Below are 288,358 nucleotides of genomic sequence, written 5' to 3' on the forward strand. Positions count from 1 at the left end.
CTTTAACTCAGAACCAAAATGACGACAAAATGGTTTTCAGTTAAAATGTAAAACTGCACAGCAGCCATTGCTCTACAACCTAGCATGGGGCAGAACTTGCCACCCTTTGGGAGTTAAGTGATCTCCTCTCATCTGACTTTCATTCTCCATCCTTCCTGCCCTCGGTGCTGCTTTTCATGCTGTCAATCATGACATCCATCCCAACCTCCTCAGACCGTTTGCTGGAGTCTCAGAGAACTGGCCACCTTGGTTTTGCTCCCATCTATCAGAATCCTCTTTTGTTGCAGCATGCAGGAGAGAGAGACTGGCCTGCTGGATAGGGGGCTGGCCTGCTGGATAGGGAGCTAGCCCTGAGACACCTCGGTTCTACTGCCCCCATGGACTTCCTGTATGACCTCAGGCCAGTACCTTAAGGACACAATTTCAAAACCATTTAGGCACGCAAATATGCAGCTAGGCATTTAATGGCATTTACAAAGCACCTAACCTTCTACGCCGGGGCGGGCAAACTTTTTGGCCTGAGGGCCGCATCGGGTTTCGGAAATTGTATGGAGGGCCGGTTGGGGAGGCTGTGCCTCCTCAAACAGCTAGGCGTGCCCCCGCCCCGACAGCCCCCCTCGGACTCCTGCCCCATCCAACCCTTGTTCCCTGATGGCCCTCCCCAGAACCCCTGCCCACCTCTGTTCTAGTCGTTTTTGAAAATACCACTAGGTGTCTAAATACCTTTGAAAATCTGGCCTTTAGTCGGTGTGTGCCTCAGTGCCCCATCCATGCAATGGGGATATCAGCACTGCTCTACCTCACATACATACATGCCATCACATACAGCCCCCAGCTAAAACCTCTCTAGCACATAATCAATTATCTACAACCTATCCTGGAAAACGATCCCTCACTCTCTCAGACCTTGGGAGGCAGGCCAGTCCTCGCTTACAGACAGCCCCACAACCTGAAGCAAATACTCACCAGGAACTCCACACCACACCACAGAAACACTAACCCAGGAACCAATCCCTGTAACAAACCTCATTGCTTACTCTGTCCCCATATCTACTCTAGCGACACCATTAGAGGACCCAACCACATCAGCCACACCATCACCTGCACATCTACTAACATTATATATGCAATCATGGGCCAGCAATACCCCTCTGCTATGTACATTGGCCAAACCGGACAGACTCTATGTAAAAGAATAAGTGGACACAAATTGGACATCAGGAATGGTAACATACAAAAGCCAGTAGAACACTTCAATCTATCTCCCTGGACATTCTATAACAGATTTAAAAGTAGCCATACTTGAACAAAAAAACTTCAGAAACAGACTTCAAAGAGAAACTGCAGAACTAAAATACATTTGCAAATTTAACATCATTAATTTGGGCTTGAATAGGGACTGGGAGTGGCTGGCTCACTACAAAAGCAGCTTTGCCTCTCCTGGAATTGACGACACCTCATCAATTATTGGGAGTGGACTACCTCCACCCTGATCAAATTGGTCCTGTCAACACTGGTTCTCCACTTGTGAGGTAACTCCCTTCTCTTCATGTGTCAGTATAATAAGGCCTGCATCTGTAATTTTCACTCCATGCATCCGAAGAAATGGTTTTTTTACCCATGAAAGCTTATGCCCAAATAAATCTGTTAGTCTTTAATGCGCCACCGGACTCCTTGTTGTTTTTCTGGATGCAGACTAACACGGCTACCCCCTGATACCTACCTCTCTGAGGGGCTGTGAGGAGAAATAGTTTAGAACTTGTGAGGCGCTCAGATACTACGGTGATGGGGCCACATAAGTACCACAGGTAGAGTAGGACCTTCTCTATACCACTGCTATCCCTTCCATTGGTTTTGGCCCCTTCTTTTCACCTATGCCCCCAAATCTCCCCCTTTTTTGAATGTAATCATGGCTCAGAGGGCTTGGCTGTATTTTTTCCCTGTTCTCTCAAAAATAACCCCCTCAGGGATTCCTGTTTTACAGGCTAGACTTCCAGACACTTAATGTAATCACCAGCCCTTTCTTATCTTAATCACCCTGCCTCTGTTTGTAAACAAAATACTGACTCCCTGCCCCAGGGGCGGCACATCTCCCCTGCAGAACTTACATTTCACACTAAAACAAAGAGTCCAGACTCCATGCATCTGAAGTGAGGTTTTTTACCCACGAAAGCTTATGCCCAAATAAATCTGTTAGTCTTCAAGGGGCCACCGGACTCATTGTTTTTGTGGATACAGACTAACATGGCTATCCCCTGATACTTGACTACATTTCACACTAATGCTGTGCTGTAGTTAATAGCTCCACCTGGGAGCTCCCACACCTCCTGTAAGAAACTCAGGGGGGCTCCTGCTGCTCCTCTCTCCTCAAATGGTGCCCCTGGCACAGCAGGGGTAGAACAGCCAGTGGTGAGTGGCACATTAGGCTAACTGCCCTTACCACGTACCCACCGGCTTCAGGCAGGTTACTTGCCATGGCTAGCCTGAGAGGCACTAGCTGCTGTCTGTGCCAGCTATTATTTATGTCTACACAAGCTGGGAATCACGTGCCCAGCTCCAACAATGGACATACCACTTAATCCCAATCACGTACGGTAGCAATGGAGGTCAGCCAGGAGCAGCGCCAGGGTTTTTGCCGCCCTAGGCGGCAGCGCTCCTCCTCTGAGCATTCGGCCGCGGGGGTCCTTCCACTCTGCGTCTTTGGGGCACTCCGGCAGTGGGTCCCGGAGCGAGTGAAGGATCCGCCGCCGAATTGCGGCCGGAGCTAAAGGACCCCCCGCCACCAAGGGCGGCAAAATGCCACCCCCCAAATCCTGCTGCCCTAGGCGACCGCCTAGGGTTGCCTAGTAGAAGCGCCGGCCCTGAGGCCAGCAGAAAAGGGAACTGATGTCACATAAGGTAATTCTAAATGAACATGCAAAATGGGGTAGGAGTGGCTGGTTCTTGACACTCAGGCACACACCCACTCTTGTCTCTCTCCCCCCACACTTCACTCACATACCCAGCTGCCCCCTGTGCGTGGGCCTCAGTCCCACACCTCCTAGCCCACTTCACCAGGGCTCGGTCCCACACCCCATAGCTCCCCCACGCCGGGCCTCAGTCCCACACCCCATAGCTCCCACACCCCATAGCCCCCCCACGCCGGGCCTCAGTCCCACACCCCATAGCCCCCTTCACCAGGGCTCGTTCCCGCACCCCATAGCCCCCCCCACGCCGGGCCTCAGTCCCACACCCCATAGCCCCCTTCACCAAGGCTCGGTCCCGCACCCCATAGCCCCCTTCACCAGGGCTCGGTCCCACAACCAGTCTCTTGCCTGCACCACCGCCCCCGGGCCTCGCTCACACACCCGGCTGCCCCCTCTCCGTGGCGCTCCGTTGCACGCACATGCCGCTCTTTCCCCTCAGCTTCTCCGAGCCCAGCCGCTTCCTCTTCAGCATCCCGCGGGGCCCCTCCCGTCAGCCTTCTCCTTCCTTCCGCCTCCGCTCTGTCCCGCGCTCGTCTCCTCTCTATGGTTCCCCTCCCGGCTTTCCCTTACCCAGCGTGCACTGCGCCGGAAGAGAGTGACGACAATAACAAACAGCGGCAGCGGCTGCGCCAGGAGGACGGTGGTGGGGCTCGAGCGGCGCCCGGAGTCCCCCAACCGCCTCTCCCCCCGGGTCCGGCGCTTTCCCAAGCTCCCGAGGGAGCCCCCGACCGCGCTCTGCTGGGTGCGTCCGGAGCCCATCGGCCGGACCCCGCCGCAGTGAGGAGCCGCTGTTGCCGGTCACCGCAGGATGGTGCGCGGGGCCGCCTCGCCGCTGTGGGTGAGTGTTGCCCAGGGCGGGGGGGAGCGGGACCGCGGAGCCCCCCCCCTCCTCTGCTGAGGGGAGAGGGAGCCGGGCAGGAGCTAGTGGGGGGAGGCTGGTGGGGCCTTGGCCCTGGGATGGGGGCGCCCCCTCCCCGCAGGCTGGTGGGGCGCGGGGGTGAGTGGCTCGCTGGGCTGCGTGGGCCTTTCCCCAACAGCGCGCCCGGCTGACACCCGCTGGGCGCAGCAGAGAAAGAGCGAGTGGGGCTAGAGGTGGGATCCCTCCTCTGCCTCGGGGGAGATGGAGCGGGGGGCTGCCCTCAGAGTGACCCGGGGACTAGCGTCTCATTGGGGAGGGCTGGGGCCGCCCCGCTCCTTGGCAGAGGCTGTTTGTAAACAGCGCGAGGGAGCGGGGCTGGCCGGGCGGGGCTGTGCTCTCTGTTCCCTTCCCACCACTATCGGGAAGGGGATTCGCCCTGAAGTTACTACAGAGAATGACTCAGCCTGTCCATGCTTCTGTGCCTGCCTTTGACAACAGTCAACCCCGGTAAGAAGTATTAGGTCTGCGAGCGTGCTGTATCTTCAGCTTCTGCTGTGATCCACTTTCTAGGAATCACATGTTATCTACTACTCTTTCACACTGGATTCTTCTTGTCATTACTTCTTAAAAATACTTTCAAACTATGAACTAAACAGTGTAGACTCAAGTTGAATTTTATTTTTACCTTGTTTAGGGTTCATCTGCTCTGCTTTCTTGTGACTGTTACTACAAATGATTGGGAACAGATTTTGCAGAATAAGTTATTTTGTAGTTAGTGAGTAGTTGAGCACATTTAAAGTTAAAAAGGAATAATATTTTTTTACATTTACCAATTTATGATATTTCAGAATATGTTAGTGTTATATTTTGTAAAACAAATCTTTACATTAGACTTCCTCATAGCACCCTGCTATAAACCCCTTGCTGAAACGTAGGATAAAGTCATTGCTTATTGCCAGTAAAGGCCCTAATTCTGTGAACACTTATGTACACACTGAACTTTACTAATGTAAATAGTGTACTCATGTTAGGAAAGTTAAGCACATGCTTAAGTAATTGCAGTATCAGGACAGACTGAACAGATTACTCTTTACACCAGCAATCTGCTCTTCTTTAATGTAATACTGTTGTTTGTATATTGGATTTTCATAGCCATACTGATGTCTGACCTGAAAGCACCTTCTGTCCCTGCACTGGGCAGTTATCAAATCAAGTGCATTATAGATTTCACCTTTCATATTAATTTAAACATTTTGATTTTTAAGTACATTTTGCTTAACAGTTGACAACTTTTGAGACTTTTTAATGGGAGATTTGAATGAACTGTGCTGAGATGTGAACTTCACTGAAGTGAATGCAGTTACAACACAGATAATTGATATATGTTAAGACTTAAAAATCTGCTTGCCAATGGCAGGTTAGGAAGTTTTCCTTGAGGAGTGTGGGTGCCTAATTATGCTATTTATGCGGAATGTAAGCATTCATTTTAAAAACTGTTTACAGTCCTTGCTGCTAACCTTCCAAATATGAATCAATTATAAACTGATTTAGTGTGACTTTCGTCAGTCTGTAGACAAACTGTGTCAGCGCGTTTCCTGCTTTTCATGTGCCTGCTTGGGAGAAGTAGAGCAGAATCCGGCCGTGGAGTTCTTAATAAAGGAGGAGGAGGAGGATCGATAGTAAGTAGCTGAGAAGAGCAGAGTAACAGAGACACTTCCCTACCACTACACATAGATGCACACACAGCGGCCAGGAAACTTTAAGAGAAGGAAGGGGGCAATAAGGAGGCTGGAGAAGGGATAAAAATCTACTTCTTCCTTTCATTAGCTAAAAGTGGATGGGGGGGCATAATATTTATCTGACAGCTGTCAGCCAGAAGCTGATATGAAAGATTAGCACCCTGGTGGAAATCCCACTGCCCTCTTCTTTCCCACCAGCACAGGCGTAGCAGATGGGCTGGGCTTCTCACCAGGTTATTACCCTAGATCTTGCTGGTTCAGCCCACCTGTACGTACCAGGTAGCAAACCCTGAAGATCAATTAAAAATATTTAATAAATATAGCTCCTTTCTCCCCATCTCACGGTGCATACTGTGTCTTTCTATGTACATCTTCTAGATTATAAGCTTTCTAGGGCAGGGACTGCTCTTGACAAACATATTGTCTGCTCTTAAACAATAACAATGCATAGAAGAGTTAGAGCATAAATCTTATTTCAGTTTTCAGCGCTGTTCTGGAGGGGCTGCCTCTAGAGAGGAGGCTGTTCTCCATATCCATTCAGTGTTTAGCTTGTCTGCTGCAATTGCCATTAAATGGGTAAATTGAGATGTGGACACTTAAAAGTTAAATGAGTGGGTAGTGTTTGCTCATGTAAGTCTCCAAACAGCCATCATATACTCTTGGTTCCTACCAAATGGTGTTCAGACCTGTGATCTGTATTAATACAGTAAAACTGTATTAATAAAACTCAGCTGTTCAAATGAATTTGAAAATGGACAAGTTGAACTCAGTCTTCTTGGAAATCTGTACGTTTTTGTTATACCATTTTGGTTTTCACCTTAGATGATGGGGTGAGGCATTTTTCATTTGAAAACTTTCTTTGGTACATGTTAGATATTTTTTACACTGGTAGTGTATGAATAAATTGGAATTGAAAACAGATTGTATTTTCACTAGAAAACAGTATGGGATAGAAATGGAGATTCTTTCCAAAGTTGTTAGATATTGTTCTTATTTGATTAATTGGATAGTTGAGATGTCTTCCATTATCTTGGAAAAAATCAAAGTAAAAACATTTTTCCCACTGTGAAGCTAAGTTTTGATAAAATATCAGATGCTTTGAGCACTTTGTGCAAGTCCCCATTGTTGGTGAAGGCTTGTCATGTATTTAAGTTAGTGGTAATTACATATGCTAAAAAAGAACATGCACTAATGAAACAGGAAGGAAATGAGACATTTAAAAGGAGGACAACACATAGTTTTTCATCCAGTCACCATATTTGGCATAAATGGAAGGTAGCTACATTTATACTTAGTGTTCTAAGTGCTATCTGTAGATTTCAAAACATTTTACTATCCTAATATCAGGGATGTTGAAGGAAGTTGTGGCACAGGGGAGTTAAGTGATTGTCCAAGAGAACATAGGAAGCCAATGGTGAAGCCAGGATTAGGATGCCTTATCTACTACATTTTGAAGTACATTACACATGTAGTTAAGTGCAGTATCACACCATGAGCATATTGCACTAGTCTGACTCTATGATCTGCACTGACTACCTGTTGAATTCTGTGTGGAATATGGTTCAATACCAGCAACTTTATAAAGTCTTAAATGCCTGAGACCTACTTACTGAACTGGACCTCTTTGGTATTTAAAAGAAAAAGAAAATAAAGGGTGTGTTCTTGGAAAACATTTTCTGAGGACTTATTGGATATATTTTATGTTTTAGTGGTATACCTGGCCACACAGTGGAGTAAACAAGATTGTACAGGCTTGGAAGATTTCACATTTGGGGAAAAAGCACAGAAGTTTAAAACTGTTTCTAACTTTTGAGTTGTAATTGCTGCAGGTTATTGTTAAATATGTATGGAAAGGGAATGATTTCATATAATATGAATTGTTACCTCTTTTCCTTGTAATGAGGGAAACCAGTGGAGAGATGAAATACAGACAGTGTTTGCCTCATTAGAAATCCTCACATTTGTAATTATTAAATGTGCAGGAGATAGACTAGATGATCATGATGGTCCCATCTGCCCCCTTAAAGTCTATGAGAGTGGGAATTTTGGTGGAAGTATTGAGTCTGCTTGAAAGAGGAGTTCCCTGTTGGGTGAATAGTGATATTATCAGGATGCTTCTTCAGAAAAGCTGCAAAGTGCTTATTTGGATGGTGATCTGTTGCACGAACTCTTGGCCACTAGTGGAAGGAATGTAAGGAACAATGGTGCCATAAACTGGAGATTGGATTCTGTTTCCAGAGCTTGGGTTTGTTCATGGATGGCAAGGGGAGATGAGGCAATATGAAAACTTAAGGCATATATTAGAATTGAAAATTGTATTCCCATTTCCTTTGGTTTTTGTTTGTAAATTTAACTCTGTAAAGGAAGGTGTCAGTGGAGAAGAATCCTGGCCTTTGTTTCTTGTGATTTAATGTGTGGTTGGTAGTCAGTAAGATAAGTTATTTGATAAAGGATGAGGCCTCTCACAGTATATGCATCTGTGTAATGTTTTAGGACTTGTTTCAGTGCATTTGGTGCCTGCTGGGTGAGAATGTGGTATACCCAAGATAAGTGGATCCAATTCTAAGTGTGTCCATCTTGTATATAAGAGTTCTGAGATGGAGTTAAAATGAGACTGGTTTTAGTATATCCGTTTCTCCATGGTATTGTGGAGTCTCCATAAAGTGCTGGTGCAGTGATAGTACTCAGTGACATTTACGTCAGCATAGGTTACCATCTCTAATTTGAAGTTGAGAGCTCTTTGTCAGGGCAGGTCCTACTCTGATGATCTGCCCCCTAAGTCTAATATGACCTAAGCATATTTAGAGGACTATGAGGGACAATACTGTTCCCCTGACAAACCATGTAGTTATTGGTTTGGAATACTGTACTCAACCATTGATGAAGTGATTCCTAGGTACCATCCTCCCTGGGTTCGGCTTCACAGGTCATCCTCATTTACAGCAAATCTGCTTTTGACAATGAAGCAGATTGGAAGATAGCTAGATCACTAGGGACAGAAGTCTTGAGCTGAAACCAATTGTGAGAGGGAGGGTTTCTTTTGTTTTAAGTCTTAATAGCTTGGGTTTGGGGGAGGCAAAAAGAAGGTATAAAGGCCTTGATCTTGAGGGTTAGGTTTTTTTTGGGTGGTAAGCAGCTTGTAAACTGAGGCTCAATCCAGATAGAATTTAAGTGATGCTGGGTTGGTTGGGAGAGCAATTAGGAAATAACATGAGGATTGTATTTTTCCCCCTTGAATGAAGGTGTATGTCTGCCTTTTGTTCAAGTTTGCTGTGTAGGATTCTGGTAGGATTTCCTGGTTCTATTAGATGATCAGTGGAATCCCATTAAATTCTTAATTTTGTATATTTTTTTTAAATGTTGTTTTTATCACAGGAGACCTGGGGGTGGGGTACTGCCACTACGGGGTCAGGTAGGAAACCCTGGGGGTGGTTGGCAAAGCAAGCACACCACAGCAGCAGCTCCAGTCCTGTGGGGCTGGGACTGGCACCCTACTCCAGGCATTGCAACCTGGCACATGGTGCCACAGTGCCACTCATTCAAATTTGGCCAGTCCACTCCTCCCATCATGACAGAGGGGCAGACAGGCCAAATTTGACTGAGCAGCAGTGCAACACAATACATCAGGCCACAACATCTGGAGTGGTGACAAGAGTTGCCACTGTGGTATAAGTTTTTTGTTTTATCTTGTTTTTATTTTGTTTTAATATTAAGGTGTTCATGCTTTTCCTTAATGTGGAGCTCTAATGATCAGATTATCTGTCTTCCTTTTATGTATGTCCAGGAAGTTGCCTTTCTTTTGGATGCAGTTACTGCAGCTTTCATCCACACCTTCGTCAATAGAAGACTTTATCTGAAATATATTGGGAAACTTAAATTGCTGCAAAATGCAATAGCCTCATTGTTAGTGGAGTTTCCTCCATAGGCATGGGGTCTGGCTTTGTGATCTTCACTGACTCTGGATTCTGTGTAGAATGCAAGGTTTCTGGTATTGACCTATAAAGCCCTCAATGGTCTCAGACCTACTTACATACAGGGAGAGGTGGTCTTAGATAATATTTCTACAGTTGTGATAAGCAGAGATGCATGAGCTGGTATAAAAAATAAATAAAGAAAACAAGGTGGGGGAGGGAAGGAGGTTGTTTGGAGAGTGTTTTCTGAGGGCCCTTTGACCTTGGAACTAGTTTTTCACTCTTGTGGGGTGGGGGTACCCTGTCCAGTGAAGGGTGAGTTCACTCCATGATTAAGTCCGTTGGACTGTTCTTGGCCTCAGGGCTCTAAGGCCTAGCGGCCAGAGTCAATAGAGTCGCCCTGGATCTCAGGGCTGTCAGGCCTAGTGGCCAGTGGGCTGTCACCTAGGATGACCTGGGCCCTCCCTACTCCACTGGGTCTCAACCCAGGGCCCTAGCAGTGGCAGAGTGTTCCACCACTGAGCTAGCAGGGCTCCGACCTAAACATGCTGGTTTCCCACAGGACTATAACTAGTCCTCCTCGGGCCACTTCTTACCATGACTCTGGGAGTCATCGTTGAGACATCATTGGGGTCTCCGGGCTTCTCAGTGGGTGCAGTTCCCAGTGCTCCCGGTCCCTCTCGGGTGTCCGCATGCACTTGGGTGTCTGTCTGGGTTTCGGCACCTCTGGCTTCCGCAATCAGGGGTTCCAGCTGTTCCCGGGCTGGAGACAGCAAGGATCATCCTTCCTCCTCAGCAGTCAGCCCAGACTGAGCTGGGCTGCTCTCTCTTATAGAAATGCTTCACCGTGAGCATGCCCAGTAGAGATGTGGGGGCGTGGCTTGCTCAGCCCATAGCGAGGACTTAATCCTTCCCTGTCCAGTGTCGGGTGAGTTCACCCCATCACATGAAATAATGCAAATGTGGTGATTTTTATGGTTCTGCAAAGCCATATCTCTTCCTTAGTTTACTGAAGGACACAGGGAGAAGTTATTACAAGGGCTGGTGATGGAAAAAGAGTATTGTTTAAGTCTTTAAACTGCTTCTGCTTTTTTTTTTTTTTTTGCTGGTGTGGTCAGATGAAACTTGCACTATTATGAGGAGGGAATTTTTGTCATGTTTTTAAAGGATCTAAACCAGGGGTCGGCAACGTTCGGCACGCGGCTCGCCAGGGTAAGCACCCTAGCGGGCCGGGCCAGTTTATTTACCTGCTGATGCGGCAGGTTCGGCCGATCGCGGCCCCCACTCGCCGCGGTTCGCCATCCCGGGCCAATGGGGACGGCGGGAAGCCGCGGCCAGCACATCCCTCGGCCCGCGCCGCTTCCCGCCACCCCCATTGGCCCGGGACGGCGAACCACGGCGAGTGGGGGCCGCGATCGGCCGAACCTGCCGCATCAGCAGGTAAATAAACTGGCCCGGCCCGCTAGGGTGCTTACCCTGGCGAGCCGCGTGCCGAACGTTGCCGACCCCTGATCTAAAGCGTCCCTGTGTCCTTAGTATGAAGCAATAGATACTGTCTTTTATTTTATTCAAATTGAAATAAATACACCTCTACCCCGATATAACGCGACCCGATATAACGTGAATTCAGATATAACGCGGTAAAGCAGTGCTCCGGGGGGGCAGGGCTGCGCACTCCGGTGGATCAAAGCAAGTTCGATATAACACGGTTTCACCTATAATACAGTAAGATTTTTTTTTGGCTCCCGAGGACAGCGTTATATCGAGGTAGAGGTGTACATCAAATCAAACTGAAGAAATATGTTTTCAGTAGCAATCAGCAAAGTTTGAAGAAGCAAATGAAATGAACATTTGATTTCCCAGTCCTTGACTAAAGTAAAGGCTTTTATAGTACAGCTAAAATACAAACTTAGCTCAGAATTGACAATACTGTATTCCTATAGTTTATCTCCACAAGGATTTGAGGCACTTATTCTAGAGTTCAGCATATGAAATTGTACCTCAGTTCTACCGTTATTTTCATAAAACTAACACTTTATATGCTTACATAATTGGTTTGTTCATGTTATCCAGCACTTGTGTAAAGTTTCGTTTTGTTTTTCATAGATTGTGTGCACCCTATAGGAGTTTTCATACACATGGGATGATTTACTCTTGGTATTGATTGTGAAGCATGTGTCACCTGTCTGCCAGTGGGCCTAAATATAGGAGGTGGTTCAGGATGAAGTTTCTCCATATTATTCTTTGTGAACATAGTGTTACTTCTTTCTCAACTCTTGATGTATCTGTTAAATTAACTGGATGCAAACTTGTTGATTTTAGTGTAAGTAAGTGACAACCAGAAAAGTAGCTCCTTTGTATACTTCGGGTAAGCTTCAATCTCTCGTGTGGGGCGGAGGGGGGAAGGAGGTGACAGGAAATGTGGCATACTAATATTAGTATCACCTTCACTCTTCTCTCACAATGAACCTGATTTTTAAGCAACCTTTTAACTTCCTTCCTGTCTTATTGGAAGCAAAGCAGCTCTCGCAGAAATGATATGGCCGTGTGAAACTGAGTAGAATTTTTTTGTCATCTTTGTCAATTCACTCTACAGCCAAAACACTTCTGCTCAACTATGAAACTGTATGGTTTCTGCTACTGTCTCTGTTCTGTTATAGTGTGCAGTCCGATGAGATATATTGATCATGCCATGGATAAATATTTGAGGTGTGGGAACACTATATACCATCTTAAATTGCCATCCCTATTTATTTTGATGAAAGAAAAGTATTTAGACAGTTCTCCTTTTCTGTCATGGCAACTCTTTGGGATTAATGGAATTATTCATCTTGATGTTGTAGTGTACATTTTAAAAATAGATTTTCAGTTAATTAAACCTTGTTTAGGTCTTTAAACACATTATATTTGTTTATGTTTTTTTGTATTGCTAGCTGGTATCAGTCCCGAGATACTGTAGAAATGGGTGGTAGGTACCTACATAAAAACATTTATACAATAGAATTAAATGCCTCACTTTTAGATGGAGGACACTACGGTCAGGTTTACACTATAGGGTTAGTCTCACTGATGTCAGTCCTCCACTATACCAACCTAATGATTCCACATCCATAAGAGGTGTAGCGCATAGATCAATGAAGTCAGGGTGACGCAGTGTCTGTGTAAACACTGCATTACTTTCATTGCCTGTCAGCATTGCGCAGAGCTCACAGCTGTGAGCCCCACTGCTGGGTGCTGACAGCTCGGGCTGTCAGCCACCCACTTAAATCGGTGCAAGCGCTCCTGGTGGGGACGCACACCACTGGCAGAAGGAGAGTAGTGTGAACGTGAAAAACTACAGTAATTTATTGCAGTGGCTGTCGGTTGTCCTAACATAGGTTGACTTAATTGTGTGGTGTAGACAAAGCCTAAAAGGCATAATTCCTTGTTATGCTTAATGCTTTACAAAAAAGACAGGTGCAGGTGAACATATTATTCCAAAAAATATTGACGCATTTAGTGAATTGGAGTACAGATTGCTATTGTGTGCAGAAGTCACAATTTCAGTTTTGTTTTACTTAATCTGTATGTCTCCCTTATTTTGTTGTGTTCATTTTTATAATGTCACAATCTAATTTACAAACTTCTCTTACATTTGTTATGCTTAATTGTCAGTCTAATCACTGTTCTGCTCATAAACTCAGATTTGTTCGGTTATTGTAATAGTTGGATTGGGTACTTCAGATGTAATACATTCTGATTGAAGGGGATTTGTTAATTTAGGGAAGTAAATGGTAATTTTGGTCAAAACAGGGACACTGTCAGCTAAAAATTCTCATTCCAGTCTGAATTTTTTTACCTACTGATGTTCAGTTAACACCAAGATATACTCTTAAATGGAAGCTATCAGATTTTTTTGTCATATTATTTATTTTTTACTGAATTTGTACTGTCATAGACCAGGACCCCATTGTGCTAAGTGCTTTACAAACACAGAACAAAAATGGTTTACTTTCTGCATTTGACATCACTTTTTATTACCACTTTCACTGTTTCCCTTGTATAGTTAGTTGCTTCTGATTTTGTGGGTCTTTCACACAGCAACTGTGGAGGAAAATAACATTTTCTAAAAAGGGACAATATGACTATAAAACCAAACCAAAATATTCCTTGTGAAGAATCAGGGACAAGTGTAGTATCTGCAGCTGAAATTGACTAGATTTTTAGTTGACAGTGTCCCTGTAATGGATGTCAGTAGCTCCTTAGCTATTTTTAAGCTACCTGAAACTAGATGTACCTTAAAATAAAATAAAAACACTTGCAAACTTGTGTGTGTTTTGAGGTCCAGTGAGGTTGAAGAATACTAAATTCCTTGCTTGAATTTTTAGGTGTCTCCATAGATTGCTGCTATCATGCAAGCCAATATGTGTAATTGACTCTAGTGTGATAAACTTGAGGTATTTGGTATGGAATAATGTACTTCTGTAAAGAGCTATGGGTGATGCTTAGCTTGATGTATATACTAAGGGTTCATGAGTCTCCATGGGATTTATACATACTGATAGTATTTTTAAATCTTGTTCCTTTACTTTCTCTGCCATCTGCTGTGCTTCCATTCTTGGGTAATCAAGTGAAATTTATTAAATATAATTCTTTGAAGTTTTCTAGTGCTTCGGGGCAAGTCTTTTAGTAAATTGTGCCTGATTGTCAGAATGCAGAAATGTAGCAGAGAGAGAAAACAGTCTTAAAAGTAACACTCCAAGCGACCCTGAATTCAAACCACATTTTAAGCAGCCCTTAATTATCAAGGGATCTTAGACTGTGAATTAGACAGACACTGGAGATTTTAAAGAAAATTAACATAAAGACTCAGTGCTATGGAGTTAACCGTCTGTGCCATGGTTATTCTCTAGAATTGAAATGGTGCCATCTTTTGTTCCCTTCTAGGAGTTTTCACCCACTTTCCCAGCTAACTTCAAGTGTCAAAGTCAAGATGTACTTGAACTCCTTTTTTTTTTTTTTTTTTTGATGTTACTTGCAGAACCATTTGCAAACTTTTTGACCAGATTCTACAAGTTGTAATTCTTTTCCAGAGAGTTTGTTTCCACATGCAGTACCTTTCCATCAGTGGATAATGAGTCAATTATTTGAACTAAGCCATCTGAAGGAACACATACTTGAATATACCACGCTTTACAACAAGTTAGGAACCTCAGTTTGTCATTGGAGAGAGAAAAGGGTATATTCTGGCAATGCTTCTGAGGTGATAAAAAAAGTGTGGTTAAAAAAACAAAATGCTCCATCAGCCAGCTGTGAATCAAAGATCATACCCACACAGGAGAGGAAACTGCTTATTTGAATGGTTAAAAAGGGTAAAGTAATTGAAGGGAAAGAACATAATTATATTAGAGCAGGGAGTGTTTCTCAGTGATTAAAACACATCAGAAATCCAACCTGGGTTTACTTCCTGACTAATGTGGTGTCACCTTTTAGTAACCATTTACTTCTGTGCCTGTTTCCTCAGTTAAGAAGTTTATTAGACAAAAGATGTGTATTAGAATTATTTCAGTGTCTAATTCTAAAAGACTAGCATCCACAAGCTCGCGAACGGGATTGGATCACATTCTTTTACCAAAAATGGATAATCTGTCTGATTTTAGTTTTGTCATCATATTTCTATGAAACTATGAATATTGAAAATACTGTCCAAAATAAGCATATGAAATGTTAACTAGAGTGGAGGAGCATAAAACTCCAGGGATCACTTCAAAGAGTAGCTATATAGTCAAAAATAGAATGGCTACAGAAAGAAGATACAAGTAGGATATTTAAACTCTAGAACAGTCAAGTAGTACATCATCATCATTATGGCAAATCCCAAAGGACATGGCCTCCTTGCAAATTCAGTGATTGATCGCTGACAAGGTGCTTAAAGGTAGTCTGGTTGTACATTTGGTTTATATCCATCAATGGCAATCTTGATGCCCCCATGATAGCCAGCCACATATCAACATTCCTTGGTACACAGGTTTGGGATTCATTGGTCTTCCATTCGAATGATATGTTCATCCCAAGAAAGCTGCTGAAACTGAATCAATGCTGAAGGAGGTGATTCCTGTGTTCAACTTCAAATATCCTAATAGCTGATCTTGTCCTGCCACTTGATATGAAGCAGTTGATGAAGACAGTGAGACTCAAAAACATCAGTCCAGTATTCTTCAGCTTTCCTCAGTGCCCACATTTCACTTTCATGCAATGGAGTTGGTATAACTGTTGATTTATAGTGCCTCAGCTTTGTAGCAAACTTGATGTAATGACATTATCACAAAGGCTGGTGAAGGGCCCAAAATGTGGCAGCTGCTGCTGCTATATGCATGTTCAGATCTTTTGAGCATCCTCAAGCTCCAGTGTCCATGACACTGCTCAAATACTTGACAGCTGCCACGTGCTGGATGTCCTGTCCAGACGGATTAATACTGAGCTGGTTGTGATATGAAGCTGGAGACTGCTTCATGGTAATGACATGACACTTTGTTTTATCTGGCTTAATAACCAGTCTAAGGCATGATGCTTTTGCTCAACCAGAACGGCCATAACCTGCAGTAATATACTGAACTGAGCCAACAAGACAATGTCATTGGGGTATCAAGATATCGAACAGAATGATGTTCAGTTGAATGTTACTGACAGCTGCCTCAAGTTTATCCATCAACTAATTAGTGCTGATGTTGAACAGTGATGTTAACAGAAAACAGCTTTTACACACCCCTGTGGAGTCAGGGCCAATAATAAACAATAATACACATGATACTTCAAATAGTACTGCATACCTCTAGACAAAAACAATATTCAGTCAAGTGAAAAATCAGCAGACGGATACAAAAGAATTGAAAGAAACTGAAGAGAAGGTTGTCATAGACTTCAGTGAAATCAGTTTTAGCACTATGTTAAGCTCTAAAACCTGTCACATCTGTTCAATTTTTATTTTTTAAATAAGTGACACTTTAATTTCTCTGACACCAGTACTTTAATAGAAATGGCAAATTGGAATTTAGCCATTTGGGGAGAGGGTGCATGCATTCAGCAGGTGAGGAGGGAAAAGGAGGGAAATAACTGGCTGAAGTACCTAAAGGCCCTGTAGTGAGCCGGTGTGGCGCCCCTCCGTCCCGCATAGGGCCGAACTTCCCCTAACCCCAACGTGGGCGGAGCCACCGGGTCTGGCGCCCGCCCCTCCGAGGTCACGGCCCCGACCCGGAAGTATAAAAGCCCGCCGGCAGAGCTCAGTAGAACCCAGGCCGGCAGAGAGAGCAGACGTCCCGGGCCGAGCTCCCGCTTGGGAGACAGCCGCAGGCCGCGAGCCGCCGGCTACCCCACCGCGCCGGTCGAGCCTACCTCTCGCCAGCTACCTCGAGGAGGACTGGCCAAGCCTGCCCCGGACCAGCTACCTCGAGGAGGACTGGCCAAGCCTGCCCCGGACCAGCTACCTCGAGGAGGACTGGCCAAGCCTGCCCCGGATCAACTACCCCAAGGAGGACTGGACAAGCCTGCCCCGGGCTAGCTATCCCGAGGAGGAGCCAAGCCTGCCCCGGGCCAGCTACCCTGGTGGAGAGCTGCCGGACCGGCCCCCAAGCCCCGCACCCGAGGAACCGATGCTGCTGGACTGGCCCGAACCCGGCGTCGCCAACGAGGTAGGCCCCGAGGGGGGACACGGAAGTAGCCCGGGGGTAGCCGACCCCGGTCAGGCTGCAGAGGCCTGTGAGCCGATGTCAGTGTGTTTCGGTCAGGATACCCCACTGACCAGCAGCGGCAGTAACCGCTGTTAGGGCCCCGGGCTGGAATGCAGTGGAGTGGGTGGGCCTGCGTTCCCCCCTGCCACCCCCGCTCAGGGGTGGCAGGCTTCCCCCTCACCCAACGCTCAGGTGTAGGAGCCTGGGCTTACCTTAACTGTTTGTCTGCTCAGCCCCTGCATCCAAGGGCCTGAGCTGTGACTGTTTGTGCCCCGCCCTGCTCCAGGGCCTAGGCCTCAGAGCTAACTGTTTGTCTGCTCAGCCCCTGCCTGAGGGCCTGAGCCCAGAGCTAACTGTTTGTCCGCTCAGCCCCTGCCTGAGGGCCTGAGTCCAGAACTAACTGTTTGTCGCTCAGCCCCTGCGTAAAGGGGGCCTGAGCTTTGACTGTCTGGGCTGTAGTGAGCCGGTGTGGTGCCCCTCCGTCCCGGAGGGTAGAGCCCCGGCGCGACCCTACTACAGGCCCCATCAATTTAATATCAAAAGGGAAAGAAAAAATTAAACTTTCTTCTATGAAAGAAAACTACTTACAGATAAGCCAGGTTGCCAGCAGGTTAAACATACAGCAGAAAAATTCTTATAGTACATTCAGGTACCGGAAGCACAGAGAGAGGTCTTGGAACATTAAACAAACCTGATCCCCTTACTTTTATGGACTAAAGTCTGAATGGTGTACCCTGTGCCATTAAGGTGGCTTTTGTTAAGTAACACACAATGTGGTATTTTATAAAACCACATATACTTTCATATATTTAGGCTTGGAAGATTTTTGTCGGTAAATGTTGATTTCATGTTCTGCACACACTGATGAAAAATATTTCCATTTATGGTAATCAATGTGTATGGATAGGCAAATTAAGAAAAATGGTGCTTTAGAACTTATTAGAGTTTAAGGATTTATACTTCTCATATTTTGACATGGGATGCTGACCACTTGTGTTTTAATGGTTATAAAGCGTTAATGTTTTGAATCTCAACATCTACTGTCATTAAATAATTGACACTCCCCCATCATTTACCTCAACAGTCAAAATTTAAATAGATAAAAATTGAAAAAAACTTAAAAATAAACATTGATATTCATCAGATTTATAATTTGACCCTTTTGATTGACAGCAAAGAGGAATTGGTAATTATCAGAGTGGACATCTGCATTTGAAGACCATAGTTGGAAGATAACGCACACAAAAGTGAAGTTATGAAACTAGTAAAGGTGGAAGAAGAGCTGTTGATTGACGTTTCTGGAGAGATGCTGAATCTGACGAAATAATTTGTGTACTTGGGAGGTACACTTAGTGCCATTGCAGAGAGATCTGGGAATTGAAAAGAAGAACCAAGTGTGCATCAGCAGCTGTGAAAAAGGTGTCAGGAGTACTGTGGAACCAGCAATTAAAGTAACATATTGAAAGGAGAAGCTTATATTGAAGGGGTGGCCAAATTAGTGGCTCTCCGAGCCACATGCGATAATCTTCAGATGTTCGAGAGCCGGAATACACTACTGAGGGGAGCTGGGGCTCGGGGCTTCAGCCCCACTCCTGCTGAAGCCCCATGCCTCGGCAGGTGCACCTTGTAGGGATGAAGCCCCGAGACCCTCCTCCCCACTGGACAGAAGCTCCTACCTAACCACCCCACTGCAAAGCAGAGGTCCCAAGCTCCCCCCACCCCAGTCTGATATTTGGAGAATGGGCTTGTGAGCTGAACTTTAATGGTAAAAGAGCCACATGTGGTTTGTGAGCCAGAGTTTGGTCACCACTATTATATTACGTTTTTGTCCCTGCCTGCTCTGTGGTTTGTAAACAGTGGGTCTTATGGAGATGGAAGAAAAGATGCAGGTCGTAAAACTGAGGAGAATGGCAGTCAAGTGGAGGGTAGACAGATTGCATTGAAGAAATTAAAAGGAAGGTGAACTTGGGGTTCTAGGTGATTGACAGGCTGAAGAGCACATGTTTGAGGTGGGTTGGATGTGTAATAAGAGTGGGAGAAGAATGACCAGCAAAGAAAGCATGGGAGGAAGAGGGTAGTAAAAGAAGATGTGGAAGACCAAGGGTACAAAGAGTATGTCTACACTACGAGAGTAGTTCGATTTTACTTAAATCGAATTAGTGGAACCGATATTACAAAGTCAAACGTGTGTATCCACACTAAGAACAGTAATTCGACTTTCTGAGTCCACACTACCGGGGCAAGCGTCGACACTGGAAGCGGTGCACTGTGGGCAGCTATCCCACAGTCCCCGCTGCCCATTGGAATTCTGGGTCGAGTCCCCAATGCCTGCTGGGGAAAAAAATGTGTCGAGGGTGGTTTTGGGTAACTGCTGTCATTCAACCTTCACTCCCGCCCTCCCTCCCTGAAAGTGCCGGCGGGCAATCAGTTCGCGCACTTTTCTGGTGAGTGACAGCGCGGACGCCACAGCACTGCGAGCATGGAGCCCGTTGCGACCATCGCTGCAGTTATGGCCGTTGTCAACACCTCACACCTTATCATCCACCTTTTTCAGAGGCAGATGCTGAGAAATCGGGCGAGGAGGCTACGGCAGCGCAGTGAGGACATTAAGTCTGAGAGGGGCACAGACCTCTCACAAAGCACGGAACCCCGCGCCGTGGATATCATGGTGGCAATGGGTCATGTTGATGCTGTGGAACGGCGATTCTGGGCCCGGGAAACAAGCACCGACTGGTGGGACCGCATAGTGCTGCAGGTCTGGGATGAATCACAGTGGCTGCGAAACTTTCGCATGCGTAAGGGAACTTTCCTGGAACTTTGTGAGTTCCTGTCCCCTGCCCTGAAGCGCAAGGACACCCGGATGCGAGCAGCCCTTACTATCCAGAAGCGAGTGGCCACAGCCCTCTGGAAGCTTGCAACGCCAGACAGCTACCGGTCAGTCGCGAACCAATTTGGCGTGGGCAAATCTACCGTGGGGGTTGCTGTGATGCAAGTAGCCAACGCAGTCGTTGAGCTACTGCTCTCAAAGGTAGTGACCCTGGGAAACGTGCAGGTCATCATAGATGGCTTCGCCGCGATGGGATTCCCAAACTGCGGTGGGGCTATAGATGGGACTCACATCCCTATCCTGGGACCGGAGCACCAGGCCAGCCAGTACATTAACAGAAAGGGCTACTTTTCAATGGTGCTGCAAGCACTGGTGGACCATAGGGGACGTTTAACGAACATCAACGTCGCATGGCCGGGCAAGGTTCATGACGCTCGTGTTTTCAGGAACTCTGGTCTGTTTAGACGGCTGCAGGAAGGTATTTACTTCCCGGACCACAAAATAACTGTTGGGGATGTGGAGATGCCTATAGTGATCCTCGGGGACCCAGCCTACCCGCTAATGCCCTGGCTCATGAAGCCTTATACAGGCGCCCTGGACAGTGAAAAAGAACTCTTCAACTACCGGCTGAGCAAGTGCAGAATGGTGGTGGAGTGTGCTTTTGGACGTCTCAAGGGGAGATGGAGAAGCTTACTGACTCGCTCTGATCTCAGCGAAACCAATATCCCCATTGTTATTGCAGCTTGCTGTGTGCTCCACAATCTCTGTGAGAGCAAGGGAGAGACGTTTATGGCGGGGTGGGAGGTTGAGGCACATCGCCTGGCTGCTGATTACGCCCAGCCAGACAGCTGGGCGATTAGAAGAGCCCAGCGGGACGCGCTGTGCATCCGGGAGGCTTTGAAAGCTAGGCTCCACAGTGAGCAGGGTAACCTGTGACTATTAAGTTTGTTTAAAGAGAAGCTGAACCTGCCCCCGTTTCTTTACCCAGTTAAAGTTGACTATCCTCTCCAGTTACATACCCCCTTCACCCCGTTTCCCCCCTTCCAACACACCTTTAAAAATAAAATAAATGGAACTTTGTTCATTAACACAGTTTTCTTTATTAAGGGTTTCGTGGTAAAGGGTTGAAACTGGGACGCAGACTGTGGTGGGGAGCGGGTGTAGTGATGGAAAGGACTCTTCTAAACTCGAGGAATGACAGGCTCCTGCTCCTAGAGCAGTCCGCAGTGGTGGACTGGTTGTTTCAACGGAGCCTGCCACCCCTCCTTTTCGGGACTCTGTGTGTGGGGGCTATGTGACTTTGTGGCGGGGGAGGACGGTTACAGATCCCCTGCTGCGTGGCTCTGTCATCCAGGCTAAGGACCGCTGCATAAGATCTGTAACCGCCCTCCCCCGCCACAAACTCACATAGCCCCCACACACAGAACATGAAAACCACCTCCCAGACTGACCAGGGTGCCTAGTGACTGCAATGTGTGTGTGACCTGCTGCGGAACCTGCCCCCGTGTCTGTACCCTGGTAAAGGTGACTGTCCTCTCCAATTACCAACCTCCTTTTCCCCCTTCAAACACACTCTCCTCTAAAAGAACCTGACAGAAACAGTAATTAAAAGAAACGTATTTTTTATTAACAACTACACAGGTAGGGGATGACACTGGGACAGGAAAGGACTTATCAAAACTTTGGGAATGAGAGCCGTCTGGTACTTGAGCAGTCTGCAGGGGTGGAGTGACTGTTTTCACGGCCCCTGCCGCCCCTCCTTCTTGGGACTTTGGGTGAGGGGGGGATGGGACTTTGTGGCGGGGGAGGGCGGTTAGAGATAGAATGTAGTGGGGCTCTGTCCTCCTGCCTCCGGTCCTGCAGAACATCTACAAGGCGCCGGAGCGTGTCCGTTTGCTCCCTCATTAGTCCAAGCAGCGTTTGAGTCGCCTGTTGGTCTTCCTGCTGCCACCTGTCTTCCCGTTCGCTGTGTGATCGCTGGTATTGCGACATGTTCTCCCTCCACTGGATCTGCTGTGCCGCCTTGGTTCGGGAGCAGCCCATAAGTTCTGAGAACATCTCGTCCCGTGTCCTTCTCTTTCGGCGCCTAATCTGTGCCAGCCTCTGGGAGGGGGATGCCGGGGTAGGTCGGGAGACACTCGCAGCTGTGGGATGGGAAAAAGGGAGTGAATTCCTCACAAAGATACATTTTTGTGAACAATGAATAGTCTTTCTCTGTGAACAAGACCATGCACAGCACCTATCACATGCGCACTCAGGACAAGGTCGAATTTTCGGCCTTCCCATTCAGTGCCTGGGGTCTTGGAGTACAGATCACACAAGCAGGGCAGGACAGCGGAATTCGGGTAGCAGGCGGACATGGTAAGCCGTAGACTTTTTGGCTGCTGAAAGCTTAATTTATAGCAGTGCCCTCCTTTCACGTTCAAAGCAATGCCCCTAGCGTTGGCCAGTTCCTGCTGCCGGCAATCCGGCCAGCATGAACTCTGCCCCTGTCCCGCCCCTGTCCCACCCCCCTCGCGGCTGTCCCCGGGAAAGATCCCTGTATGCTGCCCCTGTCCCGCCTCCACCGCGTGGCTGTAAACCGCCGGTTACAGTTATGTAAAGGAACAGGCAATCAGTCCCAATACTAACATTCCCCTAATTTAAAGCAGGTCACCGTGAGTGATATCACTCTGATGAGGATCTCGGACACTGAGAAAGACCGCATGCTGCGTGAATGCCAGCAAAAACCAGGGCCGTATGCGGCCATGCTGTGCGAGGCACTGATCCCGGAGTACTTGCTGATAGCCTGGCGCGGAAAAGTTTCCTACCATGGATGCAATAAGGCCGCTCTCCCCAGGAACCTGATGCAAAGGCTTTCAAATTACCTCCAGGAGAGCTTCGTGGAGACGTCCCAGGAGGATTTCCGCTCTATCCCCGGACATTTTGAGATACTTTTGCAGTAGTTGCACTGGCAAGGACTAAAAAGTAGAGCGCCTAGGGCAAAGTAATCATGAAAAACCCATTGTTAATATTCCATTCCTGTTCTGTTCAAAATAAATGTTTACACGTTTAAAACACTTACCGACTGATCCTTCCCCTGATTCAGGGTCACGGTTAACGCCTTGGGAGGGTTGGTAGGGGATCTCCGTGAGGGTGATGAAGAGATCCTGGCTGTCGGGGAAATCAGCGTTGTATGCGCTGTCGACTGCCTCGTCCTCCTCATCTCCTTCCTCATCTTCCCCGTCCGCGAACATCTCCGTGGAAGCGGCCGTCGACAATACCCCATCGTCAGAGTCCACGGTCAGTGGTGGGGTAGTGGTGGCGGCCGCACCTAGAATGGAATGCAGTGCCTCGTAGAAACGGCATGTCTAGGGCTGGGATCCGGAGCGTCCGTTTGCCGCTTTGGTCTTCTGGTAGCCTTGTCTCAGGTCCTTGATTTTCACGCGGCACTGCGTTGCATCCCGGCTGTATCCTCTCTCCGTCATGGCTTTGGAGATCTTCTCGTAGATCTTCGCATTCCGTTTTTTCAATCGCAGCTCCGAAAGCACGGACTCATCGCCCCACACAGCGATCAGATCCAAGACTTCCCGATCAGTCCATGCTGGGGCCCTCTTTCTATTGTGCGATTGCATGGTCACCTCTGCTGGAGAGCTCTGCATCCTTGCCAGTGCTGCTGAGCTCGCCACGATGTCCAAACAGGAAATGAGATTCAAACTGGCCTGACAGGAAAAGGAATTCAAATTTTCCCGGGGCATTTCCTGTGTGGCTGGTCAGAGCATCCGAGCTCAGACTGCTGTCCAGAGCGTCAACAGAGTGGTGCACTGTGGGATAGCTCCCGGAGCTATTAGCGTCGAATTCCATCCACACCTACCCTAATTCGACATGGCCATGTCGAATTTAGCGCTACTCCCCTCGTCAGGGAGGAGTACAGAAATCGATTTAAAGAGACCTCTATGTCGAACTAAATAGCTTCGTTGTGTGGACGGGTGCAGGTTTAATTCGATTTAACACTGCTAAATTCGACATAACCTCCTAGTGTAGACCAGGCCAAAGACTCCATGAAGAGAAGATTGAAGAGAACAGGAATTATCCACAAAAACTCCAAGATCTTTCTTGAGTTGTAAAAGCTAATTTAGATCCTATAATTTTGTATGTACAGTTGGAATTATGTTTTCCAATGTGCATTACATTGCATTTATCAGTATTGAATTTCATTTGCCATTTTGTTGCCCAGTCACCCAGTTTAGTGAGATCCCTTTAATCTTCACAGTTTGCATTGACCTTAACTATCTTGAGTAATTTTGTACCGCCTGAACACTTTGCACTGCGCTGTTTAATCCCCTTTTCCAGATCATTTGAGTATGTTGACTAGCACTGGACCTAGTACAGATCCATGGGGGATACCACCACTTTTTACCTATCTCTGTTCTGAAAACTTGCCATTTATTCCTACCCTTGCCAGAGGATGTTGTGAAGGCCAGACTGTAACAGGGTTAAAAAAAGAACTAGATAAGTTCAAGGAGTATAGGTTCATCAGTGGCTATTAAACAGGATGGGCAGGGATGCTGTCCCTACCCTCTGTTTGCCAGAAGCTGGGAATGGGCAACAGGGGATGGATCACTTGATGATTACCTGTTCTGTTCATTCCCTTTGGGGCACCTGGCATTGACCACTGTTGGAAGACATGCTACTGGGCTAGATGGACCTTTGATCTGACTCAGTATGGCCGTTCTTATGTATCGTTTGTTTCCTATCTCTTAACCAGTTACTGATCCATCCCTCTTATCCCATGATTGCTTGATTTGCTTAAGAGCCTTTGATGAGAGGCCTTGTCAAAGTTTTTCTAAAAGTCCAAGTATGCTATATCCACGGGATCACCCTTGTCCACATGTTTGTTTACCCTTTCAAAGAATTCTAGTAGATTGGCGATGCATGATTTCATTTTACAAAAGCCGTGTAGACCCTTTCCCCTACAAATCATGTTCATATATGTGTCTGCTAATTTTGTTCTTTACAATAGTTTCAACCAATTTGCCTGATACTGACGTTAGGCTTACCAGCCTATAATTGCTAGGATGGCCTCTGGAACCTTTTTTAAAAATTGGTGTCATGTTAGCTATCTTCCAGTCATCTGCTACAGAAGTTTGATTTAAGCAGTAGGTTACATACCACAGTTAGTAGTTCTGCAGTTTCATATTAAGTTCCTTCAGAACTCTTGGGTGAGTACCGTCTTGTCCTGGGGACTTGTTACTGCTTAATTTATGTATTTTGTTTCAAAAGCTGTTCTATTGACTCCTCAGTCTAGGACAGTTCCTCAGATTTGTCACCTAAAAAGAATAGCTCACGTATGGGAATCTCCCTCACATCCTCTGCACTGAAGACCAAGGCCAAGAATTCATTTAACTTCTCCACAATGGCATGTGTTCCTTAAGTGCTCCTTTATCACCTTGGTCCTCCACTGGCCCCACTGATTGTTTGGAAGTCTTCCTGCTTCTGATATACTTAAAAAAATGTTGCTGTTAATTTTTGAGGTTTTAGCTTGTTCCTCTTCAAATTCTTTTTTGGTTTGCCTAATTATACTTTTACACTTGTTTTGCCACAGTTTATGCTTCTGTTTTCCTCATTAGGATTTGACTTCCAAATTTTAAAGATGCATTTTTGCTTCTAACCACTTCTTTTTACTTCGTTTAGCCATGGTGGCACTTTTTTGGGCCTCTTACTATGTTTTTCATTTGAGGTGTACATTTAATTTGAACCTCTATCATGGTGTTTCTAAAAAGTTTCCATGCAGTTTGCAGGCATTTCACTGTTGTGACGGTTTTGTTTAATTTCTGTTTAATTAGCTTCCTCATTTTTGTGTAGTGCCCCTTTCTGAAGTTCACTGCTACTGTGTTGGGCTTCTTGGTGTCGTTCCCCCCACCCACCATAAGGCTATTCAATTAAATTATAGTATGGTTGCTATTACCAACCGGTTCAGCTATATTCCACTTCTTGCACCAGATCCTGTGCTCCTTTTAAAACTTAGCAGCAAACATGTACTGCTTAATTTTTTATTAAATGAATTAAAAAGATTGCAATAGATTACAGTAAATTTAGACAATAACATAGATTGTCATAATTTAATATTTTAAAATAGGTTTATTTTAAAAATCCTGTATTTAACTTAAATAAAAAATAAATTAATCTGTTTTTAATCGATTTTTATCCACCCTGAAGTGGATAAGTACAAAAGCAGAGTTAAAGTTTCTATAGCAACATCTAACTTTAAATGTAATGACACTTGTAAATTAAAATCTCAGTCTTAAAGGAGCTCTGACAACTTGAGTTTTAGCTTAAATATATTTTTAAAAAGCTCCTAAACACCCTAAAACTAATAATAATCCACTGTAAATAGTTGTATTTAAACACGCTTACTCCCTACAGAATTTGAAATTCAAATTTTGGTGTGCTAGGAGCCTTTAGCTTAGATAACAGAGTCAACAAAGCATAAAGGGACGCAGTGCATTTCTGAATTTTCACTTTCAATAAACTAAGGTTTTAGCAACATAAAATTGTTAACTTTACATTTAATTTTCATGTTTATAATGTCATTTAAACTGATTATACTCATTGGTCTTTACCATTATTACATGGGCAGAGGAAAGGGAAGGAAGGAAGGATGGACCTAAGTATAGCATGTTTTTTTTTGTTTTTTGTCATGCTTGGGTCTTCCCATTCACCTTTCCTGTCTGCAAAGAACCCTTTGGCAAATCAACAGGGGATTAGAAACACCATTTTGTTTTTAAAAAGGAAATTTGTACATGTTTTTTTAAATGTTGGGCTATAAGAAACTTGAATTATTCGAAATGTATCAACTTAAAAAAAATCAAGTTGGCAGTGCGCCTTTAAAGCTGAACTATGGAACTTCGTATTTGTTTCTCTCTCCATTATCCAGAAGGGCAGTAATCCAGTTTCAACTCATGAGCCTGGAAATGATTTGTAGTCTGAAAGGATGGTTCAGGCAAAATCAAGACAATGGAACATGGAGATTCTGCACATATAGCACAAATGGACCAAAAAGTTACTTCAGTACCATTTACATGTTAAATCAAGCTTGGAATGCTATGAAAGCTATAGTGTTATAGAGTTATTACAAAAAAGTTGGTATTGTATGCCTGTAAGGAGGCTTTTACATCAGCCAGTTTTTATGGATGCAAAAGAGGGTTTTGTTGATTAGGTGCAGTGATTAATTTTTGCCAGGACTGAGCCCCGGCACCTCTAGGCTTGGTAGTTCATAGCCCCGGCAACTCTGGGCTTGCTGCATCAGTTATGAATGTAAACAAATTACTTGAGCCCCAGCGCCATTTTCATTACAAATTAAGCACTGGTTGGTTGGGTGGTTTTTGTTTTGTTTTCAATAAGCAGTGTTGAGCTAAGTCAATTAACTTTCCAAATGTGCTAAATGAAATTAATAAGCTTTAAAGAACTCTGTGACAAAACAGTTAACTGCATCTCATTAATCATCTCTAAAATTGCCTCAGCTTTTCAGAGTTGCCACTAAATAAAAAATAATCTGCATCTTGTAATATTTTGAGTATCTAAACATATTTAATAATTGGACTTTGACTGCAAATTCACCACACAAAATAGTGAAAATGTTTTGCAGGAGATCTAAATATAACTTGGTTAATTTGTGTTTGATTTTTTTTTTCTTTTAGATGCTGTATTCTTGTATTGCTTTGGGTAGCTTTTTCTTTTTGTGGGTTTTTTTTTGGTATTCATGTTTTTCTATCTTCTGTCTGCTATAGCCAGTGTTATGTTTAAATTGTAGCTTAGCCATTAAGCTGAATGGCATGATTTATAACTATTGTATTTTGTCTGGTAATACAAATTCCCATCTTGTATCTTCAAGATCTCATTTATAGAACTCTCCTGATCACAAGTTAGGCTGTGATTGTGCTGTGCCTTCAGTATCTGGTCCTAGCCCCTGTTCTGTTTTTGTCTTTCCACTTTGTGTTTGTCCCTTCCCTTCTCTTTCTGTCACACCTGTGATATCTCTTCTGCTGATAGGAATGCTAGTATAAAGGAAAAAGGTAAGCAATCAGCACTAATAGTAAAGGTGAATTAGATTTTTAAAAACACTGTTTTTATTCTGTGTAGTCTTTTTTTTTTTTTTTTTTTTTTTTTTAAGCCTGAGAGTGCCCATTTAAGTATTTTAGGATAATGTAGTGAAGCAGTACTACTAGAAGAAACACTTGCATATTTTATATTTAAAATTTAACCACTGGTTCTCAGTTTCTTTAGAATATTTCCCATTTCCTTACTTGTGGAAGAATCCCCTGGATATTGAGTTCTCTGCTCCTTCTGTATCTATAATGTGGTGGTGGTTTTTGTCTCAAGTTTAATTAAGTAGGTCTAGCATATGTAACAAAATTTTTGTTTTTACACCAATTGACTAATCTTAAGTTAGTCTAACTCTTTTTGTAGTTACTGAAAAAATTCGTTGAAAGTGTAATACTTAAAACAAACATTAAGCAAAATGTCACAAAATTAGAGTAATTAAATGTTCTTTATAACATAGATACATCAATTTGCTCCTGTGAGGTGCAGCGCTGGCAATAAAAACTTCTTCATTGTTCAGTTTTAACCAAACATTTTATGGATATTCCTAATTACATTCTGTATCTTTTGTTTGCAGGTCTTTTACTCTCATTTTGAACAGTCATGCCATTCTGTTGCCAAAATCAACTGAAGCAAATGTGCACCTTGTTATCCTGCTGTGTTTTAAAGAAGGTGGTAGCTCTGTATAGCTCCTGAAGGTAATCCTTTTTCCCCCCTTGAAGTTGGTAACATTTTTTTTTTTTTAAGTTAATTCTACTACATGGTGATGTGTGATAGTTAACCTATAGATTGGCATATTTTTGGTTTGATCTTGGCAATGATTTTTTTGTTGTTGTAAATATAAAAAATAGCGATACTAGCTTTATCATTAAGAATTATGAAAGAATTCTGAGGATGAAATTAACCCCTGTGTACAGGGGCAGCACAAAGCTTTTGGCCCACTTACCAAGTGAGTGCCACTTAAATCTGCAAAATAGGACTTTTCTTCCACATAAGCGTTGAAGAAGCCTTGTACTAGCCCTTTGCATAGGGATGAATTTCATCCTAAGAGAATAGATGATGTTTAGCACTATTAGCTTTTTCCATACTGAAACATCAGAGGATAACAAATCATTCTTAATTCCTGCTGGGCTTTGTTTTGACTGTTTTGTCTAGCAAGTTTGTGTTTGTGTGATTTATAGAAACAGTTTTATATTCTTCATCACTGAGATTCAGATATGGTCAAGGTGAAAACCACTTATTGTGATAACTTGTTTATGGGCACTGATTTATAATTAAGTTGAATTTTTAAGATTTGGAATTATAGCAATGATTGCTAGTCCATTCTTCAGATTCCACCAGATCATTCCACAGTCTAACAGTTTTCCTGAGACTGTACTCCTCTTTCACCAGTGTAAATTAGCACTACCTGGGATTAAATTAGTGGAAGTGAGGGGAGAATTGGGTGATCTGTATATAACATTGTTGTGTTGCTTTCTACCTAAAAACAATGGTTTAGTCTCTGAACCCCAGAGGTGAAAATAGAGGTCTTGACTAGTTTGTGTATTTCCTATAATGTATATTTGAAAAGGTGGGGAGAGAGCACAGCTCCAGAATTTAGAAGGAAGATTTTTCTGAACTTTTCCAGAGGTAGTCTTTTGAGTTGGTAGCTATTTTATTTGTTTGTTTGTCTCCCCCATCCTCCATTTCAATTTCTATTTAGTCTGGTGCCTTTCCCACTCTTCCATTTTTGTTTGGCTCCTTCTGCTCCTTGTATTTTATTTTCAGTGTCTGTAGTATACAAAGGGAAGCGCATTTTGCTTTGGAATAACCTGAAGTTTTAATTTAAATCAATAGTTATATTGCCATATCCCTCTGTTTGGACACACTTATTCTAATATATTAGTGGCTTTTTTAGGTTTAGCTTATGTCACTTGGAAAGAAATTTAAGCTAAGCTGAAAAAAGCCATTACTATGCTGCAATAAGTGGGGTTATATACTCTTATAACTAGTAAAATTCTTCCAGGTAGACAAGACCTAACTTTCCAGAATTCCTCCAGTGGCAGAAGAGCTTTTTTCAATGTGTTTGAAATTACTCCTACAGCTGTTTACTGGCTCAAAATTGCTACTAATTTGGAAGTGGTTGCTCTGAAGCTTTCAGTTTTGTCAAATTCTGCTTCTCCAGGGCCAAACACAAACATGCAACAGAAGACAGGAGAAGAAAGAGGGAAAGAGTGCTCATTTTTGTTCAGATAGTGGGGCAGTAGTGATTGTTTTTGGCTCTGACAAAATTTGTGTCTCCTTTCTCAAGCAGGGAGGATCTCTGGTTTCTCTGAGTGTATTTATGGTAGCAAAATTCATACCCTTAATTCCTCACTAGTGCAAAATTGGATAACGTGATAGTAAAAATGACTGAGCCTTTTGTATACTAATGCTTCCATCTGCCTTAGTGGAAAATTATGGGCCTGAATTTTTGTAGTGTATCAGTGGACAAGAGTGAGGTCAGAAAGACGGCATCGGAACACGAGGACCCTTTCTCAGATGGCATAGACTTCACCTCTTTCCTACTGTCAGATCTAGTAGGTACAGCATCTGGTAAGCAGACTAGTGCACAGTTCTGGGGCTATTAACCTGTGTTGTCAGACTTGAAAAATGCCATGTGCCATAGTCCAGTAGAATGGTAACACCGTTAGAACCTAATTCAGAATGGAGGGGGGCGGAAAGAAAAGGAATAGATATTGAACTTGACAAATTAAATAACCAAGGTTCCTCTTCAGGATATTCTTAGTGTTTTTATAATTGTTGAGTCTATGGAAAGACCTAGGATTCATTAGCAGTCACTTCTAGTAGTTGCTTGAACTCAAACACTCTTAGTTTGTAAACAGAACAACCTTTGAGACAGTTTAGGAAGGTAACAAATCCAGCTTTCAAAAACAAAAGTTCCCAGCATGTATTTGGTTCTTGTTAATATTACTTTGGTTGTGTGTTTAAGCCTTTTTTCCAGTGTTGAAGGGGAAGGATTTAATTGTCCATAGGCTTTAAACACATGAATTTCTTTTTTCTATAGGTAGGTCAGGTCATATTGGCCACACTGTGCCAACTAAGTGCATTATTGTCCCTCATAAAGAACAGGCAATACCTTTTGATCTGCATAGGGTGACCAGATGTCCCGATTTTATAGGGACAGTCCCGATATTTGGGGCGTTTTCTTATATAGGTTCCTATTACTCCCCCCCCCCCCCCCCTCCCTGTCCTGATTTTTCACACGTGCTGTCTGGTCACCCTAGCTCTGCATGAGGTAGACATTGAAGGATGCGAAAAACTACTTATTAGAACAAAACAAACCTCCATAAACTGCTGCTTTTCTGATGCATGGGGCCAGTACACGAGATGCTATGTTGGATTATGTGCCTGACTTAGTTTACCTGCTATAAAAGGAGAGTGGTGTGATTGCAGGGTGGATACGCATACCCACTGATTTAGTACTCGGAGGTGATGCTGTAGATCGAAATATTTCCCTTCAGCTGAGTGTTCCTCATCCTGAAGAGTTGAGAGGAGACATGTTCCCTCCTTGTACAAAGCAGAGAAAAAGAAACAGTATGGAGGTTCAAGTGGCATAAATCCCTTGTATTCTGTATCCACATTGCAAATGTGGTTTTCTGGCATCACAGAAAGTGGTATGCAGCTGCTCAAAAGCAAATTGCCTTATTTTTTATTATTTGTATTACTGTAGTGCCTAAAAGCCCTAGTTGTGGAGCAGGATCCCATTGTGCTGGTGATTGTACAGACACAGAACAAAAAGATAGTCCCTGCCCCAAAGAGCTTGCCTTCTCTTACTGCTCTGTCAGTGACCCTAATGTGGCAGGAGCGGTAATGTATATGAGATCATAGAATCATAGAATATCAGGGTTGGAAGGGACCTCAGGAGGTCATCTAGTCCAACCCCCTGCTCAAAGCAGGACCAATTCCCAACAAAATCATCCCAGCCAGGGCTTTGTCAAGCCTGACCTTAAAAACCTCTAAGGAAGGAGATTCCACCACCTCCCTAGGTAACCCATTCCAGTGCTTCACCACCCTCCTAGTGAAAAAGTTTTTCCTAATATCCAACCGAAACCTCCCCCACTGCAACTTGAGACCATTACTCCTTGTTCTGTCATCAGGTACCACTGAGAACAGTCTAGATCCATTCTCTTTGGAACCCCCTTTCAGGTAGTTGAAAGCAGCTATCAAATCCCCCCTCATTCTTCTCTTCTGCAGACTAAACAATCCCAGTTCCCTCAGCCTCTCATGTGCTCCAGCCCCCTAATCATTTTTGTTGCCCTCCGCTGGACTCTTTCCAGTTTTTCCACATCCTTCTTGTAGTGTGGGGCCCCAAACTGGACACAGTACTCCAGATGAGGCCTCACCAATGTTGAATAGAGGGGAATGATCATGTCCCTCGATCTGCTGGCAATGCCCCTACTTATACAGCCTAAAATGCCGTTAGCTTTCTTGGCAACAAGGGCACACTGTTGACGCAAAAGAGATAGTAGGTTGCTGCCTCTCCAACTCTAAGCATCTCGTTTTTCAATGGCTGTGTTTGATCAGGGAAGCATGGGTTGAGTCTATGGAAAGACCCAGGATTCAATTGCAGTGGACATATTCCCACTCTAATACTCCTGGGGGAATTCTGTGCCACTTTGCATGTGCATATTTTTAATTTTTTGTGCAGAAAAAAGCTTTTGCTGGAAAGTTGCTGTAGTTCTGCCTTTTGCGGGGGTGCTGGGACACATGGGGACAGGGACAGATGTGCCGGACTGAATGGGAGAGGCTGGGGTCAGCCAGAGTCTGCATGGGGGAAGCTCCCTCACAATCCCCCCCCCCCCCCCCCCCCAAAAAAAAAAACCCCTGTTCCATACTTTTCCCGCCCATATCCAACAACCTTCCAAGTTCACACCCAGGCTTCTACCCAGCAATTACTTCCCTTTCCCTCAGCTCCTCCATTACTTCTGACTCCCCAAAGCCTTTGCACTGCTTCTGAGGGGTGCGGGAAATATGGTTCTGTATTGTAGTTTATTATCTCAGAGTTCTGTATTAATATGCCTAGTAAGGAATCTATTTGTCAAAAAACATTTCCTGAATCTTTTTCGTTGTCTGTATTGTTACAGACATACTTGCTGACAGGTATTTGAAATAAATGACCAAAAATAATTGAAACTGGTGTGATTATAGCGTGTTATTTTGACAAATAAAATATTCAGAATTTTGCAGACTTTTAAAATATTGTGTGCATTATTTTTAATTTTTTGTTGCAGAAATTTTTAATTTTTTGGCATAGAATTCCCCCAGGAGTAACTCTAAGTAGCATTTAGCCTTCTAGTAGTTAGAGGAGTGAGAAGGGGGACCAGGTAAAACTAAACAAAAACAAAGATGCAAAGGTAAAACTAAACAAAAACAAGAACAGACAATAGACCGGGAAGGAGAGTGGTCATTGTAAAGGACAAAAGGTGTCAATTATAGGTATGTCCACACAGCAAAAATTGTGCCTGGGTTAACCTACCCTCGTACTAGATTGAATCTTGCTGGTACAGGTAACAGTAGTAGTGAAGACAGTATAGTGTGTGCTTCAGTGTAGTCTAATGAGCTGACTATGTACTCAGAGTGTGTGCCAGGCTTGTATTACTCATACTTCGTTACTGTTGTTACTGCTGTTATTGCTGGTAGGCAAGCCTGTGCGCAGCTTTTGCTGTGTAGACATACCCTATATCCGGTCATATTGCTGGGGTACTGGGAAGGGAACTTGGGGACACCAGTCAGCAAATCCACTGTAAGATGAGCACCAACAAAAATAAGAGTGGTAACTACTGCCGTAAGCTTTCTGTCCATATATTTAAAATGGATTTTAGACCAAACAAATTCTGACTGACAAAAACTGGGGACAAAGATGAAGCCCTTCAAAAGGTTGGTAGCTAGTCCAAATTTGTTGTTAAGGATTTTGTGTGGTGAAAGAGGACATGAGTAAAACATATTATAGATGATAAACTACAAATATACATACTAGAGATGTAAGCAAATATTGGTTTGTGTGATGTACTTTTATGTTCATTATACAATAATTGTATAGTTTTATTTCATACTACTGAAACACATAGCCACAAAATAGTCCGAAATAATAAATGGCAATATCTGACAGTGCCTCATCATCTACTGGGGATGATTTGGAAGCAATTACATCAGTTCTGCCACAATGCAGGTGTACTGACTGGTATAACCCACCATGGGCCCTTCCAATATGTTGTTAGTTGAAAGATTTAAGATCTAATAAGTTGTTTTTGTGGTTTAGCTACCTTCCTAGTTTTTTCTTTAAAAAAGTGAGTTAACTGTAAATGATATGCTGTGCTTGGGTTTCTTTGCAGTTTCTAAATGATACTACCAAAGTGGAAGGTATAAACTTCAGGAACACACAGAAATCATCATGAAGTTATATGTATTTGTGGTCAACACTGGAACTACCCTCACCTTTGACACAGAACTTGCGGTACAGAAGTAAGAAAATGAGTGAACTGCTGTGGGTTTTTTCTTTAAAATAAAGCCTGTTTGTGTACATGCTGGACAGAATACTAAAATTATCCTCCGTATGTGTAAGCAACAACATTACAGTCTCGGCAACTGGATGTTTCAACATGATTAGTACTCATTTTAATTATCTTCCACTACCAGCAAAATCTACCCATACCTATGAATGTGGAGCCATACAATTTTTAATATTCATATGCAGCTGTAGCCAAAATAGTATCCAGTATAGTCTGTAACTGATATACAGTGCATTACTTTTATGCATAAAATAATGTCATTCTGTTGATCTGAAGCAGCCAAGAATTCACTTATATTTAAAATGATAAAACAAAACTAAAATAAAATTTCTAACTTGCTCTGAAGTATTTTCTTAATTATTGAGGAAATGTGCCCAGAAAGGGAAAAGGGAAACTGTGGAAGAAAGATGCCTGATGTGGTGGTAAGCAATAATATGAGGATTGTGAGCATAGAGTAGCATCAGGAAGAAAAAATAAAAGGCTGCTGGGATGGTACATAACAGGCAACAGTGGCTTACTGACATAAAGCTTTTGTGTCTGGCCACATTTGGAATATTGTCTTCAGTATGGATTGTCTAATGTAGTGTCATCTTGACATGTTCCAATGCAACATCATGATTTGACCGGATATCTCCTGCTGAAGTTAAAATGGAGTTTTCTAAAGTGTTCTAGCATTTACTGGATGTATAATGAACCCAGTCAATACTAGCTGATAAAAATACACAAAACATTAAAAAAAAAAAAAAAAATCCTGTAGTTGGGACCCTCCTTCCAGATGTCATGATACCCTCTTACAATGAGGCCATCTCTCCGGGGGAGGGGACCCCAGTTACTAAGAAGAGACAGGTGATGGTAATAGGGTATTCAGTTATTAGAAACGTATTTAGTTGGGTTTGTGTTGACCATGAGAACCACATGGTAAATTCCCTGCTGGGTACAAAGGTTGTGGATCTCTTGAGATATCTAGACAGACCTACATGCAGTGCTGGGGAGAAGCCAGAGGATCTGGTGGTCATGGTAGATCTAGGTACTAGTGACATAGGGCAAGATAGGTGAGGGAGGCCAAATTTCGGCTGCTAGGTAGGGGATTAAAAGTCCAGGACCTCCATTGTAGCATTCTCTGAAATGCTTCCAGTTCCATACGCAGGGCCAGGTAGACAGGGAGAACTGTAGGGTCTCAATGCATGGATGGTGTAGGAAGGACGGTTTTATGTTTATTAGGAAAGAAGGAGCTTATACAGTAACTCCTCACTTAATGTCGTCCCGGTTAACATTGTTTCCTTGTTACGTTGCTGATCAATTGGAGAACATGCTCGTTTAACATTGCACAATGCTCCCTTATAACTGTTGTTTGGCAGCTGCTTGCTTTGTCCATTGCTTGCAGAAAGAGCAGCCTGTTGGAGCTGGCTGGTGGGGGCTTGGAACCGGGATGGACCGGCAGCCCCCCATTAGCTCCCCTAAATTCCCTGTGCTGCAGCCACCCAGCAGGCTATCAATTGCCAGCAGTTCAGCTGTTCCTCCCCCTCCTGCCCTCTGCCTTGGAGTTGCGCCTGGGAGCCTCCTGCTTGCTGTACAGGGGGGTGGGGGAAAGAGGTGTGCTAATGTCAGGGTGTCCCACTCCCCCTGCTCCTGTATCCTATCCACAGAGTTGGTGGGGGACACGACAGGGCTCAGGATGGAGGGAGCTTGGTGGCAGCAGCTACTGTCTCAACTTGCAGATCTACTTAAAAAGGCAATGTACTTAGAGTGGGGTCAGCAGACTTAAAGGAGCAATGCGCGTCTCTCTCTCTCTCACACACGAGGTGTGTGTGTGTGTGTGTGTGTGTCACACACACACACACACACCCTCTGTCATGCTGTCTCCTCCCTCCATTCCTGCTGCCTTGTAGAGTGTGAGGCTACATTAACAATAATGTGTTAACTCTTGAGGGCTCAGCCGAGTGCTAGTTCATTATTTAGCAGTAAGGCATTCCCTGGGAAATATCCCACCCTCTGACTCCACCACCTCAACCAAGCTTCACAATCATCATTGTGTGTATGGTATTGTTTTTTAAAACTTATACTCTGTGTGTGTGTGTGTGTGTGTGTGTGTGTGTGTGTGTGTGTGTGTGTGTATATGTGTGTATATATATATATATATATATATATATATATATATATATATATATATATATATATATATATATATATATATATATATATATATATATATATATATATATATATATACACAAAAAGAACAGGAGTACTTGTGGCACCTTAGAGACTAACAAATTTATTTCAGCATAAGCTTTCGTGGGCTGCAGCTCACTTCTTCAGATCTTCTCCACGAAAGCTTATGCTGAAATAAATTTGTTAGTCTCTAAGGTGCCACAAGTACTCCTGTTCTGTTCTTTTTGCGGATACAGACTAACATGGCTGCTACTTTGAAACCTATATATATATCGATAGTCTTTTGTCTGATGGAAAAAAATTTATCTGGAACCTATGAGCCTCCCCCCCATTTACATTAATTCTTATGGGGTAATATGATTCGCTTAACATCATTTCGCTTAAAGTAGCATTTTTCAGAAACATAACTATAACGTTAAGCGAGGAGTTACTGTACAAGAAGGATGGATTGTACCTAAACCAAATCAGAACCAGATTGCTGGCATGTAAAATTAAATATGTTGTAGAGGAGTTTTTAAACTAAGGTCTGGGGGAAAGCCAACAGTTGCGGACGACCTCACAGTTCGGACAGACACATCCCTTGGGGAGGGGAATCTGTTAATGGGTATTCTCTATACCCTAGTAAAGAGGTGAGGATAGATGTTGATAAAGTACAGGTAGGAGCTGAAGAGAAACAATCAAATGAAAAAATCGCATTCATTTATTCTGTGATAAATCCCAAAAGTATGGAGTTATACATATGTCTATCAGAGACAGCAGAGAGCCAGTCACATGAAGGAAGACAACTAATATTGACAAATTTTATAAGTGTTTCTGTATAAATGTACAAAGTCTAAATATTAAGATGGATGAACTTCAGTGCCTGGTATTAAATGAGGATATTGTTATAATAACCATCACAGAAACTTGGTGGAACTGTGATAATCAGTAGGACATAACACCAGAATACAAAATCTATAGGAATGACAAAGTAGGTCGTGCTGGTGAAAGAATGTAACTATATGTGAAAGAAAGCATAGAATCAAATCTAATATTAAATCAATCAAATTGTACCATAGCATCTTTATGGATAGAAATTCCATGCTTGAAGAATAAGAGTCTAACAGTTGGAATATATTACTGACCATCTGACCACTATGGTAATAGTGATTATGAAATGCTCAGGGAGATTAGAGATGATACAAAAATAGAAAACGCGATAGTAATGGGGGATTTCAACTATTCCCATATAGACTGGATATATGTCACTTCAGAACAGGATGCAGAAGTAAAATTTCTAGATAGCATTAATGACTGCTTCTTTGAGCAGCTGGTCCTAGAAGCCACATGGGGAGAGGCAATTATTGATTTAGTCCGAAGTGGCACACAGGATCTGGTCAAGAGGTGATGACAGCTAAACGCTTGGTAATTGTGACCATAATGTAATTTAATTTAACATCCTTGTCAGAGGGAACGTACCAAAGAAGCCCAGCACAGTAGCATTTAACTTCAAAAAGGGGAACTGCACAAAATAGAGTAGGTTAGTTAAATAGAAATTAAAAGGAACAATCACAAGAGTGAAATACCAGCAAGCTGCATGGAAACGTTTTACAAATCCCATAATAGAGGCTCAAACTATATGTATATCCCTAATTTACAAACAAAAACAAAACAAAAAACAGTGAAAGGACCAAAAAATGCCACCATGGCTAAACAGAGTAAAAGAGGCAGTTAGAGATAAAAAGACATCCTTTAAAATTGGAAATCAAATCCTACTGAGGAAAATAGAAAGGAGCATAAACTCTGGCCAGTCAAGTGTAAAACTTTTTTGGCTTGCCTAATTTTACTATTTGAAGAGCAACTAGCTAGAGACACAAAAACTAAGATTTTTTTTTTTTTAAGTACATCAGAAGCAGGAAGCCTGCCAAATCATCCGTGGGGCCACTGGACAATAGAGGTTCTAAAGGAAGATAAGGTCATTGCGGAGAAGCTGTTAATTCTTGCATCAATCTTTACAGCAGATTCATTCCCACACCTGAGCTATTGTTTCTGGGTGACAAATCTGAGGAACTGTCCCAAACTGAGGTGTCAATAGAGGAGGTTTTGGAACAAATTGATAAATTAAACAGCAATAAGTCCCCAGGACCACATGGTATTCTCCCAAGAGTTCTGAAGGAACTCAAATCTGAAACTGCAGAATTATTAACTGTGGTATGTAACCTATCGCTTAAAATCACCCTCTGAATCAGATGGCTGAAGGATAGCTAATGTGATACCAATTTTTTTTAAAAAGGCTCCAGAGGTGATTATGGCAATTGCAGACCAGTAAGCCTAATTTCAGTAACAGGAAATTGGTTGAAACTGTAGTAAAGAACAGAATTATCAGACACGTAGAGGAACACGATTTGTTGGTCAAGTCAATATGGCTTTTGTGAAGGGAAATCATGCCTCACCAGTCTACTAGAATTCTTTGAAAGGGTCAACAAATGCGGGAACGAGTGATCCAGTTGATTTAGTGTATATGGACTTTTTGACAAGGTACCTCACCAAAGGCTCTTCAGCAAAGTAAGCAGATGTGATAAGAAGGATGGTCCTCTCATGGACTGCTTAAAAGACCAAAAACAAAGGGTAGGAATAAATGGTGAGTTTTCAGAATGGATAGAGGTAAATAACAGGGTCCCTCAAGGATCTGTACTGGGTCCAATGTTCAATATATTCATAAATGATCTGGAAAAGGGGGTAAACAGGGAGGTGGCAAAGTTTGCAGATGATACAAAATTACTCAAGATAGTAAAGTCTAAAGCAGACTGCCAATAGTTACAAAGGGATTTCACAAACTGGATGACTGGGCAACAAAATGGCAGATGAAATTCAATGTTGCTAAATGCAAGTAATGCATATTAGAAAACAAAATCTCAACTATACATACAAAATGATGTGGTGTAAATTAGTTGCTGCCTCTCAAGAAAGAGATCCTGTTGTCATTTTGAATAGTTCTCTGAAAAGATCTGCTCAGTGAAAAAAGCTAGGAAGGGGATAGCTAATAAGACAGAAAATATCATAAGCCCACAGTACACCCATACCTTGAATACTGCACGTAGTTCTGGTCAGTTCATTTAAAAAAAAGATATGTTAGAATTTGAAAAAGTACATAGAAGGGCAACAAAATGATTAAGGGTATGGAACGGCTTCCATATGAGGAGAGATTAAAAAGACTGGGACATTTCATCTTGGAAAAGAGACAACTGGGGGAGGGGGGGATATTGTAGAGGTCTACAAAATCATGGATGGTGTGTAGAAAGTGAATAAGGAAGTATTATTTACCCCTTCAGATAACACAAGAACCAGGGAATGCTGTGAAGGCCAAAACTATAACGGGGTTTAAAAAAGAATTAGATAAGTTTAGAGAGGATAGCTGCATTAATGGCTATTAGCCAAGATGGTCAGGGATGCAATCCCATGTTCTGAGTGTCCCTAGTCTTTTACTGCCAAAAGCTGGCAGTGTATGACATGGGATGGATCTCTCCATAATTGCTTTGTTCTGTTCATTCCTTCTGAATCATCTGATATTGGCCACTGTTGGAAGTCAAGATACTGAGCTAGGTGGACCATTAGTCTGACTCAATATGACAGTTCTTATGTTCTTATAACTTCCCCTAACATAATAGTAGACTGGAAGATGAGAGTTAAACTAAGTCAGTAGTTGACTCATGTTCAGAGTTTAATATAACTTTGGCAGTAATTGCCAGAGATGCATGTTAATCCTGGACTCCAGCATTACAGTTGCAGATGTGCTTCTTGTGTAATTAGCTGAGATGTATCATTTTGTGTAAACATTTCCCTGAGGATGGGTCATGTTTTGTTCTTAGTCTATGAATTGGGTAGCCAGAAATACAATGGATTGCAGTATTTACACAAACATGCATTTTGCCCTTATTCACAATTAGTTTTTTCTCTACTGCTGTTAAGAGTTAAAAATTACTTCGTGTATTACAGGAATATTTTGCATGAGAGAAGATCAGTTGCTTAAATAAGATATCGATACTAAAGTTCCTGTTTTTCCCTTTTAGTGTGTCCGACCTTAAACATGCAATCCAAACCAAGTATAAGATTGCCATTCAGCACCAGGTGCTGGTTGTCAATGGAGGGGAGTGTATGGCAGCAGACAGAAGAGTCTGTAGTTACAGTGCTGGAACAGTAAGTGTACGCTATAGTATCTCTTTGTCCCCTTACAAAACAAAGTGTTGAGGAGAAGTGAGAGTTACAGCTTCCTAGTGATGTGTGGGTTTTTTGGAGGGAGGTAGGGGTTGTGTGTGTTTTTTCTTTTTTCTGGAGACTTTTTTTGTTCGTTCTTGTTTTTAATATCAGGAAATAAGTGGTTTTACATATAATTGGATGCAATACTCATATAAGTAATTTGCCGCGAATAGTTATGTAAGTTATGCTGTTTTCAGAACATGCTAGTGCAGTTAGTTGTTTGGATTACATGCATGTTTTAGGGCAGGTCTACACTAACCCCCCAATTCGAACTAAGGTACGCAACTTCAGCTACGTGAATAACGTAGCTGAAGTTCGAAGTACCTTAGTTCGAACTTACCTTGGTCCACACGCGGCAGGAAGGCTCCCCCGTCGACTCCGCGGTACTCCTCTCGCCAAGCAGGAGTACCGCAGTCGACGGCGAGCACTTCCGGGTTCGACTTATCGCGTCCAGACAAGACGCGATAAGTCGAACCCAGAAGTTCGATCGCTCGCCGCCGAACTACCGGGTAAGTGGAGACCTACCCTTATTTTCTCTAAGTGCTTTATGAAGATATTTTTATTTTAATATAGGACACAAACCCAATTTTCCTGTTCAACAAAGAGATGATCTTATGTGAACGCCCACCAGCTATTCCCAAAACCACATTTTCAGCAGAGAATGAGATGGAATTAAAAGTTGAAGAATCTCTCATGATGCCTGCAGTGTTTCACACGGTAGCTTCGCGGACACAGCTTGCTGTGGTAAGTTATATTTGAATCCTTGAGAATTTAGTGGATTTAAAACTAATTAGAATAACTCCGTGTCACATCAATAATAACTCCAGGCTAGTTGTCAATTTGAGTTGATTCAAAAAGCGGTAAATGCATCATATCAGTGTTGGCAGTTTTTCGGATGCCTCAGTTTCATATTTGGATGTACTGAAGTGTGCTAAGGTCTTCTGTATCTTGATGTTGCTTGAAGAATCTTCAGAGCATCTCAGCATAAATTGTAATTGTGATGGCATGCCCAGGGTGCAACCTGGAACTGGGGTTCCGCTATACCCCCTTAACTCTTCCTCCTGGGCTACCTCTCACAATGCTTTGCTAGTAACAAGCAGCAAACCTCTCCAGGAACTGCTGTCACTCAGCACAACAGCATGTGGAGCCCCACACCCAGCTAGATTGCATGAATGCTCCCAAAGCCACTCACGAATCACCTAGAGAGAGGCACCAGCCAATTCCCCTCAGCTTCCCAGCCTCTTACCCCTGGACTATACTGTCTCACCCTAGTCAGAAGTCTGAACAGTGTAAGTTTATTACCCTGTCTGCCCCCTCCCTCAATATGGAGAAAACATGCACCAGCCTTTGTATCTGAGCTGAGATTTCCCAAGCACTTAGACTCATAGACTTTAAGGTCAGAAGGGACCATTATGATCGTCTAGTCTGACCTCCTGCACAACACAGGCCACAGAATCTCACCAACCCACTCCTGTATCAACCCCCTAACCTGTATCTGAGCTATTGAAATCCTCAAATTGTGGTTTAAAGACTTCAAGGTGCAGAGAATCCTCCAGCAAGTGACCCATGCCCGATGCTGCAGAGGAAGGCGAAAACCCCCCAGGGCCTCTGCCAATCTGCGCTGGAGGAAAAATCCTTCCCGACCCCAAATATGTCAGTCAGCTAAACCCTGAGCATGTGGGCAAGACTCACCAGCCAGACACCCAGGAAAGAATTCTCTGTAGTAACTCAGATCCCATCCCATCTAACATCCCATGACAGGCCATTGGGCATATTTACCGCTAATAGTCAAAGATCAATTAATTGCCAAAATTAGGCTATCCCATCGTACCATCCTCTCCATAAATTTATCAAGCTTAGTCTTGGAGCCAGATATGTCTTTTGCCCCCACTGCTCCCCTTGGAACTTCCAGAACTTCACTCCTCTGATGGTTAGAAACCTTTGTCTAATTTCAAGTCTAAACTTCCTGATGGCCAGTTTGTCCATTTGTTCTTGTGTCTATATTGGTACTGAGCTTAAATCAGGGGTCGGCAACCTCTGGCACGCTCCTCGCCAGGGTAAGCACCCTGGCGGGCCGGGCCAGTTTGTTTACCTGCCGCGTCCGCAGGTTCGGCTGATCGCAACTCCCACTGGCTGCGGTTCACCGCTCCACGCCAATGGGGGCTGCGGGAAGCCATGGCCAGCACATCCCGCAGCCCCCATTGGCTTGGAGCGGCGAACCGCGGCCAGTGGGAGCCACAATCGGCTGAACCTGCAGATGCGGCAGGTAAACAAACTGGCCTGGCCTGCCAAGGTGCTTACCCTGGCGAGCCGCGTGTCAGAGGTTGCCAACCCCTGGCTTAAATAATTCCTCTCCCTCCCTGGTATTTATTCCTCTGATATATTTATAGAGAGCAATCATACCTCCCCTCATCCTTCTTTTGGTTAGGCTAAACAAGCCAAACTCTTTGAGTCTCCTTTCATAAGACAGGTTTTCCATTCCTTGGATCATCCTAGTACGGGGTTCTCAAACAGGGGGTCGCGAGCTGTCAGCCTCCACCCCAAACACCGCTTTGCCTCCAACATTTATAATGGTGTTAAATATATAAACAAGTGTTTTTAATTTATAAGGGGGGTTGCACTCAGAAGCTTGCTATGTGAAAGGGGTCACCAGTACAATAGTTTGAGAACCACCATCCTAGTAGCCCTTCTCTGTACCTGTTCCAGTTTGAAGTCATCCTTCTTAAACATGGGAGACCAGAACTGCACACAGTGTTCCAGATGAGGGCTCATCAGTGCCTTGTATAACGGTACTAACACCTCCTTATCTCTACTGGAAATACCTCGCCTGATGCATCCCAAGACCGCATTAGCTTTTATCATGGCCATATCACATTGGCGGCTCATAGTCATCCTGTGATCCAACCAATACTCTGAGGTCCTTCTCCTCCTCTGTTACTTCCAACCAGGGCCGGTGCACGGATATTTTGCGCCCTAGGCGAAACTTCCACCTTGAGCTGCCGCCCCCTTCCCTCCCCTCGCACATCGGTTCATTGAGGAGCAAATCCCAACAAGCCTTTATAGACCCCAGGGGCCAGCCATGCCCAGGGGCTGCTCCCCAGACCAGGTTCCCCCCTCCCCGCCCCCTGAACTCCCCTGGAGGGTGCACAGCCCCCCCGCGAGCCCACCCCGGTGGCCCCCGCCCCGAGTCCACTCACTGGCTTTGCTGGGCTTGGGCCGCTGCAGCAGCTCGGCAGGGAGAAGCCACCTTCCGGAGGCACCGGAGAGCCAGAGCGTCAGCGGCGAGCCCCAGCCATGGAGGAGTCCACGCGGTGCAGGGGGGCAGCAGCCCTGCAAAGGCGGCAGCGCCGCTAGCAGGGAGCAGCTGCATCCCTTGCCCCTCCTGCCTAGGCTGCGGCCAGGTGTTCCCCCCCCCCCCCCGCCGGCAGAGGACAGATGCATGGGGGCAGAGGACCCCATGTGTCCCCCGGCTCCTCCCTCGCCGCGCTCAGGCTCTGCGGCTCCCGGGAGTGTGAGCTGCCGCCGTTGCTGCCCCTCCCAGAGTAGGCTCAGGGCCCCACACCCTGGCAGTGGCTCACATGCCCAGGAGCCGCAGACCCCGAGCACAGCGAGCAGGGAGATGGGGGGTGCAGGGGGGCCTCTGCCTGCATGCATCTGCTGCAGCCTGCAGGAGCCCCCGGGGAGGGCGCCAGGCTGCAGCCTGGGCAGGAAGGGCAAGGGGCGCGGCTGCTCCCCGCTAGCAGCGCCGCCGCCTTTGCAGGGCTCCTGCCCTCCTGTGCCGCGCCGGCTCCTCCATGGCTGGGGCTCGCCGCCCCCGCAAGCCAACGCTCTGGCTCTCCAGTGTCTCCGGAAGGCAGCTCCTCTCTGCCGAGCCAGGGCACCGCTTTTTGGGGCCCCTAGGGCCGTCCTTAGGATTTATGGGGCTCTATGCAGTATTATTAAACTGGTGCCCCTATGCCCGACGGCAGCCTGAGCTTGCAGCCCGGCGGGGGCGGAGGGACAAAGCGGAAAGAATAATAAGACTCCCAGCCCACCTCACGGTGGCGGAGAGTGAGTTCCCCGCAGAGATCCCTGTACCCTCTCCCTCACGCAGAATGGACATGCAGAAGGTACCTAATTAAAAGCACTAAACTTGGTAATAAAAAATGTCAGTCACAGGTTTTTTGATATGCCCTGAAGTTTGTCAGACATTTATTTGCAAAAACTTTGTAGTAAGGGTGAGTAAGCTGTCTTGCTGAATACAACATTAAATATTATGGAATACATGATGCAGCTCTTCTGTTTTACATTTTCTTAATCAGTATTTCTAAGCTGATTTTATATTTTAAATGTACTCTTAAACCTTCATAAAGTAATCATTCCAGATTACTACATATTTAACTCACTGAAACAGACATTATTTTAAATTAATCAGTTACAGAGGTTTAGTGTGTTCATAACAATGTTCATTGCTTTTAGAAAAAGGGAACACTAATTTACTGTGTGTGATCTCCATAACAATACACATGTTTATGAAATTTCACCAACTTTAAAAAACTGTTTCCAAAGATTTTAGGCATAACAAAGGATTTTATATCTTACTAAGGTACTGATTTTGCTCAAAACTAGTTCATCAGATAGTCAGAAGTAAAGAAAGGGAAACTCTTCGTCCAGCTATCTGGAAGCAAAGGACTGTTGTCTGTTTAAGGGCTTTCTTCAGGGGGGGAGGACAGGGGGGGTGAAGGGAGAAATGGATGAACAGAAAGGACTGGAAGACTTCGGAAGTAAGTTTTTTTTACTATAGTAATTAAAATGTGTATTTTAGATAAGGGAGGTCTTTTGAAGGATTTATTTAAAAACCCATATGTCTGAAGATCCAAGGATTTAAGGCTAAAGATGATTGTGCATCTAAAAATCTATGCAAGGATTTTTTAGAGATGTGATTTTATAATCTTCACCAATGACATATTTTTAAAGCAAATTTTAAACTAAGGCCTTGGCTACACTGGCGCTGTACAGCGCTGCAACTTGCTGCGCTCAGGGGTGTGAAAACACCCCCCCCCCGAGCACAGCGAGTGCAGCGCTGTAAAGCGCCAGTGTAATCAGCGCCTGCAGCGCTGCACGCTCGCTTGCAGCGCTGCAAGCTACTCCCCTCAGAGAGGTGGAGTACATACAGTTGGAGTACATAGAGCTCTCTCGCAGCGCTGGCGGTGCGGCAGCGCTGTGAATTCCCAAGTGTAGCCAAGGCCTAAGATCCTGTAGACTGACATGTCCTGAGTAAATATGACAGTCATGCACAACTGTTTTTGTCAGTACATTCAGAAACTGACAGTAGATACCTGGGGGTTGGCAAATGCCTGTTAAGTGGCTTCATTACCCCTTGAATGGCTCTTTAACAGTTTCAGTGTTGTGCTAATAGGTCTGGCAGGCTGGAGGCTTTTTCTCTTTTAACTACTAGATCCCCTTCCCAGGAAGACTCTGAGCCTGCAGGAAGGGTCAGAACAGGGATAGGAAAACCAGAAGGGTGGACACTAAGACCCAGTGGGCGCCCCCAACCACTTGGCGCCCTAGGCGACCGCCTAGTGGTTGCACCGGCCCTGCTTCCAACTGATGCGTCCCCAGCTTATAACCAAAATTCTTGTTATTAATCCCTAAATGCATGACCTTGCACTTTTCACTATTAAATTTCAAACAAATCACAGTTTTAGATAAAATATAAAAAAGATTTATTACGGAAAGAGAGGTTTTAAATAAGAAATAAATAAGAGGTCAGAAAATAAAAGATAAGCGCACAATCTAAATTTTAAACCTTATGACACTAGGTAGTATTTAGCTAGCAATTTTCTCACCCCACTGCATGTTACAGTTCTTAATACACAGGTCTCTCTTGAGCCTGGATCAGTTTCCTCAGTTGAAGTTTTTGTCTTCTCAGCATTTTTGTTGCTTCGAGCATAGGTGGGGGAGGAGAAAGGCCAAGGCAAGATGCCACTGTTTCTTAAACCCTCAGTCCATGTGCCTAGAAGACACTTCCCCAGATATGTCCTGGTGGGCTTTGCTGAATCAATAGGTTGAGCAATCCTCCTGGTGTGGACTTGTGCAACTGAGTCATAGAGTTAAGCAGTCCCCATTGTGTGGTGTTTGGGCAACTGTCATTTAATTGTAAATCCCTTGATTGCAGTTCCTCTGCTAATTAATGGTTGTTGAACACCCTCCTGGATGGGAGTCCTTTGTATGTCTCTAGCAAACTTGCAGCATATTTCAGTAACAACCATACAGCAAAATCTCACAACTTCATACTCATTAATGATATACATATTTGCACAGAAGAGTGGGTTTCAGCAGATCATGACCTTTCATATGATATCTTACATGGCATGTTTAGTATAAAATATCACAACCATATATGAGTGATTAATCTGAGGGTTACAGGATGCCATGTTGAGTTGCATGTGTCACAGTAATTGAGCTTTCAGGAAACATTTTTGTGGATTCATGGTATTTGCTAAATGTATTGTGTGCTGCTGGTACAGACACTATAATTTCTCTGGTTGTTTTGAGTCTTAATGCCTTTTGCTTTATTTTCAACATGCTTAGTCTGTCTCAGCTTGAGGACAGGATAACTTACCAGTTGTTTTGCAAATATTATTAAACCAAATAGAATCTTGGTGGATACCGTTTTAAAAATTGTACTTTTCCAATCTCCTATCTAAATTTTGGAGGGGTTAAAAAAATAAGCTTCATTTCCCAAAAGTTTGTATAGATCTTGGTTCTTTAGTTACCTTAGTTGTCTTTGAGTGCTAATTTTCCATTTATATAGTAAAACACTCTGAGTTCCATTTGAATCTCTCTAAATTGGTGTATTTGTATAGATAGGAAATGAATGTTTCCTACAATAAAGGCATCTACAGATGAAGTACATGGTATAGACAACTGTGTAGACCCGGTTCAGGAATGTGGAACACTGCATTCAATACCTGGACTGATATGTTTCTCTTCAGACTAGCAGAGGTTAAATGAAAATGAAGGCAATATAGAAGTGAGCTAAATGATAAAAATGTTAATCATCTTCATTGTACACAGGTAACTGTTGAAGTCTCCAAACACTGGATGATGTGTGGTTTTTTGTTTGTTTTTTGTTTTTTTTTTTTTGTACCACATGTAATAGGCAGGTCCAGCTTGATACATAATGGTAATACAAATCCTTCCTTTCAACAGGATTTTAATAGGCTATCTGTCTTGGAACTAAAATGTTCTCTCAGTTCTGATGACTGATGCGTCTGGTGCACTCCAAAATAAAATTTGTCAACTGTTTTTGAAATAAAAGTGCTAAATATGATGCAGCAGTATTGTGACTGGGAGGGACTCAGCATCGTGGCGCCTCTTGCTGGCCGTCATGGGAATTAGCTCTCAGCCTGCCAGTCCGCCTTCAGCTAGTGGTGTCATGCCACTCTTTGGCCCCGCGTCACTCCCCGAACTGCAGCGTCGTCTTCTGGGCATGGTCCTCCGGCTGTGCCCCCACTCTGGTATCTCCCCCCTTCCGGTGCACCGGCAGTCCTTAGTCCCCACCATTTGCCTCAGCGGCCTACTGCAGTCCCAGGTCCAGCCCCTCTCCTCAGGGGCAATCTGCCATCTAGATACCGGCCACTTTCCTCATTGGCAAGTGGGGTGCAAAAGGGGTGAGTGGGGGGAGGGACCCAGGCACACCTGCTACTCTGGATCTCAACCCAGGGACCCTATAGCCAGCAGCCATCTACTGCCCTCCTCTAACCTGCTGCCTATTTTCCATGGGCCACTTCCCCAGTAGCTCTTGCACCCTCTCAGCCCTTGTAGCAAGGCATCAGCCAGCAGCTCACCCTCACGCTCTGTGGCCCCTGCCCAGCACTGCTCTATCTATGGCACTTCTTCAGGCAGCCAGTCCGCCTCTCTTGCCCTCCAGGGAGAGACTCCCTTCTGCTCTGCTGAGCAGCCCTTTATATATGGCCCTCACTGGCCCTGATTTGCTGTTCCAGCAAGGCTTCCTCCTATTGGTGGGCTCAATAAGCCCTTCCCTGATTAGTGGGTTCTGAGCAGCCTCTCTGGTGCTGCTTTTAACCCCTTCTTCTCCCTGTGTGGGGCAGCCGCCCCACCACAAGTATTAATAGGAATTGTGTTGGCAATGTGCTGGGCTTTATGCACTCCCCAGTGTGGAGGGCAGTTTCTTCCCTTGCCTGCTAATTTGTCAACCAAGGAAGAACTTTTTAAATTGGCTTTCATAACCTGACTTTCATGTGTCCTTAGAGGACATAGACAAATCTTTGGTCTAATAGGACCAAACTTATCTCTAACATTTTGGAAAGAGAATAAAGTGTTCTTACCCTGACATGCACATTACTTTCTCACCCTAAGTTTGGAGAGGAGATTTCCTATCTCCCTGGGTGAGGAAGGTGGTTTAATGCAGTGGTACTCCAACCTTTATTAAGCTCAACACCCCTTTGTAAACCTTGATAGGTTGTTGCGACCCAGAGACCACCCCCCAGAGAGGCCCGCCAACCCAATCCCCCCCTCCCCCCCCGCTCTCTAGTGGTCCATTGGGGTGGGAAGGACTCAGAACTAAGAATAAAGATGCTCTGAACAGAGATGAATAGCTACGGAATGCCCCACTTGCAACTGGCGGAGGTGAGCCAACACAGTCCACCAAAAAACCCACACAGCACCCCCCACAGTCCATGGGGCCCTGAGTGTGAGGGGTGGGATTTGGGGGTCTTGGGTTGTAATGCAGAAGAATTTGAGAGTTTGGAAGTTTTGGGGAAGGACTTGCAGGGCAGAAGGTTCCAAGGAGGGGTGGCAAGCCGATAGTCTCCACCCTCACCCCCTGCCAAACACAGACCCCATTCATGGCCTATGTGGGGCAGGATATGGGGGGATTTGGGGTTCTGTGGGGAAGATATTGGGGGCAGAAGGAGCTGGGGGTGTAGTGGGGGGAAGATTTTTGGGGCTTGGGAGGTGAGGGGATGTGGAGGGAATTCATGGCTGTGGGCTAGGGGTACATTGGGGGTTTGGGTTTGTGGGTCTGGATCAGGGTAGGGTATGCAAGACGGGGTCATCTGGCTGTGGGGGTAAGGGTACACGGTGGGGGTTACTTACTGGAGAATGACACCAACCACATCTCATATCCTGTGTGTCTGGTTGGGATTGGCTCCCTGCTCTGAGCATTGCAACCTCTGGGGTCTCAGCACTACTCAGGTGTGGCCTAGCCGAAGCATCATGTACAAATATTTGGCCCAGGGGGGCTGGCTGGGCCAAATATGTGTGCATGGTGTTGCAACCTGGTGCATATGGTCATAGGGCCATTCACCCAGATTTACCCAGCTGCTACCGTCTCCTCCCTCCCCACCCACCCCCATCATGATGGAAGGTCAGCTGAGCCAAACCTCAATGGTGCTGTGACCCTGTGCATCAGGTCTCAATGCCCAGAGCAGGGAGATGATATCAGTCAGCCCTGCAACCCTTTGATTCAGTCTAGTGACCCAGAAACCGTAGTTTACTGGATAGGTCTCTAGACTAGGGCAATGATGGTTCTTTGAAGCAGCATGGAGGGGATTTGGAAAAAAGGTTGGAGAAAAGTGGGGATGTGACTATTAAGATGTGTACCCCAGTATCCCTGTGGGGAGGGTTATGGAATGGTTGCACCTATGCTCCACCCCAGGGGTTTAACCGGCAACCTTTCAGAAGTGGTGTGACGAGTCTTCATTTATTCACTCTAATTTAAGGTTTTGCGTGCCAGTAATACATTTTAATGTTTTTAGAAGGTCTCTTTCTATAAGTCTATAATATATAACTAAACTATTGTATGTAAAGTAAATAAGGTTTTTAAAATGTTTAAGAAGCTTCATTTAAAATTAAATTAAAATGCAGACCTCCCCAGAGCGGTGGCCAGGACCCGGGCAGTGTGAGTGCCACTGAAAATCAGCTCGTGTGCTGCCTTTGGCATGCATGCCATAGGTTGCCTACCCCTGCTCCACACCCTGGGAGTAATGAGGATTCATGGGTCAGCCACAAATTTCCAGTGTGACCGTGAGCAAGTCACTTACTCTACCCGGTACCTCAGTTCCCCCATCTATAAGAAAGTAGATAATACTTCTGTACCTCACGGGGTTGTTGTGAGGATAAAATTTATGAATTGTAAAGTGCTCAAGTAATATGATAAGGGCTATATAAGATATTTGAATATTTATGGAGACAACCAGACTGACATCCATACAACTTTCTCCCCCACTTTGATTGGCAATGTGTAAGGGGGGGTAATAAGGTCAAGGACTGTAGTAATTACGATGTCTTCATGTCCTTGCCTTACGCAAGAGGGAACTGGACCCAGGATATGGAGTAGCAGGTGGAGAGCTGAGTTCCCCATCCCTCTTCCTCCAAGTTTCCTCCCCTCTATAAGCAGTTCTTTGAGTTCCAGTCTGGAGCGGTGGTTTCTGTTTTTAGCTTTGATAATGGACCACACTACATAGTTAATGTGTGTTGCTTAAGGCTCTGTTTCTTCTGGACAGAGCCTTACATTGTGAGAGTCTGCTGGGTTGAGTATAGAAAATAAATGATTATAATTTTAATAAAAATCAATCAGATTAATTTTTCTTTAATCTGAAGGAGATACTAATAACCTGTGACAGTGTGTGCAATTTTTTATTTACTGCACTACCTTATTCAGAAGTGTTAGAATACTTGCCAACAGTAACTATCTTGTAGGAAATCACATATTTCAGAATGCCTCTTTTGGTAGGATACCGCTTGTGCACTTGTACATTTGTAAGTTAGTAATTTTGCGAACTTTCAGAATGTATTTCTCTTCATTTATTAACAATGCTAAATAAGAAATTACAGAATTCCAAGGAGAGGCTGGATATCATTGGAAAGATGGACTTCTCTGAAGTTTGAATACTGAATGGATAGGAAACTTGCCATGACACTTAAATTTTCCAGTTAATGAATATGTAACTTGCAATAAAAGTAGGCTTGGAAGGATTAAATTATTTTTGGTAAATATCGATTTCACCATACACACAAACTGAAAATATACTACTATTCATGATGATCAGAATTTACATAGAGGCAAAGTAAAAGAAATGCTGCCTGAAAACTTACTAGAGTTTAAGGATATTTATTTTTGACATGTGATAATTATATACAATTTTGTGTGTTAAAGCTTTATAACTTTAGCTTAACTTTTTGAATCTCAACATCTTCTGTCCTTACATAATTGTCTGACCCCACCCTAGTCTGATTTGAATAACTTCCTGAAAATGTAAACAGATAAAAATAGAAAAATGCTTAAAAGTAAACACTGATATTATCTGCCGAAGTTATATGTATATAAAAAATAGAATTCTACCAAGCTTAAATAAAAGGAAATACCTCGCCAAAATTTAAAAAGGCCAGTGGGAAATTGCCAAACACATACTTTAGGGGTAGACCAAGCCCCTCAATACAATGGGAAGAATAACAGTATGAAAAGTGTTACAAAATATCAGTTCACTGTTCTCTCCCCTCTGAGAGGCAGTTCTCTTCACCTGAGAGATCCAGTGCAGGTCCTGAGGTTCCGAATGCTGAGGCATCCTGATCTTGACCCAAGAAGAACCCTCCTATTCATGTAAGAAGTGTTCAGTGACTTTGCTCTCCCAAGAGAGGGTTTCTTTAACTAGAAGTCCTTTATGGACAGCAACCTGGGTTTTGAAAGCGTAAAGGTCCGAAGTCCCCAAATATAAGCAGCCTTAGGGCTGGTCCACACTAACCCCCCAGTTCGAACTAAGATACGCAACTTCAGCTACGTGAATAACGTAGCTGAAGTCGAAGTACCTTAGTTCGAACTTAAAGGTACTTACCAAAGGTCCACACGCGGCAGGCAGGCTCCCCCGTCGACTCCGCCTACTCCTCTCGCGGAGCAGGTGCGTCAATGGCGAGCACTTCCGGGATCGATTTATCGCATCTAGACAGGACGCGATAAATCGATCCCAGAAGATCGATTGCTTACCGCCGAACCCGGAGGTAAGTATAGACGTACCCTTAAGAAAGAGAGTCCCTTCCTGAAGATCAAAGACGCCAAGAAATCACCTCCACCATAAGACTTCCTGGACAACTGAAGGGTGAGATAAATCCCACTTCGCTCTAAAGCATAGGAAGATTTAAAAGTCAGAATTTGTTTAGATTCCAGGGAATTTCTTTGCTTCGAGGAAAGCCAGAATTTGGCCTTGAAGAGCAAAAATACTGCCTTTCTAGAATCTTTGTTAAGATTCTAGAAAAAAGTGCTAAATTTTTTTATTTTTTTTTACAGCAATAGCCTCTTCTGCAAGTGCAGAGAGAATATTTTCTTAATTTCAGTTTATTCAACTAGTTCATTTCAATGACTAGGTCACTCAAAGTGCAGAAACCCATTGGGAATTGAAAAACCAAGAAAGTTTGTTTGTGTCCCGTCCCCCCCTGCTTCCCCCCTTTCAAATCTATGAATAAAAACTAGGTGATCAAGGTGAGATCCATTTAATTCTAAAATCTTGAAGGACATGGTGACCAGAAATAATTAGTTCAATTCACTGATTACAGATAATATTTTGGTTTAATCAGTTTTAAATGCAAAATATGTTTTGATAAATGTTTTTTTTTCTTGTGTCTCCAGCACATTTAAGGTAATTTTTTCTTGAATTAAAAAGAAAATTAAAATGTTGTTTTTATGCATTTTTAATTTAAATTGAATTTCCATCTATATAGAGCTTGACAAAAATCAAAAGTAAAAAATAAGCTAGTAAACAAGAAATGCCTCTTTTGGCATTTTCTAAAATAAAAAATGTAAAAAATTAAGAAGCTGATTACATGTATGTTAAGCTGTATAACTGCTTAAATAAATGTGTATAGCTATAATGCATCCTCCTAGTTAGGAAAAAGAAGCACCAAATTTAGTGGAAAGGCTATATGTATATGCAAATCAACATGTTTTAATGGTTATCAACAATGAGAATTGATCTTTCTTTAGGAAAAAATTAAAATTTACAAACACAAACCACAGTTGAAACCAGTTATTTAAATCAAGGTTTCCTGGTTGCTGATTTAAATCATGATTGAAATCGGTGATTTAAATTACTTTGATTTAAACACCCCCTGTTTTCTTCTCTATATCCTACACATTTACCCCCCCACAACTGTGATGTCTTTGTATGTGTGAGAATTACGTTCATATGAGAGAAGCGTCCTCAGATCCCTTTGTCTTGTAACATTACACTGTGAGTGAGTAATTTCAAAATCTCCCTTCTGCCTTTATTTGAGTGTTATAAACTTTAGAATATTTTTACACTAACTTTAATTGTGTTGTGTGTTTCTAACTAGAGTTACGTAATGTGTTAATACGGTGCATGCCAAACTAGCCTTATCTCCATACTTCTTGTGGTAACTTAAATAGTTACTGTTTTAGTCTATTTCAAATACCAAAAGCAATATACTTCTTGATATTTCTGTTACACGGCTTACCCATTGGTGGATGTCCATTACCTGCAATAATCTCTCAGGTTACATCTACACTGCAAAAATAAACAAACAAATAAATAGAAAAGCCTTATGGCAGCGAGTCTCAGAGCTCAGGTCAACTAACGTGGGCTTGCAAGGCAAACGCAATGGGCCTAAAATAAAATAAATAAATTACTGGAGATATCCTATCTCCTAGAACTGGAAGGGACCCTGAAAGGTCATAGAGTCCAGCCCCCTGCCTTCACTAGCAGGACCAAGTACTGATTTTGCCCCAGATCCCTAAGTGGCCCCCTCAAGGATTGAACTCACAACCCTGGGTTTAGCTGGCCAATGCTCAAACCACTGAGCAGTGTAGACATTGCTGCTTGAGTTGGAGCCAGGCTCTGAAAGGCGATCAGATGGGTCTCAGAGCCTGGGCTCCAGCCCAAGTGGAACATCTACACTGCTGTTTTTAGCCCCATAGCGTGTGCCTGGGTCAATTGACCTGACCTCTGAGACTTGCTACTGTGACGTGTTGTGTGGGTTTTTTTTTTTTTTTTTTTTTTTTTTTTTGCAGTGTAGATGTGCCCTAAGAGAGCTCTCTTTCTTTTGCTAATTAACTCAGACACCAGTATCTCCTTGCCATACACTGTCTGCCTATCGATTCTCTAGACTGTTCCCTAAGCCTGCTTGGTTCAACTTCAGAAAGTAATTTGATTAACCAATATGATAAAACTGAACTCTCACGCTTGTAAAATTGTCTAACTCCACCAAACCCAAAGCTAGTTTATTCACCCTGTATTATTATTGTAACAGTCACAATGTATGTGGTTATTATATCTTTGCTTTCCATGTTGTCATAGGACACACTCTTAGCTGAAGTGTGTTACCTGAATACTGCTTATTTTGGAGCTGTAGTGGCCATATGACTGTGGATTTGCCCTAATAATCATGTTTAGCCCTCAGAATACTATTTCCTTAAGACAGAAGTAAGAGACGTAGTAATGGTTTTGCTAGCTTTTAAGTTGATGCTACTTTCAATTACATTGTCATATACAACCTATCTAGTTTCATCCTAATTCATTCGTTAGTTTAAAAGTTTTGATGTCAAGTTGAATTCTAGTTGTTGTAAATTAGTTAAACTGATGTTATACTTGGTCGTGTGATACTGTTTCTCTTTAAGTTTAGCTGTTGAATTATGTTAATAATGCTTAGCTGCTCGTTAATCTAAATTAGGGTAAACAACCTGTTGATGCTGTTAATGTCGTAAGGAATTAAGTGAAATCATTGTGGTTGATGCACATAGCTTTTTGAATTTTACACTCAATTTTATGGTACTAGTCAAGTCAATATAGTTAATCAACCTTGCTTTGTATTTTAGAATTTCATGTTTAGTTAAGATGTTGCTTTAAAATATTGCTACATCGCATCACTCATTTTATGTCCTTTCTTTTTATATACTTAACTCATTTGCATAATTCTTGGTTTAATTGTTAGTTCCTTTTGTCATTTTTAATTACTTAAACATTTTGTTTATTTCAGAGTCAAATTCAGTTGTTTATTTTATGGGCATACCTTAATGTATAGGAAAGAGAGTCCTTGGTAAATTTTATGTGGATTACCTCATGAGTGCATTTTCATTAATAACCATAATCAGTAATTCAATATTTTGATTTGGTTTTCCTGAACTAGTTTTGTGAGAAGCAGTTAATAAATCCATCTAATTAACTCTTTCTCCCAATTATCAATTTTAATAATTGTTTGTTTTTCTTTTGGTAATGTTACTTTGAAAATTACCTCGTGTACAACCCCTTGCTAGCCCACAATGCCTACGAATTTGTATCTGAGATTTTGATATAGAGGCTCCCTAGCATTTCCTTTCCTTTTTCCCATCCAATTCTCATTCTGCTTCACTTAAACCTGATTACTGAGCTATCTGAAATAATTGTTCAAAATCAGAATGAGATATAAACAGATTAACCAAATAAACAGGAAGACTTCACCTGCAGAGCAGTACTATGTGACTGCTAACAGGGTCTGTTCAAGTGTGGCTGCTTGATCACCAGTTTAATATAGAACCTTCTTAGTCTGTGCCAGGAGAACAAAAACATCTGGAAGAGCAAGGGAATATGTTTCTGTAAGGGCTATGATATTACCACTATCATAGGAACATAGGAACTGGCGTACTGGATCAAACTAATGTCTGATTTGGTATCCTGTCACCAACAGTGGTCAGAAGCAGATGCTACCAAGAGAGGTGCAAGAAAACCCTGCAGTTAGTTTTGGGAAAACTAAGAGAAGTTTTATCCTAAATGCCAATAGAGATTGTCTGTTGTCCTGAGTAATGACAGTTTTATGTCTCTTCTAAAACTTGTCTAATTTTTAAGGATTTATATTAATTCTGGGTACTCCTTGTTATCCTTTATAAATGTCAACATTTTGAATCCTCCTAAGCTTTTAGCCTCATTGATATTGTGGCAATCAATTCCACAATATACTTGCATGTTCAAGGGAAAAGTTTCGCTTTATCCATTTTTCATTTTCCATATTTGTATTTCATTGAATGTCTCCTTGTTTTTTTGTATTGTGAGATCAAATGAATAGAAGTTTCCAGTTTTCCTTCTTTGGTACCAGTCATCATTTTATATATCTCCATCATGGCCCTTCTTGTTTATCTCTTCTTTATGGTACATACTTGCAGTCTCTCTTGATAAGAGTGTCTTTCCATGCCCCTAATCTTTCATATTCCCCATCTCTGAACCTTCTCTCTTCTACTATATCCTTTTTGCGATGGCCTGACCAGAATGGAATACCCCATACTAGATGAGTGTATACCATAGATTTATGACAAATTTTTAATGTTTTCCATTTCATTCCTTGTGTCCTAACATTGACTGCGTTTGACTACTGCCATACATTGAGCAGAGGTCTTCATTGAGTTAACTACAGTGATGCCCAGGTCTCTTTCCTGTTTGTACAGTTAATTTAAAATCCAGTAAGGTGCATGAGTAGTTCAAAATATTCCCTTTAATGTGCATTACTTTGCATTTATCAACACTGAATTTTATCTGTAATTGTTGCCCATTCGGCTAAATTGCAACATGGATTAAATTTTGAGTCAGCTGCAAATTTTTCCATCTTCCAGATCATTGATAAATGCATTTGAAAGACCCATGTGGCACCTCACTGTTAACCTCTGGCCATGATGAAAACTGACCATTTATTCTTTCATTGGCCACTGTTGGTAGACAGGATACTGGGCTAGATGGACCTTTGGTCTGACCCAATAGGGCCATTCTTGTGTTCTTATGTCAGTCTTGTAGCCAGGCTCTGATTCATGACAATACTTTGCATTTCACACCATGACTATTTAGTTTCTTTTGAAGCATATTGTCAAAGGCTTTTAAAAAGTCTAAACACCTTATGTCAACTAGTCTTCCCACTTTTTTAAATATAACCCTCCTATTTACATTTCAGTGTCACTGCACTAATTTTTGGTACCTTTCTTTCCTCAAGCATATTAAGCTTAATTATATGCGAGTCATTGTCACTTTGTGGCTCAAATGTAATTACTACTTGAACCAACTCCAGCATGCTACTTTCGTAAATATCTTTTTTCTGAACTGGAGGCCAGTAGTATAAGCCTACTAGAATATTTGTATTCTTATAATTTGTATTAATATGGATTCATAGCGAAGATCAATTTCAGTAGATTCTGTGGAATCTTTTAGTCCAGATCTAGCACTGCTTTTCTACCCCTTTAACCCAAGTCCTTCATGTATAGTTTATAGCCACATGTTCAGCATTCCATTGTTTTTTGTGATTACACAATGTTCAGTAATGCTTGTTATGTCACGGTACTGTTTCATTGCTGGGCTTTAGTTTTTTACGCTTCTCTGATTTGTATATACACTCGGGTCTCTCAGAATCATAGGGTTCGAAGGGACCGCGAGGGTCATCTAGTCTTACCCCCTGCCAAGATGCAGGATTTATTGTATCTAAACTATCCAATCTTGTTAAACGCCTTAGCTTAACAATTTGCAAGTTTAACAGAAATTGCTTCTGTGATCTTAACTTGTCCCTGTACCAGTTAAACTGTAATTTCTATCATATCTCTTACTGAGTACAGAGATATTTTTGTATTACTGACATTTCTAGCAGATATCTTTGTCCAACTTAGTGATCCTTGACGTCTATCAGCTCTCCTCCAACTTTTAGTCTAAACAGTCTTTTAAAACTTTATTCAGTTTATGTGCCAAAAGTCAGGTTCCCCTTTAATTAAAGTTCTGAGATGGGCTCACTCTACAATGACCCGATTTGCCAACTCTATAAATAATTCTCTCTGCTCCAATTCAGCAGCTCTGGCTTCAAGGTTAAGTATGTGGCCTCTGAGGGACATAAACTGTTTGCACCAGTTGCATCCATATGCTGCTTGACCACAAGGCAAGCAGTCATACACTCTGTGCAGTGAATGAGATATTGCTGACCCAGACTAATCTGCAACTGGTCTTCTACCTCCATACTTCAACTGGGTTTTAGCTCTCTGATTAGTAGATTACGCTAGGCATAGTCTTTGCTTAAGGTAAAGCTTTTACTGGTTTATTTAATTTGATTTCAAGGATCAGATTAGTTTACTAAAACTAATTAAGTGATCTACTTCCACTCAGCCTAAACTCACCTGTGCTGTTGCCTCTCACCATTCAGTTTGGGGCTGCTATTTGCTTTTGGAAATTGCAAATGCTTTTGTGGAGACTAGAGGTAAGGCAGGCCTCTGATTTAGCCTTCCCTTTCTGGGTTGAACAGATATGTCACAAGTCTCAAGCCATTACCCAGGTTGTTCTTTTTATTCCAGCGAAGAAAGAATAATAAAGTCTGAATGTGCGGATCTACTTTTGAAACAAGAACCATAAACCCCTTTCACTCTCACGCTGGTAATCCTCCTCAGATATTGGAAATGATGAGGTTTAATCTTTGACTGAAGGACCACCAGAAGATTCATACTACTCTGGACTGCCCTTATTAGCAGATTTGCATTTTGTATGTCAAGATACTGCCACTATATCCAAAATAAACAAGCTGTCAATTTAGGGCAACTTCCCCTTCTGAGGAAGAATCATAGAATACCAGGGTTGGAAGGGACCTCAGGAGGTCATCTAGTCCAACCCCCTGCTCAACCCTGGGTTTAGCAGACCAGTGCTCAGATCACTGAGCTATCCCTCCCCCCAGGTGTATCATTTGTCCACATAATGTCTGGGTAACCGAACTCATATCATTTACTCTTTTGGCTCAGCTATAAAAGCTCACTAATGTTAAGACAATACTCAGGCTTCTAAAGTCGTCATAGTAATCTCTGCTCTAGGAAATCTTCCCTTTCCAGTCACTAGAAAGCCACTCTTATAGACCCTCTTGAAAAGACTATTTAAAAAAAAAAAAAAAAGACATTCTTAAAATCTTATGAATAGTTGTCTGGCCAAGTTGCCATTACCATTCATTCTGTCTGTGGCTGAATTATTGGTTGAATTGCTGGGTGAGCTCTTAGCTCTGTCTAAGAAAGTTGTGTCCAAACACATCCATAAATTGATGTTTATGCTTTGTGACTAGATCTGGGGCACAATCCATAGTATGCCTATTTGGCTACATTCCTAGTTTGGTGGGACAAGAGGAGGAGAACTTGTTCATTCACTTCAATCTGATGCTCCTCCTTTGTAGTTGGAAATGTAAGGAACTATTAGACCAGCCGCTAAAAGGCTTCACTGAAATGGCTTTGTAGCTTTCTCTTGTACTCCATTATAGTTGTAAATTGACTAGTAGGTGTTTCCTTTTCATACGTAAATTTGCATACACCATGTCCAGTGTCAGGATTTTTTCAGTTGATGACTTCCTGCTTGGCATTCCCTCCCCTTGACAGTCCATTAGAGCCAGAGGCTAGTGACATTAAAGACATGATGCAAGGATCATTTAATTTTGTTACTGTTGAGTTCTGTGTTTTGACAACTGTAAGCGTCAGCTGGCATGGTATGTGCTAGATAAACTTGTTCTTACATGATATATGAATAGTATTAGCAAGATTCACTATTTATACTATGCTGTTTTCCTCAGCTGTGTAGCTTAGAAGGCAGAACCAGACCTGTCAGTCACTGAGATAAGACTTGGTTCTTTGCATCTTAGATATCAGCCAGTGAATACTTCCAATCCTGTAATATGAGAATGAAATCAATAACTTGCACAGATATACTAATGGTCCTCTACTGCATATAGAAAACATCATACAGAACATAATCACCCAAAGTAATTAAGATTAGTTAAGAAAAATGAATGTAATTACACCTCTACCCCGATATAACACGAATTTGGATATAACGCGGTAAAGCATCGCTCCGCGTGGGAGGGGCTGTGCGCTCCGGCAGATCAAAGCAAATTCGATATAACGCGGTTTCACCTATAACGCGGTAAGGTTTTTTGGCTCCCGAGGACCGCGTTATATCGGGGTAGAGGTGTATTCAAGAGAAGAGAAATTGCAAGATAAATTGAAATTTCTCATAGTTGTTTGCTTTATTTATTGTCTGGTTTAGAAACAGCAGTGAAATCTAAAGTAGTGATTGACAGAGCTATGTAACACTGCTGAAATTTTAGACTGAGTTATGTGAATTAGGGATGCTACTGTGTGTAGTCTACTGAAAGCAACGTCTGAGCAAGCAAGAGAAGCAAGGCAGCCTCTGTCCAATTTACTGTAAATATGGACTGAAGACGAAGTAGCCACCTTACATGTGTATGACTTCAATCATAAGGTGAAGACCGACCTGGTTTGGTGGACTGAGATGGATTTAGGATGTTGAAACCTTTGAAGTCCTTTAAACAGAATTTCAGCCACCTGGCAATAGAGGACTTTGATGACTTGTTTCCTTTTACCGCAGGATGGTAGAGGACGAAAAGAGCCCAGGCTTTCCTGAAAACTTTTGTTCTTTTGAGGTAAGTTTGAAGAGCTCTCTACGCAAACAATGTGTGATATACTTTTTTCCTTCAGGTGAACGGGATTAGTAGGGGCAATAGAATGGAAGGCCAATCCATTGAAAACTATGGAAAACAGTTAGTTTTAGCAGTGAATTCCAGTTCTTGGTAACACAACACCTTATCCCGTCATCAGCTCCATTGACAGCATGTGAGGCTCAGATTTATTGAACTGAGGTAATCACAATTAGGAAAGTCAGAGTGAGGTAATTTCAATAGAGGTTCTGTTAAAGCATCCAGCACTAGCTTGTGTTTCTGGAGAGCCTCTCTGAATTTCTGGAGGAATTAAGTGATGTTGCCTTCAATAATTGCTCAGCATGCAGAACATTAACCTGGGTTTGTTCATCCTCCTGTGCTAGGAATAGCAGACGTATTTTTGTACATGGTGTTCTTTTAAGTACAGTGAGAGGTTATCTTGTAGGAAGTTGGCAATTTAAGAAATATTGGCATATTCTGCGTTTAATGTACTTAGCTCTGCACCATAAACTGAAACTTTCAAATAGCCTGGTATAATTTAGCTTTACAGATTTATTTTTGCTTCCAAAGAGGGCATGAAAACTACTCTTTTCCAGACACACAAATCAGGACATAGTGGACCTTTCTTAATTTTGGCTGAATGGATCTTCTCTGTTCTGTCTTTACTGAATCCTTTAATCTCCACTGCAGTGCAAAATATCAGATTGGAAAAAGTACAGATACTCTGATAGCACCCCTTTGGCCTCATAAGTTGTAGTGCAAGGTTCTTATGACCTCTCTTGCTGCTTCCATTTAGATACCAGCCCCCAGAAATGGAAAATTGCTTACCCTCCTATTCAGTTTTTGTGAAAATACTAGACTTCAGGATTCACACTTCTGGTTCTGAATTCCGTAGTATATGAGAGAGGAATATTCCAAGCTCTTTAAGGTTTTGTGGTCCAAAAGGGTGGCAGAAGTAGTGGAAGCGTGAGCTACTTCTGCTCTGGTATGTCTTAACTGCCATCATTGGAACCTCCCAGTCGGTTCCTGCCTTTATCAGGATGCAAAGGCTCCACAGTAACCAATCTTAAAATAAAAAAAAATTTAAAAAAAGGGGAGGGGGGAATGTCTCAAATTGGAACAAAGGAACATCAAAAGTGGAAGATAAAACACCACATCGAAAGAATCCTCTCCAACCTCTGAAGGGAGTTGATGGCTAGGAAAGAATGCAAAAGAAGTTGCTCTGTCATGAATTGAACTCTGATGTGCTCTTCTAGCTTCAAGCCAGTCAGATTATAGAAATGTAAAATATGATCAGAATTGACACAATCTTTCTATTGACATCATTACTTAAGGAATTGGTGTCAAATTAAATACAAAGTTGAAGGGACCTTCTTATGTTTAATGCTGTTTAAGTTAAACCCCAAAGACCTTGGAACATTGAGTGTAAAGAGAAGAGCTTGGAAGTGGAACGCAGGAGTAGGGGAAAAATATTCGGAGGACAATAGTTTCATTTGAGGCGGCATTACATCATACCATCTTGGATAGGAATTCGAAGAGTTGTGGCATCACCTTATCCTTGTATAACTTGGTATAAAATGGATTGGTTACTAGAGCTTGAAGTTAACTAACTCTGAGCTGTAATCACTGCATCTAGGAAAACAACCTTCCATGTAAGCAATTTGATCTCAGAGTTACCAAGTTGCTCATAAGGAACTTTCATTGCCTATGATAGGATCACGCTTATAAGCCATGACATGCAGGGATTTTATTGGAGATTTTTTTAATTGTCAAGTCCCAAATGAACCTGACAAAAAGGCACTGCAGTGATCCTGGTCTGCCTTTAGATAGCGTGATCTAGGCTAAAGTGAACCCACTTAGAGTTGTTCTTCAAGTTACAGCCAAAGGTGAAGAAAGTAGTAAATGTTTTTTGTACTGGAGTCCAGGTGGACTTGATTGCATTACAGTCATACCTTTCCCACTTAATCATAAGTTCTTCTGGTAAATGGTTTGCAAACGGTGAAGAGGTCTTGAGTCACCTTGCTTGGAAACAACATTTCTACAGAGCTTTACTCTGCAAGTAGCCAGACTGTTAAGAAAGTTCTTAGGTTGTGATGTTGCAAGTGATCATTTTGGGCTAGACTCCCAGACAGATGGCATCAGCATTAGCCAGCTGCAGTAGAAGAACTAAGAACAAACGTTAGCCAGGACATTCAAATTGCCTAGACATCAGAATATCAGACTATCTCCTCGGTTTCACAATGATCTTTTGCTACCAGAAGTACTAGTAGAAAGGGATTCCAGGATTCTTTCTCCGTAGGAGAAGGAAGAAGTGGCTTTTGCTAGCATGGTCTCTCCTCAGTGCCTTATTCAACAGTGGTCACAAGAAGACAGCCTGACGTTCTCCACTGGAAGAAAATCTGAACTACCATTATCTGACCTCTTGACCACTTGTTGTAATAAACTACAGGTAAATTTAGTCTATGTGCAGACATCTTGTCTTCCTGCTAAGTGTTGACCAAAAATGTCTAGTCTTCTCTTATCTGTTTGTATTTTTCTGTATACAATACAAAGGTTGTATTTGGAGAAACTGATCTGACAAATGTCACATCTTTTCAAATCAGCTGAGAATTTATGTTGTAACACTAACATCTTCATGTAAGAAAGGGATTAAATAATGTTGGTTTTGTAACTTGCATTTTTTCTTGCACACGTAGTAAATAAAATTAAGGGTTCAGCCTGACTGTGGTAAAGAACCCTAAAGTATAGGGTTGGTTCTGAGGTGCAAAAGTAACATCTAAATTCTGTAATCCGTGACAGCCTCTTGTAATTTACCATTGATATGAAAGCTGGATTTCCAAATAGAGCTTTTCCTTCTGCATTACCTCTGTATGTGGCATTAGTGAGACCACTCCTGGGATACAGTGTCTAGTTTTGGTGTTCGCACTTCAAAAAGGATGTTGACAATGTGGAAAGGTTTTAGAAAAGAACTACAAGAATGATTTGATATCTAGAAAATATGCCTTACAGAGAGTGACTAAAGAAGCCCCATCTATTTAGTTTATCTAAGAGAAGGTTAAGAGCTAATTTGATCATGGTTTACAAGTATATATGTGGGGAAGAGATCTGATAGTAGATTTTTTTTTTTAACATTGCTGAAAAAGGAATAATAAGATCCAATGTTTGGAAGTTAAAGCAAGACAAATTTAGATTAGAAAGAAGGAACACTTTTAACAGTCTGCTTAACCACTGGAACAATTTACCTGGGAATGAGTTGGATTCTCAATCGCTTTCAGTCATGAAGTCAAGACTGGATATCTTTGTAAAATATATTCTGTAGTTCAAACAGAAGTTAGGGGCTTCATGAAGAAATTATTGGAGGCTGCTCTTTTGTCTGCATTATGCAGGAGGTCAGATTAGATGACCACATTCCCTTCTGGCTTTAAAATCTGTTCATTTTCCTCTGTAGTAAGGAAGGCGCCCAAGGCAATGCAGCATGTTTGTCAATTGCTTTGCCTTTCTAAAGAAACCTCCCATGTTCCCTAAGGAGGTACTCCCTGGCACAGGGTAAATAATCAAGATTCTTCTGTGCCTCCTGGTTTCACTGGGAGCCCTACACCCTGCACGTGTCTATCTTCAAGGCAAAAGTTCTTACTATTTTGTTGGTGTCAAAGATCACCCATAATGCTGACCAGGGCTGTGCATTTGTGCACTAGGACTTTGCTGTTACCTGTAGAGAGAGGACTTGATTAAGGGAGAAAGGTTGTTTCACAGCTCTTTTGGCCATGAAGGCCTGTGCTCAGCCTTGGTCCTAAATGGTTTGAAATGGCATAAGGTGTTTCTTGATCAGCTGGACTTTCTTGAGTTTTGATTCCTCAGTCACCAGAGGGAGAGTGCTTTTCTGGTAACCATCCTGGCTTTAGGAAAAGCAACAGAACCTCCTGTGTGATGGCTGAATGTGACTGGAGACATGATTTTTCTGACATCTGGAGGGAGAGTTCTGGGGGGATATTGGAGCAAATATGTATGGTCTCCATCTTTAGTTTTGACTTTGAATAATTTTTGAGCCTTTTAATGTCTAAAATTACTGTGATGCCACTAGAATATTTCAGTATCAAGTAGAGGGTAGACTAAGCTCCCTTTCACTTCTCTTCCTTTGGGACTAGTTTTGCCTCAATTTGTAGAGGATTCTTAGTGTACTAAAATGAGCACTATAAAAAAACCTCAAGATAAATGTTGAATATCTTCTTTCATTGGGGAACACACGTGTGTGTGTGTTGGATAAGATGGCAGAATTGATTGCAAGGTGGCATATAAAAGCAAAAGGAGTTTAACAAGAAAAAAAAAAAAAAGAAAAGGGAAAAAAAAGACAATTTTAAGGCCCAGAAAGGACTCAAGGCAGATATAGAAAAGGTAATTTTTATGGCAAATTAGGAGATCCGAGGGGAAACTATATCTGCAGACAGAATAGGACTGAGGATCACCTGAATTCTTGGAGGAAGAAAAAAAAAATCACTGGATTCTAAGATGGGTGAAACCATATAGTATCCTAGTTACTGATTGGAGGGTCTTGCCTCTAGGTCTGCACAATAGAGGGCAATCCATAAAAAGAATAGTGGACTTGGTAATGAGAGAAGAAGTAGTAAGTATATAAAGATTGTCATGTTTCCTAGTCAGGCATAAGCTATCCCGTTCTTTCCTTACCAGCACACTAAGTATTTGCTATTCCTTATTTTACTAAGACTTGGCAAGAATCATTTTTATATGAATCCACTATTTTAAGTTTTCCCCTCATTTGAGATACTCTGGGACAACTTTATCCAGTCAGCAGATGGAGTTAGTACTACTGTCTTGTATATCATCCCACATGTTTCAGAGGTTTGCTTATTCTCACTTGAGCAGTTTCACAAATGAGAGATGTAGGAGGCTTTCTAACGGAATGTGAGGCAACATAAGCATCATGATGTATTTGTCAGGTGATCATGCTGGCAGACCAGCAGACAACCAATTTTAGCAGAACTTTTCTCCCTGACTTGTAAGAGATGCTCAGACAGATCTCTGAAGGAAACACATGCTAGGGGAAGCGTACCACAAGCTCAGGACCTTCACTACAAAAAATAGGATGGCTGCTTCTGAGAGAAGTGATTTTTGGCTAGCCCTCCCTTTTTTCAGGGCTCTGCCTCCTGCTTTTCTCCAGCCAATCAGTTGGCTAAGTCTAGAGCCCTTTGCAGAAACTCTACAAAAATGTATTGCTCATGACATGTGTAGAGGATATTCATTCTCAGGCTTTCCTGGAGCAATCACTAGTGATTAATGGACAGAGCAGGAGACTGGGAGTCAGAGATTCTGTTCCTGTGCTATACCATCGAATGTGTGGATTTCGGTTAGATGCGTCTCAGAACCTGTTTTGTATCTAAAATTGGGATATACATATTCACTTCTGTGTGTCTTCTAGTAGATAATTTCAAAGTACTTTAGTGCAATGTATTGTCCTCTCAGGGAGACATAGTAATACGATGCATGCTCCTTGCCTTCTCAAAATCTGTTGAGGGGTATTTCCATTGTGTCGTGGGACGGTTTCTGGATCTTTTCCCTTTGTTTTCCCACACCTATACTTTTATCAAGAATCTCAACTTTTGTAAATCACGTATGGAGTGTGAGGTCCCTCTAAAGAGTTTTTTTTAATTTACTTAAATCATCTTGAGCCTGGAATAGTTGTCAACAGAGATGTAGATGCGAGATGGTGGGGCAAGATTATTCATTGACCACCTGCATTCATCTCGCCATACAGACATGTAAACCATGGTCCCTGCTCTGAATGTCTTACAATTTCTAAGAAACAGTATATAGATAAAAAAGGGGAGGGGATCGGTATAAGACTCTGAAGGCATCGTGTAAATTGAGTTGCATCAGGTAGTTTTCTTGTCAGTTCTGGATGTTGTGATTAAAATTTTTGATTTTTCTTTATCTGTTCTATTTTTGCATACTAAATTGCTTTATCTCTAATGTTGAATATGGGAGGGCTTGTACGAAAGAATTGAGGAAAAGATGAGGACAAGAATTTTCAATAGTAGAGGAAAGATGGGGAAAAGAAGCAGAGTTGGATGGTGAGTCAGGTGCAAGGAGGCACAGTCAATAGGAAAGTTCAGTTCTTGGAGCAAAATATACTGAATAGTGAGGTGGAGTTTTGCATGAATTAATTTTCTATTTACAGAGTCTTTTGGGTGGTAATCCACTACCAGGAAAGGAAGGCTTTCATGGAGAGGGAAGACTGTAATGCTTCCAGTGCATGGGCTCTGGAGAAGGTTAGAGCTAGCTGGGGAACAAAATGTCAGAAACTAACTCAGGGCACAGCCCCAACACATAACCCCTCTTTGACATTCCAACAGTGCTAGAATAGTCTTTGATCTCTAGTGGTCTCTCATGGGATAAAAGAACTATCCACTATTGTTATAAACAGAGGAATATCTGGAGTACTGGAATGTGGGAGGCATCCAATCTTTTTTTCCTGAATAGGGAGAAGTCTTCTTGCTCAGATGGTCATCAAGCTGATGGGGGAAACCCAATTGCTTGGCAAATAGTCTTAACTGATTTTAGACTTCTCAGCATGTACCTTCAATGTACCATGCCATGGTGTTCAGTTGAAGGAATTGCTCTGTAAATCTGTTTGTGTTTGTGGATGTCAAATTCTCATTTTGCAGGTGTTTTGTTTAGGCACCCTTGAAATCTTATGGATCTTTGTACATGCTCTCACTTTTCTTTATTAAACATCTTGATGGTATTTTTTTGTGGTGAAAAGAGGAATATAACTGGGTGGTGTCGGAAGGTAAATGCTTTCTTTATACATGCTTACCCTACAGTGAACACAGTGGGGCACTTTGCTATCTTAGTAGCTTGTTTTTAGTCCTGTTACATTCTTTCATATATAAATACTCCTTGGGGCATTCAGCACCAAAAAAATCAACATTATGCAAATGTAATTTGTCAAAATAACACCACTTAATCACTCTAGTTTCAATTATTTTGATAATTTATTTAAAAATGTCTGTCAGCAAGTATGTCTGTAACAATACAGACACACACAAAAATTCCCCCAGGAGTAGAGATTTAAAAAAACCCCTATGACAACCCAGTTCCTGTTTATCTGCCCCCTTCCACCGCCTCCCCCTAAGAGGCCAGCCGGGGGGGGGGGGGGGCGGCGGACACCCACAATCCCTTCCCCCCCCAGAGCGCACCTGCGGAACTCCTCCCAGCCAATACACCTGCACCCCATCCCCTCCCACAGCCAGCCACGGCTCCCCCCTTTCCCAGACACCCATTCTCCCCACTCCCCTCCCTCCCCCCAGAGCCTAGGGATCCAGAGGGAGAAACAACCTGATGCTTGGTCCCAGGCTTTTATGGTCTTTCCTGTGCCCTCTCCTTCCCTCAGGGCATGTTGGAAACTGCAGCTGCCAGGAACCCTCTAGCTCCTTCTCCCTCCCCTCAGCAGTGTCTTGTATGTGCAAGCTGGGCTCTGCTGAGTCCAGTGGCACCTAGTGGTGCCTAGCAGCACTGCAGCTCATTTCTGTGGGGGAAAGGAAATTCTGCACGCACAATGTTAATTTCTGCAAAATTCTGCATTGTGCAGTGGTGCAGAATTCCCTTAGGAATAATGTACAGTATGGGGTAAACTATCCCCTCTTCCAGTGGCTTAGTATGACAACAGAGTAGCAGCAATTCCAGCCTATTGGACAACTCCTCGAGTTTCTGGTGTACAGAAACAAATTTAAGAATGTATCCCAAAATATGTTTTTTTTATATATATCTGGTAAAGTGTTTTCTTTTAAGTGTTTGCGAGACTTTACTGTGAAATCTTCAGGTTTTCCTGAAGATTGTATAAATACACAGCTTTATAAACACAGGTGCTACCCAAGAATTCATTTTGCCAATAGTCTGGAAGATAGCAATGTTCCAAAGGTTGTTAAGTTTGATGTAGTGGAATATTGTTATGTTGCTAGGGACTTGAAGCGGGATCTGAAAAGTTGCATCATGTTTTAAAATCAATTCTAACATTTTTTGAGAGGCCTACATGTTTTAAAATGTTTAGGTTTTGCTGCTCTGAGTGTTACAATACCTGACTGATTTAGGGGCCTGTCTCATTTTCAAAAGGAATTTAGGCAATTAGGAGCCAAAATCTGATTGACCATCACTGAGAGTCAGGCTCCATTTTGAAAATGAGATTAGGCTTCTAAAGCAGGTGTTACAGCGCTGAGCGCAACAATGCCTAAGTAATTTAAAATTTGGGAGCTAAACAATGGTAGATTATCTTTCTAGAATAAATTGCCTAACATTTTGGCCCAGAATTTAATGTACTACATCATCACACACTCAGTAGCAACACACACTCATGCATCCGAAGAAGTGGGTTGTAGCCCACGAAAGCTTATGCTCTAATAAATTTGTTAGTCTCTAAGGTGCCACAAGTACTCCTGTTATTTTTTCAGTAGCAAATGTATTCTGAAGAATGCTTATGTGTTTGGGTTTTAATATTGATCTCACCATATTTGAATAACTTAAAAAAAAGAAAATCAATCTTATTCTAGCTTCCACACACAAAGCTGTACATGTGTACAGTTGACCGTGGATGATGTGCAGTCACCGCTTAGTTAAGTGTGGAATCTACAATAAGTATTACTGTTTTCTTTCCTTTCTTTTTTCATAGGTAGAGAGGTTGATATTAAAACCAAACACATAAGTATAATCAGGAGGACATTTCTTAACAGAATATGCAACTTCAAAGGTATGTAAAGATTGGGGTGTAAACCAAAAGACTTCCCTTTAGTTATCTTTCCTTCTATAATGTAATTATCTTCCTAAATTTAAATACCTTTTTCTTTCTAAACTGTTAGCTGTAAATTAGTACATTTCCTGTTTACGCCATTACAATAGGAAAATTTGCAGTTTTTAAACTTGAAAAGCAAAACAAAACTAGTTGTAAAGGGGCAGTATTTCAGTACATTGTTAACAGGATGCGGAGTTTTTAATGGCCGATTCAGCTGTACCTTGGGTTGGTGATAAAACTCTTGATGGCTGTTAAATGACGTGAAATAAATTCGTGATGTTCACCAGTTGCATTGTGGGCACTTTTCATTGCTACTCACATTGCACCTGGTTTGTTAAGAATTACCGTAATTTAAATCTTCCTTTGGTTAATTTCCTTACCTCCTACACATCTCCCAACCTGCCCTCCTCCTTGCTGTGCTGTTTTCCAAGCTGCCTCTTTACATTTAGATTTCCTACCCTTTGTTATGAGCCAGATATCCACTTCTTCATCAAAATGTTTTTCCTCCTGAGTTTGCCTCTTCTGCAAACCCCATACTCCAAAAAATATATAGCATAATACATATGTGCATAAAAAGTGATTATGTACACTGCTTTGATATTTGATCTGATTTCTTGTTGGAACAGTATTGACTAATTTATGTTGTAGGTTTCTGGGGCCAGGACTGTCTTGCTTTCTTTTGGATTAATATGACATTCAGTAAAAAGTCGTGAGTAAATTGAGTTTCTGTCATCCAATACAATTTTTGTTAAAAAAATAAAATAAATGTAAAGGAAGTTTGTATTACTTTCAGTAAATGTTTTTAGGGATGAGGGCCAAACAACTGTTCATATTTAAACACTTGCTTTTATACTTTCAGTGTTTAATTTTCTGTTAGGTGTCACAGTTCATAGTTTCTGTGAAGTATGATAAACATTTGTGTACTGCATTGAATGCATTACTGCATTGAGTACAGGTTTAGATTAATAACTTAATTCTGTTTAATTTACTTTTTTTCTTTTCTTCTTTTTTTTTTTTTTTTTTTGGCATAGGAAATGTATGAGGTTGCAAAGAAGCTTTGTTCCTTTTGTGAAGGTCTGGTCCATGATGAACATCTTCAGCACCAAGGCTGGGCTGCCATAATGGCCAATTTGGAAGATTGCACATATTCTTATCAAAAGCTGCTTTTCAAGTTTGAAAATGCATATTCAAACTATCTGCAGTCCATAGATGATATTAAGCTGAAACTCACACAGTAGGTTTGCTGTTAAACTCTTCAATAAGAAAGTGCTCCACACAATCACTGCATTTAAAAATAAGTTTTTATGATTTTATATTTCCACAATTAATTCTTAGTAAACCAGTAGAAGTTCTGAATTCTGTACATTTGTACTACTTTTGTTGTATTTGGTATCATACAGTAGGTAACTTAATACATTAGAACATTCATTCCCTATAGCTTTCTTAAAAGCTTACTCCTGGGGGAATTCTGCACCAAAAAATTGTCTACCTTAAACTTTTTGTAAGATTAGTTTCTTGATAGACGTTTTGTTTGTCCTTTATTTTAAAGCTTGGGGACAGCTGTTTCTATAATGTCCAAGATCCCGCTGCTGGAGTGCCTAACCAGACATAGTTACAGAGAGTGTTTAGGAAGATTGGATTCTTCTGTTGGGCATGGAGGGGCAGAAAGTGAAGAAACTGAAGATGAGAAGACTGCTGAACTAGTGCTTTCTTCTGATATACCTAGAGTGCACAATAAATCACTTCTAGCTTCATTTTGCAAGTCTGTGGAACATTCAGCCCTGGACAGCACAGATCCTGGAAATGTCAAAGAAAATAGGGAATCCAGTCAAAACACTACTGTTGAGAACAGTAAAACTTCAGAAGAGCTTAACGAGAGTGATCTGCCTTCCTTCAATGTCTCTCTGTTGGACTGGATAAATGTTCAAGATAGACCTAATGATGTGGAATCATTAGTCAGAAAATGTTTTGATTCTATGAGCAGAGTAAGTTCATACTTAAAAAAGATGTCTTAATGAAATAACAGGAATTTCCCATTTAATCTTTCTGTTTGGTTTCCAGATGCTGCTGCTGCTGTTGAAGTAAATGTTGAACTGACTTTAATTGTTTTAACTTTGTTTCTCCTGCAACTTTCTGCATTTGAAACAAAGGAGAAAATGGAGAAGAAAAAATTAGAGGGCTGCTTAGTTTGAAAATTTGGCCATCCTTAGATTTGTTATAATTTCATGAGAATAGTTGTCCAAAACATTTTTTTTATATAAAAAAAAAAAAAAAAAAAGCATTTATGTTTGTGTCTAGCATGGTAACACATTTTTGTTTTCTTCGCTAAGTTTGTGATGTTACTTACCCAACAAAATATACGCAAACCTGTGTGAAATCGAGGATGTTCCTGGTCTCACAGATGTATAACATAATTTCTGTTAAAAAAGATTAAATCCTCTATCATGTTAAAAACACAAGAAAAAAATTGAGCTCATTAAATGGGTTTTGACATTTGTACCAGCAGATGGATATAGATATGTTCTCAGAGTAGCTTATATCTAGCTGGGTGTTCCATTTCTGTCTCCAATAGAGAAGCACCATGCTCTGAGTAGTTTTTTAAATGGTTGTTTGTTAGTGACTTTCTTATCTTTTTCTTGATTTTAACTAGTGATCTTTGTAGCCTATTAAAAACCTCTTCCTCATGAATCCTTTCTCATTTCTTACTTACTAGTTGTAATATGTAATTCTTAGTTTAAAACAGATTTTTAAAATTTTATATTTTACTTTGGGATCTTAGTTTTGCATTCATTATGGTTGTGCAACTCCAGTAAAATGCTCCCTGTGAACCAACACAGCAAAAGTCTCTGGTGTTATGAGGAGGAGCGAGGGGCACTCTGTGGGTAGGTGTTCCCTGTGTGAGTTTGTGCACTTGATATTTGAGCCAGCTTCAAGGAGTAGAGGCTAAAGACTCTCTAAATAGAAGCTTATGTCCCAGCTGGCTACAACTATTTTCATATCATCTGGTCTGGTCACTGCAAAGGAACCAGCTTCTCCCAACCTGTAATTGCAGAGACCAACCCAGCTGCTAAATTACCCAGTTTCCCCTTGATAACAACAATGCAGTTATGGAAGTGATGGTATATAAGTGAAGATTTGACATATTTTAGGTTTAATTAGAATTCCTAAATTTTATTTGCAAAGAACTTAAGTTGTTGCACCCCTTCCTGTTTGTTTGTTTGGCTTTTTTAGAAAATCTGATACCTTTTCAGAATGATTCTAAGGCTTCTGTGATCAGTATTAGCTTTGTGATTTGATCATACTTAAAGAGAGGATATGTGCCAGGCATATTATATGCTATTTAAAAAAAAAAATAGCTTGTCATGAAAAAGTCTCTGAGCAAAAAGAGGGAGTCTGCAATCCGTTCAGACATTTTCCACCTGTCCACCTTGCCTGGCCAATATCATTGGAAACAGGTTCCATTTTTGGTTCTGCACATGAAAAAAAAAAATTCTTAATGCTGAAATCTGAGTGTCTTCTGCCCAACTCCCATTGTCAATCCCGTTTACTTACCAGGTTTTGTATGAGGATACTTCTGGGCACATTCCACCAAATTTAAACAGAGGTAATTGCAAACAAATTAAATTTTCAAGTGCAAAATGTATTACCTTTAATGCCATCAGTATTATCAGAAGTGTGAATGCAGCACTTGGAATACTGATTGACACAGAGGCAATAGGAGGAGTTTAAAAACAGCTATTTAGTTATAAATGTATCAGTATTAAAGTGGTAAACCTGGAAAAAAACAACTTCTAGGTTATATAATTCTAACCATTTCATATAGGTAACATTTTTGTAACACAGTGTACTTTGACCCAACTTCCCTTTACATAAATATATTCGCTGTGTTCGTGCCCTTTGCCTTCATCTAGCCAAGAGACCAGCCAGAAACATTTGTCATTCAACTACCTGCAATTATGTCTGACGTTTTATTAAGTATAATTGCCTTCTGTAAATATTCACAAAAGCTGAAAACTGAGATGATTCCTGTTAAAATAAAGTTGCTCTACTTCCAGTTATGAAAATAATTTTAAATGTTAATTTATTTTGAAAGCTTTCAACCAGGTTTATGCATCTCTTTGGAGAGTAATGCTGTCCAGAAGCAGAACAAATGTAGGTGCTTGATCGGTGTTGACCTATTTTTTCCCAGAATAAAAACATCAAAGCAGCATGAGAGTATTTAGTTGCAATTAGAACATTTTAATTTATCTTGTTTCAACGAGAACACAGACAACAAACAGCTGAGTGTTTGAACACCCTTGATTTAAAATTAAACTTTGAAATCAGAACTAATCTGGAACTGAAAAAAAGATATTTAATAGGGCTGTCGATTAATCGCAGTTAACTCAAGCGAATTAACTTAATTAAAACCTGCACTGTTAAACAATAGAATACCAATTAAAATTTATTAAATATTTTTGATGTTTTTCTACATTTTCATATATATTGTATTCTGTCTTGTAATTGAAATAAGTGTAAAATTTTTATTACAAATATTTGCACCTTAAAAATGATAAAATACATACCTCTACCTCGATATAACGCTGTCCTTGGGAGCCAAAATATCTTACCGCGTTATAGGTGAAACCGCGTTATATCGAACTTGCTTTGATCCACCGGAGTGCGCAGCCCCGCCCCTCCCGGAGCACTGCTTTACCGCGTTATATCTGAATTCGTGTTATATCAGGTCGCGTTATATTGGGGTAGAGGTGTAGTATTTTGCAATTCACCTCATACAAGTACTGTAGTGCAATCTTTGTCGTGAAAGTGCAATTACAAATTTAGTTTTTTTTTGTTTGTTTGTTATATAACTGCACTCAAAAACAAAACAATGTAAAACTTCAGAGCCTACAAGTTCACTCAGTCCTACTTGTTCATCCAGTCGCTAAGACAAACAAGTTTATTTACATTTACAGGAGATAATGCTGCCCGCTTCTTATTTACAGTGTCACCAGAAAGTGAGAACAGACATTTGCATGGCACTTTTGTAGCCGGCACTGCAAGGTATTTACGTGCCAGATATGCTAAACATTCATATGCCCCTTCATGCTTCAGCCACCATTCCAAAGGACTTGCTTCCATGCTGATGACGCTCGATTTAAAAAAAAAAAAAAAAAAAAAAAAAGCATTAATTAAATTTGTTACTGAACTCCTTTGGGGGAGAATAGTATGTCCCCTGCTCTGTTTTACCTGTTTTCTGCCATATATTTCATGTTATAGCAGTCTCTGATGATGATCCAGCACAAGTTGTTCATTTTAAGAACACTTTCATTGCAGATTTCACAAAACGCAAAAAAGGTACCAGTGTGAGATAGTTACAATACTCGACCCTAAGTTTGAGAATCTGAAGTGCCTTCCAAAATCTGAGAGGAATGAGGTGTGGAGCATGCTTTCAGAAGCCTTAAAAGAGCAACACTCCGATGTGGAAACTACAGAACCCAAACCACCAAAAAAAGAAAATCAACCTTCTGCTGGTGGCATCTGACTCGAATAATAAAAATGAACATGCATCAGTCTGCACTGCTTTGGATTGTTATCGAGCAGAATCCGTCATCAGCATGGACGTATTTTCCTCTGGAATGGTGGTTGACGCATGAAGGGACATATGAATCTTTAGCATATCTGGCACGTAAATATTTTGCGACACCGGCTACAACAGTGCCATGAGAACGCCTGTTCTAACTTTTAGATGACGTTGTAAACAAGAAGCAGGCAGCATTATCTCCTGCAAATGTAAACAAACTTGTTTGTCTGAGCAATTGGCCAAATAAGAAGTAGGACTAAGTGGACATGCAGGCTCTAAAATTTTACGTTGTTTTATTTTTGAATGCAGTTTTTTTTACATAATTCTACATTTGTAAGTTCAAGTTTCATGGTAAAGAGATTCACCTAAAACAAGTACTTTAGTGCAATTGAAAAATACTATTTCTTTTGGGTTTTTTGCAGTGCAAATACTTGTAATCAAAAATAAATATAAAGGAGCACTGTACACTTTGTATTGTAATTGAAATCAGTATATTTAAAAATGTAGAAAACATCCAAAAATATTTAAATAAATGATATTCTATTATTGTTTAACAGTGTGATTAATCATGATTAATTTTTTAACCGCTTGACAGGCCTAATATCTAAATACATATCCTGTGGCAGAATGCTTATTTGGTATTATGTTTATCCTGAGATGACATTTTGACATGTAAAACTGGAATAGGCTAGCATTAACTTATTGTTTTTGTTTTTTTTTCATTGCTATTTAGAAATGTGAACCATGCAACTGATTTATGATGGCATTTCTTGCTAATCTCCTTTATGGAATTCTTCCTGTTGTTCGAATTCTTTGTAGAGCAGTGGTTTCCAAGCTCTGGTCTGTGACCATTGGTGGTCCATAGAGAACTAGTATGTTCTGCATGGTGTTGGCTCCTTGCTTCTAACTGCTTCTATAGACATCCAGACTCTTAATGCAAAAAGTGTAGCTTCTTGTAAAAGCAGTTGGCAACAAGGAGCTAATGTAGTTGCTTCTATTAGGGCTGCTGCTATGTAATCAGGAGGGGGCAGGAAAGAAATTACCATAGACAGAAGTTGCTATCTACCAATGAAGGAGGAGCCAGATGCTGCAAATGGGACTAGAGTCAAAGGCAGCAGGAGAAAGTGGGCAGAGAGGAGATCAGACAGCAGGGTAGTATGTGCAGAAGAGTGAAATGAGAGAAACAGAGATCCTTTTTGTTCCAAAAGGTCAAAACACAAACTTCATTAGTTAAAAATAATGTACTTCCCTAATATTACTTTTCCATGTAAACAACTGTTCTAGTTGCGACAAGGACGATATATAGTCATGAATGGGATTGTAATTGGGAGGAGGATACAGTTGACGACTCTGTTAAGAGTTCGTCCAGTATTTGAAAATCTTTGAGAACCCTTAGTACAAATAGTTCATTTAGAAAGACATGGCAAGGTAGGTCAGTTTTAAAACTGCCTTTCATGACGTCTCAAAAAGCTTTAAAAAAAATCCTGAAGTATTGTATCATTTGAGATGTGCTGTGGCTATTTAATTTCAGCTGTTTTGCACTAATATTTTCTTCTGGAAATTCAGCTAATTCTATTTTTTTTTCCAAGTTCAATCACTTTCCAACTTGCTTTGCTTTTCCCACTTTCCTTTTTATTATTATTATTATTTTGGAGTAAATGGGGATCTCTTGAACTCTAGTACCTCTTTATGTTGTAGTATCCCTCCTTCAAAGTTTCACATTGCTACATCCCACAACATTTGCAGCAATACTGGCATTTGCTACAATATCTTAGGTCCCAGATTATGTACGCCTGGCTTTTATGTAGGCATTTTCTTCATGTAGGCATTCACTCATATATATGGTATAGACTTCAGGGTGAGCGTTCTCATGTGACTAAATGTTAGAGTAGTTCCCTAAAGATAATTTTTACTGAACTCTCTTGCAACACCAGGTTTGCAGTAGCTGTTTTAGATGAATTATGTCACACTACCCAAGGGTGACATGCTCTGTGCTCTTAATTAGTTTATTCAGATCTGTGTTCCATTGAAACAGTAATTTCTGAAGAATTTGTATTGAAAGGCTCTACTTTTTTTCACTAATTTTGAAGTTGAATTGGAGGAATCACTCCAAAGCCCTGTAGATGTTACTCTTACTCTTTTAACATCTGTTGGTGATAGTGGGCTTGTAAGGGTGGATGAGTCAAACTTTTCCTCCAGCAAACAATTTGTGACTAGTTTAAATTTAGTAAAAGTTTTAAATGTAATCAGAGGTGGTACAGATCTGTAACATCCTCAATTATTTGTTTGTGAATAGATCTGCCTATTTTATGAAGAGCTGTCACTTTAGTTTTCTATTTTTTAAAAATTAATCACTATTCCATTTTCAAGGACCTGGATTGCATAGTCCTAATAGTTCCCAAATTATTTCTAATTTTATGCCACAAGAACAAAGACTAAATTGTAAAATAACAATAACAACAACAAAATAGAATATGTGGGCTACAGAAGAAACTCCCAGTGAAAAACTAAATCAAAAGTTAAGGAACTGTGGGTACATCTGCACAGTAAGCAGCAGCCTACTGTAGTGAGTCTGAGTCTGGGTCTACAGCCTCAGGCTCCTACTATGGCGCTAAAAATAGCTGTTGGGGCTCCTGCTGGAGCTTGGGCTCTGAAGCCCACCTCCTCTCTAGGCTTCAGTGTAGACATACCCTAAGAGAGCAAAATAATTTGGATGAATTGTGATATTTTGTTTTCTCTGTAACATTAATTTCATTTTTTTATTTTAATTTTATTTTTTTTGCTCTGCACCAACATTCAACGTCAGTGTTGTCATCGTCTCTTTATTAATGAGTTGAAATCTGTTGTATACAGTGTGAAGTATGTTTTTTAAAAGCCACTAAATATATGTATAATTACAATCTCTCTTTCCTTCCATCTTTTAGCTTGATCCAAAGATCATTCAGCCCTTCTTGGTAGAATGTCGACAAACTATTGCCAAACTAGATAATCAGAACATGAAGGCGATTAAAGGGCTTGAGGACAGGCTTTATGCATTGGACCAGATGATAGCTAGCTGCAGCAGACTAGTAAATGAACAAAAAGACCTTGCTCAGGTAATTTTTTTTTTTTCTTGGGGTGGGGGAAATAGATTAATGTAGCACAATACTCTAATAAAACAATTAAACATAGCTCTTTATGTGAAACAATTTCCAACACATTTAACTTTATGTACAAGAATATTACAAAAACATGGCAGCTGTGGTTTTATTATGGTAGAAGGTGCATTTTCCTTATGATTCTTATTTTTTTGGTTACTTTTCACATTCTAGAAATTAATCTTTGGGCTGAAATGTCTTGTCCTTATTTTCAGTCCATAAGGGCAAATTTGGTAATTTCATTTGGTAATTTTAAGTTATCACAGATGTAGACACAGTACTGGGTCATTCATTCAAAAAATTTAAGAATTTGTGTTGTTTTAAAACATCGGCTGTGGTGGTTTACTCTAGCAGGGGTAGGCAACCTATGGCACGTGTGCCGAAGGTGGCACACGAGCTGATTTTCAGTGGCACTTGCACTGCCCAGGTCCTGGCCACCGGTCTGGGGGGCTCTGCATTTTAATTTAATTTTAAATGAAGCTTCTTAAACATTTTAAAAACCTTATTTACTTTACATACAACAATAGTTTAGTTATATATTATAGACTTATAGAAAGAGACCTTCTAAAAACGTTAAAATGTATTACTGGCACGCGAAACCTTAAATTAGAGTGAATAAATGAAGACTCAGCACACCACTTCTGAAAGGTTGCCCGACCCCTGCTCTATAGAGGGAAAACAAATGAAACTGTAAGCCCTAGATATAAAACAGTAGTCAAATGCACAGAGAACATCCAAAATTACAGTTCTCAGTATAACTGTAGCTCTGACAAACTGCATAGTAATATAAAATACCACATGTGGCCACATGGTCACGTTAAAATTGCTATGGGAACCATAATTCTGAATGTCCTCACATTTTTGTATTTAAATTTTCAACTATTTTGATTATCATTTTTTGCCTCATACAGTCCCAAATCCTGGGTAAATTACAAATATATTGAATGAAGTAGAGAATATTGTCCCCTCTGTTTCCATCAAGGTTATTTTCCTGTTTGTCTGAGCATTTGGTATGAGTTGGACATGTAAGATGCTAAACACAAAATCAACCCTGAGCATGAAAAAGTTAGTGTAAATTATCAAAGGGAAGCAAAGAGACACAAGGAGAAGGCGGCTATGGCCAGCAGAGATAAGGAAAATAAGCAGGAGGGTGTTTTTAAAAAAAATATATTAGGAACAAAATGAATCCTGAAAATGGTATTGGTTCATTTCTAGATGGAAATGGCAGAATTATCAATAGTAATGCAGGAAAGGCAGAAATGTTCAATAAATATTCTTTATTGGAGGGGGAAAAATAAATTATGTTGTCTCATTATATGGTGACGATAACACTCTTTCCATTCCGCTAGTATCTCTGTAAGATGTCAGACAGAAGCTACTAAAGTTAGATGTTTTTAAAGCAGCAGATCCAGATGACTTGCATGCAAGAGTTTTAAAGAACTGGCTGAGGAGCTCTCTGGATCATTAATGTTGATTTTTAATAAGTCTTGAAGAACTGGGCAAGTTCCAGAAGACTGGAAGAAAGTTAATGTGCCAATTCTTAAAAAGGTAGATGGGATGGCCCAGATAATTATAGGCCTGTAAGCCTGACATGGATTCTAGGCTAGATAATAGCTGATACAGAACTTATTTAAGAATGAAAGGAGTGTAATGTAATTTAATATAAATGAAAATGGGTTATAGAAAATAGGTCATGTGAAACTAACTTCATATCTCTTTTTTTATGAGACTACGTGTTTGGTTGATAAAAGGCAATAATGTTGATGTAATAGACTTCTGTAAAATGTTTGACTTGGTACGGCAGGGCATGTTGATTAAAAAACTAGAACAATATGAAATTAACATGGCACACGTTAAATTGATTAAAAACTGGATAGGTCTCAAAATGTAACTGTAAATGGGGAATTGTCATACAATTAGTGTGTTTCCAGTGTGGTCCTGCAGGGATCAGTTCTTGGCCCTATGCTATGTAATAGTTTTATCAGTGAAGAAAACATAAAATCATCGTTTGCAGATGACACAAATTGGGGAGTGCTAAATGATGAAAACAACAGTACACTGATTCAGAGCGATCTGGATCGGTTGGTAAAAATGGGTGCAAACAAACAATATGCATTTTAATATGGCTACATGTAAATATTATATCAAAGAGTAAACAATGTGGGCCATACTTAGGGGATGAGGGACTCTATCCTGAGAAGCAATGACTCTGAGAAAGATTTGGTGGTCATGGTAAATAATCTGCTGAACATGAGCCCCACAGTGTGGTGCTGTGGCCAAAAAGGCTAATGTGATCCTGGGTTGCATAAACAGGAGAATTTTGAGTAGGAGTAGAGAGGTTATGTTACCTCTGTATTTGGCACTGGTGGGACCGCTGCTGGAATACTGTGTCCATTTCTGGTCCCTCACAATTCAAGAAGAAGGTTGATAAATTGGAGAGGGTTCAGAGAGGAGCAACAATAATGATTAAATGATTGAAAATATGCTTTATAGTGAGATACTCAAAGAGCTCAGTCTGTTTAGTTTAACAAAGAGAAAGTTAAGGGGAGGGATAGCTCAGTGGTTTGAGCATTGGCCTGCTAAACCCAGGGTTGTGAGTTCAATCCTTGAGGGGGCCACTTAGGGATCTGGGGCAAAATCAGTACTTGGTCCTGCTAGTGAAGGCAGGGGGCTGGACTCGATGACCTTTCAAGGTCCCTTCCAGTTCTAGGAGATAGGATATCTCCATTAATTTAATTTAAAAAAATAATAATTTAATTTGATTAATCTGTAAGTATCTGCATAGGGAACAAATATTTGATAATGGGCTCTTCAGTCTGGGAGAGAAAGGTATAACATGATCCAGTGGCAAGTTGAAACTAGATAAATTCAGACTGGAAATAACTAAGATGTAAATTTTCAATGGTGAGAGTAACTATTGGAATAATTTACCAAGGGCGACGCCGGTGGATTCTCCTATCCAGATTGGATTCTTTTCTAAAAGATACGCTGTGGGAATTATTTTGGGGAAGTTCTGTGGCCTGTGTTATACAGGAGATCAGACAAGAGGATGAAAATGGTCCCTTCTGGCCTTGGAATCTATGAATCTATAAACAATATTTGGGGTCCCAGTCCTTGCTTCTGAAAGACATTAGCTTTCTGATTTCATTTCTGGAATAGTACACATCTTATTCTTCCTTTTCAGAATGTGTGCAAAAATCAAACTGCTTACTATTTGAGATAACTAAGGAGAAATGGTTAGAATTTGAAGGAATATAATGTTTGAAATTTGCCACTGTAGCAATATGTTTCATGTTCTACAGAAACTGGTTTGATATAAATGTTTTGATATTTTTTTATCTTTGTTGTGAGTGACCATTTGTCCCTAAGTCCAGCTTGCCTGGATGGCAAGATAGACTGGAATCTCTGTGATTCTGTAGTAAGACTGTTATAGTGCTTTAGGAGTACACGTTTGTAACTGGGTTAGTGAAGTCTAATTATAGAGCATACCACCAGTTTGGGGTGTCTACCTGGCTTTTTGACATTCTGCTCTGAAGTTGGCATTCACGATTATTAGCCACTCCAGACAGTGTGACAATGTTCCACCTTGTATTTAGCTGTGACACTGAATAAGTTTCCCAGACCAGAAGAAGAGCTCTGTGAAAGTTTGAAAGCTTGTCTGTCTCACCAACAGAAGTTGGTCTAATAAAAGATATTCTTCTTCGAGTGCTTGCTCATGTCGATTCCAATTAGGTGTGTGCGCGCTGCATGCACAGTCGTTGGAAGATTTTTCCTCTAGCAGCACCCATTGGGTCGGCTATGGAGCACCCTGGAGTGGCGCCTTCATGGTGCCTGGAGTGGCGCCTTCATGGCGGTGAATATAGGTCCCTGCCGACCTGCTGCCTCTTCAGTTCTTACCGCCAGTGATAGTCATTGGAACTGCAAAAAGAACAGGAGTACTTGTGGCACCTTAGAGACTAACAAATTTATTAGAGCATAAGCTTTCGTGGGCTACAACCCACTTCTTCGGATGCATATAGAGTGAAACATATATTGAGGAGATATATATACACACACATACAGAGAGCATGAACAGGTGGGAGTTGTCTTACCAACTCTGAGAGGCCAATTAAGTAAGAGAAAAAAAACTTTTGAAGTGATAATCAAGATGGCTCAGTACAGACAGTTTGATAAGAAGCAAGTGTGAAAATACTTACAAGGGGAGATAGATTCAGTGTTTGTAATGGCTCAGCCATTCCCAGTCTTTATTTAATCCTGTGTTGATTGTGTCTAGTTTGCATATCAATTCCAGCTCAGCAGTCTCTCGTTGGAGTCTGTTTTTGAAGTTTTTCTGTTTTAAGATAGCCACCCGCAGGTCTGTCATAGAATGGCCAGACAGGTTAAAGTGTTCTCCCACTGGTTTGTGAGTATTATGATTCCTGATGTCAGATTTGTGTCCATTAATTCTTTTGCGTAGAGACTGTCCGGTTTGGCCAATGTACATGGCAGAGGGGCATTGCTGGCACATGATGGCATATATCACATTGGTAGATGTGCAGGTGAACGAGCCCCTGATGGTATGGCTGATGTGATTAGGCCCTATGATGATGTCACTTGAATAGATATGTGGACAGAGTTGGCATCGGGCTTTGTTACAAGGATAGGTTCCTGGGTCAGTGTTTTTGTTCAGTGATGTGTGGTTGCTGGTGAGTATTTGCTTTAGGTTGGGGGGTTGTCTGTAAGCGAGGACAGGTCTGTCTCCCAAGATCTGTGAGAGTAAAGGATCATCTTTCAGGATAGGTTGTAGATCTCTGATGATGCGCTGGAGAGGTTTTAGTTGGGGGCTGAAGGTGACAGATAGTGGTGTTCTTCTTTTTAAGAACCTGATTAATTTCTCCTTGTTTTAAAATCCAAGGGGATTTGGATCTGTATCCACCAGGAGTTGGTGAAAGGAAGGTGGGGGGAAGGGTCAATTTCTCCTTGTTTTAAGATCCAAGGAGTTTGGATCTGTATTCACCAGGGAATTGGTGAGAGGTTTCTAAAAGCTTCCCAGGGTAGGGAATGGTGGCAGCGGACCAGAACTAAGCTGGTAGTTAAGCTTAGAAGTCCTCATGCAGGCCCCCACACTTGTACCCTAAAGTTCAAAGTGGGGATACAGCCTTGACATGGTACTGAGCCATCTTGATTATCACTTCAAAAGTTTTTTTTCTCTTACTTAATTGGCCTCTCAGAGTTGGTAAGACAACTCCCACCTGTTCATGCTCTCTGTATGTGTGTGTGTATATATATCTCCTCAATATATGTTTCACTCTATATGCATCCGAAGAAGTGGGCTGTAGCCCACGAAAGCTTATGCTCTAATAAATTAGTTAGTCTCTAAGGTGCCACAAGTACTCCTGTTCTTTTTGCGGATACAGACTAACACGGCTGCTACTCTGAAACCTGTCATTATGCAAGGCACTGCATTTAGCCGTATGGAGTGGAAATCCATCAACTTCATGAAAAAACTCGTACAGATACAGACAGACATCATCTTCCTTTCCAAATGCAAGCAGATGGACATCATACCAAAAGGACTAAAGGTAAAAAATCCATTACAATCTACATATCACACAGACTATGCTGAGAGACTGTGTCACACACTCTCAAAGAAACTGCGAAACCACCTGATCAGCATCCTATACAGCATACAGGGAAAGATTAAGAATGAGCTCTCAAAACTGGATACTCTCATAAGAAACCAACCTTCCACACAAACTTCCTCATGGATAGACTTTACAAAAACTAGACAAGCCATTTACAAGACAAACTTTGTCTCTCTACAAAGGAAAAAGGACACTAAACTATCTAAACTGCTACATGCCACAAGGAGCCACAACAGTAGTTCCCTTAACCCACCCAGCAATATTGTTAATCTTTCCAGCTATACTCTTAGCCCAGCAGAAGAGTCTGTCCTATCTCGGGGCCTCTCCTTTTGTCCCTCCAGACCCACGAACATGATACAGTTCTGCGGTGACCTAGAATCCTACTTTCGACGTCTCCGACTCAAAGAATATTTCCAACATACCTCTGAACAGCATACTAACCCACAGAATCCCCCCTACCAGCACTACAAAAAAAAGGATTCTGCGTGGACTCCTCCGGACGGTCGAAACAACAGACTGGATTTCTACATAGATTGCTTCCGTCAACGTGCAAAGGCTGAAATTGTGGGAAAGCAACATCACTTACCCCATAACCTCAGCCATGCTGAACACAACGCCATCTACAGCCTCAGAAACAACCCTGACATCATTATCAAAAAGGCTGACAAAGGAGGTGCTGTCGTCATAGAATAAATTGGAATATGACCAAGAGACTGCTAGACAGCTCTCTAACACCACATTCTACAGGCCATTATCCTCTGATCCCACTGAGGATTACCTAAAGAAACTACACCATCTGCTAAAAAAAACTCCCTGACAAAGCACAGGAACAAATCTGTACAGACACATGCCTAGAACCCCGACCAGGGACATTCTATTTGCTACCCAAGATCCATAAACCTGGAAATCCTGGACGCCCCATCATCTCAGGCATTGGCACCCTAACATCAGGCTTGTCTGGTTATGTGGACTCTCTCCTCAGACCCTACGCTACCAGCACTCCTAGCTATCTTCGAGACACCACTGACTTCCTGAGGAAACTACAATCCATCGGTGATCTTCCAGAAAACACCATCCTGGCCACTATGGACGTAGAAGCCCTCTACACCAATATTCCACACAAAGATGGATTACAAGCTATCAGGAACAGTATCCCCGATAATGTCACACTAACCTGGTGGCTGAACTCTGACTTTGTCCTCACCCACAACTATTTCACATTTGGGGACAATATATACCTTCAAGTCAGCGGCACTGCTATGGGTACCCGCATGGCCCCACAGTATGCCAACATTTTTATGGCTGACTTAGAACAAGGCTTCCTTAGCTCTCGTCCCCTAACGCCCCTACTCTACTTGCGCTACATTGATGACATCTTCATCATCTGGACCCATGGAAAAGAAGCCCTTGAGGAATTCCACCATGATTTCAATAATTTGCATCCCACCATCAACCTCAGCCTAGATCAATCCACACAAGCGGTCCATTTCCTGGACACTACTGTGCTAATAAGCGATGGTCACATAAATACCACCCTATACCGGAAACCTACTGACCGCTACACTTAGCTACATGCCTCTAGCTTCCATCCAGGACACACCACACGATCCATTGTCTACAGCCAAGCTCTAAGATATAACCGCATTTGCTCCAATCCCTCAGATAGAGACCAGCACCTACAAGATCTCTATCCAGCATTCTTAAAACTACAATACCCACCTGCTGAAGTGAAAAAACAGATTGACAGAGCCAGACGAGTACCCAGAAGTCACCTCCTACAAGACAGGGCCAACAAAGAAAATAACAGAACACCACTATCTGTCACCTTCAGCCCCCAACTAAAACCTCTCCAGCGCATCATCAGAGATCTACAACCTATCCTGAAAGATGATCCTTTACTCTCACAGATCTTGGGAGACAGACCTGTCCTCGCTTACAGACAACCCCCCAACCTAAAGCAAATACTCACCAGCAACCACACATCACTGAACAAAAACACTGACCCAGGAACCTATCCTTGTAACAAAGCCCGATGCCAACTCTGTCCACATATCTATTCAAGTGACATCATCATAGGGCCTAATCACATCAGCCATACCATCAGGGGCTCGTTCACCTGCACATCTACCAATGTGATATATGCCATCATGTGCCAGCAAAGACACAAATCTGACATCAGGAATCATAATACTCACAAACCAGTGGGAGAACACTTTAACCTGTCTGGCCATTCTATGACAGACCTGCGGGTGGCTATCTTAAAACAGAAAAACTTCAAAAACAGACTCCAACGAGAGACTGCTGAGCTGGAATTGATATGCAAACTAGACACAATCAACACAGGATTAAATAAAGACTGGGAATGGCTGAGCCATTACAAACATTGAATCTATCTCCCCTTGTAAGTATTTTCACACTTGCTTCTTATCAAACTGTCTGTACTGAGCCATCTTGATTATCACTTCAAAAGTTTTTTTTCTCTTACTTAATTGGCCTCTCAGAGTTGGTAAGACAACTCCCACCTGTTCATGCTCTCTGTATGTGTGTGTATATATATCTCCTCAATATATGTTTCACTCTATATGCATCCGAAGAAGTGGGTTGTAGCCCACGAAAGCTTATGCTCTAATAAATTTGTTAGTCTCTAAGGTGCCACAAGTACTCCTGTTCTTTTTGCGGATACAGACTAACACGGCTGCTACATTGGAACTGCAGTCACTTGCTCTTGCAAGTGTTTCCCCTAGTTTCGTAGTCTCATAGCTTAGTTTTGTAAATAGTTGAAATTTAGTGTTTAGTTGTTAGTTTTAGTAGGAGTGGGGGCTTTTCCGCACCCCAGATTCCCTTTCCTCCTTTGGGGTTCAAACCCTGTGGAACCTGCCATAAGCTCATGCCAACAGGCAACCCCCACAACTCTTGTCTCAAGTGTCTGGGGGAGGTGCACCAAACAGAATGGTGCAAGATTTGCAAAGGGTTCTGCTCGAGGACGTAGAAAGAGCAGGACTTCAGGCTGAAATAGATCCTGATGGAATCCAGCACCGAGCAGGATCCGGCACCAAGCACCTACGTGCAGAGTAGCCCAGCCTCTGGGCGAGGAAGGACTCTGGCCAAAGAGACCCTCGGCGCCGATGCTTCCCAGCATCGAAGCCAGTGGAGGCAGCGCAGCACTGCTCACGCTCCCCAGTGCTGCATAAGTGGCACAGGAAAACAGAATGGGATACTCTCCCGTACCAAAAGCTGCCGGATCAGCCAGTGGTGCCTGAGTGCGTCCTGCACAGGAGCACCCAGCGCCGACAACACAGGAGTCAGCACCGTTGACCTCAGCCCCCCGAGGGGGACCGTTGAGTGGATTCTGCTCAGCACGGGTGCCCTTTGCAGGAGCTGGAACTCCCTTCCACCCCGGACACTTTCGAGGCTGCAAGGGACTTGATTGCCATGATGACTCTGCAGTCCCCTGTCAGCTGGGATAGACTTCTGGCGGTGCAATGCAGGGCGATGTCTAGAGGCAAGCCTGCACTGATGTGGAGGTCACTGCTCCCCATGGCACTGGCCATGTGGCACTGATCCCCGGCACTGCCCCGCTTGGAACCGCTTCACGCTCCAGATCCACATCATCTGACTCAGAGGCAGAGTCCTATTATTCAACGCATAGTTGGTGCCAGTCGGACCGCCACAGAAGGCAGGACATGGGAGTAGTGTCATGGCAAGTGCAGTGGCAGGCGCCCGCATGGTGGCACTTTTAGACACCGAGGGCTTACCACCAGACCGAGGGCACTCGCTCAAAAGGTTCCCACTCCGTGGTGTCAGAACCACGAGTGCCCCTGCCAGCCACAAGTTGTCCCACCCCTCGGGGCTCCGCGATGACATCAGTACAGGCTATGCAGCCATGTCCAGATCCCAAGCCTGCCACCGGCGCTGAACTTGTGATTGGCACCGAGGAGCATGGTACTGAGCAGGATATACCCAGGGAGGGCCAGGAATGCCCGGTGCCTCCTCTGGACTCATCATCGTCCTCCCCGGATGAAATGGTGGCGGGGACTTCCTCCTCTGGGCCGCCCCCTATTGACAGTGGAGTGCACCCGGACCTGCTGCACAGAGCCTGCATATTGGCTCACAATATGGGGCTGTAGGCCGAGGAGGTAGTCGAATCGGAAGACCCGATGGTTGACATTATAGCCCCAGAGGGGCCATTGAGGGTGGCGTTGCCCCGCGTCAAAACTAAAACTCTGTGGCAAACCCCTGCCTGCATTCCCCCAACAGCGAAGGGGGGACAGAGAAAATACTTTGTCCCCTCTAAGGGGTACGAATACTTGTTTACTCACCTTGAGCCCTGCTCGGTGGTGGTGGCCGCGGTGAATGAGAGAGAAACAGGGGCACTAGGGACCGACCCCAAAAGACTCCAAAAAGCTGGACTTCTTCAGCTGGAAGGTCTGCTCAACCGGGGGGCTCCAGCTCAGGATTGCCAACCAACAGGAAATCCTGAGAAGGTACAATTTCAACTCATGGAACACAGTGTTGAAATTCAAAGAACTGGTACCTACTGAATCCAGGGCAGAGTTTGGGGCCATAGTGGATAAGGGCAAGGCAGTAGCACAGACCTCTTTACAGGCCTCACTTGGATGATGCAGTCTTGGCCGCGCATACCTTGTCTTTGGGCATAGCAATGAGGAGGAGCTCATGGCTCCAAGCATCTGGGCTTTCCCCAGAGGTACAACAAACAGTTCAGGATGCCTTTTGATGGCACAGGCCTTTTTGCGGAGCAAACAGACTCCAGGCTTCACAGCCTAAAATATTTGCAGGCTACATTAAAATCACTGGGCGTGCATACCCCTGCTACCCAGAGAAAACATTTTAAGCCTCAGCCCAAGCAACGCTTCTACCGCGCCCCCCCCCCCTCCCCCCCCCGCCCAGGCAGGACTTCCTTAAGAAGTGTGGCAGGAATGGCAGGCGTAAGCCTTCCCAGCCTCCACCCAGCCAAGGCCAGGGCTTGGCGAGGCCATCGTCGGCCCTAAGCAGGCCTTTTGAAGGTGCATCCGAGGACGGCAGACCAGTCTATGTACCGGATCCTCATTCCTGTTTCCTGAACTGTCTGTCCCATTTTTACTGTGCTTGGTCCCAGATAATATTAGACGGCTGGGTCCTTCTCATGTGGGATATTCTGCTCCTCCCCTTCCTTTCACCCCCCTTCCTCGTCCCTCTTCAGAGACCCTTCTCACGAGCATCTCTGCATACAGGAGGTCCAAATGCTCCTCACCGCAGGAGCAGTGGAGGCGGTTCTTCAGGAGCTAAGGGGCAAGGGATTCTATTCTCATTATTTCCTAATCCCCAAAGCCGTGGGGGTGGGGGTGGGGGGGGGTGTCTCAGACCCATCCTCAACCTGTGAGGCCTCAACAGCTTCATGAAAAAGTTGAGGTTCCGCATCATTTCCCTAAGTGCAATTATTCACACTGTGGATCTGACAGACTGGTACGCGTCGACCTCAAGGATGCGTACTTTCACATCTCGATAATTCCTGCCCACAGACGATACCTCAGGTTCGTAATCAACCACAACCATTACCAATTCACAGTCCTCCCCTTTGGCCTGTCAACGGCCCCACAAGTGTTCACCAAGTGCATGTCAGTCGTGGCTGCCTTCCTAGGCCGGAGGCAGGTGCAGGTATTTCCAGACCTCGACGACTGGCTGCTCAGGGGACATTGCAGGGACCAAGTGGCGAGACAGGTCAGCTTTGTAAGGTCCACTTTGACAGGTTGGGTCTCCTACTCAATAAGCACAAATCAACCCTATGCCAAACACAGAGGATAGAGTTTATCGGAGTGGTCTTGGACTCTGGCCAGGCCAGGGCATCCCTGCTGGAGGCTTGCTTGTGGTCAATGATGGACATCATAAAAAGCCTCAGACAATACCCTACTACCATGGCACGGGGCTGCTTGAGGTTCCTCGGCCACATGGTAGCATGTACGTATGTTGTACAGCATGCAAGGCTGAGGCTCAGGCCTCTCCAAGCTTGGCTGGCGCTGGCCTACCGCCTGGGACGCAACAGCCTGGACACAGTGGTTACACTTCCGGTGCAGGTTCTCAAGTCTCTACACTGGTGGTTCAGCCCACAGGAGATATGTGGCTGAGCCCGTTCAAGAAGCCCCAGCCCTTTCTGGCCCTGGTGACAGATGCATCAGCGTTGGATTGGGGCATTCACCTGGGCGAACTACAGACCCAAGGTTTCTGGTCACAGGACGAGCTCTCTCTCCACATCAACGTAAAGGAGTTGAGAGCAGTCCAACAGGCATGTCAAACCTTCCAAGCCTAATTACAAGGCAAGTGTGTGGGGGTCATGATGGACAACACAACTGAGACGTTCTATATAAACAAGCAGGGTGGGGCTCTTTCCTCTCCCCTATGTCAGGAAGCCCATTAACTGTGGGACTTCAGCAGAGCCCACTCTATTCACCTGGAAGCATCTTATCTCCCAGGTTCTCAGAACAAGTTGGCAGACTATCTCAGCAGATCCTTCCGCAATCACGAATGGTCTATCCACCCGGACATAGTACACAACGTTTTCCAGAGGTGGGGAGTTCCCCAGATCGACCCGTTTGCCACGAAGAGCAACAGAAAATGCTCTCAATTCTGTTCCTTCCGGAATCACAGTCTGGGCTCTCTTGCGGACGCGTTTCTCCTCCCTTGGATGGACTATCTGTTGTACGCGTTCCCACCATTTCCACTAATCCACAAGGTTCTGCTCAAAGTCGGCAGGGAAAAGGCAGTGGTCATACTGGTAGCACCGGCCTGTCTTCACCAGCATTGGTACACCACGCTCATGGAGTTGTCGGTAGACACTCCAGTCTCACTGCCCCTGATCCCAGACCTGATCACCTAAAATCACGGTCACCTCCATCATCCCAACCTTAAGTCTCTTCACCTCACTGCTTAGAAGCTTCATGGCTAAACCCGATGGAGCTCATGTACTCTGAGTGTGTTAGGGAGGTCCTACTTGGTAGCAGGAAACCCTCCTCTAGGGCTACCTACCTGGCCAAATGAAAAAGCTTTGCAATCTGGTATTCTCAGGATTGCGCTCCTCCGATGCAGGCGCCCGTAACGCTTATCCTGAACTACCTACTGCACTTAAAACAGCAGGGTCTCTCGGTATCATCTCTCAAGGTACATCTGGCAGCCATCTCTGCCTTCCACCCGGGAGCGGCTGGCCATTCTGTCTTTGCCAACCTGATAGTCAATCGTTTCCTGAAAGGTCTGGACAGGCTATGCCCGCAGATTAAGCAACCAATCCCGGCACGGGATCTCAACCTGTTCCTTTTCAGGCTAATGGGGCCCCCATTTGAACCCCTGATGACTTGTTCGCTACTGTACTTATCATGGAAGGTGGCCTTCCTAGTCGCCATTACTTCAGCAAGGAGAGTGTTAGAACTTAAACGCCTAATCTATGGACCTCCTTACACTGTGCTTTATAAGGATAAGGTGCAACTTGGGCCTCACCCGGCCTTTCTCCCAAAGGTTGTATCCCAGTTCCACTCCCAACCAGGAGATTTTTCTACCTGTCTTTTACCCTAAACCTCATGTGGATGGTCTAGAACAAAGGCTACATTCTCTGAAAATTAGACGAGTGCTGGCCTTTTACATTGAATGCACCAAGCCGTTCTGTAAGTTGAACCAGCTGTTCGTGGCAATTGCAGACTGGATGAAAGGACTCCCAGTCTCGTTGCAGAGGATTTCATCATGGATCACGTCCTGTATCTGGGCATGCTATGATTTGGCAAAAGTACCGGTCCCTGCACTAATGGCACATTCCACAAGAACGCAGGCCTCCTCGCCCACGTTTCTGGCCCAGGTCCCAATCCAGGAGATCTGCAGGGAGGCAACGTGGTCCTCGGTTCAAACTTCTGTCTCTCATTACGTGATTACCCAGCATGCCAGAGACGATACAGCATTCAGCAGAGTGGTGCTCCAGTCAGCGATTCCATGAACTCCGACCCCACCTACTAGTTAGGGTTTGGGAGTTACCTAATTGGAATTAACATGAGCAATTACTCGAAGAAGAAAAAACAGTTATTCACCTTCTCCTAACTGTTGTTCTTCGAGATGTGTTGCTCATGTCCATTCCAAACCCACCCACCTTCCCCTCTGTCGGAGTAGCTGGCAAGAAAGAACTGAAGAGGCGGAGACCTACGGCAGAGACATATTCACCGCCATGAAGCCCCCACTCCAGGGGGCTCCTCAGCCGACCCGACTGGTGCTGCTACGGAAAAACTGCCTACGACTGTGCCTGCAGTGCGCACACACCTGATTGCAATGGACTTGAGCAACACATTTCGAAGAACAACAGTTCCAAGAAGATGAGTAACCATTTTTTACCTCATTCACCTTGTATCTCTAATAACCAGGAAAAAAGCAGATATTTATGTAGGTTTCTTTCATTCAAATTAGGAGTCCTTAGAAAGGAAAAAAAAAGTTTGAGAGAACTGAGTTCATGGAAAGCAAGGTCTCCCACATTACTCTAGTAAATACAGCTCCTATTTCACTCCAGTTCTGTTCCCAAGCTACTAGTGTCCATTTTAAAATATATGGTATTTGAAGTCTGTAACAGTCAAATGACAGTTCCACAAAATTTCTTTCATTTTAACCAAAGTCCCTTTTGATTGAGATGCAGAAGTAAAACAATTTCTTACACTGAAATTGAAAGGTGAGACCATAAACTTGTATGTTATCTTGCTTCAACGCTCATCTGTTAAATTTTTAAAAGGGTGAGATTTACCATAGAATGACAGAGCTACCAAAGTACGCTCTATACCACTTAAAACCTACACTGGTTCTGTGCATGCATATAGGGAGTGCAAGCATTGTCTGTATAGGGAGATAGGACATTTCTGGTGTAGCCTCTAACCAGTTTTGCCATTGCTTGACTAACCAAGACAACATGCAGTATTGTATTGATGAGACGGTGTCTAGCCCCACAAAGGTTAATGTTTTTTTTTTTAAACGTATTTATTGTTAAAACATTAAACAAGTGTGGTCTCGAGTTTTGTGTCAAGTTATAACTGGCCTTCTCCCATTTGAACAACCACCTTTACAAATATTCTTAATGCTTTATTACATGCACAGAAAGAAGAAAAACAGTGAAAGCATTTGAAATGGAAAAAAATTAATAAGGCTACATGTTAACAGTTTTGCTTATTCGCTTTCTCTTCAGGTATATATGGTCTTGCTGTTATTACTAAAGATTGTATTTGTTGTCTTTTGGAGGAAAACAGAAAGTTTGTTTACGTTGTCTTGAGCTGCTATTGTTCAGTTCTTTTTCCTTTGGGATACCAAAACAGACAAACAAAAAACAACTTATACAATGTGGGGAAAAGTGCAGCTTCTGTGTCTGATACTTTCTCATTTGCAACCTAGTTGCTGTGAAATTGTAGGAAAAGCACATGGTCTTTGAGACTTGGCATCCTTTCATCAGCAGTGGGCTGTCAAAGGCATTGCTTTCAGCTTGATGTTTTCGTTATAGTCTTCAGTATTGCCAGGGAAGGATTTGTCTTTGCCAGTTAAGTTAATAAAATTCTTATTACACAGAAGGCAAAAAGAGGAAAGTGAGAATGGAGAAATATCAGAGGGGTAGCCGTGTTAGTTTGTATCCACAAAAACAACGAGGTGGCACCTTGAAGACTAACAGATTTATTTGGGCATAAGCTTTCATGGTAAAAAACCCACTTCTTCAGATGCATGGAGTGAAAATTAAACTGCTGAGCTACAATTCATTTGCAAACTTAACGCCATCAATTTGGGCTTGAATAAAGACTGGAAGTGGCTGGCTCACTACAAAAGCAATTTTCCCTCTAGGTATTGACACCTCTTCATCAATTATTGGGAGTGGACCACATCCACCCTGACTGAATTGGCCTTCAACATTGGTTCTCCACTTGTAAGGTAACTCCCTTCTTTTCATGTGCCAATATATATTTATGCCTGTATCTGCAATTTTCACTCCATGCATCTGAAGAATTGGGGTTTTTACCCACGAAAGCTTATGCCCAAATAAATCTGTTAATGGAGAAATAGGGAAAGGAAGGGAAAATGACTCGTATGAGAGAGGCAGAGATGGCAAGTACCTCATGTTCACATGACTGGTGGTATTAAAGATTCAGCTGAAGCTGGCAGGGCCTTTGATATCAACTGGTTCCCTCTGGTTCCGTCTTGCGCAGGGCATCTTGCAGGATCAGAATAACAGACGCAGTGATACTGTGGTAGATAACAGTTCCCTCGAGCCATTGCGGGTACCAGTGGTTGTGATGCTTAAGCTTGCTTTTTCCGGTCCACTTACTTTTTAATGACCAGCAAATAAATAATATCCAAAAAGGGGAGGCAACCTAATCCCATTAAAAAGCTAACAATCAAAACATTATTTTGCTGTTCTTTGACTTTAAACATTTCTTTCATTTCTGCCAACATGTAACTGTACTAAGAGTCTTGAAATCCTCTTATCACAGGATTTTTTTTTTAAACTTAGAAATGCTGGTGCAAACTGGATTGTATACCTCTAAATTTGGCTTACTTTTATAAACAGTTATAATGTAACTGGTTCAGTTGCATAAAATAAGATACAGACTTCTTCTGCACAATGATCTGGAGCCAGAGAAACTTATTGAAGAATGAACAGCTCATATGAATACGCCTCTACTGGTGACTGTAAATGAGTCTCTGCTCACAAAACATTAGTCTAAAATACCAGGTGGATCAGACCAACAAGTAGGCTGAGGTCTGGGTATTGGGGAACATGGAGTAACAGGAATAAGAGGATATGGGCAATTATTAGCAAGTCAGAACCAGTAATCACAGCTCTCTACTTATCTAGCCATTAACAGCACTTTTCTGTGTGCATTACAGAATAGGTGAATTTTGAAAAAAGGCTTGAAGGAGGATTTTGATTGGGAGCTTTTCCCACAGGTAAGGACTGGCATGGGAGAAGGCGTGAACGTGTTTGGCAGTTTCATGCTCTTTTGGGTTATAGTCACAGGAATGGGTTATGTTAGTGCCTGGACAGTGTGCACTTGCCAGTCAACAAAATGACCAGTGCATTTTTCCTCCATTGTGGGAGGCAGGGCATACAGTTGCCAAGGCCTCTGTTGTAAAGAGGTAATAGTTGCCTTTGCGTAGAACAGAACACAGTGAAAGATGTGCCACCCAATTGTAGCCTTTACTGATTATGGTATTGAATAATACTGATGACCTCTTTAAATTCTAGTATTAGACAAAAGTCCAGTGGCGCTGGAACAGTTTTTGGAGTGGGGGTGCTGAGCTGCACCCTCCCTTTACCCCTGTGTGCACCCCTCACCACCCCCTAGAGCTGGGGCCGGCGACCAGGACCCCGAGGCTGGCAGCGGAGCCCCCGGGGCCCGTGGCCGAGCGGGACCTTGGGACAGCAGCGGAGACCCTGGGTGCGGGGCCGGCGGCTGAGCGGGGTGGCAGGGGCGTGGGGCCAGCGGCTGGGATGTTGGGCGCAAAACCTGGGGGTGCTGCAGCACCCTCTGCACCCCTACTTCCTGCACCTATGCAAAAGTCTGATCTCCATGGCTGGCTCCTGTTGAGGGACAGGAAGAGATGACCTACAGCCATCAGCCTGACACCATTTACAATAAGTTACTCATACACCTACCAAAGCTTATTAATATACATGAGGGTTGAACTCCTGTCTATCTTTGCAGTGTTACCCTGATATTATCCGGCGGCTTTTCATCTGATAGGCCAATTGGCTAGTTCTCCTTTTAACTCATTAGCATTTACATCACCTTATCACCATAGTAACATGCAGTTAACTTAAGGAAGTCTTTAACATTTCTCCCCACCGGTCATCTTTTGGTGTCTACTGATCTAATGGGAAAATGTAGAATGTGTTATTAGAGCTAATTAATATCAAGAAGTGAAAGAACACAGTTCATTTATTAAGGATAATATGTTAAGCTTCAAAATATGAAACAATGCCTTTATTAATATATGATGACACCTAATTGCTCTATGAAGTACTGTTTTTAGAAATGACTCTGGTTAGCTTTTATACCCAAAGAAAAAAAACCCTACCCTTTGCTTAAAACTTCTTACATTGCTAAAATTAACTTTTCCCCGTTTATGCCAGTTGTTTAGTTTTTCTCTTCACTATGTTCAGATTTTGAACCTAGACTAGTGAGTTTCGTGCTCTTGTGTAATACTTTAGTGTTTGGGTTGAAAATGCCATAAAGGAAATGATAAAATCTAAAAGATCTTTTATTGAAATTTCTGAAATCTATTAATATTAGGTCTTGGGAAAGCATTTTTTCTCAACCAATAATGGAAGAGGAAGAGAGCGTAGCGATGTTGCAGGTGCTGTTTACTACTGCACTCTTCCAAGAGCAGTGAATAGCCATGGTAAAATAGCAGGGCAATTGAACAAGTCTTTAACATTTTGCAAACTATTTTTAGCATATTGTGTTTTTTAGAAGTTACAGAATTGATGAAAGAGTACTAACTTGGAACAATTGTTAAGACTTATAGGAAACTTCAGTAATAAGTTCACTGTCACCTTTCAAGACAGTAACTTTTTAGCCATTTTGGTGGAGATTTTCAAAGAGGCAAATGTCAGGTAACTCCTACTGAATGTCAGTATATCTCTGTCATTTGTGCCTTTGAAAATCTTCACCTTTGATCTGTTTCTCCTGTAGTCCTTCCTGCTCCAACACACGGTTTTGGAAATGGTAGGGACAATGACACAAAAGGTGTTTTTGTGTATTATGCCTTTGAATTGTTGAATGTTTGAGTTTAAATGATTGACTGATTTGCAGTTGCCCGCCTGTTTCATGGTATGAACCTCAGGAAGCATATTACACCAATTCTGCAGAGAATTAATTGGCTCTCTTTTTGGTTTGGGTGCAGTTCAGTGTGTTAACTTGGATTACTACAACTGTGCCTGGTTTGTGTCCTGACTACCTGAGAAAATACCTCACTCCCTATGTGGCACCATGGCGATTAATCTTATCTGGCTTATTCAAACTAGTAGTACATAGATATAAATATAATAAGAGTAATAAGAACAAGAAGTTGGTGGGAAAGTTGTAATACTGTTCAGTTCCCAAGACAGTGATGGGCACTCCTATGTATTAAAAAAAAATATATAGATAGATATAGATAGTAGTGAAACAATATAAATAATATAAATAGTTTTAATGTTGCATGAAAAAAATGTAAGTAACTTCTAGCTTTAGATATATACAAAAACTTATATATAATAATTTGTGAAGTAAATGACATGCCAGATCCCTTATCAACAAATACAAGTAATACATGAAATGAAGCCAAAATGTTAGTTGGAGGTCAAAATAATATTAGACAGGAACTTGTCTTGGCTGCAATTTGATTCCCAGGTGGAAAATATTTTAATTATTTTTCATGTAGGAATCAGGTAATACAAGTATTCAAGCACAAGACAAAAGTAAACATTACTCTCTGGGTTAATATAACTTTAAAGAACATTTCCGAGCTTTGAAAGCTGGGAATTATTATCTTTGCATGTATAGTTATGGTCAATAGGGGGCATTACATAATAAGAATATAAGAGTACTTTTACAGAAACATCAAAGCCAACTCTGTTGTGCAGAATCATTGATATAAATCCGTCTATGCTTAGCTGTTATTTTATTTTTCATTTACTGTTTTTGTCAAACTGAGCATTATTTTTTTTTTTTACTATTTGAATTTTTAAAATGTGAATTATTGGCAGTATATTTTAAAAATATTGCCATTACATCAAATAGGTATGGAGGTGGTCCATGTTATTGAGAGTGGGAGAAGTGGTCCACAAGATGCTCTGTTATGATGCAGGCGATAATAAGATAAAGTTGCCTGATTAAGGCAACTAGATAACTGGAATGATTTTAGCCTATTAAAAATAGTTTTGTTGCAAGACTTGACAAAACACTTTAAGATTTTAAAAAAGCCTAAAGGGACAGTTTTCCTCTTGATGTGTGAGAATATTCCATCTGCACTTCATTATATATATAGATGACTATAGTTCTAAGGACAAAATAAACTGCCCTGTATGCTGCTTTGCTTGCTGTGGGATGTTAAATTAGCCCATTTACAAAATAACACCGGTCTTTGTTAAGAATATTTAAATATACAGTGGTTCTTTTTTCTTTATTTGTTGATAGTAATTAATAGAATTTTATTTAAGGAATAAAACCCTGGAACAATACCACCTTGTTCAGTGATCACATCGTATCTCAGAGTGAGGCCAGGTAAGTTTGTTAAAGCTGTTTCACATCCTTACAGATGGAATGTGCTATGTAAATAAGTAAACAGTGACACTGATATAGAACCAACTAACGGGCGAACGTTCTTCATTTTGTCACACAGATCCGCTTAACAAGCATTTCTCTTCTTATAGGGATTTTTGGCTAATCAGAAAAGAGCGGAGAACTTGAAAGATCCTTCTGTGCTACCTGATTTGTGTTTGAGTCATGCAAATCAGCTGATGATTATGTTAACTAATCACAGGAAACTGTTAGATATTAAGCAGAAATGTACCACTGCCAAACAAGAGCTTGCAAATAATCTACAAGTCAGACTGAAGTAAGTGATGTCAGTTTTCTTTAAAGCTTTTTTTGGTTTATGTCACTGGAGTTTATCATATAAAGTGTCATATGAATAAATCTTAAATACAGTATTTACCGGATTAATTTTTTTCTGGATTAATACATATAGATTTTTTGGGGGGAGGGAGGGAGGGAAGAAATGTGGTGAAGGTTGAAATTACATATATTATATGATGTCTGTGATGTAAGTCAGGCACAGTAATATGGCATAGTATGTGTTTTTTGTACAATAGCTAAAACTATTTTTCCTGTACTTAATACAATCCAAATTGGTGAAAACGTTTCAAGGAATTGGCAGTAAATGGACAAAATGTCTCATGTGATCTATGATAAGCAATTACGTAGATTTTGGTGCTTTAAAAGCAGAGTAATGCTTTCAGAATACATGTTTTAAACAGAATACTTTTCCGCAGTTTGTGATGAGATAGAATAAGTTAAACTAGTTAGTAATTTGTCATTTATTTACAGCGTGTTAATATAAAGATTTCATGCAATGACAGCCTAATAAAATGAAAGCATTGTTTAACATTTGCGGTATGAGACAGATGCTGTCCGGAACTAAATGGTGATTAGTGTAATCCTATTCAGCCTTGCTCAATGGAAACTAAAGTGTCTTGCTCACTCTGCAGCTGTCCTGTACGCTTCAGGGCATTGTCAGCATGAAAAATATGAATAAAAACAGTGTTTGGGAAGGATTGTTAGTGTCTTTTTCAGGAAATAGACACATTGTCCGCAACGTAAACAAAATAAATAGGCGACTGATCAACTGCTATCTTTTTAAAAGCAAAATGAGACTAAGGAAAAAATAATCCAGGGTGTGAACTTAATTGTGATAAATGTTCATCAGTATAACATCCTTGAAACTTGCTTTCCTTTTAAAAGTCTGATGAGCTTGAAGCTACTGGTATATTTTACTCTGTAGATGGTGTTGCTTTGTGATGCTTCATGCAGACCAAGATGGAGAGAAACTGCAAGCCTTGTTTCGCCTTGTAACAGAGCTGCTAGAAAGAGTCAAGATTGTAGAGGCTCTCAGTACCGTTCCTCAAATGTACTGTTTAGCTGTTGTTGAGGTTGTAAGGAGAAAAATGTTTATAAAACACTACAGGGAGGTAAGCAAGTTAAATAATTTCAAGCTTCTACCTTTGTGTGATCATAGGAACTGACTTACCATGCTAACTGTATGTGTTTTCCCTTTTGTAGTGGGCTGTTGCTTTAATAAAAGATGGGAAACATCTATATGAAGCTGAAAAGGCAAAAAGGGAATCTTTTGGGAAATTGTTTAGTAAGTGTTTTCCTCTTCTGTAACTTAAATCACAACTACCATTTTTAGTGCATTTCTGTAGTTTTCAAACAACGAACACTGTATACTTGAGCTGTCTTAACAGCAGAGTTTGGAGTACCCAGAATGATGATATGTAGTATAAGTGATGTTCATGTGAATAGAAATAACTTTAAATTTGATATGTACAAAATATATACAAATACAAAATATATTAAAAATTGAGTTATGTTTGTAAAGTGTGCCAACAAAGAAGTGTGCCAACAAATTAGTAAACCTTGCCATATATTTAATTCAAAATATTGTTAAAAATTCTCAGTTAATTTAAAATCTTTGTTTAAAAACTTTAGTTATTTAACTTTTTTATTTTTTAATGCAATAGCTACTTTAAACTGATTTATACAAACTTCTATATTAATCTTGTTAAAGTAACTTTTTTGATGTTGCTGCTTAATATTTGTTCAGTGGCAGAACTTGTGCTGTGCTTTACAGAAACAACAAAAAATCCTTTCTTGAAGAGCATTTGGGCAAACACTTGAAATAACAGGCAAAAGAAGTAGAGAAAGGCAGGGCAAAGTTAAAAACTAATCAAATTTTTTTTCTTATTTTTTTCTGTGAAGCTGGGCTGGCCTTACAAGTGGGCAATGTGGGCGACCACCCAGGGTGCCATGGTTAGGGGCGGCTCTGTGGTCAAGAGACAAGGAATGGGGCAGGCCTGGGGTGCAAGGCCGCGGAAGGGAGCTTGAGACACTGTGGCATTGAGGCAGTGGGTCCTGGGAGTGATGGGGGAGGGGAGCCTAGGGAGGCAGCAGGGGCCTGGGAGCGATGCAGGAGGGCAATCCAGAGAGGCAGCAGGGGCCTGGGGGATGATGGGGGTGGGGGAGCCCAGGGAGGCAGCAGGGCCTGGGGGTGATGGCGGGGGGAGAGTCCAGGGAGGCAGCAGGGGCCGGGGAATAATGGGGGAAGGGAGCCCAGGGAGGCAGCAGGGGCCTGGGAGCGATGCAGGAGGGCAATCCAGGGAGGCAGCAGGGGCCTGGGGGATGATGGGGGTGGGGGAGCCCAGGGAGGCAGCAGGGGACAATGGGGGGAGGGAGCCCAGGGAGGCAGCAGGGGCCAGGGGATAATGCGGGGGAGGGAGCCCAGGGAGGCAGCAGGGGAGATTGGGAGGATGAGTGGGGAGCCAGGGAGACAGCAAGGGCAATGCAGGAGATGGGTGGGGAGCCGGGGGAGACAGCGGGGGCCAGGGGTGCCGGAATACAAGTTCGCCCAGGGCACCTTTTAACGCCAGCCCGTTGTGAAGCTTATTATTGATTTATTTTGCCCTACTTTATTAAATTCAAAGCAAACAAAGAGTAGTAAATAGTGTTGGATGAAAAAGATTAACAGTAAAAAGGGATTTTGGAGGGAAACTTCGAAGAGGAGAGAAGATATTTGGAGATCTATAAAGAGGATGATTGGTTGGGTATGAGGCCATCATGAAAAAAGAGAGAGGCTTGAATGGGGGACAGAATTCTGACATGCTTTTTGGTCTGAAATCCTGCGGAAATTTGACATGATCTGTCGAAGAATGCAAATGTGTAGTGAGCTGCCAGAGTTAGTGCAACACTTACATGTACAATAGATTGTTGTGTTCCATCTTTGTGGCGTGTTTGAATGTTGTGTGCATGACTGCTAAATAACCAAAGTTTGTTTCTTTGTACAGGGAAGTCTTTTTTAAGGAATCGTTTGTTTAGGGGACTTGACTCTTGGCCTCCATCCTTTTGTGTATGTATTCCATGCTATATATTCTACTACAGTCAGAAACTTGAGGCTTTGAAATGCATTTGTATAATCATAGTTTCTGCAGGAAAATCAATATATGAATATTCCCACATTAGCGTAGGCAAAGTTACTTTGCAAGTCTAGCAGTTAATTGGCTGCCTGGATTGGAACACTCATTTGCAAAGTTAAGCAAAAAAAAAAAAAATCAAATTTCAGATGTTTTAAACCAGGGGTGGGCAAATTTTTTGGCCCGAGGGCCACATCTCTGTGGGGAAATGCTTGCAGGGCCATGAATGTAGGGCTGGGGGTTGTGGTGCAGGAGGGAGTGTGGAGTGTGGGAGGGGGTGCGGTGTGCAGGAAGGGGCTAATGGCAAGGGGTTGGGGCAAAGGAGGGGTGTGGGGTGTACGAGGAGTCTCAGGGAAGAGGGTTGGGGTGCATGAGGGGGTGCACAGTGAGGGTGGGGGCTCAGGGCAGGAGGTTGGTGCAGGAGGGGTGCAGAGAGTGGGAAGGGGCTGGGGTGCAGGCAGGGGGCTCAGGGCAGGGAGTTGGGGTGCAGGAGGGGTGCGGGGTGCGGCAAGGGGTTGGAGTGCAGGCAGGGGGCTCAGGGCAGGGGGTTCGGATGCAGACAGGGTGCAAGGTGCAGCAGGGGGCTCAGGGAGGGACTTGGGAAGGAGGGGTGCAGGAGGGGGCTCAGGGCAGGGAGTTGAGGTGCGGGGTGCAAGAGGGGTTCGGGCCCCGGCCCAGTGCCGCTTACCTGGAGCGGTTCCGGGGTGGCAGTGGCGCCTGCCCTGGCCCCGGCCCCTGCGCCGCTCTGGGAAGTGGCCTCCACCACGTCCCTGCAGCCCCTGGGGAAGAGGGGGCAGAGAGCTGTGCGCTGCACTTGCCTGTCAGTACCTCCCCCGAAGCTCCCATTGGCTGCGGTTCCCCGTTCCCGTCCAATGGGAGCTTCGGGGGAGATACCGACAGGCAAGTGCAGCATGCAGAGCTCTCTGCCCACCCTCAGAGGCTGCAGGGACGTGGTGCCGGCTGCTTCTGGGAGCGGCGTGGGGCCCGCGGCACCACGGGGGTGGCAATCCCACGGGCTGGATCCAAAGCCCTGAAGGGACAGATCTGTCCCGCGGGCCATAGTTTGCCCACCCCGTTTTAAACTAAGTAATACCAATCTCTCAAATTAGGGAGGTTGGTTGATAGTACTTCTGAATTTTTGTTGTTGAATAGCACATTTTACACCAGTTTTGCACTGAGCCATGAGTTCAGAATACCTGTACTGTCTCTTGCTATGAAGAGATATAAAAAATTAAGAATATAAGCTGTGCAATGGCACTTTGATTCAGAACTGTTCATGGATGGCAATATGATACTGGGGGAAGTGTCAACTTGGTACTCTTCTTTTTAAAGTCAAGTTAAAATTTTGTGGGATTATAAATACAGATATTTTCAGTGGGGGGGGGAAATGATTTAAGATTTTGAAGCCAGGAGAGATCAGTATGATCTACTCTGACCGGCATAATACTGCCATAGAATTTATTAGGTGATTAAAAGCAAGCAGAAGTTTCCCATATTTTTCACACATTCACTGGATGGTGGAATGGAATATATTCACCATCCTAAATTGTCTGAAGTGGCTAGCAAATATAACATGATTGTGAGTTGGACAGGTTTCTGCTTTGATTTGGTTCAACTTGTTTGACTCTAACAATGGCATGTCTCCATGTTTCTGATCATTATGAAATGTTGCTCCTGTCATTATATTTCTGACTTTGTCCCATAAAGTGCTTTTTCAGTATTTTACTCCTTGGCATTTTATAATAGTACCATACATGGTCAAAAAGGGTGCCCCCTGTTTTATTATTGTAACTCCTCAGTTAAATTAAAATTTAGCTGTTTGTTTAGCAGCAAACTAATTTTCAAGCCTCTGTTCTCCCTTCTCTTTCCCCCACATCACGTTTATGACTAAAAAAATTGGTAAGAAGGAAGAACTGCTACTCACAACATCATAGAGAAGGTTAATGAATATATGTGCAAGTAGACTTAGAAAAAATGGAGACTAGAGCATTCTATAAGAAGAATCAAAACTTTTGAGATCCTACAGATTTTTAAAAAATCAGTTCTCTATTAATACGTTGTTCACTGTTTTCCTTCTTAATCTTACCTTAGTCATCTTGACTATACACATCATTTCATCATTGTGTAAATTTTCTCTTTTATACAGACACGAAAGCCTCGCAGGTTTGACAGTGAACTTCCAGATATCTCATTAACTGACTTGCAGTTTCTGCAGTCTTTTTGTCCTTCAGAAGTGCAACCATTACTCAGGTAAGTGGCTTAGTGAATGGAAATTACAGAACACAAAACAAACACACATACAAAAACCTCCATTATGAAAAAGCAAAACAAAGATGCAAGTTTTTTAGTAGCATTGTCTGGCTATGACAGAAGATGGACAGGAGATGCTGGATGTCATTTAAGTAGGGTGCAGCTTTATTCCTAAATGTGAGAGAGTACCTGACAGATAAAAGGGTACAGTGCAGTTCATCATTGTTTTCTGTATAATGGAAGTGAAACTGTCCTGTTTAAAGAGGTTTGTATTTATATTTTTCTCCCCTTAAGTCACATAATATTAACAGGAGTTCTATGCCTGTTGTATCAAAGAAAGACTAGACCCTTTAATACATAGACAGTGTACAAAATGTATAAAAACACTGGGCCAATAGCTTGAAATTGGGGTGGTAGTGAGCTGCTTGACAGGCTTATCTTGATCAAAGGAAAAGCTTTTTTTTTTTTCTCTGCAATTAACATTTGGATTTTGTGGTTGAAAAGGACAAATCAGGCCTGTGGGGCCTCTCTTCTCTCACAACTCTAGCTCCCTTATGGAACAATCACAAGGATTGTTCAACATTGGATTACATGACTTCTTCACAAATCTTTTCTGCCTGACTGATTTTGGTCAGACAGGAATAAACCGCTCACTCCCATGCAGGACAACAGGAAATGCATTAAACATGGTCATCGGATCCCCCAGCCACATTTTCAGGGCCTGATTGTCATTTTCCTGTTCATATGTAATTTAAAGGGATTTAAGTTTTGAAGGGGGGAAGTATTGCGGCTTGGCACGAGGCACTTGCATCATGATCACAACAAACTCATCATCCTGTTTTTTTATATACACAGCATTGAGAGTTCTGCCGTTAAGAATTAATATCTTTTCCCAAAGTCGTCTTGTAATATTTTTTGGGAAAATGTTTATGGGTTAGCAATGTTGTATTACACTATGAAAGTTGAAAGAATTTATCTTAATATATAGTAAATCTTTCCACTCTGTTTCTTTTTAAAAACATCTGAGAAATCAGTTGTAATTTGATCTCCTTTAAGTATAGTGTTCATCACTTCTTAGAGTTATTGTAACTCTACGTATTACTCATAAACATCTCCTCTGGGGGTGAGGGAGAGGCAGAACATAACCTGGAGTTAACCTAAAACTTCTTAGAAATGTTACTTTAAATCTAAATTGTTTCTTTTGTCATTTGAAAGAACACTGTCACTGAAACTACTTAGAGTTACTAATGTAAAGAACGTGCAACAAAGTTGTTGCCATAGTTTATTCCCTGCAAAGTTGGTGAAATAAAGAAAATGAATAAATCCGGATTAGATGGTTTACTGTATCAATAAATTTTAAATTGAATTTGTAATACTGTATTATTGAAGAAATTAAAATTTAAAAATACTTTGTTTTTGAAGGGTTCCCATACTTTGTGACTTTGAACCTCTTCACCAGCATGTACTTGCTCTACATAACCTGGTAAAAACAGTACAAAGTTTGGATGAAATGTCTCAGACCATTACAGACCTGCTGAATGAGCAAAAGGTATTTTGTTTTTCTTTGGTAAGGTTTTAAGAAAAAAGTAGAATATTTTCATAATTTTTTTTAGTAGGTTGCTCACTAAATAAAATTCTTTTCTCCAAAATCCAAAGATTAATGTGTTGGGCATGTATGTTTTTTGCATAGGCCTAAAGAGAAAATCTCATCAAGTGCTACCAAAGATTTTGGGAGTCTAAATTCTTCAGTGAGAGCAAAATGGTGACATTTTGAAAAAATACAGGGAGCATAACATCCCAAAGTTTATATTAGGATCATTCTGGTAACATTTTCTAATTTTTGGCCAAATTTGTTATGTGCTAATGTGCACATTTTTGCTTTTTGCCTTTTTATTTCCATATTTAGATAACTGAATTGTAAATTTAATTTAAAATAATTTTATTTTTTGTTTTAAATATCTTTATTTTCCTCTCTGTTATTTTTTTATTGTTGCCTCTTTGGGGGTTTGATGGGTTGTTTCCATTAGGATAAATTGATTTCACAAGTCCGGTATTGCTTTGGTGGAATCCTGTTTATTCACAAAGAGTGTACACAAAGTCTTGTTTCCCTTAATCACTAGAAACAAACAGCAGGTAATTTCCCTGCTCAATTTCCAAGACTGCCTTTCCAGTGAGTTTGAGGAGATCTGTCCTTCTGCTCCCTCTCAAAGCACTATCATGACTACTCTCACTTTCTGCCTCTAATGCCCTCTGTTTGCCAAAGAATCCTTAGCTCCTGTGTTTGCAACTAATTTCAGAGAAACCCCTCAGACAACTTGGTTTAGCCCTGCTGAGGCTTTGCCCATCATCCCAGGGCAGTTTAAAACATTGATGCCCCGAATGACTTATCCCAAATAGAAAGAAAAGAAATACTTTAAACAAATTTAAAAATACATACAAGTTTAACTATTTGCTTATTTATATAGTATTTTTCCGTGAGGATATGTTCACATCACCAACCCAAATCAATTTTACTTCCATTCAAATCTTCTTGGAGTTGCCTTTTCCTACCTGGTTTCCTTTCAGCCAGCCAAGAAGGGGCTGCTTTCAGTGGGTTCCTGAAGACAGTCCATTGTTTCTGTGGATTCTGCTGGCTGAGACACTTTGCTTCTGTTCTAATGGGAATTTGTGGTTGTTGCAACTCTTCCAGCCTCAGCTTCCACAGCTATAGTCTCAGTTTCTCAGGGTAGTCAAGCTGAGATTCTGTCCCTCTGATAATGTCTTAGTTCCTTTTCAAGATGATTATTTTTAGCTGCCCAAGTCCTTACTGCAGCTCTTATCTGTTAACAAGTTTCAAGTTATCCAAAGATTTCCTGATCTTCGCTATTTCCTGGAAAACTTTTGGTTCATGACAGTGAGATTGCTGATCACCTCATCAATCTGTCTTGCCTTTCAAGACTGGGTGTTTTGTAGTTGTCCTTCTTCCAAATATCCCAAACGCTTTGTAGCTGCTGCCCCAACAAGGATTTAATTTTCACCATGTCATCTCTCAGTTCTTTCTGGGAAACCTTCAGATATTGCTTTAATTCCTTTTGTGAAGTCTCCAGTTCAAGTGTCCTCTGCATATTCCCATTCTTGGGATGTGCTGATGAGGTGCAGCAGAACGGTGGAACGTTGTAGTAGCAGTGTCTCTTAGGAGCATTTTGCCTCCCTCCCCTCTCCTGCCCACAGCGTTTGAGCACACTCAGGTGGCATGGCCATAAGAGGGTCTTTGGCTCCATTGCTGCTTCAGTTCTTTCCAACCGCCATAGTGTTAGGATGTGAAAGATCTGTTCTTCTTTAATAGTGTCCCTGTGGATGCATCACTTTAGATGTGCATGTGCTCCATGCCTTTGATCGGAGATTTTTGGTGGCAGTGCCTGTTCAGCCCATGCATGCGGCCTACCATCCCTGTGCCCTACACCCAGGGTATATAGGGCTGTGCAGACGAACCACCCTCAAGCGTGTGCCTGCTTGTTGTGTGCCTGTTTCCTCTTGTATTAGTGTTTTAACTTTTATAGTTCTCAGTAATACTAGTTTTAGGACCTTTTATAGTTGTTGGAATGTTTGTTCCCTCTTTTTATTTTTCTTAATTTTTTTTTTGTTTATTCTCCCCCACCTCCCCCAAATGGCTCGAACAAATGTTGTCAGGGATGGCAAGTTCCCCAGGCTTTAAAAAGGTGCCTCTCTTGTTGACACGCAAGCCCTGTTAGTGATGGGTACTTGTAGTACATTCATTGTTTGGGAGACTGTCACATTCCCGGCAAGTATAAGACCTGCTCTTCTTTTAAAGGAAGATCCTAGAAGAACAGAAAAATAAAATATAGGCTCCTACTGATGGAGCATGTCTTGAGACCAGCTTCTGATCCAAGGGCAAAGAACCCCCCCGTCAGGGACTCTCCACTTCTGTCAGTACCTATTGTCATCGAGATCACAGTCACTGAGAGATTCCAAGGGGAAGATGGTATTAAAACTCTGATCTCCAACACTTTCCATGACTGAGGTACTGATCGCCATACCGCTGGTATGGAGAGCTTCCCACTCAAAGTATAAGGAAGGGAATAAGAGGAGCAGAAAAGAGAGCTACTAATCAGAGAAGAGCTAGTCACCAGAGACCTTAGGCCCAGAGTGCTAGTGAAGCTCCGAATACTTCAGGAACCATGAAACATGCTAAGATTCCATACCTCAGTGGTAAAGGGCTCACTACCGAAGACTACTACTGCCAAGTGGCTGGTTTCAATGGAATCCTCGACCCGCTTGGTACCAACATCAGTGCCTCACACAACGGCTTCTGCAACATCATTGGTGCCAGTACCAAATTCTGTTGTGCATCGAGTACTGCAAGAATTCCAGTACCCAAAAGACCTTTTGGTACCAAATGAGCATGAGGCTCCGCTCCGTGAAACCTACCTCTTTTCCATCTTCCACTATCCATGAGGCGTAGTCGTCGCCTCAGATACGATATTTGGAGGAGCATTCTGAATCATACTCTGAACTTCCTATTGAAGACTCTCCAACTTATTCCAGGAGATGTTATTCCTATTACAGATCTAACAAAGGCATGATACCAGATCCCTGCCTTCCAACACTTGGAATGACCAGCATTAGATATCTCCTTCATGCCTTATGGTCTCCTTCATTGGCCTTACTGGGATCCCTGGGTAGTGTATCACCAGCAACTTTGGGGCACCTCAGTTCAATCCTACAAGGAATACAGAAGACCTTGCTCGCTGGTTCCATCCATCAATCCCTCCTGCTCACTCGGAGCCTGAGGAGACCTTTGAGGAGCAAGAGGCAAAGCTGGACAAGGTATTACCCTCCTTACAAACATCTTGTTATTATCCCTTGATGCGGCAGTAAAGCCACCGTTGTCATCATTATCTGATGACTTTAAGCAATTCCAGGACCTGATGAAGAGGATCACTGACACCCTGCAAATTCCCCTGGAAAAAGTCCAGGATTCCCATCACAAGCACCTGGACATGTTGCACACCTGTACCTCAGCCTGGGTGCACTGCCAATTAATTAAGTCCTCCTTGAGCCAGCCAATTCCATCTGGCAAACTCCAGCAATGGTCCCCTCTTCATGCAAGAGGGCTGATCCTAACCAGGGATTCTGATGCTTTATTTTCTCACCAGCACCAAATTCTTTAGCAGTGGACACAGTCAATGAAAGAGGCAGGCAAAATATACAAACAAGCCATCCCTGATAATAAGGACCAGAAATGTCTGGACCTTTTCGGTTGTAAGATCTACTCGTCAGCAACACTTCAAGATATCTAACCACCATCCCCGATTTCAAAATAAGACTGCCTGAACTACGAGAAGTTAGACCACTTACCACAGGACCAATGAAAACAATTCAGTGCCATAATAAGAGAGTCAGCTGCTAGCAAAAACTTCACTGCAGGCTTCACTCAATGCAACAAACACTGCAGCCAGGTCTGTTTCCAGTGCAATAGTGATAAGGCTAGCTTCAGTTGTCTGGGATTCCATGTGAGGTACAATCAACAGTAGAAGCTTTACCTTTCAATGGCCAGAAGCTTTTTGCAGATTCCAAGGACTACTTGCTTCATACCCTAGAGGACTCTAGAGCAATACTAAGGTCTGCAAATAAAAGAAAGTTTAGCTGGTCTCAATTGGCACAAAGATCCCACCCTGCTCAACTTTCCTCATTCCTCATAAGCTACCAGAACGACTGGCTAAGGGGTCAAGGTCCTAAAAGAAGATGACTTGCAACTATGTTGACTGCTTCATCCCAGCCTTCAGTATCGTGCAAATGCCAGTTTTGATGTTTTGGTCAGAGTTCAAACCTCCAATAGCCAGGTTTTTTCAATTGCATGACACAAATGCGCTTCCTCAATTTGGATACCTCATCTCTGTTTCTTCAAGCATGGGAGGCTATAACATTGGACAAATAGATATTGGAGGCCATTGCTTCAGGTTCTACATCCTGCCTTTCCACCTCTCCCTGCTTCCCTGACCCTTTTCAATCAATTGCTGACACAGGATATCTCTTTGTTTCTAAGTCAAGGAGCCATAGAACCAGTCCCACTTCAGCACAGGGGCAAAGGGTTCTAGTCAAGATATTTTCTAATACCCAAGAAAAATGGATGTTGAAGGCAGATACTAGATCTCAGACAATTGAAAAAGAATGTCAAACACCTGAAATTCAGGATAGTGTCCCTAGGTGCTATATTTCCTTCCCTGGAATTAGGGGACTAGTTTGTGATGACCCTCAACCTCAAAGATGACTGTTTTTCTTTAGTGATTCATCCCTTTCACAGAAGATTTCTTAGTTTCACATTCAGTCACAGTCGTTACCAGTACTGGGCCCTATCCTTCAGCGTTTCATCCACCCCAAGGCTTTTCGCAACAATCATGGCAGTCATAGCTGCCTGTCTCCGTCACCTAGAAATAACTCTTTCCCTACCTCAACAACTGGCTCCTCAAGGGTTAGTCATATCAGGAGGTTTGGCCAGCAGTTCAAACAACAACTTCATTATTCCAAAGTCTAGACCTGCAGATAAAACTCAAGAAATCAATCTTGACCTCTACACAAAGTATTCTCTTTTTTGGAGCGTTTCTGGATTTGATATTGGGCAGAGCTTATCTTCCTCTTGATAGGTTCCTTGCTCTGAAGGGCCTTATCCAAAGAGTGCAGCTCAGCCCTGAAGTTCCCCCAAGGACATGTCTGCAACTGCTGGGAGTCATGGCAGCTTGCATTTTTTGTGAAACAAAACCAGGTTGCATCTTCAATGTCTCCAGGGTGGCTCAGGAAATATATGTACCCAACAAACACAGTCTGAAAAAGCTGTACCCAACCAGGTCCTACAGTCACTCACCTGGTGGATAAATCCTTCCAAGGTTTGTGCAGAAATCCTGTTCTACCAGAATCTGTCTACAGTCATAACATCGGACGCTTCCCTCTTGGGATAGGAAGCTCATTTTTGTCCCTGTACAGTACAGTGCTCATGGTCACAACAAGAACAGCACTTGCACATCAATCTTTTGAAATTAAGAGTGGTCAGAAATGCTATTGTCCCCTACTCAAAAAACAAATCCATCAAGATCATGGCAGACAAAATAGTATGCATGTGCTATGTCTGTTAAGCCTGGGAAACAAGCAGGGAAAACTGGAAGTCCTGGCACAGTCAAGACATTATGATGTGATTGGAATAACAGAGAGTTGGTGGGATAACTCACATGACTGGAGTACCGTCATGGATGGATATAAACTGTTCAGGAAGGACAGGCAGGGCAGAAAAGGTGGGGGAGTTACATTGTATGTAAGAGAGCAGAATGACTGCTCAGAGCTCCAGTATGAAACTGCAGAAAAACCTGAGAGTCTCTGGATTAAGTTTAAAAGTGTGAGCAACAAGGGTGATGTCGTGGTGGGAGTCTGCTATAGACCACCAGGCCAGGGGGATGAGGTGGGCGAGGCTTTCTTCAGGCAACTAACAGAAGTTACTAGATCACAGGCCCTGGTTCTCATGGGAGACTTCAGTCACCCTGATATCTGCTGGGAGAGCAATACAGCGGTGCACAGACAATCCAGGAAGTTTTTGGAAAGTGTAGGGGACAATTTCCTGGTGCAAGTGCTGGAGGAACCAACTGGGGCAGAGCTCTTCCTGACCTGCTGCTCACAAACAGGGAAGAATTAGCAGGGAAAGTAAAAGTTGATGGGAACCTGGGAGGCAGTGACCATGAGATGGTCAAGTTCAGGATCCTGACACAAGGAAGAAAGGAGAGCAGCAGAATACAGACCCTGGACTTCAGAAAAGCAGACTTTGACTCCCTCAGGGAACTGATGGGCAGGATCCCCTGGGAGAATAACATGAGAGGGAAAGGAGTCCAGGAGAGCTGGCTGTATTTTAAAGAATCCTTATTGAGGTTGCAGGAACAAACCATCCCGATGTGTAGAAAGAATAGGAAATATGGCAGGCGACCAGCTTGGCTTAACAGTGAAATCCTTGCTGATCTTAAAGACAAAAAAGAAGCTTACAAGAAGTGGAAGATTGGACAAATGACCAGGAAGGAGTATAAAAATATTGCTCAGGCATGCAGGAGTGAAATCAGGAAGGCCAAATCACACTTGGAGTTGCAGCTAGCGAGGGATGTTAAGAGTAACAAGAAGGGTTTCTTCAGGTATGTTAGCAATGAGAAGAAGGTCAAGGAAAGTGTGGGCCCCTTACTGAATGGGGGAGGCAAACTAGTGACCGAGGATGTGGAAAAAGCTAACGTACTCAGTGCGTTTTTTGCCTCTGTCTTCCCGAACAAGGTCAGCTCCCAGATTTCTGCATTGGGCAGCACAGTATGGGAAGGAGGTGACCAGTCCTCTGTGAAGAAAGAAGTGGTTCAGGACTAGTTAGAAAAGCTGAGAGAGCACCAGTCCAGGGGGATGGATGCACTGCATCCGAGGGTGCTAAAGGAGTTGGTGGATGTGACTGCAGAGCCATTGGCCATTATCTTTGAAAACTCATGGCGACTGGGGGAGGTCCCGGATGACTGGAAAAAGGCTAATGTAGTGCCCGTCTTTATAAAAGGGAAGAAAGAGGATCTGGGGAACTACAGGCCAGTCAGCCTCACCTCAGTCCCTGAAAAAATCAAGGAGCAGGTCCTCAAGGAATCAATTTTGAAGCACTTAGAGGGGAGGAAAGTGATCAGGAACAGTCAGCATGGATTCACCAAGGGCAAGTCATGCCTGATTAACCTAATTGCCTTCTATGAGGAGATAACTGGGTCTGTGGATGAGGGGAAAGCAGTGGATGTGTTATTCCTTGACTTTAGCAAAGCTTTTAATACGGTCTCCCACAGTATTCTTGCCAGCAAGTTAAAGAAGTATGGGCTGGATGAATGAACTATAAGGTGGATAGAAAGATGGCTAGATTGTCGGGCTCAACGGGTAGTGATCAATGGCTCCATGTCTAGTTGGCAGCCAGTATCCAGCGGAGTGCCCCAAAGGTCGGTCCAGGGGCCGGTTTTGTTCAATATCTTCATTAATGATCTGGAGGATGGCGTGGACTGCACCCTCAGCAAGTTTGCAGATGACACCGATGGGAGGAGTGGTTGATACGCTGGACAATAGGGATAGGATACAGAACGACCTAAACAAATTAGAGGATTGGGCCAAAAGAAATCTGATGAGGTTCAACAGGGACAAATGCAGAGTCCTGCACTTAGGATGGAAGAATCCCATGCACTGCTACAGACTAGGGACAGAGTGGCTAGGCAGCAGTTCTGCAGAAAAGGATCTAGGGGTTACAGTGGACGAGAAGCTGGATATGAGTCGACAGTGTGCCCTTGTTGCCAAGAAGGCTAACGGCATTTTGGGCAGTATGAGTAGGAGCATTGCCAGCAGATCGAGGGACGTGATCATTCCCCTCTATTTGGTATTGGTAAGGCCTCATCTGAAGGCCTCATCTGTCCAGTTTTGGGCCCCACACTACAAGAAGGATGTGGAAAAATGTGAAAGAGTCCAGAGGAGGGCAAAAAAAATGATTAGGGGGCTGGAGCACATGATTTATGAGGAGAGGCTGAGGGAACTGGAATTATTTAGTCTGCAGAAGAGAAGAATGAGGGGGGGATTTGATAGCTGCTTTCAACTACCTGAAAGGGGGTTCCAAAGAGGATGGATCTCCTCTCAGTGGTAGCAGATGACAGATCAAGGAGTAATGATTTCAAGTTGCAGTGGGGGAGGTTTAGGTTGGATATTAGGAAAAACTTTTTCACTAGGAGGATGATGAAGCACTGGAATTTGGGAAAGCCGACTGCTGAAGAGGAGCATGTGGATCGGACAGAGACTTCTCTTAGGGGAGAGTCTAATGATAGAGAATCTCGAGGTTATAGTCAGGAGCAGAGGATGGAAGAGGATAATGTAAAGGCAGATCAGATGATAAACATTCACATAAAAAAGAATCTGACACATCAGAAAAGAGCAGACAAATAAACAGTGACAAGTTTTTAAAGTGCTTGTACACAAGAAGTCTAAATAATAAGATGGGTGAACTAGAGTGCCTTGTGATAAAGGAGGATATTGATATAATAGGCATCACAGAAACCTGGTGGACTGAGAGCAATCAATGGGACACAATCATTCTGGGGTACAAAATATATCGGAAGGACAGAACAGGTCATGCATGGGGGGAGTGGCACTATATGTGAAAGAAAATGTAGAATCAAATGAAGTAAAAATCTTAAGTGAATCCACATGTTCCATAGAATCTCTATGGATAGAAATTTCATGCTCTAATAAGAATATAACATTAGGGATCTATTATCGACCACCTGACCAGGACAGTGATAGTGATGATGAAATGCTAAGGGAAATTAGAGAGGCTATCAAAATTAAGAACTCAATAATAGTGGGGGATTTCAATTATCCCCATATTGACTGGGAACATTTCACTTCAGGACGAAATGCAGAGATAAAATTTCTCGATACTTTAAATGACTGCTTCATGGAGCAGCTGGTACGGGAACCCACAAGGGGAGAGGCAACTCTAGATTTAGTCCTGAGTAGAGCGCAGCAGCTGGTCCAAGAGGTAACTTTAACAGGACCGCTTGGAAATAGTAACCATAATACAATAGCATTCAACATCCCTATGGTGGGAAGAACATCTCAACAGCCCAACACTGTGGCATTTAATTTCAAAAGGGGGAACTATGCAAAAATGAGGGGGTTAGTTAAACAGAAGTTAAAAGGTACAGTGACTAAAGTGAAATCCCTGCAAGCTGCATGGGTGCTTTTTAAAGACACCATAATAGAGACCCAACTTCAATGTATACCCCAAATTAAGAAACACAGTAAAAGAACTAAAAAAGAGCCACCGTGGCTTAACAACCATGTAAAAGAAGCAGTGAGAGATGAAAAGACTTCCTTTAAAAAATGGAAGACAAATCCTAGTGAGGCAAATAGAAAGGAGCATAAACACTGCCAAATTAAGTGCAAAAATGTAATAAGAAAAGCCAAAGAGGAGTTTGAAAAACGGCTAGCCAAAAACTCCAAAGGTAATAACAAAATGTTTTTTAAGTACATCAGAAGCAGGAAGCCTGCTAAACAACCAGTGGGGCCCCTTGATGATCGAGATACAAAAGGAGCACTTAAAGACGATAAAGTCATTGCGGAGAAACTAAATGGATTCTTTGCTTCAGTCTTCACGGCTGAGGATGGTAGGGAGATTCCCAAACCTGAGCCGGCTTTGGTAGGTGACAAATCTGAGGAACTGTCACAGATTGAAGTGTCACTAGAGGAGGTTTTGTAATTAATTGATAAACTCAACATTAACAAGTCACCGGGACCAGATGGTATTCACCAAAGAGTTCTGAAAGAATTCAAATGTGAAGTTGCGGAACTATTAACTAAGCTTTGTAACCTGTCCTTTAAATCAGCTTCTGTACCCAATGACTGGAAGTTAACTAATGTAACACCAATATTTAAAAAGGGCTCTAGAGGTGATTCCGGCAATTACAGACCGGTAAGTCTAATGTCGGTACCGGGCAAATTAGTCGAAAGAATAGTTAAGAATAAAATAGTCAGACAAATAGAAAAACAAAAACTGTTGAGCAATAGTCAACATGGGTTCTGTAAAGGGAAATAGTGTCTTACTAATCTATTAGAGTTCTTTGAAGGGGTCAACAAACATGTGGACAAGGGGGGATCCAGTGGACATAGTGTACTTTAGATTTCCAGAAAGCCTTTCACAAGGTCCCTCACCAAAGGCTCTTACGTAAATTAAGCTGTCATGGGATAAAAGGGAAGGTCCTTTCATGGATTGAGAACTGGTTAAAAGACAGGGAACAAAGGGTAGGAATTAATGGTAAATTCTCAGAATGGAGAGGGGTAACTAGTGGTGTTCCCCCAGGGTCAGTCCTCGGACCAATCCTATTCAACTTATTCATAAATGATCTGGAGAAAGGGGTGAACAGTGAGGTGGCAAAGTTTGCAGATGATACTAAACTGCTCAAGATAGTTAAGACCAAAGCAGATTGTGAAGAACTTCAAAAAGATCTCACAAAACGAAGTGATTGGGCAACAAAATGGCAAATGAAATTTAATGTGGATAAATGTAAAGTAATGCACATTGGAAAAAATAACCCCAACTATACATACAATGTGATGGGGGCTAATTTAGCAGCAACGAGTCAGGAAAAAGATCTTGGAGTCATTGTGGATAGTTCTGAAGATGTCCACGCAGTGTGCAGAGGTGGTCAAAAAAGCAAACAGGATGTTAGGAATCATTAAAAAGGGGATAGAGAATAAGACTGAGAATATATTATTGCCCTTATATAAATCAATGGTACACCCACATCTTGAATACTGCGTACAGATGTGGTCTCCTCATCTCAAAAAAAGATATACTGGCACTAGAAAAGGTTCAGAAAAGGGCAACTAAAATGATTAGGGGTTTGGAACGGGTCCCATATGAGGAGAGATTAAAGAGGCTAGGACTCTTCAGCTTGGAAAAGAGGAGACTAAGTGGGAATATGATAGAGGTATATAAAATCATGAGTGATGTGGAGAAAGTAGATAAGGAAAAGTTATTTACTTATTCCCATAATACAAGAACTAGGGGGTCACCAAATGAAATTAATAGGCAGCAGGTTTAAAACAAATAAAAGGAAGTTCTTCTTCATGCAGCGCACAGTCAACTTGTGGAACTCCTTACCTGAGGAGGTTGTGAAGGCTAGGACTATAACAGCGTTTAAAAGAAAACTGGATAAATTCATGGAGGGTTAAGTCCATTAATGGCTATTAGCCAGGATGGGTAAGGAATGGTGTCCCCAGCCTCTGTTTGTCAGAGGGTGGAGATGGATGGCAGGAGAGAGATCACTTGATCATTGCCTGTTAGGTTCACTCCTTCTGGGACACCTGGCATTGGCCACTGTCGGTAGACAGGATACTGGGCTAGATGGACCTTTGGTCTGACCCGGTACGGCTGTTCTTATGTACCTAGGGAGGTGGTGGAATCTCCTTCTTTAGAGGTTTTTAAGTCAGGCTTGACAAAGCCCTGGCTGGGATGATTTAGTTAGGGATTGGTACTGCTTTGAGCAGGGGGTTGGACTAGATGACCTCCTGAGGTCCTTTCCAACCCTGATATTCTATGATTCTATGTCAATCATCAGGGCAGAATACATTCCCCATCACTCTCCAGTGCAGCAATAAATCTTTGGAACTGGTGCATAGTGACATAATCATCTTGGCTTCTTACCTCCCAAGTATACAAAACACCAGAACATATGATCTCAGCAGACACTTCTCCCTAAATGATGAATGGGCGTTGGACTCTCAGGTCCTCAACAAAATATTCCTACCAGAAGTCCACCTTTTTGCCACAGCAGCGAACTCAAATTCTCTTCCTGTGAGGGACTTGATCCCCAATCTTTAGAACACACTTTCCTCATTATATGGACAAAAGGTCTTTTTTTATGCATATCTTACAACTCCAATGCTTTTAAAGGTCCTTATCAAGATCAGACAGGACCAAGCCAAAGTCATTTTGTTTGCACCAACTTGGCTAGGACAAGTTTGTTTTCCTTACATGATCAAACTCACCTCTCTCCTTCTGTGGCAGCTCCCAATCACACATCGATTGTTGTCTCAGGATGCAGGTCAGGCACTTCAACCCATATGAACTATCTGCAATTGCAAGTTTGGTCCCTCAGTGGTTCTCGGGACTAGAGGCTGCCTGTTCATCGGAAGTACCAAATATACTTTTAAATAGCAGAAAGGAATCTATGAGATGTACTTAATTTCAGAAATAGAGAAGATATAATCTTTGGTGTAACCAGTGGCAATTTTCTCCTATCCAGTCACCTCTTCCTTCAATTTTGTATTACTTGTTGGAATTGAAAAAAATCAGGCTTTTCTTGTCAAGATTCATTTAGCATCAATTACAGCTTTCCATGTACCAGTAGAAGTTTTCTCTATATTTGCTCATCCAACCACAGCGAGAGTCCTAAAACATTTGTCAATCTTTTTCTGCAGATTAGAGCCCCCACACCACTTTGGGATCTCAGTCTGGTGCTTTGAACTACTAGCTGCATACTCGCTGGTACGTCTGTCTATGAAGACAGCCTTTTTGGTGGCCACCACTTTTGCTAAAGAATTGGGGAAATGGGTCTGCTGTTAGATCCCCAGCCTTTTATTTTGTTCTCTAAGGAGAAGGTATCTTTATGACACAATCCAAAGTTTTTATCTAAGGTGTCTTCTGAACTTCACATCAACCAAACTGTTAACCTTCCTTCCCTCTCACCCCCCAAGCCACATCAATCTATACAGGAGTCTGCCTTTCATACACTAGATGTTAAGAGGGCATTAGTCTTTGACTTGGACAGAAATAGGCCATTCAGGAAGACCCCTAGACTCTTTGTTTCTATTGCAGATAGGTGAAGGGGAGTGCCTGTCTCTGATCAGAGGCTTTCTGAATGGATTATTGCCTTTTATGGTTTCACTGAGATTACACCTCCCCTAAGAGTATCTGTACTCTCTACTAGATTAGTCTACGTGTGTAGCCCTACTCGAAGATGTACAGGTTGCTGAAATTTGCAGGGCTGCAATACAGTCCTCAGTGCACACGTGTTCTGATGACTGTGCCTTAGTCTTAGTTCACACTGGAAGATCAGATGCCACAGTAGGCAACACCGTTCTTTCTTCAGTGATGGACTCTGTTTTGAAATTCCCACCTCCTTAAAGGGTTACTGCTAGGGAGTCACCTATAGTCGAGCACCCACAGGGACACTACTTGAAGAAGGAGATGTTACTCACCAGTGCAGAAACTGGAGTTCTTAGAGTGGGTGCTCTGCTATCCTCCCTCCTCCCCTCTGCTTCAAAGTTGCCTCTATGGACTGTGGGATAAAGAAGGAATCGATGGCCGTTTACCCGTGTAGCCCCATATAGTCTTGATACAGGGCACGAGCGGGTGTGGGGCACACATGCAGGGTGAATGGGCATTGCTACCAAAAATCTCCAATCAAAGGCGCAGGAGAGCATGTGCACCTAAAATGGAGCACTGACAGAGGGGGACACATCTCAAAAAACCTCCAGTTACTGTACAAGATGAGTAACCTTTCCGTCTGTAAGAACTGTAGTAGCAAAGTGCCTATCCCCAAAGAGTACACCGGGAATCTGACATTACCTTGAGCATGAACACTTTGCTTGGGAAAAGGCTGTCTCATTGGCATAATCATGGTTTGCTGCTCTTGAACTGAGAGGCATATTTCCATATCCCTATAAGGATATCCCACCATAAATATCTCCTGGGTTCAGACCACGGATGTATTATCTTTCAATCTCTTCACTACTCCCAAGGTTTTTACTTTGTGATTCTTGTGATTCATTGTGTGTGGGCACAGCAGTCCATCTACACTCAATGAATTGTAGGATCAAAGCCAAAATCGACAAGACAAATTGTAGAAGAAAGGAAAGGGCTCATTTATACCCAAACTGCAAAAATAACTTCAAATACTGTTCCAAATGCAGTGGATAAATGTCCTGATAGGATTTCTGTTTTATTCTTTTAACTTGTTTTTAACAATATATCATTGGCATGATGTACAAGTTTAAATAATCCTGGAAACTTCTACAGTAAATAATAGGTTATGGTATTTACTTAAGGATACTGGTGTAAGATCTTGATCATTTTCTGAAGATCCTCAGAGCTCATTATTTCACCTTTTAAACTCTTAATTTCCTGATAATATTAAGTAATATCCATTTTTTACATACTTTTTCCTTCATTGTAGGGTGCGTCCTACGAACACCGACGTTTTGTCACTCTATATTTTTATTTTGAGAACTTCTTTTTTGGAACTGCCCCCCCAACACTTTCTTGTTAGTCTAAATTATTTTGTGCGCTTATCACAAAATGATTGATTGTCATGCCTTCTCAACTCACTGTATAAACAAAGATAAGCCTGGTCACTATTTGAGTGAGAGATGTCCAAAGAGAACTTAAGGAGTGATTTTGATCATTAAGTAACATTATTCTCTCTGAATAGGTAAATAATCACTATGCCAGTGTGATGTTAAAAATCACTGTACAGTAGAACCTCAAAGTTAGGAACACCTTGGGAATGGAGGTTGTTTGTAACTGAAATGTTCGTAACACTGAACAAAGCCTTATAGTTCTTTCAAAAGTTTACAATTGAACATTGCATAGTAAAGTTTCAAAGCTGTATCAAAGAAAAATGTTGCTTTTACCAATGTTAATTTAAATGAAACAAGCCCAGAAACAGTTTCCTTACCTTGTCAAATCTTTTTTTTTTTTTTTTTTTAATGTTCCCTTCATTTCCCCTTTTTAATCTGTTCTGCTGCGTGATTGCATACTTCTGGTTCCAAATGAGGTGTGTTCACTGGTCAGTTTGTAACTCTGGTGTTCGTAACTCTGAGGTTCTTCTGTATTATAAGTGAGCCTGGCTCTCAGATGGGATGGATATGTGTAATGCTTTGATGCTTTTTAAGTAAAGAGCCTTTTTTGTGTCATTTTTGTGAGAATAGACGTGTTACCCTTGTGTCCTGGTCAGCTTCAAACCACACTATTCCATAATCTTCAAACAAATTCCTTTTGCAGTAAAATAAAACTTAAAAAAAAAATAGCATGACTAACATGAAGCACACTACTATCCAAGCAACCTTGTAAACTTACTGTGTATTCTTTTCTCCCTCCCTCGCTCCCTCCTGCTTTTCCTCCTCTCCTGCTGTTTCCCCCAGTGCCCCTATGTTTTTGTGATCAATTCGGAAAAGGAGTCATGCATCTATTCATTATACAATGTCATGCATGTCTGGGATGTGCCATACAAATTCTGAATAATAATCATTCACCTTTGAATTGAGCTAATCTTTAAGGGATGATTTCAGTCTTTTCTAAAATATGGTATTAAGACTGCTGCATTCTTTAAATTTTGGATTTCTGAAATCCCCGGGACCTCCGAACCTTACATGTCTTTGAAGTGATATTTACTATGCTCACCCTGACATCAATACTGGCTCATGTTCATCAAAACATGTTTCTGGTTTGGCCAATATTAAACATATTTAGGTGTTGCTGATGTATATATTTTTAAAGCATCTGTTGTGAATCCAGATGCTTGTCACTACAGCAGGGGTCCTGCAACTTTTTTTTACAGGTTTTACTGAAAGAAATTACATACATTGAAATTTAACCCCAAAGAAAAAAAATGTTTGATAGTAGTATCAAACATGGGACAATCCCTTTAAGAAAAATAGTGTCTCTTCTTGGAGACTTTTCCCCCATTTTTAATATTTAAATCACCTCATTTTTTCAGAGCTAAAAAGGCCATATTGAATACGAACACAGGAAATGCCTGCTGAGACAGACAAGTGCAGCATCAGTTTTTTAGACAGTGGCTAGTTGCAGAAGAGAAGCATGAAAACTCTTTAATATACCTAATTGCATTAATCTTTCTAATTTCCACTTGGAATTGTACCATGTTGCCTGAAGCTCTGAGGCTTGACAACCTGGTAATTTTATGTTTGGTGCTAGTGAATCTACAAATGATATTGCTGTTATTCATATAAGTCAAGGCTGTCATACGTCCAGCCTATGTTTGACAATTAAGAGCGCTCATATCATAACAACATTCTGCAGAGTGCAGGATTTCCATTAGTTTCTAGCATTTATAGTTGAAGGTAATTTTCTGAAAGGGAACCAGTGAAGGGCAGAAAATCGCAATAGAGGAATTTTAACTGCCCTGCTTCATTTTTCTACTGAACAATTCTGCAGGCAGTGGTAACTTTACTAAGGCCCTAATCCTTATCCGCAGAGAGATCTGTGTAGGCATAAGTATCCATCTTCATGAAACTCTTTGCAGCAGTGAGGCCCAAAAAATTAGTTACAACATAAGGGCAACAGTCTCTGAAAAATGTCTACTTTGTCGTGGGATGCCTGTTGTACATTAAAGGTACAGTATCCAGCATGTTGGGGGAATGGGGGGTGCCAGTAAGTCAAAAATTCCAGTTAACTAAGAGGGAGGGAGTTTGGGTGCGGGAGGGGGCTCAGGGTTGGGGCGTGGGAGGGGTGGAGTGTGCAGGGCGCAGGCTCAGGGAGGGAGTATGGGTACGGAAGGGGCTTGGGGCATGAGGAGGAGTGCGGGGTGCCGGATCCGGGTGGCGCTCACCTTGGGCAGCTCCCCAGAAGCGGCAACATGTCCCTACTGCTCCTAGACGGAGGTGAGGCTAGGCAGCTCTGCGCACTGCCTCCACTCACAGGGGCTGCCCCAGCAGCTCCCATTGGCCACAGTGGAACCAGTGCTCGGGGTGGGGCGGGGGCAGCACACAGATTTTCCAGTTGGCCTTCAGCAATGACACTAAATATTGTAAATATGTCTTTAATTAAATTCATTTTGGTTTCTACGTGTGTATTTCCCTGGGATATACAGATTTCAGTTATACTTCTGCTCTTTGGCAAATCTGGAGGGTCGGTGTGGGTGAAATATGAATAACTTACTCAGGTTTGTCTTTTTAATGGCTGTGTATCAACTCACTGGGATTACAGCAGAATATCAAGCAGAATTTGAAGTGCTTTGCAATTCTGCACTAACGAACAAGATTCTTTGTGATGAGATTTCTATATTAACTATAAGATACACATCGTAAAGTGGGGTTTTAACCTCTGTTCCAGAATGTTGAGGTAGAAATAAAACCGTATATTAACCATAATATAAATTCAGACTCAGTACAGAGCAAAATCATCTATATGATTGTTTAAATGAACATTTTAAGTTTTATTTGTGATTCTGAGGTTCAAACTTTGCCTGCTTGAAAATTGTACCACTCTTTCTGTTGGTAGTGTTTAGGAAATAAAAGGTGTACTCCAGAAAATTATTTTGGAATATACATAGACTGATAAGTAACATAGCCCTTGGAGTGACAGCACTGGAAAACCTCTAAATAATCAAGTAAATCATGAGTGTGAATTTAGTGTTTGACGGTTGCTAGTCCTGGAGAATAAAGTACTCTCGGTATCCACAAAAGAAAAAGCCTACACTCTGCCATTGTGGCTCAGCCTTGACCTAGGGGGAGCTAACTTAGTCTCTGTTCATTCAGTCCTTACCTGCTTTGCTGAGACAAAAAAAGCTTGCCAGTTATAGCTAATTGTTATTATTTCAGCTGGGCAAAATGTATCCGATGAATAACTTCTCTGAAAAATGAATTTTTGGTTGACCCAAACCTGTTCACAAATTAGACATGAATCTACCAAATAAAAAAATACTCTTTTGGCCTTGAGTAGCAGGAGGAGCTGGAGGAAGGCTTCCTTATAACTTTAAGCCCAGTGATTAGAACACTCACCTGGCATGTGGAAGACAGTTTTGATTTCCCCTTCTTCTTTATGTGGAGAAAGGATTTGAACTTGGGTCATCCACGTTACAGGAGTTGGCCCTAGCCACTGGGCTTTGGGATATTCTGATGTGGGTCTCTCTCAGGATGTTCCATTGTGGATAATTAGTCATTGGATTGGGAACTTGAACTTGGTCTCCCACATCCTAGGAGAATACCCTAACCACCAGGCTGTAGTGTCATTTTCACGTTCTCTCTCTGGCCCAATGACTTAATTTTCATTCACATTAGCAGTTCATAGTCGTTCTCCACATCAGGCAGAGGGAGGAACTGAACTCTGGTCTCCCACATCACAAGTAGTAGGGCAAATAAAACACAGATTTTTTGAATTCACTGAATTTTTATTGGATTTTTTTTATTTGGTTCAACCTGACCCAATTTTTCAGAATTGCTAGTGAACAAAAAATCAGTTATTCATTCGGCTCTAGTAGTGATGGGGATTTTGTGATTCAGATGCCTAAAACTGCACTGAGAGATACAAATTTATTTACATTAGTATCAGAAATTACTTTATATTACATAACCTAGATAATCCTAGCCCATGAACCCTTGCTTTATTAGAGAAAGAGATTCAAGACTGGGTGGCTTATCCTACCCCACTGGGATAAAATTCACTTTTTCATTCAAGAATCCGTCCGGCGCTTGAGACTCGAAATGAGACTGCCCTTGAATTCTCTGGAGTAAATAAAAATTTGCCAAGACCCCTTGGTTCAGTTCACTTCACAAGGGAAAGTTCCAGGAAGTTGGGTGAGCCAGCTTTGTCTGCTTTGTACTATTCTGGCAGCAGAAAATGGATCTAATGGGCAGGTTAATCTGGCCCTCAGTGTTCTAATGAAGGGGTATGGCCAAGTTCTGGAGCTCCATAGCCAAGTCTGAACTTTCTCCACTATATATAGGAAGAGAGGTCCAAATGGGGGAGGGTTAGTTTGAGAGAGAAAATAATCAGGTAGGCTATTTTTCATTTGTCTGTGCCCTTCTCTATACTATCTATTGAAGGCCCCTGTTGCTGCATCTTTCTGCGTCTCTGAAAAAGAGGAGAAACCCGATTTGCTTTTGATGTCTGTATTACTATGGATGAGTTTTACTGCCTCAAGAAATGTTTATACATATGTTGGGAAATCTTATATTTTTGTTGAAATACTAAAAATGTACTTGATTATAAAAGTTTTAACAGTTGATTAAAAAGAAAACAGGGAGTTGTGTGCCGTGAGAAGCCTTCATTAGACATTTTTTTCTCTTCATATAGATCTTAATTTTGCATCCTATTATTCATATCGTTATAGTGTAAATCATAAGTCAACTTTTTTCATTAAGTAATACTTTCAGAAAAGTAATTTCAGACAGTATTAGAAAACAAAGCACAATAGCAAAGATAATTAATTTTCATATCAAATATGTGATGGTTTTCTTTAATTTCCTAGCTCCTAGCATTTTTTGGCAACTGCTATCACTTCCACATGTTTGTACAATATATAAAATTACATTACACTACATATACTACACAATCACACTAATTATAGTAAATTTTGATATACATATAGTTAATATTGCACACCACAACATACTTGCTAACTAAAGATATCAAGGAAGATGCTGAAATTGTCAAAACCATTTGAGTTTACATTTCCTTAACTTTTTAGTGTTCGTTTTTGAAAAGTTATATGTATAATGATTCTGACACTTTCTAGTGCTCGGGTTACTTTATTTGTTATAATATTGCCATGTTTTAGCTAAATCTTAAAATTAATATATTTAGCATTCAGTTTGTAAAGCTTTGGTTTAAATTTTATACTTGCAGGTCTCCAATAGTCAAGCATCACCACAATCTGCTACTACACCAAGGATGGAAAGTGCTAAAGGAACCACAATTGCTACCTCTTCTAGAACTCCTCCATCACTCAGTCTTCAGGGTCCCTTGTCTCCTCCTGTGTGTCCCCCAGCTCCATTAGATGAATTGTCTCCAGACAGCATTGATGCTCATACATTTGATTTTGAAACAATCGCTCATCCAAACTTAGAGCAAGCCCTTAAGCAAGGGTCTTTAGACTTGGATTCACTAGCAGAAAGTCCAGAGTCGGACTTTATGTCGGCAGTGAATGAGTTTGTAATAGAGGAAAATCCATCATCTCCTAATATAGTAAGTGATCCGCAAAGTCCAGAAATGATGGTGGAGTCCCTCTATTCTTCAGTTATCAATGCAATAGACAATAGACGTATGCAAGACACAAATATTTGTGTAAAGGAGGTTTCTCTAAATGCTCGCATGGAGAAGTGTAGAGTTGTTGCCCAGGAATCACAGTTTAATTTAAAAAACATAAAAGAAGACCTTTGTCACTTTAGAACATTTGTACAAAAAGAACAGTGTGACTTTTCGAATTCTTTAAAATGTACATCAGTAGAAATAAGGAATATTATACAAACAGTAAAACTTTCACTTGAAAAAGCACTGAAAGATAAACATCAAAAAGAATTGCAATCTTTGAAAAGTGAGTATGAAACTAGAATTGATACATTACTAGAAGATGTTGAAGAAAACAAAAAAAAGATTAAAAAGTTAACAGGAGACTTAATAGGTCTTGAAGAAGTTTTGCAAAATAAAGATAATGAATTTGCGATGGTGAAGAATGAAAAAGAAGCCGTTGTTTGTCTGCAGAATGAGAGAGATCAGAAATTACTTGCATTGGAAGGCCAAATGAAGGATCAGAATTGTGAAATTAAAGAACTGAGACAGTCACGTGAGATGGTATTGGAAGATTTGAAAAAGCTTCATATTGAAAATGATGAAAAAATTCAGCTTTTGAGGGCAGAGCTTCAGAGTTTGGAACAAAGTCACCTTAAAGAATTGGAAAACAATCTACAAATCAGGCATACGCAGGAATTTGAGAAACTAATAGCTGAGCACAAGAATTGTTTAGATAAGTTAAAAAAAGAAAACCAGCAGAGATTCGAACAAATGCAGGAATCTCATGCAGCAGTTGTCCAAGAGAAGGAGCAACAGATAGAGAAGTTAAAACTCAAAATTTCTGATCTGTTTGACGTGAGGTGCAAATTAGAAGTTGAACTTGCCATGAAGGAAGCAGACACTGATGAAATGAAGATTTTGTTGGAAGAAAGCAGAACTCAGCAACAGGACATCCTAAAGTCCCTTATTGATAAGGAAACTGAACATTTAAGAAAGGAGTTAGATAACTTAAACCGTAAGATACAAGTTAATAATGATGAATATCAAGTGGGCCTAGGAGAGCTAAGAACTTTAATGACAATTGAGAAAGATCTGTGCATTTCAGAATTAGTGGACAGACACGAAGAAGAAACAAATGTTCTTAAAATTGAATTAAACAAAGTAACCTCTTTACATCAAAAAGCTTTTGAAGTAGAAAAAAGTCTCAAAGAACAAATAATAGAACTACAGAGTAAGTTAGAAGTGGAAGCAAATGCCCTAGAAAAGCAAAAAGAGGAAAAATTGGCTGTGTGTGAACAGAAGGACAAATTTGAAGCTGTTATCCATAATCTTGAGGAGGAAAAAGAACTGTTAATAACTAACCAAGAACAGGAAAGAAAACTACTTGTTCAAAGGCTCAGTAGTGAAAAAGAGGATGCAATACGTATAACCCTTAAGGAGTTTGAATTACAGAGGGAAGCTGTTGAAAAAGAACTCTTGGAAAAAATACAACTACTTGAGATGCAAGTAAATCAGAGGTACTGTAAGAATTAAGTTGTACTTTGTTAGTGATCTAAAAATAAGATAATTCAACAATTTTTATGGTGTACTGCATTTACAAGGTAGTCTACAATACACCACCTTCGTTACTAGACATTTATGATGCAGTTTAACTATTTTGACTTAGAGTTTCAAACTGTTAAGACTCATATATGATAACATTTTTTTGCATCAGTGGACTCTAAATTAATAAATTAACTCAAGATATTTTGTAGAGCTAAGTTAAATTACTGTTCCTTAACATTCTGGAAAGAACTTCAAAATGAGTAGTGGATTTAAAACCACGTTTAATACAAGCTTTTAAAAAAAGTCAGTGTCTGTAATTAATCTTAAGGTTTGAAACATTTTTAAATGTTTTCAAAAAATAGGGCTTTTGAATTTCAACTTCGTAAACTACTGAAAAATGTCACACAGAGATCCTAAGCACAAGCAGAGTTTGATAGATTCATTATTTTAACATCACACCTTTTTATCCTTGCATTTGGAGTGTGCAATATTATCTTCTCGCCGTCTTGTCCAAAAAAAAGACAGCTATTTTAAAAAAAATTGGAGTAACTCAGGGTTGGTTCTGTGTAAATTGTATATCATCCACATTAGTTCAGGGTACACAATCTGCAAAGATCTAGTTATGGTGCTGGTCCACGGTGCAATGGAAATTTTAGAAACGAGTATATTGATATATGGTACATGAAAGCTGCTTTAAGAAACCATATTCCTTTTTTGGCAACCAACTACTCATTTGCTGGCAGCAGATAAACCTGCCACTTGCTAGCTGTTCCATGATAACTTACGTGAAATATATCATCTTATGCCTCTGAAAGAAGTGCGAGTGTGGCAACCAGAAATTCATTAGGTTTACAGAAAAAAAAGAGATCAAATGTTGTTTTTGTTTAAGTGCTGTGCAAACTTCATTTACTTTCATAGTCACATAAATATAACAGAGGGCAGTATTTTGTTATTTATATTGTTAGCACTTAGTAACCCCAATAAAAAATATCATTGTGCTGGGCATAGTACAGATGAGTAAGAGAAGTACAGATGAGTTTTCAGTCTAGATTTGATGATGTGTGGTAGGTAGACAAAACTCTCAAATGGGCTTGGGGAGTAAGTTGAGAATATGAAATACCAATGAAATAGAGCTCAGCAGAAAAGCAATGTGGCCCAAGATTTGGATACAAATTTAAATTAGATCTTTCTTTTCTTTTTAAATGTCAGTGAGTGTGATAGAGTTCTAAAATTACTGCTTCTCTAAATGTAGAATTCAAAAATATTATACATTTGCATATGATTTACGTTTGCAGTACAAAATTTTAAAAAGGTGAAATTTGATTTAAATACTAGTTTTATCCACGTCCGTTTGATTTTGACACTATCATTTGTATAGTGAAATCTCTAACTATTGTCAGTACTACATACAAAAAATTTACATTAAAAGATTAAGTTTAGAAAGGCAAGTACTCCTTAATTCAATGCAGCTTTAATTCAGCCCATTTAAACACTATGGTAGTCTTTAATTACATGATCACATACTATTTTTTCCATAGCTCCCCTGCCTCATTCAGTGCTCAGAGTAGGTGATGTTTACTGAAGGGGTAACAATCCTCTACTACAGTGGTTCTCACCCAGGGGTAAGCGTACCCCTGAGGGTACACAGAAGTCTTCCAGGGGGTACATCAGTTCATCTAGATATTTGCCTAGTTTTACAAGAAGCTACATAAAAATCACTAGCAAAGTCAGTACAAATTAAAATTTCATTCTACTTGTTTGTTCTACTCTATATTCTATACACTAAAATGTAAGTGAAATATTTATATTCCAATTGATTGATTCATTTTATAGTTATATGGTAAAATGAGAACGTAAGCAATTTTTTTCAGTAATAATGTGCTGTGACACTTCTGTATTTTTATGTCTGATTTTGTAAGCAAGTACTTTTTAAATGAGGTATAACTTTGAGGTACGCAAGACAAATCAGACTGCTGAAAGGGGTAAAGTAGTCTGGAAAGGTTGAGAACCACTGCTCTACTGAATATTAAGTGACCAGCAGTTTTTCAGAGGCTTATAACATTGCCAAATTTGGGTGTATTTTCACGAGGGTGGCAAAAGGAACATCCTTGATATCAATGTGACACCCTGCCAAATATCATATTCTTGCTCCCAAAGCAAGGAGGTGGTAGAGCTTCTCAGTGAAATAGTTGTAGGAATTAATATAAGCAAAAAAGTGTCATCTCTAATTTCGCTTGGACATGGCTGAACTAGGAGAACTGAAACTTTCCAAAAAAAATATTCAGCCTGAGGCAGACACCCAGCATAGAAAAATTCATCCCAGGCAGTTAGTTGGGCAAAGTTATAATTGATTAAAAACAGGATCTTTATAATAGAAATTATTTGGCAAACTTTACTGTAAGCTATCTGTATTAGACAAGTTTCCATTAAAACAGGACTTGAAAAAGCTATTAACCATTGACAACTAGGAAGCTTTCCAAGGCAGTTGTGAGGGATGTGTACACCTGCTCATATCACCAATAAAATTGCTATGATATGAGATTTCCCAGAAGTGTTAGGACTTGTCTACATGGCTAAATTAGTGAGCAGCAAGATAAGATATACATTTACAGTGCACTAGCTATTTCACACTAACTCACCATGTGGACATTCTTACTGTGCACTAAAAGTGCCTTTGCATGCTTTAGCTTAATACTCTTTAAAGTGTACTAAGCTAAACCGCCCAAGGTACTTTTAGTGCACAGAGTGCCCACATAGGGACTTAATACAAACTAGCAAGTGTACAGTAAATTCTACCTTAATTTGCTGTGCACTAACTTCTTGTGTAGAAACGCCCTTAATGTAGTCAGAAACACAGAGGTGAGCTCTTTTAATGGATTCGTCTGTGTGACTGGATGACTCAGGAGATTAATAGGATATGGAGAATTTCATTAGAAGATCACTAGTTCATTTCTGGACTATGGGGTAATGACAAATATAAGCAACTAATGTCTGGACAGAAGCCCATATGTAAAATGATTCTGTCCCATTCCAGTTCTTCTTGGATAGGGTTTTTTCTCCACACAAGAAAAATTGCCCTCCAAAATTTAACTCTAATTTGCACCCTTGTTGGCCATCTTAGAAAGGTGAAAGATAATTCAGTCTTCATACTAAAACTAACTTCAAATGTCTATTGGTGGTCTCTGTAGAACATCATTGAAGCACATTAACAGGCAGCATGGTAAAGCTTTCCCTTTCTGTGTTTTCTTAGTCCATGAATAAAAAAGCAACACAGTGTGTAGAATATGCTGCAGAAATGTCCAGGATGGGGAAAGTTTTGCAAATAGAGCAGTTCTCCCACCCATTATGAATCATGTAATGGAATCTTTTGTGTTCATGTAAAACAGAAAGGTCCTTGTTTGTAAGGTCTCATCCCAAATATGCCCACGCTGTATACTGCATTTTAATAAATAAATTCCCTTCACAAATGAAGAGTTAATTATTGCATGATTTAAACTTGTTCAGGGAAGTCTAGATATTTCAAATAGGTCCCTAGCTCATTAATCCATCCATTCTGAATTGCATAGGTGTACAAGGGAGAAAAAAAGGGAAAGCAACACTTATCCAAGTTTCTGCATGTACACAAAGCAATGTATGCAATATTTGCTATGATATTATACATCTATTGTTTTGTTTGTGTAGGGCCTAAAGTGCTATGTTTTTTAATAATCTAGCTCTGCAAATACACCTCTACCGCGATATAACGTGACCCGATATAACACGAATTCGGATATAACGCGGTAAAGCAGTGCTCCGGGGGGGTGGAGCTGTGCACTCCGGTGGATCAAAGCAAGTTCGATATAACGCAGTTTCACCTATAACGCGGTAAGATTTTTTGGCTCCCGAGGACAGCGTTATATCGAGGTAGAGGTGTAGTGCATACTTAAATGTTGTTGATCTAAGAACCATATTTTCAAAGAATAATGTACAACATTTAAAGGTATATTACTTTTTTAGATTAAGGGAGTTGTGTGCTTTCACGAGTCTTAACTATGTTCAACTTTAAGCCCAGTTCCACTCTCATTAAAGTCAATGGCAAATCTGCAATAAGTAATGGTGGCTTGCTTCATCTTTCAGACACAGAAATGTACTCAGTGGGTAAACAGTTTTATACTTTTTTCGTTTTGAAGCCTTTTAGCATGAGTAAAGTACAAGAACAAAAGTGAAAGAGTAAGCAAATTTACAAGTTAGTATACTGTAAAGTCTGAAACTTTTAATCTCTTGTACAAAAGTTGCAATGATTTTTAAAAGTGCATATTGTCTGTTTTATATAAAGGGATAGGAATTTTGATTTAAATAAAGGTAATCAAATCTAGTTGTTGTTTTTTCTCAAACTGCATTAGTTTTAGACTTGTTGTTACACTTTGAGTCTCAGGTTTATTTGAAATACCATTATAGTTGATAATGAATGAGGTCACATAGGTCTGTAAGGAAAGAAGGAGGAAAGGGGGAAATGAATTCAGTGGTTCCTATTATCAGTTGCTTAAATATAGGTTGTAAATCTAAAAGAGCTCTCTTGTTGATTCCAGCATTAGTAACTGAGAAATGCAGCTAATCAGTTTTTTCTGCTCACAGGCAGCTATTGCTTTGGTTGCAAAGAAAATAACACAAGTGCAGTTTGAGAATGAGAAGGAATTTGCATAAAAAATATGCTAGGCACAGAGATGGGAGTGGAAGAAGTGCTTGGAGAGATGCACAGAAACTGAGCATCATGACTAGCATGGCAGGGTATGTAATAGGAGACAAGTTTCAGTAATTATTTTAAGATATGGACCTTGATGCAGGAAGATTTTGAAAGGTCTAGAGGTGTGGGGAGAATGACTCCAGATTGTGAACGTTGGCAATGGAGGGTAGAATTCTCAGCAGTAATAGAGAATTGAGGAAGTGAAGAAAGATGACTAAACCCAAATTCTTTATTTATATTAAGGTTAGAGCTGATGACATACCTTCCATTGGTATGTTTAAGACATGATGATATGTAGGACTGGACAGAAAGAGGGAGGCCAAGAGTAAAGCACATTTGGAAGTGGTCAGCACAGAGATAATGGTTAAATCTGTGTCTGCGCACTGTCATATAGAAATAAGATGCACAAAGAACAGGTATCAACTTACGACAGAGGCTTGTTGAACCCCATCAGAAAGGGGGTAAAGGGAATATGAGGGACTGCTAGGGGAGACACTTAGTGGTAGTCAGATAAGTAGGAGAACAAGAACAATGCCATGAAAGCCAAACTACTAAATTATGAAGATACTTAAGAATATGGAGGGGGAGGAAGAGGAGGAGAATGAACCATAAGCCCCATGACTTAACCAAAGAGAAATTGCAGATAATACATACTTAAAATAAAACCCAGTCATTTTACAAAACACAACAATCTGAAATATCAATATCAGAAGCACTCATCATCATCAATAAAATGTAACAATATTTGAAAATAGCTTTTTAATTACGATGCATGCTTCTGCCAGTGCTAGCAGTAATAGACATGTTTCTGAAGAGTGGATGTCAGAATTTATGACATTACAGGTGATAGAATTGAAGTCTCTGAGATAGAACTGTGGAAGCCTACAGTAGTATCATTGAGAAGCCCTTTTTCTGAAGGAAACTTTTTTTTTTATGACTGGCACACATCATCTTAGTTCATTGTTGTGTTACCACAGCTGATGGCTGTACTTCACATATTTAAAATTTTGAGAGACTTGGGACTTAATTATTAGGAATCAGTGTTATATATAGTTATGGATGGAGCAGAACTCTTCAGATTTTATTAATCAAAAGTTTAAATCTACTTTTCTATCCTGTCCACATTCAACAATCTTCATACTGGATTTTCATCTGCTTCCAGAGGTGGAGACAGAGACCAGACATTATTCATCAGTTATATTCCCAGGTTTAGGACTATCCACTAGGAAAACTTGCCAAAATTCTTTTCTTTCACATGCTGATACAAGGAGGCCTGGAATCTGCCTGGAACAGTCTTTCTAATATGTAGAACATTTTAATTCCATTAAGACCTTTTAAAAAAGTAAATAAGCTTCTTTTTGGCAATTTTAAAATTGAGTGCAAAGCAATTATAGATTATACTCGGAACAATTCTCTTCCAAAAAAATTAAAAATTCTGCACATCTTATTTGTGAAAATAACCAAGTAATTCATACCCTGGGTCTTCGTTGGAGCAGACGTGAGTGTCTGGCTCAGCAGGACAGGGTACTGGGGCCCCGAGCTGGCAGGGAAGGCAGGGGTAGAAGTAGTCTTGGCACATCAGGTGGCAGCTCCCAAGGGGGGGTTCTGTGATCCAACCCGTCACAGTGAGTTTCCCTTCAAAGATCGCCATGGCGCAGGTCATCCTCGCCCCGATGGTCTCACAGATGTCGGTCCCCAATGGGGCGGGATCGCTCCCCGTCCCGGCACAGGTCTCCATCCCCCCGGTACCACTTGTCAGGCAGGCACAGATCCTCGCCCTCGCTGGTTGCCGACCAGGGTTATCCGGCAGACTCAGGCCTCAATGGCTCCACCCTGGTCGCCAGAAGGGCAATGGTCGGACTCAAACTGGGAGTTCAGCCCCTCGCCAAGGAGGGGTGATTCGCCGCCGACCTTCAAAGCCGGTGCGGCACCCTGCAGCGCCGGCATGGCAGCAGGGACAGTAGCCCACTCAATGGCTGCACTGGAACCCATGGGGCGTGCCCATAATGCTGGTCCCATATTCCCACCAGTCCTCCCTTGCTGCCTCAGACAAACCACCCCTGGCATCGCTGGCACCGGAGTCGGAACATGGTACCGAATTCGATGTGAGGGCAGTGCATCGGACTCCATTACCTTAGAAGCTGTCCCCGGAAAAGGAAGGGGAACCTTCCCCTCCACCAGTGGTGCAATCGTCATTGTCGTTTCCAGACGAAGCAGTGGCAGATCCCTCCCAAATGGGCAATCTTCTCCCTCCCCTCCTGCCCCCCCCCCCCCCCGATGACTTCAAGGAGCACCAGGCCCTCCTTAAAAGGGTAGCTACCAACTTGAACTTAAAAATTGAGGAGGTTGCGGAGGAGTCCGACGACATCTTTAACGATATATCCTCCTCCACTCCAGCCCAGGTCACGCTGCCTGTCCACCCAGGAGTCCTTAAGATTGCCAAATCGCTGTGGCAGACCCCGTCTTCGATTCCGCCTACTTCTAAGAAGGCGGAAAAGAAATATTACATCCCTGCGAAAGGGTTCGAATATCTGTATACACACACTCCTGCGGTGTCACTGGTCATGTCTGCTGTTAATGAAAAGGACAGGCAGGGCCAAGTCAGTGGCACACAGAAAAGTAAAGATGCCAAGAGACTGGATTTATTTGGCAGAAAGATTTATTTGACAGCAGGCCTGCAATTTCGTGTGTCTAACCCTTTTAGGCCAGGTACAGTTTTAACCTGTGGGACTCCCTTAACAAATTCAAACAAGCCCTCCTGCAGGACCAAGCAAAGGAGTTCGCTGCTTTGGAGGACGAAGCCACAGTGGTGGCAAGGGGGACCTTCAAATGGCTTCAGTGGCGATGAAGCGCAGCTCCTGGTTGCAGTCCTCTGGGTTATCCCAGGAGATGGAGGCGACTATACAGAGCCTCCCTTTTGAAGGGTTGGGGTTCTTCTCCCAGCTTACAGACTCAAGACACCATGGCCTTAAAGGCTTCCATGCCGCCCTCCACTCCTTGGGCCTCCATACTCAGCAGGCCAGGAAGCCGTTCCGCCCTCTGTCTCCTCCACCTCCGTAGTCTAGGTCCTGGGGGACTCCCCAGCTAGGCACCTACAGGAGAAAGGATAGAGACAAAGGGTCTAAGCGGCGAAGCCCGTCATCTTCCCGTTCGTCTGCTCAGCCTGGCCCTTTCAGGAACCAAGGAGGCCAGAAGCAGTCATTTTGAGGGTGCACTCGAGGACGACGCCCCAATCACCTCTCAGGATCCACCCTCCCAGTCGTTCCTCGACTGCCTCCGCCCATTCTGTTCGGCCTGGTCTTGGCTGACCTCGGACTCTTGGGTGCTTGAAGTAATATCCTCAGGTTACATCCTACAGTTCATGGCCGATCCTCCCTCCACCCCCCTTCCCCATCCCTCTTCAGGGACCCTTCTCATGAGTAACTCCTTGTCCCAAGAGGTCGAGAACCTCCTGTGCCTGGGGGCGGTGGAGGAGGTTCCTCAAGACATGAAAGGAAAGGCGTTCTACTCCCACTACTTCCTAATCCTGAAAGCAAAAGGGGGCCACAGACCCATTTTGGACCTGTCATCTCAAGAAGTCTCTCAAAAAGTTGAAGTTTCGCATGGTCTCCCTGGCCTCCATCATCCCCTCCCTGGCTCCAGGAGACTGGTACGCTGCCCTCGACTTGAAGGACATGTATTTCCATTTTATCAGGGCACAGGTGCTTCCTTCATTTTACGCTGGGCCAGCACCATTTCCAGTTCACGGCATGCCATTCGGTCTCTCGTCAGCCCCAGGAGCGTTCACAAAGTGCATAGCACCAGTGTTGTTCAAATTTACCCGTTCCTCAATGACTGGCTAATAAAGGGTTGATCCCAGGATCAGGTGCAGCAGCATCTTGATCTGGTTTGTTCCACCTGTCGCGACCTGGGGCTGTTAATAAATGAGAAAAAGTTGACCTTAATCCCGGTACAATTCATAGAGTTCATTGGAGCGGTCCTCAACTCTACTCAGGCCAGAGTCTTCCTCTCCAAGGCTCGGTTCCAAGCCATGGCAGACCTCATCTTGTGCATGCAAACCCACCCTCTTCCCACCGCTCACACGTGCCTGCACTTGTTGGGCCACATGGCAGCCTGCACTTATGTGGTCTGGCACGCGCGGCTCCACCACAGGCCCCTGCAGGCATGGCTGGCATCAGTCTACGTCTCCCAACAACCACAGTATGGACTGTGTGGTCAGGGTCCCGGATCATGTACTGTCATCACTCACCTGGTGGCAGAGTCCTGCATTGGTGTAGGAGGAAGTTCCCTTCGTGGCTCCATCCTCGTCCTCCACCCCCGTGTCTCTGATGCCTCGGACCTAGGGTGCGGAGCCCACCTGGGCAATCTCAGCATGCAAGGTTGTTGGTCGAGTTATGTACGATTGTTCCCTACACATCAACGTCCGGGAGCTCAGAGCGGTTCGCCTGGCCTGACAAGCCTTCCTACCTCACTTAAAAAATAGGGTGGTCCAGGTCCTGATGGACAAAACAGCAGCTATGTTCTATATCAACAAGCAGGGCAGAGCCAGATCATCTGCCCTTTGCCAGGAAACCCTCAGTCTCTGGAACTACTATATACATACAACACGGCACCCATCTCGTAGGCCCCCCGGGGCCCGGAATGCTTTGGCAGATCACCTCAGCAGGACCTTCTCATCTCGCCATGAATGGTCCCTCCACCTGGAAGTGATCAGCTTCATCTTCCAGAGGTGGGGAATTCCCCAGGTGCATCTGTTCGCGTCCAGGCAGAACAGGAAATGACATGTTTTCTGCTCGATTCAGGGGATCGACAGACTCCCTGTTGGATGCTTTTCTACTCCTGTGGTCGGGGGTTTTGTTGTACACCTTCCCTTCAGTACCGCTGATTACAGAGTCCTCATGAAAATCAAGCAGGACAGGGCAAAGGTGATTCTCATAGTGCCGGCTTGGCCGTGCCAACACTGGTTAGGCATGTTGCAGTCCTCTGCATCTGAAAATGGCGGCGCTGCACCTGATGGTTTGGCTGCTGCATGGTTAAATGTGGAGGAGCAAGAATGCTCGGCCGCTGTCCAACAGGTCCTGTTGGGCAGCAGAAAGCCCTCCACCAGAGCAAGCTACCTGGCCAAATGGAAGTGGTTCACTTGTTGGACCTCAAATAAAGGTATTCGGCCCGAGCAGACTTCGCTGCAGTTGATCCTGGACTACCTTCTGCATCTCAAGCTCCAAGGCCTGTCCCTTTCATCTATCAAGGTCCACTTGGCCACTATCTTGGCCTTCCATCCACCGCTCGAGGGTAGGTTGGGTTTTGCCCAGGACATGACTGCCAGGCTCCTAAAGGGCCTCAAGCACCTCTACCCGCACATCGGGGATCCTGTTCTGCCATGGAACCTGAATCTTGTGCTGTCATGGCTCACAGGACTCCCTTCGAGCCTTTAGCTTCCTGCTTTCTCCTTCTCCTTTCCTGGAAGGTTGCATTTCTAGTTGTGATAACATCCACCCACCAGGTCTCTGAGATTAGGGCGCTTACCTTGGAACTGCTCTATACGGTCTTCTACAAGGTCCAGCTGCGACTGCACCCGGCTTTCCTGCCCAAGGTGGTCTCACAGTTGCGTACAGGCCAAGACATTTACTTATCTGTCTTTTTTTTCAAAGCCACATAAATAGGAGGAGGAGCATAGATTGCATTCCCTAGTCTAGACATCAGGAGGGCGCTTCTACATTGAAAGGACTAAGCCATTCTGCAAGTCGGCGCAATTGTTCGTTGCATCGGCTCAAATAATTTCTTCTTGGATCATTGCTTGCATTCGCTGCTGCTACGAGCAGGCAAAGATGCTACCTCCAGCAATTGTAACCACCCATTCAACCAGGATGCAAGCCTCCTCAGCAGTTTTCCTAGCCCAACTGCCTATCCAGAACATCTGTAGAGCGGCCACCTGGTCATCCATCCACACGTTCACGTCCCATTACACACTTGCTCAGCAGGCCCGGGACGATGCTGGTTTGATAGAGCAGTACTGCAAGCCGCTAGACTGCGAACTCCAAGCCCACCTCTGAGGATACTGCTTGTGCATCACCTAGAATGGAATCGACATAGACTCATAGACTTTAAGGTCAGAAGGGACCATTATCATCTAGTCTGACCTCCTGCACAACGCAGGCCACAAAATCTCCCCTACCCACTCCTGTAACAAACCCCTAACCTATGTCTGAGTTATTGAAGTCCTTAAATCGTGGTTTAAAGACCTCAAGGTGCAGAGAATCCTCCAGCAAGTTACCTGGGCCCCATGCTGCAGAGGAAGGCGAATAACCTCCAGGGCCTCTGCCAATCTGCCCTGGAAGAAAATTTCTTCCCGATCCCAAATATGGCGATCAGCTAAACCCTGAGTATGTGGGCAAGACTCACCAGCCAGCACCCAGGAAAGAATTCTCTAGTAACTCAGATCTCACCCCATCTAACATCCCATCACAGGCCATTGAGCATATTTACCGCTAATAATCAAAGATCAATTAATTGCCAAAATTTAGGCTATCCCATCATACCATCCCCTCCATAAACTTATCAAGCTTAGTCTTGAAGCCAGATATGTCTTTTGACCCCACTACTTCCCTTGGAAGGCTGTTCCAGAACTTCACTCCTCTAATGGTTAGAAACCTTCGTCTAATTTCAAGTCTAAATTTCCTAATGTCCAGTGCAAACACTTGAAGAAAAAACAGTTACTTACTTACCTTATTGTAACTGTTATTCTTTGAGATGTGTTGCTCATGTCCATTCCATTACCTGCCCTCCTACCCCTCTGTCGGATTAATCGGCAAGAAGGAACTGAGAAGACATAGGGTCGGCAGTGCCTAATATACCAGTGCATGAGCGCAGCACTCAAGGGGGTGCTACAGCCAACCCTACGGATACTGCTAAGGCAAAAATCTCTGACTGTGTACATTGGCGTGCACACACCTATAATGGAATGGACATGAACAGCACATCCTGAAGAACAACAGTTATGAAAAGTTAGGTAACTGTTTTTTCCTGTGTGCGTGCAGTGGCTCAGAACTCCCCCAGGAGTATGATTAAATTTTGTTCTTACACTGTTAAACTACTTCAAATTAGCAAAAATGTCATTTGTAAATGAATTCATTCCATACTATTATGATACTGGTATAATTCCAGTGCGGTTTGACTAAAACCTTAAAATATTTTCTGGCACCCCTTTCTTGTCCTTCACTCTCTCTGATTGTACGTGGAAAAAACAGTACTAAAACAATTGAGACTGTTATTTATTGTGTATTAAAACAAAAGATTTCAGGAATAATGTGTGTGACACTCGGCTACATGGACCACAAAGTCAGCATAGGAAGGAAAACAGGGTCAGAATAGGATGAACAAATCCAAAGATGTTCAGACTGGGTCCAGATAAAGAGAGGAGAGCCAGTAATTGGATAAAAAACTTTAGGAAGCTGTGCATGGCCATAACATGTAGCAGTTCTCCACATGCCTGGACTTACTACTTCTGAGTTAGAGCAGAAAAAAGGGAAAATTGAAGGCCGGATAAGGCTATCGAAGAATTTGGACACAAGATAAGATTGGCAATGCTGGAACCAATTCAGAAAAACTGCCCAGAGCCAGAACACCAAACATAACAAAAGCAAGACAAAGACAGTCTGTGACTATAAAATGTTGTATTGTAATTCTTGTGTAACAACAGGGTGGGTGAAAGATATAGTATGTATACCCTTGTACCTTGAAATTAAACTAAGGCCTGGGGTCTTATTTTAGTTTTATCAATTACATACAACAGATTGGTTTTGGTTTTTTGGAAAAATATGACTTAGGTTAGACATTGGCATGCTTCTAGGAAACCAGCAATGCTGCAATGTCTGAGATTTTTTTTTTTTCAGGAAATAGAAGACTGTAATTATGGTAAGTTGCTGGACAGGAGACCGTTGATAAAGGTTTAAGGAGAGAAATCTGGGAAAACCATGCAGATCAAGGAGACAGCACAGGTTTTCAAAAGTATGAAAATCATATGAAATCATATAGGAACTATGGGACTGTGAAAATAGGATCAGGAAACTGGATGCTTTTGGTGGTGGAGAAGATATAGACTTATAGGTTGAAAAGAATAGGAAAAATGACTTTGTTTTGAATTTGTGTACAGAAAATTTTCTTACTGTCATACATTTAAGCAAAATACACCTCTACCCGATATAACACGGGTTCGCATACAACGCAGTAAAGCTCTGACATGCTGCTCTGAGCAGCGTGTTAAGGGTGCTGGGCCGGGGCTGAGGGGTTGGATAAGGGGCAGAGGGTCTCAGGGGCTCCCCCCCCACCCCGCAGGGTCTAGGAGGCAGGAGCTGTGGGGGAGCAATTTTGGGGGCCCCGCAGTCCCAGAGTGGCCCGGGGGGATTAACGGGGGGCCGGGAGCAGCCTGCTTCGCTTCCCTCGCCCCGGCCCCAGCCGTGTCGCTCGGGGGAGGGGGCTTGGGGAAAAGGATCCCCCCCGCACTCACCGGCAGCGGCGGAAGTGGAGCAGCCCGCCCCCAGCCCGCTCCACTCCGCCAGCTCCCAGACGCGGCACTCTGCTTCCCGTCACAGAGGAGTGCGGGACCTTTCCCCCCCTCCCACCCCACCCCCCAGCGACACGGCTGGGGCAAGGAAAGCGGAGCGGGCTGGGGCCACATTGCTCCGCTTCCCGCCGCCGGTGAGTGCGGAGGGCATCCTTTCCCCAACCTCTCCCCACTCACCGGCGGCGGGAAGCGGAGCAGCCCGGCCCCAGCCCGCTCTATTCTGCCAGCTCCCAGCCGCGGTGCTCCGCTTCCCTCCGCAGGTGAGTACGGGGGGCGTCCTTTCCCCAACCTCCCCACACTCAGTGGCAGGAGGAAGCAGAGCGCCACGGCTGGGAGGTGGCGGAGTGGAGCGGGCTGGGGCCACATTGCTCTGCTTCCCGCTGCTGCCGGTGGGTGAGTGCCTGTCAGGGGCGGGGTGTGTGGATAGGGGTTGGAGCAGTCAGGGGACAGGGAGCAGGGGGGTTGGGTAGGGGGTGGGGTCCTGGGGGTGATTAGGGACAGGGGTCTCTGGAGGGGGCGGTCAGGGAACAAGGAATTGCGCGGGGGGGCAAAGCAAGTTCGATATAACACGGTCTCACCTATAACGCGGTGAAATTTTTGACTCCTGAGGACCACGTTATATCGGGGTAGAGGTGTCTGTATTATATTTGTTTAAACTCATGAGGAAATGTGAACGGCTTCTGGGAACAAAGGGTAAACATGTATATATGTTTTAAGGGATATTAAAAGCAATCTGCCAAACAGTTTTTAAAAATTGAACTTGTACCCCGTTTTTTTGGTTCCTTCTGACTTTTTAAAAATAACAGAAAACCCTCCCCAAAACTAAGTGGCTGCGAAAAAGAAATAAGGGGAAATATACCAAATGCTCCCCTGCCTCCTTTTCCTATTGCTGCATCCATTTACCAAATGGTGGAAGTGAAAATTGATGATGGAAATTGATACATAGGTGTGACAAGAAAAAGGTCTAAACTACATAATCAGATTATAATTTTGCACGATCACTTTTCACATTTAAATAATATTTTGGAGCACTTGTGTGTATGCATGCATACATATATATGTTGGACAAAGCCCATCCTTACTTTTTTGACCAGGTGTTCTATTTATTCTGGTATATACGTCAACTAGGGGAATGAGTTGTAAGCTCCATTGAATGATTTATTGTTCTTTGTCTCATTTTAAAGTACATATGAAATTAAGAAAGCATCCTTGTCTCCTTCTTAAGGAGGATGCCAAATGCTCCTTTAATCATAGGGCATGTATTTGCTACCTGAGTGCACTTCCGTATTTCAGAATTACATCCTACCCTGATATAACGCGGTCCTCGGGAGCCAAAAATCCCTACCGCGTTATAGGTGAAACTCCGTTATATCGGGGTAGCAGCGGCAGGGCTCGAGCGGTGATTTAAAGGGCCCGGGGCTCCCCACAACGGCCAGAGCTCCAAGCTCTTTAAAGCGCCGCCGGAGCCCCGCTGCCGGAGCCCCGGGGTAGTGGCGGCAGGGCTCCGACAGTGATTTAAAGGGCCCGGGGCTCCCCACAGCGGCCAGAGCTCCGAGCCCTTTAAATAGCCGGCCAAGCCTCGCTGCCGCAGCTCTGGAGTAGCAGCAGCAGGGCTCCAGCGGTGTCTGTCACAATTAGGTTGTATTCTCTGAACATTGATAAGTTTAGAATTTATATATAAAGCCCTACTTAATTTGTGATACTGCAAATCCCACAATATCAGGCTTCCATCGCAGTTTTGATTTTAATTAGCTTACTTTGCACAGTCCACAATTTTGCATATATTTTGAGGTATGCAATACACACTTTTCCTCCATTATTAAAGTAGAACCCCATTTATCTGAGCTGTCAGTGGCTGAGGCTTGGGCTGTCCGCCCTGAGCATTAATGACTGGAATATAGTTGCAGCAAAATGTCTCGTTATCAAAAAAAAATTAGCAAGCATAATATTTGAGTGCTTACATTGTTCAAGCAATTTTTTCTTAAACAAATAGGTCTTCCCTGGCTTTTCCAAATTACTGCAATTAATAAAGGTCCCCGTTATTACTTTTCTGCAATTTTCCATGTCTTGTCCACAACTCAGCTACAATTATTTGACAATCATCCCGTGATTCAAATAGGGCTCTAATTATATAACAGTGAGGAAGAATATTCAGTTGTCACACAGGGAAAACCAAATAACTTTCAGTGTGATACAGTGGATCAAAAACAAGGTGACAAAAACAATGAGTTAAATAGTCTGTCTGCCTGGTAACCTAAATCAGTAAGATTAAGAAAAATCAGCCAAATTGTAAAACATTTATAATTTAATGTAGGTTAATTCCTCCATGAGTAGCATCTCCCATGCTTTGCATGAATAATTGCTAAAAGTAGGACTAGAGAGGCTCCACTAGCATGCTGTAACAACCACTTTTATAGTAGTCATGATTGACAGATCAACCTTTCACAGTAGCTGGATGGTATTCATACCAATTTCCATACATTTAAAAGTGCCAGCTGTTAAGTTACAATGCCAAAAGACATTTATATTAGTGTTCTTTGTTTTAAGAAGTCTTTAAAAAGAATAAATTCTGCAAAACTTATCCCCATAGTGTGAGCTCTTCTGTTCAGGCATAAATTACTATTACCTCATCCCAGTCATAATTGTTACTATTCTATTTTTTTGCTCCTACAGTTATGTGATTGGCTTGAAATCTAAAAATAGAGTTTAATAAATGAACCCTTTATTTAGGAGTGGCAGGAAATTTTGAATTGCATCCCTGGCTTGTACCGTTTGAGGGAATGTTTAACTTAGATGTTTTAACACATCTGTGTACATTTCTAACAGCATTGTTAAGCAACAAGTTTTGACAGCAGCACAAACACTGAAAAAGTATGTAAAAATATTCTGTGAAACTTGTGCAAGAGACCATCACCCTGACTAGAAAACCTGTCTAAAGAGATTGCCTCAATCTCCCCATTTTGATTAAATTTCCACTCCTTTTTATGTTAGAAGACTATCTTCATTGAGAAGTCAGTTTTTGTTGGTTCGTTCAAATGGCTTTTTAAGACAGGTGTCACTGTATAATGGAAGTTAGATTTTTAAAAAGGTACATTCTATGATTGCAGTGGGAAAGGCATGTATCTCTAAAGATACAGTCCACCAGGATTCTCACTCCTGAATTTCAGTTTCTCAGGACTTCCCTAGCTTCTGAAGTTTTTTCATCCCTGAGGACAGCAGTAATCATATGGAATGTAAACCAGACTGCTTACTGGCAGTTGCCCACAGTCCTCAAAGCTGAATTTCTGCCCTTGGAACCTTTTAGTCAGTTCCTTTTGAGCACCATCAATGAAACATGCTCAGGAGCTGTCTCTTTTATGTCCCAGGCTTCCAGCCAGTCTGTTATTAATAAATAATAGCTCACTTCAGCACTTTAAGGACTTTCAGTGACTGTCCTCAGTCTCTTGAGACTTATTTCTCAATGCTTTGCTGCTTGTTTTGACACCTAATTCCTATACTTCAAAGCTTGCTTTGCAATTTAGTGTTACTTTTCAGCAATATAATGCCTATTTTTAGCACTTTCATGCTTACAGACTTAAACACTTAGCTTTGGTGTCCATGTTTCAGTGCTGTTGCTTCATATTTCATGGCTTCAGGCCATGTCCATGTAGCCGAACAATGACTAATGGACAAGCATATCCACTGCTCTATCTTTGGAGTAAGGAAGGAGCAGGGACTCATCAGGTTTTTCTTTGCTTGTGTTTATCTGTTCTTGAACTGTATTTCTGTAATACATATTTAAATTCTAAAAATTTTCTTTTAAAGTCCTTCCATTGAATTATCTGCTGCATCAAGCTTGGTTATTGAGCTTCAAGAAAAACTTGAGGAAGAGAAAATAAAATTTTTGGAGCAACTTGAAGAGCAAGAGAAAAGAAAGAATGAAGAAATGCAAAACTTTAGAATGTCTCTGACCGCAGAACAGCAGGTAAAGGAGTCATCAAATTTGATATGTTCTTTCTGGGATTTTAGAGATTTTTGATTTTTGCTATCTTTAGTTTGCCATCTGGTACTTCCTAAATTCAGATTGTCATCTGACAACATATTATATAAAATTATATTACATTTCACGGTTCAGGAATGTAATGAACTTTTATAAGCACGTTCTCTGGGACTTGGGCGAAAGGAGTCCAGTTTAGGGGAAGTGTTACTATGTCATTGTTTTTTCTATAAGCTCGTGTTACCATAACTCTTCTCCAGCCAACAGGGCTAAATTTGAGTTCCAAGGTAAACTCCATTAAACATAACGTCTGATTAACTGCAAAGTATCTCTGAGCAATATTAAACTCACTCTTTCCAACACCAAGCAGTTCATTGTCACATGACTGTTCCCAAACAGCCAGCTCAGGTAGAGACTGAGTTTTAGAATCAATTCGAACCTCCAACTTTGTATTTCACTGTAGTTTTATAAAAATCGCTCTAGGCACCCATCCTATGCTAGTCAATACATTGAAATACAAAACCACCAAAATAAGATTGGTCTCATAAAAATATCCTCCGACTCATACCATCCTCAAAAGTATTTTAAAACAATTGATTTTGCAGCATGGTTAGAAAGTGAACAAATGTGGGCTCTGGTGGACCAAGGGTGAAAGTGAGGGTTACAAAGTCAAGGACTCTTTGTGGAGCACGCCCTGCCTTGCAGCTTCCTCTCACTAATAGATTGAAAAGGGAGCTCCACTTGAGCACCTCTTCCGGTTTCAGCAACATCAGTATGGGACAAGGACTGAGGCACAGCACTATTTCTAGTCATTTGAGCCATCCAACTTTTTGGACTATAGCCATCAATTGCTAGGGGCAGAAAGAGGAGAAGTGGGTAGAAACTTCATGGACAAATGAAAATTTTCTAAAAATGTGGGTCTGCAAATATACTGAAACCAGAGCAGATCTTACACAGCAAATAATCTGAGCACTAACGGATATAGAAGTGTTTGACATCTACATTCATTTTCAGTATTGTAGGCTGTGAATGGAGTGCAGAATGCCACTGCCCATCCATGTGTCCTTTTTAGAGGATTTTAATTAAGATTTCATGGCCATAGAACAGATGATAATTAATAACATTCTGTACAATAAGTTGACTTTTATAAGATTTCTCTGACCTTAGTGTGTCAATACATAGCATGCCATTTTCCCCATCAGCAGCAGAGCATTTGAGGAAAGATCTCCCTGATGGCATTCTGTTAAAATCTCCACTCTTCATTTTTTTCGGGGCAGTTTGTTTTCACATGCTGCAAATCCCACAAAATGTAGCATCTTTCCACCTGTTTAAAATGTATTGTAGCAGTAAAAAATGCTGGAAGTGTATCTGATTGGTATAGCAATCACTGAACCTTTTTGGCAGTTTTCGTTCATCTGTGTTCAGTATCTTAGAAAATTACTTGTTGGTTTAGTTTGTAGTGAACTATATAAAGTTTGCTTTATTATATCTATAGTAGCACCCAAAATGTGCTATGTACTGTACAGACACAGGGAAGACAAATTCCTTGCCCGCAAAGAGCTTACACCTTTAAGGTATGCAGATAGATGATGACTAGTGAGGGAAAGGGATACAGCTTACTAAACAAGTCAAGGTGATGACTGGCGCACATCTGTCTAGTTTCATTTCTTAATTTTTTTTATTATGTAATTACTACCTCCAGTTGCCCCTCTACTAGGTTATTAGTTGGTGATGGGGATTTGAATGGAAAGCTGTAAGGTGAAGACAAGAAGCTTGAACTTGATACAGTGCAGAAAGGGAAAGCCAATGAAGTGATTCATGGAGGAGGGTGACATGGGCAAATAATTGCATGAGACTGACTAGCAGTTGTTTTGTTAAAAGTTGTTAGTTTGTGCTAATTAGTCAGGACTCTTACTAATTTGTGCTAATTAGTCTGAACACTTGCTTGGCATTGGGAAATACTGCTGCCTTCCAAAACTTCATGCAGTGCCCTGAAATCTATTTCAAGTTCATTCAAAGTATTAATATTTTAATGTGGTCATATGAATACCACATTATGCTTATCTCTAATTGTAAATAACTTGGTTTAGTACAAGATCCTACAGCATCCACTCTAGTCTTAAAGAATAACTGGTTCTGAGAACAGTGTGTTACTGGATTTGTCAAGAACCAGAAATGTATAGATTCAGTGTTTTAATTTAATTGTATTCTTGAATACAAAGGGCCTTATTCACACCTAATATATTTCTTGTGATTATTTTATTAGGACTACAAATGTACACCACACCTCAGAAAACAAAATTAGAACCAGTCCTAACCCAAAAGCCCTCATAATTGAACTCCAATTAAAACAAGCAGGGAAACATTTCCAGTATATGTATCCCTTTATCAAAAATGTACTTATTTAAGCTGATTTCCTTGCCTTTCAGTTTAGTTTGGGAAATTGCAAATGGCAATACTGTGGGTTCTTCCTTGTTTTCTGTCTTACATGTGTTGCTTTCATTTACACTGTACTACTTCTACCTAATGCTATTTCTGATTTTTCAGACCAATTTTAACACCGTGCTGACAAGAGAAAAAATGAAGAAAGAAAACATAATAAATGATCTTAGTGACAAATTAAAAACAATAACCCAACAGCAAGAAAGGGATAAGGGTAAGTAAATATTCTGTCAACACTGATAGATTTTGAAATAGTCTACATTCAGTTTCAATCCAAATAATTGTTATAATATCCTGAGCTGCTTTTTTTAAAATAAAAATCTTTACATGTTTCTATTATCATCTAGATTTGATTGAAACACTTTCTGAAGATCGTGCTCGATTACTTGAAGAGAAGAAAAAACTTGAAGAAGTGAATAAGATGAGAAGCAGTAATTTTATTCCATCAGCTTATTTACCTACAGCTTCAGAATCTTGTGAAGCCTGTGCACCTGATCTCCCAGCTGAAACAGAAAGAGTGGCTTCAGAGATTACAGATGAAGGAAGGCTGGATTCAGCAATGGAAACTAGCATGATGGCTGTACAGTAAGTATATAAGAGGCGTTATATTAAAATATGTAGACTATATTTAGATCATTACACCAGTGTATAGTTGAATATTTCAGTGTATCAATGAGCTGTTCAATTAACTTCTTTTTACTCATCTGATATTCTTGCTCAAAATGCCTTTTTTGAGATGCATGTATAAAATGTTAAAATGTCACCAGCTATCAGAAATGTGTTTTTTAGTGACTTAGCAGAGAAAGAAGTTAGAGCAGTGGTTCTCAACCCACGGCCCAATCAGCACACAGCTGCGGCCCATGTGACATCCTCAGGGCTGTAACTAGGGTGGGGTGGGAGGGGCACTTGCCCCAGGCACAGAACCAGTTTGGGGGCGGGGGGGGGTAGAGTAAAAATGGGGCGCACAGGATCGGACTCAGCATTAGCTCCCCAGCAGGATCAGGCCCAGCGATATCAGCCGTGTCCCCAAGCCCCCACCCCTAAGCAGGATGAGGCCCAGCCGCACAACCAGCAGCAGCGTGGAAGTGAGGATGGCAGTACACCATGCCATGCCACTCTTACAGTAAATGATGAATTTTTTGACTTATTTTACTAATTTAAAATTCTCTTGGTATATATTTGCCAGTGTTGAAATGAAAGGTACTATATCGATTCGAATTGTATTGCTGTCATATAACAAATACTAATCTTTTTTTTTTTTTTTTTTGCTAGCTGTATGGGTAGTATATATATTGTGTGGATGCGGCCCACATAACACATAGAAAGCTGCATATACGGCCCACAATGGTAAATAGGTTGAGAACCACCGAGTTAGAGGCTAAAAAATGGTAAAGTGAGGACGAAATAGGCTTCAGTGGGTAGATGAAAGTTTTAAAACTGAGCAGTAGAAAAGCAGTAATATACACTTTGTACCACACACTGAGGAAGTAGACAGACAAGATGCAAGGGATGCGATTGAATTAGGCTGCAACTCTTACCATCTTCAATTCATCTGGGAACTATTTGGCAATAACTCTTATGGGCAGGTCATCACTCCTTCCTTAATTATTTCCACCTGGTTGGAGGCTGCTGTCATCCCCCCCACTCCTCCACACTTGGTAGCGTGGTTTTAATTAGTTTTTTCAAGATAGTGCAGGTATGTCTCCCCTAGCTGGAAATTACACCTCCAGCTCCAGTATAGACCTAGTCCAGTGTAGACATAGTCTTAAATCCACTTATAATTCTGGTTTATCAGGGAACTGAACCCCTTATGGGGCAAGTATCTGCACTGGACACCTGCCACCTGTTAAGTTGCGATATCTTGATTCTTACATTCTGACTTAGCCTGTTGGATCCCTGAACTGCTCTGAGGAAGGGAAAAAACATGCCCTGTACCAGTCACTCTGGCAGTGAAGGAAACATTCCTTCCTGATCCCAAATAAAGCAATGCGCATAGCAAACTGAAAAACATGGTCCTACCTTAATCCCAGGAGTGGGATCTACTAAACTGGATGCAAGAGGGGGCTCCGGCCAGAGGAACAGGGCTCATATACCCTTCTCCAGATGCACAGGGGCCAATGTCTTAGGTGAGCCCCACTAGTTTAGGTGTTTCTCCCCCATCTCTTAGCCCTGAGTGGGGGACAAGACCATGAAAGGAGCCATTACCCCTTTTTCCTGCCATTCCAGACAAAAACCCCAGCGGATGCCTTCTGGTGGTCTGTGGAGGACTGGCTGAGTATATGGTGCTGGCTCCTTGTTTGCAACTGCTAAATAACATTAAAAGAATATAAAACACAAATATGTTGCTCATATTACTTTTCCATGTAAACAGTTGCTGTAGTTGTCATAGGAATGTTATTGAATCACCAGTGGTAGGTGAGATGGTCATTCATGTTGGGTGTTTAGGAGAGATGATGAAGCCAGGCAATAGCAAATGCGTAAAGGAGCCTGTTCAAGACACTCCTTGTTAAGATTTATCCCCATTATTGGAAAAAAATTCAGGAACCTGGAATTGTAGCAGTTTTCCCTTTTAATCCTTTCAATCCTGTCATTTTTCTATTTATAGTAGTCTTACAAAAGATACGCAAAATTTGATAGTTCTTAACCATTTACAGCAAATGTTTGTTATGCAGAAGCCACATAAACTGGGGACCACAACCTTTCTGAAATAGTATCTGCAATCTTTAAAATTTATTGTTTTACATTGTTCTGAGTTGCTATGGTCTCTCTTGTTAAAATTTGCTTTGAAAGAAAAATCTCTTAAGTGCAGCTTATTTCACAGTTAACTGAAGAAATGCTAAATATAGAGGCATTAGTTAGTCTATTTCAGTAAATGACTAAAATTCTCAGCTCTCATTCATTTCCATGACTAATTATTCTTTTTTAATTTTTATTTTCTTTATTAAAAATTGCAGTTGTAGTGGTTCCCTCTGAGGCCCTAGCATCAGTGGGGTGATTCTTTCAGCACAGAGTGAATTAGGGTTACCGTTTCAGCCTTGAATCTGGATTTCCTGCATCTTCCTCATTTTGACAAGAAATACTGTTTGTTTTGAATTTTACAATTATTTCTAATATTCGTTCCTGAACACTTTCTATATGGTTTATCAGTTTCCTATATACTTCATTAAAATCAAAGTAATCTATTTTTATATGCAACACTGGGAAAAGGACTAGTTTGTTTTTGTTAGTAATTAAAATAAGTTGCTTTTACTGGTGGGGAAAAAAAATATGTTGTCACTAACAACTAGTTTTCCTCTGAATTATCTAAACATTACAATTTAGCATTAAAATGGGAGAGTAGTAATTTAAAAAAACTTCAAAACAACACCAGTTTTTATTATGTAGATCTTTGACACTGTCAACATATGATTGCCTTAGTTATCTTTCACTGACGGTGACTACAGTTGATAAACTATTATTGGAGAGCATATTCCCATGTTAGATAAGAAATGAAGTATAGTGTCCAAAAGTTGGGTCCAAATTTGGTGGAAAATGTACTAGTATTTCTCAAAAAAAAGCACTCATTTTAAGCAGTCAGTAGTTTTGTTTTTCTTTAAAGTTTAATTCAAAGTTTGGGGGGAGGGCATGCAGGGAGGGAAACTACTATGAAGTTGAAAAGGGAGGTAATTGTGTTTCTACCCATATTTCTTCTCTTCTCCCTCTCCCACCTCTGCTAAAATAATCTTTCTTAACCATTCTTCCAACTGTCACCCTGTACTTTTTAAATGCTTTCTGTGGTTCTCCCTTTTCCATCATGTCTAATCCTTGTTCTCGCCTATTAAGGCGCTTCACAACTCTACCTTTACCTGCTTATCTTTGCTTGTATTTTATCAAGTTGCCTATTCCTCCTCTCTCCACCAGTGATATCAGACTTGGCCACCTACTTGTTCACTCCTCCCATAAGCATCTTTGTATACTCTTCATCTTCATAGTTGGAATGCTTTCCTCAAGCTAATCTATAAAGCCACTAGACTCTCCTATTCCTTTTCAGTACCCTTTTTACCACCAGGTTTACAGGAAATTGGAATCTAAACTCCAAGAAAATTTGTGGCGACCTTGGGAGTGATTTTGAGTTTTACTTTAGCATACTTTTAGTAGTGGTTTTTTTCCTTATTTTTCTCTTAAAACAAATTCTCTTTTGCAAGATAAATGAACAAAGTACTTCATCCTTGCTTTTGTGTTTAGTGACTGTGTTAAGTAGTGTGCAGAATTCAATCATTTCCAGTGAAATTCCCAGTATTTATTTGAAAATATTGAAATTGTACTCTCATATGCAATATATGAATTAATCTATATTTTGTCCAATGTGCAATGGATAAAATTTGCAATTTGACTCCATCATGATTACATTTTTTCTGTGCATTGCTAAAGAGAATGTGACCTTTACTCTGAAACTGCCCTGTGTTCATAAGCAGGCATTCTCAACCTTTTTCTTTCAGAGGACCCCCTCCCCAACATACTATAAAACTTCATGGCCCAGTGGGGGGAGCCTCCGGGCTTCAGCCATGGGGAGGGCTTCTGCCCCACAGGTATAGGGGGGGCACCTCAGGAGCTCTGTGGGGATGTGGGGGCTTGGGGCTTCTTCCCCGTGAGAAGGGGGGAACGGGGTGGCTCAGGGTGCCAGGGCTCAGGGCTTCAGCCCTGGCTTGCAGTGCGGCTCAGGGCTTTTGCCGTGGCTCAGGACTCCGAGCTTCAGCCTCCAGGCTGACCAGCCCTGCCTCCTTTTTCAGGAACAGAAAGAACACAGACCACCCAGAGCCGTACATTTACAAGGCAGAGATCTCCCCTGGCCCAGTCACAGAGTAAATCGCTCAAACACATACACACCACAGAAATTAGGATCTCTCAAAGTATCCTGGGTCTCATTCTTTTTTCTCCCTCCTCACCCCCACCAGTCCCTTAGTGGCTTCTAGCCCCTCAAATTAATCTCAGGAGGGTTATTTTGTTTTTTGGGGGTGAGTAGAAACAATTCCTATAGGGCTTCATGTCCCAAATATTAAATTGGAGAGAGAGAATCCCCATGGCCCAAGCACATTTCTCAGGCCAGCAGAAGACACAAGAGGTTCTCTTTTTGCTGTGCAAATAATTCAGTCAAGAATCTGAGACCAACAGGCTGAAAAGGAAAATAGAATATCCAAGTCAACATTGATCCTCTTTCCCTGATTCCAATCTAGCCATGAATGGTCATCAAAGGAAATTAGGAAACATTCTGTTGTTCTTTATTTGACACAGTATTTTACAATGTGATAGTCACAACTGACAGGGTTGAAAAAGAAGGAAACAACAAAAGTACCCTACTGCTTAAATAATTCCTTTCAAAATGTAAATGAGACAGGGCCCTTCATTCAAGGATGTTATTCAAGAGGAGTGGAATAACCCTCCTAACAATGGGAAACCCTTAGCAAAAGGACCATAACATCATACAAAGTTAGAGAGCCCAGCACTTTTACCCAAGGTTGGAGTGATGGTAGCTGCCTTTGCAAGAGAGATGGTGATCCCAATCAAGCGGGGCTTGCTTCCAAAAGACTCCATCAACACAAAATTAGTCAGTGTCCACAAGACATCCCACCCTCGGTGAAGTTCTATATAAGAGAGCTACAGATATATTTTATTGAGCATCTGGAACCACTCACCAGGCATGGCATGATGTCAAGTTTCATCCCTCAAGTAATCCTCCATTAGAATGATGGACAGGGATGTAGAACGTATTGACAGGCTCCCCAGTTCAGCTACAGAATCCTTGAGTACTGTGCTGGTACAAGCCTCTCTGAATGGAAAGCACACCCACATCATCTTATAGCCCAGAGTAGTAAGACTTTTCAAAACAACAGCAAGATTGGTTTTCCAAAAATGGGATTAGCCTCTTGTTTTACACGCTGTCACAACAGCACCCTTTGAAGCATAATCTCCGTCTATAAGGACCTGTTAATTAGTCTCTATCATCTCTGTTACGGTGTTAGTCTCAAACTGGTGATTCTCTGAATTCTGGGATGCTGTTGTGTTTGCTTGATGAAAAAATGATGATCAGGATGCCAGAATAATTCCTAACACAGTTGGATTCTACTTTCCATATTTCTCAGGAAATTCTTTTCCTCCACCTACTCAAACACTCAACATTCCACAGCATTCCGAAGTATATTCCAAGAACACGCAATCCATCTTAAAGTCAACATCTATAGTCATCTCTTTTTGCCAGATGCGCCCAGCCCTCTGAGCATCTAAAGCTACTCTGGACAGGTGGAGAAAAAAAATTATATAGTCGATATCATGCTAGTTGCTGAGGGATTTAGAGCTCATTCCTCATCTTCTATATCATCTTGGGGGGAAAAAATGTCTTTGCAGGTCTTTATTAAGATCTTTATCAAAGACTTCAAAATGGACTACTTGGTACCTTTTGGTAGGAAGATGCTGCCAGAACCAGTTCCCAATGAATTTATAGCTCAAGGTACTTCTAATCTGTATTAACTTTTTTTTTTTTTTTTTTCCTCCTCTTGCTGCTATGTTTTATTGCTCATTACTTTCCCCACCTTGGGTTATGTTATGATTCAGAATCTTAAAATTTAGTGTCTGATAATTCCAGAAAGAAAGTTAACATCTCACTCAATCTGACCTGCCCATATTGTTTTCATATTGGGAGCCAGGAAGTGATTTTATTTAGCAATCCTCTCTCCTTATGGGTGAAAACGTTAAAGTTTTAATTATAATTGGTTTTATTTCTTACTAATTTGTCTTAAGTATTTCTACAGCTCAGGAAGAGTTCTAGCATATAGAAATGAGGAGCTTTGATTTGTGCTGGACTTCTCTAGAATCCCTTAGAAGCCTTTGAGATCCACATAGACCAAGACACAACACTACGCATTAGTGACTAACAGAAGTTAAACCCAGAAAGGAAATTCCTGGGTACTAAATTTTCCATTTAACTTGAACACACCATAATAAAGGAAAACTAAGAAATGGTAATGCTGGTACATATACCAAGAAAAAACAGCAAGGTAGCCATATTGATTCTTGCATCATAAGGACAGCAGTATGTGCTATTTGCCATTAAAATGGACAATTTTGCATTCAAATATATTTGAGTATACTCAAACAATAACCTCAAATGTTATATTATTATTATTATTCTATATGTTTTTTAAATAGCACAAATACAACAGGAGATACAGCCATAAAACAGTAACTTTCAGTAGATAAACATTTTGGAAAAGAGAAAACTGCTTTATTTCATAGTTTCTTAATCTCTCAAAAGTTTTTCTTTTTTCCTTAGTGAAAACATCCATATGTTGTCTGAAGAAAAACAGAGGATAATGTTGTTAGAAAGAGTGAGTAGATTCTCTTCTATTATATTCACTCAGCAACTTAATGGTGTGTAAAGTGCTTTGAAAATGACTAGTACACACGTAAAGTTATGATGCAGTAAATGATTATTAAATTCTGGTGCACATGAGTATTTGCAAAGGAAAGTGCCTTTTCCAAGGAATAATGGGATTGATTTTCATTTACATTAAGACTAATTCACACCGTTCTCTTAGTGTACAGGATCTGAGAGTGAGTCTGTATATAATTTACTCCATCTTTAAGGACCACTTACACTTCACGATGTGTAAAGCAGACTTTGTATGAATGAGAATCGGGGCTAGTATTTCCATTTTAAGTAGTTGTAACACATTCTTTGATGTTTTTATAGCAGAAAATTAATCAAGGAATTAACCAGTGCAAACATCTGGGTTTCCTAGAGAATAATGGATAATTACAGTAATATTAAAGGAAATAATTCCACCAAGTGATCAGAGATTAAATAAATTCCATGCAAGTGATTGCAGACCAATTTTTCTTTTCACATATTAATCCAAGACGTGTTTACTCTTTTTAAAACAAGGCAATTAAAACACTGAGACACAAAGTATGAGAAATGCTTGAAACTAATTTCAGAAGAAACAAAGCAAAAGGATTTCATCCACTTCTCTGGCACTGTGTTAATTTATATCCTCTTAATTAAAAGTCTAATGTACTATACCCCTGGATGGACAGTTTTTAAAAAAAACAAAAACAAAAAAACTGACACTAGAACAGTGTTTCTTATAATACAGCCCAATTATTTTGTGTGGGTTTTTTTTTAAATGCAGTGTTTTAGTCTAGAATTTCAGTTCACAAATCAGGAAATTAGATTATTTCCCCTTTGTAAGTCATTCTTCTGTGTGTTGTATTTTGTATTCGAGTACTGCTCTGGACAGAGTTTCTGACTGATTGGACCGTGTCGGTGAAGTCACAGCTGTGTAGCTACTCCCACTGGTGCAATGACTGGGAATATCATCGAAAATATCTGCTGTTTTTAATTGATTAGACTTTTTTTTTTTTTTTTTAAGTACGAGTCTGAAAGGTTTAACAACCCACTTCCCATTTCCTTTTTTGTCTCCAGTCCCATTCCCACCTTCCTTTCTCTTCTTCAGAGTTAGGCTTAGTTTTTACTTCACTTAAAATTCTATTTTGAGCTTCACACCAGCTCCTAGTTCAGTATAATCAATCAGATTATCTCTGTTTCATGGTTAAGCTGTAGTAAGAGCAGGGAGATGACACTTCCCCCAGTGGCTTGACAGCAGGCTCAGTGGCACCATGGTGGTTGCCAGTTTTTTTTAACTTTAAATGTCTGTACCTTTTTGCTTGTGAGGAGATTATAAACGTTTTCCTAAAATTCTGAAACCTACAACAAAAAGTAGTTTGTGCATGGACAGTGCAGTGTTCATCAGTTCAAAACTATTTGGTATTTATTACAGGTTTATGCTATATAATGAACATAAATATTAAATTGGTTATTCATTTTAGATTACTGTCTCCTACAGACATTACAACTTAAAGAAGAGGAAAATAAGCGATTAAATCAAAGATTGGTAAGTACATTAAACATTTGTGCACTTGTCTGTTCATAAAATACTTTTTTCAAAAATAAACAAGAATTTTAAAAATGTAAATTCTAATAATTCTCTGCACACCTTAGAGTTTAACATACAAAGTAGAACAAAGTAAGGAAAAGAAAAAAATGGCAATGAGGAGTGATCTAATTCCATATAAGATGTTTTTTCATTGTTGGGGTAAGGGCAGTTTTCCATAGAAGAAAACTTGGAGGCAGCAGGGTGGGGTGGAAGCAAAGGGAGACTTTTACTCTCACTAAGCATACAAACCAAACCAGTCTTTTGAAAAGACAGGCAAAAGCATTAACTCCAAGGGTCACATTTTTAATAAGGTAAACTTGCATAAATGCATGCACACGTGCACATCAGGCATTTGTGCAATTAATGGCCATTTAGTAACTACCTTTTGAAAAAAATGATTCAGATGGTTTATGGACTATATTAGCTTTTAAAAAAATAAATTTTACTCAAAAGGGAGATTAGACCCATGTGAGGGAATGGAAATGAGACAGGAGACATAACAGCTTGCCATATAATTCAGATGGAGTATGTGGGTAAGTCAGACCGCAACCCACATGAATTATATGGGGGTTAAGGTGACCAGATAGCAAGGGTGAAAAATCGCGACCGTGGGTGAGGGGTAATAGGCACCTATATAAGACAAAGCCCCAAATATCGGGATTGTCCCTGTAAAATTAGGACATCTGGTCACCCTAATGGGAGCATGCAATTCAAACTACTGCTCAGATTTCAGTTTAGGAGAGTAGGTGAAAAAAAGTGCTGAAGTTGGGGTAAGTATGGCAAGAAGATGGGAGGCTGGTCTTGCGTGCTTGACAAGGCTTGAGAATATTGGCCTAAAGAAGCAAGATGGATTGTAAGTACGTGATTTCTCGTGGAGGAAGGTTGTCTCTTTCTGAATTTCCTGGATACTATCTGGCAACAAAATAAAGAAGTGCAAATTAAGACAAATCTTCTTAATTTTAGAGATTGCAGAATATATATTTAAATCTGCTTCATATCAAGCATTCAGAGTCCACTGTGTGATTTCCCCTTCCCAAGCAGAATGAGGATCTGCCTGTACTTACATCTTTCATTTCCTGGCTACTAGAAAGGGAAAGACAGCCCCCAGGGGGCCATCTCAGATATCCATAGCAAAGCTGAAGCTTAAATTGAGGTTTCTTACATTATTTTATTTTAGTTGTAGGGGGGAGAGAGGAGAATTTGGTTGGATAACTTGAATTCTTTAATTCTGGTGAGCTTACTCAAGTTCATGAGTTCTTCAACCACAACAACAAAAAAGTCCCAGTCTATATTTGATGACGTATTTGTTTCTATATGACTTAAATTTCTCTTGTACAGCAATATGTAAACTTTTTTGTTGCAAGCTATTGCATAATACACCTCATTCTTTTCCTTGTAAGTGCAATTGATATTAATTATAGCATATGGCAAGAACTAGAAACAAAGTATAGGAAAAAAATCTACATTTAAAAAGGCAGCTGTGCTACAGCTGGTTAATAAAATAATGGATATCTTCAATTTCTTTCGAATTTACTTTGTCCAGTTATTTACTTTTTCTTTCCTTAAGGCCGAAGAGATTAATGTATAATTTATTTTGAAGTCTGGATAAATATGTATCATTGGAGCCAGATTACAGCTGGACCTGCATAAGTGCACCAGATAGGGGACAGGGTAGAACTGTGACTGAATAGTGGAGCCATTGCTCTTTGCTAATGCCATCAGTGGAACTAGCTTTCTTAGTGAGACACAGAGGTGCAGAGTGAGGACACAGCTGGCTGGGCTAGAAAGGAGTAGATGCTGCACTTCTTTGAAAGGATAGTGATGCTGTTGCTCCATTGTAACACAGCCTCTCCACCTCCCGCCAATGCAGGACTATCGTTTAAAGACACAATCCAGCCATCAAGATTGGGAATATTTTCACAAATTATGTATGAACTGAAATACATTACTCTGGGTTTGTGAAGTACTATGCACCTTTGTGGTCTGATGTAACCAATTGTTGGTAATTATGGTATACTTTGCAGATCTAAATTCCTCACACGTTGTAGACAGTATTTTTTTTCTAATTTTTGTCTCCTTTTTAAAAAAAATCTTGATTATATGTCCTAATGTGTATTGCCTGTTGTGTTACTGAAACACTAAAATTGACTTGTTAGGATAGCAATGATGGTTCTTCAGGGGTCTCTGTACATTCTCGCTGTATACTAATGGGATTGAGCACGTCTGGAGCAGACTGCAGAACTGTATAGAAAAGCAATGCCTACTGGAAGGGCGCAGGAGCTCTCTACTCAGTTACTAGCCTGTCTTTAAAGAGAACAGTGGGTTTTCCATGGGCTCAAGCATCCAGGGAGCATATCCTAATGACCCTTCTTCCTGCTTCTGCAGGCTTGTGGGCTTCTGTCCCTTTTTATAGTTTTGTTTGCCCCTCCTGACCAAACAGGAGATGCTAGCACAGCTTTAGGGTCCTGTACTTCCAAGTTAGTTATTGCATCATGCGGACACATTGGGAGATCAAAGTTCATATGCTCGAGCTCCCAGAACAACAGAAGGGAGCAATGAAATAGCAGTATGCTCAGTTCTTGAGAAGGGAGAATGCATCTCACTGCCTTTCCTCTTCAACAGCATTATATTCGTGTAGACATGGGGGTGCTTTGAGTGATGGGATGACACCTGAGGACGTTCCACCAAGAGTTGCTACCACTGTCTTTTGTTGTCTTCAGTACTTTGAGAACTGAACCTTCTTAACACTTTTGTAACAGTCTGGTAAAGACTGGATTTAAAAATTATGCCTACTTGTGTGATAATTAAATTACCGTTTCCATCTGAATAGTTTGTTTTAATTAATGCTAGGAACACTGGTAAACAAAACCTCAAAACTCAGAATAGTCTTCTCATCTGCTAACGTTCATTTTGGCATAAAATAAATAGCAGATGTAAGACTCTTTCACAAATGCAGAGAACCTCAGGTAAGAAATAGAAAGCTTACTGTGAAATAGACAGTTAATAAAACTTTGGTATGACTTAACTAATGTAGAACACCTGTGTGTGTGTGTGTGTGTTGGGGGCAGGAAGGAAATATTAAAAAACAATGTCCCTATATATTAATTGTTTTGTACAGGTGAATCTCTTCAATTTATTCATTGTTCCCATCATTTCTTTTTAAAAAATCCATAATTAGATAATGAAATCTGTTTGCTTCAGAGGAAATTCTCATTTGTCAGTCACTCTAAGGACCCAAAAAAAAAAAAAAAAAACCCTCTGCTCATAAGGGGTTACTGACTAATGCTTTTAACCATCTTAATTTAAATGAAACAAGCACAGAAACAGTTTCCTTACCTTGTCAATTTTTTTTTAATTTTCCCTTTGTTTTTTAGTAGTTTACATTTAACACAGTTGTGACGGCATGGCTAGAAAGGGTTAAACATCCTGCAAAATAAATAACCCTCAAAAGACATATGGAGAGATAATGTTTGTGTTTTTGTGTATTTACATATGTCTGAGTAGGGTGGACAATGTAATCAACAGTCCCTGGGTATGCTGTATTCTGATAATTCAGAGGTCAAAAGAACATCCTATCATTTAAATGAATCGTAAACATGGGATATCTCTGTATTCATCTCTCTTTGAAATGTATAGCACAGGGATCGCCAACCTTTGGCATGCGGCTCGCCAGGGTAAGCACCCTGGCGGGCTGGGCCGGTTTGTTTACCTGCCACATCCGCAGGTTCGGCCGATCGCGGCTCCCTCTGGCTGCGGTTCACTGCTCCAGGCCAATGGGGGCTGCAGGAAGGGCGGCCAGCACATCCTTCGGCCCGCACCACTTCCCGCAGCCCCCATTGGCCTGGAGCGGCGAACCGCAGCCAATGGGAGCCACGATCGGCCGAACCTGCAGCCGTGGCAGGTAAACAAACCGGCCCGGCCCACCAGGGTGCTTATCCTGGCGAGCCGCAGGTTGCCGATCCCTGGTCTAGCAAATAATCTGTGAATGGTGGAGGAACAAACAAATTGCCTTATGTTAATTCTGTAGCTACGGTACTGGTGATGGACCTCCTTCATAGTCATGCTAATTACCTTTTGAATTCCCTACTTGTCAAAAGACATGAAATTGTATAAAGATCCTTGGGTTCTGATTCTGTTATCTCGGATCTGCTTAAGCTTCATCTGGGGAAGTTTGAGTCGCAAGACTGAGCTCCCAGGTACGCTGGGGTACGCCTTGAATATGATATTTGGACATTGGACTGTAACCTGTGAACTATTTCTGAAAGAACTCTTTGCAACTATGAAGCCCACCATCTCTGCTATGAATCTGCATCTCAATGAATTGAACTCATTTCTGTATGTATATTGATCTTTTAACCATACTCTCTCTTCTGTTTTTTAATAAGAATTGGCTGTAGCATGTATTTGGGTAAGATCTGGAATATTTAGTAACCTGGGAGGTAATGTGTCCAATCCTTTGGGATTGGTAGAACCTTTTCTTTTATATGATGAAATAAGATTTTCAGAAATCATCATATTTGACTTAGGTACCTGGATGGAGGCCTGAGGCTGGATCACTTTAAGGGAACTGTGTTGTTTGGACTTCTGAGTAACCAGTAAGGTAATAAATAAGATGTTTTATGCTGGCTTGGTAAATCTAGGTATTGGAATATCCACCAGCTTTTTGGGGATTGTCTGCCCCATTCTTTGCAGTTCACCCTAATTGAGTGACCACAGCTGGCTCCCCACTAGGACCCTGGTCACAGTGGTGTAGTCGTCAGGATACACATTACCACAGGTTAATTGGGTTTTGGGATCAGAACCCCACGCTTGTCAAAAAATTAATGTTGATATTGGAGAGTTTAAGGGTTAAAAATCAGTTACAGTGAGTGGCGCATGATCAAGATCCTGACAGAAAAAGCCTGGAAGAATTGTGCTCACAGAGGGGGTTGTCTTTTAAGAAAAAAGCCCCAGAGCAGGAACTGAAAAATCTATTAATTGCCAGTGATAAGGAAGCAGACCCAGCGAAAATGCTTGCAGTGAGAAACCAGCAGTTTGAACACGAACAAAAACCAGCTGATATGGAAAGAGAAGCTGCTGAAAAAGAACGCCTGTGTTTTGAACATGACCAAAAAATGGCATATATTCGATTGCAGGAACTAGAAGCTAAGGCAAAAGTGGACAGACTTAAGCTCCAACTCAAAAGAATGAAGGAACCACAGGAATTGTATCATCCTGGAAAGCCAGCTCCTCTCAACAACAAAGATGGGGATAGAATCTATCCAGTTTATAACAGTGTTGGTATGTTGTATATAGGGATTGTCAATTATTCACGATTAACTAAAAAAAATTAATTGTGATTAAAAAAAAAACGCAATTAATCACAGTTTTAATCACACTGTTAAACAATAGAATACCAATTGAAATTTATTAAATATTTTGGATGTTTTCCTACATTTTCATATATATTGTATTCTGTTACAATATCTGTAATTGGAATCAAAGTGTATATTATTTTTCATTACAGATATTTGCACTGTAAAAATGATAAACAAAAGAAATAGTATTTTTCAATTCACCTCATACAAGTACTATAGTGCAATCTCTTTGTTGTGAAAGTGCAACTTACAAATGTAGATTTTTTTTGTTACATAACTGTTTTGTTTTTGAGTGCAATGTAAAACTTTAGAGCCTACAAGTCCACTCAGTCCTACTTCTTGTTCAGCCAATCACTAAGACAAACAAGTTTGTTTACATTTATAAAAGATAATGCTGCCCTCTTCTTATTTACAATGCCACCAGAGTGTGAGAACAGGCATTTGCATGGCACTTTTGGTGGCATTGCAAGGTATTTACATGCCAGATATGATAAATATTCATATGCCCCTTCATGCTTCGGCCACCATTCCGGAGGACGTGCTTCCATGCTGATGACGCTCATTAAAAAAATAATGCATTAATTAAATTTGTGACTGAACTCCTTGGGGGAGAATTGTATGTCCCCTGCTCTGTTTTACCCGCATTCTGCCATGTATTTCATGTTATAGCAGTCTCAGATGATGACCCAGCACATGGTGTTCATTTTAAGAACACTTCCACTACAAATTTGACAAAACTCAAAGAAGGTACCACTTTGACATTTCTAAAGATAGCTATAGCACTCGACCCAAGGTTTAAGAATCTGAAGTGCCTTCCAAAATCTGAGAGGGACGAGGTGTGGAGCATGCTTTCAGAAGTCTTAAAAGAGCAACACTCTGATGCATAAACTACAGAACCCGAACCACCAAAAAATAAAAAAATCAACCTGCTGCTGTTGGCATCTGACTCAGATAATGAAAATGAACATGCACTAGTCTGCACTGCTTTGGATTGTCATCAGCATGGACACATGTCCCCTGGAATGGTGGTTGAAGCAGGAATATCCACTAGCTTTTTGGGGTTTTACTGCCCCATTCTTTGCAGTTCACCCTAATTGAGTGACCATAGCTGGCTCCCCACTAGGACCCTGGTCACAACAGTACTGTACTGGGTTGGGGGGTTTGGGGGCGTGGCGGGGATCTCTGCTGTCGCCTGATTGCTTCTAGTTCCAAATGAGGTATGTCGTTGACTGGTCAGTTCATAACTTTGGTGTTTGTAACTCTGAGGTTCTACTGTATTAGTTATATTTCACACAGGTCACTGAACAGCCATCAGAGGGTAATAATTTTTGGTAACTACTAAGTTGAACCAGATTTGGAACCTACAGCCTCGTGAAAGGCCTCATATCCTATTACAAATCCCTTAAGACAATCCATACCCCATTGAATTTATTCCTGTTACTTGTGGCTTAGAACTCTAGAGCTAGTTAACAAGATGACTTTCAGTCCTATATCCAGGTTTGAGCACCATTTCAATGAAAAATTATTACACAAGGGCCTGAATCAGCACTGCATAAATCTAATTTTACACCAGTGCATCAATAAAGTTAAAAATATCTGTCTGGGAATGGGGAAAGGTGACCAAACACTTGGAGCTAGCAGAGTTTTATTGAGGGGAAAAAAATCCACTTGGCTTAAGGAACCGGTAGAGTAAAACAGTTGCAAGACAGCTGGAAGAGACTAAGCACTAATATCTATTAGTTGCAACAAAATATTCCTATTTTTGTATTTCGCTACTTTTCCAGATAAATAAAACTTGCATATTTACCTGGCCTTTCTAGCTAGAGTGTTGTAAGCATGAAGTATGCTTGTGAGGTGAAGTCCAGAAGTTACTTGGTGGTTTAGGTATATCTGTGGATATAAATAAATTCAGATGAATAAAAGTTTATTTTAGGAGAACTTGTCATAAACATTGACCCACAGTTTGCTGAGAAATCATGTCATTTATGGAAGTCTAAATTTCACTTTATATCCTGTCCGCGATAGCCCTGCAAATGGTGAGGCTGAGATAAAAGGCCGGGCAAGCTGTGAAGTAAGTTCTCTAACAGGATTCATTTATAGCTTTACTCAATTATTGAGTAAATCCTATGAGGTTCAATTCAACCTTGTTGATGAAACAGCTGAGGAGACAGTTTCCTTTTCTAGGGAACGAACTAGTGGTCTAATCTAACAAATATGAAATAGGCTGACCCAAAAAGCAAAATATAAATATATAATTCTCTTTTACTGATTGTATGCTGCAAGAGGCTTGCCTGAACTAATTCCTGGTGCTCAGGAGTGATTAAAAATAGATTGACAAATCTTTGCTATTGTACAAGACATCTACAAACCTCCTATTCTCATTGCCAAAGCCAGGGCTGGTTCATTCATGGGACATTTGCAACTCATTCCACACCCAAGAGAAGGAATGTAATGGTTTACCATTTCACACTTAATACTGCCTGGAGGAATTGTAAGATTTGGAAGGTTTGGGTGAGATTCCCACACCTGTTTCTGCCCCTGTATGCCAGGTAAAAAAGCCCACAGGGCATTAGTTCCAGCCCCAAAGGAGAATTCCCACAGTACAGGAACTGAGGCTATGTCTACACTATAGCAACATAACTACGGTGCTGCAGCTGTGCCTCTGGAGCACTGTAGCTGTAAATGTTTCCTGCATCGATGAAAGGGGCTTTTCCATTGATGTAGTTAATCCACTTCTTTGAGAAGTGGTAACTAGGTCAACTGAAGATTTCAGTTGCTCTAGCCACATCTACACTAGAGGTTAGGTCAACCTAACTATTGCGCTCAGGGCACAAAATTTTTCACAGCCAAAAGCAACATAACTAGGTTAATCTAATTTTTAATGGTAGACCAGGCTTGAGTAATACAGCCAGAGGGTGTCCGCTGAAGGCCTCCTTGCAAGTCCTGGCATAGGGAGACTTGCTGGGGTGGGTTTCTGGGAGTGGATGGGCATGTCAGGACAGGGCTATAGCATATAGAACTGCAGAGATTGTGGGCAGTGCTGCTGTTCATGCCACAGGCCACTCTGGTCCCTGGAGCAGCCCAGAATCAGGAAAGGGGACAGAGATGTCTTATAGAAGCCCAGCACAGAATTTCACCCATGACTTGCAGTGCATACACGTTTTTTAATCTGACAGGATCATCAATAGCCAACAATTACTCTGATCAAAACTTCTGTAGGGCAAAGGAGCCAGAAATTTAGCATTATGGTGAAATGGTAGCTTTTTCATGTTAGGTTTGCAACAGGGGCATATAAGCAGGCGGGGGTCGGGGAGAGGGGCAGGGGGAGAGCAAGCTCCTGCTGTGGCCAGGGCAAGGGAAAGAGCGAGCTTCTTTCAGGGCTGGGGTGGTGGGGAGCAGTGAGCTCTTCCTGAGGCTGAGTGCCAGGGGGGAGAACAAGCTCCTGGAGTGGGGACGACAGAATGTGTCTCTCCAAAAGGGGTCGGATTTTAATTTCTACACACACCACTGGTTTGCAACCACCTTTCCATTCTAAAACCCTGGTTTATCTCACTATAACCTTGTCTTGGAAAATTGGTTCGATTTGAAAATTGTAAGATTTATTCTGAGGACAAAGGAGAGTTACAAAGGTTCTATACTTTACAAACTTGTTTTTGTTACAGAATAATTTTTTGAGTTAAAAAATTAGTCTGATCTGAAATTATTACTTTGTCTTGCATTTTGTCTTCCTCTGCAGCACTACCCATGCATATTTGATGTATTGTTAAATCTCCTTTAACTTGTTTGCCCAACCACATTTGGAAAAAAAGAGATGGTGATTAAGAAAAGCTAATGACTATTTGTATTTATTTATTCATTTGTAATGTGGTAGTAGCTAGATGCTCCATGGCAGAGAGCCTGGAACCTCTGGCATGGTGGGGTTGTCCCAGAGCCATGAACCCTGGAAGGGTAGGGACCCTGGCCGCAGAGTACTCTGCAGCGGGGGAGTCAGAGCACCTGGGGCTTCAACACCCTTCTGGAAAGCTTCTGTCAATTTTACTTTGCAGAAAGTGAAATTGACAAAAGCCTTCCAGGCAGGCAGCTGTTACTTTGATTTTCCTGATGAAAAATCAACATTTTTCAGCAAAACTGAAATTTTTTCACAGATTTTAATTCTGTGAAAAAGACATTTTTGTCAGAAAATCATTCAGACGGAAATTTTTTCAACTAGTTCTATTACTGGTACACTACTTCAGAAATTTCTCTGTAGAAACTCTACAGCTCCCTAACCTTTATGCCATCTGCCAAAAACATGAGCTCTGCGTATTAATGGTAACTCAGTAGTAAACCTGGGTTAATGCATGTAAGCACAAATATCAATTTACAGATAACAAAAAAATGATCTTACTGGGGTAACCTGAAAAGAATATAAATATATTGAAAAAGGATATGTTGATTTATTTAAGAGTTAAGTTATTTTAGGAAATCATGCTGGCTGTTATGTTGTTACTTGGCTTCATAATAGTACAGAAACTAGAGAGCCTATATAATGCTATGCCAGAGTTGATAGTTTGAAATGTAAGCATGTTGCCACCAAGTTTCTTACAAAATAATTACTTTAATGTTCGCCTTCCATTATTCTTCTCTCCCTGAATTGCAACAGGCACAAACCTGGAAAGTATTTTTTTTTTCTTGATCTGTTTGTAAAACCTGAGTTTGCAGTAATGTTTTAATGCTACTCTTTGCTTGGATGCTATTGCATTAAGATAGAGAATTCATATATTTAAGGTATTATGTATAATAGACAATGTACACACTAAATACTTCACTTTTCACTAAAGTCAATGTGTGGGTCTCCCCTAGCAGCAGCAAAATAAATACCTGAAGGCTCTCCTTTTAAGAACTGGTACTATTGTATTTTTAATTATTTTGCACATTAACAATAAAGGCAAAAGAGAATGGTAGGGTTATTTTAAATCTTTGGAAACGCTGGGCAATAGGAAACTTCTATTTCTTTCTATTGAAAGGTTGTCCGACTGTTTGTCTAGATTGTGAATCTCACAAGGATATATTAGAAGTGCTATTGTAACCCATGCCTGCTGGGTGTGGTGCTCTGTCCCTCTCTGGTGGCACCTAGACCACTTAGAGATTAATGAGTCTACTACAGCCTTAGCTAAACATGGAGTATAGGCTCATGCACTAAGCTTCAGAGGTCCCAGATTCAATCCCACCTGCCGATGACTGGGGTCTGTCAGCATTACGCTATGTTAAGGAGTTTTAAAACAAAAATTAAGTAATTATCTAAACAAGGTTAAAATTGTCTGAAAACTGTTAAAATGTAAAAATAAAATGTTAAAACTGAAACAGTAACAAAATGTTACTTGTATAAAAGACCAAGAAATGTAAGGCTTTGGCTTTACAAATCAGAAGATAACTAGATAACTTTCTTAAGTATTGCAAATTCTGCAAGATATTTCAAGTTTGGCAAACTGGGAAGAACAATTTAAACTACTTTTACACATTTGATAGGTTCCAAATTTAGTTGTGAACTTTCAGGGGGGAAAAAGACTTATTTGTATATTGAGGCTGATTCAAAGGTGACATTGTCTCCCATGTATAGCAGTGCTCAAAATTAATCTGATTTTAGACTGTATAAGAGAATGATACCGGAAATGTCATTATTAAAAGTTCAGTGCATCCTTGCGTATTTTGCACTGCTTTCAGCTTTGGTCTCTTCATCTTAAAGTAAGAGCAGAAATAGAAAGTTTGGAGAAGAGTGATGTGAGAAATTAGTCATGAAGGGGCTTCCATACTTGCAAAGAGTACTGATACTGGTTTTTTTCATTTTGTTTTGTTTTTTTGAAGAGAGGTTGTCGCTAGGATACATCATACTTGTATACTGACTAATGAGTTAGGTTTCTATCATGCGAATACTTACACAACATGTGAGTAGTACTGTTAGTGGGACTGCTTGCATGTGTAAGTGTTTGCAGGATAGAGGCCATTAAAGACCCTCTACACCAGTGGCGGGCCACACGGGGCCCGTCAGGGTAACCCGCTGGCGGGCCGCCAGACAGTTTGTTTACATTTGCACAGCCGCCTGCAGCTCCCATTGGCCGGGAACAGTGAATCGCAGCCACTGGGAGCTGCGGGCGGCCATGCAAATGAAAACAAACTGTCTGGCGGCCCGCCAGCGGGTTACCCTGATGGGCTGCAGGTTGCTACCACTGCTCTAGACATTCCATTGTACCTTTAACAAGGTCGCCTGGTCAAATTAAAAAGCAAATTTTAATAATAAATGATTTTAATAAGTAATGATTTGCAATTACATTTCACCTTAATTAAGCTTTAGAACACCTCTGTACCATAGGGAACTATTACATCCAGTGTCAGGTCTCTGTGTCTAGCCATTTGACAACACTCCCCAAGGTATTGAGTTTAGCTGTCATTTGAGGCTGGACAAATGGGAGGGACGCAAGGGAGTTAGGCAGCCAGCTCCCATTGAATATTAGTGGGAACTGGGAGCCTTAAACCTTTAGGCACCTTTGAAAATTGTATCTTAAATGTAGTGTGCAAGTGCCTGCATCAACAAGGCAGTTACACAACTTTCTAAGACAAATTGTTTTTAAAGTACATAGCTCTGTGCTTTTCATTATGTACATTTGCATAGTTGAAAATGGTTTCTTCTAAGGCTTTCTTTTTGTTTTGATTGTTTCTCTCTGAAATTTACTTCTTTGGCAGAAAGGCTTTTCTTTATTTTCAGGGTGGGAGTGAGGAAAAAGAGAATAAGCAGCTGGGAAAGAAGTCATTCACAATGCAACATTATTTAAATCATCTGATTGTGCATTAAAAAAACCCTTAGGTTACTATGATCTGAAAATGTTTCACTGAACTGTCCTAAAAGTTTTTCAAAATATAGGATGCGAAAAGAGGAAGCAACCTCTTTGTTTGGCACTTGTGCTAATGAACCAAGACACAAGTAGCAGCACAGAAGTAATTTCTCAGAGAATAAATACACTTATGAAAACCTGTTAATATTTGAGGAGATTAATCCTTTCCCCCTCAATGGGGTATGTAGCTACTAAGGATTCCTTCTCACCAAAGTAACCTAGTCCTAGGATTGTTGTCAAAAGTAGGTGATTATTGGATTTGACTTAAAATGTATGTGCCTGTTGCATAAAATTATAGCCATGTTTAAATCTGGCCTTCAGTATCTGTCAAATTTCTTTCCTTTTTAAGTATTTTCATATCTTCAATGTTTTAGTTAATCAGTTTGAACATGTGTGTAGCTCTATCTTATTGAAAAATGTTTTTATGCACTTGAATTCTTTCAATACATGGCATTTAAAAGTACATCATCTACTGCACAGTTAAACAATGACACAAATAAACATTTTGAGGTGTGGCCATTCAGGTGTACATGCATTTTCAATAGAGGAGCTAAAATTCATTGAAGATGAAGGATTTATATATATTTAAAAAATATATTGAAAAGCACTGCAATGAATTGCCCTTAATTTCTTGTAGGTAAAATTGTGATACTGTGCGGTACTTTTTGGTATACTCCTTTGGGCACGAGGAGTTATCCTGAAAAACAAAACGTCATATAATTTCTCAAATGAGGTATCTGCCTCCACTGTCCACAGGACTGAGTATAAATTCTTGAACCTGAACTTTTTCATCTCCTTTGTTTGCTAATATGCCTTCCACCTTCTCTGCAACATTGCTGCATCACTTCCACCTCTGCTGAAACTTTCATCCTTGTCTTCAACTCCTTTCAGCCTGGTCTCCACAAGTCTTATCCTACCTGCACCAGCATGTGTTAAATGCTTCCGCCCACTTTCTCACACATACAGGTAGTTTGATTTATATTGTGCCCAATCATTAAACACTTCATTTGCTCACTAATTATTGCAGGTTCTACTCCAAAATTGTCCTGATTGTTTTTAAAACCGTCCATAAACTTTATCCTCTTCCTTGCTCCTTTCTCTTGTCTAGCTTTGTTAAATTCTCTGACCCTTCACACAGTCTCACCATGGTTAGTATAAAAGTAACTGTCTCTTCAACTGCCTACCATCTGCAGCAGTTTTCTTATGCCTTAGTGATGCTCTGCTTATTTTTATCTCATCTAAAAATATCTTCTTTTTCTACCTCTTAAGTTTTCTTTCACTCTGATATTAACTCTTTAAAGTGTTTTGGGCTATAGTTTGAGAGGCCATACAAAATAAAATTTCATTTATGTAATTATTATTCTTTCCATATTTTTTATATTATGGAAGCACCTGAAATGTGCTGTGTTTCAATCCCTGTCCTAAAAGGCTTACATTTTAAAATGACCAAAGCAAAATACAAGAGAAGGGAAAGTATACACACAAACAAAATGGTCAAGATGGTAATAAGAACATGTGTTAGTTTAATATTTTTGTCATGGTTCGTATATAAATCAAAACAATCTTAATTGCCCCCTATCTACAATGTATACTGCCAGTATTTTATAGTTGTTTGCTTTTTCATTATTTTTCTAGATGTCCCAAAGCATGTCTTCAGTGTCTTCGAGACATTCTGAAAAAATAGCTATCAGAGAGTAAGTATATTTTTATTCTCACATTTTGTTCTTGATATGGCTCAGTAAATTTTATGTCTTCAGTAACAAATGTACAGGTAAAGTATGTGGAAGTAATGTGTAGTAATTCTTTTCAGCATCTAACCTCAAATTCATGTTTTAGACTACAGTGAATTTCCTTAGTAATAAATCTTTATTAAATTTATGATTCTTTATGTTCTATTACAATCAAGCTTTCAATACATGGTCCATGAGGCTACAAATGTATTTTTAAATGATTTGTATAACTTTATCACCATAATTTGGATTCATTCTCATTTCATGGCTTTTCTATAATGATAAATCTTGTTAGAGATTTCAGCTATGATTTTATGTCCAAGAAATAATTAATCCATTCAGAATAACTCTGCAGTGCTAAAAATATGCCCATATGAATTCCTGAGATTACTTCTGAAGATGCCTTTTTTCAAAGAGATGTGTATCATGGTAACTGGCTAGGCACTATTAAAAATTGCTGGGAGCAAATCCGGGACCCGCAGATGTCAGTGGGCTTTTTGCTGTTAACTTCAGATTTCACTGTTGGTGTTTACAGCAAGGTCATCCTTTTCTTTAAGAAGCAACAGAGAGTCCTGTGGCACCTTTAAGACTAACAGATGTATTGGAGCATAAGCTTTTGTGGGTGAATACCCACTTCATCAGACGCACTTCGTCACCCGCGAAAGCTTATGCTCCAATACATCTGTTAGTCTTAAAGGTGCCACAGGAGACTCTGTTGCTTTTTACAGATCCAGACTAACACGACTACCCCTCTGATACTTTTCTTTAAGGTATCTTATTTTATTCGTTAGTACCCACTTCTGATCATCTGAGTTCGTATTGTTACTTATAATAATGTGAGGTAGAAAGGGGTGTTTCAAGTTGAGTGCCAAGTAATTTTATCATGATTAAGAACAAGCAAGATAATTGCAATTAACTATTATTATTATTATTATTATTATTTTATTTATTATTATTAAGCAAAGGAAGGTCTGAGAGATGTTGGATCTGAACTGGAAAGTTGTTTCTTGATGTAGCTCTGTGGCTGTCTTAGAGACATTGAGCAGAGATGAGAGGCTGCATTGAGAGTGTTGCATGGAGTTGAAAGATGGGAGTGCTGCTAGTTTGCTTCCTCAGTTCAGAGAAGCTTTATCCCGCTCTTTCCTCCTTTGGAAGGAGGAAAACACCTCTTTTAGGCTTGGCTGGATTCAGATCTGCTGTTGTCCTTTCACTGGCTCATGGGTTGGTCTTAGTAATATCTTCAGTTCATGACATGTAGTCTGTTAATTCATATGCAGTGTACATTTAATTGTCTTTGTTCCCGTGGCAGGAAATTTTCAGCATCTTTAGCGTTTTAACTATTTTTTTTTATTCAGTCCATTTTCTTAAATATCGCTTGAGTTCCATCAGAGCTTAATAGGAGTTGAAATTTGGTTTCAGATGGGCCTATACATCCTTACGGCAGAGATAAAAGTTTTCCAGTTCTTAAAATAGTGTTTTAAATTTAATTGTTAAAGAGGGTCTTCAAATTAAATAGCCATACAAAAAGGCATTGGCTGCTCTTCTTAACAGTCCATGCAAAGTCCTTTTCTTTTTGAGTTTGGAAAGGAAATTGCTTAACTAAATAACTTAATTCCCCAATTAATATAAATATTCTGTATTCATTGCTGTGCAGTTATAGCAATGTCATTGGGTTCCATAGTGACATAAAACATCTTGCCTTTAACATAGCAATGACATTAGGAAGTTTTTACATTAGAAGATGCTTGCATTTGGATGTAAAACATTTGCAAATGCACATCTCAGAAGAGGTCCATACAGTCTTTTAGCATCTAAGGAAAAGCATTACACAAAGCTTTCACTTTTAAGCAGGAACATGAATTTAAAAGTGCCTGGTATTAAATGAGTATATTGATATAACAGGCGTCACCGAAACTTGGTAGGACGATGCTAATCAAAGGGACGCAGTAATACCAGGGTACGAAATACGTAGGAATGATAGAGTAGGTCATGCTGATGGAGGAATGGCATTATATGTGAAACAAAGCATAGAGTCAAATATAGTGGAAATCTTAAATGACTCAAACAGTACCATTGAATCTCTATGGATAGAAATCCCATGCTTCAAGAATAAAAGTATAGCAGTAGGAATATACTAGTGACCACCTGACTAGGATCATGATGGTGATTGTGAAATGCTCAGGGAGATTAGAAAGACTATAAAAATAAAAAACCCAATAATAATGGGTGATAGCATCTACCTCCAGTTTTATTGGGTACATGTCATCTCAGGACCAAATGCAGAGATAAAATTTCTAGACACCATTAATGACTGCTTCTTGAAAAAGCTTGTCCTGGATCCCACAAAGGGGGAGGCAATTCTTTATTTAATCCTAAGGTGTGCTCAGTATTTGGTCCAAGAGGTGAATATAACTGAACCACTTGGTAATAGCAACCATAATGTAATAAAATTTAACATTCTCGTAGGGGGAAAGATATCAGAGAAACCTACCACAGTAGCATTTAAATTTCAAAAAGGGAAACTACACAAAAATTAGTAGATTAGTTAAATGTAAATTAAAAGCAAGATGCATGGAACCTTTTGAAAAACACCACAATAGAGGCTCAAAATATTAGTTGTGCTATAAGCACAAAAGGGGGGAATGTGGAAGCAGAATTAAAGTAGGGTACACGTTTTAGTCAGGTTTAAGGATAGAGTGAAATGTAACCCTAACAACGCGAGAATTGTAAGAGATGCTGCTTCACGCCTTGCTTTTCTGCTCGCTTTAGTTGATAAGAATGGAATGCTGATTTAAGCAGAAACCTTGAGATAAAGTAGTGTCTGGAGAGAGTTTGTATAAACAAAGGATAACCATTAGCCGTTGGTGCATGTAATGGGAAGGTATAAATACGTGTCTTATGCTGCTTGTAGGGGGAAGGTCTGCCTAAGGTCAGGGGCCATCCCTGTCCGACCACAGTCTTCCCTTGCAATTGCTCGTAATAAAACTCTCTGACTTTTTGCTAACAAACGTAGAGTGAGGACTTGTTTTCTTCCACAGCCCCAATTTAAAAAAAAAAAACAGTGAAAGGACAAGGGTGATCCAGTGGATATAGTGTACTTGGACTTGCAGAAAGCTTTGACAAGGTCCCTCACCAAAGGCCGTTAAGAAAAAAGGAGTCATGAGATAGGAGGGAAGGGCCTCTCATGGGTCAGTATCTCATTAAAAGATAGATAACAAAGAATTGGAATAAGTGGTCAGTTTTCACAGTGGAAAGAAGTATATATTGGGGTCCCCCAAGGATCTGTACTGGGACCAGTGCTGCTCAACATATACATAAATCATCTGGAAATGGGAGTAAACAGTGAGGTGGCAAAGTTTGCAGATGATACAAAATTGCTCAAGATAGTTAAGTCCAAAGCAGACTGCAAACAGAATGTTATGTAAGGTTTCTAATCAACACCTGTGTTACACTAGTCATCATAGTCATTGTATGGAAAATATGTGAGGAATTGTGTATATGCTGAAAATTATGTTCTCTAAATCTTGTAGTTAAAGGCAGGTCACTCATATGTAGTGCTCCTTGAGCCGAACTTCTCCAGACAAGAGGTAGGAGATACTTATCTCCCTGGTGGACCATTGTATACTGTGTGGCTTACAGCCAAAGTTTATTAACATACTGAGGTCTGATCAATACTAGGAAATTAGGTTGGTATTGCTACGTCACACAATCCACACCTCTGAGCGACGTAATTAAACTGACCCCCATTGTAGAATTCTCCCATTGGCCTAGCTACCGTTTCTCAGGGAGGTGGAATACCTATACCGACAGGAGAACCTCTCCCATCAGCTTAGGTAGTGTCTTCAGTAAAGCGCTACAGTGGCACAGCTTCATTTTAGGTGTGAACAAGCACTGAATCAGCTGCTAATGAAGAGCTTTTGGAGACTTCAGAAGTAATTCACAGGAAGAGGTAAACAGCAGGAAGGTGGAACACCCTGTTTTCAGATGAATATCAAAGGTCTGCTCTGATATATGTGAAGGGGGATATCAGTCATCCTGGTTGAAAAAACTGGGAAAAGGGCTTGAGATAAACTATCCTGTAGGTCTTGTGAGTTAAGTTTAAGCTCTAGAAAGCGTGTTACGATTTTGTTTTATATGTAATCATTTTTCCAATGTTTTCTTACTATCATTTGAAAATAAGCTTATTCTTGCCTTCACCATAATATATCTATATGCTGTGTGTTAAGCAGAGTAGTGATCCTGAGTTGAATCGTGTAAGCTGTGTGACAGACGCAGACCAGTGGGGTACAGGAGTCTGGTAGAGGGCAAATATACTGGTCTCTGGATGAGTAGTTTTCTGTTCCCTGAGTGACCAGAGCAGGGGCTGCACTAGAGTAATCAGGAACCTGCTAGAACCAGTTCAGGCAGGCAGGCTAATTAGGACACCTGGAGCCAATTAAGAAGAAGCTGCTAGAATCAATTAAGGCAGGCTAATCAGGGCACCTGGGTTTTAAAAAGGAGCTCACTTCAGTTTGTGGGGGGAGTGTGAGGAGCTGGGAGCAAGAGGCGCAAGGAGCTGAGAGTGAGAGGGTGTGCTGCTGGAGGACTGAGGAGCACAAGCGTTATCAGACACCAGGAGGAAGGTCCTGTGGTGAGAATAAGGAAGGTGTTTGGAGGAGGCCATGGGGAAGTAGCCCAGGGAGTTGTAGCTGTCATGCAGCTGTTACAGGAGGCACTAGAGACAGCTGCAGTCCACAGGGCCCTGGGCTGGAACCCGGAGTAGAGGGCGGGCCCGGGTTCCCCCAAACCTCCCAATTGACCTGGACTGTGGATTCTCCCAGAGGGGAAGGTCTCTGGGCTGTTCCCCAACCCACATGGTGAATCTTTGAGGCAAGAAAATCCGCCAATAAGCGCAGGACCCACCAAGATAGAGGAGGAACTTTGTCACAGCTGGTTTGTGCTATTCCTTTGTGAGTAGAGGATGACCTGAGAGTTCAGTGCATGGTCAGTGGAACAGGGGCTGATCTCTCCAGAGGGATGGTCAAAGGTTGGTTTGTGCCTATTGCTAACCTATATAGAAAGAATGAGGCCTGCGGAGGCCGGGAAAGTAGTGCTTGGGTTGCCAGAGACTGGTGGAGTTAAGGAGCTGATCCACAGCAGGCACAGACAAGACTCCCTCATGCTTATAGCAGGTGGTGGCAAGGTGCCTCACAACCCTGGGTAGCCCCTGGCAAGCATCACGGCTGCTTATGTGTAACTTCTTGCAGAAAAATTTGTTTGAAGCACATTGTTCGGAGAAAAAAGAGGCACCAAAAGATTTTTTTTTTTTTTAAACTGTGAGGAATTGACACTGTCCTCATAGGAAACCTAATACTCAATTAACTGGCATTACAAAATGTACAGATATGTATAAATTCTAAAATGTGTTTCAAATAGTGATAAGTAGGTTTGTGTAATGCTTTAAAAAAGTGCTTTAGTAATCAGTGTAAATATTCACTATATTTTTATATTTTGCTGTTAAGTATTCTTATTTCATCCAGTTTTCAGGTTGGCGATTTGGTTCTCATTATCTTGGACGAACGCCATGACAACTATGTATTATTTACTGTCAGTCCAACATTGTATTTCTTACATTCAGAGTCTCTTGCTGCGCTGGATCTGAAGCCAGGTGAGTGTGGTAAGTGTCAGATAACTCTGTGGCATAATGTTCTGAGGCACTTAACATAATCTTATACCCTTATTTTTCTAACAGCTGTTTAATAATTACGTAAATAGTTGAATGTTTTAGCTATAGACATAATGTATATGTGTAGCAAAAGTTGTAGTTAATCTGACATTGAGATTTTCGTTATAGCCTCATTCAGTAATTTTCTGAAAGATTTTTTTTTTTTAGGCAGAACTTTTCCATATTACATATTGTCTCAGAAGTGAATACTTTGGACAGTTAGAGCAAAATGCATTCATCCTTTTTTGATTTATGCTGTAAAACAAATTTAAGACTATATTTCTGCATACATACATACATACATGCACATTTGATACGTGTACCATAAGAAATTACCATTAGGCTTAGTCATGTTACTATTTATGGTACTAAAATAACTACAAAGTATTGATGATGGCTGTGTAGGTCTGTTTTTGTGCTGCTGTTTACAAAATTCAGGTCTGAGTCCATTGCAGAGGCTTGAACGTCCACCTGTGCTGTAGAAGGAATTGACTTTTAAAAAAAAAAAAAAAAAAAAAAAAGACTCAGTTTTATTTAAAGGTATTTTCCCTTCAGGCAAGGAAATCCCCTGCAGCATGGATGGAATTTTATGGATCTGTATGTTCGGTGTGAGAGAATTAAGAGAGAACCATAACTTTTTGTTTCCTGATTTTTAAATGCCCACATTTGCTGCTGTTTCTCAGCCCTACATAAATGAAGTTCAGCAGTTCTCAAATTCTTTCAGGAAAATGTGTGCTTTAGATCAAGGGTTCCCAAACTTTTTGCCACCATGACCCCATTTTAGTGAATTATTTCCTTGTGGGCCCCAGACAGCATGGAAGCCACCATTTTGAAGAGCACAGCATGCCTTGAACATATGGTACATGAGGTCACACTGTGCGGAGAATGCCATTTGGTAGAGCAAAATGGTGTTCTCCATATATTATGACCTCGCACACACCGTACATGTGAAGTAATACTGTGAAGAGCAAAATGACATCTTCTGCACCTTGGGAATCTCCTCAACCCCATCTGCTGATGGTGGGACCCAGTCCACAGCCAGGGAACTGCTGCTTTAGATATTGTTAATCCTTTGTACTCAAGTTTAGCAAAGCAGGGATCTTCTGCGTTTCAAGGTTTTTGTGGGGTACTTAGTTCAGTTCTCCCTCAAGTAAGCTTAGGAAACTGCAGCTTCCTTTGTTTGCTATTTGTGTTTATTCACTTCAGTGTTCCTAGTGTTTTGTTTGCTATTATGATATGCAGTGCATGAAATGAGTATTTAAAAGTAAACTTAAAGTAGCTAGTTCATTGAAAATCTTCTCTGCAACATAAAGGCCATGGCCTCTCAAAATCTGTTCCCTGTGCCCCCAGTTTTGGATGCAATGAACATTATTGAGGGCATGTATCAAAAGATAGTTTTATATTCCTCTCCTAATCTGTTCATGAAGGCTTCCATAGGTATCAGAAAGAAAACTGCCACCATAGAACATTTTCTCCATTAGCAAACCATAGCATAGCGTTCTGATGAATAACACTAGTAACTTTTTGTTCTTCTTCGAGTGCTTGCTCATATCGATTCCAATTAGTGCACGATCATCGGAAGATTTTTACCCTAGCAACACTCGGTGGGTCGGCTGAGGCGCCCCCTGGAGTGGTGCACTTATGGCGCCGGATATATGCCCCTGCCGACCCAACGCCCCCTCAGTTCATTCTTAGCGCCCGTAACGGTCGTTGGAACTGTGGAGCGCAGCTAGCTGTTCTCCACTCTCCCTAGCATAGTTCTCTTTAGTGATAAGTAGTTGTTAATAGTTGTTTACAGTTGTAGTAGTTAGATTAGATTAGTTTCTTTCTGAGAGGGAGTGGGGTCTTCCCCCTCCCCCCCCCCAGCCCGGTGCCTAGGCCCATGCCGGGTCTCCAGGTTTCAAACTCGGCTTGGCTGAGGCCGATGCCAACAGGAGACCCCCACGACTCCTGCCTAAGGTGTCTGGGGGAATCCCATCAAGCGGACAAGTGCCGCATTTGCAAAAGCTTCAAGCCAAGGACCAGAAAGGAGCGGGATTCTAGAGTGAAGCAGCTCCTCATGGAGGCGGCACTTAGCTCGGTCCCTTCCACTTTGCGGGACCCGGCACCGTCATCATCGGTGCGGAGTGCCCCTGCAGCACCGACTGATCCGGCACCGCGTTCAGACTCGTCAAAAGACACGCACCATACCTCCACGGCGCCTCCACCACCAGGGCACCAGTCCCTGTCTCCAAGTCAAAGGAAGAAGCAGCCCAAACAGATGACGGCCGCTTCCAGCTCGTCGGCTCACCAACTGCCGGCGCCTCCCGCACCGCAGCCAGAACCGCGTCCATTGCCGGAGCGCGTGGGACAACTAGCGGCCCCGGCGTCGTCGACTCCGGCACCGCAAGGGCCGTTGAGTCTGGTGCCTGTGAGCTCCCCAGGGCGCACCGTGGTTGAGCTGGGACTGCCTTCTACACCGGAGACCTTCTCAAAAGCGCGGGACTTGATCGCGCTCATGGAGCCGGTTCTTCTGCAGCCCCCGGCACCGCCGGTGCAGACGCTCCAATCAAAAGGGAAGCTGTCCCTGATGCAACTGCCATAGCCCAGCAAAGCAGGACGGCACCGGTCCCGGTCCCGATCGTGGTCCTGGCACTGATATCGTTCTCGGCGCCGGTCGCACTCGCGCCGCTGCTCCGGCTCCCGGAGGTCTGAATCGCGGTATGGCCAGTACCTATTGGACTCTTGGCACCGCTCCCAGTACCGATCCCGGAGCCGGTCTAGCAGCCGATCTCATCGGAGGTCTCCATCGAGATCTAGATCAGGCTCGTGATACCGCTATGACCGCAGGCACCGTTCACCGTCTCGGTACCACTCCACATCACGCCACCGGTCCCCGGCACCGAGGGACTCGGCACCGTCCCGTACCGCACCGCACTGCCTTGGCCGTCCTGCTCCACTTCTGCGTCATCACGCTCTCAAGGTGGCTTCTATGCCCAGGACCAGGGCGAGGGTGATGCAGGCCAGTGGCTGGAAGAAGGCCAGGACCTGGGCCAGGAACCCCCACAGTGGTCCTTTTAGACCTCTTGGGCATACCATCAAGCCCAAGAGGCCCCTTCGGAGCCACGAGTACTGGAGGCCATGGTATCTCCCCCCCCACCCCCCAGGGGATGCTGAGGCAACTGCTCCAGTGCCATTGGGGTCCCACCCGGCTAACGTGACGGACCTTGAACAGCAAGACCCTCCACAGGAGGACCTTGCCCAGGATCCTTTAGCCCCGGGGGGTATCTTACTCGTCCTCGCCGGATGAGGTGGTGGCAGACACTACAGTTACGGGTCCTCCCCCTATGGACCTCCGCGCCCACCAGGAACTGCTCTGCAGAGTGGCGCGCAGTATGAACCTCCAAGTGGAGGAAGTGGTGGAGGTAGAGGACCCTGTGGTGGACATTCTGTCGGCGGAGACACCGTCCCCAGTGGCCCTCCCCATCATACGGACTATACAGGCCACTGCCAAGACAATCTGGCAGTCACCGTCGTCTATTCCACTGACGGCCAAAGGCGTGGAAAGGAAGTACTTTGTTCCCTCTCAGGAATACGGGTTCCTTTACACACACCATGCTCCCTTGTCGTGGCTTTGGTCAACGAGAAGGAACGCCATGGCCAGCAGGCCCCTGTGCCTAAGTCAAAGGCGCCTAGACTTGTTTGGACGCAAGGTGTACTCGGCGGGAGGCTTACAGCTCAGGGTGGCCAACCAACAGGCATTCCTGAGCCGTTATGACTATAATTCGTGGGTATCTATGTCCAAATTCAAAGAGTTGGTCCCACAGGAGTCCAGAGAAGAGTTTGGCGCTCTAGTAGAGGAGGGCAAGAAGGTGGCAAGAGCCTCCTTACAAGCCTCTCTGGACGCGGCGGACTTGGCGGCTAGAACCCTGGCCTCGGGCATAGCCATGCGCCGCATCTCATGGCTGCAGGTCTCTGGATTACCACCAGAGTTGCAACAGACTCTCCAGGACTTACCCTGAAAAGACAGACTCAAGGCTGCAGAGTCTGAATGACAACCGGGCCATCATGCGTTCACTGGGCATGCATACACCAGTAACGCAGAGAAGGCCGTTAGGCCGCAGCCCCAGAGATTCTACCCTCCCCCTTGGCCAAGACAGGACTTCTCGAGAAGACGTGGCCGGGGTGGTAGGAGGAGACAATCTGGCCCTCAGACGGGTCAGAATCAGGGCCCCCCCCAAACCATCGGCAGGGCCCAAGCAAAACTTCTGAAGGTGCACCCGAGGGTGGAGCACCTTTCCGGATCCTTTTCCACCCTTCACCAACCGGCTCTCCTATTTTCTCCCTGCGTGGTCCCACATAACATTGGACCGCTGGGTCCTACGCATGGTAGAAAGTGGATACTGACTCCAATTTGTTTCGTCCCCCCCTTCCCACCCTCCCTCCCCGTCCCTCTTCAGGGACCCCTTTCACGAGCAACTCCTTCTGCAGGAGGTGCAGTCACTCCTGGCCATCGGGGTGATAGAAGAGGTTCCAAGAGAACTGCGGGGTAGGGGGTTTTACTCCCGTTACTTCCTAATCCCCAAGGCAAAAGGGGGGCTACGGCCCATTCTGGACCTGCGCGGACTCAACAAATTCATGGTAAAGTTGAAGTTCCACATGGTTTCCCTGGGGACCATTATTCCTTCCCTGGATCCTGGAGACTGGTACGCCGCCCTCGACATGAAGGACGCGTACTTCCACATAGTGATTTACCCGCCCCACAGGCATTTCCTCCACTTTGTGGTCAACCAACAGCACTTCCAATTCACCGTCCTCCCTTTCGGCCTCTCCACAGCCCCCAGGGTGTTTACAAAGTGCATGGCTGTTGTAGCTGCTTCCCTTTGTCGACAACGGATCCAAGTGTTCCCGTATCTCGATGACTGGCTCATTTGAGGTCGCTCCAGAGATCAGGTGCAGTCTCATGTTCAGACCACTATGGACATGTTCAATTGACTAGGCCTACTGCTCAACGTCGCGAAATCTACTCTGGTACCAACCCAGAGGATAGAATTCATAGGAGCAGTCTTAGACTCTGGCCTAGCCCGGGCACTTCTGCCGGACACGCGCTTCCAGTCCATAGCGAACATTGTCCGCAGTCTGCAAACCTTCCTGACCTCAACCGTGAAAACATGCCTATGCCTCCTGGGACACATGGCATCTTGCACTTATGTGACCAGGCACGCCAGGCTACGACTACGCCTGCTGCAAGCCTGGCAATCAACAGTTTACTGACCAAGTCGGGACAGCTTGCACACGATAGTTACCATTCCGCCAGGAATATTAGCCTCTCTAGACTGGTGGCTGGACCCTAAGGTAGTGTGCGAAGGGGTGCCATTTAATGCCCCACAGCCCTCTGTGTCCCTGGTCACGGACGCGTCATCCCTGGGATGGGGGGCCCACCTTGGGAATCTCTGCACACCGGGACTATGGTCGGCAGCAGAGTTATCCCTACACATCAACGTACGGGAGCTCAGAGCAGTGCGCCTAGCATGTCAAGCATTCCGACAGCACATTCAAGGCCGTTGCGTTGCAGTCCTCACAGACAACACAATGGCCATGTTTTATATCAACAAGCAAGGGGGAGCCCGGTCATCCCCCCTCTGTCAGGAGGCCACTCGTCTGTGGGAATTCTGCATAGCCCACTCGATCCATCTGGTGGCGTCGTTTCTCCCGGGAATCCAGAACACCTTAGCGGACCACCTCAGCAGATCATTCCTGGCTCATGAGTGGTCGGTTCGCCCGGATGTCATCCATTCTGTCTTCCGGAGGTGGGGCTTTCCCCTGATAGATCTATTCGCCTCTCGCAACAATCGAAAATGCCAGGTGTTCTGCTCTTTCCAAGGTCGTTCCCCAGGCTCTCTCTCAGATGCCTTCCTAATACAGTGGAAGCCTCACCTGTGCTACGCCTTTCCTCCATTCCCGCTAGTCCACAGGGTCCTGCTCAAGCTCTGCAGGGACAGAGCCCAGCTGATTTTGATCGCCCCGGCGTGGCCCAGGCAGCACTAGTATACTACTCTCCTTGAGCTGTCAGTGGACACTCCGATTCCACTCCCGCTGTGGCCAGACCTGATCACTCAAGATCACGGACGGCTCCGTCATCCCGACCTGCAATCTCTCCACCTCACAGCGTGGATGCATGGCTAAATCAATCTGAGCTTTGCTGCTCTCCTTTGGTTCAGCAGGTACTTTTGGGTAGCAGAAAACCCTCTACCAGTTCCACATATTTAACCAAGTGGAAACGTTTTTCTTGCTGGTGCACCCGGAATCATAAGACCCCCTACGGGTGTCCGTTCCTTTCATCTTGGACTACCTCTTGTCCTTAAAACAGCAGAGCTTGGCGATATCATCCATCAGAGTGCACCTGGCAGCTATTTCAGCATTCCACCTGGGTGAGGACGGGCGTTCTATCTTCTCCAATCCCATGGTCACTGGATTTCTCAGGGGATTGGAGCGCCTGTTCCCACGAATTAGACAGCCAGCCCCTACATGGGATCTTAACCTGGTCCTCTCCAGGCTCATGGGTGCTCCCTTTTGAGCCCATGGCGACCTGCTCGCTCCTGTACCTTTCCTGGAAGACGGCCTTCCTTGTAGCTATAACCTCGGCGAGACGTGTATCGGAGCTTAGAGCTCTCACATCGGAACCACCGTATACGGTGTTTCATAAGGACAAGGTACAGCTGCGACCACACCCCACCTTCCTTCCTAAGGTGGTGTCTGCCTTCCATGTCAACCAAGACACCTTCCTTCCAGTCTTTTATCCGAAGCCGCACGCTTCTCAACTAGAGCAACAGCTGCACTCCCTAGACGTTCTCAGGGCCCTCGCCTCTTACATCGAGTGAACGAAACCTTTTAGAAAGACGACCCAGCTGTTAGTAGCTGTGGCAGACTGGATGAAGGGCCTCCCGGTCTCCACCCAGCGCATCTTGTCCTGGATTACATCATGTATCCTTGCATGCTATGACTTAGCTGGTGTCCCAGCTACACACCTGACCGCCCACTCCACTCGGGCTCAAGCTTCGTCCTCCGCCTTCCTGGCTCATGTACCCATACAGGAGATCTGTAGGGCAGTGACTTGGTCATCGGTACATACCTTCACTTCCCAATATGCCATAGTGCAGCAGTCCAGGGATGATGCGGCATTTGGTTCAGTGGTCCTTCGCTCCGCGACCTCTCACTTCGACCCCACCGCCTAGGTAAGGCTTGGGAGTCACCTAATTGGAATCAATATGAGTAAGCACTCGAAGAAGAAAGGACGGTTACTCACCTTTCTAACTGTTGTTCTTCGAGATGTGTTGCTCATATCCATTCCAAACCCTCCCTCCTTTCCCTCTGTTGGAGTAGCCGGCAAGAAGGAACTGAGGGGGTGCTGGGTCAGCATAGATCCGGCACCATAAGTGCGCCACTCCAGGGGGCACCTCAGCCGACCCACCGAGTGTTGCTAGGGTAAAAATCTTCCGACGATCGTGCACGTGTTGCGCACACACCTAATTGGAATGGATATGAGCAACACATCTCGAAGAACAACAGTTACAAAGGTGAGTAACCATCTTTTAGTTAGCAAAATAATTACATAGTTCCCAATAGTCCACCAAACTCTTACAGAATACAGAGACTGTGCTGAAAATTTGGGACTGATACACTGTGCATTTCCTATAAAACAGGTTGAACTTCCACGTCAAATACAAAACGGAATGCATCCTTAACAATGGCATCACAGTGGCACAGCCATAATTATGAAATATAAAATAAGGCTACTAGAACCTAGGTATCCAAACCAACATGTTTTCCCCTCCAATTCATTTTGATATCCATTGGTTTACACGTATGAGGTTACGTGAACATCCTCAGCAAAGAGAATGTTAAGGAGTATATAATTATAAGCACAAACAGGCAGCATGAAGAGATGAAAGGCTACTGCTTGCTAAAAAACACTTGCCAGATGGTTAACAGTTAGGTCCAGAATATTTGTAGTGGATGTTAAGGTTTTACAAACCTGTAATATTAAGTACAAGTGTGTTTTGATTTTTATTTGAAATGTCAACGAAAACAGGTTTTTGTTTTATTTAAATATTCCTCTATAAAGTGCACAGGCCAGACATGGATGCACTGAGCTAGTTCACGAAAACTCAGAAGTAACTGAGTCTATTTTCATTAACTAAACTGAGAGAAACGCAAAAAATAAAACAGCATAAATGCTGAAAAATAAATGTGATTTTTAAACTCTTCCAGTTGTATTAGTCTCAGGCGGTGGTAATAATATACAGTAAATACCTGAGCAATGATTTAGTATCTGTATCTCATTGCACTACTTAGTTTCTTTGTTTTATATGTAGAATCATAGAATCATAGAATATCAGGGCTGGAAGGGACCTCAGGAGCTCATCTAGTCCAACCCCCTGCTCAAAGCAGGACCAAGTCCCAACTAAATCATCCCAGCCAGGGCTTTGTCAAGCCTGACCTTAAAAACCTCTAAGGAAGGAGATTCCACCACCTCCCTAGGAAAGGAAAACTGTAATTTATATATGTAACTACTGCATGTATAAAAAATAAAAAATGCTACATCTAGTTTTAAGAGCTATAATATACTATCTAATGTATTATTTAATATGATTACTAAAGACATACAAATTCACTGTCTTCCTTGTATGCTGTGGTTTTACTGATGGGTCCAGAGTCCTGCATTCTAGTGCTAACCCAAGAGGGCAAAACCAAAGCCAGGGATTGATACAATGTGGAGATATCCCATCTATATACCCCTTACAGTAGTAGCAGGGAGGAGTAGTGGGGTAAGAGACTCTACACACCAGAGGATCAGTTTCGTTATGGTGACTGTTTCAGGGCTGTATATGCTCTCAGTACAGCCAGAATTAGCCAGCAGCATGGTTCAAAGCACATGCAATGGAGTACCTGGCCAAATGAATTTAAATGACTTCCCCAAGGCTGCATAATGAATCATTTGCAGACATTACATTAAAAATCAATGGTTCCTGGCTTTTGGTCTAATGTTTCAAACATGCTGTTTCTCATTAATGTGCCAGTTTGAAAATGTATCATATGCATAGTGTGTATATCACATGATCCGTTCCTTTCATACCTGTTTTAAGATTTTTCTTCACACTGATGACTGACCATTTTAAAAGCGTAAAATAAATAACATTTAGCATTTTTGTAATGAGAATGCAACATAAGCATGTGTTCCCTAGCTGCTGTGGTAATATAGATGTACCTAAATTGTCTTCATGAAGAGTTTTGTTACCAATTTGTCCCAGTACAGTTGTTCTAATTTCTAGTTACCCTGTTGTTTCTAAAGGTGTTCTAGTTTTCATTTTAATATTTGTATACGTTCATCATTGCAGCTAACTATTTGAAAATTACAACTAGTTATGAAATTTAAGGTACTTCAGTGTAAAAGATTATAGCCAAAATTTTCAAACATGTAAGTGCATGGTCCCTGTGAAAATCAAGCCAGCTTGATGTAGGAGGTGAGCTTGCAGCACCCATGTTTGAAAATGCTGGCCTATCTCTTTGAGGACAGTAATTTATCATGTGTAATTAAAATAAATGTTTTGATTCTGTTTAGCTTCAGGTGCATCTAGAAGACCTTGGGTGCTAGGAAAAGTAATGGAAAAGGAATATTGCCAGGCAAAAAAGGTACGGGAATACTACTGATAAATATGTAATTATTAAAATCAGTATACAAGGAAAATGGGTCCAGATTCTGCTACTCTTAACCATGTTCAGTACATCGTCTCCTTAAGTAGCACCACTGAAAAGTATGAGACTGCTTGTGTAGTAAGTTCTACTCAGCTTGAGTAAATATGGCAGAATCTACCCAGTAGTTATTACTGGTGATTGGAAATATTCATACTGATATATTCTTAGTTGAGGGTGTTTATGCTTGCCTTGATGAATTAATTGGAAATGTCCTGTGCACATCAAAAGATGAATTTGGGGAAGTAGTTTATCTGTAATTTTGCCATCCTACCTGGTACACGGCCATTGCTTTGTATGAGATATTTTGGAGAGACTGCGTAAATCAGGAGGAAAATACTCATTTTTAAAAGGCTTTGACTTCTAAGCTATCGCTACATCACAGGGCCAGAGGACTAACCCCTGGAGCAGCCTAGAGCAGTCAATAGTGCTACTAGCCAATTGGCACATCTCCCTATTAATGGTAAGCTATCACTGGCTGGTCTCAGGTGTCAATTCAGACAAATAGGGTTTTCTAGACAGTCTAGTCAGTTTTAAAAGTGCTGGGGGTGCAAATAACTTCCTGCTCTGAAAAATCTTAGTGAAAGTAGAATAAAATAGACCATTTTTGGTATGTAATTTGAAATAATTTTATTTGTTTTTTTTCCTTAGGCACAAAACAGATTTAAAGTTCCTTTAGGTACAAAATTCTACAGAGTGAAAGCAGTGCCGTGGAACAAAAAAGTATAACACAGTGGAAACTCTGTTCAATCTGTCTCATTCTTTTCTGGATTGTCCTTCAGTGCTCATTCATCGCTCCAAGTAGCAGGCCATCTTTTTATACTGAGGTCATGTGACAATATGCTTCACAGATATACTACTTTTAATTTTTAATGGGTTACATTTTAGAAACAAGAATTTCATTAAAATCCCTGGCCCTATAATTGTTCCAATTTTTTTACCCAGATAACTTTAGGAGTGTGGACCAAAGGAGTTCATTTTCTCAAAGGGCAAACCTTGTGTACCATGGCTTATTATTAGCCATGTTAATTGCCTGTTAAATATACATTAGCTTGTATTTAGATGTTAAATGTTAGTTACCATTATTACCAGCATATGTCCTTTTGTGAAATCATTTAAGTACTTGCACTCTTTAACAGATTCTTTATAATATGTATAAATTCATCAACTATTTAAAGAGGAGTGTTCATTGCATGCCAATAATCATAATTTTTCTTCAACATGAGTTTGCCTCAGTAGATGAATAAAGATAACTACTGCATCTTCTTTCATTACATTAAAATGCCCTTTAATGTTTAAAAAACCAACCTTGTAATTTGATGGGCTGATCCGAAAATCAGTCACAGGTAAATCTGCAATCTTCAAAAGCACTTTTGATGGATTGATCACATAGATTCTGAAGGGAAGAATCCCTGTGCTGTTTTAAAGTGAAGCACTTGAACCTTCCCAACAACACAGAAGTCTTGTATTAATCTATTTAGAAAAATCATATTGATGAAAATTGTATTTCATGGTTGAGTTTCAGGAAAAAACTCATTGTACATTAACCATACAAGAGTCATTTAAGTAACAAATTATTGTAATTGTAAAAGACATGTAGACTTTTAAAACAATAAAGATTTGAACCTGAAAATGTCTGAATGGTGTGTGCCTTTTTAAATGTCCGCTTTATATAATACCATTCTGTAATTTTCAGTGTATAGATGGGGCTCTTCTTGTAACAGCAAATAGGATTTAATTAAATGGCAATCCATATTTTGTCAGCAAATCCGATGAGCAGACATATTATTCAAATGAATTACTGTGGTCAAGGAAGATAATTTGTATACTGTTCTAACAAAACTGTAATGAACAAATGACACTTTGTTTTCTGAAGGTAATTTCTTCTTAATGTTTTGTGGTTCTAAAACATTCGCTTTTGTGAACACTGGGGAATTTGAGGTCTGGATTTAATAAGTAAGTGGGGCTTGGGGTTTGCCCCTTAGAGTTCAGCCTGGGGTTTCTACACAGAGGTGGTCTGTAGGTAAGAAAAGAAACACCCACAAAGTTCAGAGACTCTGTCAATATAATCACAAAGACATTTTTCAATCCATCTGATCCATGTTACTTTTAATAAGCTCCTGGACATGTTTTTTTATTTATCTAAAATATTCTGATATCAAACACCAATTGAGTATTAGAAGTAGGTTTTTTAATCACAGCCTTGAAGACTTTTGAAGGGCCTGCATAGAAATCTAGTTTGCTTCTCATCTTCCATCTGCCAAACTGTAATAAATACCAGTGAGTAAATTAAAACTGTGACAGCTTCAAGGCACACTTTTTGCTGGATGTCAAATTTGTGTTACTTATGTACTGTATATACTAATCCAGCTGATGAGTTAGATGACGTCTGAGTGGAAACATAGTTTCTTCTTCAGCAAAAGTATTTCAGTAGTTTTGAATACTTGCAAAAGTGAGATAGGTGTTGATTGCCAGTTAAATGGGTGGTGTTTCTTTTTGAGTTTCTAAAATGGTACTTTTCTATTGACCAATGACTCTTTTGCCTACAAATTAGTAGGATTCCAGGTCTGAAAGATTTACCCAATAGCATTTTTAGTCAGCTTAGTTAATTGGGTCACACATGGTGTTGGCACATACCTGGATACCACAATTCTTCCTTTTAGCATATGGAGTGTTAAAAAGGCCTGGCACCTACTAGACTTTTTTTCTAAACTTATGCCATGTTTTAATAGCTTAACCATTACTTCTGCATGCCTGTTTATACAGTTGTCACTTTAAGTGAAATTAAGGGTTTTTTTTAACTAATGAATTATTCCCATTTAATTTCTTGGCACATAGCAGGAAGTCATCTGACAAACCCTGAAAAGTCACTAAATATAGTTGTTTAAGCACTCAAAAGGGGTCAAAAATTTCACTGAACAAAATTTCCAGAGAATTCAACAGAGAAATACACACACACACACGACTATAGTCACAAAATCATTCTCAAGCAGCTCAATAGTGTTAATAAAATCCATTCCATGCTCTTCTTACTACATTCTGTTGCACACGAAAAGCAACTACAACAGTACGCTGTCATCATCAGGAGGATGCCCTCTGCTCATTGGGAAGGAAACTGAAGCCCTCTGCTCATTGGGAAGGGGGCTCTGTACACTGCAGCCCAGGTTGGCTGGGGTTGGTTAATTTCAGCTGAGCCTCCCTTTCTTGCCAGCCTGGATTTGAGCCGACAGGTTAGTGAAAGGGCGAGCCAAGAGCCAGGGGGAAGAGGGCATTCACCTGACCTGAGGTCGGTGCTGCAGGGAGCCCAGTAGATTTAAAAACAAAAATCTGCTAGCCAGACCCCTTCCTCCCCACTTCTAGGGTTTCATTTCTGAAAACAGCTGGACAGCTAACCCCAGGCCAAGCCAGGGGAACTGAAATCAAGCTAGCTCCACCTTTGATCCTGTAATAAGGGCTTCATTCCTGGAGGCACGGTGCCCCCTGCCCATTAGGGCACATGGCCCAGTCTCATCCCATCCCACCTTCCATCTGTGCAGCTCTCCTCACCGGCTAACCTGCCTCCCCTGCCCAGCCCGCATCATTAGCCATCTTTCCCTGCATCGCAGGGTGTGCTACCTACTATGGAGCAGTGAGAAAACACATTTGGGTTAAAACAAGCCCTGGCTAATATGCTGCTCTCTCCAAAGTGTGCCTGGCTTTAGCAAAGTATTTAATTAGCCTCCAACAACTTCTTTTCCTCACCTGCAGATTATAGTGATCTCAGCCCAAGAAGCCCTGAAATGTCATTCCTTCCAAGGACTTGCTCAATTGAGACAATGACAATGACTTGGTGTACAACAGAATGTACTAAGAAGAGCATGGAATGGATTTTATTAATACTATTGAGCTGCTTGTGAATGATTTTGTGACTATACATATTGGTGACTTTTTTCTCTGAATGTCACTGTAATTGGCAGTGAAAGTTGCTGGATTTGTCACTGGTCACTTTGACACTTATTTTCTCGGTAGGGAAACCAAAAAGTCACTAAATCTAGTGACAAAGTAAGTTGGCAACACTCTTATCTGCAAGCTCACTGGGCATGGAACCTGAGCAAGGTTCAATTTCCACAGAGCTTTTGCATTTCTGGGCGGGAAAGGGCCCCCAACAGCAGCAGGCCTGGAGCTGCTCTACTAGTCTCTTCCAAATGTGGAATCAGATTCCTCCACCTCCATTGCTTTATAATCCAGGTGGAATGCAGACAAGTAAAAGTTCCCCCAGTGATTCTTCTGGAAGAGGAAGGAACTCTGACTGGGGAGCTCTTTCAGGGAAAGGACAGGACCACCAAGTGACTCCCAGCCCCTGAGACACAGGCACACTAACAGTTCTGAAACAAAGCTCTCATTGACTCAAAAACACCGCTTTCCAGGCTAATGGGTGGTGGAAGGGGTAGCACGGCCCATAGGGTGACCAGATGTCCTGATTTTATAGGGACAGTCCCTATATTTGGGGCTTTTTCTTATCTAGGCTCCTATTACCCCCTACCCTCTCCCAATTTTTCACACTTGCTATCTGGTCACCTTAAGGGCCCATGAAACAACCTCCTTATCCTATCTTGACCAAGCAACTTATCTTGGTGTTCTAAGCTTCTTGAATACCTGGCACTTCTATCACTTCCACACAGGTTACTTCATGGGGGTTACTGCAGCCTCAATACTTCTCCCATTTGGGGGCTCACAAAACTCAGCCACTGAGTGGCTGCTCAGATACCTAAAACCAGATACCATGCCAGTCTCAGGATTAGCACTCCCCTGTGTAGGAACAAGAAGTCTGTCTGTTCCTTTTAATCTTCTGTTATTAACTAAGCAGCTAGTCTCTTAACTGTAAATATTCCCACAGGTCATTGACTCGATAGTTTGATAAAATCTGCTAAAACCAGGTCATCTTACATGTGGAAAGTGAGGGAGGAACCGAGAACAGATGATATTGTGAAAGTTGCCTTTTGATTACTTTGGTTTAGCTTCTATTAATATTTACAGATATAAATCATGTCTCTTTTCTTCCTACTCAAGGCACATGATAGTAGTTGAACAGTATAAGAGTAATAGCTATCACACCTGTGATAATTCTTCAAGCTTGGGACCAGAAGTCATTCAGAGTATGAAAAGTAAATATATACATCACCTAAAGAAATAAAGCACTGGAATTATTAATCATAAATGCAGACTGTGAAAAGGAAAAGTCCTTCTTTGCTTATATTCGCCGTTAAAAAGAATGTCAGGATATGGACTATTATTGTTTCATGAAGTCATACTTCTAGACTATAAACAACCAGCAATAGCTTGAATATTTTAGGAATATTTGTCATGTGTTTCATTTTATAATCTTTATGTATATTTAAAATGGAAATTCTGTCAAACAAAACCCTAACATGTTTGGTAATGATTCTGAACAGTCATTTAAAAAATATTTAGTTTACATACTTTTTAGATGGTGCAGCCTTACTAATTCCTGGAACTATGAATGATATGTACCACCTTTGTTTCATCTTGCCCCACAATAATAAAACCTAGTATATATCTTTATATTTTGCATAAGCTATGTTTCTCCAGGGTAGAGGAGGGACTAGATTTTCTAATAGGTACTTTCCATTGCTCATTTCTGTGATTCTGTATACACTTGCATCATTGCAAGTCACTGGTTTGGTTTTTTTTTGTTTTGTTTTTTTTTGTTTTTTTTGTTTTTTAAGACAAAATATCATGCTGCTGCTTGAACAAATTTTAATCAGCCAGTCTGGCCTTTGAATAGTGGTGGATCTGTTTTGAAATGAGTGGCAAACTAAAAAGGAATGAAGAGCCTTGAATTACAAAACACAAAAATGACCAAGTTTTAATTCTATATACTTTATCACAAATGGGGGCTATTTTTAAGATCTTTTCTGTGTTCTTGAAAAGGCTACATCCAGAAGAAGACTTATATGCTATTAAACAAGGTTAAGTTGAGTATCAGAGGGGTAGCCGTGTTAGTCTGAATCTGTAAAAAGCAACAGAGGGTCCTGTGGCACCTTTAAGACTAACAGAAGTATTGGGAGCATAAGCTTTCGTGGGTAAGAATCTCACTTCTTCAGATGCAAGTAATGGAAATCTCCAGAGGCAGGTATAAATCAGTGTGGAGATAACGAGGTTAGTTCAATCAGGGAGGGTGAGGTGCTCTGCTAGCAGTAGAGGTGTGAACACCAAGGGAGGAGAAACTGCTTCTGTAGTTGGATAGCCATTCACAGTCTTTGTTTAATCCTGATCTGATGGTGTCAAATTTGCAAATGAACTGGAGCTCAGCAGTTTCTCTTTGGAGTCTGGTCCTGAAGTTTTTTTGCTGTAAGATGGCTACCTTAACATCTGCTATTGTGTGGCCAGGGATGTTAAAGTGTTGTCCTACAGGTTATTGTATATTGCCATTCCTGATATCTGACTTGTGTCCATTTATCCTCTTGCGTAGTGACTGTCCAGTTTGGCCAATGTACATAGCAGAGGGGCATTGCTGGCACATGATGGCATATATAACATTGGTGGACGTGCAGGTGAATGAGCCGGTGATGTTGTAGCTGATCTGGTTAGGTCCTGTGATAGTGCTGCTGGTGTAGATATGTGGGCAGAGTTGGCATCGAGGTTTGTTGCATGGGTTGGTTCCTGAGTTAGAGTTGTTATGGTGCGGTGCGTGGTTGCTGGTGAGAATATGCTTAAGGTTGGCGGGTTGTCTGTGGGCGAGGACTGGCCTGTCTCCCAAGGTCTGTGAAAGTGAGGGGTCATTGTCCAGGATGGGTTGTAGATCACTAATGATGCGTTGGAGAGGTTTAAGCTGAGGGCTGTAGGTGATGGCCAGTGGAGTTCTGTTGGTTTCTTTTTTGGGCCTGTCTTGTAGCAGGAGGCTTCTGGGTACACGTCTGGCTCTGTTGATTTGTTCCTTTATTTCCTTGTGTGGGTATCGTAGTTTTGAGAATGCTTGGTGAAGATCTTGTAGGTGTTGGTCTCTGTCTGAGGGGTTGGAGCAGATGCGGTTGTACCTCAGTGCTTGGCTGTAGACGATGGATCATGTGGTGTGTCCGGGGTGGAAGCTGGAGGCATGAAGGTAGGCATAGCAGTCGGTGGGTTTTCGGTATAGGGTGGTGTTAACGTGGCCATTGCTTATTTGTACTGTGGTGTCCAGGAAGTGGACCTCCCGTGTAGATTGGTCCAGGCTGAGGTTGATGGTGGGGTGGAAGCTGTTGAAATCATGGTGGAATTCTTCCAGGGTCTCCTTCCCATGGGTCCAGATGATGAAGATGTCATCAATGTAGCGTAGGTAGAGAAGGGGCGTGAGTGGACGAGAGCTGAGGAAGCGTTGTTCAAGGTCAGCCATAAAGATGTTGGCATATTGTGGGGCCATGCGGGTGCCCATAGCGGTGCCACTGGTCTGGAGGTATATATTGTCACCAAATTTGAAATAATTGTGCGTGAGGATAAAGTCACAGAGCTCAGCAATAAGTTGTGCTGTGTCATCATCAGGGATACTGTTCCTGACAGCTTGTATTCCATCTGTGTGTGGGATGTTTGTGTAGAGAGCCTCTACATCCATGGTGGCTAGGATGGTGTTTTCTGGGAGGTCACCAATGCATTGTAGTTTTCTCAGGAAAACATTTCGACCCTCAGGAGGAGTCCTTGTGGAGTTCTTCTTCCTGTGTTGTTGGTGGGAGGGTATCTGTGTATCAGTGCGCTGTTCAGTGTTACCTTGAAAGTATTCTTTGAGTCGGAGGCGGCGAAAGTAGGCTTCCAGATCACCGCAGAACTGTATCATGTTCGTGGGGGTGCTGGGGCAAAAAGAGAGTCCCCGAGATAGGACAGACTCCTCTGCAGTAACCAAGCAGTAACCAAGCAGTCTGCAGTACCAGTGTAATAACAATAAATTACAGTCAGTTGCAAATGATTATGAATACTTTTAGCGTCCATTGTAATAAAATTATTAATGTCTTTTAATAGAGCTGGTCAGGATTTTTTTGACAACATATTTTTTCATTGGAAAAGGCCAATTCATCCAAACCGAAACTTTTCATGCAAATGTATTGGTTTTGACTAAACTTTGACAGGAAAGGTTTCTCAGGTCCAGGAAGGAATTTCTGGTCAGAGAGATGGAAACCCACCCCAGTATAGCCAAAAGACCAGTGGCTAGAGCACACACCTGGAGTGTGAGAGACCCAGACTCAAGTCCCTGCTGTGAATCAGGCAGATCAGGGATTCAAACCTTGATTTCCCACATCCCAGGTGAGTGCCCCACCTGCCAGGCTATTGACTAGTGTTGAGTCAGAGTTTTAATTTTTTTTTCCACAGAAAATTTGGAAAGGTCTTAGTTTCATTCTCTTGAGAAACAGAATTCTTGTTTTCCAGCCATATTAATAAACGTCTATATGGAACCACTTATGAACTCTATTGTAATTTAGCATAAATGAATGTTCATTCCGACTATTTTAATTCAGGTTGAACCTGCTTAATAGTTCAACAATGCTAGTATGTTAGCAAGTTTAACAATGTCATATTTGGGTATTGTAAAATTTAAGTAATTCTGTTGCAAATTTTGAATTTTGCAGCAATTTGACTTCTGATTATGTAAAACTGCATGCTTCTTCTCTTGAACAGTAGGTTAAAAGTGGTGGGTACAGAAAATGTTTACATTGTATATTTTTCCCATAACCACATCATTGCCTTTGATTAATGTTAGGTATTAGCATGTTTTCATCATAAAATTGGTTTTGAGCTTCAAACACGATGAATCATTATGATTAGCTGCCGGAGGAGATGTCATTACCGTATTTATTCCCAGAAAAAACAGTGAGTTTATTTTCATTATTTGCACACACTGACAAATTCCATTTCATAGTAGCACCAGAACCCTCTGGCATTGCATTTATGGAAGATTATTATGCTACTTTGTGGTTGGTCAATAATTTTTGTCTTGTGCCTTATGACACTAACCAAGGCAGCCTTGCTGTAATTCCCCAGCAGCTGCTTGTCTCATTGCTTAAGTTGCCTTTTACTTATTTATCTCAAAATGCTTTTCTCAGTAGATGTCACTCCCTGTGATTCAAGTTTAATCTGGATTTGTCCCAAAATTCTTGCACAAGAAAGCCAAAATACATCTTCTCTTGTTAAATTCTTCTGCAAAAGTCTCAGCTGTGTGTGCGGATGCGTGCACACAGTAATTGGTAGCTTCACACGCAAAGGATTGCAAGGCTTTTCATCTCCAGATCTGGTCTCCAAAGCAGACTGCCTTTCTTGTCACTTAATCCTCTGATTCTCACCCCATCTCTAAGAGTGAGGATTTACTCCCCTTTATACGGTGTTCTGATAGCTGTGAATGCAAAGTGTTCCGTATGTTTCGAGCAGGGACTGTCATTTACACTGCAGCATCTAGCACAAAAGGGGGCCCGAACTATTCTAGACACTACTGAAATACAAAAGTCAATAAGTATATTTTATTGATACGATTCTTTTAAAAATTTGCTTAATTGATTAGCCCCTTTTGAGGAATTGCAGAGGTAAGGTTCATGCTGATTTTATAAACCCTTTCATTGCCTTTGAGGTTGTTGACTAATCTGTGGGATCTAGTGGGGGCACCTTGGATCAATTTATAGTCTCTGTTCATTTATTTTGGGGAAAACACTTGTCAGCTGTTCCTCCACACTGAATGTTCAGGTTCGGGTTGTTTAATCTACCTTGTTGACTTGGGTCAGTAGTTGGATGGACATCTGTCAGTGAGGACAGAGTGGGAATGTTCTGTTTTGTAGATATTGGTCAAAATTTGATATTGATTGCTTTGATTTTTCATATATACTCCAAAATAGTGTCACGATAAAAGTTATATAAATTAAATTAAAATAGGAAACTAACACTGCCTATAGTAAACTGTGCTCTGTTTGAAACCCATATATCAGTGGTGGGCAACCTGCAGCCTGCGCTGCTTCCCGCAGTTCCCATTGGCCGGGAACGGCGAACCGCAGCCACTGGGAGCTGCGGGTGGCCATGCCTGCAGATGGTCAATGTAAACACTGTCTCGTGGCCTGCCAGCAGATTATCCTGACGGGTCGCAGGTTGCCCACCACTGCCATAGATAACAAAGCCACCATAGGCAATTTTTTTTGTGCAAATGATTTATTCATCAAAAAAATACAGATTCAGGTTGACTAAAACAATTCATGGATTCAGGTTGACTTCAGTAAATTGTTTTGGTAGGGGAAAAAAGTTCTTAAATGTCTAGGTGGTTTGTTTTGGTATTTTTGAAATGAAATGTTTTGACTTTTCATTTTGGAAAGAGGTTTCATTTTGGAATTTACCTCAGTTTTATAAGGGGGGAGGGGAAGAGAAAGAGGTTTTTTTAAAAGCCTTGGAAACTAAACAAAATATTTAGTTTGACTCAAAATAAAAAATATACTTTTGGTTTGACTGGTTTGACACCGTTGAAAGTCCTTAGCAGACAAAGGACTTCGAACTGTTTAAAATAACAGCGCTGATCTGGCAGGAGAGAGTGACCATCCAAGAACTGAGAGGTGTGATACTGTGACCAACATAAACAGACCCTGAGGACAGAGTTGAAGTATTTTAGACTTATCACGGTCTCCATGTGAAAGGAACGACCACCTGAAAATCCAAGCTCATCATCAGAAGCAAGCTCCCCACAGACCAGGACACACCAACACAATGTGGCACCAGAACAACAGATGCAAAACCCGCAGACATAGCTCCTCTGCTGCAATGATCAAGCCCCCAGAACACACTTTTCAAGATCCATGGATCCTACACACGCCTATCACACGTGGTGTACCTTATCCAGTACACTCAATGCCCCAATAACAATGTGGATGAAACCAGGCATCCACTACACTCTCAAATGAATTCACACAGGAAAATGATAAAAGACAAAAACATCCTATCCCCTGTGGGTGAATGTTTTTCACAAAGCAATCACTCTGTCTGACCTACCAGTCCTCATCCTGAAAGGAAACCGGCACAATACTTTCAAAAGATGAGCCTAGGAGGAGCTAGGGCAAGACTATTAAGAAAATAAAGTCATTTCCCTGAACTCGAAATCCTCTATTTAACCACAATCCACGTACTACAGTAACCAAAGGATTTCTGTACACAGCAAAACTTTATGAAGCTCTCCAATGCAATATCCACTGCATCAAAGACTTCAAACAAGTAAGAAACCATTAAAAATCAGTGTTTAGAAAGTCTTTTTATTTATAAGTATGTAACATTTACATTTCTCATAAAAATTAAAAATCAGAGTTTCCTAACTATAAAGGACAGTTAGCATTAAATGGAAGTGAATAATCTATGGCTGAATATCTGTTTCTCATGGCACTTCTACCCCAAAATTAATTAGAAAAATTGAAGTGTGTTCTGTGGCTATTATTAGAAGGATTTAATATATTCAGAAGTGTGGCTGAACAGAATTTAAGAATTTAATTTCACAAAAATATCTGAGGTTTTGGAATTTGTTTCCATTCCACATTGGAAGGAGACCTTCTGGATTTTTTTGTGAAAAAGAGAGAGACCCCAGAATAGCCAGTAATCCAGTGGTTGGGGCACTCATCATATGGTAAACCCAGGTTTCAAGTCCCTAGTCTATCGAATTCAAAGTAGGGACTTAAACCTGGGTCTCCCTCATCCAACGTGAGTTCCCTAGCCCCTGAGCTATTCTGGACTCTGTGATTTTGACCAGAAATTCCATCCTAGATCAAAGAGAGCTTCCTGACAAATTGGCATTTTCTGTTTTAAAAACATTTTGTCAAAAAAATCCTGTTGAAACCGTAATCAGGAAATAGTGTTTAGTTATGCCAAACACCAGTATGCAGATTACTGTGACATTCTTTAGGAATACCACATCTCTTGCGCATGGATGGAATTCATGTTCAGAACATAAGTGGAATTTGTTCCCATTATAAGCTTGTTTTCTATCAAATTGCACAAGAAAAACTTCCTGATACTGTTTTAGAAAATAATTTATCACAGGTTTTTTTTCAAAAATTCAAGAGGATTATCTTGTGTAGACAATATATGCATTCTACTCAAAACTCAAGACAATAAAATATTAGTGTAAATCAGAACAAACTTCACTGAAATACAGAATCAGTTCTATCTACTTTAATGAGATTCCAGGTTGACAGTCTAACCTTCAGAGCACACATCAGCCTTTTATATTTTGGATTCAGTTTGGTTAATTGGTTTTTGTCCAACATCCTTTATACAGAGTGAATTAGAGTTTGTGAATGAGAACAGTATGCAGCTGTAAAGGCAATCAATCAACATAATGCTTAAGCACTAAAATGCTTTTGTTTAATGTCAGTTCTTTAAATTTTCATTGTATTACTAATTCTTACGTTTATTGTTATCTCTGAGTAACCTCTTGTACTCAGACTTGAAGATTTACGAGAAATATGATGCATGCATTGAATATTTTTCCACTGAGCTTTGACAAATAATAGCTAGCAAGCTTCTAAAGCTTTCCAAATTAAGTAAAATGTATATTGAACATTTAAATAGTGACTTTAATGTAGAAGAACTCCCAGGCCCTTTACAAACTAGAAACAGTAGTTCAGTGGGTGTATGTTACATTCCAATGATGTTAAAATATTCAAATTAAAATGATATATTAATCATATTTAATTATATATAAAAATACTAGAAATGCTGCAGTATTAAAGACATAGCCTGAGTCTCACAAGCGTAATGAAATTGTCTTTGCTAGTCTTTTAAAAGAGGCTTGGAACAGAGGTTAGTCATCCAGAAACTGAGGGACAGCCTCTAGGTAGCAAACTGTCCGTGAACGCTGGGTCCCCCACATAGCTGGCGAATATGCTGGGAAACTGTTCAAAGGCAATATGTAACTTGAATTAGAAAAGCAATTTTATCTAATATAGAAGTGTAATGGCTGAGGTTGTGTATTTTTGTTTCTTTTCTATGTAACTTGCATTCGTTTGCTCTCCCTTGCTATTTCATCTTTGGATCTGTGGTTTTTCTATTAAAAACATTTTTTCAGATTACTGTATATACTCGTTCATTAGCCCATTCATTTATAAGCCGACCCCCCAAGATGGTTAGGTAAAAATAGCAAAAAACTGTATGACCCTTTCATAAGCCGACCCTATATTTCAGGGGTTGGCAAACTTTGGCTCCTGGGCCGTTAGGGTAAGCCGTTAGCGGGCCTGAACGTTTTGTTTACCTGGAGCGTCTGCAGGCACGGAGCCCCTCAGCTCCCAGTGTCTGCGGTTTGCCGTTCCCAGCCAATGGGAGCTGCGGGAAGTGGCGTACCACTTCCCGCAGGTCCCATTGGCTGAGAACGGCAAACCGCGGACACTGGGAGCTGAGGGGCTCCGTGCCTGCAGACGCTCCAGGTAAACAAAACGACAATGTATTAGATATTCAATTCAATGATTCCATAGAGTTTAAAATCATCAAATTTTGGTGTAGACCCATTTATAAGCCGACCCCTGCTCTTTAATGCGTCACTTTTTTACCAAAAATATTTGGCTTATGAATGAGTATATACAGTATTTTTATCTCAAGCAGGTGTCTGTTGGGCAAACTGTGTGGAGTGTGTGTGCCAAAGTAAGCCGGTGTCTGGGGGGCTGGGTTCATGCCTTCAGGGGGTGACGAACGAGAGGGGATTGGCCCGAGTGTCAGCTAGTTAAGAACTCGGGAAGGATGGATTTGGGAAGGCCCAGGACTGGAAATATGTTGGTGTCACCCTGCAAGGAGTAAGTAGGCTGGTGAGAGTCAGGGTGAGACTTTATGCTTGTGGGCAGGCTACCCATGTCGGTCTGAACCACAGCTGCACAGCACCCGGACCTCCAAGGTTACAGGGTATGCAGTGACAAAGTCCCTTTCTGGTCTGGGTGGTCCCCAAAATGTCACAGTCACTTAATCATGGTCTTTAAGTAACTACATGGGGAGAAGATTTCTAATAAATCTCTGCTCTGGCAGACAAAGGATAAGAGTCAATGGCTGGAAGTTGAAGCTTGACCAATTCAAACTGGAAATAAGGTTCAAATGTTTAACCGTGAGGATACTGATGTGTTCAGTAGTTTGAAACTTTTCTCCATTTACTCATTTTGTGTTTTTTTCATCTGGCAAAAACTAACTCTTTTTACATAGAGCTGAAACTAACATGGCTGTTATTGTTAAACAACAAACTTCCATAACATTTCATCCTGGAGACACATGTGACATCATCTAATGTCAGCATAGCTCTAGAAGATGCTGCTTGTCACTTCTCTGCTGCTGCATAGCTAAACAGGCAGAGGGTGGGGGGAGCAGAAAATGCAGGTTTTATAATCGTGAATGTGTGGAGGACGTTGCCTATTAAATTGCATTTTTAGAGCCCATTCTAGCAAATCTCTGAGTGCTCTCAACTCCTTTTGATGGTACAGGAGGTTAAAATTTAGATCTAAAACCTACAGACATAAATGTTCGTTTACAATTTTCCCTTTCCTACAGCCTTGAACTTTCAATTAAACAATATGTATATGGATAATGAGGACATCCAGAGTTACATTAGATAAGATTATTTTAAAAAAATAAAAGGCTTGTAAGAGAGAGAAAAACTACACCTCTACCTTGATATAACGGTGTCCTCGGGAGCCAAAAAAATCTTACCACGTTATAGGTGAAACCGCGTTATATCAAACTTGCTTTGATCCGCCAGAGTGCGCAGCCCCCCTACCTCCCCCCGGAGCACGGCTTTACTGCGTTAGATCAGTATTCGTGTTATATCAGGTCGCGTTATATCGGGGTAGAGATGTATTATGTTTTAGGGCAAAAACTAACCTGTAATTCAGTGGGGTAGGGAAAAACTTCCACTATGGCCAAGCTATTTGATCCCCAATGCCCATTTGGGGATCTTGCATCTTCCTTGGAAGACATGCATTACTGGCCACTATCAGCACCAGGATAATAGATTGGTCCGATCTGCTTCGTTAGCTGTGTTCCTATGAGTCTGATTATATTGACCAGCATAATAGAAAGCCCTTTAATGTTCTGGGGTCAGATGTGATGCTTGCCATTTTGGCCAACATGAGGGATTGAACTGAAGACCTCCAGGATTAAAAGCATGAATCTTTACAATTTATGCTAAAGAACTAGACTTGTTGCTTGAGAGCTAATAGAGTCTCATCTTTTGAGGAGCTGGCGGAGAGGGGAACAGCACATACTGACCAATGGCTTAGAGTTGTAAAACAGAATTTTAAACACATTCTTATCATTGCACTACTGGGCAATCAAAAGGAGATCGGTATTAAAAAGGACATTATGTTTGTTCTTCTGTTTTTCACAGCAACTGTCTGCATTAGTATTAAATACTGTAAACATTTTGTTTTTATGCCCCAAATTAAGAGACTAGCATTTGTGTGCAGCTTCCATTATTTAGCTGGTTGTTGCAAAATGCAAGTCAGACAATTATATTTTGGGCCCAATCCCGTTTCTGCTGATTTGAATGGCAAAGTTCCACTAGACTTCAATGGCAAAGCCCCTTTAAAACACAGTTGATTTTTGTCAACACATTGCTGAAATTACTTGTGTCAAAATCAGCTGGTAGCACTGTTCAGCTAGAGACCAAACACGCTAGCTTTGGCCCATAGTGTTAGCATAATAATCACAACTTTCTTTCTGCTTCAGATTGGGTTATAGAGTGTTCTTTGGTTGTCGGTGTTTTGTCAGTGGCATACATTCCATAACAGTGATGCACACATGCGTTTTATGACCAGAGTTCTGCTGCATTGGTCATTTGTTTGATATGTTTTGGCTGCTGATCATTAGTAGCACACTGAGGTTTTCTGTTTCCCACTAAAATAATTATCTACCCAATTATATCATTCCCCATATGGTCCTTCACCAGTAAAAGCCCACTCCTAAAATGGGCCGGGCAGCTGCTGCCTCCTCACTTCCCCTGGAATTCAGTTGGTCTCTGTGTGTTGTGAGCACTAGATATTGGATGATTTTTAGGGTTTCAATTATACAGTGAAAAGGAGCGTGATGAAGTGCAGTAGGGCTGTGTCTGCTGGAGATCTGAATCTCTGGTTAAGCAACAGCTGGGACCGTAGTGATGTAAGTACTTTGGATGTAGGTTTGCTCCATGCCCATGTTTGCACGGAACCACCCTCTTGCACTGATGTCTGGGTGTCTATCCCACAGTTCTTGGCACAGCTTCTAGAAGCAATGGCTTGTGGGATATTTAGAAAGTCCTTCAGGGAGCACCCATAACTCTCTGGAACACTTCCATAAGTCCCGAGAAACAAGTGCTATTTCCAGATCCTTTCTCAAAATGGAGGCCAGGCTGAATGCTCAGCTTTTGCTCCGTAAAATGAAAAAAAGCTTCTACTGGAGCTTTTGAAAAGTGGCCCCGAACTGAGGTTGTGGATGGTGCTCTGCGGTACCTGAACAATGCTAGAGGCAGAGACCAACAGTGCACAGAGTAGTTGTTGCAACAGTTGCACACCTACCATTCCTGGAGAAATTAAAATCCATGCATTACCTGAGAATGGTGTCCTCTCCCACAAGGTGTGTTGCTGTCGAGGCTAAAGTCCTGGTGTTGCATAACGAACACCCGGTAATGAATGTAATATGACATACATGTGTACACACACACACACACTCAGAGAGATAAATCTAACCTATTACTCCATCACTTCCCACTGTCCCCTTTCCCAAGCAATTCAGACTTCACATGTATAACTCTTGTCTTTAATACAACCAGTAAATTATGTCTCCCCCCCAAAAAAATTATAGTCTTCCGTTTTATTGAATAGTACTATTAGCCAATGTCAGCCACCATCACCACATACAGGTCTGTTTCATCTTACGCGGGGGTTCCGTTCCGCGGTTAGAGCGTAAAGCGAAAACCGCGTATATTCAAAATTACATTGAGTTCAATGGCGGGCGGAATCGCCCGCACTACAGGTACAGTATTAAAATTGTTATTTTTCTCTTTTTTTGTTGCTTTTGCCGACCGCGTAAAGCTGAAATCGCGCATGTTAAATGCGCGTAAGATGCGACAGCCCTGTACTAACCTTTGGTTACTAACATGAAAATATTTTCCTAAATCCCCAACAACAGGTATCTGACACATGGAAAAACAATAGCGGCACATTTGTTTTTGCATGTTTAATTTTATATATTACAGAAAAGTCATGTCACTTTTTTGTGTTTTTGTTTTGTTTTGGGGGGTTTTTTAGTTGAAACGGTTGGCTGCATGTCCATATTTGCTTATAAGAAGACTCAAATATATGTGAAAATAATGTGCTGAAATTCTGATGCAAAGGACGGTTATTACTCGAGTTGCAAAGGAATTATATAAATCATATGGCTGTTTATAAGCTGCTCCTTCAGTAGTATAACAGCTAAAAAATGTAAAGAGCCTGGAAGGAATCTTTTATAACATCACAAAGGAATTTCTTTGCTTATTTTACTGAAAAGAACAAAACTAAAGTATTAATCACATAAATGTTTGATTTTCTATGCAACACCTTTCACTATGTTTAATGTTTTTATTTTCTAAAGGACAGGAGCTTCCTTCTCAAATTGGGCTGTTGGGTTTTGATATGTATTGTATAATTATAGAGTAAGTCCTATTAGAAGCCAATTGGTTTAGGTGTTTTTTCACAGCTGATGACAAATCTTGTGTAGGATTATTAGACTACATCTGAATTATGAAAATAGATACAGACATAAATTTTAGAAAAGTGGTCAAAGAACAAAACACTAGTAGCTAAAACCTACAGTAAGTCACTTGAATCTTCTGCCACATTATAATCTATAACTGAATGGTGGTAAAACCTGAAAAAGCACTAGAAAATATATTTTAGAAGCATGGCACAGTGCAGATATGTATATGTATTTGTTATATAAGTTATGGTATGGGGGTCACTAGGCAAATCAAACAGTGTAACATTAATATGCAGATAACTATAGTAATGAATATGTGATGTTTCTGACCATGCCTAAAATAAACTATATGGTTTCAGAAGCCTGATCAGACTCAGTCTGATCTGAGTACTCCTGTAATTAATGAGTTGCATGAGCCTTCTCCTTAGCCAAACTGCCTCCTGAGAGTTTATTAACCATTACATGGTGTTAGAAGTGACATCAAATCCTAGATGGTATAAGTACTTCCTACAATGGGGAGCAGATTAAGCAAGATGCAGTGGCATTGGAACAATTTGTATAGTGGGGATGCTGAAAGCCTTTGAACCAAACTGTAAACCCTGTATATGATGGAAACCACTTCAAGCCACGGGGTGCAGGAGCATCCCCCGCACTCCTAGTTCCAGCACCCCTGGAAAGATGTCTGTCACGGCCTCTCTTTCCACTGACATGAGTGGATGCAAAACTTAATCCATCCCCTGCAATAGGGTTAGTATTAGGATTTTTAGGATGTTAGGTTTGTATTGATTAGTTCATTTCCTAAGACCCTCATCCTGCAAATGAATAAGTGTGTTTGGAATCTTTGTGTCTATGTGGAATCCCATTGATTGCGGTGGGACTTTGCATATGGCTAAGGGTTTGTCAGTGTGGACCTAGTTGCAGGATCAGGGGTTTAGTACATTTTTCTTGTTGTTTTTAGGCCTCACATAGATCCTGTCTGTTGTTGCAGTAGAGTTGTGAAAAAGTTGGTGTGTTATGTTTTTTTAAGATAAAAAAAAGATGATAAAGTATTTTATTTTATGGTTTCTTTGGGAGAAGGGACGGACAAAGTAGGGTAGGGGACCAGGTTTCTCGACGGCTTTGCTTTTTCAGGTTTTTGTTCTTCGATGTCACCCCCAAGTATTTCCGTGAACACAACGTACATAGGGCAGCTTTTTAATAACAGCAGTGTAGAGTTCTAATTTCAATCTGTGGATGGAAGCTTTCTCCATTACTATAGTGGCGTGACAGTCCTACTGATAGTTAGGGGTGCACCATGGCTTTTGTTTAAAGGTTGACCTTTCTAAACTAGACATGCTTTGTCAGAGCCCGTTGAAATTTATTTGTGCCTCAGTAGGGTGTAGGGTAGGGATACTGGGATGCTTGCGGTTGCAGTGATATAAAACCTGAGTTCAAACAGGCTAGAGATCAAACTATTGATGTGATGTGGGTCAAAATGGTCTCAGTCTGTCACGTTTTATCTAAAGCAGTGCATGTCGCCCACTAAATCTTTGCAGAACCCAGTCTGAGAATGATAGTTAAGAAAATGTACATTTTTAGCTGGTTTCCATTCCCACCATTTCATATGATTTAAAGCTTGACTCTTGTAAATCTTCTATAATCCCATTACTTGGATAGTTTTGAAATGTGGCGTGCCCCCTGGGGGCCTCAGGATAGACTTAATGATCTGAATTCAGGATCATTTGACCAAGGGGTTCCTGAGTTTCAGGCTCTCCCCCCTGCCCCCCCCCTGAAAAAACCCCTCTCCACTTTCCTTCCAAATGCTTTGTACTGTTAAACTGAAGATCTGTCTACACAGCAACTAGACCCCCGCAGATGGCTCATGCCAGCTGGCTGCGGCTCGCAGGCCTTGGGCTGTGGGGTGGTTTCATTGCTGTGTAGAATTCCAGGCTCAGGCTGGAGCCTTGACTCTAGGACCTTGCGGGATGGGAGGGTCCCAAAGCTCGGGTTCTAGCCCAAGCCCAGAAGTCAACACAGCAATGAAACAGCCCCGTAGCCTCAGCCCTGTGAGCCCCCATAGATTGGCACGGGCCAGCCACATTTTTTCTTGTTGTTGTTTTGCTGTGTAGACCTACTTTGAGAGGTACTAATGACTGGATGAATCACAGAGCTCAGTGAAATTGATGACTGTGAGTTCACCCTTCAATTAATGTCACTAAGGATAAGTTAATCATAAATGCCCATATAAGACAAAAGGACTTTTGGACTGAGGTTTCTGCAGTTTGAGAGTCATGGATGGCAGTTTTATATTGAGGTCAATATAATGCAAGTATCTAGTTGGGGGTGGGAAATTAGGCATGTGAATGCTTCCTAGGAGAGGTGGGAGTATTAGGGGGTGGAGGAGTTGGGGAATGGGGGGGAGAGGGGTTTGAAGCTGTAGAAAGGGGAGGGGGATAAATGGAGATGGGTGGCAGGGGAGGGAAGAGCGTTTGGGTGCTCAGGTGTGGGAAGCCTGGCACCCACCAGGTCTGCCAATGCACCCCAACCTCTCTTCACCCCACAGGTCTGCCAATGCACCCCAATCTTCTTGCATCCCACAACTCTGCCACTACACCCAAACTTTCTTGCACTCCACAGTTCTGTCAGTACACAACAACCCCCTGCAGTCCCAGTGCTGCCAAGGCCCCCCCCAACCTTCTTGCACCCCACAGCTCTGCCAATGCACCCCAACCCATGCGCACACCTGCACACCTCCCCCAATTCATTTAGACTGTGAGCTCTTTGAGGCAGGGACGGTCTCTGTTACAGTGGCATTGTAGCACCACTATAGTTAACGTTGCGTTATGACTTCTGTTTAAATGTTGACCGTTCTACGTCCTCTAAAATCGACGTGCTTAGTTGGATTCCTTTGAAAGTAGCTATGTCAGCAATCGAAAACTCAATTATGGTTACCTAGATAGCCACATGTGGAGAGACTTAATAAAATATGGCTGCAGGTATATTAGTGTGTAAACAAAGAGGTATAAAAACTGGCACATCTATGTTTACAGTTGGGATATTGGAATGACATAGTAGGTGACAGCCAAAACCATCATCACCATTTACGGTGACCTCCACTGACGGATCTGTTCTCTCTCTGTTTTCATCAGTCCTGGATGTTGGAAAAATTTCAACTTTGTGAATTGCAGTGTACTTTATATCCATTTATTGCTCGATAAATTTCATTTATGGATGGCGTTGGCTCTTGATTAAGATTTTTAGGTCTCTGTGTGTGTCTAACCAATCTCAAACTGAACCTGAATACGTTTCTAAAGTAGCCAGTTTGAGTGATGAATAAGGCTACGATTTTGTCATGGATATTTTTAGTAAAAGTCATGGACAGGTCATGGGCAATAAACAAAAAATCACGGAAGCCATGACCTGTCCCTCACTTTTACTAAAAACATCCCTGACAAAATGGGGAGGGAGGAGGATCCAGCATCCTGCCCCGCCTGCAGTGGCTGGGAGCTGCAGGGACCCCATTTCCCAGCGGCTGGGAGGGGTGCCTCTGCCGTCCTGCGGGGCTGGGAGCTGCGGGGGGCCCCCTGCCAGCGCTGAGCAGCTCTGGGGTCCCTCTGCCACTGCCAGCTGGGACCTGCAGGGGGTGGGGGTGGCCGCTGCTCGCGGTGGCTGAGCAGCTGCAGGGGGGCCCCCTGCCAGTGGGGGTGGCTGGGCAGCTCAGGGGTTGCCGCTGCACAACGGCAGGAGGGTCGACTGCCGCCCGTGGAGGTGGGTCAGCTGCGGGGCCCCCACTGTAATGAAGGTCACTGGAAGTCACAGATTCCATGACCTCCGTGACATAATCTTAGCCTTAGTGATGAACCTGTATTTTGTGACTAGTGTAATTTTGCCCTCTCTTAAATCTGTTCAAGGCTATGCAGACATTGTGGTGATTCACTTGTGTGGAAATGATCTGGGCCTTAGTTCTAGTGTACGCCTCACAAAATGTATGAGAGCAGATTTGGCCCGCATCAGAGATTTGTGTCCAGGAGCTGTGATAGTTTCCCCTGATTTGGCTGAGCATCTGAAAATTGCTACAATTGAGACAATATGGAGGCTATTAATAAGTGTTGGAAGAACATCAGTAGTAAATTGGAGGGTTTGTGGCTGACCAGAAAATGGGTGCTGTATGGCATAGATAGAAACATTACAAGATCTAACACTCATTGTTTCTCGGAGATGGGGTACAGCTATTGGACAAGGATCAGAGGATCTTTTTCTCAAAGAAAACTGTCAGTATTTTGGAACAGATTTGGTCTTTGATTTGTCTCGCTGGCCCTGCCAGAAACTCCTCCCTAGAATCATTCTGAAACATGATCTGGATCACAATTCCATTGTTACACGATTGTCCGATGCTCCAGGTACTGCATGTGAGTCAGATTATTCAGGGCAGAGTGTAGGGGAATTAATGGCAATAGAAACATTAGTATACCAGAGAGTGAAAAATTCAGGGAGACATGTTCTATGCTTGGAGTGGGAGGGAGGGAGGACATGTTAGAGAGGGGAATGCAGTGAATGAGCTGGGGTGTAGCTGGGGAGGTGTACTGAAGCAGGGCTAATGGGGCCAAGCTGATAGGGATGGGGATGGGGACTGACTGGCTTGGTATGCAAATTGCAGAACACATGTGCAACTGCCTAAATGACTCTTACCAACAACATATCATTTCTTGTTAAAAAAAAAAAAAAACTAGGAAATTCAATGAGAAAAATATGACATTAATGCAGAGTTTGGGTTGCTTGGTGGTATGTTGCAAAACTCACTTTTGAAAACCAAGCAATGCACAGTTAAGATTGCCCATACAACCGTAACTGTATCTTCTTTCACCAGTACCCCAAAATGCCCTGTTAACAGACACACCTTTACTCTGCCAGCTCCATGGTTGCTGACATGTATAAGCTCTTCACCTCTTTTTACAGCCCATTCACCTCACCCACAGAATTCCATCTAACACTATTGAAGGAAAAACATGGGGGGGAAATCTTGCCCATGCCACCTTCTATCTGTTCCTTTGGAACTGGCAGTAATCAATGGGAATTATTTGCATGCACTTCAGGTGCAGTCAGTATGTGAGGTGAGATGTACCTACACTAAAAGGTGGGCCTACTTGGTAAAGGTGTGTATGTGATCTGAGACAGAGCTTCTTGAGCACAGAGCTAACAGGAGTAGCAGCCTAGGGGATTTCTAAGCAAGGAAACTGTCTGCTGTTGTTTATTTCTACTGTGTTCAGGGAAACAGGAGTCAGACTCTCTGCACATTTTTTGTGCATAAAAAAGACTATGCCAAAAATACAGCTGACTTCTCTCACTGATTTCTCATCCAAACAGAAAGAACCCTGCAAGGCTCCACATTTTAGCTATCTGCATAGCTAAAACACCTTGGAAAGAGTGTTCTCAGCATGCCTCTTTCTTAAAGAGTGCTTGTTCATCTTCCTGCTGGAGAATACCCAATACCTTGTACTAGTCTGAAACACTGAATAATGAGAGAACAGAGATATGTTACAGACAATGTTTTTGAAAGAAAAAGAAATCAACCAGTGGCTACTGCACCTACCAGAGTAAAGGTGAAGTACTTCTTTCCTTTTCCAGTAGCCAGGATACTAGGAAAAAGCCTAAGCGATAGCCAGGCTAATCACGAACATTTCCGCCCCATAGTCTTGAAAAAGCTCCTTTCCTTGAATTAGAAAATGACCTATGGCAGAGGGCACAATCCAAAAGAAGACAAGTTAATGAAATAACTTTTGACTCTTCCAGTGAAAATACAATGATACATGGTGAGCAGTCTGTCTTCAGGTATTTTATTTTAGATCTATAATTTTGATGGACAAGTATTCATTTATATGGAATGCAAATGGAATCCATGGAATTCTGAAGAGTCCAATGAAAATAAATTGAAGGATTCTTTTTCTTATCTATCTTTTAAAAACAAAATCCCTCAATAACCAATCCCTGCAACTGCATGACTTGCTTTCTAAAAGGAAAGGAAATCTAATTTAAACTCAATATAGTTCTTCATTGATTATATTCATGCCAAGTATCGTTAAACATTGACTGAAGTCTGTGATGTCTGTAGAAAGCTGCTTTTGTTCTATAAAAAAGCCAGTCGAATCTAAAAGAAATGTAAAAATTAAAAACAAATTAGAAATTGGCTTTATTTTACCCGGGGTGTGTGTGTGTGTGTTTGTGTGTGTGTTAATTATTTACCTTTAAGGCCTACAGTTATTGTACTCGGAGGCCAAGCACACACACATTACTTTATTTAAAAGGGGCTAAAGCCTGCAGATCTTTTTCAAGCACAATGAGTACTGAAATCAGTAGGATTTTTGAGTTCAAGTATGGCAGGATCTGGTCCTTTGCAAGAGTGTTCTGCTACAAGGTTAGCTCATCTACAGCACTTTGCAGAAATAGTCACTGACCCCAATAACTCTGATTTAAAGGCCCAAGTGCATTATTACTGGAATTCATGTGATGGAAAAAGGACTACTCTTAACCTCAGTTGAGGAATGATTTGTTTCACATAATTCAGTGTGGAGTCCTTGTGGCATCTTAGAGACTAACAAATTTATTTGGGCATAAGCTTTCATGGGCTATAACCCACTTCATCAGATGCATGGAGTGAAAAAAAGTAGGCAGGTATAAATATACAGCACATGAAAAGATGGGAGTTGCCTTACCAAGTGGTGGGTCAGTGCTAACGAGGCCAATTCAATTAGGGTGGATGTGGCCCATTCCCAACAGTTGACAAGAAGGTGCGAGTATCAACAGAGGGGAAATTATTTTTTGTAGTGACCCAGCCACTCCCAGTCTTTATTCAGGCCTAATTTGATGGTGTCAAGTTTTCAAATTAATTCCAGTTCTGCAGACTCGTTGAAGTCTGTTTTTGAAGTTTTTTTTGTTGAAGAATGACCACTTTTAAGTCTGTTATTGAATGTCCAGGGAGATTGAAGTGTTCTCCTACTGGTTTTTGAATGTTACAGTTCTTGATGTCTGATTTGTGTCCATTTATTCCTTTGCATAGAGACTGTCCGGTTTGGCCAATGTACATGGCAGAGGGGCATGTGCCAGCAATGTACAGACTCTGCCATGGTGGTGCAATCTAGTGGTTGACAGAGGAGTCATGCCTAGTGGTTAGAACAGAGCTGGACTGCAGAACCAGAGTTGTGGTTGTGAGACAAGCCAATGGTCGGAGTCAGAAGCCAGGAGACGGGGGTTCAGAGGAAGGTAGAGACTGGGGCTGAAGTGGGAAGAGGCTGGAGCAAGGACCAGTACAGGAAGCAAGTCTGGCACAGCTATAGGCATGGAATGCATTGAACAGCTGCTGTGCTGCTACTGCTACAAGGCTTAAATGATGGTCTGCTGGCTTTTCTGTACAATCTTGGAGCACAGTCACTTAGTGAGAGCTTATGGGCCCAGTTGAGCTCATGGAGTTGCCAGATGACCATGCCCAGAGCCATCTTAGTGCCTGACAGAGAGAAGATGTACGTTTCCTTGTGTGTTAATTTATTAATTTTTCCATTGAAGAACGGTGTCCCTAAAGAACTGCTACTATTTGTGAGTGTCTTGATGTGGCCCTGATTATTCCTTGCACAAGCATAAGTGATCGCAAGGTGCCAGGCAGTGGAGAACCAGGGCCCTACACCTTTTATTTTAGCTTATCTCTTCATCTCATGTGTTTCTAAAACCTCGATCATGTTGTTATACTCCCAGAAATTACAGTCTGGTGGTGGAAAATTATGGTAACCCATAGTTTACTAAATACACCCCTCACCCTCCCCTGCAAAAAAAATCCAACAAACCATCATGCAATTTCCTTGTTAATAATTGAGACCATATTCACTGTTTTATATCTCATTTATATATTTTTGATGCTTCCAGATTTACATTGTTTTTGGTTGGGTATATTTTGAAGAACTGTATTTTAGATTACAGAGCACAACAACTTTTCACCACAGTAACTTTATTCTTCCTTTGGGAAGAGAGAGCTCAACTACTGAGACAAAAAACCTTGAGCCAGACATGCCAGGGTACAGAAGCACCAGGCTATTAAATTAGCAATTGTGAAAGCCCACAGCATTGACATGAAAGAATATCATGTTTCTGTTTAATTAATTAATTTATTTTTTTTTCCATTAAAGGGCAGTGTCCCAATAAAACTGTCACTATTTGTGAGTGTCTTAGTATGGAAATTGGTATCCCTTCAAGAAACAAAATGTCACCATTTCCAATTAGCAGATTTGCAGCTGGACTAAGATAATTTTCCTAGCTTGCCACTTGGACTATATCAGATTTGACCCTCTCGGAATTCCTCAACTGACTCTCCATTGTCCACTTCAAGATCTAGCTTCTTGTTCTCATTTTCAAGGCCCTTCACAAATCTAGTAGTCCTCACTGTTCTCTTCATCATGTTCCCCATCCTCTCTTCACCACCAAAAAAGCAAGCTTCGTCCCTCCTTTCTTCAGCAAACATCTTCCTGATTCTTCAAGTAGTGTCCCTATGGGTGATCTACTTTAGGTGTGCTTGCGTCCCTGAGCTGCTGATTGGAGAACTTCGGTAGCAGTGTCTGTTAGGCTCACACGTGCATTGTCTCTCCTCGTGCTATGCCATGAGGCTGTTCAGCATGTGTGTGCTAACACCCCTCAGTTTCTTCTCAACTGCCTCTGGCCAGAGACGGAGCCATTAGCAGTCCGTTAAAACTATTGTTCTCTTGTTTTTTGCAAAGTTATAATTAGTCTCTTAGTTATAGTTCTAGCTGTAGTTTTTTCTTTCCTCCTTTCTTATTTTACCCTTAAAATAAAAAAGAAAGATACTTAATATTCTTCCCACCCTTTTCCCCACACCAGGAAACCACCTCCTCCACAGGTTATGCCCAGTTCATTGGGCTTCAAGAAGTGCCACACCTGTAAACTGTCAATCCCAGTTGTGGATATGCACTTTCAGTACATTTGCTGCCTTGGGGAAGGTCACATAAGTGTGTGGTCTTTGCCAACAACTCCGGCCAAGATCTTGCAAAGACAGAGAGCTCTGCCAGAAGATCATCTTCATGGAGGCAGCTCTCCGGCCCAGTCGTCTAGTAGACGTGAGTCTTCCCCACAGCCTTCTACATATAAGGGATGTGGGTTGAGGAAACACGCTGCAGACCCTTCTCACAAATCATCTAAGAAGAGAGTGGAAAGTCTCGTTAGTGAGCCCCGAGATATCCATAAACAATCACCATCTCGCTCAGTATCTCCAGCACCGCCAGCACTGAGACCACCTCAGTGTGGCACCCATGCCTCATGAAGACTAATGGCTACCGGTACTGCTGACAGGCTCACAGAAGCGGTGGGCCTGGTCACCAAGTCATCTGTACTGAAGGACAAGAGTAAACACTCTGAAAAGATGCTTCTAGTACATGAGTCCACTATCTTACCACAGCGACAGTTTGCCCAGTACCTGAGAGACCAGTGAGGACAAAGTCTCCATCCCCACTGGCACAGCTACCAACGCCAGGACGATTGGTACCAGCAGAATCCCGCTATTCCAGAGACCTCTGGATGCACCCGAGTCCCCACCTCTTGGTACTGAGACTTCTGTACTAAGCACGGGAAGTATCACCGCTGCCATGCCATGCCCCCTCCATTCTCTAGCAAGGATTCAGACAGTGAGCCAGAGGAGATAGTGTCACAGTACTCCTTCCAAGCTCCATATAGTGCTCACTACCAGCAAGGCCCAAGTATGTACCCACAGATGGCCCCACCACCATCACCATCTTGGTATGGTCACCCATTGGTGCCACAACTGGGCTATATGTCACACCACTAGCCATACTGGGACCCTTGGGAGGCACACCGACAGCATACCTCTCAAGCTTGGAGCCTTGCCCTAGAATCCTCCAGGCACACCCCCTCGGCAGCAGGATCCTAAAGACATAAAGGAACAGGAAGCTGGTACTGAGGAGGAAGTGACACCAAGGACCATATCCTCCTCTTCTCCGGATAAGTCATCATGCCTCCCCCCCATCTTTGGCAGAAACTTTCATCTTTTCATGGAGCTGGCGAAAAAGGTGACAGACACCCTCCAGATACCATTGGAGAATGTCAGATGCCCACCAGCAGCTCCTTGATATCCTCCACTCTTTGTTCTCAAAGATCGCTATCTCAATTAATGAGGATGTTTTAGACCCGGCAAAGACTGTGTGGCAAACCCCACTATCAGTGGTGCCAACCTGCAAGTGAGTGGACAAAAAATACTGCATCCCTGCCAAGGAATCTGAATTCCTATTTTCCCAGCTGCCACCCAATTCCATCCTGGTGGAAGCCGACAACACCAGTCAAGGGCTACTCCCTATGACGGGGATTGGAAGCGTCTTGATCTTTTCAGCAGAAAAGCATACTCCTTGGCCACTCTACAATTCTGTATCACCAACCACCAAGCCCTCATGGCAAAATACGACTATATAAATTACTGTAAACTGAATGACTTTGTTGAAAAGTTGCCCGAGGCACATCATGACTCCTTTAAGGCCATTGTCCAGGAGAGCCAATTAGTGGCAAAATCATTGCTGCAATCTGCCCTCGATGTGCCCGACACGGCACCTACGTCCATCTCCACGGCTGTGGTGATGTGACAAGCATCATGACTTCATTTGTCGGGACTCCCAAAAGAGATGCAGTCCACAGTTGAGGATCTTCCCTTTGAGGGCACAAAGCTCTTTGCCAAGAAGACTGATGCCTCCCTTCACACCCTGAAGGACTCCAGAGATACCCAGTGACAGAAGGGTATCTTTACACCAGGAAAAAAGAGATGATTTAATCCCCATTTCCAGCACAGAACACATGCATCTCAGTACCAACCTCAACACCTCTTCAAGCCACAAAGAAAGAAAGAAAGAAATTCCCTAAACGCAAACCATCTGGCCTACAATCATTGTCCCAGCCCTCTATGTCTAAACATCACTTTTGATGGGCAGGTAGAGGCGCTATTTGACCACTTCCCCTGACTGATACAGCCGACCATCATTCCACACCATGCCTGGGAATGCATAACATCGAACCTAGAGATCGTCCGAATTGGGTACTACATTCATTTTACCTCCCTACCCACTCCACAACACCCTTCCCCATCCCTCTTCAGTGACCCTTCTCATGAGTGCTTACTACGGCAAGAGATAGATCACCTCCTCCAGCTAGGAGCCATAGAACTCATACCTCAACCAGTACCTCAACAGATACGAGGCAAGGTGTTCTACTCTCATTATTTTCTAATACCCAAAAGGAAGAGAGGTTGGAGACCCATGCTACATCTCCGTGCTCTCAACAAGTTTGACAAGACTCAAAAGTTCAAGATGGTGACCTTATTGACGATTATTCCAGAACTGGAAAAGGGAGACTGGTGTTCAGCCCTCGACCTCCAGGATGCCTACTTTCATATCTCAATACTACTAGCTTACAGATGATTTCTGAGATTCACTCTGAGACATGACCACTACCAATAGAGAATGCTCCCTTTCAGGCTATCGTCAGCCCTGAGAATATTTTTGAAGGTTCTCTCAGTGGTAGCCGCTCATTTAAGCTCTCAAGGGATAATGATTTTCCCATACCTGGACGATTGTCTCCTCAGAGCCCAATCTCTCCAGTGTCACTGACACTACGATACACTTGTTTACAGAACTGGGTCTACAGATAAATACCCAGAAGTCAACCCTTACTCCCGTGCAACACCTGGAATTCATAGGGACCGACCTCGACACTCTACAGGCCAGAGCACTCCTACCTCAACACAGGTTCCTATCCTTAGTCACACTCATAGACACCGTTCAGAGCAGCACACAAATACCTTCTGGGCTTTGCCTCCAACTCTTGGGACATATGGCACAGCGATAATACTGCATGCCAGATTTCACATACAATGCCTCCAAATATGGTTCAGCTCCATTGACAGACCAAACAAGGACAGGTTGGACAAACCCATCACTACCCACCAGGATCAAAAACTCCTTAGACTGGTGGAAGAACCCAGCCAATATTTGCAAAGGGACCTCCTTCTTGCAAACATCATTGTCATTGCTCCTCACCGCCGATGCTTCAATCATAGGGTAAGGTACTCATCTAAATGACCTCATGATGCAAGGCAAATGGTTGTCCGTGGAGATAGCCCTTCACATCAGTCTCCTTGATCCGGGAGTCGTTAGGAACACCTGCATCCTTTTCCTCCCGCTGATCACAGCATCACACACACATCCTAACAGACAACATAGCCTGTATGGACTACATCAGTCGGCATGGGGGAGGCAGGTCACCCTCCCTATGGGTGGAGGTGATGAGGTTATGGAATTGGTGCATCTCCCACAACGTTACACGGTCTGCGGCTTATCTTCTGAGTACACAAAACTCGATAGTCGACAGTCTCAGTCTGAAATTTCCACACGACCATGAGTGAGAGATACAACCGTCAGTACTTCACAACCTATTCAGACAATGGGGAACACCTGCCACAGACCTGTTCACCACTTACCTAAACAAGAAATGTCCATGCTACTGCTCCAGAGCAGGGATGGGACACTCCATGGGCAATGCTCTCCTCCTCCCATGGCACAAGGACCGTCTCTATGTCTTCCCTCAGTTTTCCCTTTTGTTGAAGGTCCTGCTGAAAATAAAGAGGGAGGGAGCCCACATCTTTCTGATTGCTCCTACTTCACCGAGACAGATGTGGTACCTTACTTGTCACAGTACACAAAGCTTACTTACAGCTTGCAGTGTGCCCACCAATCTCCCTCCTGACCATTCCGCACCTCCTTTCACAGAACAAAGGATGTACTCTACATCCTGTCTTGGGGATTCTCCATCTCCAGGCATGGCTCCTGCTTACTTCCAACCTCAAGAAAGCTCCTTTTCAAGGGAAGTACAAGAGGATCTATTACACATAGAAAGGCCGCCACACTATGGACCTACTGCAGAAATGGTCCAGGTTTCAGATTTGGTGCACATCCCAACAAATCTCCCCAACATCTGCGACTCTCCCACATAGACTATGCTTTGAACCGTAAAAAGTCAGGATTATCCGTAAACTCTCTTAGGGTCCATCTAGCAGCTATAATAGCCTTTCACCAACCTGTAGATGGGTTCTCAGTGCTGTCACACCCAACCACTAAAAGTTTCCTCCTGTAGCGCATTTCTACTGTGACACCCACACAAATATAATCTGAAATGGATAGATGGGGGGGGGGGGGGAAGGGGAATAATACCTCCACCAAAACACCTTTGAATGACTTGAAGCCATGAAGTCATGCCATAGGACCTGATGCAAAGACCATTGAAGTCAATGGGAGTCTTTCAATCTCAGCTTCCCTATGTAACTTTATGAACTTGTCAATGTTGCCCTGCTCCTCCCTACCCATTCTTAGTCACAGTTCCTTCTCACACCTTGTCTTTAATTAGACCATAAGCTCCTCAAGGCAAGGACTATGTCTTCCAGTGGTTATACAGTACATGCCACACCAGGGCCTTTGGGTACCATGCCCATATGACTACTTTACATATCTGTAAATAATGACATTTCACTTTTGTCCCCCCTCTCCCACTGTCTCCTCCTTTCCCCATCTCTTTTGGCTCCCAAGTTAGGAAGGTAGTGGTCCAGGGGGGCCTTTTCCCCCCCACCATTGAAAACAAAAAGTGTCTCTTTCTTTTCAGGGAAACAGGCAGGAGCTGAATCCTGATAGTTTTCCCCAGTTTTCCCTCAGTTCCAAGAAGAAGAAAAAAGAAAAAAAATTGATTTGAATGAGCAAAAACATCCCACATTTCCATAACACTATGAAAGGGGATTTTCTCCTGGTTCTGCCAATGACTAGACCTTTTTCTCCAAGTCCTCACAAGTAGGGACACTGGAAGCATGACATCTGAGCTAACACTGCATTGGCACGCACCCCATACTAAGAAGATCAATTCAAAATAAACACAAAATAGGCTGCTTACATCAAGTAAACAAAAATCATGTCATGTTTGGCATTATAAAATTCAAATTATGTGGCAGCAACCATCATTTTTATGAAGATAAATGGGGGAATTCTGGTCCCATTAACATCAGTAGGAATTTTACCGCTGACATCAAAGGAGTCAGGATTGCACCCAAAGATTTTATGACTGGCTGTGATGTGGGATTGGCATTCTCAGGTGTTACAAAACTCTTCAGAGTGACTCAGCTGAGGAGAAATATTGCTTATGGTGACCAAGAACTTAGAGAGCAGAATAAGTGACCGGTCGGTGAATATCTGAAATGGTTCAGTTCAGACCACCAGGAGGCAGCTGTTATACTTTGGATGTGATTCTCATGTCATACAGGCCACACAGAAAGAAAGGATCAATTGATTTCAAGAGTATGGCAGTCCACAGAGCAGAAGCAGTCAAGGCCCATCTGCATCTGGCTAGGAGGCTGCAATCTTTCCTTTCATCTGCAGACCTTGCCACAGAAATGGCACAAATGTCCAGGGTCATAGTTAGCTAACCAATGGTGAGGAGGTTGTTGGTAATTTTGGAAAGGCAGAAAAAAAAATGGTTCTTGACGTTTGCCCTCTGAAAATTTGAAATACGAGGAGCCCTGTATGGCATTTGAGAAGATTTTTAATTATTTCTGAATTAAAGGGTTTAATCCCACCAGAGCCAAGATTCAAACCTGGATTTCTAACATCCCGGATGAGCCCCCTAATTATGGGAGGCAAAGGGGGGCACCTCCTTTCTGGTGGTTTTGTGAATGGTGCCTAAATCCCCTTGCAAATCTAGTTTGCAAAATCAAAATGTCTCATTCTGATAATGTCAAAACAAAGTGTCACAACACTTGTTTTTTTCCCTTTTATTGTTTTGACTGAAACAATTTGCAGAAATTGACACAATTTCATTCAATGTTCTGGGTGACCTGAAACTGTATTTTTCTGTGAAAAATAGTTTAGTCCAAAAAAGCTGGCCAATAGTAATAACCTAGCTATTTATTTTGGGTGATTAATTATGGCACTATTGTTCATGTACAGAAAGCACAGCGCAGTAATTGTTATCACAACTTCATTTTGGTCCAAAGTACCCACCAGATGTTCACCAAAGAGCGGGCACACTTGCATGAACCTGCCCTGAATGTATAACTCTGTACAAAAATGCAATTGTGAGGGGATTTTTATGCAAAAATGTGCACACATTTAAACTGCAGAATTGCTTGACAAATTCAGGCTTTTGTGTTTCAGTAAATAAATCATTTTTGTAACTTCTGCTTATTCTTTTTGAAAACTGTTTAATGAAATATACAATGCACTAGTTTACAGCACAATTCTGGCCCATCCCTCACTTACATGGGCTGTATTTACAAGAAAAATCTACGTAATGGGGTTGAGTGTCGTAGCAGCTTTTGTTAAGTAAGGATGCTGGATGTGGCCATGGAGATCAATGGTCAGACTCCATTTTGGAAGACAGGGCTCTGTACTGCAGGGAGCTGCAGACTACAGTCAATTTTAAAATAAAGTACCGGTAAGCTTTCAGTATCTTAATAAGGAGAATAACGTACCTGGAAACTAAATTAAAAATTAATGCAAGGACCGCTCCTTGATTGGGATGCTTGTTTGTGCTCATTTAAGAATATCCGCTGCAATTTCTGGTGTTTTAATGCTTGGTAAAAAGCATCTACTAATGCTGGCTCAGCAAACCAAAACGTCTTTTGTGTCCGGTCAAATATTATTTAGCCTTAACTCTCTTCAAGCTGGCAATATTACATGTCTTCTCGAGCCATGGTGGCCTGTGTGTTTCAAATGCGTCAGCTCAACTGGGGGGGGGGGGAATCTCTTTTAACTATTTTTCACTGATTGTCAACAGTACAGTGAGGCAAGAGGTTGGATGGGAAACATGCACCAAATTATAGAGGTTATTTCAGGTGCAAATGACGTCCTTTGCTAACCAAAGGTGAAAGCCTGGCCCTACTGAAGTCAATGGCAAAGCTCCCATCAACTTTAATGAGGTCAGGATTTCATCTTAAACATATTGCTAAAACAGGATGAAAGACCAACAACTGGGATGATGCCATTAAGTAGACCACGGCACTTCTTTCATGTGCACACCAGCACCAATTAAACAATCAAATGCCAGATGTGATGAGACTTGCACGCAGTTTAGGTTTACATCCTCTTAGAAGCGAGCCCTGTAGTAGGTGTTACGCTTCCAGCGCAGTTCTGCTTTATATGCTAATCTCCAAATGTTCCCCAGGGTACATAAACGCTAATAAATGTGTGTGTTAAAAAAAGAACAGAGACATTAATCTGTCCGGAGGACAGGTAGAATCAGCCTTATTTAGCAAAGTATAAACTTCCCTTTTTTCCTAAACATCCCAGACATTATGGAATTTGCAACGGAGACAGATGAGTACTATAGCTAATACAAACTGTTTGAAGAACTGCATTACAGATGTACGGGGTAATAACTAATAAAAAGGTAGGACAAAACATTCTGTCCAGACAGCCTGTGTGTATGTGTGTGTGTGTGAGAGAGAGAAATAGGAGTACTGTAGTGAATTAAACAAGTGAAAAATCTTTTCCACTTGATAAAGGCATATTGGTGCAATGGGTAGTAATCTGTGACATCTACTGCCTATCAGCACATCTCTGGAATGCCCAAATGGCTCACCAGTGACCCTAACAGCAAATTTCACTGGTATAAGCACACCTAGAAGAAATAATTGTGCAGCTTAACTAAGCATTCTTTCCCCTCCCTCATTCAATTGTAATTCCAACCATACCATCTCAACAAAACAACCTCCTGACATGAATTTTCTGAAATTCTACAATTGTAGGACTGATGAATGAAATTGTTTTTAATTGTTTACTTTATTAATGTAACTTCATAAGTAAAGTTTTATGAATGAAACAATATTCATTCATAAAACCGGTTACCCCAATAACTGGCTAATTAACAGTTAAGATGCTTGTTAAGAGCCATAGCTGTTCAGTCAGCTGCCTTTGTAAGTTTCACTATCAATCCAATTCCTGCTTAAATCACTGAGACTTGCACTGTTTCAGTATTGTAACTTCTGTTCACCATTTATTACACTTGCCTACAGTGTAACTTCTGTTCACTGTTTGCCATATTGTAATTCAAACCCCATTTTAAAATGCTTACTCCATTTTGTAAGGGCTTGCTGCAACCTTCATTTTTGCAAACCCTGCTGTAATCTTATTAGTTTAGTTTAAATGTGTGAATGAGGTATATATGGATGATGGAATCAACCACCAGCCCCAGCCTGTCCTGATTAAATAGAGTTCAAACACCATCGACTGAAGATGCAGACAAGAGCCCTAACAAAGTAAGAAGAATCCACCCTAGAAGGAAGATCAAAGCCCGGTCCAAGGCTGAAAGTCATGTCTGCAATTGACGGGTGATCAATCACCAAACCTGGAGGCAGCATGACACAGCAAGACCTATAGACTCTGGAAAAACTAAAGCCTACAAAAAGGATGGGTGAGATGGAAAACTTTGGAGGAGGGTAACATTCTGCTGCCAACATGGAAGGGCATCGGTGCATGCCCGACAGAGACCCAGCTCGTCCTTGTGCCCGGCTTTCCTGGCCAGTTAGCCGCCACAAGCTACGAACCCAAGCTGCAAACTCAAGCCACAGACTCAAGCAGGACTGGTAACTATGCAGCAGCTGCAGAACATCTGATGGATGTGTGTGTGTGTGTGTGTGTGTGTGTATGTATGTATGTATAGGTATTAGGTATAATGTGTGTGTATAAGGATTAAGATATTAGTTATTGGTCATAAATCAAATTATCATAATAAATGTGGCATCTTTATCTTGTCCCCTTTAATAAGATCCGGCTAGTTTTTATTGGTATAACACAATGTGAATAATACCAGGGTGAAAAATGAACTCAAACAAGATACTGGGCTAGATGGACCATTGGCCTGACCCAGTATGGCGGTTCTTATGTTCATAGAATTATGATACATAATTTGTACAAAATATATCTTTTGAATATTCATGATCATTACTCATGAATACTGCTGATCATTATTGTACTTGTAAAAGAATGACAGTCTGAACACCTATAGTGATGTAATAGTGGAATGATGTAATACCTTCAATGGTAACTGTAAGGTTTATAGAGTGATGTTTGAATGTATCTTTCCGGGTAAGAATAGCTGAATTGCCCTCACTGATATTGTCTGGCCATGCCGCAAGACAGACCAATGGATGTGATTTAATTAGGCTGAAACTTTATTCACTTAAAATATCTGGGAGTACCCAGCAACCAATAGTATAGTTCCGGTCATCATGCATTCCTTAATCATTTCCAAATAATCCCCAACCAGGACCCAGCTTGCATGAGGTGAAAGGGGACTATAAAAGGAGGAGGGCAGATATAGGAGCCCTAAACCCCCTTCCTCAACTTCCTTGAAGGTGGCTAGGAAAAGAAGGACCCTGGGCTTCATGCTGTACAAGTCCTAGGATTCTCCCCCCTCAGCTCCCTTAAGGATACTTTCTTTCAAAGCCTTTTCCAATCTATTTTATCTGATAACTGTAACCTTTCCACACAGAGTGCCTGCACCGGATAGCTGACAAAAGGAGTTCTTAAAGGGGCAATGCTGCTTTTCTTCTAGGTAGCTGGAAAAGACCCCACTGCGTGAAGGTTGTGGTGGGTACATTGTTTTTGTAATACAGAGAAGGACAAAAACAAATGTGGAAACTTTAAAAGGGCTTCAGAGAATGACAACAACCAATCATCTTGGAAAGCTACATATACCACCTCCAACTCTTGTTAACCAATAGATACTCTACATAAAATTAGATAGTTACTGTAATATCCTGTAAAACGTATGTAAATGTTAAACCATTCAGATTTAGTGCTATGATACACATCATTGCTTTGTTTTATGTCACATAAAGGTGGTCTGAATACCTGGAAGAACAATATTACATAAGTGATAAATATTTACAGCAGCAATCATTTATTGGCCTTCCGGAAAAAAGCATGCACATTGGTGATTTCAATGCATCAGATACATCATATCCTGTAATTTTTCTTTGAGCAATAGTTGTACTTCACTAATAATATTAATTGGAGGAAAATTAGACAATAAGATCTGCACACAAAACAATAAACATATTGATGCAGTAACTTAAAAAACTATAATTAAAAATGGAAAGCCTAATTTTTATAGGTTTGTTCCTTAAAAGGATATCCAAACTCTCTATTTGTTATTGTGATGGTCTGTACTCCTACATTCATCCCTTTCATAATTACTTGATGATTACCTGTTCTGTGCATTCCTTCTGGGGCACCTGGCATTGGCCATTGTCGGAAAACAAGATACTGGGCTAGATGGACCATTGGCCTGACCCAGTATGGCGGTTCTTATGTTCATAGAATTATGATACATAATTTGTACAAAATGTATCTTTTGAATATTCATGATCATTACTCATGAATACTGCTGATCATTATTGTACTTGTAAAAGATTCTATTGTATGACATTACTGGGCTATTCTCCAAGGGATAGCTCAGTGGTTTGAGCATTGGCCTGCTAAACCCAGGGTTGTGAGTTCAATCCTTGAGGGGGCCATTTAGGGAACTGGGATAAAAAAATCTGTCTGGGGATTGGTCCTGCTTTGAGCAGGGGGTTGGACTAGATGATCTCCTGAGGTCCCTTCCAACCCTGATATTCTATGATTCTATGTTCTGGAGGACAGTCACAAACTAGTTTACCAGGGACAATGCCTCAGCAAGGTGTTAACAAGATCAAATGGCCCATCACTTGATTAAGTGACCATTCTTCTCCAGGAGAGAGGGTGTGGGGGGAGGGGAAATCTACATTTTGACAAAGAAGTAGCTTAAGGTTGCTGTCCACATAGAGTTTTCTGTCTCCTGAATATCAACTGGAGATGATTCTTGCTCAAGAGAAAAGGCTATAAAAGGACAGAACAAGGGCCCCAAATCATCTCTCCCTTTCTTTCTACCAACAGCATCAACAACACTTGAAGAAGAAAGAAAGCAGTATTGGAGTGGTGGAAGATCCTGACTGAAGGATTCAGCCAGTAAGATGTTGGAACTTGTGGTGAGAGAGACCTTTGCTTTGAATTCATTTAGCTTGTTGAGTTAGGTATTAGTTGCATTTTGCCTTTTATTTCTGTGCAACCAATTCTGACTTCTATGCCTCATTCCTTGTAATCACTTAAAATCTTTCTGTAATTAATAAACTTGTTTTATTGTTTTATCTAAACCTGTGTGTTTGGATTGAAGTGCTTGGGAAACTTCATTTGAGATAAGAGGATTTGCCCATATCATTTTCTATTAATAAAACAATGGATTTTATATGAGCTTGTATTGTCCAGGAGGGTGCTGGGCAGTACAAGACACAGATTTCTGGGGAAAGTCTGGAACTGGCAGTTGTGGTATTGCCCTGCAGTGTAGTAATACTTGAGTGGCCAGCAATAGCACTCATACAGTATAGCTGGGAGTGATTTACATGCTGGAGGCTGTGTGTGAGCAGACTATGAGTGGTGGTTTTCACAGCGAAGCAGTGTAAAAGGCACCCCAGGTTGGAGAATTGAGAGAACACAGTCTTGATTGTACTCTGGATAATGTCACAGTTATGCTCAAATCAGCCTTAAGGTGAATACACCTAAAACAAGCTCTGGTTAAAGTCACATTGTACATGTGTAGTAAGCCTGAGAAATTTTAGCCCCATGGTTAAAAAGTTATAAGCACCTATGGTTGCTCCAAATAATAGCATCTGATAAAGGTACAGTTGAATATTTACAGAGAATCAAATACACGTGTGCCACTAGTTCTATGAAAGGCATCAGGGAAAATGTGACTAACATTCAAGACCAAAGATTATTTTACTTGTCAGTGCATGATCAAGATACAGATGGAATTTCCATCCATAAAAACAGCATGACAAAGAGTACATGAATATTTTTACCAGTAGCTAATGTTTCCATTCACAGAGGAGAGCTCTAAACCCACAAATAAAGAGCTGTTATGCTTAAGATTCAGGAAAATGTCAGCGTGCGTATGTCACAAAATATAAACCATGTCTACAAAAAAACGTTCACCTTCGATACTTTCGTCATGTTAGAGACAACTGCGTAACTGCTGTGTGTTCATACCCATATTAAACAGGCTTAGTCTGAGCATTGCATACTATACTGTAACCTTTATACTGCATTCAAGTCAGGCTCATAACTTCCACTGATGTCAATGGGAGTTAGCTGTGTGAATTGAGGGCAATATTTTGCATTGAATATATAACTATGGTAAGAAGTGCAATATCGCATCCCTCTGACTTCACATACTTTGGGGCACATTTTCAAAGTACTGCCCAGAGAATTAGGCATGCATCTACTTTGAGCCCTTTGGGATTGGTAGGTCTGGCATTTTATATGATTTAGTAAGCAAGCTCTGTGTCTAATGAGGTATATAGATACGGGGAATGTGGAAACGACTTCTTCATTTGAGGCCTGATCCTGAACCCAGTGGAGTGAAAGGCAAAACTCTCACTGATTTCAGGGAAACAAAATCAGACCTTATTGCTCACACGCCCCCAAACACTCCTGCTGCTGCAATGCCCTCCCTTCTGAAACACTTTCCTGGCCACTCGCCATTCCTTTCTTTCCTCCCTGAAATAAAGACGTGGATCACAGACGTGCTGGTAAACAACTGTTCTTTATTTCCTGGCTCTGTGACTTGACAAGTTTATCCCGTCACATAGCAGGGCTCACTATCCAGTGGCTCCTGTTACACACCTCAGTAAGAAAGCTGTTCTGGCTTTATCTACCACTTTGTCACTTTTTTGTCTAAGGGTGCCTAATTCATGACGACAACTCTGCTGCTCCCAATATCTTCCCCTTCTGTCCACCTTTATTATTTCCTTCTCCTCCTCTCTGGACTTTGAGACCATTCACTCTCTTAAAATAAGCATGTCTTCTCTTGACCTGCTTTTCTCCCCTGCGATTGGATCCATTCTGTTCACCTGGTGCCCCATAAGGATAGGTATCAAGTTGTTACTATGGTAGTGACTAATGCCTATGTTAAACATCTGCATGGCCAATGCCTTCTACCCTCCAAAAATCTGTCCACTACTTTTCTTAACCTCCCCTCCAGCCTTCTTTCTCAGCAAAGAACTGTGCCTGAGACAAGAACCTATATTTTATTATAACAAATGATGGTGTATCTATCAGTAGATTTCCCTCTGAGAGGAAGGAAGGTCCAGTGCTTGGGAGGCAGCCTAGGACTTGGGAGACCTGATGTTGAAATCTCTGCTCTGCCACAGACTTCCTGTATGACCTTGGACAAGTCATTTAGCCTGTTTTTATCTCCATTCCCCATCTGTAAAATGGGGATACCCCAGTACTTCCCTACTTTGTTGAGAGGCTAAATACATGGAAGATTGTGAGGTGCTCAGATACTACAGTAGTGGGGCCATGTAAATAATTGAGAGAGATAAGTTTCCAACTTTTCCTCAAAGCTTGTTCCCTCAGCACTCCTTAAATCATAGACCTTCTGTTATTCTGGCAAAGTATTGCAGTAGTATAGCTGGCTGAACACTTCCAATACATTTCCACAGCTATTCGCCTTTTTATGTAATGACTTCATTTGGACTATGGCCTCCTGGTGGTCATTTTTCATGCTTAAACTAACAAGTTTACAGTCAGGAATGTTTGCTGAAACAGCAAATTTAAAGTGAATATTTGAAGAAAGTGAATTTTGAATTTTGTAATAGGTATACGTGTATGCACACGCATACATCCCCTCGCCCCCCAGGAATAAGCAAAACGTGAGTTATATTGCTCTAGTAGGGGAAGGAAAACATACACACATGCTTAATCCAAACCGCTCAAATATTTGCAATGAACCACTCATGATCATGCTACAGCCTAAATTATTCAGTGTATAATTGTAATCAATGAATACAATCTGTTCATGGGCTGTTTGCAAACAGACAAGAGGAAAAAAATTAATTACATTACCAGCCCCACTAATTGTCTATATTATACTGTAATATCAGTGTATGTATGTAATTTTAACATGGTTGTGGCAGTGAAAGAGAAATTGAAATTGTTTAACAGCTATTGAAAGCAAATTATGGTTTAAATTACTTTCTTTCTGTAGGGATGCGGGACTCACCCCTGCGGCGCCTCCTGCTGGTTGTCTCTGGGAATTAGCTCGTCCAGCCTCCGGAGTGCCCTCTGCAGACCGGTGTCCCGCTGCCGCTTGGTCCCTGTGTCCCTCCTGGACCCGGTGCCCTGTTATCTGGGGTGCTGTCCCTTGGCAGTAACCCCTTTCTCTCAGGGTCTCCCCTCCCCAGGGAACCCCCACCCCCATCCTCGCCTCGCCTCAGTCGTAGGCTACTGCCAGTCACCAACTAGACTGCAGTATAAGCCACTCATCACAGGCAAGGGGGTTTTGGACCTGCTGCCTTTCTCTGCAACCCAGTACCTCTATGCGGTCTTGGGTAAGGCCCTGCAGCCTGGGGAGTTGCCAGCCTGGAGCTCCCCAGCCCCTCTGGCCTTTCCCCAGCCCTGCCTCACTCTAGGTACCCTGAGCTTCCCAGCAGCCAAGCCCTTCTCTCTCTGAAAGCAGAGAGAGACTGTTAGCACCTGGCTCTCAGCCTCTTATATAGGGCCAGCTGAGGCCTGATTGGGGTGTGGCCCAGCTGCAGCTGCTTCCCCAATCAGCCTAGTAGCTGCTTTCCCCTGCAACAGCCCTCCCCAGGGCTACTTTTAACCCCTCCCGGGCAGGAGCAGGTGATCACCCCACTACACTTTCATAGAATATATATTTTAGTTCTGATAAGTGAACATATGTAATTTTGTAAAATGCTGTGTAACTTTATGGCATTATATAAATAATCCATACCCCAAACCTGCTCTAAAAATATTAAGATTGCAAAATCAAGCAGTCAAAACCAAGTTGAGTTATGCCAGAATTAAGGTTGCCCATTTTTCTACTTCCCTCCTTGGTCAGTCTACTCACTGAACCTTGGCAATCGCCTTATACGTTCGTTCGTGCATAGAGAACTATGTGTTGTTCTTCGAGTGCTTGCTCATGTTGATTCCATGTTAGGTGGGTGCGTGCCCAGGTGCATGCGCTCCAGAGATTTTTCCCTTAGTGGTATCTGTAGGGCCAACTGTGATGACTCTGGAGCCCCTCGCTCATGCGCCAGTATATGGGGTGCCACCGGCCCTGCGCCCTCTCAGTTCCTTCTTACTGCCTGTGATGGTTGCAGGAACGCTCTTTGCAATTGCAAGTTCCCTAGTGGTTCACCTTTGGTTCTTCGACTGTTTTAGACTTTCTCTAAAACCCGGTGCCTGGGTTTTAAGCCATGTGCTGCCTGTCACAAACCTATGCCTGTGAGTGACCAGTACACGAGCTGCGTAAGTGCCTCAGGGAGGCACATTTTAAAGAGAAGTGCAACATCTGCAAAAGCTTCAGGCCGTGCCCTCTCAAGGACAGGGACATTTGGCTGAAAGCCCTGTTGATGGAAGCCACCCTCTGCCCAGCTTCAGAACTGTGCCACTCCAAGTTGGCACAGAGCATGTCTGCCTCGGTGCAGAATGCTCCATTGGCACCGGGCCCTTCCCAGCACCACTCCCTTTCACCTGTGCCCAAGAAGAGGCACGGAAGCTATGGATTGACAGGAGATGCTCTCTAGTAACACAGACAGCCATACGGGAGTCTCCGAACAAGCTGAGACCCATGCCAGGACACTCATCCTCCCCAGAACTGCGATTGGCAGTGGTGAGGACACCTAGGGCACCAAGCTCAGTTTGGGACCTGCCACCGACTCCCAGGAGCGGTCAGGGCCCGTTGCATCTACCAGCCGTCTTGACAGTGGAGGGCTTTCAGGCGGCAAGGGACCTGATGTTTCTCCCAGTGCAGCCCATGCCTCGAGACCCGGGCCCAGCTCTGGGTGGAGTCCTCGAAGGCAGGCCACTCGAGGGGGAAACCTATGAGACCACCTTGTTGGCCTTTGATGTGGCAAAGATTGCTGTTGTGGCTTTCCCACTCGATGTTCCCCGTTGCCACTGCATCATTTGCCTGGCACTGATCTCTAGCAATGCCTCAAGTGTCTCCAACATCGAGGCACTGGTCACCAGCCCTGCATCACTGCTTCCCAGTGTGGCACTACTGTCTGGCTCACCATAGCTGCCAGCAAGTGGCAGAGACAGCTCCTCCTTGGTCTCCGAGGGAGGTGTCCTCCTCGGAGTCTGAGAGCGATCCCAGTCCTCCTCCAAGATGGCACTGACACGAATCTTATGGGCCCGATTTTGCTTATTGGACCAGCTCAGTGGCTGGCCCAATAGCCTTATTGGAACTGTTGGGGGTTCCCTCCCATCCTGGGACCATATTCCCAGCAGGCGTCCTCAGTAATTTCTGAAGGATGGGCCCTGGCTTCGACACGATCGGCACTGGAGACTGACTCAGAACCAGGCCCTGGTACTGAAACCTGGCAGTTCTGGTACAATCAACACCAGCAGTGGAGTAAGAGCCAGCCACGTCGGCAGTGACAGCCTCCTCCTCGTCTTCCCCCAATGAGACAGTTGCGGGACCTGCCAACCTGCTGCCACCAGACAATTTTAGGCCCACCAGGAACTCCTCAAGCGAGTTGCCTTGAACTTGGGATTAAAGGTGGAGGAGCTCAAGGAGCCTACCGACAACCTTTTTGACATTCTGACTGTGGTGGCTCCCTCCAAGTTGGCCCTACCGGTGCATGATGGAGTTTTAAAACTTGTCAAATCAATATGGCAAACCCCATCTTTTCTGCCCCCAACATCTAAAAGGGCACAGAAAATGTAATACATCCCTGCCCAGGGCTTCAAGTACATTTACTCTCACCCACCTCCAGGGTCACTGGTGGTCTCAGCCGCAATGAACAGGACAGACTGGGCAATCTAGCGCAACTCCTAAAAATAAAGACGCTAAGAAACTCGATCTTTTCAGTAGGAAGGTGTATCTCCTGCCAGCCTAGAGCTGCGTATTGCCAATCAGCAAACATTGTTGAGGCAATACAATTACAATACATAGGACTTGATGGCTAAGTTCAAGGACTCACTGCCCCAAGAGTCAAGGTAGCAATTCTTGGCCATCATGGAAGAGGATAAGGCAGTGGCCAGAGCCTCTCTTCAGGCAGTATTGGATGTGGCTTATTCTGTGGTGCGGTCGATGGTGTTGGCTGTTTCTCTGGGGAGCAGTTCATGGCTGCAGTCCTTGGGGCTGTCTCACAAGGTCCAGCAATCCATCCAGGATCTCCCCTTCGAGGGCAACACTCTGTTTTTGGAGCAGACAGACACCAGGCTGCACTGCCTGAAAGACTCCAGGGCCACCCTATGCTCTGTCAGGCTGTATACATCACTGGTCTTGTGGAGACACTACCGCAGCCACCCAGATTCTTGGGTCTGCCTCAGCAGGGATCCTATAGGAGAAATGATGGAGGCTTTAAACACCCCACCCTTCTCAACCCCCTCATTCACCACTTTGGGGCCCACAGCAGGCATTTTGAGGGTGCACCTGAGGATGGTGTACCAGATTTACCTCAGGATTCATCCCCCCCCTTTTATTTTTGGACCGTTTGTCCTCCTTTCTCACTGTCTGGGTCCAGGTTATCTCGGACTTTTGGGTGATCCACACCATAACAGCTAGTTATACTCTGAAGTTTTCCTCCCCCCTCTCTATTCAGGGACTCCTCTCATGAGCAGCTCCTCATCCAGGAGGTGGAATCCCTTCTATGTGTGGGGGCTGTGAAGGAAGTTCCTCAAGAACTGAGAGGAAAGGGTTTCTACATCTGGTATTTCTTAATCTCGAAGGCCAAAGGGGGCCTCAGGCCTCCCCTTAGACCTGCGTCACCTCAACAAATATCTCAAGAAGTTGAAGTTCTGCATGGGCTCCCTGGCCTCCATCATTCCCTCCCTGGATCCAGGAGACTGCTATGCCACCCTCGACTTGAAAGACCCCCTACTTCCATATTTCTATTTTCCTCAGAAACAGGAGATTCCTCTGATTTGTGGTAGGCCAGAGCCATTATCAGTTTATGGCTCTGCCCTTCGGCCTGTTGTCTGCTCCAAGGGTTTTCATGAAGTACACGATGGTAGTGGCAGCTTACCTGAGACGTCGAGGCGTACAGATCTATCCATGCCTCAATAACTGGCTTATCAGAGGCAGGTCTCGAGCCCAGGTCCAATGCAGCCTCAATTTGGTACAAGCCACCTGTCAGGAGCTGGGCCTGCTTATAAACGAACAGAAATCTACTCTGAACCCCGTTCAGAGAATAGAGTTTATAGGTGCAATGCTCAACTCTATCCAGGCCAGAGCCTACCTACCGGAGACCGGATTCCAAGCTATGTTGGAGCACATTGCACGTGTCAAAGCTCATCTGCTAATGTCCCATCCTACCCCTGAGTATGCCTCAGGCTTCTAGGTCACATGGCGGCAAGTACTTACATAGTCCGGTATGTGTGGCTGCGCCTCAGACCCCTGAAGATGTGGTTAGTAATGGTCTACGCTCCTGGCTGACACCATTTGGACTTAGTGGTCAGAGTTCTGTCAAACGTGCTGTCCTCCCTGACTTGGTGGACAGATCCACGATTGGTGTTGGCAGTTGTTCCCTTCATGGCCCCATCCCATTGGTGACATTGGTCTCCAATACCTCGGATCTGGGGGAGGGAGCCCACCCTCCATATAAATCTTGTACGTCAGATCCTAACCCAATCACTAGCTATTATAGAACCGGATGAGACCTAATGTAGGGGGCAGATCAGGCCACATCTGCCTGCTTTGGGGTTCTTACATTTTTCTCTGAAGCATCTGGTGCCGGCAGCTATCAGAGATGGGATACTAGACTAGATGCATCTCATGTCTGATCCTGTATGGCAATTCCTATGTTCCTGTGTCAGATCCTATTTTCGCCTGGCCAATTAACTAGAACTTAAGAACTCTCCTTTTCAGCCCAATGCCATTTAAGCTATGTCAGAGGGGCACAGGCCACTAAATGTGGTTAAATGAAGTAAAAAGAAAAGGGCTGGGCTTCAGGGAAGAGAAATGTGGCCATTGAACATATTTTGTTTACATTAAAGCAGCTAGGTAAATTAAATCTCTTGAAAGACAATACAAGAAAGCACCAATTATAATTAAAATTATACATCATGCCCACGCATGCACATGTGCGCGCGCACGCACACACACACACACACAATTACCCTTTTGCTGGTGGTCCTCCATTGCACCTACGGAGCTGCCATTGTCCATTAACATTCCTTTCAATAAATGGAATGTTAGGCCATATGTGTTACATTCACATGTGGCAGCACAGCAGGTGTGTTCTCTCCAGATACATCTGCTGGATACAGCCCTAACTTGGTTAAATAACCCATCTCTGTTTTCTCCTTGAAATATGTTGTCACAAAGTTGTGGAACATATTAGTAACAAGACACAAATTAAAAACAGGACTTAAGAGTGTACAAGTCCAGTTATGTGACTTGTATTAATGGCATGTCCCAAACCCAAGCAAAGGGGATTCCTAAGTCTCAACCAGCCATCTGGGTAAAGGTAAATGATCACTGGGAATCCTAAACCACAGCTCCATTGCATGTACCACCCGAAAAGATGTTTCCCCTTTCTACCTTAGTCAGTGTTTACAATCCAGATCCATACCAATGCATCCTGCTTCATGAGCCACAAGTATATACATTGCAAACACAGAAAGTAATACACATAGTTTAAACATCTGTTGGCAAAAGAAACAACACTCTAGTTAATGTTCTCCACCTTGTATCTTTTTTCTGTCCCAAACATAAATGTGTTCAGATTTGGAGCCCTGAGCCCACTATTTTAGTTAAACGACAACAGCTGTTCCCCATGGTGCCTCTGGAAAGGCAAAGGAGTGAGAACCCCTAGCAATCAGGAAATCACAAACATGCAGAGTGGCTAGACTTCAGTAATGACCAAGATAGCAGGGGGAATGGAAGGAGCCAATGAAAAAGATCATTCCTTTGCCTCCTGTCTTTTTGGAATGATCTTTGGGAATTTGTCTCCAGTCTCTTTGAAGGCCATGTATCTAACCTTGCTGACTTCTCTCTCCAAGTGCCAAAAATGGCGTAGACGAGTATTGACAAGTCTTTTACAGGCAAAGCACAGAAGCCTGGCCTTTCAGGGCATGTGTTCATGAACGGTCTTTTAAAAATTGGCGTCACTTCATATTCTCACCAGGGAGAGGGCAATGGGTAGCTAGTATTGAAGAGGCTGAGTAGGAGAATTGTGATTAGGTTGGGGAGATGATTAGACACTGAAGCTGGAACAAAATGCCAGTTTCAGTACAATCAATCAGAACACCCCAGGAACCTGGAACAGTCCAAAAAAAACCCAGACTTTTAGTCATCTTATCTATGCACTAGAGGTTGATAAAATATGTGCTTGCAGGTAAGGGAAAAAGGAGAGAAGGCAGAGTGTGCAAATTTTTTTACTCAGCACAATAAAATAATATCCCTGCAAGGGGAAGTTAAAGTGCTCTGTGTATCTGTTCATGACTTGAAAAACTAGGATAGTTCAGCTTATTTGCATTCATCCTTTATAATGGAGCTGGTGACCTTTTCATTTCCAAGGAGTCCTTTCAAACTTTTACCTGCTTATCCAAATCGAGACTCTTGAGCTTGTTATCAGATAGGGTGTTGGTTTGGTTGAAGACTGTATAGGTTTTGGGTGTAATTCTTGATCATCTTATAACAACTCAGGATGAAATCCTGATCCCATTGATGCCAATGGGAGTTTTGCCACTGACTTCAGTGAGGCCAGGATTTTACTCTGGGTCTTGATCTTTTTAGAGTTTGATCAGTAAAGAATAGAATGAGGAGGAAAATAGGCATTTCTGAGTGTTCAGATAGTGTCATTGATGGCCAGTGTTGCAAATTCTCATCATTCTATGGCAAATCTCATGTTCTTTGGCATTTTGCTTAAACCCCAGTTGCTAGAATTAATATGTTCCCATAAAAACCTTAACTTTCTTTATATATTTATTTATATTTAAAGAAAGCAAGTGTCTCGCTCTCATGGTTGGGGGTGGGGGAAAGTTTGAAAAATGTGGCCTGAGAGTACCTACATGAATCATAAGGGTCATGTACCATAAGACCCCCACCCCCAGCAAAAAAAAACCCCTTAAAATGTATTATTTTTTTTAAAAACTCCCATTTTTAAGTCATGATTTTGAGGGGCAAGTGGGGTGGGATGATTCATGATGTTTGAATGCTTGGGTTTGCCAATACTAGGTATCTCAGTAGTTCCTCACAGGCTGGTGAATTTCATGATATCGAAAATCGTATGAAAAATCCAAACTTTTGTGTTTGCAGAAGTTGGCTAGAAATCTCACAAAGAGCATTATTTCAGAAGCGTTTTTGCACTTTCACTCTGAGCCCTGCATAGAAATGGAAAAGGCAGAGTTGAGAAACAATGTTAAAAAGGGAGACAAAACAGTTCATTTTTGAATTCCTAAAGAAGTTTGGTTCAATTCTATATTTTTCCTGCACCACCTTAGTTCTTAGTCCATTCCTTAGTTCTTGTCAGCATCATAGAAAATAGGAATCTTTGGCTAGTATTTTTATACTTAATGAGAAGAGCTCATTCCCTGACTCTTTTATGAAGAAGGATTATTTGTGTAATTTGTAACCATGGATGTAAATGATTTGCAAATTAAGACAGATGCAGGGAGAGAATGGAGAACATTTGTGTGCCAGAGATGCACAGCTGGTGGGCGTTCTGTTGAAAATGTGATGATGGCAGCACGTGCCATTTGCTTTATTTATGGTGAGTTGGAAGTGGAGCCTACAGGCTGCAGCTAGAACAGGACAGGAACATAATCACTGTCATACTGGATGAGACCCAAAGTCCATTATCCTGTCTCTGAGAGTGGCCAATATCAGATGCTTCAGAGGAAAGTGTAAGCACCCCAAAACAGGCAGCTATGATATAATCTGCTTCAAATATTAGGTGTCATTCTGATCTCTAGTTATTAGAAATTGGTTTAAACTAGGACTGTCAAATGAGTAAAAAAAAAATTAATCGTGATTAATCACAGTTTTAATCGCACTGTTAAACAATAATGGAATACCATTGATTTAAATATTTTTGAATGTTTTCTACATTTTCAAATATATTGTTTTCAATTGCAACACAAAATACAAAGTGTACAGTGCTCACTTTATATTATTTTTTATTACAAATATTTGCCCTATAAAAAAGAAACAAAAGAAATAGTAGTTTTCATTTCACCTCAGACAAGTACTGTAGTGCAATCTCTTAATCATGAAAGTGCAACTTAGAAATATAGAATTATAATTTTTTTTACATAGCTGCACTCAAAAATAAAACAATGTAAAACTTTAGAGCCTACAAGTCCACTTAGTCCTACTTCTTGTTCAGCCAGTCACTAAGACCAACAAGTTTGTTTACATTTACGGGAGATAATGCCTCCCACTTCTTACTTACAGTAACACCTGAAAGTGAGAAGAGGTGTTCATGTGGCACTGTTGTAGCCAGTGTTGCAAAGTATTTGTGCCAGATATAATAAACAACTGTATGCCTCTTCCTGCTTCAACCACCATTCCAGAGGACATGCTTCAATGTTATCACAGGTTCTGCTCAATAATGATCCAAAGCAGTGCTGACCAACGCACGTTGATTTTCATCATCTGAGTCAGGTGCCACCAACAAAAGGTTGATTTTCTTTTTTGGTAGTTTGGGTTCTGTAGTTTCCGAATCGGAGGGTTGCTCTTTTAAGACTTCTGAAAGCATATTCCACATCTTGTCCCCCTCAGATTTTGGAAGGCACTTCAGATTCTTAAATCTTGGGTCGAGTGTTGTAGCTATTTTTAGAAATCTCACGTCGGTACCTTCTTTGCGTTTTGTCAGATCTTCAGTGAAAGTGTTCTTAAATCGAACAACATATGCTGAGTCATCTTCCCAGACTGCCAGAACATGAAATATATGGCGGAATGCGGGTAAAACCATAGAGCAGGAGACATACAAGTCTCCCCCAAGGAGTTAAATCACAAACTTAATTAATGCATTATTTTTTTAATGAGCATCATCAACGTGGAAGCATGTCCTCTGGAATGGTGGCTGAAGTATGAAGGGGCATACGAATGTTTGGCATATCTGGCACGTAAAAAACTTGCTACGCTGGCTACAAAAGTGCCATGTGAATGCCTTTTCTCATTTTCAAGTCACATTGTAAATAAGAAGCGGGCAGCATTATCTCTCGTAAATGTAAACAAACTTGTTTCTCTTAGCAATTGGCTGAACAAGAAGTAGGGCTGAGCGGACATGTGGGCTCTAAAGTTTAACATTGTTTTATTTTTGAGGCAGTTATGTTAAAAAAAATATAATTCTACATTTTTAAGTTGCACTTTCATGATTAAGAGATTGCACTACCGTACTTGTCTGAGGTGAATTGAAAACTACTATTTCTTTTATCTTTTTACAGTGCAAATATTTGTAATAAAAAATAATATAAAGTGAGCACTGTACACTTTGTATTCTGTGTTACAACTGAAACCAATATGTTTGAAAATGTAGAAAAACATCCAAAATATTTATAATAAATTTAAATTGGTATTCTATTATTGTTTTAACAGTGCTTTTAAAACTGTGATTAATCACAACTAATTTTTTAAATCAAGTTAATTTGTTCTGCATTAATTGCTTGAGTTAACTGAAATTAATTGACAGGCCTAGTTTATTATTTAATTTTTGTTGTTGTTGTTGAGATCCAAATTTCTTGGTCAAGGTATGGTCAAGGTCCAGACTCTAGAGCAAAAAATAACAAAAAAATAACAATAATTATAAGTAAATAAAAAGATTTCAGGGTCTGATCAAAAGTGTCTAGTAGTCCATATTTGGCCCGCAGTCTGCTTATTGACTACCTCTGCCCATCAGCATGAGATTTAATATCCCTTATGCTAAATTTACTATTCATTCTGACAACTCTGGATATTCTTGATATCCAGCTAAATGTCCAATCCCTTTTAGAATCTTGTTAATATCTTGTCCTTAGTGACTTCCTGTGGCAATGAGTTTTCCACATTTAATCACATGTTGTGTGAAAGCATATTCCCTTTTATCAGTTTTGAATTCCAACCTTTTAATTTCATTGAATGCTTCCATGTGCTGGTATTATCAGACTGTAAGAAAAGAAGTTACTGAGCTTTTTGCCATGTCCCCTCTTATTCATCTCCTTTCTAATATAAACAATCCCAATCTTTTCAATCTCTCTTCCTATGAGAATTTTTCCTGGCCCTTGGTCATTTTCACTGCACTTCAGACCTCCCCTCTAATTCTGCAGTATCCTTTTTGAGAGGGGGTGACCAGGACTGCACACAGTATTACAGATGATGCCACACCTTTGATCTGTATAAAGACATTATAATGTGTTTGTGTTATTCACCATCCTGTTCCTTATGCATCCTATCGTCTTGTTAGCCTTTTTGACTATAGATACACATTCAATCAGTAAAGAGCAGTCAAGAAGTGTTCTTATTAATGGTTTCTTTTTGATCTAGAGATTATACTGAATCTAATTTCCATCTGGGCCTTAATTGTAAATATCTTTGCATGGATCCCAGCAGGGAAGGCCTGGTTCTTGTATTCCTTTGCAAGTGAGAGAAGAAGCAGCTACATTTGGGTCTGATCCAAAGCCCATTGAAAGACTCCCACTAAGGCAATGGGGTTTAGATCAGGGTGTGTGAACGTACATTGTCTAAATACACACTTAGGTGCTAAACTGTGAAGATGGCATAGCCCTCTAGCTCTCCTCCCCACTGAGCTGACCCACATCTCAGGCTCCTAGTGCACTGGGTCTCTTACCCTCAAAAACACAGGATGCGAAATGTGGTGGTTGGATAATAGGCAAGTCTCATGGATCACGGGGCTTAAGTCTGATCCTCAGCATGGAAATATCAGAGTGTCGACTGACGTATTTATAAATTTTGCTACTTTCCATCCAGATTCCAAGGAATTTCAAAGTGGGAAACAAAATGTCATTTCTGAAAATGGCCATGAGATGTGCAGTGTTAGATAACAACTGAACCGCTACATTAACATCAGTTGTAGGAAAATTACTAGTAAAGCACAATACGGGCTTCAAAAATCTGAACATTAGAAAAGCATAACTTGATTAGAAACAGTTGGCATGGTGATATGAGGGTGAGATCACACTTACTTCACTTGCTGGTGTGTTTTGAAGACATCCCATTAATTAAACCATAAACAGACAAAATACATGTGGCGTTTCAGTAAACAATTTCCAAAGTTTCATGTCAGATACTATCGTCATTGACTAGGGTACTGAGTGGTGTATGAAAGAGCTTGTGGGATGAAAAACTGCCTCAAACAGTAAGCAGTAATTAAATGGAAGCATCAAGAGGTCAAGAGTGTCTGGAACATCACAAGGAACAGTCCTGGGGTTGTTTGGGTTCATAAGAACACAAATGTCTTAGATTTCAGTTGCAAATGTAGAAATCTAAATGGTTGACATGAGATATAAGCCTGAGAAGCACGAGGTCATAGTTGCTGGTGGTAAACATCAGAGACAGCTTTTTCAGCTGTAGAACAAAGTGATGTGTATATTCACACACTTCAGTTTTAGTCTGGTTTACAATCAAACAATAAAACCAATGTGCTCTGGTCACCTTTACAAAATTGAAGCTCCACAAAGTCATCAATAATAAAATTCTATAATCTGCCCAACACCCACCAGCACTGGTTGGTAACAAAATAATCACTGTCACCATACTCTCCTTCTTTGTTTCATCTACCACCATTGACAATTTTAGGGATGAGAGGAAAACAAGCGTACACATATAAGACCTCTTATCAGGGATCTGAATTAATGTCCCATCCTCATTGCCTGTTTGCTTTTATGTATCAGCCTGACTCGAGTGCATAAATGTTTGTCTTGAAGTCCTGGATTATATCTACCACTGTTTTCTGCTAAATGGCTGACCTCACTGAATCTTGCTTGTGGGCTAAAATCAGGATGGCTGGCCAGCTTGCTTTGGGTAAATGAGGTCCTACTGCATTGTTTTCCTTAATTGCCAACTCTGCTGGTGACTTTATATGGGTGGTGAATGTAGCTATCGGGTTTTTTTGTTATGAAGATGTGACGGTAGGTGGCACTGGAAAGTCTATGACAATGCATAAAATTCATCACATATCCAAGCATCTAAACAGTCTTCCTTCATGGTATATGGGATTTTTAACTTGCACGTCCTGAGATTTTTGTGAATTTAAATGTGCAGCAGGGTAACCAGGCAATAAGACAATTTACCGAGGAATGTGGTGGACTCACTCACCATCACTTGCGATCTTTAAGGTATGTTATAGCTCAGACATATTTTGAGCTTGATGCAGAAATGACTGGGTGGGTTCTTTGGCTTCTGTTATGCATGAAGTGAGACTTAATTATCATAATTGTCCCATGTAGCCTTAAAACATATGAATCTAGGTTTTGTGTGTGGATAATAGAAAGTTTCCATTGCTAGGCCTTCTTTACTGCCTTAAGTAGAACATTTAAGATTAGCTATTCTACTGTTTTAAATTGTTCTTTTAATGCAAGCAGCCGTCTTTAAATGTCATCTTCTTGGTCCAAATGGGTCCCTGGGACAGATTTTCCAACTGCAGGAAGTAAAAGAACAAAAAACCAAAATACACACCCTGCAATTTCTCTTTGAAAACTGTGGTGGAAAGATCATGTATGTAAACAACTAACAAAATCATCCAAAGCCCAAGATTTGGTGGTGATGGGGGACTTCAACTATCCGGATATATGTTGGGAAAATAACACAGCGGGGCACAGACTATCCAACAAATTCTTGGACTGCATTGCAGACAACTTTTTATTTCAGAAGGTTGAAAAAGCTACTAGGGGGAAAGCTGTTCTAGACTTGATTTTAACAAATAGGGAGGAACTCGTTGAGAATTTGAAAGTAGAAGGCAGCTTGGGTGAAAGTGATCATGAAATCATAGAGTTTGCAATTCTAAGGAAGGGTAGAAGGGAGAACAGCAAAATAGAGACAATGGATTTCAGGAAGGCGGATTTTGGTAAGCTCAGAGAGCTGATAGGTAAGGTCCCATGGGAATCAAGACTGAGGGGAAAAACAACTGAGGAGAGTTGGCAGTTTTTCAAAGGGACACTATTAAGGGCCCAAAAGCAAGCTATTCCGCTGGTTAGGAAAGATAGAAAATGTGGCAAAAGACCACCTTGGCTTAACCACGAGATCTTGCATGATCTAAAAATAAAAAGGAGTCATATAAAAAATGGAAACTAGGACAGATTACAAAGGATGAATATAGGCAAACAACACAGGAATGCAGGGGCAAGATTAGAAAGGCAAAGGCACAAAATGAGCTCAAACTAGCTACGGGAATAAAGGGAAACAAGAAGACTTTTTATCAATACATTAGAAGCAAGAGGAAGACCAAAGACAGGGTAGGCCCACTGCTTAGTGAAGAGGGAGAAACAGTAACAGGAAACTTGGAAATGGCAGAGATGCTTAATGACTTCTTTGTTTCGGTCTTCACCGAGAAGTCTGAAGGAATGCCTAACATAGTGAATGCTAATGGGAAGGGGGTAGGTTTAGCAGATAAAATAAAAAAAGAACAAGTTAAAAATCACTTAGAAAAGTTAGATGCCTGCAAGTCACCAGGGCCTGATGACATGAATCCTAGAATACTCAAGGAGCTAATAGAGGAGGTATCTGAGCCTCTAGCTATTATCTTTGGAAAATCATGGGAGACGGGAGAGATTCCAGAAGACTGGAAAAGGGCAAATATAGTGCCCATCTATAAAAAGGGAAATAAAAACAACCCAGGAAACTACAGACCAGTTAGTTTAACTTCTGTGCCAGGGAAGATAATGGAGCAAGTAATTAAGGAAATCATCTGCAAACACTTGGAAGGTGGTAAGGTGATAGGGAACAGCCAGCATGGATTTGTAAAGAACAAATCATGTCAAACCAATCTGATAGCTTTCTTTGATAGGATAATGAGTCTTGTGGATAAGGGAGAAGCTGTGGATGTGGTATACCTAGACTTTAGTAAGGCATTTGATATGGTCTCGCATGTTATTCTTATCGATAAACTAGGCAAATACAATTTAGATGGGGCTACTATAAGGTGGGTGCATAACTGGCTGGATAACCGTACTCAGAGAGTTGTTATTAATGGTTCCCAATCCTGCTGGAAAGGCATAACGAGTGGGGTTCCGCAGGGGTCTGTTTTGGGACCGGCTCTGTTCAATATCTTCATTAACGACTTAGATATTGGCATAGAAAGTACGCTTATTAAGTTTGCGGATTATACCAAACTGGGAGGGATTGCAACTGCTTTGGAGGACAGGGTCATAATTCAAAATGATCTGGACAAATTGGAGAAATGGTCTGAGTTAAACAGGATGAAGTTTAACAAAGACAAATGCAAAGTGCTCCACTTAGGAAGAAAAAATCAGTTTCACACATACAGAATGGGAAGAGACTGTCTAGGAAGGAGTACGGCAGAAAGGGATCTAGGGGTTATAGTGGACCACAAGCTAAATATGAGTCAACAGTGTGATGCTGTTGCAAAAAAAGCAAACATGATTCTGGGATGTATTAACAGGTGTGTTGTGAGCAAGACACGAGAAGTCATTCTTCCGCTCTACTCTGCTCTGGTTAGGCCTCAGCTGGAGTATTGTGTCCAGTTCTGGGCACCGCATTTCAAGAAAGATGTGGAGAAATTGGAAAGGGTCCAGAGAAGAGCAACAAGAATGATTAAAGGTCTTGAGAACATGACCTATGAAGGAAGGCTGAAAGAATTGGGTTTGTTTAGTTTGGAAAAGAGAAGACTGAGAGGGGACATGATAGCAGTTTTCAGGTATCTAAAAGGGTGTCACAAGGAGGAGGGAGAAAACTTGTTCACCTTAGCCTCTAAGGATAGAACAAGAAGCAATGGGCTTAAACTGCAGCAAGGGAGGTCTAGGTTGGACATTAGGAAAAAGTTCCTAACTGTCAGGGTGGTTAAACTCTGGAATAAATTGCCTAGGGAGGTTGTGGAATCTCCATCTCTGGAGATATTTAAGAGTAGGGTAGATAAATGTCTATCAGGGATGGTCTAGACAGTATTTGGTCCTGCCATGCGGGCAGGGGACTGGACTCGATGACCTCTCGAGGTCCCTTCCAGTCCTAGAATCTATGAATCTATAAGAACTAAATTAAATCCCTGTAAGAATATAGCACTTTACTTCTTGCTGTGCTACTATTGAAACCCTCCTCAAGGCTACTGGAAGAGCCCTTGGATGAGAAAGCAGCACCTTTAATAAATCTCCTGTGGCTGCAATGGCTTTCAAAGTCTGTGCATTTTAAAATGATAGAGACAGCAGTTGGCAATTAAAAGGAATTGCTATTACTATTCTTATTTATTTCTTCTCGGGCACCCGTCATGTGTTAGGAACCTCTTAGGAACAAATACAGTATAGAGCACATCAAAGATTAAAATGATTTTTTTCTTTGATGTCCGTTTAAAAAAAAGAACCAACTAAATTGCTTTAAACTAAATCTACTCCAAACATTTAACCTATTCTGAGCTGCTGCTATTCATGAGGTTTTCAAATTATCTTCGTGTGAGATCTACTGCTTCCATGGGATAAGTTGCATGTGTTGCTGCCACATATTACACTTCACAGGCAATCTTGGGGCAGTCTGAGCCGCAGTATAACATACAGAACAATGTTGTAGGTTTTCTTTAAAAGGAACACTGGGTTTGTGAGCCTACAAGGCGCTGGATGCTTCTGTGCAGGGCTGAGCTCCCCACCGCTCCCACTGAGGTTGGTGGAAGTTGTGGGTTCTCAGAACCTTGATGGATGGAGCCATGAATTCCTGTTGCACATGACCATTCTGCCAGAATCTTCAAAGAGAGCTGACCGTTCTTGACTTTCTGTAATTGGGGAAACTGCCCCAAAGGCTCAGTCATGCAAGGAAATTTAATGATATATTAAAAGAACTGTACATAGCAAGCAAAGCATCTTATTGAGGTAGGGCTTTGAGTTATAACATGAAAACTCTTTGAAATCACTCGCATATATCCCAACCAAGAATCTGATCCTTGTTATACAAAGATGCCTTTTAAATACCTTAGAAAGATCTATACATTATAAATACACTACATTGAGGTGTTACTCTTTACAAATAAATCATCTAACAAAGGTAGCCCTTTTTCTGTCTGTGAATCATTTGAAAATGTTGTTCTGATTTCTGTGAATGTATTCCCCGAATGCTAAATTATCTGAACAGAATTTAGATTCTGAGATGTTTGCAAACTGTTCGCTTTGGCTATTCACTGTATGCTATTAGTAATTCACCACTCACTTGTGGCTTCCTGATTCAGAGTGATACATAGGAGGGAATTTATTTGGCCATGAAAGCATGGAGCTAAGGAGCAGCTACTCCACATGGTATTCTCCCTTCAAACATAGGGGTTATCTTTGCCTGAAAAGCCAATAAGAGTTAATGCTGATGAGAGAAGCATTAAGTTGGGCTCAGTAACAGCAGTTTCCCTTCTAGATGCAGGAAAAGTTAAGGCATAGGTCTCACTGAAGGACCCGACTGCAACCTGGCAGCTGAAGGAAGCATGATGCTGGGAGGAGGGACAGAGGAGGTACTAGCTTGAAAGGCTAAATCCATCTGTGTGGCAGCCTTAGGGGTTTGCAGGGCTGGAGTTCACTTTTCCTCCAGAAACTTGAGTTCTGAAGGCCTCTTGTCCACCATGTGAGACTAACATGAGTCGAACTTGTGGCAGGGGGGAAAAAAACCCTTCAAGAAAATCCTAATGAAGTTTTATGAGTTCTATCTTTCTCTCCTGCAGGCTTTATTTGTCTCACAGTATTTTAAACCAGGATCTGCCACTAAAACATGAACCTTTGTGCAGAAATTCCTCTTCTGTGTGTCAAAACTAACTGTCATGTTTAAGTCATGGAACAAATTTAATTAACCTCAATGAAACCAATCTGAACTTAGTTATTTCTGTCTGGCTGCTAATATTCATATTCCCATTTGGTTTAATGTGGGTCATTTTAGGAGTAAGGTTGCCAATTTTGGTTGAACGTATTCCTGAAGATTTAATCATGTCATCTTTAAATAAAGATTAATCTTTAATTCCTGGAGGGTTGGCAATCCTATTTAGGAGCCTGGGGCAAACAGGAACAATCTAGTCTTTAACTATTACATGGAGATGTTCCTCAGACCTGTGGGTTATCATTTAAACTACAATGTTGCTCACCCTATTCAGTAGTCCTGCAGGCCTGTAAACTTCAATATCACTTGGGGTCTGGTTAGTTAAATAATATTTTAATTTGGGCTTCAAGCATTTAGGTGGGCAACTGATGTAATTTTAAGCTTTAGGTAAGTGTTTGGTAAGTTAGTTATGGTTTTGTGAAATTCTACAGAGACTCCATCTGGACCTGGGGATTAATTACAGAGATGCATTTTAAAGTGATTTTCCATTTCCCCAACAGGGATAGTCCTGTCTAGATTTTGTAGGCTAATTTACACGCAGTATAAAAGCTCCACATTTGTTAGGGGATTGTTTGTGGATTGGAGGTCATCATTGCCTTGGAAGCTGTATAGATTTTTATAGAAACTCTCAGTCTCTTGTACTATGGTCACAGTATTGGAAACCTATTGCCTGGAGCCAATTTTAGAAAAGAATTAATAGGCTCCAGCAACCTTGTCTGCTTTGCTGCCTGCTTTCTTAGGAGAAAAATGTGTCTAATTATTCTTAGCCCATGATGCATTCTATTAATTAGGTGTTTAATTTCCATCTAGCATTTATTGGTTACCTATGTACACCTGGTGATGTTGTGTTTTGCCGGAGTGTGTTTAAGCTGTTTCATTGATCTAGTAGTTTCTGTTTGTTGGGCTTCATCTTTTACAAGTGTACTGAAGAAAGAGTAATTAGATGGTCTTTAATTATTATTTTAAGAGCTTCCCAGCTGGTATTTAGGAACCTTTCTGATGTTTCATTCAACTTTGTATAGACAATGATTTTAAATATATATATATATATATATACACACACACACACACATGTGATAAATTATATGGCTAGACTAGAATTATACCTCTATTTGCTAGTTCTGATTGAGATACTCTTTAGTTTTAATAGTGTTAGAGTGAAAAAGTTAAAATTCAATTGTGCTTCTCTCATCATTGCCAATAAAAGCGTGGAAGTCAAGAAAAATTATTGCTAGTATAAATTTTCCAAGGGAATAAGTGAAATTGTATGCAATCTCAGGCATTAAATTAAAAAGATATCCAGATATAAAAATAAGCTTTATTTGTTTATATATTTTGTTTGTTTGTTTCATTAATATATTCTGATCTGAGATTCATTTTTACTTATGATAAACTTGATCTGTCCTTTCCCACTTTTTGAAATAATGCTAGCATTTCCACTATTGTGCTGTTATATATTAGGTATTTAAAAGAATTTTGAGAACAGATTAACTAATAGGCATTCAGGATATATGAATGTTTTAGTGTAACATGAGTTCCCTTCATGAGACTACTGACTATTACAGATTTCTGGGTTTCTCTTTTAATCTCTGTCACTTTTAGAGATGTGTGTTTTCTTATCAGCTTTATTTTAAAGTTTCATAACACTGATCAATTACACAGAGTTCTTGTAAGACATATGTATCTGCTCTACTTTTATTTAGAAGCAACCAGTAGAAAGGAGTTTATAATCGGCAAATCATCCCATACACACTTGATTTTTTTTTAAGAGAATGAGTGGATAAAGAGAATTAGTAGGAGTGACTCCAGCAGATTTCTGTACACCACATTTGTACCCTAATCAGGAGAGCTGTTTTTTTGGGGGAGAAACGTCAACATTTCAATTCCCTTATTTCCTTTGTAGGTCATAACAAGCTAAGTAGGACTTATTTCATTTCATGCTCCTGCTTGGGATCAGACTTCTGTATAGAGCTTGTAATTACCATGACTGTACTGTGCCCTGCTAATTGTAACAATTGTGGTTTGTTGATGAATTGATTAAATCCACTTGTAGAAAGTAATTAACCTCAGGTCCCTGAACAAGAGATATTAAATCATTTATTATCAGAGTATCTCACAATTAGATCCTTCTGACACCTTTATTTGGAGTGCTGGAATAAGTGAAGTGGTAAGAGGTGTGGGAAATGAACCATTTATTTCTGTTACAGGGTCAATTTCTGCCGTATGAATTTTAAAAAAAAGAGGAAGTGGAATCTTTAATTGTATTTCTATGCTTTTAATGCAATTAGACTGGAAACTGCTGAAGTCTGTTTATGGTATACATCTGAGTCTTGACTTACAACATTGTTAGAAAACACTGAGTTTTCTGTCAAATTTCTGTATTTGCCACTTTATCAAGGAATTATTTTGGCTGGGGGAATAACAATAACCCCTTTATTTTATTTTTAAAAAGTCAATTATTATTTTTAAAGAACATCCATGATGATGTAATTAGCTTGGGAATGACTGTGTTTAGAGCTTGCAATTCAGAGGGAGATACATGGAGTTCAAAGAATGTGTGCAATGGGAAAATGAGAAGTATTCACAGTCATGTTAAGTTTTTCCAGTGTTGACTCGGACAGATACTCCCAATAGCTGACCTGACTGCCAGCAGATAGACTAGTAGGATCCCTTAACTGATGTCTGCTGAGAAACTGTTTAGAAGTATTTGATCTTTTCTTAACAGCTGTAGATAGGGCAGTAGGTAACAAAATGTCTGAACTACTCACATGCATCCAAATCAGTCCTATGTCCACTTGTATCTAAATGCTTCCAAAATGGGTCAGCTGATTACTATTTTGTTTTGTTTTTTATTGAATTTTTAGAGCTGATGGAAGATAACAACTTGGCAGCTCTGATGACTAGAATCTTCTGTTTATCTACAGAAAAAGTATAACATGGGCAGAACTACTGCAAACTTCTCCCACACAACCAGTGATATGCCTCAAGCCTATCCTAGAGCTATGTGCTCTAGGAAAGAGAGAAATATGGAGTCTCCAAGTCCTGTTGAGCCTCTCTGAAACTACAGTTAGTGCCAATTGTACCATTTTCTCAGATGTGTCTCTTGGAATGGTGTGAGACCACCAAGTCATTTGACATTCCATTAAGTCACCAAACAGACATCATAATTTCTCAAATCATAATGGTTTTTAATCAATACTGATCTGGACTGGATTTGAACCACTAGTCTGGAACTCATTCCTTATTTTTTAAGCTTCTACTAACTCAGTGATTAACACTATACATTTGATGTCACTTAAAAAATCAAAAAAGTATCATGATTAAAAAGTGTAGTCTAATCTCAGAACTTTTTTTGTTTAAACAAGTATTTTGTTTTTGAAGACCCCCTCTGGTAAAAGACTTTAATATGTGCTTAACTGTAAGCGTGGGAGTAGTTCCATTAAAGTCAATGGGGACCGCTCATGTGCTTCAAGTTAAGCATGAGCTTAAGTGCTTTGCAGATCAGGGCCTAAATGTTGTGCTGGCACAAACCCATAAGGTAAATATATCTAACCTTAAAAATGTTATGGGTAGATCAGGCAAACTTTTTCAGTCAAGTAGCACATTCGTTGAAAAATGCAGTTTTGCCTAAATAAAAAAATAAGGATTTTTTTTTTAAAGTTTAAACTTTTTTCCTCCCAACCTTTGGGAGCCATAGCATTTCCGTGTTTCATTTAACAATGAATCATTTCATTTTGATATGGTATTTGAATCAACATTTCATTTTGTTTTGAAATGTCATTTCAAAGTGACATTCAAAAAGTTTTGTTTGACCTGAACACATTTTTGGGTGGCAGGGTTTGTTTTGGTGAGAAAAAACAAAAACAAATAGTTTTGGTTCAAAATGACCAATTTTTTTTTGGTTCAGAGCCACCAAACCAAAAAAAAAATAAAAAAAAATCAGCTCTAGTTGCGGGTCTAAGGAAGAAATTGGCTAGCAAAGTGACAAAAATGTAGGTTTTTTGAGTCTTTATTCTTCTTTCCCTATTTTGATATTGTGTGTATGTCCCTTCCACCCAACCCCCACCTAGTTTCCAAAATGTTGCCTGATAGCAGAGTAGTTAGCAGATCTGGGTCATTCAAGCATCATCATTTGTTCCCTGGCAGGCAGATAATGATTAACTGGTCTCCATTCTCTGGAATTTTATGGATTTACTTTCTAAATGAGTCTGGTTGGCAAGCAATGTATTGATGTAGATGGAAATATAACATCACATTGTATCACATTACATGAGAGTGATTTTTGATGACTACAGCTAAGGCAAAGTAGCTAAAATGTTCAAGTCCATTGCATATTGCCCACCATACATCAATGCTGGCTAAAACTGTGAACATTAAATGACACCATTCAGAACCCGAACCAATTATTTTTATTTTAAACAAAAGGAAACACACATAGAGTCTGTCAAAAAGGTGAAAAGTTGGGGGTCATCACAACTACCACAATAAAGATCATGGTCTGAACGTCTGCTGAGATAGATACCTAATAGCCAGGAACTTACACAGTTCTTTATTTTTAAAGTCTTTACTATCATTTATATGAGGGCATTTATATTAAAATTTCCCAGCTGCTTTATGAGGGTATTTAAACATACAAAAAACAGAATGGTCCAAGAATACACCATTCTTCACTGAAAAAAATACCCCTAGTGATCTCTCACATCCAGTAAAATGAGTCTCTGGATTGAGATAATGTTGTAATATGATAGTAGCAGGATCACCCAGTGGAGTACTCTGAGTTTCATGTTGCAAAATTGGGTTTGAGTAGGTTGTTGTTGACTGACCTACCTCATAAAGGTTTTTCTGTGAATGTAGATTGCCAACCATCCTGAAGAGAAGTGGAGCAGGCCAGCTGGGGAACCCTGAAGAAGCTCAACCAGCCTGTGATTAGCTGGGCACACCTTTTGGAGCCTTTTTACAGACAGGTTACAGACCTTTTGGTGCATTGTCTGGTTTGGTAGGGCCTGCTTGTTAAGATACCACTAGATTAGGGTGTGTTAGGGGTATGGGGTGCTGTGTATTGGTGCAACAAATTACTTGCTAGGAATTGTGACGAGTGTGATGTGGTGATGAGTTGACACAAGAACTATAGAGGAAAAGTTGTCTGACTTCTCATACATGGCAACATCACGTCGATTTTTCTAATGCTTGATGACAACAAATGAGTGTATTTAGATGTCATTGAATGTTACATGTATGTAATGATGCAACTGATCATCTATGGGTATCTCAGAATAGGCCAGTATAGCTGCAGTTGCATTTTATCATGTAAGGTTAATATGGGCAAGTAAATTTGCCAGAAATTGCCTGGTAAGAGAGACTAGTGGTAATCTGTTTTAAGATCAATCATAAAAATGTTTTTGCAGAGATTCACTTGGTTCCTGAAAGTCCTTGACTCATAGCAAAAGTATAATCACATTTTAGTCACTTTGTGATTCAGACCATGAAAAAGGCAATCTGCATGGCCAGTGTTCCTAATGAATTTATAGCAGTTAACTAATCCTCATGTGATGACTGAAAGCTTTTATTTTCATTCCACACCTATTAAAATAACTCAGGGAGAGGATTGTTAATTCAATACAGAGTCTTGCATCTTTGTGTTTCTCATTTAAATTCAGCCCAGGTAGGTAGTAATGAAAACCACTGTCACAAACAGGACAAGGCCAGTCAGACCTAGTGGTGAGAGCAGGAGTTGGGATCAGGACAAGTCAGGTACCAGGAGGTCAGAGTCTGAGACAGGTAATGAGGTTCAGGCATCAAGAGACAGGCAGGGTCAGGTTACCAGGAGATCAGGGTCAGGCACCAGGTTACAGACAGCAATTGAGGAGCAAAGCCAAGGACAAACCAGCCAGAATCTAGGGACTTTCACAAGCAGGTATGGAGCAGACACAGGCAGGCAATCTGCATTGTTGCTCAGACAGCCTCCCATCATGGTTTCCTGGTTTAAGTACTGGTACCAGCCAATGAGTGCTCTGCGAGAGGTCGCCACATTCAGGCCCTGCTGTGTGGTACTTCCTGCCAGACCCAGCCTCACAGGGTCCTCCCATGGGAGCTCAGCCTAAGCCTTCAGTGGTGATGTGGTAGCATCAGGACCAAAGACACCTCTCCTCCCCTGAGGTTCTAGCCACCTAATCAGTGGTTTCAGTACAGTTCTCAGTGGCCAGGCTCCATACTATAAAAATCATCTCCACAACTACTATCAATTGGCAAACAAAAACTCTCAACAGAGAGGCCAAGAAATGAATGGAGCATATATATTACTGTGTGGCTTCCAAAGGTGGTCCCTCCAGTGGTGAGACAGTGTGAAGAATATTGTACTGCTGCAATTCATTCTTTATTCATTGGTTTAAAGGGAGGGCATTTTTTTCCAGTTCCTTTTCTCCTTCTTTGTTCCCAGACAACAAATGTCGATGCATAAGCAGAGGATGGCCTCCATGTCAAGGGACACTATGAGTTGTGTCAGGTTGGTCACTCTCCACTGCAAGTTATTGTCCGCAATGCTTCTCTACAATCACAGCATGGGAAAGAAACCAGGCTAAGATTGTGCATAGTTGAGGCAAATCAGGACGAGCCATAGAGTAGCCTGTTAAGCCTTATCCATGCTGACCATCAGTGTATGGTAAAGGGTCAGTGGTGCTCTTGTCCAAGAGTGTGTAAACTGTTGTAGCTGTCAAAAGATCAGCCATGGTATCACACCTTGGTCTGCAGGAGTGGGTTTCCTCTCTGCATATGACCAGACCTTTGAGTTAGCACTACATATTGTTTCCTGTCTGAGAATGGGGCTTCAGTCAACCAAAGATATAGTAGGTTGGTTTCATCTGTCACAGTTCTCCAGGCAGACTTATCAGTAATGACATCTCATTGAAGGTCTGTCAAAAAGTGGAATGTTGATAGGCCGGCTTTTTTTTTCTTTTCTCTAGTGTAGCACAGCTAAGGATACAAAAAACCCTAAATTCAGGTGTCTATTTTGTCTGATTTTGTGGAAAAGTGTCTAGTTCAATGTGGCACCTGTGAGGCAGGCACTGGAAGTGGAACACTTAAACCCTCTAGACTCATAGACCCATGTTTTCAAATGTGAGCGAGGTAAAATTAGGCAAAGACACCTGGCATCTTGAGAGATAGAAGTGCTTATTATTATTATTATTATTATTATTATTATTTATACTAGAGGCCTCATCTAACTTAGGACCCATTGTGTTTGGCGGCGTAGAGATCTGCAGCTCCTGCTGACTTCTAGAGCAATTCTGGTTTGTTTTGTTTTGTTTTTATTTTCTCTCTACTGTTATTTCCCCAAATCAGATCTGGAATTAATTTCATATCAAAGTGATTCCTCCTCTATTGAAAATCTAGCATTTCTTTTGTTCTAATGTGCCATATATTTCTTTGTGACAAGCCATTTTGCCTGGCAGTTAGTCTGAGAATGTTTTTGGTATATTCTCTGAAGAGCTTTTCCTTCAGTTCTCATGCTGCTCTTCCAACTCTGGTCTTTGAGATAGGAAGGTGGATAGAAATCTAAGGAGAAGAAGTTAGCCACAAATGTGCAGTTAAACCACTCTGTAAAAATATTCAGCATGAAGGAAACAGGAAGATTTAAATGGTCAATTATTTTACCAGAAACCTGCTTTGGTATGAACAATTTCCTCATCAGATAATGGGGATAAATTAATATGACAGGAGAATAAAAAGATGTGTCTTTATTAGAATTAGAATAGGCTGCTTATTTAATTTAATGGATCTTAACAATGAGAACATTTCACACTATAAAAATTTATGCACAATAGTTATATTTCTATGTGAGAGCAGAGAAATAGATGGACATTTTTGATTATTTAACACACCTTTTAGAATGTACCGACAAAGATGTTGCTTGCTATAGAGCAGTGGTTCCCAAACTTGTTCCGCCGCTTGTGCAGGGAAAGCCCCTGGCGGGCCGGGCTGGTTTGTTTACCTGCCGCGTCCGCACGTTTGGCCAATCGCGGCTCCCAGTGGCCATGGTTCGCTGCTCCAGGCCAATGGGAGCTGCTGGAAGCCGCAGCCAATATGTCCCTCGGCCCGCACCGCTTCCAGCAGCTCCCATTGGCTTGGAGCAGCGAATCGCGGCCACTGGGAGCCGCGATTGGCCAAACCTGCGGATGCAGCAGGTAAACAAACCGACCTGGCCCGCCAGGGGCTTTCGCTACACAAGCGGGGGAACAAGTTTGGGAACCACTGCTATAGAGGACCTGTGTTGCTAAATTTGGGTCTTGCTGGGATTCTGAACACCCTGAAATTTGAAGACATTCAGATCTAGGACTTTGTTTTGGGAGCATTTCCATCCTTTGTGGTTTAGTGATGATGACCTAAATGATGTACACCTGTGACTGGAATGGTGGTTGTATTTGTGAAGCATAAAAATGATCATTAGTTATGGATGTACCTATACATAGACAGCAAAATTGCCAAGTAACTACGTACATGTGGAGTAGGGAATAATTCTGTAGACCTTATGCACCAGAAACCAGGTCTTTTCTCCTTGAGTTAATAGAAAATCTCTGCTAGCTGTAATTACTATGATAAAAGGGTGTATGTTCTCTCTTCAGGTCAGTCAGCTACAAACCAATACACTAGTATAGAACTGAAATATTCTATCCAGTAAGATAATAGTTCACACATACATGCCCAGATATTATAACATGTACTGGGCTTGGGTTTTTGGTCCCTGAGGAGACTGGGATACCATAGCTCTATCCAGTCCAGGAAGACTAAGTATGAGTATGTCTACACGCCAATAAAAGACTTGAGGCACAGCCGCAGCTAGTTCAGATCAGCTGACTCACGCTTGTGGGGCTTGGGCTCTGAGGCTAAAAATTGCAGGGTAGACATTCAGGTTCAGGCTGGAGTCTCGTCTCTGAAACCCTGTGAGATGGGTGGGCCTCAGAGCCTGGGCTCCAGCCTGAATCTTGCAGCCCAAGCCCTATGAACTTGAATCAATTGACCCCGGCTTTGAGATTCGGTGCTGTGAGGTTTTTTTATTGCAGTGTAGATGCACCCTTTAAGGCCAACAGCTTCAAAAGGGAGCTATCAGCTGGGAATGGAGTGGTACCCAACTGGATGAGGATTTCTCCTGCTCCTATCCAAATGGAGATGAGGAGGAGGACATAGTTAAGCCCTTCCCTCAGCTATTTGCTATTTCAATCAAGGGCATGTTGATCACCTCAGCTGTTCTGGACTGTTGTGAAACCACATGCAGAGTGATGAGGTAGCTAATCTGCTGTGACCTAAAACTTTTAGCACAATAAACTGCATCCAGGAATCAACAGATAGGTAGCAAAGCAAAGATGTGATGAGCTCACTGTGTGAAGCATCACCTAACACAGGGGTAAGGAACCTATGGCACGTGTGCCAAAGGCGGCATGGGAGCTGATTTTCAGTGGCACTCACACTGCCCGGGTCCTGGCCACCAGTCCGGGGGGCTCTGCATTTTAATTTAATTTTAAATGAAGCTTCTTAAACATTTTAAAAACCTTATTTACTTTATATACAACAATAGTTTAGTTATATATTATAGACTTATAGAAAGAGACCTTCTAAAAACGTTAAAATGTATTACTGGCACGCGAAACCTTAAATTAGAGTGAATAAATGAAGACTCGGCACACCACTTCTGAAAGGTTGCCGACCCCTGACCTAACATGTGGACAGCCAGTCTGTCCTGGACAATATACCAAGAGAAAAGAGGAACATCATAAATGAGACTGTGCTTTTATGTAATTGACATCAATGTTAATACTTTCAATTTTTTTAAATTTATTTTTAATGTAATTTGGTTTACTTTATTTGATTCTATGTATAACTCTGACACGGTATCCGCATGTTGCTGACAGAACCAAGTGAGTTTATCTTTGATGGAATTATTAAAATGAGTCACCGCCAATCAAATCTGCTCTTAGGCAATACAATTGAATTTTCAATAACTGGGTTACACCCTTCTGGCTGTCATATTTAAGTGTTCCATTACAACTCAAGCTGCAATCTTAGTTGTAATTTCAAGCGCTGATGAGTAAGTCTCTTTAATTGAATATACTAGTTAGAAACAGAAGGCAGAATCTCTAGCAATAAACTGGAACAGCCCCCTGCGTGAAAGGGAGGAAAAGTTTATGTTTTGACCAAAATCTTATAATGTGCTGAATCTTTGGGCAGAAACTTTGGTAATATCAGTTTTGCCTATAAAAACAATAAATATTAAGGGATGCATTCCAGATTTGACCTTCATGCACTGATTAGCATATTAAAATGATTTTTTTCATTCACGTCAAATATAGATGTTTGATTAATTTTTGTAAGAAAATATTATTGTGATTACAGTAGTACCTAGAGGCACCTACAGAGATTGAGACCCCATTGTGCTAGGCACTGTATGAGCACCTAGTGAGACAGTCACTGCTCAGAAGGTCTTGAAATCTAAATAGACTAGACAAAGGGTGGCGTTATTATTGATTTTGCACTGGATTTTTATATGTTAAATTGAATAATGTTCAGAAAATGTTCCAGAACTGCGTGTAAATGAGGATACTTCACTCACCTTGAGGAAAATGGTGAGTTTATCTCTACAGTCAACAAAAGTGAGCTCATGAGTACTCTTATAGGTAGACATTTTCATATTTGGGCATCAGAATAAGTGCCCTGACTTTTTCAGTTGTGCTGAGCACACACAACTGCCATTGACTTCACTTCTAATGCCTAAATATGCTTTTAGCTAATTTTAGGCACCTAACTTTGAAAACTTTGGCCTAAATATTTCAATTTCAACTAAAAAATTGCAAGGTGATGTTTTAGAAATATCCTGTAAAGACTTAGGGACATGAGACTACTCCCGTGCTTAAAATTAAATACATGAGTACGCCTTTCCAAGATCAGGCCTTAGGCATATGAGATAGAAAGGGACATTTGATATGATTACTCATCCTCTTTGCTTTGTAGTTGTACCCTTCCAATTGTTGGGGCACTTAAATGGCCAGGTAAGTTTTGTCATAGGATTTGAAAAGAATGACTCAGACTCAGACACTGCGCTGAGAGCCTTCAGATAATCAAGCTTTATGATGATACTAATTTTCAGTTCTTAATCAACTGATGAGAGATCTCCAGTTATCCATGAGATCCAGAATATTTTGCAAAAAGGGTTCCATAATCCAATTAACACAGATATGGAAGTTGTTTTGAGATCTGGAAACACTTGAATAATTTAAGAAATTTCTAAGAGGCTGTGGAACAAAAATTCCCAGTGCTTGAGTCTTATGCTCATTTTTGCCTCTCTGAATCCAGAGAACTGTACAACTGAATTGTTTAAACAAACTGAATTTGGGAGGAAGTTTACTGGATTTGTTAAAAATATAACCCTGTTTCCTGAATATTGGTTTATATTATGCTCTTTGTCATTTATTTATAATACTTCTATATTTTGATTTTCTTTAGTTCCTTGTGTGAAAGTTTCCATTGATATGGGCAAATAAACAATGTGAAATTTCTAATCCTTCAGTCTAAGATATATCAGTTCACAGCAGAAAGGACACTGGGTGGTAATACATAATTTTAATCCAATTCACAGAGCTAGTAACCAAACCAATTCTTGTTAAAAGGGTAAATAAATATTTCCACTGCACCAGGCTGAAATCCTTTTTACATCTAACAGTGGAATTATTAGTGGGGTTTTCCATAAAGGAGCAAAATGAAACACATTCTTTACTCTTTTTGTATTGATACAGATTATCTCTTTTTCCAGAAATCCCACTTTGTCCAATTCAGTATTTCATGTAGCGCAGTGTCAATTCTAGTTACCAAAGGGTTTGGCAGAAGCTTTCGGTTTTGGTTTTCAAAACAAAAATTGATTGACCAAGGTTATGATAAAAATGAAATCTATGCCACTGCCTTATTTTGAACTCGTATATTTTGCCTTCACCAAGTAGCAATTACCCCTGTCAAAACGTTGTTCTGCTCCTGAAGTATATGTAAACGTTGGTTAAAACTTATACCTCCTCAGTGATGAAGTTATTGGGCCACTCTGTCTTGACTGGTGCCTTAAAATATGTGCTAGCTATTTATGCTAACCAATCTGTTCCATCTTACATTTAGCTGTGATGCTCGGAGTGTACCTTTCCCAGAACTTAGGAAGAGCTCTGTGTGGCTCGAAAGCTTGTCTTTCTCTCAGCAACAGAAGGTGGTCCAATAAAAGATATTACTTCACCCACCTTGTCTCTCTAACCTCCTTGGTGATTCACTCAAGAGGAAGGAAAAGGGACATATTGCAGGATCAATTCACATACTGGTTATTGTTCAAAGAAGGCACCACAGGTTGAATAATTAGCATCACAAAGCTCTACAACACTCCCTAGAGAGGCTTAGTATTAAATAATCATGCTAATCAGCCTCAGAAAAGAGAGGAGTAAGAAGCTTAGTGGATCAATATGTTATTGTTAAACCTTTAAGGGTCTGAATTAATTCACATACCCTTTAAGAGGATGTAGGAGAAAAGTTACTGCCATTTTTTCCCTGAGTGGGCTTAAGGAGTTCAGTGAGGCATGAAAGGTCTTGTAGGCTTTCCTACAAGTTATCCAGCTCGAATTTATACGATGCACCAAAAAGCCGTTTCTACAGAGATTACAAGAGTTCATTCAGAACTCCACTTCATTATTTGTCAATTCACAGCAAACGTATCAATGAGGAACTAGCTTTTCTTATGTGATAAGCTACTATTTTTAAAGTGAGCTTTAATTCACAGATACAAAATCTGAGTCAAATAACCATAATATGTATTATTATGATCATGCATTTATTCTCTGTTGATTTCTAACTATTCAGACAGAGAAAAAGAGAGACAATCCATTTCACATACATCACATACATTTGCCCTGCCCTAGGTTAGTGTTCAGTCTGTGTGCAGGATTTTTTTGGGAGTGAGGATTTGGGAATTCCTATCTTAAAAAAAATGAGCTCAGTTCTCACAGTGCACCAGGTTTGTCAGCCTAGAATGAGATTGCTCTAAATCACCCAAGAACAAACTCCTTGAAAATACTGGTTCTACTTTCACACTAAACTAAAGTTCCCCTCTTTTTTTCTTACTTTTGCTACCAGGATATTGCAATCAAATATATCACTCTTACAAATAACACTTGTTTTGCAGCTCAAACCATTGCCCAATCTTATCTTTCTCTTGCAGATTTAAAATAAAAATAAAAATTAGGTGGAGCCTCTGTCATGAGAACATAAGAATGGCCATTCTGGGTCAGACCCCTAGTGTGACCGGACAGCAAGTGTGAAAAATCGGGACGGGGTGGGGGTAATAGGAGCCTATATAAGAAAAAGACCCAAAAATCGGTACTGTCCCTATAAAATCGGGACATCTGGTCACCCTACCAAAGGTCCATCTAGCCCAGTATCCTGTCTTCTGACAGGGGCCAATGCCAAGTGTTTCAGAGGGAGTGAACAAAACAGGTAATCATCAAAACCAACAAGGAGTCTGGTGGCACCTTAAAGACTAACAGATTTATTTGGGCATAAGCTTTCGTGGGTAAAAACCTCACTTCTTCAGATGCATCTGAAGAAGTGAGGTTTTTACCCACGAAAGCTTATGCCCAAATAAATCTGTTAGTCTTTAAGGTGCCACCAGACTCCTTGTTGGTTTTGTAGATACAGACTAACACGGCTACCCCCTGATAGGTAATCATCAAATGATCCATCCCCTGTCGCCCATTCCTACCTTCTGGCAAACGGAGGCTACACCATCTCTGCCCAAGTTCAGGTTTGCCACTCCTCAGTATTTCCCGAGCTACTTAAAAAAAATTGTCTTGTGATCCTAAAGTGTTCTGAATGTTTCAGAAGATCTTTTGATGATCAGGGTGATTTAATGTACTAATGAATGAAATGGGTGATTTCAGGCTTATGATGAAGATCTAAACCAGCAATTCTTAATTTTTTTCATACAGGGGATTGCAGTTTAAGGGCGAGGTCTTTTTTGTTGACTACTTCTTTTCCCAATCCTGATCCCTCTTGTTCCTTATGAAAGCTATAGGGCTTTATCATATCAAAGACAAAGACTAGTGTTAAGGATATAAAATGTGATTGGGTTCAGCTTTTAGGGTATGCCTCCCTGTTTTTTAATTGTGCTGTTTACTTCCTTTTCCCAAAGTGTGGGAATTTACTTTAATTACTACTGAATTTACCCACATTGCTTTAGCTTCCACTGCTCTGAATCCTCCAGGATTTATTGTGTAGCTTGGTTCTGTGTTTCTGAGTGTTTGCTATTCCTCCAATTTTGATGTTATCCACAAATTTGATTGTAATTTAATTTGCAAAAAAAGACACCCATGTCAAGACTGAAACAGCCATGCAGAGTGCACAGGTGAATCTGTATGTCTAGTCTGTTGGTCTTTGTCTCTGGCATCCCAAAGATCCCAGGACAGAGCAGCAACTGGCAATAGACTGTTACTGCAGACTAGTAAGTGCTTCATCACTGTGTTAGAAGCAGCATTATGGAGCACCTGGAACTGAAAGTGCTCTGTAAGCCATCAATAGTTCACACATTGAGAATTACTTATCTAAACTGATAGCTCCATGCCAAACCTTGAAGGGCTTGTGTGACACATAGGCCTCTTGGTCAAGGGTCCCCTGTCCTTTGCAAACAACTTTTGTCTCAGACCTGACAAACTCACTACATTAAATACTTTACTTAGAGTATTTGTCCATAAAGTAATATGTAAGGTCCACTGAAAGTTTGCAACTGATTGATTCTAATAATCATAATGTGATATGTTTATGTTCTTATGGTCAAAAGGAGACACCAGGGAGTAATATTAGTCGGTGATGGTCTATTCATGGAGGAGGGAGTTGCCACCCTCCCTGGTTAGATGGTGATTTAATGCAAGGCTCATTGGCTACTATTGCCCCATTGCAGAACACTCAATGGAAAACCATCAAAGTCAACTGCAAACAACAGGGGATCACTCTGTCTATGAATAAAGACAAAAGACTGTTTCAATGTAACAGAGGGTAGAGAGGCACTTTGGATCCAGTAACTGAGGAGACATCTTGTGGAGCAGGGGGTGTTTTTAATGAAAGTTTGGATCCTAGTTTCTGTGAAGCTCTGCAACATACTGAACTTTGAGGGGAAACCCAACTTTATTAGATTGAAATGGTCACTATTAATGAGTGTAAAACCTAGTTCGCACTTTATGATTTTGTTCATAGTGAAACGATGTGTTTCCATCACACTCTCTTGTTTGTAGTGGAATTGCTGTGTTTCTTAAATAATCCTTCTTTTGTTTCATTAGAAGCTCGGTGTGTTGTACAGGAGTGGCGGTCTAAGGTAAAATTGATAAACTGGGGCACGCAGGCCGAAGACCTGGGATTGTTGTGTGTGGCCTGTGTCAAGGGCTGGATATTACAAGGGAATGATTGAAGGGAGGCTGGGGTGTACCTTTTGCTAACCTGAAAGGCATAGACAGGGCTAGTATAGCCTGGAGGAGAGTGCTCAAATGACTAAAAAGCTGATGGTGTTAAGGAGCTAACACTCAGGTACCACAAGCAAGACTCCCTCATGCTGGAGGCAAGGGGTGAAAAGGTGACTCTCAATCCTGGGTACCCCGAGAACTGTCAGAACTTGTTTACCAGACCATGAATCTCCAACAAGTTGTAACAGCACAAATTAGCTCAACAATGAAAAACCATTCAATAAATGGATGGTGACAAAGACTCAAAGAGATATAGCATCCACATTGCTTCTCTAAGGCTAATATGTAGTCAGTCTAGACAGTGCTCTCATTTATGTCTGCCTAGATATTGCTCTGGTTTATGCCTGACATAAAGTAAAATCTTTGTTATCAAGAGGAAAATTATTATTTTAGAAGCTTTCGTATTCAAAGGAAATCATATTTGTCCCACTGGCTCTAAAAAACATTTTTTCTATATATCTTTGGCACGATATAAAGGGGGAAAGTATCTACATTCAATAGATTGCAGCAGATCACCTCATTGTCCAAATCATGAGGTCCCCATTAGGGAGCTGGAATCGGGTCCTGCCTTCCTAGATAGAGGGTTATTTGGTTATTTCTGGCATTGATGGCTTCTATGAATGACAGGTAGAAAACTGGGTCAAATAGTAAGACTGAGTAACAAGTAGTCCTTCCCAAACAGACAATCCAGAGCAAATTTAATAAGGTAAACTGTTTACATACAAACACTTTAAATAGATATAGTAACACTGCTGCAAAAAGAAACAGGAACCGTTTCAATGCCGTATAGAGACAAATCAGCAAATTAGTGGTGAGTGATGCACCATGACATATCAGAAGAGTGCTATCTGAATGGGTAAAAATAATTACAATCTCTAGCTTACTTTCAATTATTATAATAATGTCAAAATTGGTAAATAATCAGCAAGTGGGAATACATAGTTACAATTGTGTATCTAATATTGTAAATTGATCTAGCAAAGCTTCTTTTCAATGAGTTAATGTTCTTAAGGAGCATTTTAACAGTATCCCGAGTATATTTATGGTATCAAGAACTGTAATATTTGGAAGTATAGCATTGAGTTAATAGATTTAGGAATATTCTGTAAGCAGAAACACAAGAAATGTATTTTACATAGTAACCAAACTGTTACACTTAAATATACATATAATTACCATTAGTCTCACGTCTGTTAGACATTAAAAGGTTGTAGGTAAAGGCAATCTTTAAACTATAATTTTGATGGTTGGTTATCCCAAATTAGAAGTCATGGGACTGCAGTCGGTCACAGAGGGTAGGTAATGTCTATTGGGTGACAGGACTAAATTTACTTATTTCTTTCCTAATATCTATCTTATACCCTGGATGCTTTCTAATTTTTTTTTCTTTGCTCACTGTCTTTTCCCATTCCCTCTCTTTTACTCTGACTCATTTTTCCTGTTCTCTGTTGGCTTTCTTTCATGTGATGGCAGATTTCTCTTATATTTATCAGTCTGAATCCTCAGCTCTGGCAAAGTGACTCTTGGCACAGCTGGGGAGGGTTAGGGAAAGTGAAAATAGCTGTGCACCACCTTTACATCCTATTAATCCTGGGACTAGCTGCAAGTTGGTTTGATACCTGGCTCAATTTATGGCAACCTTCTCTAATTTGTGCTGCCTGGCGGTGGCTCTGAAGGCCACGGGCACTGACTTTTATTTTTCCCGGAGGGTGCTTCACCCCCATTCTACCCCTTCCCCCAAGACCCCACCCTTGGTCCACCTCTTCCAGCCCTGTTCCATCCCCTTCCCCGAGGCCCCCCCGCCTGCTGCTCGCTGCCCTCCACCCTTCCCCGAGCACCTCCAGCCAGCCACTGAACAGCTGATTGCGGCCCTGCTGAACAGCTGTGACTGGTGAATGCTGAGCAACTCTTTTTTTCCCCCCCATGGATGCTTGAGCCCCGGAGCACCCATGGAATCGGTGCCTATGCTGAAGTCACTGTTGTGTCAAGTGGAACTGTCAGAGCATAGCTATATTCCAGCCACAGGGCCTTTCCCTGGTTAACCCCTCAAACATCACTGTGGCAGGGCCAGGAATGAGGGTGGCATGGAACTGGCTACCCTAGCTCTGTGCCACTTTGGTATCCATTACAGTGGGTGTCCAGTGCTTGTGTGTCCTCACTGAAAGTTCCTCTTCTGTGTTCCCTGTTTCAGATTCTCCTCCAGATAGAGTCAGGCCATATGGACAAACCCCATTAATGTAAATGGTTTCAGGTGGCCAGTGTGTGTGTTAGTCTGTATGGTGAGTAATTTATTTATTTTATTTTGCAGATGAGTCCCTATAGAGGTGCTATTTGTCTTCTAAATATTTCTATACATATTTTAAAATAGTTATTGTTTTCTATTGTATGGCTGGTTGCTTCAGAGATGGGAGTGTGTGTGTGTGTGTGTGTGTGTGGGGGGGGACGGACGGGAGAAAGGAACTAGACCTTGCAATCTGCCTCATGTTTTCAAGACAACCATAAATAGGGAAATTCGCATGGGATGGCCAGGAGGTCTCAACTTGCCTCTGCTGAGTTAGGTATGCCTCTGGCATGACTATCTGAGAAGCACCTTGCTGCATGCTAGGGGACCACTGGGGGCTTTGAAAATGTCACATGAGCACTCAACACCTCAGCCAGGCTCCAGCCCACTCTCGGGCAAAGCACAGCACCAAGGGCACACTAGGTATTTGAATGAGACTAACATATGGCATGGAAAATGCCTTGGACACCCAGATGGCTGCTCTCTCACCCTCCATACTTTCAGCTGTCGAAATTGCTATTTGGGAGCTCTCAGACGTTTGAGACTGTTGGCCTGAATCTTTTATCATTTTAAGATTGCTTTTTAGTAATGCAAGAAGGCACCATCACGACAATTGAACACCACAATAAGACCACAATAGACATATAGGAACAAATATATCCTGGGCATAATGCCAATGAGGCAATTGCATAGGTTTAACAAAAAGCAGAATGTAATCTGGCCCATCATGTTGATGTTTTTCTTCCTGTCATAATGAAAAATTATAAATCATCATTTTTCTGGAATTCCTATAAGAAGGAACCAGAGCAGATGCACATACTTTCTTTTTGAAATGCGTATAAGTTTTGGTATAGAGAAAAATAAATAGATGTGGAAATTATTTTGAAGGCTCCTTAATGACTCAGACTTTTTCAACACATTCTTTCTCTCTCTTTTTTTGCCGAGGTGGACACCTTTGCTGTCACACTGGGTGCCAGATATCTACAAGTCAGTTCCCAGGTTCCATGAAAATATGTTCACCTGTCATGTCACATCGAGGATCAGGTTTTTGACTGAAATGGTCTGGAGGTTAAACTGGGAAGAAAGTCTCACCAAGCATAGTCATGTTACTGAACAAAAATACTTGGGTAAATAGGATTCTTTCTAGTCATCTTTAAACTAGTACAGGAAGCAGGATAATGCACTGCATGGCAAAATTGGTGTTCCCACAACTATGTAAAGTTAATGATAATGTTGTGGTTTTGTGCAGTTTATATTAATGTGTCAGTATTTCAAAAACCACAATTTAAAGGCATCTTACCTACACTTCAGCGAAATTCACTGATCCCTCAGACCCAGTCTGTTGTTCATTGATGTCAATGGAGGTCTTTCCATTGATTTCAGTGGGCATATGATTGGGTCTTCAGCCAGAAAAGATCTATAAATTAGGGTCAATGTCATACATAAACTAGAGCTTCAGTGATCCAAAGCTCCAGTGAAAAGTTCATTGAGGTGTGTGAACCCACTGTGAGTCTCAAGTTTTACTTCATCTGAATCTCACTTTCCCCTTGGGTTCCACACCTGACGTCTTCATTCAGTATCTAGGGTTACACCTTGGTTTTCTTAGATACCAAATGCTTATGGTATCTGAATACCAGTCAGCAGTGCGACAGTTTATTAATTGGATCATAAGCCTTTCCTACTATTGAATTTTGGGAGCATGCGTTGAATCATGCTAGAGAGCTCCCTAAAGATAACTGCTGGGAAGAGTAACCATACAGCCTTCCTGAGAGAGCCATGGAAGAGGGAAATGAGACAGCAGAATTCAGAGAGGATTGGAGGCCACCAGCCCATCTCCTCCCCCACTGAAAACACAGATCAGGTAGAGGGGCGATCTCGTTGGTTGGAGGGCATGTAGGGTTCTAAGGGAAGGGATTCAGTGGGGCAGAGGGGGTGTCTCTGGAAGGAGATGTACATATTGACTACTTAGAGAGCCTTCCCCGCCCTTTAAACTTTTGGATTCATGAGTTAATGTTGGCATGTGGCCATTCAATGTTTTTGGGTTTTTTTTGTAATTGGGTTGCGCATCTCTAATGTGCCTGTATTAGCAGTGTTGGTGCCTTGATAATCTCTTCATAACTTTGCCTCGGGTCAGTTGCTCATACTCTCTTAATAACCTTTCCTTCATTAACTTCTGGCAATTGCTTTTTGTCTTAACATTATCAGAGATGGTGACCAATACCTTTTGTTCATTTAGAGCCTGACCTCAATAGTATTTATACTCTTTGCTCAGCCCCTTGCAAATGTTTTCTTTTTCCCTTAGATTCCATACATTTAGCTCTTTCCTCCTTTCCTATTGATTGTGAATCCTTCCATCATTTGGGTTGCCTTTCTTTATATTTTCTCTAGTTTTTCAGACCTTTCTAAACTTTGAAGACCAGAACTGCCCACCAGGCTCTAGCTTCAGGCACACTAATGCTGTATAGAGTGGCACTGTTTCCTCACTTTATAGTTCATTTCCTATTTTTTAATCTGAGAATGGGAGTTTGTTTGTTTGGGAATGGCTTCTCACTGTGAAATCATATGACATTTTAGTAGTTATATATATTTTCTCCTTCAATGTAAAATGTTCTGATTTCACAAATGAGATTTTTAGACTAACAACACAGTAAACCATACTAAGAATAGGAGTTGGAAAGCAAAATGGAGCTCTCTCCGATTTGTATATTATCACTAAGATGATATTCCTGGAATGGAACATATATAGCAGTTTTGATGATATGTGAAACATTAAAATGCACCTTTCTGTTCTATAGCTGTATTGGCTTTGCATTGATGCATGCATTAAAGACTTCTTATCAGTAAATTAAATGGGTTTACTCCAAGCCCTCAAATCCTTGCTGACTTTGGCAGCCCAAGTCAGCACTCAGAACAACCTGCTCAGAAAATCGGCCAGTTCAACCTGGGGTGCGAGTGCCCGGACACTTACAATATCAGCCTTTGCCCTCTGCTATTCATCAGCAGAGTACGGTGCTCCTGTTGCTCATCTCACATGAGGCTGGTTGATGTAGAGCTTAACAAAGCTATGCATGTTGTTACCAGGACTTTACAGGCAACTTTGTTGCCCTGGCTACCAATATTTAGTACTTAGCACTGCCCTATTTTTGCCGTGAGAAGGCCTCTATTATGCTGCTGGCCAAGATCCGTGAGAATAGCAACCTGCCTTTGTTGGCAGACCTCTTCAACCACCCGCCAGCTCGCCTGTTTTCTAGGCACCTTTTATGGACATTTATGCCACCACAGGACATGACGGTGAAATCTACTTGTCACAACAAGTGGTCAGCGACAACAGTCATTAACCACTTGCTCGTCATTGACCCAACTATCTGTCCACTAGGTTTTGACCTGCCAAGGCACCTGTGGTCATCTCTGAACCGGTTTCGAACAGGAAAGGGCAACTGTGTGGCCAATCTCTTTAAATGGGGTTTTTCTAATGACCACAATGCAGGTACAGTTAACTTTAGACTATATGGTATATCCTGGATGAGTGCCCACTGACTTATTTCAGCGGCGGGCTACCGGCTCTCCACCTGGCTGATGATGACGCCATCAAATGGCTGGGCACATTGTGAATACACTGATATATATAATCCTTGCTCAATCTGGTATCAGTATAACCTTGGCCCGAAAGAAGGCCTCAAGATTAAGTCTTGGAAGGTTAAGTTAATTATTTTACATGCTGTCACTTGGACAGCATAGAAGCCACTAATGCTTCATGCACCTCCATAATGTGCTGTCCTGAGCCGAATCTGGCACATTGCAGGATAGGATGACTGTGAGGGACGCTATGTTTTAGGTCTTCTGGGCCGTCTTTTCTATCCTGCTTTCAATGGGTCAAAGTCAAAGATGATTCTTGCAGAGAAGTTGGGAGGCATTTGGAATAGTTGACTATACCATATTGGAGAGCATTGGGTGACTGAGAAAGCAGGACTTTGTTTAGTTAGAAAACAAAACTCTTCATTCCACTTGAATTTGTTCCATTTGATGTTTTTGATCATTTGGAGGTTCATCTGAGTGGTGTTCAACTTCTTTTCAATCTTGACAGTCCTATAGGCCAGAATAGAGTCCTAAAGTCATAGATTCTAATTCAGAAGGGAACACTGTGATGTTTTATTTTGACCTCCTGTATAACACAGGCCATAGAACTTTCCCAAAATAATTCTTAGAGCATATCTTTTTGGAAAACATCCTTGATTTAAAAATTGTCAGTGATGGACAATCTGCCCTCCCCTTTGGTAAATTGTTCCAGTGATTAATTGCCCTCTCTGTTAAAAAATTATGTCATATTTCCAGTCTGAATTTGTCTAGCTTCAACTTCCAGCCATTGGATCGTGTTATACCTTTGTCTGCTACACTGAAGAGCCCATTATTAAACATGTATTCCCCATGTAGATACTTATAGACTGTAATCAGTCACCCCTTAACCTTCTTTCAGTTAAGCTAAAGAAATTGAGCGCCTTGAGTTTATCACTCTAAGGCCTGTTTTCTAATTCTTTAATCATTCTTGTGGCTCCTCTCTGAACCCTCTCCAATTTATCAACATCCTTCTTGAATTGTGGGCACCAGAACTGGACACAGTGTTCCAGCAGGGGTCACAACAATACCAAATACAGAGTTAAAATAACCTCTCTATTCCGACTTGAGATTCCCCTGCTTATGTATCCCAGGATCGCATTAGATCTTTTGGTCACAGCATCAAATTGGGAGCTCATGTTCAGCTGATTATCCACAATGATCCCCAACTCTTTTTCATAGTCAGTTTTCCAGGACAAAGTCCCTCATCTTGTAAATATGGCCTACATTCTTTGTTTCTAAAACTTTCCCCGGGATGGCTAAAAGAGTTATCCAGTGATAGCCTCATTTGCTGTCTTTGTTTCCAGAGAGGTAAAATAATACTTTTTTGCCGGTCGGACGGAACCAACTTTGATCTGAAGGTGGTATTGAACAGTCTGCAGCCACAAAAGAATAGCTGGTCCAGTTCTTTTTACCAGTTCCACAGGAAATCCACAGATTCCTGACACCTTATTTCCCTAAAGCTTCTTTACATCTCTGGATTTCATCAATAGTAAATTGCCAGAATCATTTTGTGCAGAATGTGTCAACTCAGCAGTCGTCTTAATGTTTGGGTCCAAAGAAACTGAGGATTCAGTTAACAGCTGATTGAAATGATCACTACAGTGTGGCACACACTCCACTTCTGTATTGATTAGCTGACCAGAACTGGCACAGACCACATCAAGTGAGTGACCTTTCTCATCAGTGAGATCACAGAAGTGTATACAAGGAGGTGACATCATTCCTGGCAGAAACTTTCTTGCATGTGATGGCTTTCGCTTCCATACTAGCTCTGCGATCAATGTGTATTTCTTTATAACAAGCACCATTTAGCTTATGACTTGTGACCATATCAACTCTCAGATGAGATGAGTGGCACTGTTCAATTTTGGTTAAGGTATTAATGGAGATCTAGGACTTACTTCTTGGTTCTTTTTTTGGAACTAATAATGGTTTTGGTGGTATCAATCATATGGGATCTGAAGTCCATCCATATGGATTCCACATCAGTATACTCAGGCAGGGTCTCAAACCTGTTTAAGATTTCAACTACATAGTGGTTTTCAAATGCTGTCAATATTTAGGTTGGACTTTTCAAATTTTGGAAACCCAAACATCTCTTTTCCTGTGCATTTTAGCCTCAGATGGAAATTTGCAAAGACTAATTTGTGGTCAGTCTTAGTGAGCTTGGGAGACCAATATGTTCTGCAGTTGCCGATGGATGATTTTCAATAATGATTTTATTCACTGTGTCTGAATATATAGCTGTTTTGTAAGGCATCATCTGCCTCATCACTTTATCTATGGAGTTGGGATGGTCAAGATCTAGAAAAGGCATCTGTAACAGGGTAGTGACCTTTAAGATCAGAGGAGGTAGGTTGGGAAGCCAGTTGCCATATTCCTCCCTGTGTCCAGGAAAAGCAGATGAAGCCCAGAAAAATAACTTAAGCTGCTGTTGGAAGAGAAGATGGTCCCTGGGAGCAGTTAATGTCTGGGAAAGGGAAGGTATAAGGCCATCCCAGACCATTGTTCCTTTAAGAGCCCAGAACCAGGAACTGTGTAGAGTGGGCAGGGCAAGAGTCCTCTCTCTCATCCAGGACAGACAGAGCTTTGGGTTTATTAGATACACCAGGGGAGTATCAAAAGAGTAATTAGTTGGCTGGGAAGGTGAGCTCCAAGCTCAGTCAAGTGAGGTTGCTGCTGAAGAAGCTGGAACTGAGAAGGACTCAGCCAGGATACAACCCCAAGAAGGAGAGCTGAGAAACCCTGTAACCTGAAGGGATCATCTACAAGCCAGGGAAACCAAGATTGGAAACGCACAGCCCCAGGAAGGAGGGCTGTGAAACCCTGAATCTGAAAGAGGAGCTCTTTGAGGGGGAGAGCCGGTTAATCTCAATAAATGTTAAAAATTTTGGATGAAAAAATTCACCCAGCTGAAGTTGTCATTTGTCAAGGCCACAGAGCAAACAGTGGAATTGCTGCTTCTCTTGTCTGGTCTGATCACTCTACCTTTTGTGAGTTAAGGTATAAGTTATACTGTACTATATCCCATTGTAGAGAGGCTAGCTGGGGCTCGTCTCTCTCCAGGGCGGCAGGGAACCACATCGCCTCACTACCTTTCGGAATAGCTCTTGCGGGGAATTAGTCCGGCCGTGGGAGTCTTCCTCTATGGCTTTAGTGAAGGTACAAATTAACACAGTGAGCCCAGACCCTGGGTCGGGGGGAGGGGGGGGGAGGGGGCACTGGTGAGTCAGGTGCTCAGACCCTCAGGCAGGGGCTGAGCAGTAACAGTAAATAATGGTAAGCCCAGGCCCTGGGTCAGGGTGTGGCAATGGGGAGTCAGGTGTTCAGGCCCCCAGGCAGGGGCTGAGCAGTAACAGTATATAAACAGTAGGCCCAGGACCTAGGTTCCAAAGGGCCTGGGAGAGGGGGAGACTGCCACCCGTGAGTTGGGTGGCAGGGGGGATGCAGGCCCTCCCACTCCTCTGCGTCCCAGCTCGGGCCCTAGCAGCAGCAGAAGACCCGCTGCTGAGTCAGTGGGGATCCTGGCTGCAACACACTGACATGGGTTCTGGCAGTGCTGCAGCCAGACTAGAGTCGGCTGCCCCCAGGCTACTTCCAGACTCCCCCTCTTGAGGTACCTGGGTCAGGGTGGTGTCCTCAGGGGGGTCCAGCACCATTGGTTCCTCGGGATAGCTGGCCGGGGTAGACTCCGCAACTCCTCCAGGTAACTGGTGCGGGGCAGGCTCGGCAACTCCTCCAGATAGCTAGTACGGGCCAGTCCTCGGGTTTTCTGCAGGCCGCTGGGCTTTCCCAATCGCGAGCTAGGCCGGATGCATCTGGCCTCCCTGGCGGCTGCTTCCCCAGTGAGCCCTGAGGTCAGGCCTTTATACTTCTGAGGCAATGCCTGACCCTCTGGGGGGCAGGCTCAGAACTCCCTGGCTCCGCCCACTCTGGTGTCCGGAGGGGCTCGTCTCTCTCCAGGGCGGCAGGGAACCACACCGCCTCACTACACCCATGTATTAGTAATTCTGACTTGACTTCCAGTTGAATTATTAAATTGTTGTTAGGTTCTTCCTGTTGACTTTGTTCACTGAATCTAAGAATGGTGATACCAGGGAGAAGGACTGCTTAAAATATTTAGAAATAAAGTGCTTGATTATATATTATATTTGTAGTGCTGTTGTACCCACGTTGGTCTCAGGATATTAGAGAGAGAAGGTGGATGAGGTAATATTCTTTATTCAGAAGTTGGCCCAAAAAGAGATATTACCTCATGTATCTTGTCTCTTTGATTCAGATATATTATTTATTTAATTTATACAATGCACTCAATCATGTCTCATGGCACAGGCCAAAATCTAATAACAATTTTTGTTTTCCCAGGAAATCAAATGGAAGAAAAAGGACATTATCAGATTATCAACACACTTTACTTCTCTTCCCCTTTACTTCACATCCTCTCAAGGAGGTGTGCTAGATCCAGCTCAGTGTGGGGAACAAATTCCAGAACCGATGGCCTTCTGATGACAACAGTCAGCTTCAAGCCCCCAGACATTTAAATCTGGGGCCTATTTGCTTAGATGTCCTAACTGATATCAACAGCTACTGCCACTTATGGGGAAAGAGGTGATTTATCAAAGAGCTGTAACTTAAAGCCCATATAAGGCTTTAAAGATCAATATCAGTGTCTTCAGCTGCACCCAGAAGTGAATGGGAAGCCAGTAACTCTCCTAGAAAAATAGCAGTGTGTTTGTTCAGGCTAATATCACCTTCTCCACTAATTGTAGCTTCAAGAGATCTTCAAGTTTAGCCCAAGAATAGTACATTGAAATTGCTGCAATCCAGAAGTCAAAGGGCCTGGGTTATTATGGGAGGGTCAACATCTGAAAAAAAAAAAGTAGTTGTAAACACCTAGACAGATGTAGATTTTAAAAAAGCAGGCTGGATTCCAACGCTACGCTGCAAAAACAATCCTCCTTCCCATCCCACTGTTTTTAAATTATATATGCTGAAATATGTTCCCTGAGGAGACCATCCACTGAATCATACAGAGGAAGTGGGAGCCAAGAGCAAACTGAGGCAGATGAGACAGCCTCTTAAGTGAAATCTTGTGAAATGCATGCCAGAAAATGATGCTTTTAGAATCTAAGCCAATTCTTTAGTATCAAGCCAGAAAACTAATCCAATGAAGAGATTAAACACAGAGTAATATTTGTAGAGAAATAGTCATACAAGCATATTCATTGTTAAAGATTTTCTTTCACTTTGTTTGATAGTGGAGGCAAAGGTGGGAGGGCAGAGAAAATTAAACGCTTTCTTTGCCTCTTCTATTTCCTCTTCAACACTTTCCTTGTCACTCTTACCTCTTCTCCCTGCTAATAATAAAATGAAAAAGATGTTGGTACAGATGCTTATCCTACTGGCTGCAATTGAGGTGTGGAAGGGTGACGGGGGACTTCATGGTGGTTGGTTTTGACCTCTGGATTCTGAGACTAGTTCTAACTGACTGGCAATGGCATCCAGGGTCCATTACATAAGCAAAGAATAACCTGAGTTTAGTAGTGCTCCAGTCATGCCCCCTCCACTAGTGGGTACAAATGGGAATGCATAGGAGCTGGTCACATGCTGACTTTATACCCACTGGGGTCTCCTCCACACTGGAGGAATCCCTAAATGAAGAGATCCACCAGATTGTCAGCCTGTTTGCACGCTGGCACTTGGGAGGTTGGTGTACTCTGTCACAGTGACATTTCTGTGGGGCACATTGTGAAGGGTAGCTTCACACGCAGAAGACCATGTCTATGATTTTCTCCTGTTCATCTTCCACATTGAACAACAAGTGCAGTCATGGAAGAGCTTATGGACTAAAGCAGGAATGGGACCATTCTCTGCAGTTTTGAGCAGATATCTCTTTCCCGAGTTGTGCAGTTTGGTACTTATTACTTTGTTGTTGTTTGGCTTTATACATGGTGGTTTTATTCCATGATTTCTTTGCTATATAACAAAATTAGGACATTCCATGCAAGAAAATCTACATTAATGCAACTCTGACACAGTTAAGCACTCAGACAATGGGAAATACAATTGTTAAGATTATGTGCATATATTTAACTTTGCCTCATTCCATATCCATTTGTATTAAGGCTGGTGGGGAAAAAATCAGAACGTTGTAATTTACTAGACACGTGTTTTGAATCCTCAACATATTTTTTTGGTCTATTTTGAGGTCCCCAAAACTTGGGAAGATCACTTTCCACCATTCACTTTTGGTTCAAAATTTCATAATTATACATGTCCATCCCAAATGTTCACATGAAATTACCATGGCAGGTATTTTTGGCAATTTTGCTTTTGAGAGCAAATAGAGAGATGGTGGGACAATAGCAATACAGACTAAGTCACAGAAAATCATGCCTTTTTTTATAATATGTATGCAAAAACTGACATGAGGTCAGTTACTTACAGAAATGGCCAGGTAAGTATCCATCCTAATTCCTCCTCTAGCGACATGGGGAGTTGTATCTGGTCCTCCATGTGACAATAAGGGAGATGGCAACTTCAAGTGGGATTTTGGGCATCTTCACACTAAGAAAGTAAGTTTTTTTTATAGGCTGAAAGAATAATGATAAAAATTATGATGACCATCATCAGTTCTCAAGAGGGTGTAATAGCAGCTCCCATTTTCAAAGCCTGATTCTGGCCACAAGGCAATTACAAACTAAATTAGAGAAGATAAGACAACAGTAGAGAAGGCTGGGGTGGGAAGGTGGAGGTCATATCATAAAAATTATACAGATATTCAGAGAAAGCTAGTACTAATAAATACAGAATGAGGGTGGTAACGATTTTCTTAGAGTAAATGACTAATTTTGTGTAGCCATCATGGCAGAAATGGGTCTTAAGGAAGGACTTCAAAGAGAAGAGGATGGGTGCCTTATATAATGTTGTGTCCCTTTATGTACACTTTCCGGTTACCTGAGATACATAATGGAAATTAGCCTAATGCATGACTTGTTAGAATGAGGACAAATTGCTGGACCTCTGCTAATATGAACATTTTCCCAATACCTGTGTGTTTGCAGGCACTTACTTTCACAAGACACTACAAATCGCAGGTCAGATACATGGAAGCAGTGCTGGTATTCATTTTGTAGCAGAAGATAAAACCAGTCTGTTGACCACCAGGGTCTGCACAGAATGCTTAGAGCATTTCTGAGTTTTATGACCTATACTCTGTAATTACAATGGGAATAACATAAAGAGCATGTGGCTCTATCATTGAAACCTAGTCAAACTACTGTGCAAGTAAAAACACAATAAACCAGTCTCACTGCAGTCAAACCACATGTGAAAGTTTTCAGAGTAGCAGCCGTGTTAGTCTGTATCAGCAAAAAAGTGTGTGACTTTGACATGGAATAAGCCAGCCTCAACATAATCAACTGACTTACAGAATTGGTGGTGAGGGAACCACAAAATGTTTCCAGACTGGATGCTAATTGGAATTATCCTGCACTGACGCACATGCTCACCTTTATTCACAGAAGTGAATTTAAGCATGTACATATGTTTTTTGCAGGCTCACGGCCTAACGTCCCCAGCTCACAAGCTGTTCAATGTGGGCCCCTCTGCAGAGCCGCACTGACTTCAGCAGGACTCTACAGAGGGCCAGGAGTCTGTCTTCAGGATTGAGCCTGCAGGATCAAGTCCTTATTTTGAGACTTGCTGCACTGCAAATGCACAAGGATGATTTAAGGATTATGTCTGCTACCTTAATTTTGGGACTTAATTCCTTAAATTTCTTAATTTTCTTGTCACTGAGGAATGTGTAAATGTTTGGCAATAACTGAGAGCATTCTGTGATGTTATTTAATTACTACAGTGGGAAAAGCACCACTGCCTGAATATTTAGACAAGTGTCTTTTGTACAGACCTTTCCAGTAGAAAAAAGAAGCATTCTTTAAGTCTGAAATGCATCTCATTGTACACACCTGGGGCTCCTTGAATCCCTGCATTCCTTCCCGCCCCCCCCCCCCAACTCCCTGTGTGTCACCTTCCCATCCCCTTCTATTTCAGGGACATGTGTAGGTAGTTAAACTTGTATCATTTGTGATTTATTAAGATATTTCTTTTTTTTTTCTGTCTGAGAGAGAAGTTATTCAGGGTGTCAATATTGGGATGATGGGCAGAGCTGAGATGGCGATGGGTGTGTGATGCTATGCTGGAGTGTATTAATGGCTGCCATCAACTGGTTCTTTGATCTATAGACAATCACAGACCTGGTTAATACTGGTGAGTGTGATGCCAGCGGGACTGTGTGTTCCCTATTACCCCTTTCTAGTTTTCTGATTTTTACCAAAATATAGGGTTCTGCCCATTTATAGCTAGAAGGTTCCATGAAATTTTGGAATTGATTGGATGTGGCATTCAAAAGTTATCACAATACATCCAGAGAGACATGGCAACACCATCAAGTTGAGGGGAGGGCCTTGTTTCACTTGGCCAATAACAAATATGTTGCCATCTGGCTACCTTTTCTCTACCATGCTGATGTGGGTTCCATTCCCAAATGTCTAAACTGACTATCTCATTATTCTTTGCCCCGCTCTATATAGGAGACCACCTCTCTTTGCATTATACCATGACATTTGGGGATATCTGAGCTGAAAGTCACTATATGTCTACATCTTGAGGATGGTATTAAGGAGTTCTGAGTTGAAGGTCATCAGTTCTGCCCTTCATTTCTCCCCTCTTCTGCCCCCTCCCCCACCCCGTTGTTTGTCACACCCTGAATTTTATGACTTACAGGGTATACTGCAACTCCTATCTGTTCACCATGCAACTCCTATCTGTTCACCAGATGAAGTGGGCAGTTCTTAGTTTCTGTGAATTGGGAGGGTCTTAGCTGACAACTGTGAACTTAGCTTTGTTTTACAGAATGTATTTATGTAATAAAATATAGATTCACCTAAAGCATTTTTCATAGGCGCGTTGTATAAATGGAAAATGAATAAATACAGCATAAATTGTTATGAAACAAGCTTTATTCTGATTTTCTGCTTTTATTTCATGGAATTGATTGATATTTTCCATCACTGCTATATGAGTTTGTTCTCTAATTCCATATGCATGGCACTATATTTGACATTCTAATGATGACAACAGCATTGCCAGGACATAGTCACAGGACTCCAAAGAGTAGATTACATATTTAACTAGTTAACAGAAAAGAACCTAAAATATAGTAGAAGACACTATTTAATACAAGTAGCTTCTGAAGCTGGATTACTAGAATTTATCAGCTTTGCCAAATTATTATTCTATTTAAAGGGCTATGAAGGAGACTATAAACTGAAGAACAAAGACTATGCTCATGCCCCACTAGCTATCTCACTACCACATGTGTGTCTGACTTTGTTGAATGCACAGGCTATGTAATCTAACACATTTCTCAATGTTTAGTTACTCCTGGTTGGCTGGTTGAGCATTGTTAGCCCAGTGTCAACCCTGTTAAGTGTGTCCTATGCACTGTTTTCAATTGCGGCGTCTCAAGGGTGATTTTTTGGACACTGTCAGGCAGCTGATAGACTGTGTATCAACTCACATTCACCAATCAACCCTGCCCCCAGTAATGTGCTAGTGGACACTGATACGTGGACTTGGGGAAAGAATGCCCTCTCCCTTTTCAACAGTAGTTCAACTATCTCTACCACAATTGACTGAGTGTGAAAATCCTTTATTTTGGCACCCCTGCAAAAAGGAACAGCAGCTTAAATCACACCAACACCACAGACCAGCCCTACCCACTGTGCGACATGATGATGAGCTACTTGGCTGTTGTGCATCTTCTAATGCCACTATGCCTCAAAGTGATGGCCACCTTAGACAGCCATCTAAGAAAGCAGCCTCTGCAAAAAGTGCAAATTCCCAATAACAACCACAAGGTTTACACCTAGGAATACCCACTCCCATCTCATCCCCATATCCTAATGAACACATTGCTGTCCCACTGTCAGGTGGTCTGCTGATTCTCTTTAGTGCACAGGCCACATAATCTAATACAATTCATATTACTCACACTATTCCTCCTGTTTGCATAACCATTCTCTATTACTCACTATTCACTCACAATTTGCATTCAAATTTGTTGGCTATCAGACTCTATCTGATTATCCAGGTGGTAGGTGCTGCTGACTGTTGGACTGGTCCACTCGCTTCACCACCAGTGCCCCATCCCATCATCCTTTCCTGCTTCTAATCCACATCAGCCACTTTCCTCCCTCAGCCTTCTTCCTAGTGACAAGAAATCATTTCAGTTTGCTCCTTTAGGCAAGGGTTTTTCAGACCTCATGGCTATGTTATGCAGCCTACAACACATCAGGAAAATCCTGTTTACCATTTGGTGTCAGTATAGTAATGTTCCACCACTTTGATGCAGACACCTAAATCTCACTTTGGGACAGTATTGTTGGTGCTCCCCTGAGACCTCTTCCATTGATTTCTCCAGGAATTCAGTCTAACTCCAGTCTCATTACTCAGGTTCTTTTACTCAGCTTACAACAAAGCTATGCTAAATTGATAGGACTCAAGCATGAGGGCTGGGCATTGGGCATACCATACATCCAACTTTACACAGCTTATATAAAAATAACAGGAGTACTTGTGGCACCTTAGAGACTAACAAATTTATTAGAGCATAAGCTTTCGTGGGCTACAACCCACTTCTTCGAAAGCTTATGCTCTAATAAATTTGTTAGTCTCTAAGGTGCCACAAGTACTCCTGTTATTTTTGCGGATACAGACTAACACGGCTGCTTCTCTGACAGCTTATATATGCATACACATTACTTTCTGTTTACTATACATTGCATCACAGATTTTGGGATTGGCTTGGTTACTTTGTAGGAAACATCCCTGTACAGTATGCTCTGTCCATGTACATCTTAATCTTTACTTCGATTTACATTCCAGGTTTATCTTATCCGTGGTTATCTTGTCCATTGTAAATGGTCCCCTGGATGCTTCCCCATAGCTTAGCTAGTACAGACATTCTGTTTCCAGCCTGCTGATCTATTTACCTCCCTAATCCAGGCTGTCTCCCATGAAAAGAGGCCTCACCTATGTCCAGTTACTCATGTTAAGCCAGGCCCACATTCCATTTTTTTTATATTAGCATTCATTTTATTTGCATTATATTCCAGTGTTTCTGTGCTTTCTTTTTAAGTTCACTACCCAGCAACACATTCCCAAGACTATAGTAGTTGTAATTATTTGAACCACCATTAATACTAGACTCAAAGTATGAAGTAGGGGGTGCATGCTCACATCTTATGATATAGCCCATCAGGGTGTAATTCCACATAATAAGCTTGCTCTGCCTTTGGCGAAGCCTTCTGTAATTTTAACTTTGCTTTTATTTTAGTTATATTATAAAAACTGGTACAAAATATAAAATCTTTCCATTTATTACCACAGGAAATTTACGTGTGTAGCAGAACATAGGCCAATTGAAATAACATTCTTGGGATCCATATCAGAAGCGGATCTTGTTAGCCACCATCCAATATTTGTTAGTACCAGCATAGTCAGTTTTTAGTTTACCAACATCCCAGTATCTCAACTGTACTGTGCAATTCAGAGACTGTTCCCCCAGAGTGAACCCACATGCTATCAACTTTGTCTGTAAGACATTACACAGCACATGTAAGGTGTCCCCCAGGTGCAAACAGCATTACAAGTCTGGGGCTTTCCAGACCTCCTATTGTCTTGCAACGATACTTGAGGAGGGAAAACAACAGGTGTAATGCACAGCTGCAAATTCTTGATTTTCTGTCATGAATTTCTAAGTCTCCAGTTTGAATGCAGTTGGTGATGAGTAAAATTCATTACCACCTGAAGGCTGGGTGGCCTATACAACATGTTTTGGAGGTTTTGTTTCTGTTCCTAGTGTAGAAATTACCTCAGTGTCCACTAACAACACACACACAGAAAACCCTATTGCCATCACCACCATTGCTATAATTGGTAGCCTGGTTTGGAAGTCTCATTAGAAAGGCCAAAGGATTAAGGATGAAATCCGCCCCTGTGCAGAGGGCCAGCAGAAAAACGAACAATATTCTAGTCTTAATAATGCAATGTTAGCAGTTACCTTAGTAAAAGAAGCCTCTATCTGGATGAAAGCATCTCCTCACCCACTTTTCAACTACTGTTATGCCAATATCTCCCAGATCTGTCTTTCCACTTCTGACCTGTCTCCCTCCATTTAATTCCACATTTTAGTTTCTTTCTCTGACAGATTCTGGTTATCTTGTTAACTTAAACTTAACATTAGCTCCTTCTCTTACCTCAGAAATGGTCACCAGTCCTCTCATTCTCTGTCACTGTTGTCAACACCCACATCCTTCCAGTTTCTAAGCCCATAACCTAGATTCAACTCCTTCAACTTTTTTGCCTCTCACATCCAGGCTGAGTTCAAATCATGTTGCTTCTTCCCCCATAACATTTCTAAGATCCATCCTTTTTATTCTGTCTAGATAGCCAAAAATTTTGTCCAAGGTTTCATCATCTCCCATACTGAATACCATGACCTCTTCCTTTATGGCCTCTCTGACAGACACACTATCTTCTTCAGGCTATAGAAAACATAGCTACTAATGTCATTTTCATTACGCATATTCTGAATGCATAACCCCCTCTCCAGCCTTTCTGAATCCCTCTAGTGGCTTCCTCAGTTTCACTGCACTCAGTTCAAGCTTCTTATCCTCACCTTCAAGGCCCTACAGTACTCTGTCTATTTTTATTTCTTATTGTGTCTGATGCTCATGCGCGCGCACACACACTGCCTCCTCCATTCCATCAATAAATGCCAGTGGGTTTGTCAACTTCTCACACAAATGTGTCTCTGCCTTCTACCCTCTCTTCCTTTAAATCCCAATTCAAGCTCCACTTCTGCAGAGGCGTTATAAGAAATCTGCTAATTAATGATGGCTTTTTATGAAGGGCACATAAAGAAACTTTCTCTATTTATAAAAATAATGTAATAGAATTGAAATTAGAGTCAGGAATTGAACCCAGGTCTCCCGACTTCCCATCCTGTGCCTTAACTACAAGGTAATTCTTCCTTTTGCAGGGGGTACCAGCATAATATAAGGAACCTATTTAAGAAAAACATGTTTCTGGAAGAGGCCAGAATCCTCTCTAAAGCTGTAACAAATGCAGAAACTATAAAGATACATAACTAGTCATGGGCCAAGCCACACGAGTCATATAAAGTTAGAACCTAAAACCTTCATCTCCAAAAACCTAGTCCTCTATCTCTTGAGCTAAAAGAAAACCTCCATTAGCTGGAAGTAATGTGATTTGTATCCCTTCCATTCCACCATCTTGTGTAGGTCACTTGTCCTCTTACATTGTTAGCTTTCTAGGCAGGTACTATGTCTTTACATGTATTTATATAACACAACACAGGAGGCATCAAACCTGATCTGCTACAGCATAAATAGTAAATAACAACTGCCAACAGGTTTAACGTTTCAGATTGCCTTTCCTTCTTCTGTTTTAAGCAAAAGTATTGCACTGTACACAGGATATTTGTTGGCTAGTTTGCTTGTTTGATTGACATTTTGTTTAACTGGAAATTATGCTGTAGGTGCAAAATGTTCGTGTTGTGAGAGCTGAAGACTGGGACTGCCAAATTTGAAATGTCACTTGCTACCAGATGCAGAACATGAAATACGTATTATCATAAACTTTTTATGGAGGCTTCACTAGTAAAAGTAGCAGTGCATACAAAATGTTCCATGAGGAACAGCATGGTCCAAATTCTTAACTCACTATACAGGTAAAATATTCCCCAGTGTAAGGACTGCAGAACTGTGTGGAGTATGTGTGCCAAACTGAACTGACAACTGGGGTCTGTTTTCACACCTTTGGGCTGATGAACCAAAGGGAAAAATGTTTGTGTGTCTGGTAGGTAAGTACTTGGGATAGATGGATTTGTAGAGACTCAGGACCAGAAGGGCTGTTGGGGTCGACCTGGAAGGAGTAACTAGGTTGGTGGAAGCCAGGGAAACAGCTTTATGGTCGTGGACTACTGTTGTCAGGGCTCTGATCCATAGTGGCTTAGCGTTAAGGCACCCAAATATACATGGCAGGCATCTCAGAATCTCTTGCTGGGCTCCAAAACAACACAAATACAAATAATAAAAAATAAAAATCTTTGCTAGAGAATTCATTCATATGTTACATATGGACAGGCACATTGGTTTGGGGAAAATAGAAATGATTCAAAACTTTCAAAACCCAAACTTAACTAAACCTAATTTTTGTTTATTTTTGCTTACATTTTCAGGTGTTAGCTGGGACCAGAAGTGGGAATGCTGAAATAGCATGACAGGCTGTCCTTGTGGTATATCTGATCCAGCTGAAACACTCATTCTACCGACCAGCTTTTTATTGAGGCAGCTATGAGGACGTATCATGTAATTTTGCCAGATAAGGGAAGCCCTTTAAGTCCTAGAGAACACTAGCTCAGAAACCTTGACTGTGCCCCACATAATATAAGCCATGCTAGAGAAGATGGGGATTAATATAAGAATTGTAAGGTGAATAAGGAGCTGACTTAAGAGGAGAAGGCATCTGGTTAAGCTGAAAGATCAGCTATCAGACTCAGGGACGTTACTAGCGGAGTTCGTCAAGGATCAGACTTGGGACTAATCTTATCCAATATTTTTTATGAATGACCTTGTCACAAGAAGTACGAGTGCGCTAATGAAATTTGCTGATGGTACAAAATTGGGAGGCACCATCAATACAGAAGAGGATCAGAATATGATACTGTAAGATCTAGGTGACCTTGAAGACTGGAGTGACAGAAATGGGATGAATTTCAACAGTACAAACGGCAAAATCATGCGCTTAGAGTCTAATAATAAGAATTGCTGCTACAAGCTGGGGTCTCCTCAGTTGGAAGCAACAAAGGAGGAGCAATACCTGGGTGTGCGGGGTGATCAGAAGATCCATGAGCCATCAGTGTGAGGTGGCTATGAAAAAGGCAAATGTAATCCTGGGATTTATCAGGCAAGGTATTTCCGGAGAGGTATTACCATCGTACAAGCCATTGGTAAGACATCATTTGGAATACTGTTTAGAATTCTGGTCACTCATGTTCAAGAAGATTAATTCAAACTGGAACTGGTGCAGCAAATAGTTACTAGGATGATTAGGGGAATGGAGGGCCTATCTTATGAGATGAGACTGGAACAGCTTGGCTTGTTTAGCTTTACAAAAAGAAGGCTGAGAGGGGATATAATTGCTCTCTATAAATACACTGGGAGGTGTAGGGATAAACACCAGGGAATGTGAAGAGCTATTTAAACTAAAAGACCATGTTGACACAAGAACAAATGGGTATAAACTGGCCATTGAACAAATTCAAGGCTGAAATTAGAAGAATGATTCTAACCATCAGAAGAGTGAGGTTCTGGAACAGCCTCCAAATGGGAGTTGTGGGGGAAAAGCAACTTAATTAGTTTTAAGAGAGAGCTGGACAAATTTATGAGAGTGATTGTATGGTGGGGTTGCTGGTGATGGTGGGGATAGGGCTCAGCAGCACTGGGGCTTACTTCCAGTATTCATGGCTTCAGTTGGACAACTGCAGGTGTCAGGAAGGTATTCCCCTCCACCAAAAAATCTATTCTGTGGGTTTTGTTGTTGTTTTTATCTCCTTCCTCTGAAGCATCAGGGATGGCCATAGCTGGAGATGAGATGGGATGGACCAGGGCTCTGAGGAGGCAGTGAGTATTCTCTTTCTCAGGTACTTGGCTCACTGGTCCTTGCTCACAGGATTGCTATATGTGGGGTTGGGAAGGGATTTTCTCCCAGCTAAGCTTGGCAGTGACCTTGGGGTTTTTTTCACCTTCCTCTGCAGCATGTGGATGTGGGTCACTTGCCAGTATTAGCTGAGTATATCTCACTTAATCATTTCCCTGCCACTGTGGGGGCCCTGGGCACTGGTGCACCTCGGTCCCACCTATTCTCTCCCTGTGGCACATAAAATTCTAGTCTCTTATGGACTGTAATACTTTGGTATAATTTTGGTTGTTGGCTTGTGTGTGCTGGTGCTGGGTGGTGCTGGTGGCCTGTGATATACAGGAGGTCAGACTAGATGATCTAGTGGTCCTTTCTGGCCTTGGTCAGTGACTCGGTGACTCTAAACATGAGTTTTTCAACCCCTCTTTTGGCTAGAACAGGTTAATGAGTTTGCTGAAGCTGCCCATTAGATGAGGTTCATGCTTCTAGTGCAAAAGGCCCTAGGTTCAAACTCTGATGATGACCCAAACAGGGTCAATTGCACTAGAAATTATGGTGTGTCTCCATAACTGGCTAAGCAAAGATTCAGCTTTCAGTGAGTACAGACATGTTTCCCCACTCCCAGTGCTCCAGTTTTGGGGGCAGGCACTTCCTGTAATTCTAGAATATCCTTGTATGGAACTGGGGAAAGTGGCTCCTTCTTTGCTGCTTCTTAGGTCATATCTACACTTACCGGTAGATCGGCACTGCTGCGATCGATACAGCGGTGTCTATTTAGCGGGTCTGGTGAAGACCCGCTAAGTCGATGGCAGAGCACTCTCTGGTCGACTCTGGTACTCTAGCTCCCCAAGAAGAGTAAGGTAAGTCGGTGGGAGAGCATCTCCCATCGACACAGCGCAGTGTAAACACTGTGGTAAGTCGACCTAAGCTATGTCGACTTCAGTTACATTATTCACATAGTACCAAAACTTAGGTGAACTTACTGCGGTAGTGTAGAACAGCCCTAAGTTTCTGGGTGACTAGCCACTCAATGACTCCTGAAGACTTGGGGTGTGGTTGAGGGAACTGAAGGTAGAGAGTGGGGGGAAAAAACCAGTATCCACACTGTAGGTGGTATGCTTGAGTCCACCAAGCACCATCTGGTTCTGAGAGAGAGAGACTGCCTGGAACCCAGCCAGGGCCGACTTGCTGTTTGTCTCTCTCTTCCTGATCGGACATCAGGAGTTGGGAATGGGTGACAGGGGATGGATCACTTGATGATTACCTGTTCTGTTCGTTCTTTCTGGGGCATCTGGCATTGGCCACTGTCAGAAGACAGGATACTGGGCTAGATGGACCTTTGATCTGACCCAGTATGGGTGTTCTTATGACATTGGTAGCATAGTAAGGCTATCCTACTTCTATTCTGCTTGATCCTCTTATCAAAGAATGAAAGGGAAAAACAAAACAAGAAAATGCTGAATCTGTCATAGACACAGGTAAGAAGAATTCACCAGGCTAACAACAGCACAGAGTAGTTCCACCAGGGAATTCCAAATTCTTGTCCCCCAAATTTTATCTGGCCATCAACCCAGACCCAGACTCTCCAAACAGAGTCTGTGATTGGCCTCAAAATAAGTCACTGTCCAGCCATACTCCAGTCTTCTTCCGAACTTCTTCAACTCCTGGGGCTGATCATTGAAGGTAGCCACAAAGGGAAGAAAGAAGGGAACAATGAAAAGGGATGAGATGCATCGGAGCCACTTATTCAATGGCAATGGACAGAAAGAAATTATACTGATCAACTAAGCTACTGAAGGAATAAATAGTTCAGTGATGAAAACTCCAAGCCATCAAAAACCAAACTGGAGACATCAATTCTGTAGGGGGCATAGCATCAAAATAGGCTCTAGTCATCTGAGAGGGTTAGGTGGCCTGACACCTGCACACATGAAACCATGGAAATGTTCTGTCAAAATACAGATTGAAAAACTTAGGGAGTAGAAAGATGTGTATGTGCAGTGGTCCATTTGAGTGTACCTGACTATTGTTCAGTGCAACAATGTTATGTCTTCAAGAAAATGAGTGATTGCTGCCATCTATTGGTAGACGAGATACACAGATGAACATTACCTTCCCACCAATGTACTAGAAGCTACTGCATTTACCTAAGAATTGTCATGTTATATTGTTATAACAAGGATGATTATATATACTGTCACTCCACTTGGTATCACAATGATTTATTTTTCTTTATAAAAGAAAACTATTCCACAGAATATGTGCAGCATATTTTTTTCTTGATAAACTTCTTTCCTTTATATTATCTCAATGTTTTGTCTGTTCTAATATTTAATTTTTTTATGGCACATGTTGTATAAGACCCCACTCAATTTTCTCAAAAGCAGAACATCTCTTCTAAGGACATGTCTACACTACAAAGTTAAGTTCACTTAATTTAAGTCGACAGCTAGACACCACAGTAATTAAGTCAGTTGGGGATGTCCACACCACACTTGTGTCAGTGGATTGCATCCTCACTAGCAGCGCTTGCATCAATGCACAGAGCAGTGCACCATGGGTAGCTAGCACACAGTGCAACTATACAGTGCCTTTTTTCGAAAGCCTGGCTTAGTCGTGCATATGCCATAGTCTAAGAAGCATGGACCCCACTCCGCTGTGCCCTCTTGTTGAGAGCATTACGAACACCTTGCGCCTTATCTCACAGTATTTCCAGAGTCGAGACAGGAGCTGCCACATGGAACATTGCAATGTCATTCAAGCAGCCCTGCTGCAAGCCATAGAATGAAAAAAATTCCCGGTTGCTGCTGGCAGTTGTTCAGCAGCTGAACATGGTTGAGCGCCGTTTCTGATCCCTGGAAACAAGCACTGACTGGTGGGGTTGCATTGTTATGCAGCTATGGGATGACGAGCAGTGGCTGCAGAACTTTCGAATGTGGAAGGCCACTTTCCAGGAACTTTGTGCAGAGCTTTCCCCAGCCCTGAAGTGCAGCAACACTAAAATGAGACCTGCTCTGACAAAGGAGAAGCGAGTGGTGATCGCTCTGTAGAAGCCTGCAATGCCAGACTGCTACCGGTCAGTGGGCAATTCGGAGTTGGTAAATCCACTGTAGGAACTGTTGTGATCCAAGTGTGAAGGGCCATTAATCGACTTCTGCTAAGAGGGGTAATGACTCTGGGCAATGTGCAGGACATAGTGGATGGTTTTGCCACAATGGGGTTCCCTAACTGTGGTGGGGTGATAGATGAACACATATCCCTATCTTAGCACCAGACCATCTTGCCAAAGAGTACATAAACTGAAAGAGATACTTTTCAATGGTGTTGCAAGCGCCAGTGGATCACGGGCATTTCATTGACATAAATTTGGGATGATCAGGAAATTGATGTCAATTTCTTTAGGAACACAGGTCTGTTCAGAAAGCTGCAATCAGGGACTTTCTTTCCAGATCGCAAACTAACCATTGATGATGTTGACATGCCAGTCATGATCCTGGGACACCCAGCCTACTCCTTCTCTCATGGTTCATGAAGCCATACACCTGCCACATGGACAGCAGTAAGGAGTGGTTCAACAATAGGCTGAGCAAGTGCAGAATGGTAGTGGAATGTGCCTTTGGATGTTTAAATGGTCACTGGCATAGTTAGCTTACTAGGTTAGACCTCAGTGAAAGCAATATCCCCACTGGTATTGCTGCCTGCTGTGTGTTCCAAAATATCTGTGAAACAAAGGAAGAAAAGTTTCCGGCAGAGTGTGGGGTTGTGGCAGATCACCTGGCAGCTAATTTTGAGGGCCGGACACCAGGGCAATAAGAAGAGCCAGCAAGGAGCTCTGCATCTCTGGGAGGCTTTGAAAACCCTTTCAGTAACGAGCCACAGCAACATGCTCCACTTATCTGCATTGTGCCTTCCCATATCATCCCCTACGTTGCATGAGTTTCCCGGTATCTCCCCTTCACCCCTCCGAACCCACATGCTTGGAATAAATAAAGAGTATTTCATTCTTAAAACATTGACTTTTATTGCACAAACATAAAGAGACTGAAAGAACAGGAAAATAATTTAACTTTGGGCAAATGGTGTGATAAAACTGGGAGGGGAGAATCCAAGTCAGCTTGTCTGTGAAAGCACAGAAGTCTTGCCCATCAAAGGTCTTCAAATGGCTGCCTTTTATCCTAATAATGGCCTTTGTTGGTGGGGAGGAGTTAAACCTTCTCTCTCAATTTTGACCAGAAATTCAGTCCTGGACCTGAAAAGCCTTCCCAGTGAATGTTGTGTTAAAAATTACACATTTCTGCAAAAAGTTCTGGTTTTGACAAATTGGCATTTCCTGACCCCAAATAATAATAATAATAATTAATAATTTATTAACAAATTCCCAAACAACTCTACTGAAGAGAGGAAATCTAAGAGTGAAAACAAAATCTATCAAAATAAGGAGTCTGGATAATTGAGGTAATGGAACAGTAAATAGAGAGACAACAGGCTTCAGAGATTTTTAGTTTGCTTGTTTGTTTAAGATAAGGGAGGTGGCATGGCCAAGTGGATAGGGCACTGGCGTGGGGATCAAGAGACCTTACTTTTCTGTGTAAACTTGGGTAAATCATAAAATCTCTCTGTGCCTCTGTTTACCTTCCCACTTTTTGGCTGTATTTCTTGCTTATACTGAAAGCTCTTCAGAGCAGGAAATGATGTGTGTTTGTTAGAGCTGGCTAGAAAAAGAATTTTCCTTCCTGTGAAATTTTTTTGTTTTTGAGAAATGTTTTGTCCCGAATCAGGAAGTCAAAAACTTGTCATTTTTTGTGGGAATGAAAATCCAAAAAAAATCTGTTTTGGCAGAATTTAGGTGGAATTTTTCAGTTTGCTGAGCTGCCTGGTTTCCCAGTCAGCTCCACAGTTCCCCAGCTGCACAGCTGGCTAAAAGGCCAGTTAATAAGCCAGACAGCAGGCAATCAAGGGCACAAGGTTTAAAGGTCTCGTGAAGTACATTTTGAAGAGATAATTTAAAAATGAGTGATGGAGGTATTGTGTTGGTGGTAGCAGTGACTTCTGTACTCTTCTTTCTCTCTCCCTCTTTTACAGAAATAATTCAAAGTTTGTGTTCCATTAATTGATTATCAACCCTCAAAATTCTAACACATTGAATAATCAAAATTTTATTTTATGTTTAAAATAAAATCCTTATGAAGGTTTTGATGGAATCCTTGAGGTTGGCCATGTGGCACTTAGGGATAGCCTACACTTCAAGCCAGGAGTATAAATTCCACTGATTGAGACAGCACACTAAAATTAGAATGTAGCCACAGTGGTGGGAGGAGCTAACTTCCCCTAGCCCGTACATAGGGTTCCAGTCAGGGCTGTATTGTGGGCTGCTGTAGCTACAATCTATTTTTAGCATGCTAGTTCCATCAGAGCTAGCACAGGTATGTCTCCTCAAGCTGGGAATGACATGCTCAGCTTGAAGTGTAGCCATATCCATATGATACAATAATTACTTTTGTGCTTTACAGAAAGACTGAAGAGGACACTACGATAATCTTATCTCACTTGGTTGATTTTTTTTAAGTTAAATTACTCTCCAACTGTCTAGAAAGGCTTAGGCTCAAATTAGTTAAACCTGATCAAGTTAGATTTAATAAAACGCCATATGGTGCAGGCAATCTGAGGCTCTTAATGAATGTTCTTTGCTTGACACTGTCAAAGACTAGCCCTACTCTTATTTTTTCTCTTAAAATAGATAAATTCTTTTGTCTGGGATGAGAACATCTAGTTATCCCAGACCCATGAGCTTTGGTAATGGATTTTTCACTGGTTCTTATAGCACTTCTTATAGCACTTCTAAAGCAGCCTTAGTGGTTCATGGAATCTCCCTCCTTTTAGCTGGTGTGAGGGGCCCTATTACAGTTTTGTCCCCTGTTTCTTAAATCTCTGAGTAAAGCTGCTGGTCTGTACAATTATCAATAGTCAATAATCAAGCATTGTAATCAAAGAATGAATGTTAGTCAAACTAAGAGAGTAAAAACAAGCAGGGTCACTTTCTGATCTATGACCAACCCTTCTATCTTTTAGAGCTCTCCTAGAATGCCATGGCTCTGATCTGGGTTTAAGGTTGACGTGACATTGCTGTGTGCTTGGCATTAGAACAGGTGCAGAGTGGCTTCCAAATAGTGCACAGAAATGTGCACTTGCTCAGCAATGTGAGCAAATTTCCTTGTCCATGATGAAAAGAGCATTGTTGAGGAGGATACCTGGTCATGAAACAGGAGAGGCATAGAAAGGGCATTGGTGTTGTAAATGCAGCCTGTGAGTGCAATAATGGGACCAGTCCTCCTTCCATCCAGTCAGTAGGAATTTTACCATTGACTTCAGCGAGAGGAGGATAGGGCCTGGCATGCAAAGCAGCCATTTTTAGAGATTTCCGGTTACTCCTCTTGCCAGCCAGGCTTACTCAGGTGTGCTTAGGAACTGCATTTTAAGGAAGAAAGGAAAAGCAAGGGCAGTCATGAGCATAGGCACTGCCTCTATGCCCTGGAGCACCCATGGAAAAAAAATAGTGGGTGCTCCGCAGGGCGGGGCCTCGGGGCAGAGTGGGGATGGAGGACCCCTAGGAAAAACTAAAAGTCAGTGCCTGTGGTCATGAGTCCCAGTTGTGATTAGAAATGCTTCTGAAGGTTCACATGAAACATTGTCTCACAGCCCAGCACTTCAAACACATACTCAGCACAGTGATCTTATCAGCACAGCTCTCCCCTCAAATTACTTCACTGTATTACATTGCAGGTAACAAATCACCATTCTTATTGCTGCTCTCTGAAACCTTCATCCACAACCCATAGCATAAAAGTACACAGCTAAGCCTGAAACACTCCCTCCAATGGAAATATCCCTGGGAAGTAATCTGTATGGAGGAAAATTCTGCAACGATGCCCTTGAGCAGCAGTTATTGACCCTCTGGACCATATAATCATAGGACTGGAAGGGACCTCAAGAGGTCATTTAGTCCAGTCCCCTGCACTCAAGGCAGGACTAAGTATTATCTAGACCATCCCTGACAGGTGTTTATCTAACCTACTCTTAAAAATCTCCAATGATGGAGATTCCACAACCTCCCTAGGCAATTTATTCCAGTGCTCAACCACCCTGACAGTTAGGAAGTTTTTCTTAATGTCCAACCTTAACCTCCCTTGCTGCAATTTAAGCCCATTGCTTCTTGTCCTATTCTCAGAGGCTAAGAAAAACAATTTTTCTCCCTCCTCCTTATAACAACCTTTTATGTAATTGAAAACTGTTATCATGTTCAGTCTTCTCTTTTCCAGACTAAACAAACTGAATTTTTTCAATCTTCCCTCATAGGTCATGTTTTCTAGATAGTTAATCATTTTTGTCGCTCTTCTCTGGATTCTCTTCAAATTGTCCACATCCTTCCTGAAATGTGGTGCCCAGAACTGGACACAATTCTCCAGTTAAGGCCTAATCAGCGCAGAGTAGAGCAGAAGAATTACTTCTCGTGTCTTGCTTACAACGCTCCTGCTAATACATCCCAGAATGATGTTTGCTTTTCTTGCAACAGCGTTACACTGTTGACTCATACTTAGCTTGCGGTCCACTATGACTCCCATATCCCTTTCCACTGTACTCCTTCTTAGGCAGTCATTTCCCATTTTGTATACGTGCAACTGATTGTTCCT

At 41.9% G+C, this 288,358-nt stretch overlaps 1 protein-coding gene across 1 annotated transcript; it reads left to right on the forward strand.

Annotated features, from left to right (window-relative positions):
- Nucleotides 1-3,761: 3,761 nt before the first annotated feature.
- Nucleotides 3,762-187,382, forward strand: RB1CC1 (RB1 inducible coiled-coil 1). The gene is made up of 24 exons (XM_065397745.1): nucleotides 3,762-3,804; nucleotides 28,668-28,788; nucleotides 34,465-34,594; nucleotides 40,863-40,989; nucleotides 41,623-41,793; nucleotides 71,314-71,516; nucleotides 71,832-72,267; nucleotides 78,770-78,940; nucleotides 99,017-99,201; nucleotides 100,147-100,333; nucleotides 100,425-100,506; nucleotides 102,206-102,267; nucleotides 104,478-104,581; nucleotides 106,004-106,130; nucleotides 125,754-127,654; nucleotides 144,773-144,932; nucleotides 147,492-147,600; nucleotides 147,734-147,971; nucleotides 154,693-154,747; nucleotides 156,266-156,313; nucleotides 170,217-170,275; nucleotides 175,831-175,958; nucleotides 185,617-185,687; nucleotides 186,399-187,382. The coding sequence occupies exons 3-24, from the start codon at nucleotides 34,524-34,526 to the stop codon at nucleotides 186,474-186,476; spliced, it is 4,773 nt and encodes a 1,590-aa protein (XP_065253817.1). The 5' UTR covers nucleotides 3,762-3,804; nucleotides 28,668-28,788; nucleotides 34,465-34,523; the 3' UTR covers nucleotides 186,477-187,382.
- The last annotated feature ends 100,976 nt before the right edge of the window (nucleotides 187,383-288,358 follow it).

This window comes from Emys orbicularis, chromosome 2 (genome assembly GCF_028017835.1).
Source record: "Emys orbicularis isolate rEmyOrb1 chromosome 2, rEmyOrb1.hap1, whole genome shotgun sequence".
NCBI classification, from domain to species: Eukaryota; Metazoa; Chordata; order Testudines; family Emydidae; genus Emys; species Emys orbicularis.

What these genes read in the sequence shown, in the direction of transcription:
- RB1CC1 (XM_065397745.1), top strand. Translation starts at nt 34,524, where the DNA reads ATGAAGTTATATGTATTTGTGGTCAACACTGGAACTACCCTCACCTTT. An exon ending in ACCTGCTGAATGAGCAAAAG is followed by an intron (nt 106,131 to 125,753) that starts GTATTTTGTTTT and finishes TTATACTTGCAG; the next exon opens with GTCTCCAATAGTCAAGCATC. An exon ending in GAAAAAATAGCTATCAGAGA is followed by an intron (nt 170,276 to 175,830) that starts GTAAGTATATTT and finishes TATTTCATCCAG; the next exon opens with TTTTCAGGTTGGCGATTTGG.